The following is a 288,358-nucleotide window of genomic DNA, read 5'->3' on the forward strand; positions in this document are numbered from 1 at the left end:
AAGACAACTAACAAAGCAATTACAATATAATCTACTGTGGCTATCATATATAGAGCCCTTACTATGAGTCAAGTATAGCATCAGGTATTTCATATATGCTATTGCTAATCCTCACAAAACTTGGGCATTCTTATTCCTATTTGACAAATGGGAGAACTAGGGTTCCAAGAGTATAATTTGCCATAATAGGTTGTAAGCTAGGACTTAAAACCAAATTTGATTCCAAAGCTCCCTTCTTTCCACTATGTTATGATGCTGTATCTCATATATATTGAGAACAGTACTCTAAAAGCTGGTGTGTACAGAGAGGAGTGACCAGCAAACCCAAACCAGGTTATCTAATAAGCTAGACAGAAAAGGATAAGAAGTGACTGGCTTTGTGGACAAGTGTGCAGAGTGAAGAATGCACAATGAAGGAGGAACGCATTGCCAGGCTCCAAAGAATGTCGTATTCTAGGAACTGAAAGTAATATGGAAGGAAAGGACCGTGTATGGAGTTAGGACACATGGAACAAAAAGTCAGGCAAAGGGCCCTATCATAAAGGATCAGCAGGCCACCTAAAGAGCTCAAGCTTTGCTCAGTAGGTGAGAGGGGGCATGGAGAAGGCTTAAGTGAGGAAATGACACCTCAGGTCTGAATTTTAGGAAAACATTCTGTTACCAATTTGGAGAACAGATCAAAGGAGCAGGAGACCACAGGCAGAAAGATCATTCAGCAGGCCATTGAAGTCTAGGCAAAAATGGAGATGGCTTGAACAAAGTCCGTGGGAAGGAGAATAAAAAGAGGAAGCCCATTTTATGACACAGATAACAAGAAGAGAGAGTTGGTGATCAATTAAATCAGGACTTTGTGGTAAGTATGGAAAAGAAACCTAGGTAGACTTTAAGGGTTTCTAATTTAAATACTGGAGTGAACGGTTAACCCAATTGCTCATTCAGATCTACAACCCCAAGTAGTGGACATCTGAAATTTATCTTCTGTCATAATCTTCCATTTAAGAAACCATTACTACTTTATCTCTTTCTTCATCATTGAAGCAAACCTTCACTCCCTGTTTCCTGAATCCTACAGCTTTGTTGTTGTGTCTCTTTTCAATGGAAGGATCAGTGATTACTTAGGGACATGGCTGCCTTTCTTCTCAATTATTTTCTAAGAGATGGTTGCTATTCCAGGATAAAGTGTACCACAGCTCATGTATGGGGGAATCCTTACCCTGTTAGGGCTCTCTACAGTATACACAGCATTTTCAGGAAAAGTTTCCATCTGATCCCCTGTGAGATGCGGAGGAATTAAATTTCCGATTTTAAAACGTGGGAAAGGAAACTTTCAGAGAATCTGTCATTCCCATTCAAATAGGGAATAGAACTCAGGCCAATCTGGTTTTTTGAAAAGGTGTGCATTCATCACCATGTCTCCTCCCTCTAGCAGGCATGTCTGAAGTGTACTGACCAGCAACAAAGTAACAAACATGTGCAATGTAATTAAACATGAGAATTTATTTTAAAAAAATATAAGGAACCAACAACTTTCAGGATCTGGGGAAGCTAAGGCTCAAGCCAGCTTCTACTAAATAAGGATTCATCTGGTCACTTGAATTTCCCCTGAGACATTATGCGTGATTGGATCCAGGCAGTTTGCACAATGCAGTGCATCAGCTAATTGCTCCTCTGCTTACTATAAGTACAATTGGCTACATTGGTTGGAAAACCAACCCAGGGAATAGGCTATTAAATTGGTATTGAAGCTTTGGCAGTGGACTGGCTGATGATACTGAATGAAAAGCTGAAACACAAAGCACAGCTTGTTTGGTTTGGTTTTGTTTGGTTTTTTTAACAGTAATTTCTAGTGGCGGGGACAGATGTTTCTTGAAGTGGCAAGAGATTTGCAAAGCAGAACGTTATAGCACTTACTGTAATTGCTTTATTAATATTGTATGTGTTTATGGCTTCTATCTTTTGGCTTGTGGCACCTTTTATTTCAAATGACTTTAGGTTTCCTGATGACTGGCAGTTAATCTTTACTTCAGAGATCCTTTGAGTCCCATATTCAGCTTTGTTCCTGCATAGTGAATTATTTCATATGAAGCCGCTTTTTCGTTTGCTTTTATTACACTTAGAAGCCCTCAGAGGGCACTGGAACATCATCAGAGACAGCAGTCCAATATCTGCAAAGGAACCTCTAGTTAGCAGAGAAATAAACACCCAGATACATGCCCATCCCTGCAAAAGAAATGACCTTTGATATCCCTAGCCAAGCCTCGGAAGTTAATGTCAGCTACCATATCAGGAGAAGGACCAAAGAGATTTTAATCCAGGATCTTGAAACGATTGGATCGGTTTGGGAGAGCCAAGTTTGTAATAGACATATCCTAAATAATATCTTTTTTGGTGCTTGGTTTACTTTGCTTTGAAAAGTAGAGACCGTATTCTCATTCTCTTCCAATGTGTTACTAAAAAAAAAGGGAAGAAGGAACCGACAAGGAAATTGACCAACAAATGCAAGTTAAATCTGGAGTTGATATTTTCGGAGAAGGTTGGTTGGTTTGCTCAGTGGCTACTGTATCTCCTTCCTTCCCTTCCCAGGCCTGTCAGAGGGGCTCCTAGTTAGTCCTTCATCTTCTCTCAGTAGGTTCTTGTTCCCAGGGCTTGCTCACTGAGCCTTCCTGAGTGAGGAAGGGAAAGGGGCATCGTTTGGGGGTGTTTTCATCTGTTTCGTGGTTGACATAGTTATTGCTGCAATTTGCTTTAGGACTGCCCTTCATGGGTCTCTGGGTTAAGTTCAGGCCCCACTCAACCGAAGGCCATAAAGGGTGCATGGGAAAAAACAGCAGAGTCTACAGAAAGATTCTCATCACCAAGTCACTTCCGAGAATTGTTGGGACTTCCTTGTGACACCAACCAGCACTGGAGGACAGAGCCGGGCGTGACGTACTCAGTGTTCTGCCCCATGTTGTGACAGATTCCTTTGTGCAAAGACTCGTTAACGGGAAGCCTCCAGATTCACTGATGAAAAAGAAGCATTTTTCTTTGATTCATGCCTCTAGGAGGAAACCTACTCAATATTTAATTTTAATCTAACATGTCACACTTTTTCCATGCCAACAACTAGTCTTCCAGTTATGCATAATTCACTGCAGTGGACAAGACCGACGGCAGTGCTTCTGGACAGGATGCTGTTGAGAGGTGGTGTGTGGCAGCCAGCACTGTCGCCTGTCGCCTTCCCTGAGACATTCGGATTAAGGCATTTTTAAAATCGATCAACACAACATAGATTGTTTATAGAGAGACAGAAATTATTTGACGCAAAAAGAAAAACACTAAAATGGAGTCAAAACATGTAAGTTTTCAAATATACCCTGTGCAGGTAGCATAAATAAGTGCGGCTTATAGCTAATCACAGACAAACCTTTCTGCGCTTCAGATTCTCCATCTGTGCCAATGGCCTTTCGTTAAATAATGTGTGTGAAACGGATTTTAGAATAATCCAAGACAAAGAAACAGGACTGCAGATATACTTCCAGGATGTTCCATTATTGTTGCCTTTAGGTTGCAACTAGTAAGAAACTGAGGCAAACTTCTCATGGTCAAAAAACATCAAATGATTAAGAATTACTGGAACCTACATTCAACCCTGACAAAGACATAGTCACAGCTGTTTTTATGTTCAATAATCAACATTCCTCTCCTCCAAATCTAATCTAATTCCTCTCCTTAAAAAAAGACTTAAATGCTACCTTGCTCATTCAAATAAAAATCAAGTGATATACAGCTATAGAAATGACATTTCTGTACTTAAGCTAATACCATCTTGCAGGTAAACAGAGATGATTTATAAAGGCCAGGTTACCATATAATATTATTAAAATACTGCCATTCCCTCAAGCTGTTCAACGGCACAACCAATCTGACGCATTAACATACTGCATAGTGAAAAGGCTGCACTTGCTACATTCTCCCCAGATTTTGTTTCATTTAAAATATTGTGTACAAAAAAGAGTCATATTCAAGACATTGCTTATCCACCAACATCCCTGAAGTGCTTTGACAGCTATGAGACTTTTTTTTAGTAACTGAGCCATGTATACATGCATTTGTTCCCCCTTAATGCTTATTCTTTTTGTATCACTTACTAGCATTTAATTTCACTTTTCCTTATGGTTAGTTCTTAACGTTGTACATTTTTTTTCTGTGTGGTAACCAACTTTCCAAATGGATACTGTTGACCGGAAGCTACCCTATCTTATCTGTATCTTACTTCTGATGCCTTCCTGGTCCACAGTTAAATTGTTTCCATTAAAAAAAGAACAAGAAAAAGAGGAAGAAGAAGAAGGAGGGAATGGGAAGGAGAGGGAGGAAGGAAGGAAGGAAGGAAGGAAGGAAGGAAGGAAGGAAAGGAAGGAAGGAAGGAAGGAAGGGAGGGAGGGAGGGGCAGAAAGAACCTCATGGATAGTTTCCCTCCAATTTCTCATTTTCTTCAGTTCCAAGATGTGCAATTCTCAAGAATATTATTTTCCCTGGGCTGATCAGTATTCTCTTTCAATAAAACCATAGGACATAGCTGTTGGGCACAGAAACTAAATGTCATGAATTCAGTGCCCTGCTACTTGGCAGGAAACTCTGGCTGCATGCTTTTTATGTAATGTTTTTTTCACCTCCACTCCTTTGTTGTGCTTTTTTCAACAAAAATTAGACAGTAATAACTAGTACATTTACACACTGCAGTTAATGATTGTAATAGTATAAGGTAAGAGGATAAATACTTATTAACACAAAGAAAGTACAGTATAGCCCTACAATGAATAGAAAAAATTATTTCAGCAGTTAATGAAAACATGGATACATTTGACAGAATTACTTAGGAGAAGAAAATTGCTTGCATGCCTCCTGGGGTCAAATTAACTGGGTGTGTATGTGTTTAATCCTTTCAGGACTGTAAAGTATAATTGTTGTAAACTGCCACCCTCCTTGCCTCCTACCAAGTCTGAGCAGGCACCCCAGTTCTATCTTACCTTTTGGTAGCTAATTTGAATTTCTCTTCCCAAGACGCACCACAATGTTTGCAGGAAAGGAGGCTAATAATGCCTTCCTGGGAAATCCTAGATTCTGTTCCTGGGAGTTAACTGTTGATCAAATAATGGACAATCAGAGCAGTAGCCATTTGGATGAAGAAGGAGGAAGGCGGGGAGCCATGGATAGAACAAGAGAAAAAAATAGGATACTTTCAAAAACATCCCATAGATTATCTAAATTCATTTTTCATTATTAATTAGCACTTTTATGTCTTTTAATACTGTACTCTATATTAACTTCCTGGCCCAGACTAATTAAATTAAATATATATTAATTAACGGGCTTTCCATGATCACCTTGTTCCTTGCTAATCTAGCCCTGGGCAAATAGCTTTCCCCAGCATATACGGAATATATACCCCCAAGGAGAATGCACTCATCACATATATAGAACTAATCTATCAAACCTCAGATGAGTAAAATAATCTTAAAGACATTAGGAAGTCATTTAATAAGATTAGTAAATGAGCAGTTTAGGGCTAGGATCTGACACTTTCTGATTAGAAATGTCATGAAAGTGAAGAAATTCTCTTGAGACAATTAACTCATGAAGGAAATTCATCCTATAATTCTTGCAATTTGAGATGAATCACTTAACTACTCTGGCCCTCAGCTAAATCATATCATCTATAAAAGAGCAGTGTTGGGCAAGGTGGCTGCAACTCCAGAATTATTTGATTTGGTAACATTGAAAATTTGTGATTATTAGCAAAAAAGGAAAAAAAGACTTCAGAATATGAGGACATGAATATATCGCCTTAGAGTTCTTGATAAACTTTAGCAACGTAGATTTAAGTTGTGTGCAGAAATATGTGGGATTTTACTGCCAGAGAATCTATAAACATCCCTAAGAAAGGATGGGAGACACTAAAAATTTCAATCAATCACAGAGCAGAAGAAAAGGAAAACAATTTAAGGAATTGTATCTCTTGGAAGCAGACATGAAAAGGTAATTTGGGGACAAAACGTTTATTGGGGGAGAAGGGGTGATGATGTCCATGAAAGACAAGGGAGCAAGAAGCATGTATGGGTAAAGAAAGACATTAGGTGATAGCGCAGATCTGAACCTTGTGAAAGGAAAGCAGGGAGGGGGAAGGACTGGGCAGAGGAGCTGTAGGCAAACTCTCCACCAGCCCAACAGTAACTGCAGATAGAAGATTGCTGTGTCCTGCCAAAATGGCTAGGTCCTAGAATCCCCCCGCCACTGCCATGCTCAGACGTTGGCTGAGGACTTCCCAGAAAGTTTGTGGCCTTGGCCCAAAGCTGAGGTGGTGATTGTCTCACTGTGGATTTAATTTGCATATCCCGGATGATTAGTGATATGAACACCTTTTTATGTATCTGTTGGCCATCTACATATCTTCTTTGGAGAAGGATGGCTATTATCAAAAAACCCAAAAGATAACAAGCGTTGGCGAGGATGTGGAGAAAAGAGAAGAGTAGCACTCTGTTGGTGGGAATAGAAACTGGTATAGCCACTATGGAAAACAGTATGCCGGTTCCTCAAAAAATTAAAAATAGAATTACTTCTGGGTATATATCCAAGGGACTTGAAATGAGGATCTTGAAGAGATACACCCATGTTTATTGTAGCATTATTCATGATAGCCATGGAAACAACCTAAATGTCCATCAACGGACAGTGTAAACTACCTTTCAATTTAATACCATTTTAGTCCTCCATTTTGTGCTAACTATTGCATCTTGTAATATATTGTACTATGTGCGAGGTGCTAATGCATCTTTTCTAGTATCGTATAAAGCACATGTCAGTGCCAATGAATTAATTCAGTTCAAATTTTTTCTATGAATCAATGCAACACTGTAATGCATTTATTTGAATATCTTAAGAAAACACCACAGGTTATCATGATATCTATGTAAGTTTAATTGATAATTAAATTGAAATGAATGATTTTACAGTGAAAATATTAACTTATTTCTCCAGTTCAGCAACATAAATATGAAAAATTTTTATTATTTAAAATAAAGACATAGAGTGGAAATGGTAAAGTTAGTATCTTAACTGGAGCAATAAAGAAAAAAGAAGGGGCTTCCCTGGTGGTGCAGTTGTTAAGAATCCTCCTGCCAATGCGGGAGACACGGGTTCGAGCCCTGGTCCGGGAAGATCCCACATGCCGCGGAGCAACTAAGCCCGTGTGCCACAACTACTGAAGCCCACGCGCCTAGAGCCCGTGCTTCGCAACAAGAGAAGCCACTGGAATAAGAAGCTTGTGCACCGCAACGAAGAGTAGCCCCCCGCTCACTGCAACTAGAGAAAGCCCGCGCGCAGCAAAGACCACCCAACGCAGCCAAAAATAAAATAAATTAATTAATAAAAAAAGAAAAAGGAAGATGGTTTGTCGTAAATATCACATTAAATAGAAAGTGAAACTTGCTGGGGCCAAGAAAATAGCTGTTTGTTGCATAAAACTGAAAAAATAAGATACATGACTCTATGCATTTGTTTAAACCTATACAGAGTTGATGTTTTTGTGAGGGTGCTTTTAGATAAGATTAACATTTAAATGAGCGCACTTGCATAAAGCATAGTATTGCCTTTCACAATGCAGGTGGCCCTCTTCAATCAGTTAAAGGCCTGAATAGAACAAAAGACTGACCTCCCCTGAGCAAGAAGGAACTTTCCAGCAGATGGCCTTCAGACTTGAACCACAACATCTGCTCTTACCTGGGTCTCCAGCTTGCCAGGCCATCCTGAGGATCTTGGACTTGCCAGCCTCCATAATCATGTGAGCCAATTCCTTAAATAAATCTGTCTATGCACACCCTACTGGCTCTGTTTCTCTGGATAACCCTGACTAGTGTACACTGCAGCCCACACCACCACTGAGTAGGCGGGCCCCATTGCCCAGCTCTGTCATACTTTTATTCCCATAGCTGGCCCGGGAATTTCCCTCCTTTGGACTTCCCTTTTGATGGCCCTGTTTCTGAGAAGGGAGTCACTCTAATAACTGACATCTTCAGAGATTGTCAACCTGGGTCCCCACAGAAAGAGAGTTTAAGGTCAACCCTTGGAAAGCACAGTGTTGAAGGGGCAGAAACGCACCTGTGAGTGTTCCACCTTCCTGTTAATGCTCCTCTTCCTGGCCCTGCTGATGCTAAAAGACAAAAAAGAATGAGTCGGGGACTTCATTCTCATTCCCCTTTCTCTAGACAACATGCAGATATTCATTATTCACGAATACTATGCTTTAGTATTCTGTATTGAATTCGTTACGATCAGTTTTCCATTTCTGTTATTCACTTCTTGAAGTGGATAAAGTAATTTTTCATTGTTTCTTGCCTAAAAAACTCAAATAACAAAGGTTTCCTGCTCGAGGTCTTCATTTGACATTCCCACCAGCAGTCCTTGGTTGAAGAAGGGCAGGGATCCTCAGACCTTCAGAAACATCTATGCTCCATTCAGTGGGATTCTGTTCCCTGAGCACCCGTGGGATGGTGTCTGCTCAGAGGCTCAGCACTGCTCTCCAGGTCAGCCCTCACACAGGGAGAGGATTATCCCAGAGACAGCTGAGATAGAAGGCAGCTGATGAACAATGTTGAGAAACGTTTCTTCTCGGGTGTCCTGAAAGACCTTAAAAAGCCAAATTATCACCCCTGATTAATGGTATTTGGGATTTACCCTGGAAACCTCTACCACACCCAGGAAGATGGTCTGTGAATTTCGCATGGAGGTCTCAGTCTCCACGCTGACCTCTGTCCCACCCAACTTTTTCCCCTAGGATGGTATCCTATTACTTTCTGAGAGTTTTCAAGTGTCTTTCTGCTCCTGGGAGCTGTTCCAAATTAAAGGAGACTAGAGAAACATGATAAGTAAAGGATCAGAAATATGTGATCCTTAATTGTATCCTGTACTGGAGGGAAAACATGCTGTAAAGGACATTGCTGGGTGGGTGAACTGACAAAACTGAAAGAGAGATGGTAGATGAGACAGAGGTCCCGTGTTGATGTTAAATTAGTTAAGCTGTGCTGTGGATTTATAAGGGAATAGCCTTTTTCTTAGGAGATACACATGAATATTTAAAAGCAAAGGGCCACGATGTATGTAACTCAATTTCAAAAGTATGGGACAAAGAATGATGTTTACACAGAAAGAGAGCAAACAGGACAAATTATAAACAATAAGTGGATCTGGGCAAAGGCTATTGGGCAGTCTTTTTCTGTAAGACTTGCAAATTTTCTGTAAGTTTCAAACTGCAAATCTTCTGTAAGTTTCAAACTGCAAATCTTCTGTAAGTTTCAAACTGTTTCCTAATAAACAGTTTTAAGAAATGGTCCATCGATCAGTCCTGCTGAGCTTTAACTCCTTTTGAGATACACACATTGATGCCCACAGCTGTCACCATCACATCCAACTCCTCAAAGTGAGATATCCCAACTTTAAAAATTTTTTTATATCTTTATTGGAGTATAATTGCTTTACAATGGTGTGTTAGTTTCTGCTTTATAACAAAGTGAATCAGTTATACATATACATATGTCCCCATATCTCCTCCCTCTTGCATCTCCCTCCCATCCTCCCTATCCCACCCCTCTAGGTGGTCACAAAGCATCGAGCTGACCTCCCTGTGCTATACAGCAGCTTCCCACTAGCCATCCATTTTACAAGAAATCCCAACTTTTAAACAGTTTTATTAGGTTCTGTCTCAGACAAAAACACTAGGATCTTCTTATTACAACTGTGGTTCTAAACATTTTCAACATGGATTTTAAAAATTATTGGAAAATGCAAATGAAATAAAAATACATACATGCAAAAATATAAATTAAAAGAATCACATTAATATGACTTCAAACCTTTGCCCTGTAACATGCCAACAGAGTGATGTGGGAAATGTCATTTTCTTTCTTTTTCTGTTTCTTTATCTGGAAGGTAGAGATAAAAATCCTCGGTCACATGAGACATAGTAGTTATGATTAAGAATACTAATAAAACCAATAGGAGCTTTACCGCACCTGACATGTCTTTATTCAGAAGACCCCAATTTTTCTGAGTGCACCTGGCACAGCTCCTAGTCCAATAATCCACAGGACACAGTCCTACAAGCCTATATAGCTTGATTCTCCTCAACAAGATGAAGTGCTCCGTTCTTCTTATTTCTGCACGTTAATATCACTGCCCCATAATGCTGTTCTGCTGAGGACCAACTCAAGGCAGACGTTGCCCCACTTCAGTCTTTTATGGGATCCTCCTGAGAGTTCTTTCGCCTCAGGGTTTTTTCTCTTCCATTGAAACCCACTCACAGTGTTGGGTTAACAGATTTCACTTGAACTCTATTTCTCTTCAAAGCGTTTCTACATTGGGATAAAGCTGCCCTACGTTTGCTTTACCATGCCTCATTGCTGATTTGTGGTTCTTCTCCCTTCATATTTACAGTTGTCATTTTCTACTAACAGAAACATTTTGTTCCCAGCCTCCTACAGAGGAGACACAAATATTCAGGTATAGGTATCCACTCCTCTGCACTCTGTGCATTACTATAAATATCTAGAAAGAAATCCATAGTTGCACGGAGAGTTCAAACCGTATTTGAAAATTGCAGACTGCCAAACCTGGGGATGAACCTGTGCTTCACCAGATTCTTGAAATTCCCAATTTGAAAGCTTAAACCAATGAAACATAAGGCTTTATCATGTATCTCAATGCTAATTACTGAATGATTTTTCTTAAAAAGGAAAGAATACAAAGGTTTTAGCACGTAGCTTACGTTGTTCCAAATACATACCAATATCAACATGTTTTTAGAGAAGTTTCTTTTAAAGTAATTTTTTTTTGGCTCAAACCCAATTTTTTCCAGGTGCTACTTTTAGGAAATCCTACATAGACTTAGCATTTTAGGGTTTCATATAATAAAATCACATTTGAGAAACATGAAAAACTTTCCAAGTCATAACATAACTGAAAGTAATATGATAACCAATATTTCTGCTTTCTGCCCACCTTCTCCCAAAGAGTAAGTAACCACCTTTATTGCAGGGAGTCAGACAAGAGATTTCTAGAATAAAACACAAGGATTATAAAAATGTACATTAGACTTAGAAAAGAATCTAAGGGGTAAATAAATTAGTTTATTTAATATAGTAAGAAACTAGGCCCGCAGAAGGTTTGTCCCAGGATTCCTCGGCTAGAGACGGCACATCCAGGTCTACCTTGGTCTCCTTGCTCCTGGCCTGGTCCTGTTTCATGGCCCTGCACGTCCCACCCATTCTACAGCTCTGTCACCAACATCTCTCCCCTTCATCAAGGACTTCTCAGGGCTTTCTAGACAGGCTGCTTCAGAACAAACATCTTTAAAAGTCATTATTTCCACTCCAGTTGTTTTCCTTCTGTGATACTAAGATTCTCTTCAATTCTAATGGAAATATCCCATTCTTGTTCCCTGAAATGCAATTTGATAGCATTCGCATCTAGGAGTCTTTATTTCTGTTCTTGTACCTCCATTTATCCAACTTTATTGAGCTACTGAATGAGAGGGACTATGATAGATGCGGAGGATATAAAGTCAAGTAAGACAAAGCTCGTGCCAGAAAGAACTGTGTTCCTTGAGTTATTTCTACTGTCATTACTGAGGCTACCTACCAATTGGCAATTCTCTTGGTTCTTCCTGCTTTTTTCTATTTGACATGAACACTGGGTGGCATTTGTTTACATGAGTACTAATACTGTCTGCCCATCTATCCATCAGTTCATTCTGCCGTCTATCCATCCATCTATTTATCCCATCAGCTGAAGATACCATTCTGTTGCCTAGGGCACCCATTTGCCTGATTTATTAGTTGGCCTAGCATAGGCATGTTGAATTATATCACCTACTTCTCATAATGAATGGTCTTTTGTCCACGGGGGAAATAGTTTGGAGTTACGTAAGATGAAAACCTGGAATACAGTGGTTTTTTACTCTTGTCCCCTCAGGATGATCATTTTGTTAAGGTGCTTCTTCTGTCATTTTTTAAAACTATAAAATGACATTTAAAAATAGTACCATATAATCAAATCTTCTCAAAATACCAGAAAAGAAGCAGTAAACCTCTAGAAACTTGAGTCTTCATGTTCTTAATGGTTAGTCTCTTAATTAACAGCTTAGAGATCCCATCTGCTGTCAAAATAATTGGGACATCTTTTCACTTATTTTTTATATGAACTCAAAAGACTCCCAGTTGTTTTTTTTTCCTTCTTGGAGATTAACTTTACTTCCCCACATTACCTTCCTCATAAAGTGTTTCAATACACATTCTAACTCAAGGGAAAACTGAAAGAAAAAAAAAAAAAAGAGTGTTTTCTTTGTTAAAATACAAGAGCCTTCTTGACAGGGAAGGGCTCTGAAATAAAGAGAGCAGCCTTGTTAAAACTTTGAGTTGTGCCTGAACACATCCTAAAATGTTTAAATTGTCTGTTCCGGTAATAAATTATAAGCTTGGTAGTTTAAAGCCAACTCCCATTGACCAATAAAATGGAAAATACTGGAGTAGGCCAGATACTAGTTTTCGGTGAACAGCTTCTGCATGAATTGCAATGAGAAATGTTCAGTACAAGTGACAGTAAACAAAAATTAGATTTAAAAAATGCCTGGAGGATATGTGATTCACGAGAATTATGGAATTTGTTTCTGCTTTCAGATGAAGACTATTAATAAATTATAAGCACATCAAATGTAGCTGCTGATACAATAATAAACATTGATACAAAACAAAGCTCAGAATACCTTCTTTTGCAGCCTGGATCCTGTAGTCCAGTCTGGCAGCTCTATGTTACTCAGACTTTACCAAGGGAAACCTTTCTTTTTTTCTTTTTTTTTTTTAGATTAAACAGCAGTAACAGAAAGCACTGTGTGTATCTAATAAGGCATTGCAGTTCATGAGAGTAATGGATTCTTAGGTAGACAAGATTTTGTATAACACTAAGTCCCCAAAGATCAAATGATCGGTACCCCTACCGATTTTCAATTGCTACCGAAAGAAGCCATCACATCATAACAGAAATAAAAGAAGGTGAGCTTAGATGCTTGCATTCTTGGTGTTTCATGTAAACCACAAAATTTAAGAATCTACTTCCACTTTCCTGCACAAAATAGTAATATCTGATCTTTGATTTTCAACTGATTATTTACATTCCTGCTCTTTTCTTCCCTACTCAAAGTACTTCCATTTTGAAACCTTCACGACAAAGCTATTTTTGCGTGTGTGACTGTCTTTGACTTTCACTATACACTAAAATCTGGAAAGGACCCCCAGTCTGGAAACTGGAAAGCCTGTACTCTGGTTCAGTATCTACCTTGCGTTAGCTGTGAGACCATGGGGAATTCATTTACCATCTCTGTACCTCTATGTTTTCACTTATGACATGAGAAAATTGGCTTGGATGGCCTGTACAATCCCTCCTAACTGTAAATTATGACTTCGGAAGATCTAGCTTTATGTCTCCAAAAAAGCTGACAAGTTTGGGTCCATCCTATCTTTGACTGTTTTTAACCTTAAATTAGCTTTGGTGTGACTTCCCAGACAAAACTAGAAATGAAGTGAAACGTGCTCCAGCTAACCGGACTAGGTCTTCATCCCATCTTCCTATTGAGCCTGGTACAAAAGAGCAGCTTTGCAAACTCCAGTTACTCTACCCTCCATCCATCCTGAATTACACCAGGCCATTTTCTTTAACACAGTTTCCCTTTTATCATTCTTCTACATCCAATCTTTCCATACTTCCTGTTGGCTATCGCTTCAAATCTAAGTATTCCCGTCTGACTGAGGGACCCTCACTATCACCATCTCCTACCACCCCCCCTCACATACCTTTTTTCACAAGTTCCCACTGCTGTAAGCAGCTAGTCACTTCTCCCCGCAGCCGCTTATGACTTTTCCAAACACTATGCCTTCACTCCTGTCATTATCCACTTTCTCTCTTCTTCATCCATCTAGTTCACATTCCAACAGAATTTATGGCAAAGACGGAAATGTTCTGTGCTGTCCAATATGGTAACCATCAGGCACAAATGATTACTGAGCACGTGAAGTGGGACAAGGCAACTGAGAACCTTTTATTTCATTTTAATTAATTAATTGAAGTTCTAATGGCCACATGTGGCTAGTGGCTAACATATTGGCCAGTACAGCTCTAGATTATACCATCATTTGACATCTAGCTCAAATTCCACTTCTTGCAGGATAAGTTTCATTAAAATTACCTCCAAAACTTTAAAAAAAAAAACCAGAGAGCTGTCTAAGCCCCATCCGCAGATCCTCTAATCTAATTGATCTGGGGTGGGACCTGGCCATGAATATTTTTTGAAGGCTCCCAGACTATTCCGGGGGGCAGCCAGGGCTGACCACCACTGCTCCATGAAACCCACTCAGGCTTCTCATGTCTCAGTAGTTGCTGGTTGTCTCTGAAACTCTGCACAATAGTCTGAATCATTCAAGTTAGCATTTCTTTTTACCACTACCTTCAGTTTTCTTTACCTGATTGGAAACATCTTTTTCTTGTTTTGTCCACTGAGGCTACTGCCACTCATGGCAGGTTCTGGAAACATTTTTGATTATGCAACAGTTTTCACTTATTACACATAGCCTTGAAATGCAAAATATTTATAGCTTTTGATTTTATAAACCTAAATGAGGGTTTCTATCCTGCCTTTAAATCATTACCATGAATTGTAGTGAGTCTATTAATGAGACTTCTGTGCTAGACTGTAAGCTCCATGAGAGCAGGGGCCACTGCCCTTCACCAATGTACTCCTGCTGCCTAGAACCTAATCTAACACATAGAGGTATTGAATAAATCATTGCTGAATGAATCATTTAATGAAATAAGTACTTGAATAAATACATTTAAAGTCACACCAGTGTATTGTATTCTTCATGGAAAGTGAGCATACAGTCATCTGTACCTTGAGGTGGTGTCTGTGTGTGTGTGTGTGTGCACATGTGTACATGGGCAAGTGTATGCACATGCATGGGTGTATGTGCACGCACGTGCGCCTATATATATATATACATATATATATATACACACACACATATATGTTGTGTGTGTGTGTGTTTCATATGCCCAATCACTGTGAGCATCCTTAAGAGGATCCAAAAGTTGCTGAGTATTCCAAAGGATCCTTCAGCACCTCTTAGTTCTGCACAGCTGGTAGCTCTGCTCCCCATAGCTATCGTCCTGGGAAATATGGTTATTAATACTGAGTGAACAGATGGTGCAGGGTGTGTTACTTAAGACAGTTTTGCCAGGAGGTAAATTTATGCTTTATAAATGTACTTCAAAACTATGCTATTTGATTTAATCACTTAATGCAAAGACAGCTGCATACTATATTTGCCTTAACTGCAGTTCTGTGGGTTATCTGCCAATCTGTTAATTATAGTATTTTGAAAGGCTTCAGGAAAAAAAAAAAACAGTAATTATACAGATTGGGATGGGGGGAGGAATATTTTTGAAGCCTAAATTCAGACATTCATTCCCAGCGAACACAAACTTATTGAAGATTTAGAAAACCTGCTAAGAAAGTGGGAGTAGATGTGATGGCTTTCCTTTGAAAGGGACTTACGTGTGTGTTCTCAGTCTGCATTAGTTACTGTGGGTAACTGCCAGGGAGATGGGAATGGAGTGATGTTCAGCTGCACAGAGCTCCAGCGCCATCGCCAAGGTCTTTGAGCAACTACTCAATTCCTTGAAATTAAAAAGAGGAAGAGGAAGAGGAAGATGAGGATTAAGAGAAGGGAGAGGAAGAGGGGGAAGGGGAAGAAGAGAGGAAGGAGTGGTAGAAGTGACAGGAGGGGGAGGAAGAAAGGGAGAAGGGGGAGGGGGAGGGGGAGGAGGGGGAGGAGGAGGAGGGGGAGGGGGGAGGGGGAGGGGGATGGAGAGGAGGTTCAACTTTAATTGTAAACATGATTCTGCCCTTGATGTTCCCATACTTTCCCATAATCTGCTTGCTCCCTGAGCTCTCTGGGCTTTTCTCTGCTAAACAGTTGCAGCAATGATTAAGCAGATTTAATTAATACTGTATCAGCAAAGAGGAATATTTTAAGCTCAGCCTGACAACTTCCTTTTCTTGCCAAGGACTAGAGGGCACATACTTGTAGGAAAAGTCTGGCCCATTTCTCCCATCCTCTGGGGATTCATGCTCAATGCATTTCATTGCCATTTTAAGAACAAGATTTCTTCTCTATGGGCAACTGTACCAGGAGGAAAGGACTGAACGGGACCCAGCCTGTAAATCAAAGAATTGGGGAAAGAGTGTTACAGATTATCTGGTCCAACTCTCTCTTTTCACAGATGAAGAAACTGGGGACCAAATTCTTAACTGATTCACTTTCCCAAATTAGTTAAAGAATAATGGGGCTTTGACCAGGAACACTCTTCTATCAGTTTAGGCCCTTTTCACACGCATCACACTGTGTATAAGGCTGTAAAGTAACAAGAAGTAAAACAGAAAGAGCAGAGAATTAATTTTCCTGTGCTATTCCAATACATGACTGGCTGGAGCTGCCTTTGGGCAAAAGGAGAAGGCAGCAATAATAACAGTCATCCTAACGGACTGCCTAGGGCCTCCACATTCCACAACTTCCAGCGTCATCCACACTGAGAATGCCGCCCTGTGGAATTGTGCATCACAGCCCGAATGCCACCTCCTCTGTGCTATAGGTACCTTCCGAACTTCATCTCAGTTAAAACTACCAACAACCAACGATGCAGACATCAGCTCTTACACTTCACAGACAGGGCTCTCAGAGCTTGAGTAACTTGCTTAAAGTCACACAACTGATTTCTAGTAGAGTCTCATGTTCAGACTTGGACTTACTAGATCAAAAGATACGTGTCTTCCCAAGAAAATATGTTTGTTTCTTGGCAACCTCCTTCCAAAATGGACTAAAAATACTTCCTTCAATTCTCTGAGGCTTTTTACTGTGTCTGTTCTCGCCAGTCTAGCGCCATCTTGTGGCGTGCTACTCCTAGGCTACTCTGCACTGCAATTTATCTGACCATCATCTCGTCTTCACGGGCCAGGCTCTATGCAACGTTCAACAAGCCTCAAGTGATGAACTGATACGTGCTTAGACAAGGTCATCAAAGCAGCCATCGATAACTCATCCCCTTTTTTGCAGGCAGTGTACATTTCCATACAGTCTTGGTTAAGCTGATACACAGGTGCCCACCTGACCTAGTGGAGTAGAATTACTTTAACTTCTTGTGTTAGGAAGAAGAAGAGGATAATGCCAAGATTGACAGGTGAAGAGGTATTAGAGGGGGCAGGCCTGGCTTTTGATACGTCTCAAATCATATTTAACTGATTATCGTACCTAATCTAGGACAGAGCTAGAAGGTACTTCTATCTTCGGTCGTCTCTAGTATTTCCATTTCCTTGAGGCTATTTAGATCAAAATTATCAACATGGTCATCTCTCTGGGCCCTCATATCTCTGCTTTCAACTGTTTATATATTAAAAAAAGTGTTTTATTAAATTTTTAAAAATGTATGCCTATAATCACAATTCTCATGCTTTAGAGCAACATCATTATCAATATCCTCTGACCTCTGTTTTCTCTGTTTCTTTGACTTATTGTAGTATCTCCAATTTTAAAAAAAATTAGATGTCTTTGAATGAAGCAAGTTTATCCTCTACCAATTAATTAAAGGAAGTTCATGCATAAGAAACCAGCACTCCAAAATAGGAGAAATTCTTTCTGGTTTATACTGAAGTGCTTTATGTAACAGGGTTGAGAGAGAGAGAGAGAGAGTGTGTGTGTGCACGCACACGCGCACGCATAAGTGTGCTTCTTTACAGTATAAAATTGCTTTCAGGAAAGTTGTGCAACTAGTCCAATTACCCATTTCCGTTCTTCCAAAGAAGGCATTGCTCCTAGGAACTATGTTGACTCTGGGGAATTCCAGCTGTTTAGAGATTCACAGCCCCACATACAAAATCTAAGTGCCTCCTGGCATCCTTGTTTAAACAGCACAACATTTCGCAATCCTTTTCTTGGATACTGCGATTTAGAGTTTTAAAAAAATCTCCTACTGTTATCAAAAATAAGATCTGTGTCTGTGTCTCCCATTATCCTTGTTGCTTTGGAATGATTTCTGAAACAAGGGAGCAAAATCAACTTTATTCAATCATCTAACAAATGGAAGCCCTCTCTTTATAGATCATTAGTGTTTTTCTTATTTATATTTCATTTTATTTTTTAAAATCTAGTTAAGTGTTATTTTTAAAATGGAGAAAAAACACCACACCCACTCAAATATAGTCATTTGATCTTTGTCACAAAAAAAGGCAAATAAATAGAAAAAGGATAGTCTTTTCAACAAATGGTGCTGGAACAACTAGACATTCATATGCAAAAAAAATGAATCTGGTCACAGACTTTATACTCTTCACGAAAAATAACTCAAAATGGATTATAATCCTAAATATAAGATGCAAAACTATAAACCTTCTAGGAGATAACACGGGAGAACCTCTAGGTGCTCTTGTGTCTGGCAATGAGTTTTTAGATGCAACATCAAAAATATGAGAAAATATAAGAAAAATTGATAAGTTAGACTTCATTAAAATTAAAAATTTTGCTCTGTGAAAGAGAATAAAAGACAAGCCAAGGACTGGGAGAAAATATTTGCAAAACACATATCTGACAAGTGACTTGTATCCAAAACAGAGAAAGGACCCTTAAAACTCAACAATAAGAAAACAAGCAACACAATTTAAAAATGGGCAAAACATCTGAGCAGACATCTCACCAAAGATATACAGGTGCAAAAGCATATGAAAATACTCTCAACATCACTGGTCATAAGGAAAATTGAAAACTGAAACAACAATGACATACCACTACACACTTAGGATGGCTAAAATACAAAATGCTGACAACACCAAATGCTGATGAGGATACAGAACAAGAGGAATTCCCATTCACTGCTGGTGGGACTGCAGAAGAGTACAGCCATTTTGGAAGAAAGTTTGGCAGTTTCTTACAAAAGTAAACATACTGTTAACACATGACCCACCATTTGCACTCCTAGGTATTTACCTTATTGAGTTGAAAACTTACGTCCACACAAAAACCTGCACAGGAGCGTTAGGCAGATTTATTCATAATATCAGAAACTGGAAGAAACCAAGATGCCCCTCAATAGGTGGATGGATAAACAAACTGTGGTACATGGAATGGAATATGTTTGGCAATAAAAAAATTGAGCGATCAAGCCACCAAAACCATGAAGGAATCTTAATGGCCTATTGCTAAGTGAAAGAAGCCAGTCTAAAAAAGCCACATTCTATATGATTCCAACTATGTGACGTTCTGAAAAAGGCAGGACCCTAGAAATAGTAAAACAATCAGTAGCTGCCAGAGGGAAGGGGAAGAGATGAACAGGTAAAAGTCACGGGGTTTTTAGGATGATGAAACTATTCTTTATTATGCTGCAATGGTAGATAAATTACACTATACATTTTTCAAGAGCCAAAGAACTGTCCAATATAAAGCATGAACTTTAATCTAAACTATGGATCTCAGTTAAGAATAATGTGTCAATATTTGTTCGTTAATTATAGCAAATGTATCACATCAATGCAAGATATTAATAATAGGGGAAAACTGTGTGTGGGTCAGGGGAGGCATATATGGCAACTCTATACTATCTATTCAAGTAAAAATATTTTTTAAACATCACTTTTATTTTGAAAGGCCAAAGCTTTGGGTGATGATGCTTTCATTCATGAAGTTCTTTGGAAAATCTTTTTTCAGACTACCTTAAGAGGCTGTGCTGCATTTCTTTGGAACACCTTCAACGCTAGCAAGCATTGTTTTTCCTTTGAGTATCTGAAATAATCAGAAGTCATTAAAATATAACATAAGTGAAAACTTTTGTTTATAAATTTAGGAAACGCAAAAGTAAATATGTTTATGGAATAAATCTGTCAAAGATGGATTCTAAAAAGGTCATGTGCAGTGACAATTTTATTAGTATATTGCACCATTTCCCAAGAGAACAATTGTGGAAGATTACCTTCATGTAGACCTTCAAATACTGATTTTAATAAAATCTGTCGAATACATTAACCCATTACCTCATGCACACCCATCATAAGAAGGAAAGGATGGAAAAGAGAGATGAGGGGCTGGGAATTAGAAACGTGACAGAAGAGCCAAAGAGGCAAGAAAAGAAATGAATGCGATCTTAGAGTAAGTAAGGAAAAGGGAAGTAATACCTGTTTATTTATAAGTCATTTTATTCCTGGTGAAATAAAGTGTTATAAACAGGTTATAGTTAAATTTATAGTATGCATACCAACATTATTTTCTTATAGAATACAAATGATACTTTGCTAATTATAGGAAAATAAATTACACATATAAAACAATTTTGGGGTGATCGTATCTACTGTTTAGTATGGCCCGAGGGCCAAGCTTACATACCCTTTGTTCACAAACTTCTCGGTCTCACGGTTTCTGCTCCTGTAGAGCCACACCTCTGTAGTTTCAGTTGCCCTAGAGAGCCCCTTAAGTCTTCATACAGAAAGGCTGCAGATAAGTGATTTAGAAGTGGATTAACTGAACAAAGGGTGTTACCCAGTGCAAGCCGGTGGATGTCTGAAACACAAGCTAGGAGAGAGAGTTAGGATGCAGCTTCTGTCTGACAAACTTAGTCTCTCTTTGCCCAGGAATAGTAGACAGGATGCCACTGAGAAGAGCAACACTTTTTGAAGAAGGAGAATGGCATTCAGCAATGGTGGCTTTGGGGTATCATGCTTTGTGTTGTTTAGGGTCCTGAGACAGTCCTAACATAACTGACTCCCATTGGACCCTTGTAGATATAATGCATATTAAAAATTTTGAGTTCTCTACAGACAACAGAGACCAAGTTATACTAATAGTACTAATACTCATTTGACACTACTTGTCTTTTTTTCTGTCTTATTTCCCCAACCAAAGAGTATTACATCTTATGGAAAAACCCAAATTAACTTTTTGGCCAACCCAATAAATTTCTCAAAACCAGGACATATTATGTCTTCTTTTTTTTGGCTCATAGTACCACACTGCCTTGAATATAGTATATGCTGAAGAAATGTTTGATTTTTTATATTTAAAATTTTTTCACTTAGATTTCATTTAAATATGATTAAATATTCAAAAGTAAATGTGGTATAGAATGAAAAATTGTTGTTTCTCCTTTTGCTTCTTGAATGTATTATTTGTATCTTAAAGTCATTTCAAAACCATATCTTTTTATTTTCGTCAAGATTATTACAAATCCTCTCAAATTAAGGTCATATGTTACTCACTGTATATAAACTTTACATACTTGCTCAGGTATGTGTGAAGATGGCTATTATAATAATAATTTTTAGAACTTCTGTGTACTCTGAATGACCACTTAGGTGTTTAAATACCACTGTTTAAAGAAAAACAACAAAATCAAACATTCAGTTCTGTGTAAAAATGATCTATGTCAAACTTTTAGAAATGAAAACCACAATGTTGAGATGTCCAACATACAATAGAAAATTGCTAAACATGCAAAAAAGCAAAACAACATAGCCTCATTAAAAGGACATAGCAAGCTTAAATGTTCTTTCATCTAATAATATGACTTCAAAATACATGAAGCAAAAACTGATAAAACTACAAAGAAAAAGAGACAAATCCACAATTTCAGTAAGAGACTGCAACACCCTTCTCTCAAAATTAATAGAACATGTAAACAGAACATCATCACTAAGGATACAGAGGATCTTAACAACATTATCAACCAACTTGACCTAATCGACGTTTAGAGACCACTCCGCCCTATGAGAATGGAATGCATATTAATGTGTAGTTAACGGCCCAGCCATTCCACAAAGAAAACTCCAGGCCCAGATCACTTCACTGATAAATTCTACCAAATATATAAGGAAGAAATATTACCATTAAACATAAACTCTTTCAAAAAAATTGAAAAGGAGAGAATATTCCCCATTTTATGAGGACCACATTACTCTGATAGCAAAACTCTGACATCAAGACATAAAGACATTACAAGAAAAGAAAACTAGACACTGATATCCCTCGTGAACACAGATGTAAAAATTCTAAACAAAATTTTAGCAAGCTGAATCAAACAATATATAAAAAGTATAATACATTATAACCAAGTCTGTTTTATTCCAGGGATTCAAGGCTGGTTGAACATTTGGAAATACATAAATAAAAATAAATGTATTTCAACATATTAATAAACTTAACAAAAAAGATCAATTTAATAGACACAGAAAAAGTCACTGAACAAAATCAAACATACCGAACATAATCCCAGCAAACTAGAGAAAAAAGGAATTTACTCAACTGGATAAAGGGCATAAACAAAAATCTCACAGTTAATATCATACAACATAGTGAAGAACTAAACACTTGGAATAAGACAAAGATTGTAAGTTCTCATCACTTCTAGTCAATATTGTACTGAAGGTTCTAGCTAATGCAATAAAACAATGAAAAAGAAACTGAAGTTATCCAGATTGGAAAGGAAAAATAAAACTCTTTTATTCATAGACGACGTGATTTTCTAGATAGAAAAGTTAATAGAATCTGCAAAGAAGCTACCATCATGAGTAACTGATTTAGTAAATTTGCTGAACATAAGATCAATAAACAAAACCAACTGTATTTCTATATACCAGCAACAAAAAACCAGAAATTGAAATTTAAAAAATAATACGAATTACAATAGTATCAAAACTTTAGGAGAGAGAAATCTAATAAAAGATGCAAAAGACTTGTACTCTGAAAACTACAAAAGATTGCTCAGAGAAACCAGAAAGATCTAAATAAAGAAGAAATATATTTTGTTCACAGGTCAAAAGACTCAGTGTGGTTAAGGGATAACTTCACCCCAAATTGATTTATATATTCAACATTATCCCATTCAAAATCTTCAAAGGCTTATTTTTCAGAAATTAAAAATTTGACTCTAAAACTCATATGGAAATGCCAAGTGCCCAGAGTAGCCAAAAGCATTTTGAAATTAAGAACAATTTAAACGATTAATGCTACCAAAATTAAAGCTAGAATAAAGACAGTGCAATATAAATGTAGAGACAGCAAGATAAATCAATAGAACAGAAATAAACTCACATGTATTGGGACAACTGATTTTCCAAAACGTGCAAAGATAATTCAGTGGAGAAAGGATAGTCTTTTTAACAAATGTGCTGAATCAACTGAATATATGCAAAAAAAAAATCTCAGGTTCATACCTCACACAATATATAAAAATTAACTCAAAATAAATCACTGACCTTAATATAAACTTAAATCTATTAAACATTTAGAAAATTAGAAGAAAATTTTTGTGACTTTGAGTTAGACAAAGATTTTTTTAGATACACACCAAAATGCATGATCCATAAAAGAACAAATTAATAATTAGACTGCATCAAAATTAAAACTTCTGCTCTTTGAAAGACACTGGGAAGAGAATGAAGAGAAAAATCACAAACTTGAAGGGAAAAATGTATATAAAATAAAGGATCTGCATTATATATATATACACACACGCACACACACACACATATATACATACACAGAACTCTTAAAACTCAATAATTAGAAAAACAAACAAGCCAATTTTTAAAATTTGCATAAGAGATTTGGACATACACATCTAAGAAGACATGTAATACAAATAGCAAATAAACACATGAAAAGTTGTTCAACATGATTATTCATTAGGTAAATGTAAATTAAAACCACAGTATAACACCACCAGATGTCATCTGAATGACTCCAATTAAAAAGACTGATCATACCAAGTGTTGGTGAGAATATCAAGAAACTGCAACTCTCGAACTTTGATGGAGGGAATACAAAGTGGTACAGTTTAGAAGTTTCTTATAAAGTTCATGTGTGTGTGTATATATTTCCCTTATGACCCAGCAATTCTAATTATAGCTTTTACCCAATAGAAATAAAAGTGTTATATGGACACAAAATCTTCTTCAGGAATCTTCTTAGTATCTTTATAACAGTTGAAAACTTGAAACAAATGTCTATCGTAGTGGTATGAATAAGCAAACTGGACATCCCAACAATGCAATACTACCCAGAAATGAACTACTAAAACATACAACATAGATCACACAAACAGCCTGAGCAAAAGAAGCCAATACAAAGAGAATATAGACAATGTGATTTTATTCATATGCAATTCTAATGAAGAACAACTATTTCGTAGTGACAGAAAGCAGGTCAGTGGTTACCTGTGACCAGATGTGGTAACTGGGGGAAGGGGAATCTGACTGAAAAGGGACACAGCTGAACTTTTGGGGATATTGGAAATGACTGGCACATAGATTTATCAAAGCATATTAAGATCTACAGTTAAACCTGGTACATTTCATTGAATATAAATTATGCTTTACTAGAGGTGATTTCGGCTACAGTGTGTCTCAATTCCATGAAACATCCTGACCAGAATACCCATTCAAGAGTGAGATCTACCTCATTTTCTATACTTAATGTATTGATAGTTTAATTCATCCTTTATTTCAAAAAAAAGAACTAATGGGCATCAAAGGAAGAGTTAAAAAAAAAAAAAAACCTTCTAGAGATGTACCAGCTTGCTTTCATAACAATCATTTATATAACTGAGATTAAAATGTAACTGGTCTTTTCCGCTGAAGCAGATAAAGATCTGGGTTGCTGAAACTTGTTTTGCTGCTCTATAAAATAGCTGCAGTATCATTGGCACTTATTAGGCATGAATCGTGGTGCAACCTTCCTGTTTAAAGTCTTTAGCAGAACAGCTGCATTCCGAGCTATAATGATGTAGTTGAGGGCAGGGTAGGGTCTGCAGGTGCAAGAAGGCTATGGGGGTTCATGCAATTGTTCCCATTAATAGCAATGACTTAACTTGGCTTGTGGTTTCAAACCCTGATTTAGTCCAGTTTATACCATTTTCCCTCCTTGGGATGGAACTACAAGGTACAGTTTTGGCAAAAGTAAGAGTGGATACGAAGTCAAAAGATATGGATTTGATTCTCACTCTGTCCCCTTTAATATGTGTGACCTTAGACTGATAAAGGTCAGACAGATCAATTATTTTCCTTATCTGCAAAACGGGGAAGATCACTGTTCCCATCACATGAGTGTTTTAAGTATTCAGTTTTATAATGTAATGAGGGAATCAGTCATCATAAGCCCTGAGTAAATAATGGTTGGATAGGAAATCAGAGTCTGATATAAAAAGCTAACAAGTTGGAGGCCACTCAGAAATAATGCTACGGATACCAGAGGATGACTGAACTACTATCCTAGAATAGGATTAACTGACTGTTACTCTCCAAGGCAGGCTGGCTCTCAAGTCCAACAGAGGAAATCTTGGCAAAGTAGTCTAGGTTCGAATGTTAGCTGAACTGGGTTAAACAGTGGGTTAACTAAGGTCATCCTCTTTCCAGCTGAACCTAATCAAGCATCTCATGTAAGTGTAATCTAATCCATAGAGAAGAAGAAAAGGACCTCTCCCCACCCTCAAAAAAAACTTTCCTCAGTAAAAGTTGCCAAATAAAAATACCTTGTTCAAATTGGGCAATTTCATGAGATAAACAGGAGTTCTGATTGGTTTCCATTTCCGTAAAAGTCACTTCATACCTGAAATACCAATGTTCTGCTTTAGGGTCTGAGGATTTCTCTTCTGCTCTAAGGATATCAAAGTAACATATTTGAGGTTAACTGGATTTTTTTAAGAAAGAAGGGTCAGAATCTATGGTGGTTGCCTCCCAAGGAATCTCTTTTAAAAATATTATGACTGGATTGTTTTGGTATATGTGCACTGTCTCCTTAAGATCATGTCCTTATAGTTCCCTAAGAAGGGCCAGTGTAAACTGAACCACTGCATGAGTAATAGCAGACTTACACACCAAGGAGAAACTTAAAATGAGCCAGGACGAGTTTTGTCTACAAAGCTCTTATTGCAAAGCCTTTCCAGGAAGTTGCTTGTCAAGCCCTAGGCCACAACCAGAATTTAATCCTTTGCAAATTTCCAAAGTGAATTTGTGCAGGAGGGGCAGAGTACCAAAACTATGTATGGGAGTTACCAAAAAAAAAAAAAAAAAAAAAAAAAAAAAATCCTGGGAACAACATGCAGGGAATTTGGAGAAAATTCATCACTTAGGCCAGTAATTGACAACACTTGTTTTTGAGACACTGCAGTTTGCTTGCAATAATCTCAAAGTTCGTTTAAAAGTGCCCTGCCAAAATAATTCAGTTCACCTTACCTGGAAAAAAATACGTGTCATGGAACACTTCTGTGAGGAGAGTGGGAAACTAACAAAAATCAACAAATACAAGTGCCAAAATTAACTTACCTTAGAGTTAGCAATATTGAACATTTATTACTCTAGAAACTTTTAACTCCCATAAGGAAGGGCTAAGAGTTCCCAGCATCATGTGTGGAATTTAGATACAACCAATAGGTGCTAATTTTCATTGAACAAATTGAGTATCTGCTCTATGCCCAGCACTGTTTGGGAGAATAAATAGTTATTCAAAAGTATAGGTCACACACACACACAAAAGGTATAGATGAAGGTCTAACCAAATATAATCAAGTTTTCTCAAGAAAGCTCATATTTCTTTAAAATATTCCTCTATAGGATTCCATTCTTCAGCAAGTAAAATTACCAGTTCTGTAAGTATGTTTATAGAAAAATTTAATTCTAAGTATTTCAATGCCAAAGATCCCAGCTAAGTTTACCTGCACAGGAAATTTTATGCACAAAGTGTTGAAGACTGCAGTGACAATCACTTACAGAGCTAGAAGCAGAAACTAGAGAAATGATTTTACTTTTATCAGTGATGTATTACAACATAATCTTTCTTTACCGGATAAAACACAAAATAAACACTCACACAATCGGTTTCAACTTTAGTCAAAGAAAAATTTCAACCAAATCTTTCACTTTACCAGAAATAAAAGCTTTTGTTAGAAGAGAGAAAGATAAAGGAAACTGAAAAAAAATTTTTTGAAAAGGCCACTTTTCTCTCCCAAATCCTAGCAATTATATGCAATGATAACATCAATGAAAATCTAGGCTTCTAAGTTTCGAGTATTTCATGTGCCTATTATTTTATGTTCTTCATACAGAGTTTCTTCTTAAGAACACAAAGGGCTTGGCTTTATCACTTCTATATTTTCTCACTTTAAGTTAGATTTTCAGGAATGGAAGATTTCTTAAGAATTGACTTAAGAATTAATTGATTTAGTACTTGGTATTAATTTTTTCAATAGCTACAGAAAATCCTGTGGATATACCCCCTCCTTTTTTGCCCCAAGCATTTACTTCAAAAAAGAGCTGATTTTAATATAAACAAAAGAATATAATCACACCCTTACACTTGGAAAAAGATGTTATCTCACATTCTACTTGTACTGCCTTTTATCTTGGGTATGTTTCTAGAAAATGTAATGCTCCAGTATTTTAGAAATAAGAAACAGCCCCTTTTCTGAAGAATGTATTTATCTACTCAGGAAGAGAAGGATGGGCTGAAGACAGAGTAGAGTAGGGGTGGGGCAGGTAATGTAGAACAAAGCCAAAGTAGCGTGGACTCTCCTGCCCTCTAGTGGTTGGACTCTAGAAAAAAATTAAACTGTTCGATGGATTTCCTTTTTCCTCTAAGTGGGTTTATTTTCTCTTTGAAAATTTAAACTAAATGTAAAGGTCTTTAACTAATTGACAATATTTCTTGGAGTATCAGGAACAGCCTCATTTTACTTAATCAGTCATAGTTATCATCTGGTCCTTTATTTTTTCAGTCACTGAAGAAGCATACCCAACAGAGTCAGCACTATAAAGGCACTGGTGGAAAGTCGACCCCCGTATCCCCCAAATTCAATAGCCTAGTTTCATAACCATACACACATTTTACCCAATTGACTCCATTTCTCATAAACATCTAACTTTTTTTTTTGTTAACACTTTGAAGCTCAAGAAGTAAGATAAGTCTGGCCCAGTGGTGTCACTGTTGCACTGTATACACATACATGAACCAGCAATGGTTGTTGAAACCGAAATAGCTGAAGCTCGTGGGGTGAACCTCATATTTTAACGTGGGTGTAAGGTTAGTTCATCTACATTTATTTATTGTATCTCTAAAAGTTGTAGGCTAATTCTTAATGTATTTACCCTTAAATTTTCCCTTTAAATGGGACTTGTATTTTCAAAAACTTACACTAAAACATCTTGACAGTGTTCCCTGCTAATCTAAACCTATCAATTTGTAATACATTTCCACTTATTGAATGAGCTTTATAATCACATATGATTACAATTTACTATACATGCAGAAATGCTTTTTAAACTTCTCAAAATATTAATTTATCACAAAACAGCTTTGTCTAATAACCTAATATTGCAATCACTATCATACAAACATAAACATTTAATCAAGCTTATGTGGGGAACTTGTCTCAACAGTAACCACAATAATAATCAAAATATAATTTTGTTTAGTTTTGTTTTTATGTAACTGTCCCGAGACTTAGTAGCTGGAATGACAATAAACTGATGGGGATTTGCCTTATATTTCCATGCGGAAGGCAGATGAAAATAAATTAACTCCAACTCACAGACACAAGTTGAGAAACAGTGAACTTTAATACCTGCTGAAAAAGTTGCTTATCTGCAGCTTCCTCCTCTGTCAAACACAGAGTTGAATCTGAATGATCTTTCAGGTAGAGTGCTGCTAGAGATTTGTATATACTGATGACTATGAAGTCTCATGGTTTAACGTCTGAACTTTTGAGAGTACAGCTCAATAAGCTAATGATAATAATCAGCTATTATTCATTCATCTCCTTTGCTCCAACTTCAAACATACAAGATTAATGCTTGTCTAATTTCCCTCAATCAAGTTAATATGGGAAGACAGTATTATTATAAATTATTTAAGTATTGAATTTTTTTTTTAAAAGAATTCAAATCACTTTTAAATACTTGTGTTCAATGAAAAGAGTCACTCATTATCAGGAAACCTGAGTTTTAGTCCCACTTTTACCATAGATTGTTGGTAACTTTGAAGATGGCTCCTCTATAATATTAGTGAATTAGATTAGATTCTTTCATAATTTAAATTTTTTAATCTTATGTAAAGTCAAGAATTTTCAGGCCTCTTATTTAGTATTGGCTTTGGAATGATCCTATGCCAGGCCCATAATATGTGATCAAGGTTTTGGTCAAATTTAACAAGCTGGAGAGATGGTAGATAATTGGAATACTAAAATATACCCATGCACAAGAACTTACCAAGGAAGAACAGCCAACTTGGAAACATATTTGAATATTAAAGGACTGGCTTGTACTCTACAACCTAATCTTCCCATATGAGCTAAATTACTTTGTTGCAACTTCGTGGGTATGCCAAAAGCTGACCCAGTACTTCCCTCTCCAGCTCCATGCTCTCTGCATGTTGGACAATGCACAGAGGGTTTCCTTTTTACCACTCACAACTCATTTAACTCCTTAAAAATAATAAACACAGCCTCTCTACCTTCCTTGCTTTCAACTCCTTTCTGGTTCCTTTAGGAAAAAAAAATATTTCTCTCTTAAAAAGGAAATGTATTATGGCCTGCTATGTGATATATGTCATATTTTATGGGGGTAAAAAGCTGAGTGAGACCCAATGCAGCCAGAAGCTCAAAATCTACTGGGGAAGAGATTATATAGCCAAATGACTTTAACAGATCAAAGACTAGTGTGGTAGAGGTGTGCTTCCTTAAAATGTATTACTTGGAACTTGAGTCTGACCAGATATTTTTGGTCAATTTGGTTTGGAAAATGGTATCCCACACTCAGTGAAGATTTACAATATACTGTTATATCTGACATTCTGAGAAGTCTGACATAAAACAAATGGCTTTAACTGAGTATAACCAATGTTCCAATAATTTATTTTCAGACCATAGAAGATTCTTTTTAAGTAAGTAATATATAACACTTGAAAAATGCTATGCCAGAGATGAAATTTCATGGGCATAAGAAGAAGAAAGATGAGTTCTGATTAATAATAATCAGTGTTCTAAGTACTTGTCATGAGACGAACACACACTAGCCCATTAAAGACAAAACTTTATGAAGAATAAATGATTTGAGCTGAGTCTTGAAGGGTGAATAACCCAGGGACAGGTTAAGGAAAACATAATTTCAGAAAAAGGTAAGTGGGACTTCCCTGGTGGTTTAGTGGTTAAGAATCCGCCTGCCAATGCAGGGGACACAGGCTCGAGCCCTGGTCCGGGAAGATCCCACATGCCACGGAGCAACTAAGCCCGTGAGCCACAACTACTGAGCCTGCGCTCTAGAGCCCATGTGCCACAACTACTGAAGCCCGCGTGCCACAACTACTGAAGCCCACGTGCCTAGAGCCCGTGCTCTGCACCAAGAGAAACCACCGCAGTGAGAAGCCTGCTCACCGCGATGAAGAGTAGCCCCCGCTCGCCGCAACTAGAGAAAGCCCGTGCACAGCAACAAAGACCCAACACAGCCAAAAATAAATTAATTAAATAAATAAATTTTAAAAGAAAGAAAAAGTTAAGTGTAAATAGAATCATGGAGGCCAGTATGTACCAACCAGGTTTGGAAAATTATAAACAGAATGATAGGACTAGAGCTTCTTCGGAACAGAACTGGTGAATTAGACAGGAAAATTTGGGGCCAAGTGCTAGATGACTCAAATACTAAGCAACGTATGGGCTTATTTTTCTACACAGTGGGAAGCCTAAGACATGTTTGGGCAGAGTGGCACGGCTGAACAACTAGTCCAAAAGAGTAATGTTAGTGACACAAATGGATCAAAGAAAATAGGAGCCTTACATTTGAAAGTAAAATCAGAACTCACAAAGAACCAGTTCTTTTCACTTCTAGAGTTCTTGAACACACCCAATGGTTTTCTTCGAAATCTCCACAAAAGTGTTTCACTCATCCTCCTCCTTTAGTGAAGTCCAGTTTTCCTAGAATGCCAGTACTCAGCACATCCCAAACTAGTTTTTCTATGTCAATTATTTAAAATTTTAACAGACTACAACATCAGTAGACAATCTAGACCAAGGACAAAGACGAGAACAATAAAAGGTCTCAGTAAAAGAGTCAGGAAACATGAAGTGGGGCTTTGAGTCAAGGTCAAGCTGGGAGCCAAAATAACCATTCTGACCTGCTGACTGCAGAATGAGAATAAAGTCTTTCCCTCCCTGTCTCTGCTCAGCACACACCCTGAAAAACAGGGCTAGACCCCTGGCAGTGATCACATAGCACTGACTTGGGGAAGAGAGCACTGCTCAACTGTCTTTGCAGTTCAAGTAAGGGAAGTTTTTCCCCTTAATAAACCAGGCTGTGTCCAGGCTAACCACAGGCCAGAGAAGTGGTTAAACATGTTCCAAGTTCTATTCTCAACCACTATCCTCTTCATCTCCAACTATTCCCCTCCCACAACATTTTTGAAACACTAGCCATTCAGGAGTTAGAGATATCCTCTGTACGAGGACTTAAATGTTTGCATGTGGGAAACAGAAGTTGCCATGGTCCTTGCTGCCCTCACTACTATAGAACTTCTTAACTGATAATGAAATGCACTCCCCTTAACCAGGGAATGAGATTTTTCCTCTATGTCACCAAACCTACCCAAGTCATCCAACGCCCCCTCCTTCAGTTGGATGACTTGGAGTGCCTACTTTTGTCAGATGGTGGGTTGTCCACAGGCGAGGTGTGGGGAAGGGGACAGAGTCAAGGCACTGCTGGTGGATTCAAGCAACTGTCAACTGGGGATCATCACTCAAGGTTAACAGGGCACTAAGTCCCCTTCCCCTCAGCTTCCGGGTCCTTACACTGGATGATTCTTTCTCCCCTTCCCATTTTAAGCCCTTTCATTCCTTTTATTCCTCATTCCTTCTCTCTCACCAGCCATATCTGATATAGTTTTGGAGAATGAAAACACTGTGCATTAAGAACCTAAACTTTTTCCTCCAATATTTTGGCCAGCAGCTACTTTGAGAGTGTGCCTATATTATACTGTGGCTGGGGAGGGAAGAAAGGCTTTTTTTCGTAGGAGAGAGAAAGAGAGAAAGATAGGTGGGGAGCAGGGGGGGGTGTGGAGTGAGAGCTATGCAATGCATAGAAAATGCATATTTTCACAGTTCCAGATACAGTCCTGTTACATGTTTGTGCATCACTCTATATCACATATGCCCACCTCGCCTTCCCTACACATTCTCCCAAGCAGACAGATTTCTTTCTTTTTTTTTTTTTTTTTTGCTTGCTATCATTTATGTATGTGTTGAAACCAGGTAATGGGATGATTTTGCCAAAAAAAGTGGTCAGAGTTAAAGATTAAATCTATTTCCTATGGGCTACTCTGTGCTTCCTTCCATGACAGTCAAGGAGTATATGGAGTTTTCTGGGTTAGCCAGCAGTCCTGTTGGTCAACCTGCTGTGCCTGTCAGGCACAAGTGGCCATTCCAGCCTGAAGACGGAGGAAAGAAACAGGGCAACACAGAGTGTGAGGAAACGACTGGGAAATGAGCAGGAGAGGGCATGTAATTTTTAATCCCTTCTTTGAGAGTAAAAGATTAGGATAAGATAAAGACCAATCAAAAGATTTTTAAGAAGGTTTAATGAGCATCAAAACTAAGGTTTCATAAATGAAATAAATACTTAGACTCCTTTCAGTTATATATTTTGGTTGCCAGTCTGTGCTTCTTTGAATATAGCCCATTTACGTTTGGGTTACATATAAATTATAGTTCACCCACTGATTACGTTGTTATGAATATCAGCTTTAGATTTCAAGTCTACCATGTAATATGTACTGGGAATTTGGAGAGGGCCCATGAGAAAGCAAAAGAGATTGAGAAGTTGACAAATAAGCTACAGATAGAAAAGGCTGAGTCACCTGGGATGGCACATTTCACTATGGAAGACTAGGGTTTGGGTGAAGACAATGAGGCTTTATGAAACTGTCCAATCACTTAGCTCCTACAAACTTTGTTTTCTTCATTTGTCAAGAAGGCGTTGCAAGCACTTCTTCTAGATGAAATGTTACAACAATTCTGAGAATGAGCTGTGGTCCTTCAGCCTTTGCAGTAAACAACGGGTTGGAACTGGGGTCTTCCCCTGACGATTGCCCTTTCGCTCTCAGTTTACCTTAGCAATGAGTTCCTACTAAGCAGAGTCCTTAAGATTATGACACTTCTTGAGGAAATGCTTGCCATCACTGCCCCTTCCCACTTTTCCAATCCAAGGCAAAGACCACACGCCCTTTCATTTCCAGGAATTTAGCTCTTATCTATTTCTCTAAGAGAGGCAACAAATCATCTTTCTACAGTGGTAAACAACAGTGAAAAGAATCACAAGGATAGAAACAATGATGGTATTGCAAGGGAACTGCTCTAATGGGACACAAACACTTTCACTAAAGGGAGAGGGTTGTTTGGTGAAGGGAGAAGGGACGGTTAGGGAAGATCCTACAGAGGATGTCCCTACAGTCACTGAGCCTCTAATCAATCATCTGTTTCTAGGAAACATTCACTTTCTAAAGAGTTCATGCAGAATACAGGTGAAAAAATATTTCCTGGACCAAGAAGTTCTCTGGTTATCAACTCTTATTTATCAAAAATAAAATCCAAAGTTCTGTATGTTCAGTTTTCTGTTAATACTTTATTGTGATTATACTTCAAGCCAAATCTACACTAGAGAAACTGAAATATCTAGATTATAGCTTTACTTCACTTCTCCATCATGCCACCTGTAATGATGCTTCTCAGAGGACTTCAGACTAAAGGGCGGAGGAAATATTCTTTTCTTTGCGTGATATCAAGTGGTACTATTGGAATGGACTATTCTCATTATCATTAGTATTACCTAAGGTAGAAGGCAACGAGATAAACAAGGCCTTAGTACTAATATTTATGAAGATTTATTGTTTGTCCAGTAGATGCTGCACTCAATTTGATATGCTGTGGAAAGTGGGTTTGATTAAATAAGATACACATATTTTCTTTTTTATAATAAAGACTATCTTGGGGAGTAACTTCAACTGAGTAAGAAGAAGTAACCTTTCTTCAATTACATTCCAGAAAGGTTAAAACCATTCTGCCAGCATCTACCTAGATACCAAGCGTTCCCATGGAAACCATCCACTGGCCCTAAGTTTTGGGGATGTCTGCAGAAACAAACAGCAGCTGCATTTGCCCTTCAACCCCCTGAGACCTTGTACACTTTTCCTACTTCCTCAGAAAGTGAAAAATATCGATGACTTACCACCATTCTCTTAGTCTCCTCTTCTCAAAGTTAAGCAAAAAGTTTGAAAAGAAGGAAAAGAGACAAAAGTTGCAGAAAATGCAAACTAGCATTGGCCCCACTGGCATTATTTTTGGTTTCTTTTTCCTTGATCTGTCCAAGTCTGTCCCAAAATGATTCTATCATTCATTTGTTCACAGTTACTGAACACTTACGAAGGTCTCAGTATTTATATGCAATATGTGAGATTTTGTAAATTCTGCTTTTTGTCTCTGAAGTATAATTATAATTGACCCTGCCCTTTTGTTTTCCATTGACTCTGAGGAAGTCCATATTTAATTTTCACATCCAATAGTAGAAATCTTATCAGAATACGCTTGGGGCTAATGATCTTCTCCCTTTCTCTAAACTAACTTTTTTCCTTCTTCCTCCCTTCCTTCTTTCCCTCCCTCACCCCTCTCCACACTGTTGAGCAAAACTCCTGAGCTAACATTATTTTCAGTAGAATAACAGAGCCCATAAGGTACACAAAATAAAGCAACATGGTACAACTATCTGCTATAAAATGGGTATGTCCAAGACACAGTAATGATAAAAAGGGTGGAAAGATCATGCTTGGGAATGAGTGTTGGGTTTGTCCTCTAATGGATTTATCGTTAATATTTTTTTAAAAATTACATAACACAAAATATAAAAAACATAACACCACCTCACACTTTTGGAAAAGAGTGGTATATATGTCATTCATTAATAAAGCATTGTAGGAGGAGTAGGGATATTTCATTTCTAGAACTATGTAACAGGAAAATGACAGAATATATATTTAGACAGTATTGGTCAATTTGAGAACTTTTAATCAAAAAATCCATAAATGTGTGGTTTAGCTAATATACAATAACAATGATCTATGCTTTGAAACTTTAAAAACTTTCATATCCATTACGTATCTCAACTTAAAAAAACCTAGATGGAAGATATTATCTCCATTAAGAAATATATTTGGCAAAACTAAGTATCCAGCCTTACTAAAGGAAAGATTTATGGCTCTGATCCCATTTTTTTCTCCTTCAAGTAGGGAACATTTTCCACAGTCCCATTCAAATTCTTTAGTAACTAAATTTCTATTCTCTCTTGTATTCAGAATCCCCATATAGAAAGTTAAGGTATTTTAATAACTGTTTCTTGTTTTCACTTGAAAGTTGAAAAACAGATAAGTTTTCTAAGTAGGAACACCATCGCAAGTATCAAAAAAAAATATGATCCATGGTCATAAAGGAAAACCTACCAAAGCTTTTCACACTTTAGGACTTCCCATCCCAGCTTTCATAGGAGCTCATCTACCTGCAAATGATCACTTCTGCACAGGTGGTTACAGACACATACATTCTTTGGGATCTCAATGCTTTATAAAGGTTTAAGGTGATTCTTGGCTCTTCACTGGCTTCCAATATTTAGGTAATTGAAAAGTATGATTTATGTTATAAATACCCATAAACTATTTTATTAACAAGTGGGGACTGAGAATGCTTTATAAGTTTACTTCACCCAATGTCCAAATCTAGAAATTAGGCTTACATGCACTAGTCAGCTGCTCTCCAGTACAGAAAAACATCACCCTTCACTGCACCCAAAGAAAAGCGTGCTGCAGGATCCCATATGGAAGCTTCCATTCTCTCAACCCTCACCTAAATCTTTAACAGTATTAACTGTCAGAGCCAGGTCTTCAAAGAACTTGAAGCTTGGGCTTCCCTGGTGGCGCAGTGGTTGAGAATCTGCCTGCCAATGCAGGGGACACGGGTTCGAGCCCTGGTCTGGGAAGATCCCACATGCCACGGAGCGCCTGGGCCCGTGAGCCACAATTACTGAGCCTGCGCGTCTGAAGCCTGTGCTCCGCAAGAAGAGAGGCCGCGATAATGAGAGGCCCGCGCACCACGATGAAGAGTGGCCCCCACTTGCCACAACTAGAGAAAGCCCTCACACGGCAACGAAGACCCAACACAGCCATAAATGAATAAATAAATAAATAAAATTAAACTTAACAAAAACAAAAAACAAGAAAACAGATAACTCTCCATTAAACCAACCTGCTAATTCTCTAAAAAAAAAAAAAAGAACTTGAAGCTTATTTTATAGTCAAACGTGATTATCACTTGGGAGAAGTCCTCTTTAAAAGCTAATTTCCTTTCCTTAAATCCTTAGGGGGAAAAAAAAACTAAAAAATTTAACCACTAGTAGGGCATACAATTTCCACCTTACATTTCCCCAACTTATTTAGTATCAATCACTTGAGAAATAATACCTAATGTGGAAGAAAGGAGGATCTGACAGAGAGTCTGATCTCACCAACTTCCTTCTAGAAGACTGTTTAGTCTACCAAACTCGTTTCTTCATTCCCTCCCTTCTGAAAAGAGATTGTACCTAAAAAGGAAGATGAAAATAAAGTTTATTTATCCTAACTAATTGAACATAGAGGACTGGGGAGGAGAGATTATAGAGTGATGGATATTGTACAACTTCCCATTTACTTTTCAAAACGAGAAACTTGGCTTATTATGCAAGCGATGGGGCTCAGATTGATGATAAAACCTCTCACTAGGTTTAAATAACTCCCATCCCCAAAATATCTTATTTAAAATATTAAGGAGTGACACATTTGCTTCACCATCCAATGAGACTATGCCATTCTCAGTTTTCCTGGAATCATTTTTGATTTTGCTTTCCATTCTAGCAGAAATTATGAGGATGTTTCTAGAATGAGAAACTAAGAGGACACTTCCCAAGTTTATGTTTAAAGTGGGGATACAAATTAACAGTAGTGACAGCACACTCTGCTCCAGATGACCCCCACGATTCCACTAGAGATATCATCGCAGCCCTGAAGTTACACTGATTTTAGAAATATTAACAATATTTCTATCATTTACCAAGGGCCACCACGCACAGACACTTCATCTCTTTTGACACTAATAGGGCTGTGAGGAAGATGCTATTATTCCTTTTTTACAGTCAAGGAGGCAGAGGCTCAGAGAGGTCAGCTGCCTTTCAGTCGGGGACCAAGCCAGGATATGAACCCAGGGCCTTGAGACCCAGAGGCCCATGCACTTTACACTGCATTTCAGAGAAATCTAGAGCTCCTTCAGTGTTAAGACATTTATCAGCTCTGACTTACATTCATTCAAGGCAGTCAAAGTAGGTATTGAGACATTGATGACTTCATTACATGAATACCTGTAACATACAGAAAGGAAAAGCTTTAGAAAAAAAAAAATCAACTCCTGAATAGAAGAACTAATAGTCAGGTACTTACAAATAAATGCAGATGAATGGGTTGAACCTAATTCCCATAGTTTTAGTTACCCAATGCCAAGAAAAATCATAAATGTATATTTTAAAATGTATAATTCCTTTATTTATTAACCCTAAGATTAAAGAGTAAAAGATGAAGAAATCATATGCTCCCTAGCCTTAATTTTTTTTTCTTTAAAGTGAGCCAGCATCCTCTATCATAAAATGAACACCTGGCACCAGATCTATTTTGATGAAAACTGTGTCTGAAAAAGAGTATTTTACTTGTCCTTTTTATTTTTTAAATGTAAGCTATAAATATACATCTAATTATAAGAAAAATAATGGGTGTGTATAACAAATATCATAAGAGCATTTTAAAAATCATTCTGAAGCTAAAACTGGAAGTTGCTGGTTGTACTTTTAACTGCATAGGTATCCAACTGCAACAAAATGAAGTTATGAGAATTCACATTCCTTAAATGAAGAAAACACATAGTAAGTTTTACAAAGTTCAGTGACATCTCTGAAGTAGCTGCAGTAAAATATATTATCTATATGCATAATTATTACGCTGACATCTTTTCTAGAGTAGCTACTTTTTTTTTTTGAACACTGGGGTGCATGTAACTTTTTTTTTTAGGATTTTTCATATGTTAACATTCTAACATCTTTATTGGAGTGTAATTGCTTTACAATGTTGTGTTAGTTTCTGCTGTATAACAAAGTGAATCAGCCATATGTATACAAATATCCCCATATCCCCTCTCTCTTGCGTCTCCCTCCCACCCTTCCTATCCCACCCCTCTAGGTGGACACAAAGCCCCGAGCTGATCTCCCTGTGCTATGCGGCTGCTTCCCACTAGCTATTTTACATTTGGTAGTGTATATATGTCAATGCTATAGAGCAGCTACTTCTTAAAGAATTGAACAAGTTGATAAATATCTGAGTGATAACTGGCCAATCTAATTTGTACCTAGAGTAAGAAGTCAAATCAACTTACTTAAGATTCTATTAGAAAATTTCTCTTCTTAACTAATGCATAGTAAGTAAAAATGTAAACTTAAAATACTCCCTTGCTGGCTTGAAAAAAATCTTTTCTTATGGGACTGACACATATTTTAATATTCACAGAAAGGGCAAAGACCATGACTCTAACAATGACTTATTTTAAAAATGAGGTAAATAGTTAATCATTTAACTTACAGAATTGCATGTTTTCCTCAAAAAATAAGTATGTTAGGCTACGTTTCTTATGTATTGTGTTGCCTTACTCAAATGTGTCTGGAGGCAGTGAATGAACATATTTTATCCTCAGTTGAGAGATGTTTATCAGTACACTTAAAGGCAGCAGGGTGCATAATTACGTATGCCTGCCATCTGCATCACCCTCCAGGTGCAGGAGACATTAGCTTTATTTAATATTACCACAACATTAATTTTACTCCATTAATTTATGTCATTTGTCCTTTATTTCAAACTCAGATTGCCAAAACTAAAGCATTAGAGGTGATGACCCAATTCTGATTTTAGTGAAAGTCTTATAAACAAAATCTTAAATAACCTCATTAGCGCAGAATACTCTTTAAAACAGGAATTGACTGGCTTGCTTTTACTTTTTAAAAAAGGGGTCTACAAACAAAACCTTTCCAATTTTGGTATAATAGAGTTTCTTCCAAAGAGAGAGTATATTGTGAGATCATTTTTGTAGGGCTCACTGATAAGGCACTAGAAAATACTAAATCACATCATGAAAAATGTATTTTCTTTCAGTTCCTTTAAGTCCAGGAGAGTCTCTATTGAGTCATTAACACCATTCTAGTATTTACAACTCTCCCTTTCTGACAAAGAGAGCAGGCCTCAAGTTCTGATCCTCGGTAGGCAACTGTATTTTGATAGGACTCAACAACATCACTTTTGCTCATAATTACCCTAAATTTATGGCAAATGATATTGGTTTTCCACTTGAAGTAGTGAGATATAACTCCTTTTTAAAGCATATTTAGTAATTAAAGATGATTACTAAAGATTATCTTTACTAAATATCTTTAGTAAAGATATTTAGTAATTAATAGTAGAGTTATATGAGGATATGGGAAACAGCATGAAGATTGTATGCAAAACAACTGAAATTTTGGTATAAGTTGATTTGCATCCAACATCAGTAGAAAAAGACATGGTAATACAAAAATGAAAATGGAAGTCTATTTAAAGAAAGCTACTGAATTTACATTACTCTATGTCTTCCAGGATATAATACTACAATAACTCTTACCATTTCTTGACAGCTTATCATGTGCATGGTATTAATGCTTTAAATAGTTATCTCATTTAATTTTCCAAAGCAAGGTAAACCTGTAAGTTTTACTGAATGGAATAAAAGACCTTTAGGAAAATGAAATTCAGAGAGTAGAACCTTGAATGCCAAATATTTCAAGGTAGACTCAGGTGAAAAAATCACAACTTCTAATACATCAATAAGAAAAGAAGAGGAAAAGTAGGTTTTCCAAGGATAATTGTTTATTTCTGAAAATCCACATGTGAGAAGGAGGATGGGGGAAGGAGGGAGAATGGATCACAAAGAATCAGCAAATGACACAACTTTCTGAAAAATGTCCAGTATTAAATGAATAAGTTAAAGCTCCCTCTTAGAAGCTGCCTAAAGCAGTTTTTTTTTTGATGGCAGTACTTTCTGAAACTTCAAGAAACATTTTCAGTGAGAGAATTCTGAAATCATTACCACAGATTTGCCTCTGTCTTGACAGAATTCCTTGGAAGGGTCTACAATTGAACTTTCAGTACTTGAATGATAAATAAAATTCCTAGACAAAGTATACAATTTTTTCTAATTTACATAAAATGGAATACCTGTATTTTGAAGGAAAAAAGAAGCTGCAATGTCAAGTATACAAGAATCATAGTAACCACATTTGCTTTGCCTAGTTTCCACGCTCTTCATTTAGAAATGTTCTTGCCACCAACATGTTTTTTTCCTCCTGAGGTAACAGAGGCCAATTCCACCTTACAAATAGCTCCCTTTAGGAAAGGTCAAAGTTAAACATTAATTCCTCGTAGGCGAAGTTGAGGAACATCTTTGCACAAATCAAATGCATTCCAGAATACTTGTCACTGACATGAAACAACACACCAGGGCTGCTGAAAAGTAGGTGATGATAGTTTCGACATTCCCACACCTAGACCCAAGAAAGCATACTGATTCTTGTCTCCCTGCAGGCATCTTTTCAACTTCTCCACTCACTGTGATGGAGATCTGAAGACAGGCACTAGATCTCTGGCATTCTCAGACAATAAGCTAGATGACCAGGTCTAAGACAGCTTGGCATGGTACACCTCACAGCAGGGAAGAGCTTACTTTGCTTCTTTGAATCTATCAAAATCAGCTTTATCAAGATTCTTAAAATGGAAAAAAAAGTTCCTTTTTCTTGTCTTGCATGAATTTTAATCTTTTATGCTTCCAGTTCCATCACTGTTCTGACGTATGGGCTCTACTGACTTGCCACACTGCATTGCTACATCTGCTGCTATAAATCAGTAGGTGTTGAAATCAAATACATCATCATCATCACCATCATCATCATTTTGGAGGGGTCACAAAGAACACCAGAAATGTGCAATATTCGCCAATATAATTTAATCACAAAAACAAATATACTGAACCTATTATGGGCAAGCCACAATCTTGAGTTGTACATGGTCTTGAGTTGTACATGGTCTTGAGTTGTACATGGTCTTGAGTTGCACATTAACACTATAACACTATAACGTTCAAGTCTTCAAACTCTTTGCTCACTTTCTTCCTCCTCCACGGAGAAATCTTACATTTCCAAGAAGGAATAATATAGGAAGCATAAGCCTTTGTCACTCTCTCTAATGCTGATGCATCGATATTCTTTTCCTCTCAATCTTCTTTTCCTTCCTTCCTTCATTCCTTCCCTCTCTTTCTTCACTTCTACATGCTTTGACTTTGTTAATTGGTAGCAGTTCAGGAGGGGAGCTTATCCCCAGTGTTTTACATCCCTAAGTGGCATTCCCACTGCTTCCTGTTTTGTATTCAGTACGAAGGCTGCAGCTAGCTTAACTAAAACAAGGTAAGACCATGAAATTAATCACGACCTATAATTCAATCATTTACATGCTGAACAAAAATGTATAGAGCCTCTCCTATTTGCCAGGCACAGTGATAGTAGCTAAGGATATAAAAACATCCAAGACACTATACTGGTGTGTCCTAGGGCTTCCGTAGCGAAGTTCCACAAACAAGGTGGTTTACAACAACAGAAATTTATTCTCACAGTCTTGGAGGCCAGATATCTGAAATCAAGGGGTCGGCAGGGACAAGTTGTCTCTGAAGACTCCAGAGAAAAAACCTTCCTCATCTCTTCAGCTTCTGGTGGCTCCACGTACTCTTTGTTTTGTTTTTTGTTTGTTTGGTCCCCATCTTTACACGACCTTCTTCTTCTGTCTCTGTGTCTCTACATAGCCTTCTCTTAAGAATTTACGGCCCACTGTAATCCAGCATGACCTCATTTTAAGTGAACTGATTACATCCACAAAGACCCTATTTCCAAATAAGGTCACATTCTGAGGTTCTTAGTAGACGTGAATTTGGGGGCAATGCCCTACAGGCTAGTACAGATACCCAGCTGGGTGCTCTCACTGGAGTGCCTTCACACATTTACTCAAACTTCAATATGGCTGGTTAACTGGCCTTCCTAGGGTGTGCCACAGAGCGGCCTCCATAAAATCTTTGCTGGTTAAAACATAAAAGTGGGTGGCTCAGCTTCCAGAAGCCAACCATGAGAGGATCTTGACATGCCTTCATGAGAGAGGGCCATTAACTGGTGACTAAGAGGTTAGATGTGTCACTGGGATAGTGAAATGAGTTTTGTTACATCAAGTACCTCAGTTTACAATAGCTGGCTGGGGAGAATAGCTTCCGAACTGATGCAACGTGTAGTTGTGTCATTCGTTTCGTATAGCTAAGAATCACAGAATTTTTACATTTTAGAACTTGATATAAGCTTTGAGATAAAATCACCTATCATTTTACAGATGAGATAAATGAGAGGGAATGCATATGTTCATTAGCTAATTAGGGGAAGAACTGGCAGAACAAAGGTTCCTAAAGTCCTTGCTCAGTGTTCAAATCAGATTTTTCATGTTCATTATTAGAAATAATTTTCATTATGACTTTTTCTATCTGAACATGCTTCAACTCTTGACTACTCTAAAGAACAACTTATAATATTGCATCACTCGTAGCGTTTCAGAAAAGCACATACAGGCACAACACCTCTCTTTCTTTAATGCTGTTTATCTTCCTCTGTTCCATGAGGAGTCTATGCATTTTTAGCATTAGTAAAAATTCTGGGCATAAAAAGCATTGAGCTTTTCATAATGTTGTTGTCCAGAGTTCCTCTAACTGTAAAACTATGGACACCATATGTTCAGTTAGACATGATAAAAGCCAATTTTAAATTGTAAATCTTGAACAGTATAATAAAGCTTTTCCCCAGTAAAAAGAACAAAATAAAAATGCCTGCTTTTTTTTGTGCACCACGAAACTTCTTATTTATTCACTTCAATTCCGCATTTACACATAAGCGCTGTAATAAAATATCTGTACACTACTTTTGTTACAAATATAGATAATATTTAAAGTGACTTTATATATTCTAATGTAGGAGTTTCACGCTCTAAAATGGGAATGAACACATGATAATTCCTCACCAGTTGTCTCAATAAACAGCTCCATCTGTTTCCCTTAGTCTTAAACTATTGTATTATAAGATGTTAATATAAGGCAATGGAATGAACTTATGTTAATCCCCTCAATTTTTCTATCAATTTACTAATGGCATACAACCAAAATAATTACTAACACATTGCTTTTTCTCCGTCATTAAGATTAATACTAATTGAAAACCAACTGCACAGCACACTGACACAATTTCAGTGTTGCATCCCTTAAAACCAGCACTAACAACTCGGAGAGCCTCCTATGCTCCTGCATGGTTAGCAAGGCTGCTTTCTAGAGAAACCGCAGTCAATACAGGGCAGCGTCATGATTTTACTTATAGAAATGTGAAAATATTGTCTAATAGGTCAAAAATGAAAATGAACATCAAGATGTGCAATAAGTGGTTTCTTTACAAACTTAGGAACATTGCTTCCTGTTGTTAGTTACCCAATCTTGAAGCCCATTTTAGGAGAAAACTATATATGTGCGTATCAGAGCTGGGAGTTGCAATGTTTTAATAATAGTCAACATTTTTAAATACTGAAAGTATTTTTAAACATTTTCCGTACAACTTTTTTCTTTTCTTTTTTAGTTAGAAGTGGGGAGAGAAGGTGGATTAACAAAATGCATTTTTATAAAACTTGAGATTTTCTTCTTTATTTTATATTTTCAATTTTCGCCTTAATTTCATGAGACCATTTCCCCTTGGTTAGCTTTCGAATGATTTTTTTTCCTTTCTCTACTAACCAGTTGAGCCCATATTAATTTCTGCCCACATGATTATAAAATGTCAGATATCTTCAGGAAGAAAGACTGGATTTATCTATGCAAAGAGCCCTTCTCTTTGAGTTTCCATCACAAAATGCAGAGAGAAAGGGAAAGTGATGCTAGGTTGTCAGTAAGAAAATCATTTCCATATGAGAAAAACAAATTTAAATGCTATTTTTTCCTACAGTTTTGAAGAGCCGGATGAATACAGCCCAGGAGGAGTCCACAGGACCAGTTCCACTCTCTTTGTAGCATGGGATGTCAGTGAGAAGTTGAGGTGGCTCAATTCTGGCAGCTAATTCAGGAGAGAACCATCAAAGTGACAGTGCCTTTTGTCCGCTTAAGGATGGCAACGGCTTCTTCATGTGTTACCCCTTCTAGACTCTGCCCGTTGACAGCAATGATCTGATCACCCCTCTTTAGACGCCCATCTTCAGAGGCTGCTCCCTGCAATTATAAAGTGGCTTGTTTACTTCTCAAAAAATGCTGCCTCGCAGTTACACAACAGAGAAAGATCCAAACGAGAATGTGAATTGCTCTGCGTGTACACACACATTGCTCTCAGCGCTCGCTCCACAGGTGCTCCACAGCCATTGAGCAATGATGAACAGACACAAAGGAAGCCTTTCTCCTAAATGGCTTCAGCACTGAGATTCCAATTTGAGAGAGAATTTAGCAGTCAATAGATTAGTTGGATGGCTTTTTGGCTGTTCAGCACAGCAGTTGGTAGGAACTCAAATTAATAAAGAATATTTGGGAATATGCTTAGTAGGAATGATTTCATAGAATCCAAGATTTTTTTATCCTATAAAGAAGACCTACAGAAAGAAAACAAAGGATTAGCAGTTTTACAGGACAAAAGCAGTTTTACAGGACAAGGGCATGAGGGCCATCAAACCCAAAGGTTTGCAGAAGCACAAAAGCCCACATGTATGTTGACAAGGACAGGATAAGGCACAAGTCGTGCTAACTCTAATTCTAATTCCTTCTGTGGCTTTCAAAAGGCGGCTTAAGCTGCTTGATTCTTTACTTCCCAAGGGTGGACAGAGTCTTCATATTCCTTATGGGCCCTAAATGATTAAGACCAAACACAGACACTGCTGTTTGGAAAAGAACCTCATCTTAGGCATAAGTATAGTAGGCAATTATGCAATTAAATATAAGATTAAAAATATGGAAAAGTTAATGAGGAATCCATAATGATGAAACTCTTAAAATATGTTCTAACTAGCACGCCTTAAATAAATTGTTCCGAGGCTGAGAAAAAGGACTGCATGATTCTTCTATTTACTGGCAAATGCTGTTTGTATTTTTGGACATACCAATGGCTTTAAAAAATCTCATAAATTAAGCCTATAGCTAGAGAGATAGCTATAGCTATAGATACAGCACTTTAAATTGGTGAAAAATAATTTTTTTTCAAAATAATAGAATGAAACCTCCCTAAGTAAGCACTTTAAAGGACTATAATACTAATCAAAAGCCCCTGTACCAAATCTTTTAATGGGTTTAACATAATTTTGTTTCCTCTGTGCTGTACAATTTTGAGAATCTGAATTTTCTCCTGCAGGAAATTTTGTCGTTCCTAAAAATTGTCTTAACAAAAAATTAACAATAATTATATGGGTTTAAATTATTTTAATAGCTTCACCAATGTTGTTAATAACTTCACTTGTATTCTAAATATTCTTACCAAAGAACGGGATGCTATATGATTATAACTATATACCAACAGTTTTCTTTTCTTTATTGAATCCCTTGAATGCAAACAGCTGATCTGTGGTAGGTGATAGAGCTGCCGGATACTCCTTAATATTTTTAGTACTTATTTTTCTATTCCATTCAATGAAATGAAACTTGCAAAATAAATGCCCGATTAGTTATTCTCCTTATGTATTTTATGTACTTTTCTGTGCCTATTTTATATTTCACAACAAAAAATGCAAACAGAAAAAATGTCAGGGCTCTTTAGCAAACACATATTTAAAATGTCCTGTTTGCAAAAGACATTCAATCACATACAACTTGTTTCCAAAGGAAAACAATCAGGCCTGACTGTCTAACTAACGTTCATTAATAGTTTTATGTATATTGTCGAGAGTACCCATGGAACTTCAATTTGAGCCTATTTTCCTTTAAACATAACTAAACCTCAAATTGGACAAAAATATCTAATGACCTATTCCTGTAGGGATTTCCAAAGGAAAATAATCAACTGTTAATCATTTGGCGTTACCTCAAGCCATAAACTAATAAGCCCGCTGCTGACCACTATTAATGAATGCTTAGGGGGGAAGAGGGTGGTTAAAATTTGCAAGCTTACCTTCGCAAACACTGTTTTAACATAAATGGGTAAGTCTCCATGAGGGCTGCCATATCCTCCTACTATACTGAAGCCCAAGCCATCTGGTCCTCGGTCTAGTGTAATAGACTTACACTGAGGAGGTCTACAGTAAAGGGAAGAAAAAAAGAGTCTTCAGACTTTAAAAAAATATATATATGGCATATACATATGTATCTCCATGAATCTGTAAGTTATGGGTTAGCTGACATCCACCTAAAGCTAGTATAACTCTCTGTGTTACCAACAGTGAGTCCATCGCGGGTATTTTGGGGATGCTTAAATTGTCAGTGTGTGCTGTGCTATGTATCTTAAATTTACATAATCTAATGAAATACTACTTAACACCCTATTCTATTACTCATGTATACTACCCTTAACCTAACATATTCATGGCAAGCTCTCATTGTATAAAGCAGCTCCTTCCTTTTCCAGTTTATTTAAAGTGAGAGGCTAAACTGCCAAAGACTATGATGGAATAAGTCATAAACATCAGTATTCCCAAGCTCAGAGACAAAAATAGATGATAAGAAATAGAAAAGCTGCATCAAATTATGTAAAAATTCCAGCATGCTCCTCTCTTCCCCTCTCTCTATATTCTAATTCTTGTGTACTCAAGTTTTGGGTAACTGTGATTTTTTTTTTTTTAATCACAAGTATGATTCAATAAATGATTAGGCAATGTTGGAGTTTTTAAAAGGATAGATTGACCCCCAAGACTAAAATGTTCCCTCAAAAAACTCAGAGATGAAAACGTGGGAACAGTAGTAGCATGCACGCATGTCTGCTTGTCTATCTACCTACCTACCATTCCATAATCGAAGAGTTTAGAAACACTTGGTTTTCATATTTTACACCTCATCTTCCATCATTTCACCTTTATGTGGGTAACAGGGACATACAAACCATAGTATATGAGCTCACCCTAAATCATCGTGAAATATACTGCTTGACGTCAGCCCAGCGAACGAAAGACTAGAGCTGGCGGGCTCCTGCTGATGACCCGTGACCACACTCACATCTCCTCCAGCAACCACCTGTACACAGGAGAAATATAAAGGGAAAAAACACACGCTCATGTGGCTAGGAAGACATCAGTAGTTTTTCTTCAAAAAGAGCACTGGGAATAAAATGTGTATTTTATCATCCACTTAATCATTTCTGTTAACATAAATGCAGGAATTTCATAAGGTCCAGAGGCCTCTTCAACTGACACTAAGAATATTCTACTAATTCAATTCTACCAAGTTCTTTGATGCTTTTCAAACATGGTTTCACATGCAACTGTTTTCTAAAGATCTTTAGAATGTAAGTCACTCAATCACACCACTTAAAATTTCAGCAATTAATCATTTCCTGCCAAGACCATGAATTTTCCCCCTAAGATATAAAGTATGAAATCATCAATGCATCAGGATAAAAAGTGACAGAATGTGTTTCCTATGTACTTTCTTGGAATTCTCAATGTAATCATTTATGTTCAAGGGAAACAGTAAATACAATAATAGGAGATTTAATCATTTTATAGCTTTGACATTAAAGCTCATGTGTCCTCAAGCTACCCACATTCAGAAGAGTTGGGATAAAAATCTTACCCGCATTTCAATGGAGCCAGAGGCATTTTTCAGAAAGTTAACTGCCTGGGTGTGAGTCATCCCCTCAGTGGATGTGCCACAGATAGTGACGATCCTATCCCCAACCTGCGAGGGAGAGAAATAGCCATCTGCTACAACAGCCATGGAGAGTGGGATGATTTCCTTCCCTACCTTCCACACCACATGTATACTACTAATCAGCAATAGAAATAGAACCAAGGAAACGTCCAATTCCAAGCAGCAGCAACCACAAAGAGAAGCTGCAAGCAATGGCTGAGTTCTATCATCTTTGGTGCAATGGGCAGGGGAATCACGCTTCCCTTTTCTTTGTTTCTCCTGGGTAAGACATTACTTCCTATTGAAAGAATACCATATCTGCTATCATTTGGGAACCAGAATTTCTCTGGATATTATTATCATACACATTAGCTGTGACTCTAAGTCAAGGGTTGGCAAACTACGGCTGATAGGCCAAGACTGGCCCACTGTTTATTTTGGTTAATAACATCTGGTTGGAGGACAGACATGATTATCTGGCTGCTTTCACAAGGCAGAGTTGAACAGTTGCAACAGGGACACACATGTATGTCCTGCAAAGCCTAAAATATTCATCTTGTCCTTTACAGAAAAGTTTTCTGACCCCTGTGTTACGCGTACAATCTGTTTTTAAGTGCCAGTCATAAATTTACATAGCAAAGGGAAATAGAACCATTATGATTTAGAGAGTATTTAAATAGTGATTATGGTTTGAGACTATTTTTAAGGCATGAGGCCATATAGATTTTACTTTGTAGAGATTGAGTTACTTTAATGGAATATTCACATGATTTCAGAACTGGGCAGTTAGCATAAATTCTATCATAGTGCTCTACATATGCAAAATCCCTCAATTTTGAAGCAAGCTTTGTATAGTTTCACATTGTAAGTCATGTTTACACTAAACTTTTGCAAAACTGATAAACAAATGCAACATAAATGACAATTTTCAATTTAATAAAGTTAAATCAGCATTTAAACCAAAAAAAACACTTAAAGAAAAAATTTCACTTCATTCTGGCAATACTTTCTGAGAATACCTTCTGTTTTACTTTAACTTCTTCCACAGGGTTTCAAACAAGTAAAAAATATTACGAAATAACTGTAAATCATCCCATTTCATTTACTTGAAAATCTGCATACAACAACAAACTCTCCTCTCTTTTAATTTTCTTCATCTTTTACCCAAAGCAAGCCCTGATGTGGCTGGATAAGCGGATTTAAAAGTTGACAGACATCTCAAACTGCCTGCAACAGCTGGCCAGAGTCAAAGGGTTTATAAAACCTTTTGACAGATTTGCTAGGGCTACCAGGGCTATTAGTAAAACTTACTCTGAGTTTCTGGGTCTGAGCTGCAACTCCATTCGGGTGCATCATTGCAATAAATATAGGAACGTCACCAAGCGGGCTGCCCACACCTCCAGCAATGCTGATCCCCAGTGAGTCAGTGGGTCCCTGCCATTGGACAGACAAGAGTATTTTGGTTAAACTGATATTTTTAATTGCTTTTGGTCTCTTTGGCGCAATATTCTATAGTTAACTTTGATCTTCTAGATGTGAGGGTGGAAAATGATGCCCAAGAAAATTGTATTACTTTATTTGATACAGGTCCTTAATGTGATTTAGAAAAATAAGCATCTGTTCAGGAGATAAAAGAAATCAAAACTAAATGAAAATCATGCTATAGGGAATGAGGAAAATCAAGGAAGCTGATGAAGTGAAAAGGAATCAGAGAGACCCGTGTTCAAAGCCAGAAACCCACACTTACAAACGCTGGGATCTGGAACAAGTCCACTGCTTTCAATGAATCCCTAGATCTTCGCGGACAAAATGGAGATTACCGTGCCTCTCACAAAGGGCTGCAGTGACTATTAAATGAAATGACGATGGTATGAAGTGTCTACAAGTGTGCTCAGCACTTAAATCTGCTTTTATTTTCTCTGTTGTGCATGGCTATCAGAGGAATCTGTTTCAGGAGAATGGGAAATCTCTGTTGAAAGCAAAGGCTAATTTATCCTAATATGAGAAGTGAGAGAGACCCGGCATTATTTTGTGTGGGGCTGGGTTGATACCATTTGTGGCAATAAACAGTATATCAAAAATGATTTTTCAAACAAGGAAATTCCGCAAAGACTACACTGGGCTATTTCCACTGCATATAATACACATTTTATCAGATGGTACTATAAAATAGTAAGGCAGCTAACAGGAAAATACATATGCAGATGCCTTTGGAGTCAACAGAGTTTATATTGTTTCCTCTCTCCCAAGTTACCTTTTTAATTTCAACTGCTCTTAATCCCTGTATTTCAGATGCCACTGTAAATGGGAAAAAGATAAAATATGGTTATTAGTGCATTTTTAATGTCAGTTTAAATTTTAGTTGATGTCTACAGCTAGATGGGACTAAGTGAGGTACCCTAATTTTTTTGGAAAGGGGGTTTCAAAGTTACTAGCACACAGGATTAAATCTGTCTTACAGAGGGACTTCCCAGTTGGAAAAATGCACACACCATCCTATTTCTTCCTTCTTATTTCAAGCATTGCTTATACAACTCCATAATCCACTTTGAATGAGTTAAGGACAGGATGTGCTTTGGATAGAAAGACATGTGCACAGCTGAGAGAAATAAAGTCATGGAAGCACTAAAAAGAATCCATGGACTTAAGTGCCTAAATTTCTAGAATATTAGTTACATTGCAAACAGAGACTGCCATATGGTTAGTTTCTTCCATTTGAACAACTTTCAACCAATGCTCCAAGCCAAAAAACCCTCTGCATCATGATTTCATGTAATTAAAACACAGGAGGATCATATTAATTTTATCAATCAAATTTTTTGCAATCTTCATGGAGAAAGAAAGCTTCACTTAATGGGATCTTCTGATGTATTGGTGTTACATTAAACAGAAAAAGGGAATAAAAATCAAATACAACAATCTGCTTCGCAAGAAAAAGACTGCAGGATCCTGATTCTAATGTTTAGTACACCTCGTAGGGAAAACATCAAATGGGAAATACCGCTATAGGCACTACTTCATGCTCTTCTGAATTTTTGCACCTATACTAGGGTTTGGGATGATTTAGAGGAAAGAGAGCTTCAGAGGTAAAGTAAAACGGGAAAAAAAATCACTGTTGATGGCCAAAATTCAAACCACTAAATCATGCTTAAAATTTCAATCCAATCTTACATGCATTCTTCTTGGAGCTGCTTTCCAGTGACTCAGATGTACTGGATCCCGAAAGTGGAAAAGTGAATGATGACAGGCTCCCTTCACTCATCTACAAATACATAACAGTTGTTTTAGAAAGTTTGGGAAATAATAATACCCGCTAAATACCACTTATTTCAGAATTCTTTTAATGGACTTAGAAATACTTGTTAAGCAACAGTGGCATTTGGTAATTTGAAGGGCAATCAATATAGAGAGTTTCCACTGAGTTTTCTCTTTTTTTTTTCTTTTTAAGGAAGAATTTGTCCAATGACATAAATAAAGGTAAAAGAATGGATGCAATTGATTCCAAACTTCCTAAAATTTTAGTGGATTTTCATAATCTCACCCAAGCTAATCTTCTCTAAATTTAAACAAATGCTGTACATAGATGGGGACTTCAACAACTGCAGAATTAGGGCCAGTCGACAGGAAACAAATGGTAATCATTCAGGGGTGACTAGAGGTCCTTAAGGACAGGCTGATAAAAATGGGCTTCTGTCATCAGAAGGCAAGACAAGAGAGGGGCTTACCAAGAGGCTCCAGCTATCTCACACCATATTTTTATACGTGGTGGTGAGCTTCTACAGTTCAATACTGATTGATCAATGTTTGTTATAAAATACTTTAAACATATATTGTCTTTGTAGGCTTTATATGTATATATTAATCGGTTCACTTTTGAGATTATGGAAAAAGAATCATGTCAGAAAAGAAGAATGCTTGGAACTAAGTTCCTTAGAATGACTCACAAACTACTCAAGAGCTCCATCCACCTTGCTTGCCTGTCCACTCCCATCTCTCGTTCTTCCCTATCACAAAGTCTGCACCTCAGCCGCTCTGCCAAGCTGCCAGGGGGCCAGGCCTGTGTACATGACCCTGGACAGACTCATGGTCAGGGCCATCTGTGAGTTCCTTCTGGCCTATGGACTGCATTGTCCGATGAATCCCACAGCTACCCACCTGGCTGCTCTGAGAAGGTCTCCTCTCCGAATGGAATGGGCCAGCTTTGACTCTTCCAACTTCCAAGGTTACTGTGCCTAGGGAACACTGGGGGGGAAGTTGTTCGATAAAATGTTTAAATAAAATGATACAGTTAGCTTTAGGATTACATTTTACTCTTCAAGGCTGGGTTTTTGAAAGGCATTTTCCTTTTGGAATTTCCACGGGCAAGGATACCTCCAATCCTTTGTGGAAAAAGGCTTTTCTAAAGCATTAAAACTAGTAAAAAAAATTGTAACAACAAGCAGCAGCAGCAACACCCAGTGTCTGTCTTACTGCCTCATGATTTACATGGAGAGCGTGTCTGTCACGGCAAAGAGAAATGGAGAATCAAGCAATTATCTCACGAAACGCACTAATTTAGATAGGCCAAAAGAACTAACTAAGTAACTCAGATCTTAAAAAACAAAACAAAAACAATAAAATAACCACTACCGCAACAATTCATTTTGCCCTCAATAGCAAAGGTACTCAGATAATTGGGTAAGCTCTCTACTGCCTCGCTGTACCTGAATAGATATATTATAATATACAACACTTAAACAAGCCATATTGCTGTAAACACAAAACGAGAATTGAAGACAATTTCCCTGTGGTCCTTTACGAATAAATCATAGGCATGCAAGAAATGCTATACGGTCTACTGTGAAAGCAGCACAATGAGGTGTTTGAGAACTCAGGCTTTTGGAGTCAGATACACTGGTTTAAATCCAGACTATGTGATTTACTAGCTGGGTGAACTTAGCAGATGTTTACCTTGATAAGTCTTTTACTCTGCATTTTAAAAACAGAGACCATTACAGGTTGTTGTGATAAAATAATCCATGCACAATTCTTATCAAAGTGTCGAGCACAAAGCAGTATCGTCAATTGTATGGCTTCCAGTTTTCTATTATTACAAACAACACTGCAATGAACCTTATTACGTGAAGTTTTTTTGTGTATTGAGGATTCTGCAAGATGTTTAAATGAAGAAATAACAAGTCAAAACAACAACAAGCAGCAGCTGGAGGTACAAATAGCAAAGCTATATAAATATTTAAGGCTCTCATTATATACTGCCAAACTGGGTTTTTAAATGGTGATTTAACTGGTTCTAAAATTATTTAGGTTATTTTACGGATGTCTCCTTCTCTATCTTTGAGAGGTATCTATCTTACAGAGTTAACTATCATTGTTAATTTATCTCCTAAGGGAAGCTACTTCTCCTTAAAGAATTCTAATTATTTTTTGAAAATTGATAACTCTAAGAAGAAATGATAGACTTTAAGTGTGCTTTATTAATAACTAAATTTATATGTATATACCAGATCCTATGCAAACCACAGAGGTTTATAACAAGATGCTCACTTGAAAATCACTCCATGAAGCTAAGCTTAGCCACTGAAGAGGCTCCCACTAGCATCTGAGAACTCTGACATTTCTCCTGCTGTCAGACACTGTCATGAAGTTATGTGCCCATGTTACTGAACATGTGCCACATGACATGGATACCGATGGCGATCGATTTTTAATCAACACTGAACTACACTTCAGGTCATAAAAACACATGTTAGGTAAAGGAAAACAATGAGATAAACACTGTTTTATGTACTTGTAGGAACACAAACCCCCCTCTGGAAACTGGAATATTCCCTGATAGGAAATATGTCTAAACTTCCACGAGTTGTATTTTTAAGTGACTATTCTATATTTTCCATTTTTAAAATGAGACTGGCTCTGCCTTTCCAATCAGAAAATGATTCTTCATGGAGAGTTTACTCCATGGAGGAAAGAGATTTCACAATGTAAAATGTACTTAAGACTAGCAATGATACCTTGGGATGGAGGCATTATAATTATTGAAACAACAACAATAATAACTGTTGAAGGTACTGCCCGGTAAATCTGCATTACATTGTCTTCATTTCATAAGTATGACCCATCCAACTATGATTTTAAATGTCAAACTTTAAATAGTTCAATAGTTTTGAATCAGAATAAGATATGAACCAAACATTCTCTTCTGTCATTCAAAAAGGATAAAATCTTTCTTCCACATTCCTCATGTCTGGGAAAATATAAAGATGTGCAATTTAGTGCGCCCAGTAAGGGGTTAAGGAAGGGGCTGGGACAGGGCAGTCCAGAAAGCATGACTTCCAGAGGTGCCCTTCTTGCCTCCTATGATCTTCCGCCTTTCTGCTGAGTCCCTTTTCAAAGAGCACCCGTGCCAGGGAGGAGATTCTTCCCTTAGGCCAGAGGTCATAAGAATAAATCCAAATATAAATATGGGGGGGGCAGGGGAGAACCGAGGTTAAGACTTTTTTTCTCCTTTGTGGCCTGAATATGTGTTTTTCTTTCAAGAAAAGAGCCACACAGTAATCACTTTGTGATAAAAGATTTACTAAGAACACAGATACTCAGTTCATAATTCTTACTACTGCTAAATATATAATAATATAATAAACAGCTGATTGTAAGTTTGTTATTTAGAGATTGATCACTGAAGTAGGGTGTCTAATGTATAAATATGTCTTATTTGAGAGAACATATTAGATAAATACTTGTTTGAATGTGGCCGCTCCTCCCTCTCTTACACTATTACACATGACCATTTGTGGCGCTGGATTTCTACCTTTAGCAGAGCTGCGACGGCTTCCTGGGTGGCGTGATGGACGTCTTCTCCGTTCACCATTAGTATCTGGTCTCCCTGCATCAGCCTTCCGTCAGCATCTGCAATTCCTCCTTTCACAATGTCGGACACGAATACTCCAGTATCATTTCTGCAAACGTAAAGTTCTGAATGTCAACATTATTATTTTTTCCCAACTGTAATGCAATGCTTATTTAATGAAAGGCTAACATTTTACAACTGGAAATTTTACTTCTATTTTTATGACTTTAGAAGTTTTATTGTTTTCAGCAACACTGGTGCAACTATGAGAATTATTTTTTGTAATAAATAGTATCTTATGTCTTTACAATATTTCATAGATTGAACATATATTTCATAAGCATATTTATTCAACAGTTCTACACTGTGAGTAGAAGTGGCTATTATACTCATTTTATGAGTCACAGTTACTAAATGGCAAAAACAGGACTTAAGAGTCAGTCACTGGGAGCCAAATCTATTGTTCTTTCTACACCATAATGAAGCCTTGAATGGATATTGACCTGTGCCTACATAAATATGTTGCTATTATCACCAGTGCCATTAACGTTACTGAAAATAAATAATGGATATGTATCTCAAACTAAAACCATTTGTTACTCAAAATTAAGTACCATTGCTGGGACGTCTCTTCTTTTAAATCATTACAGGTCTAACTTTCATACAAGATAGGTTTATGCAAAATGAACAAATATTCAACTTATTTCAATCTTCCTTTCATAAAAGTATAAATAACTAAAGGACTTCTTGTTGAGATACAAAGATAACTCTTAGTAGAAACATTTAGCAAAAGTTGAATTGTATCACTTGTTCTTGCCAAGGTCATGACCTCAAACAAGCCCTTTCACCATCTGATACTCTGCTTTCCCATCTTAAGAATAAAGGTGTTGGAACTTACTGGATTATATATTTTTTAATATTAACTATACATACATATTTAAATAAATGAGGTACTTAATTTATGTATATTCACCAATCTACTACCCTGGCCTCTTAATTTACACTTTCTATTCCCTTCTGATGGTGTGCTCTTGTTCATGCTGATCCTTCTCCCTAGAATATCCTCGCCCACTTCTGTCAGACCAACTCTCACCTCTCATTTTTGGCTTCATCTCTGGCACCTCTTTATGTTTTCCTAATCTACTTCCCTTAAATAAGGTCATGCAGTCGGTCCCTTTCTCCTTTGCTTCCATGGATCCCCCACAATGCATTTCTGTCTCTCATCAACAGAGTCCTTTGTTGCAAGAATGTATTTAATGCTCATTTACCAAACAGAGTTTTTTGAAGTCAGGATCCATGTCTTATTTAACTCTGTTCCCCAGAACCTAATGTATCTCCTGGCACCCAGCAGGTACTCAAAAATACCAAATGGCTTTTTGTCTAGTACCTTCAAAATCCCCCAAAATACTGACTAAAAAATTTCAGCACCAATGTCTTCTGATGTTCCACTACTGCATGGGCTGAAATAGCTACCTACAGAACACTAGCAGTTGAGAAAGATTCTACTACTGCTAGTACTCTTTAAAGGAATTTAAATTCAATCGTTTCCAAGAGGTCATTGCATTCGCCCTGATCAGTCATACCTTTTACCAACAATACTCAACCCCAAGCCTTTGCCCGGCTTCTTCTGCAGCTCGATGGTGAGGGTGTCGTACACATCCTCCTCTTTGTACGGGGCCTCATCTCTGTAGAGCGTCAGGCGCACCCTTTGTGGTGTTTGTCTCAGCACATTTATTGCTTCATCATGTGTGGCCTTTCTCAAGTCAATTCCATTCACCTGTACAGAAACGGGACGCAGGGGGTGAGGAACCAGGTGAGTTGAGTAAAAGGAAAAAAGATAGGGAGAAGGGAGAGAGGGGGAGGGAAAGAGGGGGGAAGAGGAAGGGAAGGAGGGAGGGAAAAAGAAATAAGCAAAGACCATCCTCCCCAGAGTAGCCTTTTCTTCGTTAGTTGTAAAGGTCAAATGCACAGCATTCTGTACCTCTAAAATCTGATCTCCAGCCCAGAGTCTTCCGTCTTTACATGCTGCTCCTTCTTCGTAAACTTCATGGATAATAATGGCACCCTAAGGGCACAAAGAAAACACACCCATGCTTTACACCATTCTCCCTAGGGAGGGTGAGCAGAAATGGAGTCAAAGCACATTTCACTTTTAGAGACAGTGGTAAGCGTTACACACTCACTGCATCCGTATGTGAGTCACATATCAAAACTGAAAGAAAAGCATAAGAAGGCAATTTTTGCTAAAAGGCTCAAAGAAGCTTATATTTCTTTCACATGATAGGGAAGTTTAAAGAAAAAAATTATAAAATATATAAATCACCCACACACGCATATATAATAGGTAATACATCACATCATCACCTTTCCTATCCACAAGTGGAATGAATGGATTTTAAAAGCATTTTTGACATTTAGAAATTTTTATCTATAAATTATCCAAATTTTCAGATTTTTCTCAATATGGGTCTAACCCAAGAGCATCCAGTCAGTAAAAAGAAAATTAAAATATGGCAAGAACTAATAAACTAACAGAAATATTTTGAATCTAAAGGTCACAATCAGAAGTATAAAGAAATATTATTAAGTCGGTGTTGGCTTACTCAAAATAAAAATCCCAGTACGCAGCTGAGTATCTGCCCTATACATTAAAATAACAATGAATGATACATTTTCCTAAGCCTTTGTATTTCCTTTAATAAAACTGATGGAAATTGCCCTGACAGTAATCTCTCAGGGCTCACTGAAGAGGCTGCCTGTGTCTTTGGAGCATCTCGGGCTGTGTCCTCACCAGAAGTGTGTCAGACCCCCCAACGATGCTCAGGCCCAGCCCTGTCCGCCCTTTGGAAATCTCAATTGTTGTTTCACAGCCTGGGATGATGGGGCAGGTTGCAGGATCAGAAGCAAAGATTGCTGGTGTTGATGACCTGCTTGTACCTAAAAATAAGTTAAAAGTGAAATGAAATACAAACAAAAATTGATTAGAAGGCATATACATCAAACTCACCACACTGGGTGCCTTTGGGGGATGGAGCAGAAACATGGGCCCAAGTTGGAGACAAAGAAGACTATATAATTCCACCTTAATCTTTTAGTTACATTTAAAACTATCCAACAAATGATTAAATCGTCATTGTTAATTTAGGGTGGTGGGTACAAAATTACCTGTGATATTATTTTATGCAGTATTCTGTATTTTTTTTAATTACTGGAGGTAACGGGTAAAAGGAATGAGAACAGAGAGTTGAACTGAACCTCTAGTTCCACTTTGAGAGTCTACGTTTCATGGGACCCAAACAAACTTCTTATGAAATTATGATTTGTAAAACTCAGAACTGAGATATGTGGTGGAGACCTAACTCACATTCAGGGAAGACGACAAAACACAAAGGACATCAGTAACTCTGGTCATGGTGCCTGCCATTCAGGGCTTTTTAGGTTTTTGATTTGGTTTTCCTTTTCATCCTATCTTAGAGCATCTCTACTTATGTAATCAAATCTGAGCATACAAGCAACTGGATTTAATATCTGAGTTTATATGACACCAAGTGAGACCCACTTGCAGTTTCTTTCCTTGTGTCGATGTTTTATGAACTCGGATATTAAATCCTGGTGCATAAATGCTCAGAATTAAATAAATAAGATTAGATTATGAAAAAATAAGGAGAATATAATTTTATACTTTGTTTTATGAGAGTCTTCACATCATATGGTTTGTGATATACCAAAAAGCATAGAGCAAATGTCATATTTTGGGAAAGCCAGGATACTTGACAGATTAGCTTTAGAAAAAATGCTCTCTTTCTAGGAATCAGAGGGAGACTATTTTCTTGCTCCTGAAATGGTAAGAACAGGTGTAAGATATTTTCTTTTCTGTTATGTTTCCATTTAGCATTTTATATTTTTATAGACAATGCTATTTAGGGATCTACTTAAAAATGAAAAATGAAAAAAATTCCATATTTTTTTTAACATTTTAGTGCATTAGTCTTTCTAAATAAAGGATTGCTTTCATCAGATATTTATTACTTTAAGACTTTTTAGACAACAAGGTCCAACTGTATATAGCATAGGGAACTACATTCAATGTACTGGGACAAACCATAATGGAAACGAATATAAAAAAGAATATGTGTGTGTGTGCGTGTGTGCGCGTGTGTGTGTGTGTGTGTGTGTGTGTGTGTGTGTGTGTGTGTCTGTGTGTAGCTGAGTCAGCAGAAATTAACACAATATTGTAAATCAACTATACTTCAATAAAAAAAAAGATTTTTTAACCAACTATATTACAATGTTTTAAACTGCTGCTTCCTTAAAAACCTGTTCAAAAGAACTGAATGTTTCAGTCTGGAGGCCAAAAGAGATTTTTTTCCCCAGTTGCAGAAAAAAGCAATGTTTTTTAAGTACTTTTTTTTTCAATGCTACAAAGCTTGAAATTTATTCTTTTGTTAAACGCCAGTGTAATTTTTCTCAAAAAAGTAACTCAAAGGAATAATTTGCCTCAATATACTAGACTGGCATTTTAATGATACACGAAAGTTTCATTCCATGCTCTACATACAACTACTTTGACAGTTATCTACTACTTACACTCAAAGGATACAACTCACATCAACTACATATATGTGCATTTTTAAGAGTCTGATGTAGCACCAGGCAATGTTGATTTCACACCAGTGAAGTGGTATCACTGTATCCATTTTAAAATGAGAATACTGAGTCTTTGGGAAGTTAAATTACTTGTTCAGTAGTATAAAAAAAGGAATGTACAAAATGGTGTATCTAATGTATTAGTAAGATACCTGGAATCACAGATAGCCTTAGCAGAAGATCCTTGGAGAGCAAAGAGTACCAGTCCCTTGTCTTAGAAATGAGCAAGCAGAGGCCCAGAGTGGCTGGATGGGTTTCCCAAGGCTCTACAGATGGTTAATGTACAGCAGGCAGATCCCCTGCCTCATAGCCCAGTGCTCTTGCTTCAGGAGCCCCTCTCTTTATACCATCCCTTCACCAACAGGCTGCCTGACTACGGCCTCTCAAGCAGTGGGCTACGTACAGGCAGGCGGCTCCCAAACAGGGACCCGATACTGAGCCTGAAATGCGTCACACATGCAGGACTAGCAGGAGACCAGCCCTTACTTACTTCGGATGGGCTCTGGTTCCGGGGAGCCAGACGGTGGGACCATCAGAGACTGGGGGCTGCTCTTTTTTTCTCCATTGGCTGTACCAGCTGCTGAAGCAACAGCCTGGGAATCTGGATTCTCAGCACGAATGGTCAGTTTCACTGTTGTCTTCGCTGTCTTCAAAAGGCTAATAAACTGGCAGGGTGTTGGTTTAGAGGGGAAATAAAATTTACAGGCAAATTAGTAGACTTATATTTCCACTATTATAGCTGGAATCTAGAACCATCTATGGTTGAGAGAAGAGTCAGAGGCAAATTCTTTCCCTGTCAGGACTTCAGTGGTCAAGAAAGAATGGTTGCAGTTTCCTTTCTAGTTTCTCCAATTCCCTGATATTGATTAAGGCCACAGTTAATTTCTACTGTAAGTCTAGTTCTGACCATATTCTTCATTATATAGGTAACGGGCTTTCAACTTTTTACATTTCTAATTAATACTGCCCAGTTCTCTGCATTGTTACAACCTTTGAAGACATATGGGGTGCTTTACCCACTTCTGATTCTACAGAGAATGTGAAGCAGCTTACACAAACATTTTTAATAATATGGAAACACTTAGGTTAAAAGCAACGTAAGGAACACTATGCAACAGAAGAATCAAGCCAAATGGAAAGTTAGAACATACACATGTGAGTTAAAGGATCAAACCCATACAATTATTACAACTGAATTTAAAAATGGTTTAAGCATCTTGCTGGCCAATGTAGAAATGGAAACATTGGCACTCCAAATCTCAAGAAAAATAGGGTTTTTTTCCTAGCAGTTATGAAAGGCCTCAAGTGAGACTCGTAGTAAGTACAGTATTAACATCACTTTTGAGGAGGAAGAAAACTCAGGCACAAATAACTGTTTAACCCCAATAAAAGTTATACATTTAATGGTTGAGTTTTAAAATCTGTCTATAAAGCAATATACATAGTGAATATTTTATAGGAGCAAACATCCATTAAAAAACATTCCTTTAGTTTTAATACTAAGTTGACCTTTGTTTAGAAGTTCCAAGTTTTCCTAAGGAAAAACTGAAATGATATTTATCAAAAATGCTGACTGAACCCTGAATTTATCAGGTAACAAAAAATACCTTAACATCACCTTAATTGGAAAAGAGAAAGTAGAAATTAAATAAGTTCCAAAGAATCTCTTCTCTTCCTTGCAGATATCTGTCTAATACAGCTACACCGCTCTGATTCCCTATGACTGACCACACACACACACACACACACACACACACACACACACACGTTTAGCCATGCCCAAGGATGAGTTTATGGTATCATCTGCTTTCTTTTGGAAAAGTACCTTTTCAACAGGATAGCCAACAACTACTTCGTCATCTACAGCCAAGATCTGATCTCCAACTTTGAGCCGTCCATCCTAGATGGAAACATGGAAGATTTTGAGTGAATTTACAGAAAAAATTCCCTCCCCACCACTTTCTGAGAGTGAGAAGGGGGAAGCCTCACCCTGGCTGCTGCCCCGTGCTCTGTTAGACTCTTTATGATGACCCCGCTGAGTGTATCTTCTTCACTGATGGCAATGCCCAAACCCCCCTGATCCTAGAGAAGCAAGAACAGAAACACTCAGAAAACGTGAAACAGATTAAATTTATCCAAATGGAAAGGTATGTGACCGAAACTTCTGAACACTGTCTTCTTACCCAAGGGCTAGAAAATAAATTAAAACTGTTCTAAAATCCACTATTAGAAATCTCTTCTTTTCTTAAGCAAACTTTCAATTATTTTAATGGGATTAAATTCTCCTCCATCAAATAAATAGTCAAATGTTTTCACTCCTCCCATATGTCCACTATCTCTAGTATCTTTAGCATATATATCCAGTAACATATCTCTAGTAACTCTAACAAAATATCCAGAGAACTAAAACGTATTCAACAATTTAATGACTGTACAACGTCTGAGAATTTAGCTCTGTGTAACTGGCTAACTAAGTGATTCAACACCAAAGTCTCCTCCTTCTTCGTCTTTCTGGCCTACAGCTTAGAGATAACCGCTAACACTGGCCCCTTCATCCCTTTCTGCTGTCCTTCCTCCTTTAGCAGACAGACTGCCATGACTGCTCATGCGCTGTCCTTTCTGGGGCTGAATACCCAGACTGGTTACTTCAAATACTCGTGTTCTGATGTGGTGCAGAGTGAAAATTCTCTCAACTCTGAACCCAAAGACGTGCACTGAAAATCTGCCAAAGCTAGAAGAGCTACACCTACTTCTGTCTATATTTTCCACACTTTTTTTTATGAAAACCAAGTGTTCCATAACATTGGGTTTTACCTTTTCTTAACGTTTACGTGAACAAAATTACCATAGGGTTTTACACATTTCATTCTGGTTAGAGCTAGCAACCTTTCTCATTATAGTTTGCACCTAGGGAGATGGAAAGCAAAAGAGAGAAAAGGGAATCTCGCCATGGTTTCTCTGAAATGTATACATGAGAGCCAAGGTTGCCACCAGACATTTAAGATCACGACAGTGAGATAAGGCTTCACCATCATTTTAAAGATTATCAACACTGTGGCTTTGCAATGGTGATTAATGCTTGACGACTTTCCGACTGTCACTGAGCCTCCTCTCTGCCACTGCTCTTTTCACGTGTATAATACAGAGAAAATCACACACTTTCAGGGAAAGCAGAGCTCAGCTGTAATTTCCTTTCTGGCTAGCTCTAGAAATTTGGATAGGTTACCTAACATCTCTTAACCTCAATTTTCTTATCTCCAAAAAAAGGGAAAATAATTCTTGCCAACTACAAGTTTGCTGTGAGGATCAAGTGCAGTAAGAAAAGGCTTAAAAGCCTGACACACTATGCACAAGTGTTGTTATCACACACACATTCCTTCTACTTATAACTCTACAGGATATAATCAAACTGACTTCAGATAAAGTGTCTAAACTTGCCAGCATTTTGAAACCCCGAACTCTGATCTAGGGGTCAAAGAATCAGGCACAGTGAATAGGAAGGTCAATGTGCTACGAGACTGACAAGTCTCAATGCTGATGCCAAATGTAAAAAACTGAGCTACCCTCTATTTGGGACACTCCACACCAATGCTCTTTCCTACTACCACAAATAAATATTCGTTTGAATAAGTAATACTCTATATCTACCATGACTGTATGTACTCAATTCCGAGATTTGATTCTATTACTGTCTATTCACTTAACTGTAGTCAGAAAAGTACTTTACTAAGTACAGAGGGCATTTGCTGGTTGTTTACCTAACATCCATTCTCGGTGTACTCCTTTATACAAACTCAGAGACTTCCATTAGAATATCCAGTCCCCTCTCCCCGTGCTGCCTCAAACGACTCTCTCTTAAATGGCAATAGAATGAGGGATTCTTGAATGGAAGTGTATGGACTTCCTGATGGAAAAAGCTTTAATAACTTCTTTTCCCTCTACCCACAACACAAACTGCCCACGATGACTTTTCTTAAACATATAAGACCAGAGCAATCCATTTTTGTAGAGTTATTTATTTTTTAAAAAAGAAATCAAACCAAGAAGAGTCACAGTATTTTTTTCCACGAAATGCTTAACAAAATCTGATCACATGCCAGGCTTTATGCCCACCACTTTATAAACAACTCACTTAATCTTTATAATTACAATATTATCAGAGGTAATACTATCATCTCCAATTTATAGGTAAGAAAATGGAGGCAAAGCAAGAGCACACCATGTGTGAAGTCTGGACCTGATGAAACAAAGATTCAATCCAGACAGACTGGCCTCTGCTGCCCTGGCTGCCTTGGAGCTGGGGAGTCGCAGAGGAAGCACCCCTTTCTGCTGCAGCATTTCATGTTCCATCCCTCTATCCCACCACCCTACCTCCTCCCTTCTTCTCCTCTTCCCTGAGCATGTCACTACTCTTTCTGCTTCTACTCTGTTCATCCACTGCCCACCTGCATTCCAGCATGAGCCTGCAGCACTTGAGAACACTGATAGGTTTCTGTTCAACAAACCACTTCTTTAAAGTGGTCACTTGAACCTAAGGCTCAGATCTTTGCAAAAGCAAATACCTCAAGGATGCCTATCGGTGAGATTTCTAGTTATTTGAGCTTTCGGTTTCACGAAGGACAAAGACTATAACTTCCGTTTCTTTATTCTTTTTATTTCCTCCATAGCAGGTCCTTGGTAAATAAATCAAAGGAGAGATCACTAAATGTCATACCTTGGGATAATCATAAAGGCAGGAAGAGCTGGGTCCCTGCCCGAGTATCAATTAGCACAGTGGTTCTCAAACTTTAGCGCACACTGGCATCATAGAGAAGGCTTATTACTACAACACAAGATGCGGGCGCACCCCCCAAAGCTACTCATTCAGGAGGTCAGGGTGGGCCCACACAGCTGGAGTTCTAACAAGCTCTCAGGTGATGCTGATGCTGATGCGGCTGGTCTGGAGCCCAGTTTTGAGAACCAGTGAATTAAAACACCAGTGTCAAGGCAGTCACATCATTTCACTCCAATTCAAAGCAGATTTACCTTGGGAAGCTCCAGATGCTGCACGCTTGGAAACGAACTGAGGTCCACAGCTGCATCGGAAGTAGTAACGCTCGGTTCAGCCTGACAGAGGGAAAGAAATGACAAAATAGGCAACTGAGTGTTATGCAGTTTTTGTTTGTTTAAATACAGGGGCTACTTAATCAAAATCATTTCATACGCTGTAATTCCTTATTACTATTTTATTATTTCATGACATTCGTGAACATTGTATTCTCTTTAAAATACGAATGAGGTGTGATTAGACGGCAATTATTATGGAGCACAAAGACACAAGGTGCTCCTCAAGACTGCCTGGGTTTACTCCACAGTGCTATCTAACAACAGCCCAGCTCCAAATGGTGCAAGCGCTGAAACACAGAACACCAGCAGAGGCACCATTCACTATGCTTTACCGTGCTAGTCCTCAAGTGCATTTAGGAGCTATTAAATGTTCTACCTGAAAATTATTAAAATCCATTTTCTTAAGGGACATATTTGGTACAATTCATATGAAAATAAAATTTTCTCCCTTATAATCTTGAAAAACCACTTGACTCAGTTCACCATTATGATCAGTGAGTTAGTTCACCAGCATGAGACAATGATTGCTGTATCTTCTGTACAGAAAAACCCAATGTACAGATATTAATTTAGGGAAGAGCGTTTCCATTTCTATGCCTTTTCCCACTGAGAGTTATCATGGTTCCTCTAATTTTAAGCTTTTCACTCTCTCCTATCTCCTTTTACTCATTCTAAACATGTATCCAATGCATCTCCAAATCAAAACAAAACTCCCACCAAAACCTCAATCTTTTGACACCCTCTAGCCACTGCCTCGTCTTTCCTAATTTCTTACCCATCGTTTGCTTTCTCAAAACCACTAATAATCTCCTAATTGGGAAATCCAAAGAACTCTATTCACGTTCTCACTGGAGCTCCCTGCAGTATTCAAGGCTGTGGAATATACCCTTTCTCAATGGGGCTCTCCTCAGCTGCTGTGCAACATGCCCGCCTGGTTCTTCTTCATCTCTGACCTCTGTTTGTCAGCCTTCCTCCTTACTGCTGATATTACACATTCCTGACCTGGGCCCTCTTCTTCTCTGAATGTTCTCCATAGGCCAGAGCCTCAGCTCCCACGGCTCCCAAGTCGGCATCTATGGGGATTCATCTCTAAACTCTACATCAGCCGTCTCCATGGACACTCCTACCAGGCTTTCCAACAGTCACTTCATTCTTAAGCTGCCTCAGAGAGAATGTTCTCTATTTTTTTTTTTTTTTTTTTTTACAAATATCTGCTTCTCTTTTTTATTTTAGTGAAAGTTAGCCATCTATCGAGTCACTAAGTCAGATATCTGGAAGCCTCATACCTCTTGTCTTGTTTCACTCACCAGTTTATTCTCAGCCCAAAACACAGAACCTATTACAAGGCAGATACTCAACAAATATTTGTTGGATAAACAGATTCTCAACCAGTCATTTTTCCTCACTGAGTATATTTAGTTAGGGATGAAGTAATGTCAATTTGGGTCCTAAATATCTGACATAACCACTTCTTCTTCTCTCTCTCTTTTTTTTTTTTTTGCATTCGTTCAGGCCCTCATTATCTATCCCCTGAACTACTCCAATAATGTTCCTACTCCCTTTAACTTAACTTCTCTGCCCTGCAACCTGTGATTTTTCTCTGCACCATTTCCAGGGAAGTTTTTAAAAATATAATTTTCATTCTTTGAATTTGCAAAGACATGGGCTCAAAGACAAAGTCTGCACCATGATCCCCATGATCCGACCCTACCCATTCCCTGCCTCCCACTGTTAGTAACGCTCTGCAGTCATCAATTCTCTTCATTTGCCAGAGCCTCCAGGCCATTCCTCAATCCATGTGCTCTGCCTGCAATGTTTATGGCCCCCAAGTCATCTACTTCCAATATACACTTCATGTGTAACCTCCCCTATGAAGTCTTACTCTCGCTTTCCCTACAGAGGTAAAACTGTCAACTCCTTTTCTACCTTCATTATTCCCTTTGCTACTAGACTCTACTAGTAGCCTTCATGTAAGCGGTGTGCTTATTTACATGAGTGTTTCTTATACTAGGGTATAAACATCTTGGGTGCCAAGGCTATGACTTACTTATCTTTTATATCCCTGCAAGAGTTCTATAATTGTTAGCTGAATTAATAAGTGGTGTATCAAGCAAATCTTCTCAGAAAAACAAACATAAGCTACATACCTCCTTATTTTGAAGATTCTCTGAGGTAGCAGGCAAAGGTTCCACTGTATGCCCAGGACATACGGCCATCTGACTCACTGCATCTTTACTTCTAAAGGAAAAAAGCACTGACCTATCATATCATGAGCATTCATATGATTTTCATTCTTTAGCTTGAAGACTCAGATTATTAGAGAAAATTCTGGGACCTGGAACTACAACACTCACACATTTATATATGTTTTATTTTCATTCAAAAGAATTCAGAATTGAAAGGCAAAGGAAAAATATTTAATAAACCAGAAAAAAATGCTCACCTTATAAAAATTATTTTTACTTTAGAAGGGGCACATTTGATGATCGATGAAGCATTCTGATGACTTCTTCCATATAAAATTTGACCATTGATCTATGAGAAATAAATATCATTAATTGAACCTAGAATTTTAATTTCACAAATTTTGATCATCCTATCTAATGAAAAGCACATTTGTTTCTCCTTTTAAAATATTATATATATTTTTCTTCCTAGAACATGAACCTGACTTTGATGGTGAGAAAAGAAAAGCTCGTGTTTAAAGCCAACATTAAAATAACATGCATGTAGTCTGATCTCCATGGACTAAAGAGGCACCACTTGGACTGACTATAGGACAGTATTCAGGCAGGCGACAAGCTTCTAGAGTGCTTTGTACCAAGCAAGGGCTCTGTGGAAGCACCTGTGACCCGCACAGATCATCCTGGGAAGGCCCTGACTGTCATAGCTCCTAATTAATCTCAAAACTCAAGGCCTGGGAATAGGCCACTGGGGAGAAGCAGTGCCAGGGGATTCAGGGTTTAGGCAGCAGAATGTGCTTAAGCAGCACAGTACCTAATGGAAACTGCCAATCATCCTGTCATTTAGCCACTGCTGACTGAGCCTTCCTAGCCAACAGGGAAACACACGAGGCATGGTTCAAGCAGCGTAAAGACACATGGATCCCAGCCTACAGGAGGCGAGGACGAACAAATCAAGCAAACACAATTCTAACACTGTAAAGTATGGTCCACAGTTTATTTTGCTTGGCGGGCTGAATTACTGTGTTTGTTATTTAGCCTCAAATCTGACCCCGCCACACCCCACCCCCATCACGTCTACCATTAGGGATTCAACTCCTAGAAGGTTCAGTGGATCAGTCTCATTACCAGGGCATGATTGGCCATTTGGTTTTTTCAAAAGCTCCTAATAAAAATGCAGCACACAAAAAAATGTTTTTGAAATGCGATCTTTATTACTGTCTTGGGGCAAAAATTGTTTCTGGTGCTATATAGTCACAACCTTTTAATGGAAATTAATGGGAACAAGGGCTGTAGTTAGTAGAGATTTGGTCTAGAGCCAAATTTGCTGCAATGTATCTATTTTATTAGAGAAGCGGTAGTTTCCTCAGTCACCGTATGAGACCCGGGTGGATTTTCCGGAAACTAATGGTTCCATTGCACCAATTCAGCGAGAGTAAATTCAGTGTTTTCCACAAGAACTTACCTCTAGAAGCTCATCTGCAATCTGCAATCGACCATCTTTCCCAGCTGCTCCATTTGGATCAATCCCCACTATAAAAACACTCATCCTGGACCGGTCTTTGTTCCCAGCAAGACTCAGACCCAAACCACTACGACCCTTCTCCAGTTCAATCATATGTAGCTCGCCTGTTAGGGTTCCATAACGCTCTCTGATATTTTCTACACACAACAAGAACAAAAAACCCACAGATAGTAAGAGCTAATTCACAGCCAAATGCTTTACTACGGAAGGTTATTTAGAATGGCATCATAAGGGCATTATTTGTACCAAAATGTAATCCTTGGCAGTTAAGAAAACGCTAAATAGACTGGCGGCCTGGGCGTCAAGACTGGTTTCCTGGAGCACCCAAACTTTGAGGAATTTCTCTGCATCCAGGGTGCAGAGTACAGTATCTGATTAATCAGTTCACCTGGGGTGATCAGGCCCAAAGAAGTGATCCACATTAACAAACTCTCAAAAGACTGTGATTAAAACAGAAAGTTACTTTATCATTTGCAGAGAACAGAACATCCAGAGGACTTGTCTTTACTGGTCAGTGGAAGCTTTTCTCCCACAGGAAAATCTACATGGCATGTCACATCATGTTGGATGGTGCTCGGTACAAAGATCCAGAATAAAGGGGATGGGTTTTCTTATTGCACAGAGCCATCAGGCCACACACACTGATGTACCTGCTGTCATTAAATGAGACCTTTCATACCTCACATCCCACATGTTCAAGAGGTAGAGTTTATTCTTTGATCTGAGAGGGCAAGGCCACAGGTAGATGCCCCAGGCCCAGATGAACAACCAGCCAGTGGCCAACACTGATCACCAGGCACGTGAGTGAGCCATCCTGGAGGTCCAGCCCAGCTGAGCCCAGCCAACCACAGCACCTTGACAGATTAATAATAACTTGTTTTCTTAAGCCATTAAGTTTTGGGGTGGCCTGTGACATGGCAATATATGAACATTCCATTTGATGTTTTCCTCAGAGTACATTCTGGCCACCTTGATGGATTAGCAAAACATTCTAATTTCATTAGAAATACACTGAGAAAACTGCAAACTTTAAAAATCATTTCTTAGAAAACGTTACCATTTGGCTAATGTCATGCATTCTATATTGATTCTTAACTGCATCAATTTCATAAACTGCCATTTCCTGATTCCTTCTTGAATCTAGCAGCACAAATTTTGTACTCTGTACTTCCTAAAAGCACATACCATAGCATTCTTAAAAGAAATACTTACATTTTTAAATGAAACTTTTTAAAGCACTGACACATAACTTTGAGCTTAATGTTTAATATTTCCCTGTAAAATGGCTTATTTCCTTAGGAAACGGAGACACACCCATGATCCTAATAACAGCTGCCTTTGAATGCTTCCTATGCATCATTATGGCTCCTCAAACATTATCTAATTCACTGTTAGCAACAGGGAATGTAGGAACTGAATTTTAAAAAGGGGGATACCACCAGGCTAAAACTTAGAGGCAGTTAAACAACTTCCCAAATGTCTCAAGTTTTTATCTCAACAATTATACTATGTTACCATCTTAGTACAGAAAATACCTAAAATCAAGGCTGTTCTACCAGCAACCACAAATAGATTTTACAGTGAGGAATGAGGCCTAAAGGGGGGTGACGACTTGTTTGAGACCAAGAGATGGCTCATCCAGTACAGCTTCTGAGAGAGTGCCCTGTCCTTTTTAACGCTCATACAAATGGCAAAGTGGGCTTGAACAGGGATGCAGATTTAAAAAAAGGAAGAACGTGATTTCATGCCTCAGGAATGTGTGCTGTATTCAAGTATAACGAACAGCAGTTCTTTCCACACAAAACTGCAGCATGTATAACTGAAGGTGAAACGTACTTATTCATCCAGGACATAAGCCTTGAGAAACCCAGAGCTACTTTAATTTAACCTCTTGTAAGTCAATGCATTTCAGAAAGACAACTTACTCCAGCTGTAACCAAACTCATCCTCTTTGTCCACATCTGCTGAGATTTCACTTGCCGATGACTGTGCACGGTCCTCGCTCATTTCTGCAAATGCTGGAGGAGGGGGTGGAGGCACACCGCACAGCGGAGCCTTTTCTGGCTCGGATTCTGACTGACTGGGAGCCTGTGGGAACAAGAAGAATGCAGTGGGTATGCAGTCTAAGGAAGGAAAACTCAACGAAAAGAAATAAGTCTGCAATGTCAAAAAAAAAAAAAAAGAGTAGCTTTAAAATATCTCACATATTAAATAATGGGAAATATACATATATAAAAAATGGTAGAAAGGATTCAGGTAAGGTTTAAATACACTCAACAAAATAGTATGTTCACAGCACAATCCATTAAATGGTTATATGGTATTTTAAGGTGAAGAATTAAAGGCTTAAATAACTTAAGATGAAAAGGTGTACAAACTTCCTTTTTTGGAAAAAATATTCTCATTCGAAAGTTATCTGGGCAAGATTTTGGGTGTCTAGAAGAGGCTTCCAAGAAACTAGAAAAAAATTAACAAAGTTAATCATACAATCAAGCAAAGCAGTTCAAAGCTTGTTAGTGAGAATATATATAAAGAATTTTTTATTTCTACCTGAATCCTCTCTCAAAATGACTTGTAACAAATTCATGAAAATGAGCATTGCACATGCAGGGTTCATCTACCACGGAGACAGTTTGTTAGCAAAGAGCACAAAAATTCACATCTCGGGGGGCTGGTTTTAAGGGACAAAACCACCAGTCCCTTACCAATGTAGCCCTAAAGGAAAATGGGAAAACAGGGTTGAATAGTTCATACAAACCCAAAGTTTGGCTGGTATATTTGCTGTCACTTAGGGCTACAAGTCTTATTTCAAAAAAAAAAAAAAAAAAAGGACTTGGTATCATCAGGTTCTTTTTTTCTTTAATTGAAACACAGTTGATCAAATTTTTATATTATAGATTATCAAGCAGAATATTACTGTTAGAAAGGCCCTTAAGTCATTTTATTCATTTACTCCTTTTGCAGATTAATAACCCAAGGCTGTGAGATGTGAAAGATTTTGTTTAGAATCACCCAGTGAAACTAGACTTCTTTTTGATTAATTCTTAACCTAATCCAATGCACTTTCCATTATATCATGTTGTCTCCTCCAATTTCTACAGTAAGACAGAGAGTACCTAACTCAAGGGTCAGAGATACCCAGCTAAAGTTCCAACATTGCGGTCAGGCTGTCCCTGATGCCTTAAACATACATTTTTCCTTCCTTCTTTGTTTCACCTTTTTTTTTTCCTATATAAAAATTCCTCTGATATACCTCATTTTGTTTTATATGTGTATATCTGGAAAAAGATTGTGACTAAGAAATATTTCTTAGAGAACACACTAAATGACAGGCATATACAAATACTTAAGAATAATTAGTGTCAAGAATCAAAATATACCTGAAAATGAAACTATAGGGCACTGAATGTGATCTTTCTTTGATGATTCAGAAAACACTTCGGATGCTAAGCTACCCCAAAAATGATCCTGGCAAACATGAATTACTATTTTTCTGGCAAAGCACAGGTGAGCTGATTGATGGACACTTAGAGGCAACAGATTTTCAAGTCACAGAATCTGCTGCATTAAAATGTTTGGTTTACATACCATTGGCCAAACAGACAAAAATTACTAGTGGAAACAGAATCCTTGTCATCCTTCCAAGTGTTGTGCTATAAAACACTCAAATTAGCAATGTACAAATAAATATGAACAAACAAATAAAAAACTTCATTTGATCCAATGGAGGTTCATTAAACATACTAGGGTAGGAAGGAACATGTAATTTAGAATTTTTCTGGTTAAAAGTTTTTTAAAAATTTACCTCTCTAACAATGGAATATGTGAGAAAGCATGAATTAAGCCCATTTCATTTTTAAAAAGTAGAACAAAATCTAATACAAACTTGCCATAATTTTAATAAATTTATGGATGCATATTTTATAGATCTTACTCTCTGCATAACTTTTCTGAGCTGCTATTTTCCTTAAAAACAAACAAACAAAACCTGCTTGTCTAAAAACTATTCAGGATCTTACTTAGGCAGAACATTTTCGCACTGTGAGTGAACTCAAATGGTGCCCTAACATAACTGATTAATCATAAAGCCAATACAAGCCTACATTTACTAAAGGGGCAATTAGGTGTTCTATTTTATTATCCCTGATACTCTCATTCTTACTGAGATCATGTAAGTTAGCTTGCTGTTGAAACTTCTTAAAATTTACCAGTAAAAATACAACTCTTTAACAAAGACCATTTAGCCTTCATGGGCAAAAACGCAAAGTGTACTTGAAATCACTCCATGCCATGTATGCACACAAGTATAACGTACACACACAGCACACTGTAACACACCCACTTACTTGTGAAAATTTCACACTAAGACAAACCTTAAATGGTGTGGGAGCAAAAGGGTTAGTTGGGGAACAACGGAAGAGAACTCTACTTGAATTCTGTAATGCCTACAGTAACAGAAAACATATTCCTTCAGATATAGCATCTTTGGTTATCCATATTACAATAACATGAAAAATCCAATGAATATTCATAAAATGCTTCCTGAAAAAAATTAACAGCTTTCTTCCTTTCGCGATCAAATTATAGTATACAAGTTCTTGTAAGTTTTTGTTTCAATTTTGGATTTATAATTTCATCAGAATATGAGAATATCCAAGTATAGATTTACAAATGTTGAAACAGTTCCATGTTTCCTCATAAGGCATTTACACGGACATACTTTATGAATATTCAACAAACTCCTGCATATACACAATTATGTATGGAGTGATTAACTAACAGAAGAGCTTTTAGGACTACCTTGTATAAGTCTGAGAAGGATTTAAACCAATACAAGGTTTTTAAAGAATTTATGTATGAAAGTAGCTCATACATTTATTTGGCAACTAACAAAAATTTATGTATCTGAAAATTCAACTCACACCAAAATATAGGAAAGGCATTGGACTCACGATTCTCCCTTACTCTTCAGAAGGGCCATGTAATTTCAGCTATAAAAATGAATAGGTTCTGGCAAGAAAATGTGCTTAAGAAAGGATTGGCATGCCCACTCCAAACACACAGTTTTTTGGTTTTTTTTTTTAATCCTCGCCCAAATTTAGTAAACACTGAACTGGGACAAAGGCACAGTAGCAACAAAGAACAAAACATTGGCAAAAGGCAATGGCAAGACAATGGTCATTATCCAACCTTGTCAGCGTTGAACTGTAGAGAATCAGCAAATGGGTTAGTGCTGCTGAACTTGTACTTAGGGTAAAGGTTGTGCGGCAAGGAAGGCAAAGGGGATTTCTAAAAGGAAACATAAGAGGCGCTGAGCGCAAAAGAAATGTACTTAAAACAACTCATTTATAAGGACAAAGCAATTGCTGATTTAAATAACTGCGACACTAGATCCTGTCAGATCTCATGATTAATAACAACATCTTATCAAACGCCTAGAACTCAGGGTTTACCTCTAGCAACCTGAATCCACACTCAAATCTAAATCTGGCCACAAAACACAGAGGAATCAAGTCTGTCAAACTGATCCCAAATTTCTTTTGTTTTCACTGAGTGTCTTCACTATCACCGACAGAGAAGCACATATATTTCACCCACTTATATTAACACATGTTCCATGCATATCAGTAAACATGCTTCAAAATTGAAACCATAAAAGGTTTTCATTTACACTTAAAAGCAAATTATGCTTTTTTGGTAAAACAAAGAAAAAAGAGTCTATCTGTTGCAGAGTGCAAATTAAACATTTGTCCACTAGTCCGTTGGTAAACTTCAGTATTCTGTTATCTTGTTTCCCAGTACGGAAACTTTTCATACCTTGACTAGATATTAAGTTTGCTTCAATCAACAGTATTCTTTAATTTAAAAAATGAAATCAACAATTTTTAAAGAAATGACCTGCTGTACAGTGATGTTCTCTATTTCTGCCCACTTTTTGTGGAGCTAGGAACATATGTATGTGTGTATATATATATATATATATATATAAATTTCCTATAAAAGTTCCCATATTACTGGGGAATTTACGAGGCTTTGGGTAATATTTGAAGTCCTGCCTTACAGTGTTCACACAGGCTTTGTGGCTCGCCTGTGATACACTCTGAGCTTGGACTACTGGAGCTGAATATATGTATTACAGGCAGGATGACTGCCAGAGAGAATGTAGCATTTTCATAGTAAAAAAAAGAAAAAAAAAGAAAAGTAATTTCCCTAGCACAATAAATTCTTCTCTTTTTTCACACTGCTATCTTTTTCTTCTATTGACTATATCTTTCAGGGGAAATTGCAGACGTTTAAAATTCATTTTGGCTCCAACTAAATGTTTGTGTTACTTCTCTCTATAAAAAAGCCCTACTGGCAAGCATCAAGAGTAGGGAGAGGTTGTCATGTGACACCACCCTGTATGAGAGAACACTCTACAAAGACTATCCTCACTCAATACGCCTGCACTAAAGCTTATGCCACATCACCCTTTCAATCTGCTCTTCTTGCAATGTTTTTCCTACAGAAGGAAGATGGGTAAAAGAAATGGGCACACTGACATTTCTGCTCATCTCAACTCTCTCTCTGCTTTTCAATTTAAAATGTCAAACTCCTGCTTTACAAAAGAGAAGATCACAAATGCCAAAAAACATGACCATTTATTAAGGTGGAAGAAATGACTAGGCAGAGATTAAAAACACATCCTAGGCAAAGTAACTCAACGTTATGGAAAGTAGATTATTTCTAATCCTCATACATGGAATTGTCAGGTTTTACATTTCCTTTATAATTCTGTAGAACAATATAAATCAAAATAATAATGGGAAGAAATGGAATATTTAAAAAGAGCTCTGGTTTTTTTGTTTGGCTTTGCTCTTTGTTATTTCAACTTGCAGCTCTTAAGGATTAGAATTTGGCCCTGATAGGAAAGTATAAAAAGTACAGGATGAGCACAGCAAATGAAATAGTAGATCACTCTATTATTAGGGAAGGATTTATAGAAACAGACTATATCTCTTATTAAAAAATCAGTGATGAAACTTGTGTTTATAGTTCCAAGGGCTGACGAAAACAGAAACGTTGTTAACTAAGAAGCAGCACAGGGAAGACAAAATCATCCTCTGGCCCATATTAGTGGGACCCACCCTTTAATGAGACAATGTGGTCAGACTGAGTTTGAAGTGTCATACTGGTGGAATTATCAGGGCTAGTTCTGGGAAGTTCTAATTCTTGAACAGTTTCAGAGCCAAAGAGACTGACTGGCTTTTCAGTCTATGTACAAGTTTTTCTTGAAGCTTTATTATATCCACAAATAAAATGTTTCCCATCAAGAGACTCTTATGTTTGTGTAGTTTTTTTCCTTTAGATTCCTGGAGACATGATTATTTTCATAGGGAAGTAAATCATTAAAAACAAAGTAGAGCTCATCTTAAATGCAAAATTAATTCTAATTTCCCAAAGCAAAATATGTATGTAGAGGAGGAAAAATATCTTTCCTCTACCTATCGTAGACTCTTGACTGGACCTCTGTAACGAAAAACAAATTAACGAGAGAAAAGCGTGTATATTGATTTAACGTAAGTTTTGCATGACACGGGGCCTTCGTAAGGAAATGAAGACCAGAAGAGATGGTTAAGTCTCAGTGTTTTTATAGGAGGTCTTATGAAGAGTAGAAAGTTACAGAAAATATGATAGGACAAAACAGCACGAGCTAAGTGTAGTTAACTGGGGGAAACTTAGCAAGGCCTGTTCATTCTGATTCCTCCCAGGATCCCTCCTCCTCCTCTGGAGATAAGGATGCTCCTTTCCTTAAGACCTCTCAGGAGAGTCTTATGACCTGCTTCAGCAGAGAAGGGGGAGGTCAGTCTTTCCAGCACCCGCCTTTTCTCAAATAACTTCAGTTTAAATATTCAATATACCAAGGTGTCGTATTTCAGGGTACCATGTCCTAAACCCTGTCACGTATCATTTGACTACACATGTCATTCTAAGCAAGATTTATTCTGGAATAATTGCTATAAATCAGGCTTCATTATACCTCAGATAATAAAATAGGAATATTTTCCAGGTGCATGAGAAAAATATCTTCCTAGTGCATTAGAAAATGTGACTGGCATTGAAAGAAATGTTTGTAGTTTTTTCAAAAGTAATCTGAGAATCCTATTCAGCAGTTTATAGTATTGTCCTAAATGATATAAAAGTTGGAAATTAAAAATAAAACAAAAAAAGGAATAAAACCCACCCACACACAAAAAATAGCTTTAACTTAACTTAAACAGCCATTTACTAACATTATCATACTGTGTCTATGTTTAACACAACAAATGGAAACAAATGTAGAAAGATCTGTAGTTATTTAAACAAACTGAATAGCATCTGAAAAGAATGCAGGATGATACAGCCCCACCATTTGGCAGATTTTCTCATCTGAATGGATAATTATCACCTAACAATCAACAACTGAATGATTAAAAACTGCAGATGTGAAGATAACTGCTTACATTAAGAACTACTATTTCATTTCTTACAGTGAACTCAGACCAGAGCTACACCTGGCTTGACAGCAAAAGGAAAAACCAATAGGATAAATCTGGTCACTTTGTTTCCCAGGGCACAGAATATTGACAAGTTCCTTTTACTGATCTCATCTAAAAACCTGCTTGCTATGCTCCTTCCATCATTTGAGCATTGCTATCTTAAATTTTTAATTTTAAGAATTAAAATTAAATGTATTATACATAAAATTACATATTTTAAGTTTTAGATGATTCTTTTCACTTCCCTCACATGTGTTAACATTTTCTTTCTAAATACAACAAACCCTAAAAGCTAATAAGGAGGTATTTCAAAGAGATTCAGTATGACAGGGGTTCTTAAATCCAGAAGTGGAAATTCTCTATGAGCCTCAGGACATCTAGGAAACTCCTGAAATGCTATGCAAACTTTGCAGTAAATGCGAAGAACTTTCTAAGGGGTATGTGGCCCCAAAATATTTAAGAGCTGCTGCACAGGAAAATACTATTTTTTTCACTGAGGCATAAAGAAAAAGTAGAAAAAAAGTTTTAAACTCTTGGCATAATTTTCATCTTCGTAATTTTCAACACATCGAATACACAAAGCTTCACTTAGTATCTTCATAAACAACATTCACTGAATGTGCTTAGAATTTCTAAAACATTTTTTAAAGCCATTTCACCTGTGACAACTGACGGTAAAATGCATCAGTAGGTCTCTGTCCACCAGGGGCTATACGGTAATGAGAGCTATACAGTCAGTGATGATGGCTGGGAAACAGCAGGTATGAAATCACTAGCATATAAACATAAGGCTTAAACAAAATCCATCATGTGGAAAGTTAATGTTCACTGGGATAGACAAATACATGAAAGGTCATGCACAGGAAATCATGAGATTGCATAAACTGGAAATTCTGTCCAGAGAATAAATTTATAAAGAAAATGAAATCTCTCTGGCTTCTAATAAGGGACTTGACTAGACGTCACAGACTATCAACCTGAATGACTCCACCACATCCCTCTTAACAACTTCAATATTTTATGACTATAGTGAACACTAATAATTATCCATCTAGATGCCTATGGGCCACCAATGAATCCTACTTGTGTGTTTTTAACAGGCTTCAAGTGTCTGTTAAACATGGTAGAAGGGATTTCCAGGACAACTCAATGGCGAAAAAAAAAGAAAAAAAAGCAAAATAAACTTCTAAAAAGTCTCCTGAGATTTCAAGACTCGATCTCGGGTCCTAGAAACAACTTGGCCCTGGATACATTAGATTCCAAGTTGAATACTGTTTGGATATGCCTACCTTGCCCTTTGTGTTTGCTTACCCTTGGTCTGTTTATAATGCTCTGTACCATAAAGACTACAGGGTTGCCTGCTTTCCGAATGGCTTCCACAGCTTGTTCATGGCTTGCATCTCTGAGGTCCATGCCATCCACCTGCAATGGAAGGCCTCAGCTTAACATTTCAAGAAGCTACAGAACAACAGAACAATTTGTCGATCTGGAGTTTTGAGGATCCTGGGTGAGCCTCCTAAAAAATCTGTTTCAGATTCAAAAATAATTGAGAGTACTTATGAGGCTCCAGAACTTTTCATTTGTCCAGCAGACTTGTGGTCCCTTGTTTTGGACACAGATTTCTGTCTCCAATAATCAACTGAAATAATAATCAATTAGAATGAAGGCTCTGCTTCTGCTTCCCTTACATTGCCCAGTTGTTCCTTTCAATTAATAAATCAGCATCATTAAAGAAATAATATAAGGGAACTGCCTAGCAGCACTGTTTTCATCATGAAAGTCACTGCACAAATTTTCTTCCAATTCATTACAGAGTGGTTTGGGAAGTGGGTGTGTGAGGCTTTGTGTATTTCTCTCTGTACAGGGAAGCTTGAAGTTAAAAACAAAATTCTGATGTTCAGAAAAATCAGGTTACGGCAAGGTTAGTTTGGCAAAAGAATCTTTGCAGTAGACGTGGTAGGAGCTGGAAGCCAAGAAATTGTGCTTATCTGTTAGTAATTCTTATATAAATAGCTTGAAAGTGAAAGTTATTTTGTAACTTTTTATTGACCATGGCTTGCCTGGGTGATGATCAGCTCAGCTTATGCACTATACGAATAGGAAGGAAAATAGTTTGAAAGGCCAAATGCTAATCCTGCCAGAAAACTATAGGACACTGGTATAATTTTATCATTTCCAATTACCAGAGAATGGTATATACAACAAAATACAAAAATCAGAGTAGACATAATTCTGAAAAAGAAAATTATTAGATCTCTGCATAGAATATTATCACCTTTAAAAGAATTATACGCTATATTTAATTGAAAACTTCCCTCATGTTGATACTTAGATGAAATAACAACATTTCTTTCAGTGCATATTACAAATGGCTTCTAACATTTTGTAAAATAAAAGGATTTATGTTTACTATATATTTCATTAGTGGGAAAATTTAACAGGACATTAAATATCTTTGCTCAAGTCCAAAGAACTCTATACTTAGAATGGAATACTTCTCAGGTTTCTAATTTACATACATTTTCAGAAACTCTTAGCAGAGACATGTTCTAGAATCCCCAGGATTAAAGAGGCCTAAGGCTTCTTATTTACAGAAAAAAGCCCCTGCACGTAACAACATTCAACAAACTGTTGCTTAGCAGTATTTTACCACAGGCAAAAATCCTTTCTTTTCAATTTGAAAGGGATGTTTTAACTCTCATAATACACTGAAACAAACATTTTGGTGCAAACTATGATTAATCTTTTCTTGAAATAATTTATAAACATTTCTTACTTTTTTCTACTTAGGTCAAAGGTATTCAATAGTGAAGTACCTATAAAATAAACTGCCTCGTGATAATCTTAAATTAGAAATTTTATGTAGTACTATAACTAAAAAAGAATCCTTTAACAGGGGGCTAAGGAATCATCTAATGAAAAGTAAAGATGCAGGAAGAGAGAAAAAAAAGCCCATCATTCTTCCTTATAAATGGTCAGAAGAAAAAAAAAAACAAAACACCAGACATGGCCCTTGCTTTCTCTCAAGTCTCAATCTTCTTCCTTCTTCAACTCTCAGAGACAATCAATAAAGGAATAAATAGATCACTGCCCAAAATGTTCATTTCAAAGTTGTGACTGATATGTATAACCTTCTTCTACACAATTAAGGCATTTTAGTGTCTAAGTTATATGGATTTCGAAAATGAGAGACAATCACTTGTACAAAATAAAAATAATGGTTGTTATAATAACAAAGTGATCGGTTTCTATTTGGAAGTTGTCTCTTTTAGTCTTCTCTCTAAATCCTGACAACTCAGCAAACCTGGGTCAGCTACCCCTTCCTCTAACCTAAACTAAAACTATGCTTATGCTGATCAAATAATTCATCACACTGCTCTGAAGTGACTTGATCACTTGTCAAGTCTGTCCCACTTGACAGGCAGGCACAGTGTTTTATTTACTGCGGGATCCCCAGAGCCTATTACAGCACCTGGAATGCAACAGCTTCTCCAGGAATATTTGTTGAGTAAATGATGAGTGACTCATGAGAGACGAGTTCATTTAAAATATTAAACTTAGCTTCGAATTAAGGGATTAGGTACAGTTTGACCAAACGCTTCTCTCTCACACATAACAAAGCACTCATACATGCATACACACATGTGTGTACGTACCAACTCACACGTGCACGCGCGCACACACACACACACACACACACACACACAGAGCCCTTATTGATGCATGGGGAATGGGCACAGCACTGAGATGGAGGAAACGCCACGCTTGGATTGGCAGGGGTGGTGGGGGAGACATTTATATAAAAGGCAATCAGGATCTTAGCATAAAAGCTTTACCAGAAAGACTCACTTTAAAAAATCTCATCCAACAACATTTAAGTATTTCTTGAAATAAAATCTCATTTAAGGGATTAATTATGATGTACACATTCTGTGTGTGTATGTATACTTTTAAACGATTCAATGATTTCCCCAAGAAATTTGCTTTGTTCTTTAAACCAAACTTAATTATTTTATCTTAGTGCCAATGTTTTTTTAAACAGTTGATTATACCCCCAAACACCCATCTCTACATCGAGATACATAATCTGTCATCATATACTGAAGAGAAAAATTATGGACGAAAACAAACAAATAAGAAAGAAATGCTTTAACAGCAAACACATTTTACTCTAATGTTGGGTCAGTGTATAAAGATGATGACTCCCTTGGTAAAGAGGATGGCCCAGGTGAATAATTTTAGCACAGAAAGCTCACTGGAGGGTACCTCTACTATTCTATCTCCAGGTTTCAAGGTTCCGTTTTTGCCAGCTGGACTATCTTCAAGAACATGTTTGATGAAAATGCCCCTCATCACTTCACCGTTGCTTAGACGACTCCCCATCCCTCGTCCACCAACAATGCTGATGCCCAAGGATTTGCTTGGTTCTCGCCAGAGTTCAACCCTATAAAAAATAAATGAAATTTTAAACTCTCATAAGAAAGTATAGGGGGAAAGCCTCATAATATTGGGTTTGGCAATGATTTCTTGGCTATGACGCCAAAGGCACAGGCAACAAATGCAAAAACAGACAAACCAGACTTCAATAAAAGTAAAAGCTTTTGTTCATCAAAAAGTACTACCAAAAGAGTAAAATGGCAACCCACTAAATGGGAAAAATATTTGCAAACCACATATCTGATAAGGGATGAACATCCAGAATATCTAGAGAACCCCTAAAACTCAACAACAAAAGAAAACAAACAGATCAAAAATTGGGCAAAGGACTTGACTAGATATTTCTCTAGGGATGATATACAAATGTCCCATAAGCACATGAAAAGATGCTCAACATCACTAACATTAGGTAAATCAAAACTACTATGAAATACCACCTCACACTCAGTAGGATGGCTACTATCAAAAAAAAAAAAAAAAAGAAACCCAGAAAATAAGCGTTGGCAGGGAAAAATTGTAGAAATTATGGAGAAATTAGAACACTTGTACACTGTTGGTAGTGATGTGAAATGTTGCAGCTGCTATGGAAAAAAGTATGGAAGTTCCTCAAAAAATTAAAAACAGAATTACCATATGATACAGCAATTCCATTCCTGGGTATATACCCAAAAGAATTCAAAGCAAGGTCTTGAAAACATACGTTTACAGCCATGTTCATAGAAATATTATTCACAACAGCCGAAAGGTGGAAGCAACCCAAGTGTCCATGGACAGATGAATGAATAAACAAAACAGTATATAAATACAAAGTAACATTATTCAGCCTTAAAAAGGAAGGAAATTCTGACACATGCTAGGACATAGATCAACTTTGAGAACATTATGCTAAATGAAATAAGCTACCTAAGTGAAATAAAGGACAAATCCTATACGATTCCACTTATATGATGTACCTAGAGTAGTTAAATCCATAGAGACATAACATAGAATGGTAGTTGCTAGAAGATGCATGGGGTGGGGGATGGAGTTACTATTTAATGGGTACAGAGTTTCAATTTTGCAAGACGAAGAAAGTTCCGGAGGTGGATGGTGGTGATGGTTACAGAGCAGTGTGAACACACTTAATGCCACTGACCTAACACACTAAAAAATGATTCAAAAATGATAATAGTAAACACATTTTTTTAAATTCAAAGGAATAAAATGTTATGTATGTTAATTTTTGCACATATTATTTGCTCAATTTATTAAGGTTTTACCAGTAGTAAAACAAGATCATTTTAAATACTCTTCCAATTATGTGTTTTATAGGGTCTGATAAATACTAATGTATTTCTGAAGCTGATTTGTTACAAGTTAATATTGGACTCATACTCCAGGCTGGGGCACCGATGAATGTAAAAGGACCATTTTCCAGAAGCTCTAATACTGCAGACATCAAAAAATTCAGCTACCCTCAAACAGATGGTACCGTCCGTCTAAGCTTAGCAACCCAATCAAGAGAGAGAACATTTCTGCATGCACTGTATCAGAAGCCTACCTCTGTAGAAGTCTGTCTTGCCAACACAGACCTAGAAACTAACAGTCAGCGCAAGAAGAGCAGTTCTTGTTAGCAGCGCTACCGAGATCCTCCGTGACCTGATCCCATCACCACCTTCTAAATGCATCCCCCACAGCTCTCCACTTTCCTCTCTCCAACCCAGCTACAACATCATCTTGCTGTTCCTTAGGTTCATCAGACATGCTCTCCCGCCTTGGGGCCATGGCGCTTGCTACTGCCTGTGTCCTGAATGTACTTCCTCTACCCACATAATAACCACATGAACTCTTATCTGATAACTGCAAACAGCTGTCAGAGCTATGGATGAATTGAAAATACATGTCTTTTGAAAAGGCGGGATATAAGAATAAGGTGATTTGCAGCGAGGTGTTGGGCCAAGATGAAGGAGCAGCTCAGGTGACTGGAAGCAAACAGAGACACTGAGTAGAAAGCTCTGAGATAGGTAATGAGTCTCTGCAGTCTACTCCCAGCTGCAGGAAGGGAGTCAGCTGACACTGGACATCAGATAAATGAAGAAAGCATGGTTCAGCATGCCCTCAAACTTGACATTTGAGGTGCTCCCAGAGGTAACGAAAGGATGGAGGTAGGACTCCTGTGCGATGAGGGAGGTCACAGTGAGAAAGGACTGGGATAAAAGCACTACAGGTGGCGTGAGAGGGCAGGCAACTGGTCACATGAGGTAGGTGATGAAACCCACATGTTCTTGGGTCAGCACTTCTTTCTTTATTAGAAATCTAAGATCCTAGAGATCTACTGTTTAGTCTAAAAGGATCTCACCATGATTCCTGATCTTAACAAATCTGTGAGAAGAGCTTAAACTAGTTAAAATCCTATTCATCATTTTCTTTCATTCTAGGAATTCTGGGAAAGACAAGAACCAACTTCTTCCATTTCCTAAGGTAAAAGGGCAAAGTACTAAAGTCAGCAGGGTTAGCCATTGTGTTTCATATTTAAGAATCCAAAATACATAGATGGGGCTTCCTCGCTCTTCTTTTAAAAATGTAAAAAAAATAAATAAAAGAAAGAATGAAAGAAAATGTCTCCTAGGGCTCTTTGTGGTTGCTGTAAACTAGAGAGTGGTTCTTATGATTCCCTGAATAAGAAAAAGTGCAGCAGCAGCAAACACTTATTAAAGGCTTATCATGTGCTCAGCGTTGTTCTCTAAGTGAGTTCCACACACTTTGATTTAATTCTCAAATCACTCCTATGAGGAGGATACTCTTGTCAGCCCCAGTTTACAAAGGGAAGAGGCACAGAGAGGTTAAACAGCCTTTGGGTACCAGCGCCTTGTGCTTCCTCAGGATGTGGCACAGACAGCAAAGTGCTTTCAGATCCACTCCTTAGAGGAAAGGCTGGAACTCCTCAAAACATCAGAGCAGATAAGCAAAGACAGAGCTGCCAAAAGGACCCCAGCGCTGAGGAACCAGACTCAGGATTCACAGAGCAGAACATGGTAAACATTCCGTGGAAAGAAAAAAAAAAAAAGAGACCTATAAAAGAAAAATTTTACAGAACATGTGCAGAGCTGGTTTTACAGAAAAACGGCAGCCTTTCTGGAGAACACAGGTTTAAAAAAGAGTGAAATTCAGAAAAGCAAAGGTAAGACAGAGCTGAGGCCTGGCTGCTTGAACTTAGAACCAAGAGCTCCTGGGCTCAAGTCCTGCCCTTCCGCTCCTTAACAACTGTGTGACCCTCTGCAACTTCTTTAGTCTCTCTTTTACTTTCCTCAGCTGGGAAACGGAGCCAACAAGAGTCTCGACATCAGAGAGCTCCTGTGAGGATTGCATTCAGGAATACACGTAACGTGCAAAACAAAGCTTTGGGACATACTAAGCAATCAATAAATCTCTGATTACTCTTATTATGATGATTATAATTATGATTACTGAAGTAATGTCAACAAGGTATAATATTCAATTCATACGACAAATGAGCAAATGTGTACCCCAGCACCTCAATCCTGTTATGCCTATACATTGTTTACTAAGATAACTTACCATTTTCTACCCATCAGGTTGACAAAAACAGTTTTTAAATGATCATACGATGTGGTAACAAGGATGTGGGGAAAAGGAAACTCATATATATTGGAAATAAAAGTAAAAATTGGTATAGTGAATTTAAAAAGCAATTCGACAACTTCTAGTAAATAATACAGTTCAATCTATGAGCCAGCAATTCCACTTTGGGATATACACCTAGATAAATTCTCATCCATACATGTAAGAAAATAAGATATATTTACTGCACAGAATTATTATAATAATAATTAACTGTTAACTACTCAAATATCAATGAGAATAAACTGTGGTATATTCATATACTGAAATGCACTGCAACAAACTGAATGAATTAGATGTTTAAGTATCAACATGATAGATCTCCAAGACATTGGTTTGAGAGAAGAGTACGTAAGCTGGAAAATGATACATACAGTATGATACAATCCTGTACATGAAAATCACACAAAAGTGTAACACAGATTATTTACAATCTTAAAATTTACGCTTTGCTAAAAAGTATTCTCTATTCCCACACAAAGTAAATTTTTCTTGACTGCATGAAAAAATGTCCTAGCAGGTTTCCAATGTTGTAAAGCATATTCATAACACTTGTTCCTCATTTACTAAAAGCTCTGGCTATTTTGGTAAGCTTCCTCATGAATTTCTATGAACTTTCCCCCCAAAATACCTTAGTGCTTCTATGTAGGTTAGGGAGGGCAGAGTATCTTCTTTAAGATTTATGGAAGCTCCAGACATATCCTCTCTGTAAATTAGTTACTGCCTTTAGAGACACCTCTTAGGCTGATGTGAAGGCTAAAATCGAGGATAAAAGTATAAAAATCTTCTGGTCCATAAGTTATACCCTTCTCATAAGAAAATTTCATAATGATTCCTGTGTTCAACGCTTTATTTTCTTTGTTATGAGTAACGATGATGAAGATGCTGAAAAGATCGACACTGACTGAGTGCTCACTCTGTACTGGGCACTGTACTAAGGACTTTACATGCATTATGATATTGAATTCTCCCCCAAATTTAAAAGGTTCTACTATTTATTTTTATTTTTAAATTAAAAATTTAATTATTGTTTCAAAAATGTTTCTTAAGTGAAGTACAGTTGATTTAACATATATTAATGTCAGGGGTACAGCATAGTGATTCAGTATCTTTACAGATTATACTCCATTAAAAGTTATTACAGGGCTTCCCTGGTGGCGCAGTGGTTGAGAATCTGCCTGCCGATGCAGGGGACACGGGTTCGAGCCCTGGTCTGGGAGGACCCCACGTGCCGCGGAGCAACTGGGCCCGTGAGCCACAACTACTGAGCCTGCGCGTCTGGAGCTTGTGCTCCGCAACAAGAGAGGCCGCGATGGTGAGAGGCCCGCGCACCGCGATGAAGAGTGGCCCCCGCTCGCCGCAACTAGAGAAAGCCCTCGCACAGAAACGAAGACCCAACACAGCCAAAAATAAATTAATTAATTAATTTAAAAAAAAAAAAGAGTAGCCCCTGCTCGCCACAACTGGAGAAAGCCCATGCACAGCAACAAAGACCCAACGCAGCCAAAAATGAATAAATAAACGTATTTAAAAAAAAAAAGTTATTACAAGATAATGGCTATAATTCCCTGTGCTATACAGTATATCCTTGTTGCTTATCTATTTTATACATAGTAGTTTATATCTCTTAATCTCTTACCCCTAATTTGTCCCTGCAGTCTTCCCTCTCCCCTCTGGTAACCACTAGTTTGTTTTCTATATCTGTTAGTCTGTTTCTGTTTTGCATATACATTTGTTTGTTTTATTTTTTAGATCCCACATATAAGTGATGTAATACAGTATTTGTCTTTCTCTATCTGATTTATTTCACTGGGCATAATATTCTCTAGGTCCATCCATATTGCTGTAAATGGCAGAATTTCATTATTTTTATGGCTGAGTAGTAACATTCCACTGGGTGTATATATACATATATATAGATAGATATATAATTTCATCTAATATTTATAATTCTATCTAACTTACTTCTGCCTCTTTCTTCAAATAAACAAGGAACTTAATATCTTATAATATTTTTTCTGCCACAGATCTACCACTTATATTGTCAATGTGGGTAATAATGTAGAAAGACCTTAATTTCTCTAAGCAGTCTAAACAGTTTTTAAAAAATTCAAATCAAAAAGTCATTTTAGATGGCTGAAAATGCTTACTGTCTTTCGTGAAAGCAACATAAAAGGTTTCCTATACTTTGAACAGGATTTGACCTAGAGAATGTTTACATGTGATGGCTGTAGCCTCAAGCTCATTTGTAAGCAAGGAAACTCATCAAACTGTACTACACATCTGCAGAGTAGAAATTTTTCTCTCTCGAGAATTTTATTTATTCATTGTAGAATAAATATTAAGTATTTACCATGTAAAAGGCACCTTTGTGATGGTCACTTTTAGATCTGTTTAGAGAAAGTACCCAACAATTACTTATATTTTACACTTAATGCAAAATACCTTACATTTTTCTTTAAATACTTTGTGTGTCTCTATATCTTGCCTCCCCAAATGCATAATAGCTTCTTTAAAGGCAATATTTATGCCTTACACTTCCCTGTTTTTCACAAAATCACCTGCCTCTCATCTGGGTCCATAATCAGGATTCAAAAAATTCCTATTAGACTGAATTTGATTCTACTCAGCATGAACATGAAAATACACCATAGTAATACACAGTAGTATATCCGAGCAGATTTAGGGAAGTCATCTTTTCTATTATATATGAGATTCGTTCTAGAAAAAGCATGTTTTAGAATAACTGCAGCCTATGATAAGATGTTTACACACACAGTTTGAATATATATGCTTGAATATCTCGTTTCTACAAATGCTAGAAAAATTTCAAGTTAACATTTGGTGGTTTACCTAAGATCAACTCTACAAAAAATATTCCAACTACCTATGCATAATTTTCTCTAGGTTATTTAGTCCCTACTATGTGTCAGATCCTCAAATACATGTTAGTTTTAACCCTGTGTGATACAAATTATCTTCTCCACTGTGCCCATGAAGAAATGGAGGGTAAGGGATATTAAACAACTTGCTCAAAGTCACAGTAGCAAGTTGCAATCCAGTACTTGAAACCACCCCTCCCTATTTTTAAACACCAAGTAGGTGGAAGACAGAAATAGTTCTTACCGCCTGGATTGATTCCAACTGCTGTATGTTGCATTTTGAAGTTCACTTTCTTCCCCCTCTCCTTCTTCTCGCTCTGGTAGCTCTGGAATGTCTCTGTTAAAGAGTTACACAGTGAGTACTCCCAAATCCTAGTAAAGCCATGCAAGGTTATCTTATATGTACTTTATTGTTGGTTTGGCTAAAAATGCAGAACTGCATTACGTTTTCACCATACTTAACTAATAAGTAGATAATAATTTACATTAAGGGGAAAAATAAAACCTGTATTTTATTTTACATAAAATAAAAACCATACATTACAATCAATCTACTATAACTGAGTCTGGAGATATAGCAGAACACAAAGAATCTTGTCTAGTCTGTCTCTTTCCTAACGAAACATGGACGAAGAAAGGAAAGGCATGAAAATAAAGGGAAAATGCCGGAATTTTAAAGAAAACTATTCAACAAGTTATTTCTTAAATGCTTACCGTGCACAAGAAAGTAGAAGCACCGTGTGGGTTATAAGCTTGCAAAGCCCTGATCGATCCCTGGCCTGAAAGAGCTTATCATCAAGTACACCAGGAATGTAGCATCTCTGCTTCCTCAGGATGGACCAATGCTTTCCCTTCAACTTTTGAAGACAGATGGAAAATGCTTATGGTCCGGCTCAGCCCATCCAAAGGAGCCAGACACAGAATTCTCCTTACAGGAAGCAATTTACAGTACGCTTGTGTTCAAGGTCAGTTTTCAATTTCTGTAGGAATTCAGATTTTGCCAAATGCCAGGCATACAGCAAAATGTGTCCAATCTGTTAACTGACTATAAATAAAACCGTAAAATAATAACCTTGTCAAGAAACATTTTGTTTTCCCAAAGGAACACTTTGCATCAATAAATGGCATTGTAAGAGCCATAGAGAATGGTTAAATCAATTATGGTGTGGGCTTACGCTGTTAGTAAAAAATGGATTTCTAAAGAAATATGCCCACATGTTCTTTTGAAAATAGAGAAGGCTTTAAAAACTCTAATTCAATAAATGTTTGCAGTTGATTTTTATAGAAATTGAAAAAATCTCAAGACAGTATACGTTCAGATTATATCCATTCTCCCCTGACAGGAATACTGAATTTGATTCTACTCAGCATGAACATGAAAATACACCTTAGTGATACACAGTAGTATATCCGAGCAGATATAATTCTGTCAAATTATATCACCTTCAGACTTTGAGATCAGAAGTCAGCTAATCCAATAATCAGACTGTGTTTGAATGTGTTTCCCAACATTTCTGCCAAACAATTTGTCCAGGCTCTCCCTGAACGTCTCATTCTTTCTCTGACCTGAATGTTAGATTTTTGTTTTTCATCTGTTAAAAGGAAATCCACCTGCCTGTGGTTCCTACCCATCGGTTGTGTGACTGAATTCCCCTTCTGGGTAAACTGAGGAAGGAGACTCTGAATGAGGCTGGGGTCCCCAGAGCCTAAGCCCGACAGCGGGACACGATGGTTGAGAACGGATCCAAAGAAGGATTTTCAAAACAATGTTAAGAAGCTGACTGGGAACTAGTCTGAGTGAAGCTCAATCCGTAAGATGCGAGGCAGATAAAAGGCCTAACCCTCTGGAAACACCACTGGAGAGAATATGATAGGAAAAGCAGGTAAGGAACATAGACAGGAATGAGAACTTTGAAAGAGTACCTAAAATATTCAGTCCTTACCCCTAAAGCCCAAGCTGGGGGAGCTGCTCAGACACAAGCACACACATTACATCACACGCTCCTGCCTTTTGAGCTATAAGATGATGAATATCCTGAGTCTTCTGATACAAAAACCCCATTCCCTTCAAATGATTCTCCAATCTCGAATCATTTCACTAACCCAGATATGCTCCTGTAAATGTGCTGATTGTTCTTTATCCATCTTAGGCTGGGGTTTACGGGCCTTGGGTCATGTGCTCCAAAGAGCAGAATGGACCGGTTCTTCTCCCCAGCACTCACTCAGCCAAGAATGAATTTTGCACTCGTGTTTGCTATTGAATATCAACGAAATTTCTGTCGACTGTAATAACTAACTCTCTTTCATGTGCATTAAGGTGCCAGAAATTGGCACGAAGTCACACAGTGAAGGAGCAGAGGTGAGACTTGAATTGAGGCCACCTTATTACAAAACCTGAACTCTCAACCTCCATGCTATGCTGCCCCCATATTTTTATACTGGGCTCGTGCAGTTCTTCTTTTTTGGATCCAGTGGTTAAGAACATGGAGCCTGACTGCATGCATCTAACCTTGACTCTGCCACTTATTAGCTATGAAACTTGGGCAAGTAACTTAACCTCTCCGGTGCAGATTCCTCCTGTGTAGGACGAAGACCATTTTGTTTTGAGCACCCTTACATTAACAGCAAATATACTTTTTCTGCAGGGAAGCAGCTAGTCACAGCATTGTACAATTCAGGCCCTTCTCCTTTCTGTGCTGGGAGGGAAGCACAGTGTTGAAAGTGGCTCTTTCGCTCTAATAGTAAATTTTTGAGTGCTTTTAAGGCCTCAGAACTTAGTAAGAATACCATGTTATCTTGGCATATTCTTTAATTAAGCCATCTGAAATGATATTTCAGAGGACACTGCAATTACTGCTTTTAACCATTTTAATAGGAAGTACCAGGTAGCTGCACTCAATTCATGTCATTAACCCCGAGATGGAAATTCTAGACAGGAGTATGGCTGAGTTTTGTACAGGGTGGAATGAATACTCCTTTTCCCATAAAATTCAAGAGGCCCTAAGGGCCATGACATTCTTCGCTTTTATTAAACACATAACACACCTTTCCTTCCCTGACACTTTCTGGATAGCTGCAGCCATGTGCAATTTGTAGAGGAAAGAGCAATGTGATATCGTGACGCCTGCAAAGTCACTGGACACCAGGGTGCCCTGGGTATGTTAGAACTTTTGTGAGCAAACCTCAGAATGTTTGCAAAGCCATTTTTCTCTACAGCATGCTTAAAGAGAAATCTGTTACTCAGTTGCTAATGTAACTGAAAAAACACAGGCCCACAGCTGGAAGTGTAAAGCGGTGCATTCTTCCCGGAAAAGCAGTAAGACGTTATTTCTCTCCCTGTGCTGAACTCAGCAGCAGCATCAAAACCTAGTTTCTGCCTTTCCTAATGGGGGGGGGGGGTGGGGGGGACTACTTCTCCTGTATTATTTAAAGGTTCTTAATACACTGCGCATCAAAAGGCTTTAAAAAGCCATATACACTATTTCCTAACATGCATATATACAAAGACGTTCAACTCCACGTTCTCCAAAAGAGTAAAAACGTAACTATTGAAAATGTTTCTGAATCTGTATGTACGTTAATAAAGAAAGAAATAAAATTTCTGAAAATGTTTGTTCATGAAAGAGGAAAAGTGATACAATACCATACAAATTGTAGGTTCCAGGGAGTTCATGAAATCATACTCGTATCTGGGGTAAATTCCCAAAACTCAGTATGTTGAACGTGCTATATTGAGTGGTACAACTAAAGATGTTTTAATTTCTTGATTTGATTTTTCACAGTTTTTTCCAAATTTTCCACAATATATGATCACTCCTTAAGTAATATGGGGGAAAGGGGTGAATATTTTTTAAAATCTTGAAAGAGAGAAAAGGAATTCAGTCTTTTTCATTTCTACTACTCTCTGATTCTGGATTCAAAACTCTTCTTTATAACCTGCCGTATCATTCATTCACTGTAGCAGATTTACAGTTTCACCTACCTGCCAGTGTAGGAAGAAAAAATATCCAGTGCCATTATTCCTCCAGATTGTTGTCCCAAACTTATTTTGAACTCTTCTAAATGTTCTGCAGGCACATAAGTAATTCTGGAACAAGACACAATCCATGAAAGCAAAGGGAAGCAAAGTTTTGCCTGTTAGGGGAATCTTCCAAAATATAAAATAAAATTATATTGTCCCTTCACCTCTACTTTTTCACACAACTCATTTAAATTGGCTTAACTCAGTAGAGAATCCAAACTTCAAAAGGATAAAGTATCCTATAGGCAAGAATAACAACAGAAATTAAAATTTTAAATAAACTATGTGTTTACCAATAATCATATGGGGGAGGAAAACAGCATAATATCTATTTCCAGATGAGAAGACTAACAGGAATTTTTTGAAATTAAAGAGATCTATAAATCCTTAGAAAAATAATTGTCAGTAATAACATTATTTTGTCCAAAGATTTTTGGGTTCCTTAAGCAGAAACAAATTAGGTGAACTCTATTAAAACATTGGGTATACCAAATTACTTTACATTCTCCCATAATACACAATTAATTTTGGACATTAACAAGCATTTACAATAATCATATCCTAGCTTTATTAAATGATTAACTCTCAAGTCTGAAGTTAAACCATTATAAGTTTATGGAAAGACTCTGTTACTAATCTGTAGCAACTTCTTATATGTTCATTTTGGTTTCAGAGAAAAGCCTACTGTGTACACTTGAATGGTCTCTTACTAATTCAACAAGTGCTGGCTGAATGCCTATAATGTGGAAGGCACAGAGTAAGATGCTTATTACAGCTATAATGCTTAGAAACTGACATTTGAAAATTTAAGTTTACTGCTGTCCTATCAGGCTACACAATTGATTGACTTGTTTAAGTAGTCTGTTCCGAGATCCTCAAATCAATGAATAGTAAGGCAAGACAAAGAATGCATTTGAAGTCCGTTCAGCATATTTGTGCAAAGAAACAAAAGTATGTATCAAAAATCAAAGACTATTAAAAAAGTCTTCACAAAAATCATGAAGACTATTAAACTGGCTAACCATAGCTTACCCATGAAGACAATAAGTATCAAAACCTTAGCACTAAAGGGCAAAGAAAAAGGATTGTCTTTCATGTTATAATAAAATAAGAATTATACCAATGGCATAATTTATTGAGTGAGGAAGATATATAATTTCAGACATACTGGTGATTTCCATAAAAAGCATTCACTCTGTGAGGTCGCTTAGGTTTAGAGTCAGAGGACACAGTTCTGCTGCTTCTCCGGCGTGTTCTGGTAGGGTAAATCACCACCAGTGAATCTCCATATCCTCAATCACAAAAAGGATGTCACTTTTTATGAGGCTATTGTAAGCCAAGAAGCACAATACAAACATAACACAGTGCTCTAACAGAGCGCCAGCCAGCCTGGCCACACCTGATCATTCTGGCATAAGCCGAAGACCCTTACGACACTTTGTGACACTTTTACCTCAACGATCAAACTGAAGTAAAAAACACAGTTTCAGTGGATTTAGGACTAGGCTGGGTGAGAGAGTTGCATTTTAATTCTGGCGCTACTTTATTAATTCATCTATAAAAACACCTTCTCTATAGTGTTACAAAAGTCTACTGAATAGCAAATTTGTATTTATCCCTTCAAAAACAATGAGTCAAAAATGTTTAACACGTTAGGTTGGGGAAGAAGACTGACTGCCTTTACACAAAGAAAAATAAAACATAAAACCTGAAAAGCCTATTCAAGAAAACTGGTATTATTTCTGAAGGTTCAGTAAAGTTAAAACTCATATAAATAATACCTTAAGAAAAAAAGCCAGAACACAACAGGCAAAATAAGAATAATCAGTTAAAAGTATTTAATTTTTTAATCAGTTTGAGAAGGAAAAGCTGTTTCTATCCCAAACACTGTCGAAAATGAATTCTCCTCTATATTTATTCAAAGGTGTTTACCCTTTACCAAAAGGTGGGGGAGGAAGAGCTTTACAAATATTTTTCTGATATTTTAGAGCAGTGAGAAAGAGGAAAGAAAGCAGTTTTCATAAATATTTAGCCCAACACAGACAGCAAGGCCATCAGAACAAGCATCCCACAATGCATTAGCCCATGCAGGACAATTATAATACATGCCTGGTCACACGGCCACACAAAACCTCCAGACACCAACCAAGAACACCAAACTACATTATGAACTGCATAAACACACTGAAACTGCTTATTTGAGAGTTGTATTAAAAATTCTTAAAGGCAAACTAACCTTAGGTTACACGTGGAGTGGAAGAAAAAGAATAGCATTAGTGATGCTGAAATGTGACACAGCTATTAATCCAGAGGTTGCGTCTGCATATGCAGACAGGATCACTCCCTGAAAAAAGAGCTGGAAAGCTTAGTAGTAGGAAAGTATGATTTTCAAATGAGTTCATAATCACCAGTACAATGTGAAAATGTAACCATCTCATAGCTGTTGGAAGTATGTTCTTACATAAAGGAGAAAAAAAAAAAAAAGCCAAAATGTATATACACTGAATCTCTATCTGGGTCTATCGCCACATTGGGATGCTGCAAAAGCATGAAGAGGTTTCACAGACAAGTTGTAACACGCAGCCATAATGAGCTTTTGAATCGCCAATACTCACACATAAAAGGGGGCTCGATCGTCAGCAGGTGCTGCAGAGAATCTAGAATGTGAAGCATACACCGCGGCATCTTTTTACAATGGTGTTAACAAATGTCAATGTCTTGTGCTGAATGTGAGATGCATACATATGTAGTTAAAAGTGGGTGCTCCCGGTTGTTTTTTCCCCTTCCCACCTCCCTCCTATCTACACCTCCCCCAGAAAAGCATCTGCTCTTTACTGGTGTCTATAGCACTGATTATTAACAAGCATAGAAAAATGTAACTGCAATCAATCTTTTATTCCTTGATCAGGAATTCATCCCACACTTTAGGTTAAGGCAGGTGAATTCTGATTCAGCTCGGTAATTATCTGGCAGATGTTACAAGCAGCTGCCGCTAAGTGCAAAACCCTGGCTATTATTACAGAAATATAAGCACTCCTGGCAAGGTGGAGTGCGAAGTGAGACAGAATGCATTCTGGTGAGGCTTCACATCTGGTTTTCCATAGAAAATAATGAAACCTGGAACTTACACTGGCTGTTCCTGAACTCTTGAAACTCAAATTATCTACCCAGGCACGCACGAACACGCATACACAAAGCTCCTAGTCATCTCTCGTAAGCGGCAAAAAAAGAAGCCAGTGTGTTGTCTCAATAAGCAATGCTTTTCCTAAAACCAATCCGTTATGTAACTGAACAAATTAGAGTCCTTTTTTTTAAGTCCCTGCAATACATTCCTCCACCATCAGCCCAGATTAAGCTAGCTTCCTAACAAGAAATCAAGAGGCAGAGACATGGATGGAGCCTAGATTAAAGCAATGACCACAACACTTAACTGGCACTTAACATTATGGTTCCATGCAGAGTAATGGAAGGACGAGCCTTTCCATTTGGAAGGATTACCCACAGAGTTTTCAAGGTAATTTTAAACCTTCTGCTTCACGAAGGCAAGCGATGGGGAGGAGAAATGGCCAAAAACACTTCATGCAAAATGCATGGAACACAATGCTCAGCCCTGGTCAATCTAAATGGCTGCTTTACCACTTGACACAATTTTTCTGAAAAAGAATTCTATGACTCTCATTTCTTTTTATCATTTACCCAATGAGTCAAGACTATAGCCATCCGAATCACAGCCTTAATAGGATACCTGAGGAGAAATCAATGTAATTTGTGGGTGTGTTTGTGAGTGTGTGTATGCACGCATGTGAGCATGTGAGAAGGAGACTGACTGACTGATCTCCAGAGACGGGAAGGTCGTAGGATTTTTCTTATTTTCTCTTTTCAATGTAAGATACTACCTTACATTTTGCTTCCTGGAATCCTAAAGCAATTTTTTATGAAACTAGCTCTCTAGATACTCTTCACAGTCTTAATAAAGCTGCTGAATGCATAAGTGGGTAAATCCTGGTGCTAAATCAGAGGGTGGGAAAACAAACAACAAAACAAATCAAAACAAACACCCCCCCCCCAAAAAAAAAAACACAAAACAGGAAAGGAGAAAAAGGCTTTGTAGCCTGAAAATGTACCTGACACCTTTTCTAGAGTTGACTAGGTACATGACTTACACTAAATCAATGTCACAATGATCTAATTTTGGGGCCACTTTTTAAGTTCTGCAGTACATTAGAACGGCGAGGTAAGGTTAAAACCAAGCACCAATTCTAGTGCTCAGTGCCAAAAAGTGGACAGGAGACCTGCATCAGGGCTCACGACATAAGACGTGCATTATCACACAATAAATCAAATGACCAGTTACGAGGCCATCTGTATTTTATAGTACCTCAAAACTACATAAGCTAAAACCCCGGCAGTAAAGAGTCTCCATGTAGATCCGTATCATTCATCTTTGAAGCAAAATGAAGGGACACTAGCCTGCAAGTGGTGAGGAAAGCACTTAATGTTTCTCTTTTTATTTATTGTAGAGGCACTGACATTTTTAATGATCTTCACTTGTACTTGCATGATTAATAAGATAATTATGGAACCGTCACATGATCTGATGATCTGTTTCATTATAAAATAAAAGTCAAAAAGGCAGGCAAAAATATGAAAGCCCCTGAGTGAAATTCTGCCCTAAAAATAAAACTTCCTTTTTATAAGACAGCAGAATGCACTCTAAACAGCATATATTTTTCTGCTTTTTATTGATAGAAAAATGAGAAACAGGTTGTAAATACAGTTTTCTTACCTAAGCTCTACTGATATGTATTTTGCAGAAGAAGAATACAGAATGCAGTCAGTAAGATAATATTAATACAAAAAAGTCTCCCAGGGGCTTCCCTGGTGGCGCAGTGGTTGAGAATCTGCCTGCCAATGCAGGGGACACGGGTTCGAGCCCTGGTCTGGGAAGATCCCACATGCCACGGAGCAACTAGGCCCGTGAGCCACAACTACTGAGCCTGCGCGTCTGGAGCCTGTGCTCCGCAACAAGAGAGGCCGCGATAGTGAGAGGCCCGCGCACCGCGGTGAAGAGTGGCCCCCGCTCGCCGCAACTAGAGAAAGCCCTCGCACAGAAACGAAGACCCAACATAGCCAAAAATAAATTAAAAAAAAAAAAATTATAGAATTGTTATTGTAAAAAAAAAAAAAAAAAAAGTCTCCCATACTAGTATTCATCACATCAATTTAAAGTAAACAATCTTTCCTGGAACTCTTATTTTACTATTTTATCCCTTATATGCAAATATTCAATTATTAATGCTAGAGAAAAAAAGGAACGCTTTTACATTGTTGAGGTGTGCCAATAAAGTTATGCACTGATTTTTATGCTGGCTCAAGAAATGTCTAGTGACTTAAAAAACAAACCACATATATGACATGCTTTTAGTACATTATGGGATGATGAGACATTTAAACACTTCCTGACAAAATAGCCTAAATGACCTACCGTCAGACTGTATCAACATTTTGGTGAATTCTCTTATATCATGAGGCAGTTCAACAAAGGATAAATTATGGGTCAGACTGACACTGTTCTATATGATCTTTACCATGCCTGGCCCTTAAAGAACTGGCTGACTTGGAGGATTCATACAGATCATTAGGTAGCACACAATTTGCTCTACTGAGGCCAATCCAAACTTCTTTGTAAGTTCCTAAGAGTGGACTGTCCTGCTCTATGAAAGAGATTTCATCTCTCTCACATCTAAGATTTTTGCAGAAATCACTGGAGAATTAAAAATAAAAATAGAAGGCAACATTGTTTTGAAGTATAGCTGTCCCTAGGCATCTGCAGGGGATTGGTTCCAGGTGCCCCCATGGACACCAAAATCCATGGATGCTCAAGTCCCTTACATATAAAATGGCAGAATACAGCTGGCCCTCTATACCCACGGTTCAATCAACCTCAGATGGAAATTTTGATCCAAGGTTGGCTGCCCCTGAGGATGTAAAACCCAGAGAGAGCCAACTGTGTATTTACTGAAAAAGATCCGTGTATATTTGGACCTGTGCAGTTCAAACCTGTGCTGTTCAAGGGTCAACTGTATTTCAGTATTGTTAGTATTAAGAAGTTACTGATTGTAGATATAGTGTCCTAAAGACTACAATCAATACAATCAATAACTTCTCAGGAATAGTCAAATTCTTCAGTGATTTATATTAAATAAATATATAATAATTTTTGTATATCAAACAGAAGTATGTACTGAGAAAAAAATTCTGATTAATGAATTGAAATTCCTGAATTTCCCAAGCCAAAATAGGACCCAAATGATACTTACTTTATGTCTGGCCCAATGAGAGAATGTCTTCTCAACATGGCTCGTGCCTGGGTATTTGTTAAACTGATAGTAGATTCTTCATTAATAGACAAGATGCAGTCCCCAACAGCAATCCGACCATCTCGACTAATGGCACCTCCATGAATAATGCTTCGAACAATCATCCCCAAGCCGTCTTTATTAGCACTTACTGTCATTCCTATGGTAAAGGAGGGATACACATTAAATGCATGACTTTCATGGTCTCCCAAGGCAATAGAAACAAAAGCAAAAATAAACAAATAGGACCTAATCAAATTTATAAGCTTTTGCACAGCAAAGGAAACCATAAACAAAACTAAAACACAACCTACGGACTGGGAGAAAATATTTGCAAATAATGCGATCGACAAGGGCTTTATTTCCAAAATATACAAACAGCTCATACAACTCAATAACAAACAAACAAACCACCCCATCAAAAAATGGGCAGAAGACGTAAATAGACACTTCTCCAAAGACATACAGATGGCCAACAGGCACATGAAAAGATGCTCATCAACATCACTAATTATTAGAGAAATGCAGATCAAAACTACAATGAGGTACCACTTCACACCGGTCACAGAATGGCCATCATTAAAAAGTCTACAGATAACAAATGCTGGAGAGGGTGTGGAGAAAAGGAAACCCTCCTACACTGTTGGTGGGAATGTAAATTGGTACAGCCACTATGGAAAACAGTATGGAGGTTCCTCAAGAAGCAAAATTAGAATTGCTGTATGATCCAGCAATACCACTCCTGGGCATATATCCAGAAAAAGAACTATAATTCAAAAAGATACATACATCCCATTTAAAATACACAGCGGCACCATTTACAATAGCCAAGACATGAAAACAACCTAAATATCCATTGACAGATGAATGGACAAAGATGTGGTGTGTACACACACACACACACACATACATACACACACACACACACACACAGTGGAATATTACTCACACATAAAAAAGAACAAAATAATGCCAATTGCAGCAACATGGGTGGACCTAGAGCCTATCATACTAAGTGAAGTAAGTCAGACAAAGAAAGACAAATATACCATATGATATCACTTACATGTGGAGTCTAAAATACGACAAACTTATTTATAAAACAGAAACAGACTCACAGGGAGAACAGACTTTTGGTTGCCAAGGGAGAGGCGGGGTAGGGGAGGGATGGATTGGGAGTTTGGGATTAGCAAATGTAAACTATTGTATATACGTATAACTGAATCACTTTGCTGCACACCAGAAACTAACATAACACTGTAATCAACGATACTTCAATAAAATTATTTTTTTTTTATAAAGCATGACTTTCAAATTCATTTTAATTGAATTTAACAATCCCTGTGGATTCACAGATAAAAGAATAGGAGTAACTTTTTCAGCAGTAAAAAAAAAAAAAACAATCAAAAGGAAAGCATTTAGAAATGTTTGTGGTATTATACCTAAAGACACTCCATGTTAAATACATTAGAGATGAAACAGGGTCTACACTGTGGAGTGAATGTAGCTTAGGCTATGTGATGTGTCGCCACTTACACAGAAAGCTCTCTCAGGGAGAACATTTTAACAGTATCAAATCAATTTTATAATAATAGTTCAACTCTTACATACTCGAAAGAATGAAGAGCAGGACTATAAATGGAAAATAAGTTCTCTAAGAAACTCTCTGATATTACCTGATTTCTAGATCATTTGTTCATTTGGTGTATATTTACTATATGTTTACTATGTGCTAAGTACTATGCTGGTAGCTTGATATAAAAAAGCATAACAGAATTCCTAACATCAAGAAGCTTGTATTCAAGTCTTATCCACAGTGCCTATCACAGTGCCTGAACATACAGTAGTCAGTTGAATTAAACTGATGTGAACATTAATCTATTACCACTTTATTTCCAAATATGAACTTCAATGAGCTCCAGATTTGGATATTTGTTTGCCCTCTTGACATGGTCCCTGAATGATTCATAGGAAATACAACCCCAGTAAGTATAAAATTGAATTCCCTAGTCTCCATCTCCCTTTATTTCTCCATTTGTCCTCCCCTTTTTGGTAATGGTACCACCATACTGCTCTCCATTACTCAAAGCAGAAATGTTGGAGTTGTTCTGGATTCCTACCTCTCTCTCACTCCCTATATTTAATCCATCACCAAGTTCCACCATTTCTATCCCCGAAACTTATCTTGAATTCATTCACCTTTCTCCACATCCACACTAAACCTAGACCAAGACAGCACTTCTCCTGCCTCATTTTTTGAACCAGCCTCATTACTGGGCTCCTGGCTTCCAAAGTTGTCCCTGCCAATGCATTCTTCTCATAGCAGACAGAGCAACCATTCAAAAAAGACAAATCACATCACATCACTCCCTTTGCTAACAATCCTTTAACAGTTTCCTATTGTGCAAATATACAACCTATCTATACGGCCCTGTCTATATGGAACTCCTGGCCTGGCCCTCCCGACATGCACCCTTCCTTTGGGCTATGCCCTCCTTGCCCCACCCCCCCACCGTGTTCCAGCAACATGGCCTTCTTTCAGAAATATACCTAGTCTCCCTTTTCAGAGCCTTTGCCTGACACCCCCTTTCTGCAGCTCTTGCACAGCTAACAACTTCTCATTCTTCAATATCAATTCCTCAGAAAAATATTCTCAACAAACCCATCTGAATTAATGCTCCCTTCTCCCCCTACCCTCACTCTATTACTTCAAAAATATAAGACCTATTGAAATTTAAAACTTTACATAAAATAATATAAATTCACTTAAAACCAAGTACTAAAAGTTCCTTCCAAAACAAGATTATATAATTAAACAATATAAGGAGAGCTATAACTCTCTTATTAAAACTTTGAGAGAAGTCAATAATCCGTTTTTAGTTTTTAATAATTTTTTAAAAGAAAGAAATTCTCTCTGAATATTAACTTTAACTATACCAAATTAGACATGATATTTCAAATATTTTTTAAACAATGATCCTGACTACAATATGTTTCCAGCCTGATAACTTCATGCCTCGATTTGGGCCATCCAGGCTCCTAGTTACCATTTTCTGATAGGAATGAACCATTAATCAAATGTAGTTAAAAGATTCTGTTGAGATTCACACAAACGATTTTTAAGTGCATGGCTATTAAGTAGCTTACCATAAACCAAAAAACAAGTTTAGACGCTGCTTCATCCAAGGTGGGTTTCATACGAGCAAAGAGGCTGGCTCTGAAACGTTTCCATAGGTCCTCTGGTTTGCCCTGATGCTGCCATCTTTCCCACCAAGACCCACCAGACAACTATACTATAGTAAAATCAAAACGTATGACTACAAAACACAACTTAACTCAGTGGCCCATCCTGGGTATCTAAGCCATCATCTTGTTCTCATTGGCACCATGCATTCTGCAATAGAGCAAGCCACAGACATGCGACAAGTCTTCACGAGCTATGGTCAACATGACCTCTAAATTAATTCTTAACAGCATACTTAACTCATGACTCTACCAGTTATTAAGGCTGTCAGGTCATGTCAACCACATAAACAAAGAGGTTGACATCAGTTAGCTCAGCTTATACTTTCCTTTCACCAGATGATCATTTTCGGGCTTCAATAACTTCGAGGTAATATCCACTGACTAGATTTTGGCTGTAACTCATAAGATCTCTCAATTTTTTCCTAAAAGAGGTATAGTAGGATAGCCCAAACCATGTACTGTAGAACCAAAAAACTGGTTCCAAATTTGAGTTCCAGCACTTCTAATCAGTGTGGCTTTGGGCAACTGACTTAACCTCACAATGGCCTGCGTTTTACTCATCTGTAATATGGGGATAATGTCCACTTTTAGGGTTGTTTAAAGAATTTTTTGAGAAAAGCACAATGTAGTGTTCCTTTCAAAGTGCTCAGTAAAGTACAAAAGAAAACTCACAGAATATATTTAAAGACATCTCCAATCCAAAGCTACCTTGCTTTCTAATGCCTTAATGCAAATCGTAATTCAGCTTCAAAATGAAGCTTGTTATTACAGCAATGCCACTGCAGCTCTGAGTGACTCAAGGACTCACGTGCCTTGTATGGTGTGTGAAAACCAGAGACAGACTCAGGTTTGAGTCCTGGTTCCAGAGAAATTCCTGAGTCTATGTTTCTGTACCTCATCAGCGAAGAAAAGGTAACACCTTCCTTTCCTTCCTACTTTTTTACCTTCAAGACCTAGTACAACATAATTAGCCAATGTACCACAGACCTATCAAAAATAATCAAGATTAAATTTTTCAAAGGTCACTATATGCATATGTACATAACTGTGTATATGTGCATATAACATCCCGCCACTAAATTTAACAAAGTTTAAAAAACCCAGGTTATTCTTAAAATCACATCAAATGGATGATGACAGCTTTTACAGAAGCCTATCATTTATTAATAATTTCTTCTGATTATAACTAGGAAAGAAACAAATTACCCAGAAAGTGAAAACTGCAAACAACTTCACATAAAGAAGAGACCTATTCTATGAAAATGTGTTCAGTGATAGACCCTTTCATGACACACTCTCCTACCAGCACAAAACCAGTCTCTACTAGATATTCTAAAATACTACCACACTTTTTGTTACTTCAAGTTGTAAAGGCAACACCTTCCTACATTAAAAGCTTAAATGAATGCTTTAATTAAATTGTTCTGATGTTCTACTGAGATTTTTAAAATAGGCCTTTTTCATTATTCCTTTACATCTAGTTACTCTGGGCATTGTAGAAATCTGAATATTGAAATCTCCTGTCAAATGAGATAAGAGAGAAATATTCTCGCTCTGGCATACAGAATTTGCACTCCAAGATGCCAGGAACTCCACTGGGTCCCAGGAAATCAAACAGCTAAGGACAAAGCCCTATAAGCATTTTGGGTATGTACATTATTCAAATAATGGAAACTAAGCAGAAAAGTAAAACTAAAAGATATATTATGTTACATACATATGTTAACACTTTTATATTACAGTTTGGTTGGTAAACTAATGGTGTTATAATTTCACACAAGTAAGTGGTTTAGTCTCACAAAGCAAATTAAAGAGTTCTTTTATATTTTAATGTTAAAATCAAACTATTGAGGTATAAGTGGATTTCCAGATATGAAACCAAGGACCCTTCACCTCCTACTCTTTTTTTCCCCCGAAATCCTAATCATTTTGGTATATTTTTTAAAATCAAAACTCAACGGCTAAAGTAGAAGCAACCAAAGTTTCCAACGACAGATAAGTGGATAAATGAAATTCGGCGTAAAACACACACACACACACAGACACACACAGGAATATTATTCAGCCTTTTATTAATAAGGAAGGAAATTCTGACACGTTACAACATGGATGAACCTTGAAGACATTATGAAATAAGCCAGTCACAGAGGGACAAATACCATACGATTCCATTTACATAAGGTACCTAGAGTAGTCAAAATTTGTAGAGACAGAGAGGAGAATGGGGAGGATGCCAGGAGCTAGGGGAGAGGAGGGAATAGGGAGTTAGTGATTAATGGGTATAGAGTTTCACACAGGGAAGATGAAATTCTGGAGATGGATGGTGGTGATGGTTGCACAACAATGTGATGTACTTAATGCCACAGAAACATACACTTAAAAATGGTTAAAGTGATCAAGTGCATGTTATGTATCTTGTACTACACTAAAAAAAGGATATATCCTGACGTTGTAACAGAAAAAACAAAAAAAATCCATATGACTGTCTCAACAGATGAAAGAAAAGATTTCACAAAATTCAACATTCTCTCAGCAAACTAAGAACTGGTGAGCAATCCACAGGGTCAGACTGTAAAATCAGATGTACTCCAACCCCGGCTCTTACAGCAGCCTCCCAGCTGCTTCCGATCTAATTCATCCACCTGTGCCAGAATGATCGTAAAACACAAATCTGGTCACGTCACCCCTCTGCCCTTAGCTCCCACTGGCCACTGGCGCTTAAGGCAGGGGGGTGTCCTGAGGCAGGTCCTGTGTCCTGCACACGAAGAACTCGCCCGGCAGCTGTCTCCCACCTACCATTCCTTCAGCTTCAACTCTTACTTTGCCCGCCATTATGCCACACTTCACCCACACCAAACAAACTTCAGTGGTGTTTCACAGTTCTCTGCCTTGGCTCTTCCGACTTTCCTAATGCCTCAACGAGGTGGTAGAAATCTCCTTTTTCAAGGATTAAATCAAACATCTACTCTTCTTTGAAACCTTTCTAGAAACTCCTCCACACTCAGAGAGCAGGGATCAACTATTCCTTCATTTAAGGCTTCAATGTTCTCTGCATGAGGGTCTCTCACAGCAGGTATGACATTTTAATGCACTGAGGATTTTAGAAGTCAGTTAGTCTACTCTCCTAACCTCATATTCCCTGAGGAAAATGATTATATAATGGTGCCTATGCATAGTAGCCAGAATACAGAAAATAATGAATGTTTGAGAGTTGAGGAAATAAATACACTAGAATACGATTTCTCATATGGGCTCTGCAAAATTTCTGTCTTATGAGTTAATAAAAAAAAATGGCCAATGACATGTGAGAAATGCTGCATCCTGTAACCTTTTCTTAGAGATCCACAATGCACATTTGACTCTCAAAGCTACTGAGTGATGAAAATAGAAACACCTGTCTCCTTAAGTTTATCACATTCCAAACTTTGAAACTTGGAACCCATTTAATAACTCCTATTAACAGCCTACAAAACTAGTATTGTAAGCAACATGCTTTCAGAAACACTGCATTAGCAGATGAGACATGTCTGACATGTTTAGGTATCTATAGTACATATCCCATAATTAATGAATTAGAGAAAGTTCTGTAGCTTAAGTTATATATTATTCTGTTAAATGTAATATATAAGAAACAGTAAAGCTAATTAAGTAGAAATTCTCTGCTATAAGTCTCCATGTAGCTGCTGTTGGTAGTGCCCAGCTGCTAGCAAATGGAACAAAATCTAGAAGGAGGCAGAGACCGGAATCCCAGTCACCAGCTAAGCACTGCTGGGCTTCTCTGCCAAGTCCAGAATTTAACAAGGAAACTAAACCCCACCACAGACACCAATGTAAAGGGTGCTGGCTGGCTACATCCTAGAAGGAGGAAAAAGCTCTCTGAAGCACAGCTAACCAGAGAGTCTTGAGCTGTAATCAGACCTCCAGGGAAGCTGATTTATGGCCCTACTGATCAGCACCGAGCGCTAAAGACAGAGCTGAGCCATGTCACTGCTTAACTCAAAAGAAGAACAAATGTGATGTGCCTGGGTATAATTTTAGCTACTGTAATTAGGATTTTATTTCTACAGCGAGTCTTCTTTGCCCAATTCAGGAGATTTGGGATTATTAACCAGCCACAACCCTGTATGGGTAAAAGAGGACACAAAAGTCCTGCCACCTGGGAAGGACTATTGAATAACTGCACTTAAAGTTTGGTGGTTGCACACCTCCTGTCTTTCTAGTCTTTATTTCAGCAAATCAAAGAAATTAAATACTAACTGACTTATGCATAACTGGTAGCATTCAAAGAAACTAATAATTTCCTTTTCCAAAGAATTTAGAATTCCAAATCGCTGACTTTTCATTTTCTAAGAATGCCTTTTCTGATTTGCTGTATCATACATAAACACTTCATATATCTTTTACTTGAACGGAAATGAGGCTCATGAATACTTGTAAATAACTAGGAGAGTGAGAGTTATAAGCTAGTCTGAATTAAACAAACCTGTTAACCATTTCAGATAAAAATAACGAGTACATAAAAAGAATAACCATAAAAACTAGGGGAGGGATCTCCCTGGTGGTGCAGTGGTTAGCAATCTGCCTGCCAATGCAGGGGACATGAGTTTCAGCCCTGGTCCGGGAAGATCCCACATGCCTTGGAGCAACTAAGCCCATGCGCTACAACTACTGAGCCTGTGCTCTAAAGTCCGCGAGTCACAACTACTGAGACCGCGTGCCACAACTACTGAAGCCCGCGCACCTAGAGCCCGTGCTCCGCAACGAGAGGAGCCACCACAATGAGAAGCCTGTGCACCGCAACGAAGAGTAGCCCCCGCCCGCTGCAACTAGAAAAAGTCCGTGCACAGCAACGAAGACCCAACACAGCCAAAAATAAATAAATAAATAAATAAATAAATACGTTTTTTTTAAATGCTTAAAAAAAAAAACCTATGCGAAATTTTACAACATCTATTATCTTATCTACACTCAAAAACATTGAAACTATGTTCAATATTTCCTCTTGGCCAGGGGTTTGGGAGGAAAGGTGTTATGTGGAAAATAAGAAACTTACCCAGGCTAGAATTGCCTTTTGCTATCGTAATAGTCCTCTCGAAAGATTCTCTGGATATAGTTTGGAGCATGACACACTCAGCAGCAGAGGCCAGGGACCCCTGTTGAATTAAGAACTTGGAGCCCTGTCAGAAAATAAAAATAAGTCATGTGGAAAGGAAAACTAGACTTTGGAGTATGATTTCAACATCACCCATGTTCTCTAACTGGTTATGCTTTATTCAGCAAGAACCTACAAACAAAACAAGTTCATAGATTGTCTTCTGAAAATCTCAGTATCAGGAAAGCGCTGGCTCCAGATGAGCCAGAATAATCTAACCCTTCACTGTCCCCAACCTCATCATCATACACAAACCATCTCTTTAGAATGTTACCTTTCCAGCTGAATCAGTCAGCACAGGAGAACTCAGTTCTACACTTGATATAACTTCATTTGGTCGGTGAGGTTCAGTCCACACTCTTGTGTTGTCACATTCGTATTGCTGTTCAATAGCATTGGCAGGTGTATAATCATTTATGGTAAAGCCAGAAGCAGTCCCCATGCTCAAGTCCACTGAAGGCGGACTCTCGTCCCGTCTTTGCAGGAGATTCTGGGCATATAGCTCCTCCAAGGACATATGCAAGTCAAGTACTGGATCTGAGGAATTTTCAGTAACATCCTGATGATTAAAGAACAAAAAATAAAAAATATGCATCAATGCATTTCCTAAGATCTTAATGAACAACTATTTAGTGAAAAACAAACACAACATAATTTTTAATTACTCAAGAAGTATTAGCAATCATACATTCTTTGCTTAGCTGATATTCCGCACATGTTTATTTTTATAAATGATTTTGAATACATTTCCTGTAAATCATACATCCCATACTGAGTCATATTATTACAATATATTAGTACTTAAGATCACTAAGACATAATATTCTGTTCTACTCACAAATAAAATTATTCAGAGTTCAATATATATAGGAAAGTAAATATGTATTTCTAAATCTCATTTAAAAAGTATTTCATATCCAATCTGTCTGAAAGTTTCTATTCATTATAAAATTCAGAAGAGTATGACATTAATTGATTCCAATTTGTAAGAACCTCCAAGAAAAACACTGTTTGGATAGGGATTTGTAGGTATTTATGTAGTTGAAAAGGAAGTCACATAATTCATACTTTTATAGGGAAATTTTTCTCAAATATTATGCAAGTTGTAGCAGAAGGAATAGTACTAAGAAATGGTGTCATAAGACGTAGGTTCTAATCCAGACTCTCTTATTAACAATCTATATATCACAGAACCTCTCTTGGCTTTATGTTACATAATTTCTAAAATTCCCTGAAACTCTAAAACTCTACAGATCTACATAAACACATGTATCTACTTACAACCCATATATTGCATCACTTATGTGCTTTGGACAAGCAGTGCTCCTCCATGAACTGCTGTTGAATAAGTGTATTAATTGTTCCTTCAATCCTTTTACTGATGTTTTTAAAGTATAAAATTAGGGTATGAATACATTCTCATCAAAAAAGATTCAGGCCATACAGAGGTATATTATGTACGCATACAGAGCACAGTATGAAAGTCTTCCCTTACGGCTCATTCATCCAGTCCTTTCCTCAGTAGAAATAAGGCGCTGGCATCAGTTGGGTGTTTATTCATCAAATTTTTTATGTATCTGTCTAATACATATGTACAAGCACAGATGCACACATTCACATGCACATATACATGTTCATTTTTAAAATCTAAACTATATACTAAGGAGTATATTTCTACTTGCTCTTATGAAGTATCTTTAATATCTTAACATGAGAGATTTCCTTGTCAGTAAATATGTTGTCATGGACATATTCTGAATATAAAGTCATTGTGATATATACTGCAAGTATTTTCCAAGCTTGTCACTTGTCTTTTTTTAAAAATAAGTTTATTTACTTATTTATTTTTGGCTGCGTTGGGTCTTTGTTGCTGCGCGCGGGCTTTTTTATAGTTGTGGTGAGCGGGGGCTACTCTTCGTTGCGATGCGCAGGCTTCTCATTGCAGTGGCTTCTCTCGTTGCGGAGCACAGGCTCTAGGTGCGCAGGCTTCAGTAGTTGTGGCACGTGGGCTCAGTAGCTGTGGCTCGTGGGCTCTAGAGCGCAGGCTCAGTATCTGTGGCACACAGGCTTAGTTGCTCCAAGGCATGTGGGATCTTCCCGGACCAGGGCTCGAACTTGTGTCCCCTGCACTGGCAGGTGGATTCCTAACCACTGCGCCACCAGGGAAGTCCTTGTCACTTGCCTTTTAAGTTTGTATATGTTATATACCTATACATGCTGAAGTTAAATTCTTTATGTGATCAAGAATTCTTGGGCTTCCCTGGTGGCGCAGTGATTGAGAATCTGCCTGCCAATGCAGGGGACACGGGTTCGAGCCCTGGTCTGGGAAGATCCCACATGCCGCGGAGCAACTAGGCCCGTGAGCCACAACTACTGAGCCTGCGTGTCTGGAGCCTGTGCTCCGCAACAAGAGAGGCCGCGACAGTGAGAGGCCCGCGCACCGCGATGAAGAGCGGCCCCCGCTTGCCACAACTAGGGAAAGCCCTCGCACAGAAACGAAGACCCAACACAGCCATAAATAAATAAATAAATTTTTTAAAAAAAAGAATTCTTTACGTAATTTTTAATGAAATTCTTTATGTAATCAAATTTGTCAATATTTTTATGCTTCTAGGTTTTATATATTGCTTAATAACTCCTTCCTCGGCACAGAGTAAATGAAATGCTTTGTAGTATTTTTCTCCAATTTTATAAATGGTTAGTTGGCAGATTCAGTATTAACCCATCTAGAATTTATTTCAGGGTGTGGTGTGAAATATGGGTCTCCTTCATTTTTTTTCCAAGTTGGTAATCAATGGCTCCAACACAGTTTATTACACTCCTCTTGTCCAATCAAGTTTTCGTCTCTCTGGAAATATCAAATATTCCTGATATAAAGCACTGAGGCAAGTAGGAATACCATACAAGCAAATACCATCTTTAAAATCCTCAGGAACAAAAGGATAGAAAGTATCATCCTCCACACTCCTAGAACGTAAGTAACAACCTGTTGGCTCATTCAACCAACTTTATTTTAGTCATATGAAAAAAACCAAAAAACAAAACAACGTACTTACTAGAGAATTGGTTAGCTTCTGTATTACTAAATTAATTATAATAATAATTATCAGTAAATCATCCCTACCACTTCTCAAATAAAGATGACAATCAAAACTACTTTTCATCACAAAAAGAGGTCAAGCTGCCCTTGTTAGCTGGGGTTTACTAAGAATCATGTAACAGAAATCTCCATGAATTATTCATGAAGGAGTTAACACCAGCACATAGAAAAGAAAGAGCTAATCAACATAGCAGACAACATATGCCTACTTCAGAAACATTTCTAGTTGCTGAACAACCGAGTTTTATTTTTAAAAGTCTCATGGATCTAAAAGAAAAGCAGTTCTTCCCTCATAAGATGTCCAAAAATAACTACGGTTTCCCAGCGCAACTTGGTATCTAAACTGAAGTCTTTCAAAATTCCATATTAATAGATGCCTCCCCTTGACACATTCTTGTTCTTAGGAAAAATGGGGGAAAGGTTAAATTAAAATGCCAATTATATTTGAAAGTAGCTCTTTTTTTTTTTTTTTTTTACATGTAATGCATATAATGTTATACTTGGGCACATTATTTACCCACAGAATATGTTTACATAGACGAGCTAAATACTTAAGCATTCACTGGACACAACCTGCTTTTTTTCAATAATAACTCTATCACAGAAGTCCTTCTATACTTTTAAAAATATATCATAAGCACAGCTGCTCCAACTTAAATTGTTCTCCCACTCTTTCTGAGATAAGGTACCATTCCTTTATTATCTGTATTCTTACCCTACTGAGGGAAAAGGCAACATCTTTCATACCTTTGCGAGCTTGCAGTTTTGTCATTAAGACTTCCACAATCACTCTCATCATCTTGACCAGAATGATGTAATTAGTTTTTGATACTAACCCTTTCTCCAAAAAATAAAAATTAAAAAATGGTATCAATATTTTAAACTTAAATGTGAAGGCAGCAATATTTTATGCTACAGTACAACACTAAGTGGAGATTTGTTCCTCTAAATATGTAGATTTTTTTAAAAAAATCATGGAATCCATTAGTTTTGTTTGGGGTGCAAGGTGTGAAGAGGGGTTTCTATCGTGACAAACATGAAGTTCAACTTGCACTAAAACAACAGCATTTCTTAGAGGGTCCAATATTCAGCAATGCAGGACATGCACCAAACTGGTAATCATTTCATCCCTGGAGCAAGAGTGTGAACGTGGGTGTACTAGGGAGTGTCGGGCATGGGCGTGTGGATAAGAAGAGGAGATTCATTACATAGCTATTGAATCTTTATTGATTGTACTTTTAAGCCAAAATAGGGAAAAATCAATGAAAGCATCTTCTTCCCCAAAACTATATTGAGCTTTTAAACGAAAGTCTACAAGCATTTAGTAAGTTTCTAAAACAATTATTTCTGCATTCTATTATGTCTTGGGGTGACAAAGAAAGGGGGACAAAAAAATTAATCGAAAAGTTAAAACCTAGAACAATGAGAAAACCCACTGGCTTCTTGCCTTTAAAATCCACATTTCAGTGACCTGATTCTATTAATCCAAATACCATGGAAGTGGCCATATTTTTCAGATTCTTGAGTAATGGCTGTTTCCCTTAAGTCCTTAAATGATAATTAATCAAATTAAGCAAATACAACTCCTTCAAAAAAAAAAAAAAAGCAGAATGGTCCCCCAAATGGGAGAATTTTGTGCAAAGGATGTCTACCGTATGCCTACAGCCCTATGCCGTCTAAGCAGCTGTCCTGGCCCAGGCTCTACCCTTAGGGGGAAGACCTCCCTCCATGACGAGTCCCTGCTCTGGGTGATCAGCTCTTGGAGCTTCCAGTGGCATATCTAGCAAAGGTCCAAAGGCTTCTCATCAAGGTAAAGGAGAGAGGTAAAATTATTTGTGCATTTCCAGCCACCATTTAAGGCTACGAGATTATTACATAATTAGCAAAGTCAAAAGCCTGAGGAATCACTGAGATCCTCACACTCTATTTTATCCTTCTTTCAAATCTGTATGGAAGCTTCTTTGTTTTTCTTAAGTATCATACATGGTATGATTTTATCAATTAAAGAATTCCAAAGTAAGCTCACTTTTCTTTAAGAAAAATGGTCTACTGTAACAAATTGCCATTCTTTTTAAAATAAATTTAGTGCAAAGTAATAGGAAGATGAATGAATCATCTAAGTTTTTCAATTTTCCAGTAAAATATCTAGGTACTAAAAAAAATGCCATAGAACAAATACAAAAACAAACAAGCCAAAAAAAAAAGTTGCAGAGATTTACCATGATACAAACAGTCCTACTTTCTAAGAAAACTGAAAGCACACAGGAGTTTCACAATGTGTTTTAAAACACCCTCATTAATATATTCTTTGTTGTTTTGTAGTTTAAATATTTCAGTTGAATGACTAGAAGAAGATGGCGGAAGAGTAAGACGCGGAGATCACCTTCCTTCCCACAGATACATTAGAAATACATCTACACGTGGAACTGCTCCTACAGAACACCCACTGAACGCTGGCAGAAAACGTCAGACCTCCCAAAAGACGCCCTCAGGAGACCTACATGCAGAGGCGGGTCCAAATCCAAACCTGAACCCCGGGAGCTGTGCGAACAAAGAAGAGAAAGGGAAATCTCTCCCAGCAGCCTCAGAAGCAGCGGATTAAAACTCCACAAACAACTTGATGTGCCTGCATCTGTTGAATACCTGAATAGACAACGAATCATCCCAAATTCAGGAGGTGGACTTTGGGAGCAGGATATATTAATTTTTCCCCTTTTCCTTTTTTTGTGAGTGTATATGTGTATGCTTCTGGGTGAGATTTTGTCTGTATAGCTTTGCTTTATAACAGCTTTATTTTACTTCACTATATTTTATCCTCTTTCTTTCTTTCTATTTTTTCTCCCTTGTACTCTGAGCCATGTGGATGAAAGGCTCTTGGTGCTCCAGCCAGGCATCAGGGCTGTGCCTCTGAGGTGGGAGAGCCAACTTCAGGACACTGGTCCACAAGAGACCTCCCAGCTCCACGTAATACCAAACGGCGAAAATCTCTCAGAGATCTCCATCTCAACATCAAGACCCAGCTTCACTCAATGACCAGCAAGCTACAGTGCTGGACACCCTATGCCAAACAACTAGCAAGACAGGAACACAGCCCCATCCATTAGCAGAGAGGCTGCCTAAAATCATAATAAGGCCACAGACACCCCAAAATACACCACCAGACGTGGACGTGCCCACCAGAAAGACAAGATCCAGTCTCATCCACCAGAACACAGGCACTAGTTCCCTCCACCAGGAAGCCTACACAACCCACTGAACCAACCTTAGCCACTGGGGACAGATACCAAAAACAACGGGAACTACGAACCTGCAGCCTGTGAAAAGGAGACCCCAAACACAGTAAGATAAGCAAAATGAGACGACAGAAAAACACACAGCAGATGAAGGAGCAGGGTCAAAACACACCAGACCTGACAAATGAAGAGGAAATAGGTAGTCTACCTGAAAAAGAATTCAGAATAATGATAGTAAGGATGATCCAAAATCTTGGAAATAGACAAAATGCAAGAAACATTTAACAAGGACGTAGAAGAACTAAAGAGTAACCAAGCAACGATGAAAAACACAATAAATGAAATTAAAAATACTCTAGATGGGATCAATAGCAGAATAACTGAGGCAGAAGAATGGATAAGTGACCTGGAAGATAAAATGGTGGAAATAACTACTGCAGAGCAGGATAAAGAAAAAAGAATGAAAAGAACTGAGGACAGTCTCAGAGACCTCTGGGACAACATTAAACGCAACAACATTCGAATTATAGGGGTCCCAGAAGAAGAAGAGAAAAAGAAAGGGACTGAGAAAATATTTGAAGAGATTATAGTTGAAAACTTCCCTAATATGGGAAAGGAAATAGTTAATCAAGTCCTGGAAGCACAGAGAGTCCCATACAGGATAAATCCAAGGAGAAACACGCCAAGACACAAATTAATCAAACTGTCAAAAATTAAATATAAAGAAAACATATTGAAAGCAGCAAGGGAAAAACAACAAATAACACACAAGGGAATCCCCATAAGGTTAACAGCTGATCTTTCAGCAGAAACTCTGCAAGCCAGAAGGGAGTGGCAGGATATACTTAAACTGATGAAGGAGAAAAACCTACAACCAAGATTACTCTACCCAGCAAGGATCTCATTCAGATTTGATGGAGAAATTAAAACCTTTACAGACAAGCAAAAGCTGAGAGAGTTCAGCACCACCAAACCAGCTTTACAACAAATGCTAAAGGAACTTCTCTAGGCAAGAAACACAAGAGAAGGAAAACACCTACAATAACAAACCCAAAACATTTAAGAAAATGGGAATAGGAACATACATATCGATAATTACCTTAAATGTAAATGGATTAAATGCTCCCACCAAAAGACACAGACTGGCTGAATGGATACAAAAACAAGACCCATATATATGCTGTCTACAAGAGACCCACTTCAGACCTAGAGACACATACAGACTGAAAGTGAGGGGATGGAAAAAGATATTCCATGCAACTGGAAATCAAAAGAAAGCTGGAGTAGCAATTCTCATATCAGACAAAATAGACTTTAAAATAAAGACTATTACAAGAGACAAAGAAGGACACTATATAATGATCAAGGGATCGATCCAAGAGGAAGGTATAACAATTGTAAATATCTATGCACCCAACATAGGAGCACCTCAATACATAAGGCAAATACTAACAGCCATAAAAGGGGAAATCGACAGTAACACAATCATAGTAGGAAGTCGACAGCAACACAATCATAGTAGGGGACTTTAACACCCCACTTTCACCAATGGACAGATCATCCAAAATGAAAATAAATAAGGAAACACAAGCTTTAAATGATACATTAAACAAGATGGACTTAATTGATATTTATAGGACATTTCACCCAAAAACAACAGAATACACATTTTTCTCAAGTGCTCATGGAACATTCTCCAGGATAGATCATACCTTGGGTCACAAAGCAAGCCTTGGTAAATTTAAGAAAATTGAAATCGTATCAACTATCTTTTCCGACCGCAACGCTATGAGACTAGATATCAATTACAGGAAAAGATCTGTAAAAAATACAAATACATGGAGGCTACACAATACACTACTTAATAACGAAGTGATCACTGAAGAAATCAAAGGGGAAATCAAAAAATACCTAGAAACAAATGACAATGGAGACACGACGACCCAAAACCTATGGGACGCAGCAAAAGCAGTGCTAAGAGGGAAGTTTATAGCAACACAAGCCTACATCAAGAAACAGGAAACATCTCGAATAAACAACCTAACCTTGCACCTGAAGCAATTAGAGAAAGAAGAACAAAAAAACCCCAAAGCTAGCAGAAGGAAAGAAATCATAAAGATCAGGTCAGAAATAAATGAAAAAGAAATGAAGGAAACAATAGCAAAAATCAAGGAAACTAAAAGCTGGTTCTTCGAGAAGATAAACAAAATTGATAAACCATTAGCCAGACTCATCAAGAGAAAAAGGGAGAAGACTCAAATCAATAGAATTAGAAATGAAAAAGGAGAAGTAACCACTGACACTGCAGAAATACAAACGATCTTGAGAGATTACTACAAGCAACTCTACGCCAATAAAATGGACAACCTGGAAGAAACGGACAGATTCTTAGAAATGCACAACCTGCCGAGACTGAACCAGGAAGAAATAGAAAATATGAACAGACCAATCACAAGCACTGAAATTGAAACTGTGATTAAAAACCTTCCAACAAACAAAAGTCCAGGACCAGATGGCTTCACAGGCGAATTCTATCAAACATTTAGAGAAGAGCTAACACCTATCCTTCTCAAACTCTTCCAAAATATTGCAGAGGGAGGAACACTCCCAAACTCATTCTACAAGGCCACCATCACCCTGATACCAAAACCAGACAAAGATGTCACAAAGAAAGAAAACTACAGACCAATATCACTGATGAACATAGATGCAAAAATCCTCAACAAAATACTAGCAAACAGAATCCAACAGCACATTAAAAGGATCATACACCATGATCAAGTGGGGTTTATCCCAGGAACGCAAGGATTCTTCAATATACGCAAATCAATCAACGTGATACACCATATTAACAAATTGAAGGAGAAAAACCATATGATCATCTCAATAGATGCAGAGAAAGCTTTCGACAAAATTCAACACCCATTTCAACACCCATTTATGATAAAAGCCCTGCAGAAAGTAGGCATAGAGGGAACTTTTCTCAACATAATAAAGGCCATATATGACAAACCCACAGCCAACATTGTCCTCAATGGTGAAAAACTGAAACCATTTCCACTAAGATCAGGAACAACACAAGGTTGCCCACTCTCACCACTATTATTCAACATAGTTTTGGAAGTGTTAGCCACAGCAATCAGAGAAGACAAAGAAATAAAAGGAATCCAAATCGGAAAAGAAGAAGTAAAGCTGTCACTATTTGCAGATGACATGATACTGTACATAGAGAATCCTAAAGATGCTACCAGCAAACTACTAATCAATGAATTTGGTAAAGTAGCAGGATACAAAATTAATGCACAGAAATCTCTTGCATTTCTATACACTAATGACGAAAAATCTGAAAGTGAAATTAAGAAAACACTCCCGTTTACCACTGCAACAAAAAGAATAAAATATCTAGGAATAAACCTACGTAAGGAGACAAAAGACCTGTATGCAGAAAATTATAAGACACTGATGAAAGAAATTAAGGATGATACAAATAGATGGAGAGATATACCGTGTTCTTGGATTGGAAGAATCAACATTGTGAAAATGACTCTACTACCCAAAGCAATCTACAGATTCAATGCAATCCCTATCAAACTACCACTGGCATTTTTCACAGAACTAGAACAAAAAATTTCACAATTTGTATGGAAACAGAAAAGACCCCAAATAGCCAAAGCAATCTTGAGAACGAAAAATGGAGCTGGGGGAATCAGGCTCCCTGACTTCAGACTATATTACAAAGCTACAGTTATCAAGACAGTTTGGTACTGGCACAAAAACAGAAATATAGATCAATGGAACAGGATAGAAAGCCCAGAGATAAACCCACGCATATATGGTCACCTTATCTTTGTTAAAGGAGGCAAGCATATACAGTGGAGAAAAGACAGCCTCTTCAATAAGTGGTGCTGGGAAAATTGGACAGATGCATGTAAAAGTATGAAATTAGAACACTCCCTGACACCATACACAAAATAAACTCAAAATGGATTAAAGACCTAAGTGTAAGGCCAGACACTATCAAACTCTTAGAGGAAAACATAGGCAGAACACTCTATGACATACATCACAGCAAGATTCTTTTTGACCCAGCTCCTAGAGAAATGGAAATAAAAACACAAATAAACAAATGGGACCTAATGAAACTTCAAAGCTTTTGCACAGCAAAGGAAACCATAAACAAGACCAAAAGACAACCCTCAGAATGGGAGAAAATATTTGCAAATGAAGCAACTGACAAAGGATTAATCTCCAAGATTTACAAGCAGTTCATGCAGCTCAATAACAAAAAAACGAACAACCCAATGCAAAAATGGGCAGAAGACCTAAATAGACATTTCTCCAAAGAAGATATACAGACTGCCAACAGACACATGAAAGAATGCTCAACATCATTAATCATTAGAGAAATGCAAATCAAAACTACAATGAGATATCATCTCACACCGGTCAGAATGGCCATCATCAAAAAATCTAGAAACAATAAATTGTGGAGAGGGTGTGGAGGAAAGGGAACACTCTTGCACTGTTGGTGGGAATGTAAATTGATACAGCCACTATGGAGAACAGTATGGAGGTTCCTTAAAAAACTAAAAATAGAACTACCATACAACCCAGCAATCCCACTACTGGGCATATACCCTGAGAAAACCATAGTTCAAAAAGAGTCATGTACCAAAATGTTCACTGCAGCTCTATTTACAATAGCCAGGACATGGAAGCAACCTAAATGTCCATCATCGGATGAATGGATAAAGAAGATGTGGCACATATATACAATGGAATATTACTCAGCCATAAAAAGAAATGAAATGGAGGTATTTGTAATGAGGTGGATGGAGTTAGAGTCTGTCATACAGAGTGAAGTCAGTCAGAAAGAGAAAAACAAATACAGGATGCTAACACATATATATGGAATCGAAGAAAAAAAAAAAAAGGCCATGAAGAACCTAGTGGCAAGACGGGAATAAAGACACAGACCTACTAGAGAATGGACTTGAGGATATGGGGAGGGGGAGGGGTGAGATGTGACAGGGTGAGAGAGTGTCATGGACATATATACACTACCAAATGTAAAATAGATAGCTAGTGGGAAGCAGCCGCATAGCTCAGGGAGATCAGCTCGGTGCTTTGTGACCACCTAGAGGGGTGGGATGGGGAGGGTGGGAGGGAGGGAGATGCAAGAGGGAAGAGATATGGGAACATATGTATGTGTATAACTGATTCACTTTGTTATAAAGCAGAAACTAACACACCATCGTAAAGCAATTATACTTCAATAAAGATGTTTAAAAAAAAAAAAAATTTCAGTTGATAGGCCAGCTTGCCAAAATTTGCTTCAACAAAAGAGTAAACTGTTTAATGAAAAGAAAAAACAAAAGGAAAACAGACCTCAGTAAGCCAATACGTTGTGCTGCATACAGCCAGCATTTGCCCTGTAAAATATATGCTTCTCAGTACGCAGATTGTGTAATCCCTTTAAGTAACAATGACTAAGTTAAACAATGCAATCCGTCCCACTGGCAAGAAGGAGTGTGCTATGCTGCAGATTAGGAGATTCCATGAGGAGATGAACTCAGCTTCCAGCCCTGAGGCCAGTAAAGATGGAATATGTTCCAGACAGTACTCAGCCAGATAGACAGTCTCAGGTGTGGTGAGAGAGGAACAGCTGCCCCATTCAAGATTATACCTTGCAAACCAATTCAAGGAGATTACCCAGCATCATTTACAAGGATAACAGGTGCACCCTGAACATGAAAGAAAATGCTTTGAAAATATTCTGGCCAAAAAGTTACTTGTTAATCAGGAAAACTGCCCAAGGCCTATGGAAATTCCACTTTTCAACTTATTCATAAATACAGATTCCCTTCCCACTGAATTTACGTGAAAAACATATATTTCATATATTTAAGAAAGAATTATTATTCAGTCTTTTATCTTAATTTTTATATTTATTTACAGTATATTTCCAACACAGAAAAATAAGGAAAATATATCCATATATGAACCCTTTGCCCAGATTTAACAGACATTAATATTTTGGCATATTTTCTTCGATCTCTCTTTCTTCTTAAAGGATATAATGTGTTACAGATACAGCTAATTCCCATGCTTTCTTTTTTCTCCAAGAATAACTTCTTTCCTGAAGTTGAAAGGAATCATTCCTACACATTTTCAGATTTTTAAAGTATACACACTCACACATATAAATATACACTGAATTGCTCTGTAGATCAATTCTGAGAAAATATAAACAACTCCAACTAATCAATAGAAAGCCAAGCAACTCCATACAAAAATGGCCAAAAGATATGAAGAGGCCATTGGTGGAAGTGAAAACCAGATGGCCAATATAGGAAAACCTGTTCATCCTCATCAGTAATCAGGAACTCCAAATTCAAACAGTAAGATATCATTCCACACCCAAAAGACTGGATAAGTTTTAAAATATTACTTAATAAACATTATAGAGTGTGTCATCAAGAAAATAAATAGCATTGGGTGGGGCACTTACACCAATAATCTATTTCTAAAATTTAGATGGCACAGACATGTCAAATAGTAGGTAAATTCTCCATTCGCATCCAGTGACTTAAACATAATTTTGCCATTCACTGGGGTTTTTATATAAAGTATTCTTTGGCATCATTTTGTATAAAAACATAAGACAGCATTACTTTAACTTAGCTAATAAATATTAAATTAATGAAAGGAATATTTTACTGTCCAACTTTCCATGAAAGTCAGCTTTAAAACCATTAAGAAAATAAAGTAACTCTTGTAATTTTTCCAAGTAGACACCGCCAAGAACACAATTTGAGAAATACATTTCATTAAAATTTTTCTGTCTAACATGCAAATCCTAATCAAAGTTTTGAACATTTGTGTCTATCACACTGTATCACAGAACCTAGATTTAAATAGTCCCTTGGAGTCTACAGGATACCCAATTAACACTACCTAAAGGAAACTGCACTTTAATCTGATAATGAATCCCTGACTGGAAAAACATGTCTCTAACATGCCCCTCCCAAAACACCCCATTAACAATGACCTCTGGGAAATTACGCACAAAGTTCTCCCATAAAAAAAATGGCATTTCCTTTGTACCTTGGGAGGAGGAGATGGAAGGGAGGGACCAAAATTCAGATTATCACTACAAGCACTGCCGTGAAGAGATAAAATAGAGGCTTGAGTGGAGTAGACACTGTCATTATCAGGAGAGTACTGAGACTCAAACGCAGATTCATCTGCTAAGTCAGCATCATTTGTGTCCACCTAGGAATAAAAACAACAACATCAGTTGGGAATTCTGTTCTGATACATATATGACAAAGTCTCCACTTGAGACTAAAGGGCATACTGCTTTCATTCTTTTGTCTATTCTATTTTCTACATGACCTCTTCAGCCGCTTCAACATATCAGAAACTGACTAATGCAACAGAACAAGGACAAATTGGTGCTAGCATAGAAGGTTACTTTATTCCATCAATAAAAGGGCAAAAGGTAACAATTTACAAAGGGCTTGGAGCAATTCTAAGTATAAATATTTCCATAAATTAAAAAAATACTTTTTTCCAGCTCCTTTTTTTTTAAAAGTAGCTGCCCAAACTCCTAGAATTTTATAATAAAATGAATGAGATCATCACTTTTCCTATTCAACTAAAATTAATTATTATTCAACAAGGCAGCTAAGCAATTATCTATTTGTAAAGCTCACAAAACAATATATTTTGTTTAAATTATCCTTTAACTAGATTTTAAAACCATTCAAGTTACAGGTCCAGAATTTTATGGTGATCACTGGAAATCAAAAATAATATCTGTGATTTCATGTTGAAATTATATTAACAAACAAGGGACCTTATTATGATCTGGTTATAGTGAAGCTGTAAGTTATAAACGTCTACTGATGGAAAACTCAGAAAGAGTGAGCTAGAGAATTTCACAACATTTTATAAAAAAATCTTATTACTATTTTCTGTCCCAGAACCAAGTGAAACAATTAAGTCATGATGAGCTTGTAGCTCTTCTTACAATTCACTCACAGTTACACCTTAGAACAGACAGAAATGATGTAAATACTACCTTTCTCTAATATTACTAGTATTTTGTCTTGATGGCCAAAACCCGTACCTTCTACTTCTTTGTGATTTCAACTTATATGTTTAGCCAAGAAAAGTATCATAACATTATACCAGGTCACGTTCTTGCAAAAACCTGATTAAGAATACAGGTTGGGCATTTTAAAGTGACCCTCTCTCTAATAATATATTTTAAATACATGTTCAAAGTTACTACTGACTCACTATGTGGAGGTTTACCCTTTACAGATGTACATTATGTATAACAATCTAAATAGTAAATCTTTAACTTTTGCTATCTAGATAGTATTAACTAAGCAGAGTGTCACGGATTATAATAAATATTTAAGAGTACCTAAGAACAATTTGTATGCTTATCGTTGATGCCCTAGAATCTTGAGAGATCCAAATAATCAATTCATCTAATTATTTTAGAGATTAAAACACTAGGGTCCAGAGAGATTGAGTGACCAATACAAGATTACATAGCTATTACCATTATAAGATGTTAAACTCACTTAAAAGTGGGTCTAATTTTTCTTTTTGACTGGCATTTATTTAAGAACATTCAAATATGCCATGTAAAATCTACAGAGAAAATTGTTTCTTGGGGCACTTCTAGAGACAGTAATATATTTGTGCCCTATAACATTTCAAAAATAATTTACTATAGCTGGGTACTATTTAATACATTTATACCATAGTACTTTATGTAGTTCATAGCATTCTAAGCTATCCAGTTTTGAAGTGGTAATAATGCCCATGGGAAATAGAGACAAATGTTACCTGGTATGTTAAGTATTATAATGTGAAATTATTGCACTAATTACAATATACACCAAAACTTTCCAAGTGGCTAATTCAGGAGCTGACAATTGAAAAATAGTAATAGAAGTATTATTAGTATTTTAATACTGAAGAACTATCTCCCTCAACACTAGGATTATTGGAATCAAAGAAATAATTCATACTCCAGTTTAAAGCATGATGTGCACAATTGGTTATAAATACCTAATGGAGAATTTCACAGGTTCTAAGCCTCTCACTAGTCCAACACCACTAAAACATGTATTAAAAATATTCCTTTCTAGTTACACTGAGCAATGTTTTCCCCCCAGAAAAATTCAGGTCAGGAACCTGGTTTCAATGGTGGAAGTACTAGGAATAGGATGTATAATTTGTTACACTTATATTGTATAAATGTCACGTGTCTATTTATATCTGGTATTTAGTTTTATATTTTAACTATTAACTGTTAACACAGACAGTATTAGCTCCTCTACCAGACAACAAGGTTCTCAGGATCAAGAATCATGTATTTACCCAACAAAGTGGCCTCCAGTGGTCCCTAAATATGTTTATTACAATAAATGATTTTATATAGATCAAGTAAAAATAAAATTTTAATTTAAAAGTTTCTGGTAAATCAGTAATGTTAACATACATGTATTCATAGGAAACATGAGTTCTGCCTCTTTTGGAAGCTTTTGGGCTCTTAATCAATAACTGAACCAATTTATGTGATTTTCACATTATTAACATCTAATGAAATAATATACCTGTTACCTCATTAAAAAGAAGCCAAAACAACTGATATATGACTGAATACTGAAAACAGTTAAAGAATGCCTAGAGATGCCCAAGTATGAAATTAGAGCAAAATGCCTAGTTTTCCAAAACATAATGAACAATAGAGCAAGACTTTAGAATATTTTGAAAAGCAAAAATAAGACACATAAGATTTTGAAGGAAAGCTTGATAAGCTGTGGCCACTAACCAGAGCCAAGTCAGCCCTGAACAGGGCTTTGTCAGCCAGCCCTTCCTCCTCGCAGGAATGTGGTGGGTAGAGAAAGGAATCCTCCTTAGCAGAAACATAACCCTCTTCTGGTGAAAGCTGCAGGGAGAATGAAGCCCAGTGTTTGAGGATGAGTTCATGGAAAAGAGAGAGAACAGGAAAGAGGGAGGGAAAGGGAAGACAGAGGGAGAGGGGAGAAAAAATAAGGGGAGGAGAGGAAAAAACAGGAAAGTTTTCAAATAATGTTTTCAAATAATAAAGTCATAATAAACATACAACTTGAACATAAATGATGAGCACGGAATACGATAAATATTCATACTTAACAGTTTTATATTTTAAGATACAATGAGGATGTTTATTCCAGTACCAACATCATCTGTTAGATGAGAATCCCTTTCTACCAATTTCTTCATCCTTCTTATAAAAGATATTCAAAATCAATAATTTTTTTATATTATAATAATCTTCTGGTCATTTTTACCTGCCAAATATTTGGTTAAACAATGACTTCTTAATATAGAAAGAAGGCAACTTTTAGGTGTTAAGACATAAAAGAAGTTGAAGAAAAACAAAACACTAAAAAGAAGGACCAATTTCTCTCTGTCATCCCTTACTAGAATATTATTTTAAAGAATGTAATTTCCTTGACAAGGAAAGTTAGTGAACCCTACAATGAAGTCTCTTAATTTAGCATGGCTTAAAAAACCACCACCACCACCAACTCTATATGTACACAATATGCTTAAATTGCACTCCTGAGATATCAAATTATAACCATGATCACAGTGACCGAAAACCTAGCATTCTTATTACAATCTCAGATAAAACAGGCTAAAAGATTTCGATTGTCTTGCCTATATCACCCTATATCACCAATACCTGCAGAAATATTTTAGAGAAAAAATGTTTATCTTCTTTTCCCACACATATGAGTTTAATGGTCAGCAAAACTCACTTTATGTAAGAGATATTCATCATATACTGCAATGCATATTAAATTTGAAATATAAAATACCCTTATGAAAGAAACTTATTTTGGATCTACCTAGGAAAACAAACATTGCTTCTGAGTAAGTGGCATGGTTTCCCGATAAGGGCAGTAAAAAACATACATTTAGTCACGTTTGCCATTTTCCTTGTGTAACAGAAAGACCGGAACCAGATGTACAGTCAATCTTAATGAACGTGTGGAGTCCCATAATGGCCTATCTTCATTCTTACACTCCCCAATGCACTGATCTCTTGTTCTGATTTCTATAATCCTGGTTTGATTGAGGTTTGCTTAACATACTCTTCCTTCTTCCCCTCCTCTTTCCCTCCCTTTCTTTGTGCTTTCATAAATATATTTTCATAGGTTACAGAAATTTATTGTAGAATAAAAAGCAGAGAATGAAAAATGTAATAAACATTTGAAATATATTAACAAGCTTACAGTTTGAACAAACTCTCTGACGAAGTCAACAAACTTTCATTTGATGTTTATGCAAATGCATCTATGTGTTTGTGTTTTCTTAAGGGAAGGTATATTTGCCTTTTCACTTAAAATATATTTATACACTGAAAAAAACCAAATACTGAGATCGTCTCTAATATTTCATTGCAATTCAGTGATAAGTGCTATGCTGCAATCACTATACCTAGTAAGCATACTGACATTATGTAGCATGAATTTATTAGTTGCTTTTATATTGCAGTAATTAATGACATGAAGGTTATTCCCTCCCAGGAGGAGAGCTATAAGCTGATGAACCCACATTGGAAATTTCAATTTCTTGCTCTGTAGTAATTAGACAACAAATATATTGAAGTCAGTAGAATACAGGAACTTAACCCACTCTGACAGAGATTCTACTTTCTTCCACGATAATTAAAGATTCCACTGTTAGTTGTTAATGCTATTAATTTCTCTAACATGCCACCATACTGGTATAGATATTTTAAAGCCTATTTCTTCGAAAATACTTGATTCTATATTGATCATGACCTTATTTTGGAATAAAAAAGGTCAAAAGTAAACCACAGAATGCTAAGTTTTAAATTTATTTCTGAACTTCCTGGCTGTTTTCTGCCCTTTACTCTTTTAAAAAATATTACTCAAAATTAAATCTTTACACTCATGGAGCCAATAACCATGTTGATGAAAAGTACCAAAAGTCATGATTCAATCATGAGAACACCTGAAGATAAAAGCCTGAACGCCAATACTGTTTGCAAATAAAAAGAAATCAGCAAAATCTGAATTCTTACGGGTAAAGGCTTGGCAACTCCTATTCTCACAGTTCCTGATGGTGCACCCTTCAGTGCCTGGACAGCTTCTTCGAGACTGCTGTTTTCCAAGTTAACATCATTGACAAACATGAGTCGATCTCCAGGGAGAAGTCGTCCATCCTTTTCAGCAACACCACCAGGCACCAGAGAACGAATTACGATCACAGTGCTTGCTGGATCAATTGGATCCTGACGGAACGAAAAAGGAAAGAGAAGGCAGCTCCTTTCTACACTTAAAAACGTTGTTACAGGTTGTACACTCTGAATTGTAACAGATGGGTAACTGTTCCAAGTGTCTTTTAAAAATTTCGTACAACACTCCCAATGAATTATCTGGGTGAAGGATATATCCATTTTAAAGAGTTTAGGAAAAGTCTACGCTAAACAGTGGCACCCTCACTTTCCATGGTCCCCAAGTAGACCTCTTAAATTATACAGGTAACTGTAAAATTATAACTTTAACTTTTGATAAACTGTTCAATTTTATAACTATCATCTGAGATCCATGAATTACTAACAGCAGCGTTCATTGATAAGATGATAGTATTGTGGACCATTGGTAGATGTGAGTATACTGAGGGAAGGGCCTGTTTTTGAAATGAAGAAATACAGAAGGAGGCCATATCATATTTGGTGATGCAGTGTCTTCAGATACACAGCAATATTAGAACAAGACTCCAGAACCAGGCCCTAGAGAGAACACAACTCCCTGGAGTCATCTGAGATGGCTTTCCAGCTCAGTATTAATTAATGAGGAACACAGCTGCACTTCATCAGACTGGCGTTAGCATGCCCTCAGTTACTCAACACAGAACACAACATAAGGATGCAGGCTACACCTAACCAATTTACGATTATTCCTAAGTTTGGTCAAATAATAAGAATATTAGAATTTACAATATATCCAATTATACGTCTATCATTCACTTCCAAAAACAGAAGTAAGTATTTAATACTTTCTGTCTTACCACTCAAATATGAACCATCAGTTAAGAGCAAGGAAATAAAAATAATTTAGGCATATTCCCCAAAGGAACAGAAACACTATATTTCTGTAACATTCCTAAAAAGTATTCTGCATGTTCCTCAAACTTCCAAGAGCTGAAATATAAAAGAGCTCAAAGAATTCAATGTCAAAAGAAATGCTTTACGATAATCAATTAGTCATATAAATTATTATTCAGAAAGACTTACTAGAAACAAGAATACATCTTTGATAAATCTAAGCAGTATTATCTGCTTTTTCTCTGCTATTAACAATATATGTTTAGTACCTGTCATCTTTCTTTAAAAAAATTGTTACAAGTAGCATATATTTACCTGATAATCTAAAATGCTAAAACCAAGTCCTCTGCTCCCTTTCTCCAGCTCGATGTTCTGAACGTCGGCTTCCCACATGGCCAAAGGTCCTTGAACCTCCTCTGCATTCTGACCCACATCAGTCATCACCAGCACAGGATCCTCTGTCTCCGAGGACCCGATAAACTCACCTAGATCTATATGAGGCTGGATAAACAGACCAGACAGCTCTTATTTCAGATGCACTAGATCCACAGATGCACATACAAACACCACAAGGAAAACAAAGATTCCCAGCGTCTGTCCAGAATAAAACATTCACATATGAGTAGGAACAGCTTCTCATGAAACCATTATGAATTAAAGTAGCAAGTCAGAAATATCTAACTTGTAATAGGCATTTAAAATGTATGGTTCAAAGAGCTCCTATAAAAATATATAGTGATTACATCTCGGCAGCACGATGGTGGGTGATTTTGACTTTTTTCATCAGTGTCTGTTATCACGTCTATCGTTAGAAAAAAAAAAGTGATGCTATTTTGATATTAAAGAAAAATAATTCTTATGATAAATAAGAACAATTCAAGAGGAAGTGGGTATATGTAAAAGTTCTGTACTCTAGGCAAACATGGGTTCTAAAATCCCGTGAGCTGTACACGTGATTATTTCATTAATAAATTAACGTGCACAATGGCAGGACGAGATCTGAAGTCAGATTGGCCTGGGCTTGAAGACTGTCTCTATGATTTTTTCATCTGTGTTGCTTTGAGCGGTATTCTTAACCTGGGCTTCACAGTTACCCATCTCATAGAATTTTTGAGGATTAAGTCAGGTAACATTTAAAAAGCACTTGGCACAGAAACAGGGGTTCAAAACATTAGCTTCTTTTAGTAAAAATACACTAAAGTGAATCTGGTTCCACATCAGATAGGAAAAACGTGTTTTTGATGATGAAATGTCAGTTTAAAGACTATCTTTGCTTTTTATCAATTATTGCACAGTAGGACCATGGATGCAAATCCGTCCACCTGCTTTATTATAATAATAAATACCATTACACCACATAAAATGTATTTGGATATGTATGGTGCTAGACTGACTTCTACACAATTTGGAATTATGTTTCTTATTCTCCCCTATTCTTACCACGCCTGTGACAAGCGCTGGGCTGGGGAGGTTACATAAAAGTATCTTCTACTACATATGTACCACATACTCACTACTTTCATATTTCAATTTTCTGTTAAGGGGGACGAGTGTCTAATTCATAGGAATAGTGTGAATAAATTATATAAGCACACATGTGCAGTAATACCTAATATCATTATATATCATATTTAACCCACAGAGCAACCCTCTAGGATAGGCATCAAGACTCATATTTTACACAGGAGAAAAGTGAGATTCAGGAAGATGAAGTGACTTGCCCAAGGTCACAGAGGTAGTAAGTGCCAAGCCTGATTCAAACCCACGTCTGTCTGACTCCAAGGTCTATCCCATAAGCCACAGGATTTGTGAGGAAATCAAATACCAAATAAGAGAAAAAAGGCTTAAAAATTTTTAAATGTCATTTAACCTTTCCATTATACATTCATATTAGTCTCCTATATCTGCAAACCTGGTACCTTTTCTGTTAGTTCAATGTCACATAAGTCCAGGCTCTCCAACTCTGAGGGGCTGGTGGGTGGCACCGTTCGACGACAGCACACCATTGTCACCTCTATAGGCAGTTCTTTTAAAATAGTCACCACATCCTGGTGATTCTCCCCAAGTAGAGTTATGCCGTTCACCTGTGCAAAAAGAAAAGTTGGCCAAGAAAGAACATCTCCTAACATGACTACTCCTTTCAAAACCATTTTTTTAATTACATAAATATAAACTGTACTCAGGGGATGACTCGGGGGCTCTGCTGTGCTGAGAACTATCGCTGGATCTGTAGTGGTGTTTCCTAAAACAATCTACACGCAATACTACAGTCTTGTTGGAATTGGACTTCTAAAGCACTCACAGGAAAATCACTAGCTTTCACCAATGTTTCATATGCCAGTGTAATCGTTTGGAAAGGGAGAGTTAATAAAATCATTCCCAAAGGATAAAGGGAAAAGGAGAAGTTTCTCTTTAAATGATATGTTATATCATTATTAAATGAAAAAAATGAAGATTAGAAAATGGTATGTCTTATACGTTAGTATGTTTTTAAAAGGGGGAGAAGCGAATATATTCAAATTTTCTTACTTATTCATGGAAAATAGCTGGAAGATTGCATAGAACCAATGATAAGCAGTTACACCTAACGAAGGGTGATGAGAACTGAGTGGACTGGGACAGAAAGAGAATTCACTGGCGTAAATCTTTGTATTTGTGATTTTCAAACATGTGAATATATTACCTATTCTAAAAAGCGAATGTTTCAAAATTTTTAAAGAAAGTTTTTATAGTTCTCCGGCCCTAAAACAAACAAACAAACAAACAAAAACCATGCAAGGAATTACGTAAGATCAATGTACATACAGATTGAAATTTCTGCTTTGGGTGGAGTTTTACTTGCCTATCTTTCTCAAGTACACTTTGGAGGAGAAATTTTAAATAAGAACTTACTTATTATTCACCACATTAAGCCTCCCACAGCCTTTTCAAAATTTTATTTACAAAGGGGAAAATGAAATAGCTGCTTACTTCCAATAGCTCATCTCCACTGAAAAGCTTCCCACTGTGTCCAACAGGACCTTCCGGTAGAACAGATCGGATAAAATGATGGCCCACTGTTGCTTCCAGACTTATCCCCAACCCGCTGTTCTCACTGAATTTGCTCACATGGGCCACCTGAAACAAGAAAAATCATCACAATTTTTAATATTCTTTCATTTATTTTCTTCTCCTGTATGTATCTTATGTTCACTTCCTAAAAGGTCAAGTTTCTCACAAAAGCTTCAACAACCTATTGTAAAGCAGCAAACCTTTAGAGCTTTGCCTTGGAAAGAGTGTTGGTATCTATCAGTTTCTTGAACCAACACAAACCAAAACAAAGTAGCCAAATGCAAGCACCCAAGACACTTTGCAGTGCCTACAGGTGCTGATAACAGATAGAGGGTAGTCAGAGTGACCACAGATAAAATCAAAAGCCTGAGCTCAAACAACGGTATAGAAAAGGCGCATCCTTAGCAGTTCCCGTGTGCCAGGACTGTGCTCACCCCATTACACAGATTATCTCACTTACTTCTCATAAATAGGTACAATGTCTATCCTTGCTTCCCAAATTGGAAAACAAGGTTCTGAGAGGTTACCTTCAACAGAGTCACACAGCTACAAAAGTGCTTTGAACCTCAGCAGTCTGAACCTAGAGCCCAGGCTCTGGACCATACACTGTATCAAGGGGACAACACTTGTCTTTAAAAGTGAATCAAAGCTTAAAACAGGAGAATAAACTTTCTATTTCCTACTGGTACACTAAATAATGACAAACGTTAGGAAATCACCATTTTCACAGAGTCCAATCATTATAATATTAAAATCAGAAAGTATACTAAAGATGATCCGCTTTATCCCCTTTATTTTATAGTTAAGGAAACTGAGGGATAAAGGGACTGAGAAAAATGTTTAATTATAAAAGATCTTTTTCAAATCTTAATGATAACAAGCACAGGGTTTATACTAGATGTTGCATTATCTGCCTTTGCAACCTAATGCTGGATGAACTACTTCTACTTCTTAAAATCCAATTTAGGTATCACTTCCTCCGAGCAGCCCTCCTGGTCCCCATTTAAATGTCCATCAATCCTTCTCTCTACTACACCACTCCTCCTGTAACTTCATTTATGCTGTATAACTACATAGAAAATAATTTGAAGTCCAGATCTATGTCGTATTTACCTGGAGTTTGATGAAAACCTATAAATAGCTTAGTTCTTTCTTACTTACAGTAAAATCCCACGCTTGACGTATTACTGGAAGTGCCACCAAAAGAGCATGTGCACAAAGGGCAGTTAAAAGTCCACGGTCTTGGGTCTGACCTCTGTGAGAAAATGGCTGGTGAAAGGGTGCTCTTCACTATTCAATTACCACCTGAAGGCGTGCAGCCTCAGTTATTCGTGCCAGTCACGTTAACCCCACCCCACAGAAGGAATCTCCCAACTTTCCTTTCCTGCTAAATTAACTACAGTTAAGCTGGACCTTGTTGTATTTTTTCCTTGACTCAATTTAAAATGGTTAACAGCAGCTGTACTTACTCAAATCTCATTTGACTGTTAACCATCTTGAGTGTTTTAAAAAAAACAAACTTTGTAATGAGTATTAAAAACTAAGAATACTGCTTGGCACAAAGTACTCAATAAATGTTCGTTATTATTTATATTATATGTCATTATCTGTTGTGTTTTATCGCTTCTAATCTAGAGTTACTTGAATATTATAAGCAATATGAAAACTTTTACCTAACCTAGTATTTTATTGTTCCTTTGGAAATTCCTGAAATTTGCTGCTATATACCTAAAGATTCATAATTTGTGTCTACTTTGTTACACCTCTTTTTAAAATAGCAGATCACAACTGCTACCCTAGGTATGCAAACCTTTAATAAACAAAATGTTCACTATGGCATAAGTGAACGAAGAAAAGCATGCCGAGGAAAAACCCTCAAGGAGAGTAAAAGCATGAGTGATAAGGAAGAAGTAGGAAAAAGTCCTTTTTACAATTCTGTACATAGGGCATGATGATTTTTGTTTTATTTTCAACTAAATTCTGTCATTCTATTCTGATTCTTTCCACGAATCCTAGGAATAAGAATCAGAAAAACCCTTCCTAATATCTATACAATATATACTACTGTACGAAATACTGATGAATTATAAGTTCTAAAACTCCCATCTCATTTACTTCAGCTCCTTGGTTACTCTCCAACTTGAATTTTTTAAATATTTGAATCGGCACATTTAGGTCTTTGAAAAAAGCCCTTGGCATTTGCTACTTCTCTAAGACTTGAAAAAAGCCCTGGGTGTTCGCTACTTCTCTAAGACTCTTTATGATGGTCATCTTTATTATTGTCAGGAACTTCCTGCTCAAATACAGTTCACAAGTTAGGAAGTTAGGGAGGGGAAGCTAACCTACCACTATTTCATAATTAATGCCCATAATCCTTTGCCACTTGGTCAGCAGGGCAGCTTCCTGTTGTTGAGCGTCTTCTATATCTTCTCTCTCAGTTGACAGTAATGGATACCCTGAAAGAGTTGACACAATTAGTGACATACCACAAAAAATCTCCATATCTTAACATTCGGTACCAGGGACACTGTGATCACAACCTGTCATACCAAGTCTGACTGTTCACCCAATACATGAGTTACTCTTATTTCTCTACACATCTTAATAATTCAGTTTAAAAGCCTATCATCTGCATGTTCCAAAACTATTCTCTTTTAAGAGATATCTTTTAGGTCTTAACCATATTTCCATTAAAGTATTCATGTATTATCTAACTTTTATTTAAAAGAACAAGGACTCCAAGTAGCTCCAGGATTCACTTGGTGGCCCTCTTGTGACTCTGTTAAAAAGTCATACTGCCTTCTATGTTAGTGTATCTCTTTCATTTTCATTTGGTTCTACAGAGGAGAGAAGGGACCATGCTATGACTTAGCAAAAACAAACAAACAAAATAAATTAACAAATAATATATGTACCTCCATGTACAATAAGAAAATATAAATTAAAAAATAAGAAACAAATGGAAAATGTACATTAAGTTAAAACCCTATAATTGGAATCATACTAATTGGCAAAAAAAGGAAAGTGAAAAAACAGAAAAGAAAATCACTAAACAAGTTATGTGAACAATAGTGAATTAAAACACTTAGCTAAAATAAACTGGTTGAGAAGAATTTTCAAGTCATTTTCAAAGATTTCCATGACATCACAGTTTTTACTCATAAAGGTTGTCTTCTAAAAAAAAAATCTCTACAGGCCACTACTCCTTATATTAGATTTTCAGTATCATTTTTTAGCATTCAAATTTCAAATTTAAAGAGTATTGTAAAATTCAGATTTTTCATTTGCTGCTTCCTTGTTAGTGGAATGAATGAGCTTCCACTCCAGGACTATTTTTCAGGTTTGTTATGTGTTAGATTAATAAAACGATTCTGTTTTCTCCTTGAGAAACTGGAAACAGCAAGCTATATATTTCTTTAAAATTTTGGAGACTAGCCCCTCAAAATGAGTGTTTTCTCTTCAAGAGTATATTCATTCCAGAGAGGTATGAATGTGCAGCGGTGAACACAGACTACAGGAAACCGTTCAAGCTGATGAAGGTTAGAAAGAGGAGGGTCAGCTAGTCCTACCTCCTCCCATAACCCCATTCTCTGATTCTGTTGTGTTTACACAGGTGGGCAGTGATTCAAGCAGGGTGGGATTTGGAATGGAGAAAGTGGGGAATCTGTAAGCTGCTGATAACAACGGTCTGAAATTTGTATTCATACAACCAACCTACAGTCACAAAACCCTTCATTCTCCCCCTTTCCCAAATGCCCCAAGATCAGATTTCAGGCATATTTAAAAAACCATAAAGTCCAGTCATTTGTAGTGAGGTGGATGGACCTAGAGTCTGTCATACAGAGTGAAGTAAGTCAGAAAGACAAAAACAAATACCGTATGCTAACACATATATATGGAATTAAAAAAAAAAAAAATGGTCATGGAGAACCTAGGGGCAGGACGGGAATCAAGATGCAGATGTAGAGAATGGATTTGAGGACACAGGGAGGGGGAAGGGTAAGCTGGGAGGAAGTGAGAGAGTGGCATGGACATATATACACTACCAAATGTAAAACAGATAGCTAGTGGGAAGCAGCCACATAGCACAGCGAGATCAGCTCGGTGCTGTGTGACCACCTAGAGGGGTGGGATAGGGAGGGTGGGAGGGAGACGCAAGAGGGAGGGGATATGGGGATATATGTATAGCTGATTCACTTTGTTATAAAACAGAAACTAACACACCATTGTGAAGCAATTATACTCCAATAAAGATGTAAAAAATAAATCTTTAAAAAACTGAAAAATTAAAATTAAAAAAAAAATTAAAAAAAAAAAAAAAAGTCCAGTCTCCTGATGTTACTGTGAAGTCAAATGATTTGTCCAGGCTCACATTATGAGTCAAATTTCTGTGGAAGAGGCAACAACATCTTATCCCCTGTCAGAGGACCATCACTAGAATAGATGCATTAGAATCATTCAGACATTTTTCCCTTATTTTATTTTAAAAAGAATGTAGGACTCCTGATTCTAAGTCTAGACCCTCTCCCACCTAGCCTCCCATACACATATGCACATTCATCAAAGCAAAACAGATGGCTGAGGCTTCAAGACCATCCTCCACACCCATCCCCTCTTACTCTCTCAAGTTTTATGCTTTGAAACATTTTTATCCTGTCCCACTCCTCTGGACATTCACTTTATCCTAAATAATTTCAACACCTATTAGTGTAAAAATAGCAAAATGTGACTAAACCCCTGAGAGTCCTACACCTCTCACTCCTGGGATATCACTGCAAACACAAATATCCCTTTAAAATAAAAAAGTTAAATCACAATTTTCAGTAGAAAAAAAATAATGAAAGAGGAACTATTTTAAAGAACTACAAAGCTTCAATATAATTATTTAGTGAAGGGCAGAATTCTCATAAGGAAGATCAGTCTTGGACTTTGTTCAGTGGATTTGACTTATCAAACACCTAAAGCAATATGACAGGTCAGGGAAGCACATAGCATCCAGCCCTAAAAAAAAGGCAGCAACATTCGGGCATAATTATATACTAAAACTATGTCGCCCTAAAATTTCTGAAACAGTTTGATGAATTCTAGGTATATAGTGAGAGAAACCTCAGAGAGGCTTAATAATTTCTCATATAACTCCTTTCAAAATTTAAAACTTTCAAAAAATTTAGAAGAAAAAGTCCCCAAAATAAGGATAATTTCATTCCTAAGAGCTTATGCTTTAAAGCTTCTCTTGTGTTTATTTAAAAAATCCTTTTAACTTTATTACTGCTTGCTCAATAAGAGACAACTTGGTTCTATCCTAAGAAATAAGGGGAATGAAATAAAGCCACGTATGTAACTGAATGATTCCTAAAGGTTCTGATTAAAACAATGTAGAAGAAAAAAAAGACGGACTCAGCAAGAAAATCTGCCAGCTATAAACTATTTAAATCTACTGGAGCAATTAATCAATCTGTAAATAAGGATTTTCAAGAGTCTTCTTTGAAAGATTTTTTAGTAATTTACAATATATCCAGAGAGGTTGAATCACATTTATAAAAATCATTTCTCTAAAAAACAATAAAGAACATAATAACCTGGCTCCAGGTGTTTACCTTCTTCTTCAATTGGTAATATGCTGGTGTTTCTCCTCAAAGATAAAGAATCTTCATCTTCTTCATAATTTTCTTGAAATAAGAAAATTTTAGTAGTTATGTCTGTAATATAATCAAGCACTTGAATTTTTCAAACCCCGCTTTATTTATTTGAACACCTAAATGAGAGTTTGCTTTTTGTAGATAAACTTTTCATCAACCACATGTACTTAAAGTTCTGTTAATGGTACAAAGAAGTAATAAAGTTCTCCTGTGATTTGCCTCCCTCTCTCCTGGTCTGCGATTAGTAGTGTACAGCATAAATACCAGAATGGTCAACAGTCTGAGAAATGAAACACACTTTCAAACCAACAGCCTGACTTCTACCAATAAATACTTGCATCAGGGAGCTACATGAGGATTTCAGTAATTTTCAGAGATATTCATGTACAAACAGCTTATGAATGACATTTCTAAACGTGGAAATAGGAGTCTCATGGTCTACTGACTGAGCTAGCCAAGCCTACACATTGAATTAAAGTTGATTCCTTCAAGGAAAGGGTGGGCATTTAGAAACATTATGGGGGTCACACACATAATCTAGGCAGAACATATTTCCCCCTAAAGAGAAAATGTAGCAATGACATCCAAAAGTAAGGCAAGGATAGAAAGCAAATGACTGCACATGTTTCCAAATGAGAAGTGGTGACTGAATAAACAGGATAGAAATCTGCTTTATTCAGAAGCCCATTCTATAGTTAATGGATGCATCTCTGGTTCCAGTGAATCCCAACTTTATTAAATTCCCTTTTTATTTGGTTCATAATGAATAGTTAAGATGAAAAGTGACTCTTTAAATAATTTCAGAATTAGAAAAAATACAAAATGATGTTAAGAGTCTAACTGAAAACCAGATTCATGTGGCCTTACCTTTGCTTACACTTGCATTAACAGGAGACAAAACTGCATCTTTTGTGATGTCCTCCCGTGACGCGAGCTCAGCGTCCTGCTTTGTTCCTCTCCTCATTAATGTCAGGTGAACAGTCTGTCCTGTGTGTCGCAACACCTCTACTGCTTGTTGATTGGTAAAACCCTGAAGGTTTGTGCCATCTACCTATCATAAGAACAAGACATGTTAAAAATAAAAGGATAGTTGTATTACCAACCCACGAAACACACAGTTACTGCTTGTCAGTGAGAACAAAATTGGGAATGAGTAGTCCCCTAGGTGGGGGGATGGGCTAAAACCTGTCTGGGGACCAGTACTGGCTCAGACACACTGGAATCACGCAGGAGTGTTTCATCTGTTTTAATACAAACTAAGGGGTCTCACTTCCAGAAATTATGAGCCAGCGAGTCTAGAGAGGGGGCCGGGATTCTCCACCTTTTAAAATATTCTTTTATATTTCTTAGGGGATCCTAATGCACAGTCAAGTTTGGAAGTCAGTACTAGGCAGGATACAGAGGTATAGAAGACAGTGAGGTAAGTGGTCACTGAGAGTGCTGACAAATTCCGAAATCATACTTACACTGGCTTTAAAAAAAGAAAGATGACAAAACTACCTTCCTTTTTATTTCTTTGCCTCTTCAAAAAATATTTTCCCTTTTTCTAGTTCACAAATGACAAAACACTTGACGGTGGCCCTGTGACCTTTCCAAACTAACAGATATGATCCCATCACCCCACCCAGCCTTTCGTAGAACACTCCTTGAGACAACGCTCCAAATTCTCAACAAGGCTTAGGATGGCCGTGTCAACCCCACCTCCCATCACCAACCTCATCTTGCACGATGCTGCCTATTTCTCTGCACTCCAGCCCCAGAGGATCATTTCCGTTTCTCTGACCTGCAGTGCTCCCTTCAGCCGTGAGGTCTCTGCAAGTTCTGTTCCCTCAGTCTAAACCCTCCGGACAGCCTGCTCCAGCCCATGCTCTTTCTTATCTATTTACTTAGAAAATGCCCATAAGTACTTTAGATCTCAGTTCTATAGTTATTTCCACAATTAAGCTATCTTGATGCCCCTGACTTTAGTCAAAGTCCCCTTTACCACTTCTCCTTCACAGCACTTTTCAGAAATTAAAGTTTACGTTTTCTGTCATTATTTGGTTTATTTCTGCATCCTCCAAGAGGACAGGCTCTGTGTGTCATCAAAACACAGTGCTGGGAATTCCCTCGCGGTCCAGTGGTTAGGACTCCACGCTCTCACTGCCAATGGCCTGGGTTCGATCCCTGACCAGGGAACTAAGAGCCCACAGGCCGTGCGGCCACCAAAAAAAAAAAAAAAAAACAGTGCTGTTCACACAGTAGATATTCACAAATGAGAAATGAGAAACTGGCTCATACATCAAAGATTTCTTTGGAAAGCAAATTATATTTTTGCATAAATAAATGCAGATTATAACACCTTATTTTAAAAAATACATAATATTTAAAAACAGTTTGGAAAACTGGAACAATAAATTTAATGTTGAAATTCAAAGTCACTGATATTCCTTTTGAATTGTGAAATGGCTGTAAAATGGCTATTAAGTGTCATGCTTTTCTGAGCACAGTGCTGACCACATTAGGCACTCAAATATTTACTAAGTGAATGAGAACTACAATAAAGACCTAGATCAGTGATCTCCAAGATGAAGTACCCTTACTGCAGAGGTTTCTGGAAGAATATAATAAAACTCTTAATTAAACATATTTTAAATCTCATTTGTTTTATACACACACATATATAATACATACATTAACTATGCATATAAAACAATATATATAATACATATAAAACAACATATATCATATATGAATCATATATCATATACGAATATATAGAGAGGAGAAAAGAGGAAGGAGAAAGGGGTAGTTGATAGATAGATAGATAGATACAGATTTTTTTACCAATGGGGATATTCAATCAGAAACCTAGAGACCTCTGATCTAAATGATCAATTGGACTTCGGAAGTTACTTAAGTTTTGTATGATACTTTTGAGCTAAATGGCAACTTGCACATATGTGTCTAACACTCTCCTCTTTCCTCCCACCACCACCTTGTTGATTCCCTCTTGGAAAGACTAGTAAAAATATAATAACAGAGAAAACACCATAACAAAACTGGAAACAATGGAAGAAGACAAGTCCCTATACCAGTAACTTGGAGGAACTTCTATGAGGAATGGTCTGAACATGACGAGATTGAAGGCAGGGAGCTGGATCTCTACATTTGAGGGAATAGTTTCTCTCGTCTGTAAGATGAAACTTCAGTAAAATCCAACAACTGCCCTTCATTAAAAGGAGGAAGTCACATGGTACATGTGGACCCTAACCAGTGATTCTAAAAACTACACCAAGTGCTAGAGGTCACACCAAGCTGGGAGCATGGGGCAGCACAGAATTACATATGTGCAGTGAAGTCACACTATGCACACACATGCATACGCACACAACCCCAACTAACTCCTGGTTACACAACACACACAGAAAACAATCTCTTACTATAGAGAGGCAACGTTCCCCATTGTGGTTTCCTGGTTTCCTCTCTATTCTATTAATCTACAAGTCAAACTGACTAAATTTAAACTTTCCCCTTCCTTCTTGCTTTGTCAATTCCTGAATTATTTGTACAAAACTCCATCTCAACTCCCTTTTGTACAAGCACAGTTCTGAGATCTCTGAGAATAACTAAAGGTCACAAGAATAAAATACCACAGTCCAAAAGAAGGCAAGTGCCCTGAAGCATCAGTACAAACATCTTCCAATGAGACTGTCACTGCAGTGAACAGGAAAAAAGGTATTTTCTGAAATTTCCCTTCAAAGGAATTCATAATTCATTATATTGATGGAAATAGGGATTATATGTACAAAGAAGGAACAAGTATCTACTAAAAAAGAAAAAGAAAACTGTTACAATGAAGGCAGTCAACAGGATTTTAAATACTGCAAAAACAAAGTCAAGGAATGGAAGACAGGAATATGCAATTTTCCCATATTTCAGAGGACAAGAATAAATAGATAAAAATGGTCAGGGAAATAAGACTGAAGACATAATGTGGCTGATCTAGAAAATCAATATAATTGTGAAAAGAAATACAAGGAGAAGAGAATAATTGAGGAAAAAATAATCAAAGAAATGATTAGTAGACAAAGAAATTTGCCTCTATAAATCAGAGGTATATGAAAAACTAGGGGAAAAAAACTAACACTGGACATATCATGGTTAAATTCTTAGATTTCAAAAATCAAAAGAAAAAAAATCTATCAGCATCTAGGCAACAGAGTGAGCAGGTTATCCTCTGTGAAAGAAATTACAAACCCAAAATTTTATATTCAGTGTTAACAATGTGAAAATGGAAATTATGTTTGAGATGCTATGATTATTTATATCCTATACCGTGTTGTGAGATGGCCACCATGCAGAAATTTAAACTAACTGGTCAAGAATTATAATTTGTACACATTTAGGGCATAAATGGGCTGGGTTGTTAGAGATTAGGAAAAATTTAAAGGAGGTTTGTTTTGTTTTTTTCTAGAGAGAAGAGTGCTGTAAGTCCCCACTCCACCTAGATGTTTAGCCTTTGACCACAAGTCAGAAGAGCTGTGTCGCATGTTGTAGGGAAGAAGGTAGTAGATTGTGTCTAGCTCTGTAAGGAGGTTAAGGGAGAGGCTGTTTAACTGCTCTGAAAGTGAAGCAAGAGAAAATTGCTATTATGTCGAGAACTGCTCAACAGCCTAACTCTGTCTGGGCACAGACCAGAAGGGGACCACACACACACACAGACACACACACACGAGACAGCCAGGCTGGAGCCATCTTGAAACCTACCCAAGAGTACCCCTAGGGAATAATGGTACCCCAAAGAGAGAATCTATGGAACAGAATGCTGAGAAACCAGGGCCAAAGGGAAGAAGAGTCAGTCAGATGAAAAAAATCCACCATCTGTCATGGAAAGTTCAAATATCTCCACAAGGATCTCTCAGGAATCCAAGAAGGAACCCTAAATGACAGTCGGTTTTGGATATCCTCCAGGTTCACTCAGTACAAAGCCATCTTACAACAGTGTCAGTCAAGGATGAAGTGTCTTACGTGTCTTACTGTCTTTTCCTCTCTTCCTTCTCTCACCTTTTACACTGGTAAGAGTCAGAAAGCACAATGAGAAGGTGAGGGAGGAAAAGAAAAGCTAGGCAGGGAAGACATACTGGAGAGTGCATTCTCTATCCCTACGTAAGCCATCAGTTCATAGCAGGCTTCTGGGAGGCCAGGGAGGCAGTCTGAAATTAGATTATTATTTAGGATGGGAAATTTTTAATACTAAATTGGGGTTGTATTTGGTGATTTTTGATTGGCCATAGGGCATTTTACTCTCTAAGAATAATGTGTAAGTCATGGCACCTGCCTAAGATTTCTTCCAGGGAAAAGGGAAGACCCTTCCCTATAAAAAAATTAAAAGAGAGTTGATGACAAAATTTCCAAGGTTGTTTAAGATTATCCCCCCTAAGTCTTCCTTATGCAAAGTCTATGTTATCCCCAGCCAAATCATCCAAGTGTGCAAAGGCAACAGAAGAGCTTATCAGACAGAAAAGGTTCAGAAAGTGTACCAACACATTCTTTCATTTAAAATTTACTAAAAAAACACTTTAGCTAAGAGATTAATCAGATTTAAAATTCAACGTAAGAAAATAGTGGCATACAAGATCCAGTGCTGAGTAATAAAATAAGTAAAATTCAAATCTAAATAATACTATTACAGCAAAGTCAAATGTTTCAAGTCTTGATCCATAAAAGATATCCAAAGTGGTGTGTAATACAGTTATTTATATTAGCAAGAAACTATAAACAACATAACTCTCCATGAATAAGGGATACTTAAGTATATTATGACAGATTTATATGTGCTGATATGACTATACCTCCCAGGTATATTTCTAAGTAAAATAAACAATAAAAAGGTATAAACTAATATGATCCTTTTAAATGTAGATACATGGAAATTTTCTGAAAATTTAAATCATAAACTATTAAGAGTGGTTTCTATGAGAAGGGTTTTTTTAAGCCATGTTCAAATTTTATATTCTTTAGACTTCAAAGACAAAAATTAATCTAAGAGAAATAAACATGTTACTTACTCTCAGGGTAGTAAAGAAAAGGAGAAAAATCGCAACTCTGAGGTGCCATAAAAATTCTTAAAATGCACAGAACTTAGGCTGTAAGTTTTCATCTCCAATAGATTTTTATGGCTCAATTTTTAAATTCAGTTTCACTAAGAAAAATCGAATGTATATGATTTTGTCTACTTAGTAGCAATAAAGTTCATTATGTAAAGGAAAAAAACCACATTTTTCCCTTTTTTTGAAAACCTGATGACCTGAATTTAAAAATATATTTCTTACACAAATGTCAGAGATGGTAGGTACTAGCACAGAAGAAGTTGTTATAATGGAATAATTACGGACTTTTAAACCTAGACTTCGGTTCAAATTTCTCAGTATCTTCATCTGTAATATGAGAATAATGGTACCCACTTTCCCAAAGTTACAGCGCATGGCACTTTGTACTGGAAAGATACTCAGAAACTGGTATTATTATTAATAAAGTGAAGAGGTGATTAATAAACATGAAAATCCCAAGCCCTATGGGAGCAGTTTCTGATCAACATAATTACACCCATCATACATATGAGACAAGGTCACCAAAACCTAAATCAGGGCTCAGGCCATCTCTGATCCCTCAATATCACAGGAAGAGAGTTAAGAGGTGGCTTCAGACCCAATTGTGCCAGAGACAAAAGTGCTGTGGAACTAGGTGCAATGGCAGTAAACTGCCTATGTGCTATCTCAAGGAGAGATCCAACATCTTCATAACGTGCAGTGCAGATACCGCAATTAACAGGTGCAATAAGTAAGGGGAGAAATCCTAGTTAGAACAAATGGAAAAGCCCAGCTCCTTAGCACACTCAATCTAGCTGGCCAAGCCCTCCTCCGACATGGCCTATACCTATACACACATACAAAACTTGGGACTATTAACAAAGTCACAGAATACCAAAGGCAACACTTGATACCTTTCCTTATTTATCAACATATGCTTGTTTAATATTTTTTTAAATCAGATGTTAATTCTATACTGCTTTTATCAAGGATCTCTGTACACCAATCTAAAAAAATGAGTATATGATTTTATCTAATGACAAGGTTGGTCAACTTTAAAAAAAAATAGTCCTTTTATTAAATAATTCCTATACAGAATACCAGTACATAATGTGGGAAAAAAAGTCTCTATTCCCCGCCCCGTAATGTCTACAGTGAAACTCTAGGGGTCAACAGAGCACAATTTGTAAAACAGGAATCTTATAACAAAAGAGTTAATGTTTCAAAATAATACATCCTCAAAATAGTAGGAAATAATTTCTTAATCTTCTCACCACCTCAACAATTACAAAATAAAAACAGAGTATAGTTCCAAATAGCTGCTGCTAGGACAAAATTGAAAAAAAAAATCAAACACAGCAGTTCTGAAAAGCAACTAGTGTGAAGAACTAGTGTGAAGAACTTTCCTACCCGTATCTCAAAAGCCCACAAGATGACGGTATTTTGCACAAAATTAATGCATGATCAAAAGTACTGCATGATGTTCCTTAAAAGTCGAGGTGCTTCCAACTTTGAAGTAAGAGAATGTTGCTAAAAATTAAAAATCATAACACTGATGACAGCAAAGACCGTGATTTTATTGAAAGCAAAAATACTTCAGAAGAAGGGTGCTTCCGCTTTTGAGTCAAAAATTTCCTTTAGCACTGATCTTGTCTAAGCAAAATTATATTTGAGATTCCACTTATATAAGAATGAAAATAATGACAAGCTTGAAAGGAAGCTTTTGTGAGACTTAAATGTGTAATCATTTCAGACCCTCAATAAATATCTGCTTAATTAAACTGTACTTATGTGCCAAGCATACTATGTATTTTAAATAAATAACTCATTTGGTTTTCCTAAAAATCATACAAGGGAAGTGTCTTTATCCCAATTTTGTAGGTTAAGGAATCTTGCTTCTTGCTAAATGGTTAAACATGGAATTATATGATCCAGCATCTCCACTCCTAAGTATACACCCAGGAGAAATGAAAACATACATCCACACAGAAGTTTGTACATGAATGTTCACAGTGGCATTGTCCATAATATCTAAAAAGTGGAAACAACTCAAATGTCCATCAACTAATGAATGGATAAATAAAATGTGGTATGTCTATACAATGGAATATTATTCAGCTATAAAAAGAAATTAAGAATTGATACATGCTACAACATAGATGAACCTTGAAAACATCATGCTAAGCAAAAGAAGCAAATCACAAAGGACCACCTATTGAATGATTCCATTTACATGAAATGTCCAGAATAGGCAAATCTATTGAGATAGGAAGTAGATTGGTAGTTGTGTAGGGCTGGGAGGATGGAGGAATTAGGAAGTAACTGCTAATAGGATGGAGTTTCTTTTAAAGGTAATGAAAATGTTCTAAAATTGATTGTGATCATGAACGCACAACTGTAAAGATACTAAAAGCTTCTGAATCATACACTTTAAATGGGCAAATTGTATGTTCTGTGAGTTATATCTCAAGAATGCTGGTTTTTAAAAAAGCTTTCTGTTGGATTCAAATATATAGCCTGGGGGGCAAGTACATTAGCTATATATTCAATTTTTAATTCTTTATCAGATATGGATTTAGAATATGTATATATTCACGCTCTCCCTCTCCTTTTCCTCCAAAATAAAAAAAGTAAAGTAGTTAATTTTCATTGTATGTTAAAATAGAGATACAACAGGAAAGCTCTTTTCCAGGATATGAGCAGCTTAGGTGGCACGCACAACTTGGTCTTTAGAGCAGATTTCAAGAGGTAAACAGGTGTAGTTAGGAGTTTTATAGAACAAAGTTCAAGAACAGTCACAGAGTTGCAATGTAGAAGCAAAGAGCAGAGACTGATAAAGGACATCTCTATCTTTTTGTTAAATGTGAAAGAAAACACAAAACATAAAATTTACTGTCTTATCCATTTTTAAGTATATAGTTCAGTAGTGTTAAGTATATTCATGTTGTCATACGATACATCTCCAGAACATTTTCATCTTGCAAAACTGAAACTATACCCATTGAACAACTTCTCCCCATTTCCCCCTCTAACCAGCCCCTCACAACAACTGTTCTACTTTCTGTTGCTATGACTTTTTGTGCCTGGCTTATTTCACTTAGCATAATGTTCTCAAGGTTTTGTTGTAGAATGTGACAGAATTTCCTTCTTTATAAGACTAAATAATATTTTGTTGTATGTATATACCACATTTTGTTTACCCATTCATCTGCAGAAGGACCTCTGGGCCACTTACTCATCTTAGCTCTTGTGAATAATGCTGCAGTGAACAAGGACTCTTCTATCTTAACTACTATTAAGATCCCAAGGTGAAAACAGAGACTTCATTACACATAAACAAATATATATTAAGATAAATCAGCATTCCCCAAAATGTACTCCAAAGAATATTAATATATGTTTGAGGGAAGAAAGAACATGATTACAAAAGTTTAGGAACCTCTGAGGTAAAAGAGTTAAACAAGTTTCTTTACTGGGAAACTTCTCAGTTTTTGAGTTTTCAATGTGCATTGTGGATCCCTAAGAAACGATATCACAGGCAGTTTTTCCTAAACTTATTTAACCAGAAAGCCCTTGATGCAGGGTCTCTGGGATTCACGTTCTGAGAAGTAGTTAGGGTAGTCCAGTTTCCACTGAACACTGAACTGAAAGTTGGATTCTTTTTATACTACCTTGAATAGCTATATGGTCAAAACATACTAATGTTACTAGGATACAATTATGAGCTTGATCTAATCAAGAAGATCTGGCTTTATTTCTTTTATTCCTTTATAGTCTTACAGCTAAAAGGAGCCCTGGTCATGGTGCCAACAAAAATAGTGTCATTCTGCTGATGTAAAAAAATGCACACAACCCAATTTCAGATTCAAGTACACTAAAAGTGATAATGTCTGGTCTTTAGTTTTGGAGCATCTGCAGCTAAAATACAAGTATGACTATTAATGTACCAAACTCATTAAAACCAGAAAGCAGATGTACCAGCAGTTATTCAAGAAAGTGTCCCACCTTTAGAAATGGCATCAATAAAGCTTCTATCCAATGCTCTGACTTCCACAAAATAATGAGTAATTGTGATGACAGCTCAAACCACCAAAGCAAGCTTCAATTAGTATAGAGCTACCTGTAGTTCTCAAAACTGCATGAACTAGGAGAATGCATCTCTCAACCTTGAAAATTAACAAAGCTGTTATTAAATGTGTACTTACTGCTATAATTTGGTCTCCAATTTGGATTCTTCCATCATGTTCAACAGCACTGCTCTTTGTAATGCTCTTTACAAAGATTCCTGAAGGTTCTAAGATTAGAAATAGGTTTGTTTTTGCTTTGTTTTGCTTTACTATTTACAAACCACACTCAAACAATACCCATCCTCCATTCTCCAAATATAAAATCCTAATTCTGCACAGATATAAATCAACCAACCACACAAAGAAACCCACTAGTAGAAACTTACGCTACAGAAAAAGACAATGGTTTTGTCTGTCTGAAATAAAATAACAGAGTCGCCTGCACTAAATTATTCCTAAGGAAGATTTCCATCAGTTTATGACAATCTAAAAATACATTATGTTGATTCAATATTTCATAAGACAAAGATATTGGAGGCAATTGCCAAGATGAAAGATATAGAATATTAATGTTTAAAAACTACCTAATTTTTTATCTCCAATGTAACCAGCAATGGTAATTCCTAATCCTTGGACATTTTTAGTGAGTTCTACATCAAATGTCTCATTTTCTTCACATTTCTGAGTAGAAGCATCAACCTAAAATAAAATTGATAAATAAATATACACATAAATAAACATGTAAACAAACAAGATAATCTTTTTTAAGCCACAATCTTTAGAAATAATATGATGTAATTGGGTGTTAGAGAACTCAGCTAGAAAATTATAGAGTAGGATTACTCCTTCAATCTTGACAACTTGGACTGAGCATCACATTTTTACTCAAAAGGAATGTCAAGAGTAGAGCTGAACACCCCCAGCAGAGAAATATATTATTGTCTGCGCATGCAAAATGTAAAAAATTAAACAGTTTCTTATTAACAAATTCTATTTTCAGGGATGGCTCATCTTCATTTTTGAAGAAGTTAGGATGTAATACAGTTAAAATAACTCATACTTTGAATCCACATCAACAAGTTCAAATCTAGCTTTGCCACTGAATTTTTCTAAGCATCACTTTGCTCAACTGTCTATCAGGAATAAGAACAAGTCCAGCTAACAATTACTGAGCAGTTTCTATATAACAGACACCTGTCATGTCTCAATTCATTTACTCCTTAGAATAAGCCTATGAGGTAGGTACAATTACTGTCAATTTTTCTCTGGGGAAACTGAGGAACACAAACTTTTCCAAGGACAAACAGCAATCTAGTAGAGGCAGAATTCAAATGTAGGTAGGCTGGTTGCAGAACCCCTGCTCTTAAAAGCTGCACAGTATGTAAATTCCTCCTAGAATGTAGGGGCCATACTGCCCACTCAAGACATGCTGTTATTACTATCTTAAGTTGAAAGCTGATTCTAACACCATGAATGTGAATCTATCCTCCAGATATACTATTAATAGACTGATGATTATTTTGAAAGCCAGTGAAATGTACCAAACAGCTAATTAAAACTATCCTTGTATTTGCTTGATAAGTTCAAACTTTAATACAAAAAGCTTTTTAGAAGGAAAGAATGCCTTTCCACATTGATTTCCTTCACTCCTGGAGTGGTACCTGAAAGCAGATTTCTCTAATATGTAGACTTATTATTATGTATTGGACTGAAGGGCAAGGCTCCCTGAATAAAGCATGAATGAACTAGCTCAGTAAGTCATCAGTAAGTTGTTGGCATTATATACTAGTGTGGTGTCAGCAGATTCCACAGAGAACCCTAGGAAGATAACAGAAGAATGAAGTCTTTGGTTCGAATGGACATGCAGGTTGGGGTGAGCTGGTAATGCTTTCTGATTTTCTTTAAGCACACTCTGTATCTCACTGATAAGTCACCTAAATGAGATATAATTTTATAGTAAAGTTTTATTGTTTTCATTGCACATAATTATCTGTGCAAACTTAGCAAAAGTTTAAAGTTTAGATAATTACAAGAAAATGACAGGATGAAATCTGCTTCAATTGAAACAAATGTGTCTTCTATTTTTAATAAGACTTATGCAAGTGCTATTTTAGAGGGTGGCAATTTGACTATCGAATGGTTTTAAAAGGGGCACAAGCTTCACAAATGATGATATGCACAGAATAGATACTTTTCTAAGCTTTCAATTACATCAAGTGGTTTTTGGTATTGCATTCATTTATATATTGCTGAATAAAATGTTTTGTTTACCACAAAAGAATGCCATTTAAATACTTTCGTAAACAGGCTTTCTTTCTTTACTTCTTTCTCCCTGCAAAAAATAGCAACGAAACTCAATGCTAAAAACAACAGAATCATGGAAATTTCAAGTGTTCTAATAAAGTTTTAAAGGGCTTGTGGAAGAGGTTAGAATATTAAAAAAAAGAATTTGTAGCAACTGTTTAGAAAATAACTGTTTTTAGATCTATAAGAAAGGAATGTAGAACTTGCATTTGCTATAAAGCTCATATAGAAATTGGTCGTAATTCTCTTCTTACATATTTAAGAAATTTCTGGATAAAATTATTTTGTTGATATTTAATCCACTATCATCTTGTGACCTGAACTATTTGAGATAACCATTACATTATAATAATTTTGAAACATTCTAGCTTTTTTCATATCAAGTTAAGAACAAAGATGGAATGCTCTGCCTATGAATACAGCTTTTGTTACAACCCTGAAAGCATAACTTTTCTCTAAAAAAAAAATTATATAACTGGGTCAAGAATAGCGACTTATTACAAATCTGGTAACAATTATATGACATACCTGAAAACAACAATGAAAGGTTTTAGTAAGCTTTATTTATCCACCTTGCCCACAAAAAAGACACTAAGAAGCAAGGTGTTGAAAGGGCATGATTGGAACTTACAGCCCACCTTACAGAAACACTTCTAAATAAGAAAAAGATAGAATTAAATGTTTTAGGTATTAGTAGTAAATAATTTTTTTAAATTTATCCGTACTTCAAAATATTTTCCTCATAAATGTGCTTAGAGAAAAATCAAAAACAGTAATCTAGAATTTTTAAGCAATCTATCTTTCATCTGTTAGACATTATTCCTATTTAATAAACTATTATTAGTGCTGAAACATCATTACATTTGAATTTTGTTTCATTCTTTAGCACTAATACACTAACATTAATAAGTCTAGTTTCAGACTTCCCTGGTGGTGCAGTGGTTAAGAATCTGCCTGCCAATGCAGGAGACACGGGTTCAAGCCCTGGTCTGGGAAGATCCCACATGCCACGGAGCAACTAAGCCCGTGCGCCACAACTACTGAAGCCCACGTGCCTAGAGCCCGTGCTCCGCAACAAGAGAAGCCACCACAAAGAGAAGCCTGACACTGCAACGAAGGGTAGCCCGGCTCGCCGCAACTGGAGAAAGCCCACGCACAGCAACAAAGATCCAACACAGCCAAAAATAAATAAATTAATTAATTAAAAAATAATAATAGTAAGTCTAGTTTCTAAATAAACACCACTGTCATCTAAGTGCTACAGTCTATGACTTTCCCATTAACTGCTTTTATCTCCTTACCCGCATCTCTGGTGTAGAAGATGGGGATGAGGAAAGCGTGATGCCCAAAGAGGTGGGCACCGTTGGTTCTTCCGTGGCACCTCTTGCAATCATCAATTTGACTCTATTTCCACACTGTCTGAGGACCTGGGCTACTTGCTCACTGCTCATTCCTGCTAGATCTGTGTCACCAATCTTTAGAATGTGGTCTCCACTGCATAATCGCCCATGCTGAGTAAAAAGGGATTGATTAGTCAGATTGTTGTTGTTATTATTATTTACTTCATCAGAGAAATCCCTCATTTAGAGGGAACGGGAGTAATAACAAAAAAAGAGCTATTACATGAATTACCAATCATGGTACATTAAACATGTGGTTGTAATGTTAACTGTCTTTTGAAGCATCCTAACTTCATTAAATGTGATATAAGTAAATGAAATTCATAAATATTCTTTAAATCAATAGTTGATATGAGCTTTTCAATTTGATTTCTACCCACTCGATGCAAGAAAGCACTAGTCTTTCTGTGAATTTTTTGAGGGATACAATAAAGAGAAAATGCCACTAAGGAAAGATGAAGTATAACTCACTTCACAAATATATATAACTCAAAATACAGTACCAACCACAAAAAAGCACTGAGTTAATACCACAATTTTCTGCCTTGCCATTTCAATTATAAACATCCCTAAAAAACTCATTTGCAGATGAAATCTTTGTGAGACTTAAATTCAGATAAACCAGGGAAGTGAACAGCAGTCTGGTAAGCCTCCATACAGGCACTGTCCACTAGAACTTTCTGCAGTGATGGAATGTTCTGCATTGTCCAATATGGAAGCTACAAGCAACATATTGCTCTAGAGCACTTGAAATATAGCTCGTCTAATGGAGGAACTGGGGTGGTAATTTTATTTAATTTTAATTAATTCAAATTTGAATTTAAAAAGTGATATGTGGCCAGTACCTACAGTATTAGACAGTGCAGCTCTATACACAAGGTAAAGCTGATTTATCACAAGCCTGTCAAATAGAGAAATTTCACTGGATACTGCATGATACTGGCTAATGTTTAAAAGGAAGAAAACGCACATACTATTGAGTTACTCTCAATAATTGATAAGGTTACCTCTATTGATAAGGCTGCCCATAAATCTGCCTTTCATTTGCCAACATGAAAAATATTTGATGCACGTGACTTAAGTTCAAATACGCATGCAAAAGCAAACAGCTTTATATACAAAACATTATAACCAAGGCAAAAGAGACACTAGAACTTGTCAAATTAAAACGTAAATCATAATTAGTAACTTTACAATTTTCTCACATATGCTCCAACAACTTTACATAGCATAAATGGCAATGCTTTAATGAACTACTCTAAGAGATTAAAAACAGGCTGTACTTCATATACAAAGATGACACCAGTGACCCATCACTAAAGGGACAAGATGAATCTTGTTTTTCTCCCCTCAGTAATGAAGTATTCTTTTTTCCATAATACCTTGTGGCTATAAAACAGATAAGTAGGCTTATAAACGTGATTTACAATCATAAAATAAAGGATATATACCTCTACGATGATCAAAACCACAACCTGGGCTTTAGTCTGTGATTCTAAAGAGTCTTAAGATCACTGTCTGTAACTGTAACTGAAAATCAAGGTCTCTCTTGAAATGTATTTCTCCCCAGGTCTAAGAAAAACATTTTACATACAAGCTCAGCAAAATAGAAGATTCTGACATTGTCTAAAGCCAAAGTCTCTTCTTTCTAACAGAAATGTAAAAGATGAAGGTGTATTTTTGATAAAACATAAAAAATCTGCTGGAGTGGCTCACCTGATCAGCTACTCCTCCAGGCAGGATGGTTTTCACGATCACGCCAGTTGCTTTTCCTCCTACAATGCCAAATCCCAGACCAGAGCCGTCATTTACCAATTCAATAGTCTCCACGTGCTGCCAGTGAACCTGAAAACAAAGCCCCCATATGAATTTGTAAACATTTTACGAAAAACTAAGATTTTTATTACAGTTGACATCTCTATGAATATTATTTTGTGATTAGTATTAAATAACTAAGTGCAGACATAATAATGAGCTTTAACAGGGTCCCTTTTATTTAGTACACTTCTCTTTCAACATGTTGTTACTGCTACTGACATAACCATTCTTGAAATTATCAATATATCATTATAGTGACTGCATTTAACCAGGTAAAGAGAGATTTGCAAGATCCTTTGTAGCACTTAAAAAAAAAAAAGGGATGATCAAGGAAAAACTGTTAGCTGTTAAGAACTTCTTCTGCATAAACCCTATTGCACAAGATTCCAAACGAAATGACCTCTTAAAGTCACTGACAGCTGTCAGTGACTTTACAAAGCAAAATCAAGATTTTATTTGCTTACCAATAGAGTCAAATTTTTTTTTCCTTTTTTCTTTTTTTTAAAGAGCTCGTACTCTGATAAGATCAATAAGATTGGTTGTTTTTTTTTTTAATTTATTTTTTGGCTGCACAGCACGGCATGAGGGATTTTATTTCCCAGACCAGGGATCGAACCCAGGCCCTTGGCAGTGGAAGTGCGAAGTCTTAACCAGTGGACCGCCAGGGAAGTCCCTAGAGTAAACTTTTTTAAGGGACTAAATTTTTTTTTTTTTAAGGAATGATGTCAAGTAAAAAGGCTACATAAAGAAAGGTAACAATCCCATTCACCATTGCAACAAAAAGAATAAAATACCTAGGAATAAACCTACCTAAGGAGGTAAAAGACCTGTGCTCAGAAAACTATAAGACACTGATGAAAGAAATCAAAGATGACACAAACAGATGGAGAGATATACCATGTTCCTGGATTGGAAGAATCAATATTGTGAAAATGACTATACTACGCAAAGCAATCTACAGATTCAATGCAATCCCTATCAAATTACCAATGGCATCTTTTACAGAACTAGAACAAAAACTCTTAAAATTTGTATGGAGACACAAAAGACCCCGAACAGCCAAAGCAATCTTGAGGGAAAAAAATGGAGCGGGAGGAATCAGACTCCCTGACTTCAGAATATACTACAAAGCTACAGTAATCAAGACAACATGGGGCTTCCCTGGTGGCACAGTGGTTAAGAATCTGCCTGCCAATCCAGGGGACACGGGTTCGAGCCCTGGTCTGGGAAGATCCCACATGCTGCGGAGCAGCTAGGCCCGTGAGCCACAACTGCTGAGCCTGCGTGTCTGGAGCCTGTGCTCCGCAAAAAGAGAGGCCGCGATAGTGAGTGGCCCCCACTTGCCGCGACTAGAGAAAGCCCTCACACAGAAACGAAGACCCAACACAGCCATAAATAAATAAATAAATAAATAAATAAAATTAAAAAAAAAAAAAAGACAATATGGTACTGGCACAAAAACAGAAATATAGATCAATGGAACAGGATAGAAAGCCCAGAGATAAACCACGCACCTATGGTCAACTAATCTACGACCAAGGAGGCAAGGATATACAATGGAGAAAAGACAGTCTCTTCAGTAAGTGGTGCTGGGAAAACTGGACAGCTACATGTAAAAGAATGAAATTAGAACACTCCCTAACACCATACACAAAAGTAAACTCAAAATGGATTAAAGACCTAAATGTAAGACTGGACACTATAAAACTCTTAGAGGAAAACACAGGAAGAACACTCTTTGACATAAACCACAGCAAGATCCTTTTTGACCCACCTCCTAGAGGAATGGAAATAAAAACAAAATAAACAAATGGAACAGAATGAAACTTAAAAGCTTTTGCACAGCAAGGGAAACTATAAACAAGACGAAAAGACAACCCTCAGAATGGGAGAAAATATTTGCAAATGAATCAACGGACAAAGGATTGACCTCCAAAACATATAAACAGCTCATGCAGCTCAGTATTAAAAAAACAAACAACCCAATCCAAAAATGGGAAGAAGACATAAATAGACATTTCTCCAAAGACGACATACAGATGGCCAAGAAGCACATGAAAAGCTGCTCAACGTCACTAATTATTAGAGAAATGCAAATCAAAACTACAATGAGGTATCACCTCACACCGGTCAGAATGGGCATATCAGAAAATGTACAAACAACAAATGCTGGAGAGGGTGTGGAGAAAAGGGAACCCTCCTGCACTGTTGGTGGGAATGTAAATTGATACAACCACTATGGAGAACAGTATGCAGGTTCCTTAAAAAACTAAAAATAGAATTACCATATGACCTAGCAATCCCACTACTGGGCATATACCCAGAGAAAACCACAATTCAAAAAGACACATGCACCTCAATGTTCACTGCAGCACTATTTACAATAGCCAGGTCATGGAAGCAACCTAAATGCCCATCGACAGACGAATGGATAAAGAAGATGTGGTATGTACATACAATGGAATATTACTCAGCCGTTAAAAGGAATGAAATTGGGTCATTGGTAGAGGCAAGGATGGACCTAGGGACTGTCATACCGAGTGAAGTAAGTCAGAAAGAGAAGAACAAATATCGTATATTAACGCATATATGTGGAATCTAGAAAAATGGTACAGATGAACCAGTTTGCAAGGCAGAAATAGAGACACAGATGTAGAGAACAAACGTATGGACACCAACGGGGAAAGCGTGGCGGGGGGGTGGTGGTGGGATGAATTGGGAGATTGGGATTGACATGTATACACTAATATGTATAAAATAGATAACTAATAAGAACCTGCTGTATAAAGAAAACTAACAAAATTTTTAAAAAAAAATTTTTTAGAAGCCATAAACTTAATCATAATTACATAAAAAATATTCCAGGCCACAGACAGATACAACAAAAAGGGAAAAACCCAAGAAGTACAAAGAATCTACAGGAAGTGCGAACCCATACAAAACCTTAAAGAACTAGAAAAATACGTTCTGTTCTTCTTGAAAATTTGATGTACTCACCGGATTAGAGTGAGCTGAAATTGTGCTGGCCGCAGATGGAGAACGGGAAACTATGGGGCTGATGAGCTGAGGCAATGAGCCTCTGGCAATAACCAGCTTGACAGTATCTTTGGCTTTCTGCAGGATGCTGATGGCCTGCTGATGTGTAATTGTCTGATCAAGTGCCTGTCCATTAATAGCAAGGATCTGATCAGTTTCCTTCAATCTTCCATCTCTAAGAATGAAAAAGGGGGCAAAAGATAACTAACAGCTCTCAAAAAAATGACAGCTTCTTTGGCATGCATTTTCAGGTTATTTTTAATTCTATTTTCTCATGTCCACACTATGAAAGCTTTTTCCTGCAGCTGCACTTCTAAAAATATTTTTTCTATTTCTTTAATTTAGTATGTATATGAGATGGTGTTTACTATTGTGCCCAATCATTATGCTGTACACCTTAAACTTACAGACTGCTGTATGTCAATTATGTCAAAATAAAAATGGAAGGGAAAATATATATGCTTTGGCTCCAGTTGACCTACCCCTAATCAACCCCTCCCAGTTAAAAGCGCCTTCTTTTCAGCTACCCACTCAACCTATACATTGTATTTTAGATGTTCCTATCCTCTACAAATGAAAGCAAAGATGTATATATTTACTTGTTGCTTTGAGTATATTAATAAAATATTGCTCAAATTATCATAGGCCATTTGTATACTTTTCTACAAAGTAATTTTAAAATCTAATCAAAAAGAGCCCATTTAATAGCAATGAGAATACTGTCCTAGTCAAATTTTTCTTTCCTTACTAAAAAATGATTAAGTTACGACTATATTTAAAAAGTTAACTCTCCTTTCAAAGGACTTTCTTTTTATCGTAGCAATGTTAAGAATTTAATGATTTCTAAAAACTAGTTAATAACAGATTGTATTCAGTTTTTTGTCTGTTTTTGTTCATTTTTGTTCCTTGAAATTCTCCCAAGGTGACCAGTACCTTCTGAATGCGGTATCAAAAACAGAAAAGAAGGCTTCCCTGGTGGCGCAGTGGTTAAGAATCTGCCTGCCAATGCAGGGGACACGGGTTCGAGCCCTGGTCTGGGAGGATCCCACATGCCGCGGAACAACTAAGCCCGTGCACCACAACTACTGAGCCTGCACGTCTGGAGCCTGTGCTCTGCAACGGGAGAGGCCGCGACAGTGAGAGGCCTGCGCACCGCGATGAAGAGTGGCCCCGGCTCACCGCAACTGGAGAAAGCCCTCACACAGAAACGAAGACCCAACACAGCCAAAAATAAATTAATTAATTAATTAATTTTAAAAAAAAAAAAAAAACCCAGAAAAGACACAGTGACGGTCTCACCTGTGGGCCACACTGCCCTCCTGGATCTCCTGCACAAATATCCCCAGTTCTCCCCGGTTTTCACTCCTCAGTCCCACAACACTGAACCCAAGGCCTCCACATGGAGGTTTGAGGAGCTCAAAAACTTCTATTTGGCGACCCTGTTCAGGAAAAAAAGCAAGAAATACAATTAAATGCAAATCACTGCACTTGCAATCATCTTATTAGTGGCATTAATCTGTTCTTTAAAAAAAAAAGAAATTAAAAATATTTTTTTCTAAGATAAACTTTATCACTCATCACCTAGAATGAGACATTTTATTTATCCTGAAGAATATTTCTGAAACATAACATATAATGCTCAGTTTAAAATATGATAATTAAGAAAAGGAATAGTAAAATCTCAGAACCACCTAAACCCACATAAATTCTACATCTTTGTCATTCCAATTTTTTCAGATATTATAAATGTCTTCATAAATAAGAATATAATATATACTTAAAATATACTTGATATATATTTAATGTATATATTTAACTAACATAATGTAAATATATATAAGTATTCTTCAAATTATCCAGGACCTGATTACATTCTTAAGATATTATACATTCTGTCGTTAACTATCAGGAAGAAATGCTCTTACCTGGGCCATATTTTTGATCAGTTGATCAGATTCATCACAAGCAGGTTTCCCATTGATGTGTGCAGTACCCAATCCTGTAAGAACTTCCAGATTCCCATTATTTGGGGATAATAAAAATGATTCATTTTGCAGAGTAGGAATTACAGCTGGGCTGAGATGTGGAATGTGGGCACATTCAACATTTGAAATTGTGGGAGTTGCAATGTTTACCTAAGAGTAATATGGAGACTATTAACAACTTTGTCATTCCATAAACTATTTCATAGGAATCATCCCAAGAGAGGTAATAATGAAGTACCTATGAAATTTCAAAATGTCCATACCCTTTTATTCTGCAACTCTATTTCAAGAAATTTATTTCAAGGAGAAAAATTAGAAAAATACACAAAGATGTAAATGCAAGGATGTTCAACACAGCACTACTTTTTAGGTGGAAAATGTTTTAAAAACTAATTAAGTGAAAAGAATCAGGTTCAACTTCAAGGTACTCATTAAAACACACACAAAAACACATCCATACATATGTTTTTAAGTGAAAAAGCCTAGTTATTGAACAATAACAGTAAGTATAGTACAATTCAATGTACACTCAAAAAATGTTTACATGTGTATTAAACATCTGGAAGAATATATACCAAACCACCAACAGAACACTAGTTGTCCCCAAGAGATGGGATTCCAGAAGGCCATTAACTTACCATATTGCTTGAATTTTTATAACAACCTATGCAGTAAAGAATTTGGTCTTTCCCAAAAAGAAGCCTGGCCTTTGTCCTTACCTCATAGGAAGTAACTTCTAAACCCTTGGAATTTCCCAGATGATAGAAGTGTCTCTGTTATTCACGGTGGGCCCCAAGGCCACATGATATCCTCTCAAATTCTTAAACTAAGTCATCTCACATGGTCAATCAATCATGCCTATGAAATGATGTCCCAATAAAAACTGAACACCAGGCTCAGGTGAGCTTCCTGGGTTGGCAATACTCCATGTATACTGTCACACATCGAGTTTGGGAAGGGAACACTTCCTGAGGAAAATGGAAGCTTCACATCTGGAATCCTCTCAGACTCTGTGCTATGCGTCTCTTTCTTAGGTTAACTTTCGACCTTTATCCTTTCCCCATAATAGACCATAACCATGAGTCTTAACAGCTTTCAGTAGGTTCTATAGGTCCTTCTAATGAATTATTGAACCTGAGGGTGGTTTGGGGAACCTCCTGAATGTGCAGTTGGAATCAGAAGTGAGGATGGTATTGTGTGGACTCTTCCTTCCAACTTTGTATTTGGAGCTTAACTCCCTGCTGTTGGTGTCACAAGTCTAGGGAAGAGCTGCCAGTCTGGAGGACTACGCCCTCAAACCTCACAGTATGGTTAACTCCAGGTACAATGATATTAATAAACAACAACAAAATATTCTATAATTACTTGTATGTGCCTGTTATACAGAGCTAAATAATCTAATAATAATAAATAATAATATATTTATTAACTATTAATATATTTATAGAATATCTTATATAAAATCATATTGACATTAATATAGTAATATTAAATAATAATAAATGTAAATAATAAATATTACATTAAAGCTAAGCAATCATTAAAACAGTGCAAAGAGTCCATCCTAATTTTGTATTTCTATAGGGTGTCTGGAATGTAACTTTTAATTTACAATTAATCGTAAGAAAAGTTATATCAATGACACTTTTGGATCACTCTCTAAGCTCATCTCCCAGCACTCTGTCCTTCACTCACATAGCTCCAGCTGTACTAACCACTTTACTGTTTCTCCAACTGCCAAGCTGCTCTCTCTAGCAGCCAAGTACGTCCTTCCCCCAAGTATCTACGTGCTTACATTTTTAGTTCATCCAAGTGCACTCAACATCACCTCAGAGAAGGCCTCCCTGACAACCCTAAGACTGCATCCCACCATTACGCTCCATGAGCTGACCCTGCCCTGTTTTTCTTCATGGTGCTTATTATTGCCTGGCATGCACCCTGCTGTCATGGAGCTCCCATCCCAATCTGCAGAGACAGACTAGAATGCAGAATTCTCCAGTGGAGGAATTTGACTATTTTATTCTCTATTATATCCTCATCCTCTAGGAGAGTGTCTTGCACGGAGTTGGCATTCAATATACATCTGCAGAATAAATGTTTATCCATTCTTAAGGACCCACTCTGATCTAATCTGCCCAATGACCCTCCAAGAATCACTATTACCATTTTACAGATGACAAAATTACACAGTCACACACCTAGTAAGCAGATTATGACCTAGATTTTTTCATCATGGTGCTACTGTCATCTTCGTATTATACACATAGCAAACAATCATTTAGATATCATCTCTGGGAATGAGACATTAGTAAATGTCTTCCATTGACAGAAGCAATCAAAATATTTCACAATTTATGTCACCAGCCCATGCTTAAGTCTGCCACCTGTCCCGAAAAATAAAACAGGAAACTCAGTAACTTACGAAAGTTACCAATAATTCACCATTTTATTGGCTATCTACAACCACAGATGTAAAAGAGATCAATGTATTTGAGGAAGAGGCTTTTGGGAATCCTTTCAAATGCTTATTTTAAAATCTACAGCAGGCATGATCAATTATTATTTTTTCAAAAGTAAGCTTCTTATGTCAAACCTGATTTTTTTTTAAACCTGAGCATGGCAACTTCAATAAAATCTGCCAGCAGAAGATACACTGTTCAGGTTGAAGCAGATGGCATCATGAAATCTGTGACAGGCTGAGGATCCCACACACCAGGACCTAATGCCTATGGTATGTTTGCATAGGGAAAAAATATTTGGAGTTTTGCTACAGTGAGCCAGGATGAACAAGTCACATTATAAGCACAAAGAGTCTGTCTGTGTGAAGTTAACTGGTGAAACAGAAGCTCTGACACTATGCAAGACAAGGTGTGAAGGCATTGCAAGAGTAAAGTTATATATGCATATAAAGCTGTATGATATTGAATATCAATTGTCTTCTACAAATTTGTTAAAGGTTAACCAATGACAAGGACTCCTCCTATCTCCTCCCAGCCACTGAGGTCTACATAAATGTAAAAGCAAAGAGATCACATATGTAAAAACTAAAATTTAATTATACCATCATACAAAAGGCTTGTTTTTAAATTTGAAAATTTATACCCATAGGAAAAAGCACAAAGGCACCTTGTGATTCTGCCATAGCTTTATTAAAATGGCTTTCTGAACTATAATCTCTTTGAAGAACAAGAATGAATCTTCTTTGCCATGATAGGTCTGTTCATAACAGACATAGTATAAATGTTTAATAAAAAGAACTTGACTCCCATCTTGGCTTATAGAATATAAAAGCAGAAGAAAACACAACTATCTGGTGATTTTTATATACAGGTAAACAATCTGTATAATTTATGGAAGCTGCTAGTAAATGAGCAAGAGTCACCAAATAATTTTCTGTTTTCTGTTTTGCTTCTGGCTATTTCAGTCTAAAAAGGTCTTTTATGTTCTTAGTAAATAAACATGCATTAATTTATGGATTCTAATTAGTGCTAACACTAAAACATAAATAAAAACTATGTAAGGTATTCAATTAAAAAGTTATCAAATTCTTTGTGAAAGGATAATATGAAACACCATCTCAGTATTTAGAAGGACAGGAGGAGCTCTATTAAAAGATGTAGTCAGAACCAGCAAAAGGTTCACTTACTCTAAAAGGTCAGATAAAGCAAAAATCATAACAAAGGACAAATATACAACTTAAGCACGTTATTTTAACTTAAAACACACGTACAGTTATTCACAAATATCTTGATATATGGGAGCTCCCACCCTCTTTCTTATATAAACCACATTCATATAATATGGACTTTTTTTTCAAATTTAGCCTCTTTACAAGGTGAAGCAAGAATCTGGACACTTGAGAAACAATTTCAGGATAGAAACCTTCTAGATTTTTATGATATGTTTCTTCAATGTTTCAGTTTCCTCTACACAACCAACTCACCAACAACTGTTTTATCAATTCATCTGTGTAGTCTTTCAAATGAATTTAAATAAGTTTTCACAGAAAAATATCTTTTGTCATAAATTTTATACTACATAATAAAGCCACACAAATATAAAAATATTATGACTGGCATAACTAGCTCTAAAATGACTTTTTAATAAATATACATTTACAGAAGCAAAGAGACAAGAAAATATCTGAGTAAACAAGTGTTTAGCGCTCCGGGCATCAGTCAATATGCACTACAGGAGAAAAGGACAGCATCTTTTTACGTAGCAAGCAACTTATCTGGACGTGTACTAAGAGAGCTGCCTCTTCTATAAGAGCATCCCAAGAAAACAAAAATTACCTTTAGTTCTATGTACAATTAAGCTCACCCTGTGGAAATAACTGTATCAGAATAACCCTTCCACTGAGATCATTGGAAAATTTGCATAAAAAGCTGTTTAAAAAAAAACTTTAAAAGATCAAAAGGAAACCATCACTTCTGCCATATTCTATTCATTAGAACTAAATCAGTAATCCCAGCCCATACTCAAGAAGGTATCACACAAGAGCACAAATACCAGAAAGTAGGGATTACTGGTGTCCAGCCTCCAGGCTGTCTATGATAGCACATCACAGTAAAGCAGCTGAAAGCCAAGACAGAGGGAAGATCTTAAAAGCCACCAGAGCAAAAACGGACCTTATATTCAAAGAATAAAGCTGACATTTGACTTCTCAAGTGAATCACTGAAAGACAGAAGAGAACTTAAAAATTAAAAAAACTGACAACCTGACATTTTCAGAACAACCCCCCACATACATACTCAACACACAAAGTATTGTCTCAGTTTTGTACAAAAGAAATACCAAAATAAATTCTTACGCAAAAAGAAAATGATCCCTGATGGAATTTCCCTAATGCAGAAAAAACTGAAGAGTACAAAAAAGGGTTTAAAAATGTGAGTAAATCAACAGAAATTGCTTACAACACATAATCTAAAACTTCTGAAGTTTTAAATTCATGTCGAATTAAACTACATGAATAATTACACAACATATAGGAGGAGGGTAAATGGGGTGGAAAGGTATTAAGTTCCTTGCATTTTCCATGAAGTAGTGAAAGTACTAATTAAAGTAGAATCATATAAGTTAAGGATATATATATATCTGACGAAGGACTCATACCTAGAATATATAAAGAAAATTCAAAACTCAGGAATTTAAAAAATCCAATTAAAAAACGAACAAAAGACACAAAGAGACATCTCACCAAAGAGGATACACGGATGGCAAATAAGAACATAAAGGTGTTCAGCATCTTATCCATTAGAGAAATGCAAATTAGAAGCACAGAAAGATATCACTACATACCTAACAGAATAACTAAACAACAGCACATGCTGGTGAGGATGTGGAGAAAACGAAACGCTCATACACTGCTGGTAGGAATGTAGAACAGTAGAGCCCCTCTGGAAAACAGTTTGGCTGTTTCTGAAAAAAAACCCTCAGTGCATATTTGCCATATGACCCAGCAATTGCACTCCTGGGCACTTATTACAGAGAAATGAAAACATATGTCCACACAAAAACATATACATAATTGCTCATAGCAGCTTCACCTATAAGAGTAAAAAACTGGAAACAAACAAAATGTCCCCCAGTAAGTACATCCATACCCAGAGTAATACTCAACAATGAGAAGGAGCAAAATATTAAGATACACAGAAACTTGGAGGGATTATGCTGAGTGAAAAAAAACAATTTTAAACAGTCACATACATTATGATTATATTTTTAGAAGAGTCTTGAATTGATTAAATTATAGAGATGGAAAAGGGTGCCAGGGTTAGGGATGGTGTGGAGTACGGGGCTGGATATGAATATAAAGGGGTAGCAGAAGGGAGGTCTTTGTGGTGGTGAATAGATCAGTATTTAGATGGTGGTGGTAGTTACACAAATCTATACAAGTGGGAAAAAATGACACAAATTGAAAAAATTAACACACACTGTACCAGTATCAGTTTTGTGGTATGATATTTTACTGGAATTAAGATGTAACCATTGGAGGAAATTTGGTGAAGTATACATGGGACTATACATATACTATATTGAAAACTTCCTGTGAATCTATACTTAATTCAAAATAATTTTTTTAAGTTAATTCAAATAGGTTAAGAATACTGTCTATAATCTTTAGGGTGACCAATAAAAGAATAATAAAATGAAGTATAAATAACATGCTAATAGAAGAAGAAGATAATATTAACAAGTTAACTAATACAAAAAAGGCAAAAATGAAAAAATAAGAAAATAAAAATGTCAAATTTAAATTTATCAATAATTACATTAAATATGAAGGGGTTAAATACTCAAAGTAAAAGACTAAAATTGTCAGATTGGAAAACACAGTAAAATCCAAACGTATACTGTTAACCAAAGACATAGATTAATAATAAAAAAAGAGATACAGAAAAGATGAAAGTAGAAAGATGGAAAAAAGATACACAACACTTACATTAACCAAAAGAAACCTAATACAGCTAAACTTATATCAGACAAGTAGATTTTAAGAAGCATCTCTGGAGATAAAAAGGGACAATTCATAGAGATAAAGGGTCAATTCAACAGAAAGAAAAAACAATCTTAGTAATCTAAAAAGATAATCTCTAAACAGGTAGGGCAGGGACTTCCCTGGTGGTCCAGGGGTAAAGAATGCACCTGACAATGCAGGGGATGTGGGTTTGATACCTGCTCAGGGAACTAAGATCCCACATGATGCGGGGCAACTAAGCCTGCATGCCACAACTAGAGAAGAGAAAAACCCACACGCCACACCTAGACAGAAGCCTGTGCGACACAACTAGAGGGAGGCCCGCACACCACAACGAAGAGCCCGTGTGCCGCAACTAAGACCCAATGCAGCCAAACAAATAAATAAATAAATAATAAATCTTTAAAAAAAGAAAAAAAAAAAAACCAGGTAGGGTAAAAGGACTCAGAATCCAAATAAGAAATAGGCAAATCCACAATCATAATCAGAGTTTATAACAAATCTCTCTCAGTAACTTGACAGAATGAAAAAAAATCAATAAGGATATAGAAGATCTGAACAACATTCTAAATAAAGTTGACCTAATTGACAAATATAGAACATTACACTCAACAACTGCCGAATGCTGAATTCTTTCCAAATACAAAGGAAATATTTATCTAAATAGACTATAGGTAGTTCAAAAAGCCAGTGTCAACAAACCCCAAAGAATAGATGACCTCTGATTACAGTAAATTAAGCTCGAAATCAATAACAGAAAGGTAACAAGAAAGCTAAAATATGTTAGCCAATTAAGCAACACATTTCCAAATAAAGCATGGGTCAAAGCAATTATATTAAAAATTAAACATTTTGAATTAAATGATGATGAAGATACAACATACCAAAATTGTGGGATGCAGCGAAAGCCATGCTTAGAAAGAAATTCATAGACTTAAATGGATATATTAGAAAAAGATGAAAGATTAAAAATCAATGAGCCGAGCATCTGTATCAAAAAGCTAAAATAAAACAGTATACCAAACCCGAAAAAAGGAAGAAAATAACATAGGTTAGACCAGAATTGAGGAAAATTTTTTCAAAATACAATAAAGAAATTCAAGAAAGCCAAAAGTTGGACTTTTAGAAGAAAAAGGATTAACAAAATAGATAAACCGCCAGGAATGTTTCAGAAATTGGACTTTATTATAAATTTTTAAAATTTTCTGGTCATCAAAAGATACAATTATGGGAGTCAAAAAGCAAAACACAAAGCAGAAAAAGACAGCTGTAATACATATGTCCAACAAAAACACTGTATTCAGAATATATAAAAAACCCTTGTCAGTCAATGAGAAAAGGACTGACAAAACAACAGAAAAGTGGGCAAAAAACTTAAACAGAAACTCCACCAAGGAGGATATTCAAATAACCAACAAGCATATGAGAAGGTACTCAACATCATCAGTCGTCAGGAAAATGCAAATTAAAACAATAATGTGATACTACAAGTACCGCTAGAGTGGCTAAAATGGGGGGGGGGGGGAGGGGGAAAGAAAATTAAAGTTAGTGGTACCAAGTATAAGCAATGATACGGACAACGAGAATTTTCATACATTATAGTGAGAGCACAGACCTACAACTGCTTTGGGAAACAGTTGGGCAGAATCTACAAATGCTGAATATATACCTTAAGACCCAGAAATCTCACTCGTAAGTAAATATCCAAGAGAAATGCACACTTGTGAACATCAAAAGACACGTTAGAACATTCATGGCAATTTTATTTATAATACAGCCAAAAACTGGGGAAAAACCACAAAACTATAGTCAACAAAAGAAAGGAAAAATATATTCTAGTACATTCATGCAACGAAAAATGAAAAGAACAACAGCTACATACAACAACAAAAAAGAATCTCACAGACACAAAGCGAAGACAAAGAAGCCAGGTACAAAAGCATATATACTCAGATTGCATTATATAAAATTCAAATACTTATCTATGGGATGAAAGTCAAAATAGTGTATGATCTGACTTATATGTGGCATCTAAAAAAGCCAAACGCATAGAAACAAAGAGTAGATTGGTGGTTGCCAGGGGTTGGGAGAAATGGGGAGATGCTGGTTAAAGGATACAAACTTCCAGTTATAAGATGAAAAAATTCCAGGTATCTAACGTACAGCATGGTGACGATAGTTAACAATATTGTATTATATACTTGAAAGCTGCTAAGAGAATAGATTTTAAAAAGTCTTCACCTAACACACACATAAAGGGTTAATTACGTGAGGGGACAGATGTGTTAACTAGCCTTACTGTGGTAAATACGGGTAGCAAATATTTCAAATATCACGTTGTACATCTTAAACTTACACAATATTATATGTCAACTATAACTCAAATAGGCTGGAAAAAATAGTGATTCCTTTGGGGTATTTAGGACTGACTGAGGGGACACAGAGATTATTATGGAGTGCCGGTAACTTTCTATACCTTGATTTATGGGGAAGGTTATGTGTACATTCAATATGTAAAAAATCCTTGAGCCATATAATCTTCCCTTGATTGTATGTTTTTCTCAATATTTTTTAAAGTTTACAAAGTAAGTGATACACTCAGAGCAGAGAACCTGGGGTACTCCAATGAATGATATAAACATACACTTCTCTTAAAGAAAGAGGTAGTAGGAATAGTCTCTATGTATCAAGCTATATCTTCTCTGACAGAAACTGAATTTAAAGTTCAATTACCAAGCATTCACCTGAAGTGAAGGAAAATAAAGAAATGGATGTCTGAAGATGAAGCTTAGTCTATTACTGTGATAGATTACCCTCCACAGGCTTGATATGGATTCAACTGGCTAATTCCCATTGCCAGAATAAATCTTTTAACAAGTGCTCAAGTCAAGATTAATCCTCAGCAAATGTGTTTTGACCTCTGTAGCGCATCTAGATCTTTCTTCCTTAAAGATTATAAATTTTTAAAACTTGTATCATTTAATTGCACACCAAATTAGAAGAAAAAAATAATCATTATGCTGTCTTATACTTTTACACTAAAGTAGTTTGACCCACCCTGGTACAAGGCTGATATAATTGTAAGATTTTTTAAATTATAAATTGTTTTTCATCTTTTTTCAATAATAATACCTATTCTTTAAAATTAATGTAATTCCAAATATACTCAACAAGATCAACATCTTAATATTTTGATCGTATACATGTGGTTTATGCACTTAAGCTTAATCCAATAGAAAACTTTTCAAATTCGTAGATTCACTTAACAAAAATTGCTACAAAATACTGAAAGATTAACTTCTTAGGTTTTATCTATCCCTTCTGTGTTGTTAACTGAAAAGGAAGTTAACATTATTAGCTCTATTTTCATGGCTAACATCACTCTTTCCAGAAGTACTTGTATTATTGTCTACAAAAATGACTGCTTAGGATCAAACTGAATTTCCCAAAGCATTTCTGTATAGATTATCCAAACCTAATTTGTGGCCCTGTTATTTTGACTTATTCTGAATTCAGAGTACAGCAATGAGAATAAAACGACCCAAATGCTTATGTACGTTTGATGAATACTGTATTTCTATCACTTAAAAGCTAAAATATGTATTATCTTGAATTAAGCAAGAAAAATGACCACTGCTTTTGCAACCCTAGTTTTGGTAGATTTTAAACAAATTTATAAACACATATTGCTAGTTCACTTTCCCAACTTTTTGTTTGTTTGTTACTCCCTCAACATAATGAAACATAAGAAGCAAGGCACTCTCTGGGGAATCTGCCATAACAGGTGCACCTCGTAGAAATGCAGACTGTTTTTTTTTGTTTTTTGTTTTTTTTTTAATCTGCACCTTGTCTTTTCTTCTTGTAGAGCAAGAAAAGTGCTTATTTTCTTGTGAATTTACAAAAATGCTGTAAAACACTCTCTGGAACTGATCCCAAATATGAAATGCAAAGAGGGATAGGATGCTGAGCGTATTCAATGAAATACAGCACCTAAAATGGTAGCAATAACAGGAAAAAAATCTTATACATAATAGAGCTCCATTTCAAGTTTGGAACCAAGAGAAGTCTCTTTTTCCATAAATCATTCAGTGAAATACTGAGTAGAGCACAACTCTGATGCATTATTGAACAGGCAAACCCCCTTGCACAGTAATTGATGGTGGCACTCTGATTTAATGATCCTTATTTTTAAAGCTAACTAAAGAAATTGAGTTGCATGTTCAAAGCATATTAGCTTAATGTGACCAGACTATTTTGGACATAAAGTAGCTCACAGTTCCTGAGCTAAACAAGATACAAAATGCAACAGCAAGTTATAAGGGCGGGGTGGGGGGTTCAGATGAAACAAGCATAATTTTACATTTTCTATGCGACCTATCTTTAGTTCATTCAAATACTTATTCAGCACCTGAAATGTCCCAGACATTGGGCTCTAGGTGATGGGATGGTAATTAAAGAGTTGTCTGTGGTAGACTGTGAAAAAAAGGTAACAAATTATTTTCAGCTCCTCTCAGCAAGAACAAGTCTATTTCCCCACCTTTGAATCAAATAAAAACGTTCTTGATGAAGTAGTAAAAATTATTAATTTTATTCGATATTGACTCTTGCATGCACATCCTTTTAATACTCTGTTAAAAATGGTAAGTAAGTATAAAGTACTTCTGCTATACAAAAAAATACAATTGTCAGAAGAGAAGCACTATTGTTTGAGTTGCAAACTCAACTATGCTATTTTTTTCATGGGCACCATATTACTTGAAAAAAATGACTTAAAACCAAAAATGATTATACAGACTTGGGTATATGGCAGACAATTTCTCAAAAATAAACAAAGTATGCCTGTCACTTCAAGGAAAACAACTGACAGTAATTGTTGCCAGTAGTAAAATTTGAGCTTTCAAGTAAAAATGAGAATTTTGAAAAATTTGCATCTGCCATCCTGAGCTTGACACTTTTCCATAATTTAAAGACTCCATTGATAAGATCAGAATCAATATTAGCACGTGTAACTTTCTGATACTATATAGTGAAATGCGAAATGTAATTTTTCTATTTTTCAAATTTTCCAGATGACCAACATAAAATTATGCATGGATAATAAAAGTAAAAATTCAAAGCACAAGACAGATTTTACTGTAATAAGAGTACAAAATGTTCACTGTTTTGGTTTCAGGTTCCACGTTGTAACTAACCTTTAAGAAACTACCAAGAGTTTTGGTGTCCTATGGAACGAGGATATCCACAACCATCTGAAAAGGCTACATATACCCCTCCCCTTTTCCAGCTACATACTGATACTTGCATGAGGCCAGATTTTCTCACATTCTTCAACTAAAACAACAAATTCAAACAGATCAAAGGCAGAAGCAGACATGAGAATCTACTGTCTTCTCCTGAGCCACGTTAAACAGATGTGCAAAAATATAAAACAATGCCACTCTTCCCACTAATTTTTAAAGGTAATCGGTTTATTACTGTTTTTAATGTAATAAGTAAATATTAACAATAGTTCTCAATTTTAATTTCTAACCTGATAAATACTGGTGGATAAAACCACAAAAACAAAAGCTCTTTGAGGTGCTTAGTAATTTTTAAGAATGTAATGGGGTCATGAGGCCAAACTGAGAGTTGCTGCCTTAGAACATAAAATCTCAATAGGAGGAGGAAGCAATAAGCAGAGAACTGCTATTTATTGAGTGCTTGGTAAGCACTGGGCTTACGCCTTAGAGTTTTAAAATCCATGTTATTTAGTTCCCATTTTACAACTAAAGGAGGAAAAAAAAGGGGCTCAGTCAAGATAAATATGTATTTTTTCGTTTTAAGAAATCAACTCTGGCTTAAGATCATTCACTTATAAACATCAGTGCCAGAATACAAATCTGGACTGTGCCTGTCTCCAAACAAAACAACACTACAATACTGCCAGCACCTGAGATCAGATAATCAAAACGAAGGCCTCTAGATCACCAGGAAATCCTTAAATTATGTTCATTATACTGTTTAGGACAGTGAAACAAAAGACAACAGAGCTCTGTGATTAAGACCTGGGCTCTGGAGTCAGCCTGCCTGCATTCAAATACTAACTCCCCCACTTAACCTCTCTGTGCCTCCGTTTCCCCAGCTGCAATATGAGGAAAATACTATCCTGTGCTTTACAGTATTGTTATAATGATGAAACAGGTAACTCTACGTGGAATAGCTCCTGGCACACAGCAGGAATTCCATACATGTTAACTGCTATGATGATGATGAATGATGAGTGACACATCTTTTTCAATATGGTTCCTACGAGAAAAATGAGGTGTCTTCAAAGTAACTTCAGTTATTTGGCTAGTTTATTTATGTTAAAAACTTGTTCTCTAGCAAGGAAAGTTAAGTTATTAATGCACAAAAGTTCTAAATATTCAACAACATTCACATACTCATTAATTAAGCAATCATTTATTGAGTTTGAGCAAAGTGTCGTGTTAGGGACAAGGTACTCAAAGATGAACATGGCATGGATTTTATCCCAACAGTAGTAAATGGACTCCAAACAAACCTCCAAACAAATGAATTCTACAACTCCTGTTTACGCTTGTTAAGAACAAATGGCGAGTGGCGCACAGCATATACACCACTAGTCTAGGCATGTGTGTTGATGTGTATTTGCAGAATGTCTTTCCTTTATTTAAATCTCAACACTTCTGTGCTTTCTTAACAAAATTTCCAAGGGAAAAAAATTTACAGAATGTAACTTGACCAAAATAATATTCTTATCAAAGTACGCTGAAATTTTCTACATCAAAGGGGTAAAGGTATCAAAATTAAGTAACTTTATCTTTTTCAAATGCCACCACAAATTTTAGAAATTGAATATCTAGATAAATGACATGTTAGAATGTTTGCAGTGTTTTTTCTATGTCCCACATTTCCAGAAGATAAAACTGATTCACTGTTCACAGTCTGCTTAGAGAAAAATAAAAATAAAACCTTCTAGACAAGTATAAATATATGGAAATGGGCATATGAAGACTGATGTTACTTTGCCATGCTGTCTCTCCATTCCACTATTACCTTTACCCAGTTCATTTACTTTAAAACCTAGCATAATTATAAACAAAAGCAGAATGAAACTTCTGATTTATATTGAAAAGGCCCTCTGATTAAAATCTGGGGGGAAAATTTGAGGGAAATGGCAAATCTTAATGAATTTGAATTTACAAAAGATTTAGTTTAAATTTATTTCTCTTTAGAAATGCTATTAACTGTTTTTTCAACTTATTTGCTCCTTTAAATTACAGAACTAAGGATTTAGAAACAGTGTAAATTAGAAGTTAAAAAAAAGCATTGGCTTCAGGGTCAGACAGACCTGGATTCTTCCCCTAAATCTACCAATGAATAATTGTGTGGTCCAGATTAAGTTATATAACCTCTCTAAACCCCAATTTCCTCACTGGACAAAATGGGGATAAAACCCATCTCAAAATGCTAATGGACTGGTTAAATGAGACAAAGTCCATAGCACACAATGGCTTCCTAAAAGTAATTGTTCTTGTTGTTGCTGTTGCTATATTTCAAATGCAAATCAACCTCTATTGTTCTAAATTCTTGGGTTATAAAACTGATTTACATTATACCCAGTAAATTTCACATTTTTTCCCTCTTCTCCAAAGACCATTTAACTTTGTCACAAAAACACCATACAATTAGCACCATTTGCTGTTTTAGACACACATGCATACCCAATAGCAAGATGGTGTTGCATTTTAATCCAGCACTGTATAAAAAGCTTGAACACTGCCTTCTTGCCCAGGATAAAACAAGAATTTTAGTCCCTTCAAAGACTCTATATTTACAAACTTTTAGTTAAAGGAACAAACATTTAAAAGCTGTTATTGTACCAAAAATAAAGTATTTGAAATTCCTACAGTAAATAAACTTTATGGTAAATGTAAAAACATGAGACTCAACTCCTCCTCTCGTAACTTCTCCTAGATAACGTACATTGAAGTCTCAAGAAACAGACACTTTCCTGTTGAGGCGGCTGCAATGCTCTCTCATAAAAGCAAAACCATTTCAGGGGTAAGAAAAATAGTTTTTTCACTTTCACAGGCAACATCAACTGGGAAGAATTCCAATCGATTTCTCGATACTTCCTGTTAATGGGGTTGAGGCGTATCTTCTTTCTCTCCGTTCCTCTTCCCCCATACCCAGTCATAATTTAACCCAGGCATTCTTGGGAGAGAGTAGCCATTTCCCCTTTCCTGACAGCAAGCCTACAGGTGAATTATCTTCATTTCAGTCTCAAATTAGAAACCATCGACAGAAGGGTTATGTTTTCATCTTTTACATAAGTAATAAAATGAAGGTGAGGAAATACAGGCATCTCTGCTCTTTGAGACATGAATTACACAAAACAGCATCTTTCTGATGACCAAAGTCAAAACAGAGCAACCAAATACTCAGTTATCAAAATTCTCAACTTTCCAACAATCTAAAAAACATAAATGTAAGAAAGTGCCAGAGGTGCGGATGTTACTGCTTAAAAGCAGCATACCTCAACACTTTGGCCATGAACTTGATTTATCAGTCCTACAAATACAGAAGAGTGGCTCTTTGGGCAGGCCTCAGGATGGTGGTGTTGCATCCAATACCCTCTGCTTACGTCAGATATTTGAAAGTAACCCTCTGAAGTACACACTGACTACCTGTTTCTTTAGGTTCTATAAAGTACGCTCCTGTTTTAAGACAGTATGAGAAAAAAAAATACATGGGGTATATTACTTCATGTACTCTTGTGCAGAAAAGCTGTCGCTAAATTAGTGTGTATTCTTAGTGTATTTCATTCTTAGCAAGATGAAAGAAATAGTCCTTTGAAGTACAAGTCATGTATTTTACAATTATAATTGAGGCTCTTATCCGTCAAAAATGTCATTAAAACCTTTACCTTTGTTTTATGTTGTGTGTTTTTACTACAACCTTTAAAATGTGGAGAAATAAAAACACATAAATAAAATGATAGTTAAAAGACTGTATTTAATAGTGTGGTTAAAAGATAAAGTTGATACAACTTCAACTTGACACAATAAAATCTGATATAGAAAGTTGAATGCAAAAGAGCAATGATGATAAAAACCAAACAAACAAACAAACAAAAAACTCAAAAAACAACAAAAAAAAAATCTTACCTTAATAAATCCTTTATAATCTGGCTCCAAAGTTTCCTCTCTTACCAACAGCCTCACGTATTCTATTGCTCTGATAATACAGGTATGTACGTGACTCTGTACCAGGGTTTCTCAACCTCAGCACTGAACACACCCTACACCGCACACTTCTTTGTTTTGAGGGGCTGGCTATCCTTTACACTGGGGATGTTTAGCAGCATCCCTGGACTCTAGCCATTACACACCAGTAGCAATGGCCCCCACAACCCACATGTTGCGACAATCAAGTGTCTCCAGATATTGTCCAATGTCCCCTGGAGAGGGAGAATGTAAAATCCCCCCCATTTGAGAACTGCGCTATACTCTTGTAAACACTGTTCCCACTACCTGAAATAACTTCCTCCGTCTCTGCAGAAAACGGCTACTCATTTTTCAAGACCTATTTTACATGTTACTTCCAGTGTGAAGTTTTCCTCTAATCAAAGTTAGTAATTTCTTCCTCTTTCTTCCTCTTATACCACTCACATTCTTGTTTTTCTATTTAATTACATAAGACTATATATACATGTTCTACCTTTCCATCTAGATGGTGAGAACCTCCACCTTACTTATTCATTGTGTTTTTGATTATTTTAGGTGTTCAACAAGGTTTATTAATAAATGATTATGAGCTTTCTATAAAATAACCATGAGCTCCCATAATGTTCCCATTGCTGAGGGGAAATCTGGTTCATAGAATGATGACTCACGTTGAGCAATACATAATTATCTGGTTCTTTTTTGCCTTTGTCCTGGGAAATGGGAATTAAATTCTATACTAAATTTTAGCAACCCAAGATTCTTGGTATATCTAGTTCTCTAATATTTTTATTTGATCTTTATTTAGATTTACCTTTGAATCAGCTATTAGTCAGGATGCTTTGCCTTCAGGAGTTGTTCCAAATTCTTTTTGGAATGTGAACAGATAAAACTTAGGAACACAGAAATATAAAACCACAATTTTATACCATGAAGAACGTATCTTCCAAGAATAAAAATGAAAAAGATGGACTGAATTGCTCTGATCTACATTGAACAGTAATTTCCAACACTGATTCTATGTTAAGTCAGCATCTCTCCAATTATTTCAAGAGATGTCATAAAATTTCCAAAGAAAAACTTGGAAAAACCTGGTTTAATTTTGTGTGTAAATACGTTATGCATCTAGATGATATATATGTAAGCCAACACTTTCCTGGGAGAAAGGTTAATGAACCAGGAACCTGGAAATATCAAACAAGAACAACAAAAAAATAACAAGTGTCATACTCCAAAAAGGCTGGAAATCACTGACAAGGAGAAACCTCCAGAATATTCTGTGCCCCAAGGCTAGTCTTCCGTATCAGCAGCTTTTGTAGCCTGCATATCCACATCATTTCTTCAATGTTGGACTTGGTCTCTGTAGCCACAATTTTTTTTTTAAATCTTAGCAATGACAATTTTTAAATATTAGTCCTAACTTTCTAATGAAATTAATCATTTTAATTCATAGTTCTCCTACAAAAAACACAGGGTAAAAAGACATTTAACTTAGCGCCCATAGTTAATTCAGGAAGCAAGGCAATTAATTAATCAGGAAAGCAGCATCCACCTATATTGGAATAGAGAAACATCACGGAATAAATATTCCAATCCAATATCCTCGTGGCTGACAAGTTTCTATTATTAAACTGCTAACGTGTTTATTTCCTCCACAATAGCTGGATTTTTGTCATGAATATGCATTAAGCCCTGCAGTTATTAGCCCTGATGACTAGGTGACAGTGAGGACACTACTTGAGAATTTGCATTTGACAGATCATTGACACAAAGTCACAGTTCCCTTTTTTTTTTTCCCTCTTCACTTAAACAAGAATCATGCAATAGGAAATGAACTGGAGCTATTAGAGACTATTCAGGTTTAATAGCACACATCCTTTTAGCTGGCGTTAGAACAATACACAATGTGGCAGAGTTAAACAGAGGCATCAATTATACTCTCAGACCTGTTAATATTTTTGACAATATTTAAATAGCACATCCCTTCAGGGCATGGCTTTTTTGCCCTCTCAGTTACACACCTGTCAAGTGTTTAATTTGCCAAAGGGAAACAGTTTGATTTCTAAGGGCAGTCTTAATACGGAAGAAGCAAATTGGAAAAATTAAACATTATTGAATAGAAGTAATGGGAAGGATCTGAAGGGAAAAAAATAGTAGGCTTAATTCAACATGGCACGTCGGCATCTGTCATTAATGCAACAATATGATCATGTTCCCAATATGGTGCATATACCTTGGGCTTTTCAATTATTCCCTCCCTTTGCTTTTTAAAAGACAGAATGACGGCAGAGGAAAATCAAAGGGGTCAACATTTCCAGTAATAATAAAAAAGATGGAAACAGTAACTTGCTCCTATTGTGCATATAAAATTATACATTTGAAAACATAATTTAGGTATAAGATAATAAATAAAAGCTAGACAGGCATCAGATTTGTGTAGCTACCGGATTAAAAACACAAAACAAATGTCACTCAGATGCATTACTTAAATATTAAATTATAAATATCAATAAATTAGCAGTTGGTAAACTATATAGAAAATTTAAATCTAACATGATAACATCTAGGATATTTAATGTTTAAACTTTAAAACAGAAAATATTATTTTAAGTTTTTGAAAATTTTCTCTAGTCACGCAAGGAAAAAAATCGGTTAACAAATGAAACTGAATTGGTAAAGAACGGAGAGTAAAGTGAAGAGTCACAAAAAATGTGGGAAATTATCAATAGTTTCAACCGACATAAAGTCATGGCATCTAGGGCATTTTTACCCTTGGGGGCAGGGGGAGATGTGAGATAAGCTGCAGGGTCAAATAAGGGAAAGGGCTGTGCCCTTGGCAGCCAAGGAGCGTGAGTTGTAGCTCTGGCTCTACTCTTCTAAACCACTCTGCTGTAATAAGCAGGGGGAAGAACAGATGGTTTCCTTGGTCCCTTTCAGTATTTGAAGGGGTGACCAATGAGCCAAAAAGTCCAAAGTCATGTAAGACACGCCTACAGAATTCACAAACATCACAGCTTACGTAGCCTTGAAATACAGTTGACCCTTGAACAACACAGAGGGTAGGGGCACGGCACCACCCCACACACAGTCGAAAATCCACGTATAACTCTGAATCCCCCAAAACTCAACTACTAGGAGCATACTGTTAACCGGAAGTCTTACCCATAACATAAACAGTCACTTAACACATATTTTGTATGTTCTATGTATTATATACTGCATTCTTACAATAAAGTAAACTAGAGAAAAGAAAATGCTATTAAGAAACGTCATAAGGAAAAGAAAGTACATCTATGTGCAGTTCTAACCCATGGTGTTCAAGGGTCAACTGTATACTAGCTTCTAACATTTAATACAATGAGATGACACTGTCCATAGTCCTAGACTATGAGGCTCAATAATATCATGCTCAATAATTTCCAAAGAAATTTCAGCTGAATCACGTGGGACCCAAACAGTTTTAGAGCCCATATTTTACTTCCATTTAGAAATGACAAAACAAGCTCAACAACAAGTAGGCCCATTTCTCTCCTCCTTTCAGCAGACATGGTAAGTATGAAAGCTATTCCCCTTACACAAGGCTGGCTAGCAGGGAAATTTCGACAGTTGCCTCACTGGACTAATGGTATTCCCTAACACACTTACTAGTACTTTTTCTTGCAACTTTTCATCTCATTCTAATCATATTTTCACATAATACACTAAGGGGAGACATCGTCACACTCTCTAAAGACCAGATAATTTTCCACACCATAATTACACTAATATTCATGATATTGGTTTCTCCAAAAGTGTGCCAATCCATTCTGAAAATGAGTACCTACAACCAATCTTTTCAATAATTTACAAAGGAAACAAACACAACTACATACAATGAAACTATCTCTGTTTCTTAATTCATGGCCATAACTTTTAAAATCATTAGGTAGAAATTCACTTGAGAAAAATATTTTTAGAGATTCTTCTTGATCTACTTACTTAATTTTGGGGGGCTACTAAAATATCTAGATTAAGAAGTTATATGACATTAAACAAATTCCTTCTCTATTGCTACTATTTGTTCTTTTTGCATTTGGCATATTTTGGGTTTTTTTGTTAATTGGAGCTGTTCTTTCACTGAATTATGAAACTAGTCTACAGGTTTCATTTTAAACTTTTAAGGCAGAATATTTGCTAGCAAGTCACCCATAAACATCAGATTAATGCTAGAAACATCAGAATGAGAATTAACTTGGACTAAAGACATAATTAGACTGACTTCAAACCTTGTGAGGATAGCAACCATTTAAAAAATATCTTTTAAAAACCTGAGAAATGGTGATTAAGTAAGTTCAAAGACCATCTGACTCCAGTTTTCATTCTGTCATTGTGATATGTTTCAATTTTAATATAAATGCTAGGACTTTTTAATGTTCATAATTTTTACAGAAATAAAACACTGTGTTAACATTTAGAAGTCCTAATGTTTATCACCATCTGATGCTGTCACGGGAGCAATTGCTACTTACACTTTTCAGAAGTGAGAATTGCAATTCCTCTAACTGATGACAATGTAATTACTCCTTTTACTGTCAAAATAGAGGTGATTTCCCTTCCTCACATACATGATTACACATGCAAATCCAGGCTCATCTGAAATCATGTAAGTTTACTGAATGTCTGAATCTGAATGAGCAAAATCACATGAACCATGAGTCCTAGTGATGATGGAAACCAAGCTACAGTCATCCACCCTAAACATATTTTCATCATCCCCTTCTCCTGTAGGAACTCATTCTTCCGTATCCACACAGCCTTCAACACAATGTCATATCATCTACAATACACTGCAACAACCGTCACAAAAATAACTGGGGGTGGGGGGAAGCTACAGTTAATCTGAATGTCTCATTTGGAGGTTTAAATCAGGAGTCCTCAATCCCCAGGCCACGGACTGGTACCGGCCCACGGCCCGTTAGGAACCGGGCCGCACGGCAGGAGGTGAGCGGCGGGTGAGCGAGCGAAGCTTCACGTGCCGCTCCCCATCGCTCCCCACGCTCGCATTACCGCCTGAACTGTCCCCCCACCAACCCCCGCGTCCGTGGAAAAATTATCTTCCACGAAACCAGTCCCTGGTGCCAAAAAGGTTGGGGGCCGCTGGCTTAAATGACTTCATTAACTATTCATTAACACATACAAAAATCAGCCTTTCAGAAAAACACGAGACTTTCACAAGCTCTACGCAACACCACAAAGGCCTCCTGTGAGTGCACCATGTCTTACCTGGTCTTTCAGCTGCTGTACAGAAGTCTGAAGGTTCAGAATCTGGCTGAAGAGTGGGCTCTGCAACACTGACTTGAGAAGGTTCAGTTTGTCTTCATTTGCTACATCCCCGCGCTCGCGCAGCTTGGCCTGCAAGCGCTCTGCCGCCTGCAGGGCCCGATTTTTGTCTAAACCAAAGAGCAGCATTAGACAGTAACAGGATTCGAAAGACAGGCATCAAACCATGCTTATAGAAATCCTAAAGCTATTCCTTTCCAGAGCTCAAAATAGACTCAGAAAAAAAAGAAGGGTCTAAAACATGTCACTATGAATATATTCTTAAAACCTTGAAATCTCTAGTAAGAAAGTTTGACAGCAGGGAACTGGTTATAGTGTATGCTACATGCAACTAATTGTAAAGTACAGAAACTAATTCAGATGAAGCATATTTGAGTTCCAATACCAGCTATTTCATCTCTAATGAAAACCACTCTGTCATCTTGTAAATGCTGACATTTCTACTTTTTAAAAAAACTTATATGTAAGAAAAATTAGAAGTATAACTAATAAGTGGAGGTGAATAATGTTACTGATGAGTTATAACATCCAAAATATGACAATTTCATATATTAAGGGGCAAAGCATTGTATATTTGTGAATTTACTTGAAAATACATCACAATAATGCATATCCCTTCAAAAACACAATTTTTTAGTATTTTAAATGTCTTACCCCCGAAGTAAGATATTTATTTGCCAAAGTAAACATCTTGAATTAGCATATCCTTAATAATCCTAGCATCTTGCAAGCATGCTTCTACCAGATAGTTTCTACCACATATAATAGTTAAAAATATCTCCCCAAACCCTACTCTCGCTCTCTTTCTCTCCCTTACTTGTAAGTGAAGCCACATTAGTTTTTAAAAAAAATGGAGACTGCTCAGATATATGTCCTAACAGATTCATGATGGTAACAAGTGTCTCTATTAAAATGCATTTGCCACATCACAGTAATCGAAAAGAGTGAGAATTATCACCAGAGTCATTTTCGATAGCACCAAATGTAGAAATATGCAGGAATGGGGAAATTAAAACATGAATCAATGTCGACCAGGAGTTCACAAACACAAATTTAAAGAAACAATATTTACTCATTTAGTAAGTCCCCTACACATTAACCTTCAAGTTGCGAACTTTCAAAGATGCGAACGTGCATCTGGTTCCAGCAAGGAACCAGAACCTGTGCCATCGACGTCAGGCGTGAGTGAAATTGCAGCTTGCCCTCCATCTCCTATTGCTGACGATCCTTCAGCTCTACCATCTCCCACCTCCTCTCCCTCCTCCAGTCAGTGACTCTTCTTGCCTGTTCACTCGATGCCAGCCCTTGTATGCCAGCTGTTGTACTGTACTACTGTCCTTTTCAAGGTACTATAATGTAAGATTAAAAATGTTTTATTTTCTGTGTTTGCTTGTTTTTTACGTATTATAAACCTATTACAGTACAGTACTATATAGCCGATTGTGTTAGTTGGGTACCTAGGCTAACTTTGTTGGACTTACAAACAAATTGGATTTACGAACCTGCTCTCATAACGGAACTCGTCCGTATGTAGGGGACTTAACTGTATGCAGAATTTAAAAGCAAATAATAGTAAAGATATGCATGAGAATTTTATTCGGGGTCATATTTCCCATGGTATCTCAGAATACAAATCTAGCATTAATTCCCATGTCAATTCTTGAAAAGTATACAACTCAGTAATAACTTACAGAATGAAGATTATAAGGTAATGGTTTATATAATTCTGTATTTCCCCTTTGCTGTCCACTTTCTTACGAGGAACTTTCCTATGTGGACTGGTAGTCTTTATGATTTGTGACTTTAGTATAAAATAGGTGATGCAGAAAATGTACACCCATGCATTCTTACTACGGGCATAGCACCAGGAACAAGAATCAAAGTAATGATCCCCATGATCACAAAAACAGCTCCTTCTCCTTTCCTGCCACCCACTCTCCCCACCCTTCCCTCAAAACCTGCAGGTGTCAGACCACCAGCCGTGATCATCAAGGCACCAAAGTGAAATCCAGATACCTTCCAATAATCACACCCAAAGAGCTCCCTGGAAAAGGTGAGGACTGCAGTGCCAGACGAGGGACGATGAGGGACTGGGTGTACCATACCTGATATACCTGAAGCTAGTTCTATAAACTAGCTTCTCTAAAACTAAAGAGAGCAGTGTGAAAAAAAGATTAACACATAGTCTAGAGAATTTGGATATTTCAACCTAAATTATCTCATGTAGAAATTAAACTGCCTTAAATTGTCACTCGAGTTTGTCAACCTAAGTGTTTGTTACTGTTTTTTTACCAACTTAAAAGCAAAGCTCAGTAGTATTTCACCTGCCAAGAATAAATTAAAAATAAGACACGGGCAATGATCTTTCAGTATTAAAAAAATTGTTAAAACTTTTGGTGCTATCCAGAAACAAACATTAACCAGAACTGGTCTCATAAATCAGAATTGGGTTTACATTAAGTTTTATTAAAACCCATAATTGGTAGAACATTTCATATGCTCTCAACTTTTGCTTATAAATGATGTGTTTTTGATAACACTTCATATGAAATCATCCAAATATAGAAACACACTACCCTAGTACAATGCTAGTGGAAAAAAAAATTTTAACTAAGTTACTATAGACAGAATCCAGATATGTAGAACACACCATATTTCAAAGATCCCAATGGAAGGAGTTTCAATTACTATCAAAATGGTCAGGAAGAAATAGGTCTTACCTATAGTTTCTAACATTTTTCCCAAGTTCAGTGTCCTTCTCTACAATGATTATGAACAGCAACTACAAGGAACTCTAGGGAGAAAAGAAAATGGAATGGTTATGTTTTACAACTTTAAAATTATATTCTAAAACCAAATACTCTAAAAAGCACTTGATACTACTATGATTCCTTTGACCATTAAAATCTTGTTGAGGTAACTTAAGATAGTTTTCTTTATAGGCAAAAAAAGTAATCATTTTAGGATTTATTCAAAATTATATTTGCAGATAATAGTTGTATAATAAGGTAAAAGGCATAAAATCTGTTTTAAATAAGATAGTAGAAGTATCCAAAATATTTCCTTAAGAGCTTCTCAACACAGACCACTATAACCTTGGATTCACTTACAGATCCTTACCCATAGAGGAAGGCATTTACTTGGTTCCACATGAGAAATTTCATAGGCAAAAAAAAAAATAAAATGTAAAAAATAGAATATATGATCCTGCCTTTGAATGCTCAGTCTTAACTGGGAAGATGATTCAGACACACCAATTAAGAAATGAATTGTGACACTCGGGCAGTAAGTGAATCAATGCAAGATAACACATTAAATCACAGACGAAAAACTGAATAAAAGAGAGCACAACGTTAAAAAGATTTTTAGAGTTTTCAAAATACCCTCCTGTCAATAATCTCTCTTATTCCCACTCAAAAAAATCTTCTCAACTCCTTCAACCCACACAGATTTCATCTTTCTCTGATAATACTCATCTAGGCTATTTAAAGTACCAGATACAGATCTCCGCTGACAATATCCACACCACTAACCCATCTTTAACCTTTGCTGCCCAGCAGTTTTGCCCAACTGATTCCAAGTTACATCTATCCTTTACCTTGCGGAAAACCCTGAGTCATTAGGAAGTCAGTGGGTCATTTCTTCAATGCAGAAAAGGAATCCACAACCAGACATCCTCACTTTTCATCTGGAAGATGAGACAGTGGATTTCTCTGAGAAGGGACAAGTTGCCCCCTGTAATCTCTTTAAGAGAGAATGCATTTGGGAAAAAAGGAAGACTGTGACGTACACAAGCAGATGCACAGACCATCAATGCCTGCAGTCAGCTCTGTGTAATAACTGAGAACATTACTTATTGACTTTCCTTAACCCAGTTTAGAATATAACGATTTAAAATAACTCCATTTCAAATAGTCAAACAGCTCAACTACTGGCACTTGTTTTAGAAAGTGCCCTGGTGTCAAGAAAAGAGGGCACTAACCTGGATTGAAACCTCAAGAGTGGTGCGGCCTTGAGCAAGGGGCCTATCATCTGAACCTTAGTTTCCCAGAAAACACACTTACTCTTTGGGTATGTAATGATAAATGAGATTAAAAATATATATATACCAATTTCCAGCTCAGTGCAAAACTCCTAATTCTAAAATATATATTTAGAATTAATGCTGAGCCCATGTATTGAATAGATTAGCATTCCAATGCCAGGCCTTGCATAGTTTCATGGGGCAAAATATAGGGAGATCTTTAAAATAGTTATATTTTGTATTCTTATTTACAAGGAGAATATAATAGTCCTTCATAAAATAGAATATTATTAGGTCCCCTCTCAAAAAATTATTAACTTTTGACAAAAAAATAAAAGGAAAGATACCCCAACAGAAGGAAGCCCAGGTCTACAAAGGTGTATTTAATGCAACCGCCCAAGAGGAGGCATGACAGCAGTGAAAGGGCATGGACAAGGGAGTCTGATGACCTGAGTTAAAATTTCAGCTTGACCATTTACTAGCTATACACCCTTGTTAACTCACCCATCTATCTCTTCTGAACTTGGAAATCTCTAATTACAAGTGATTGGTATTCATAAAGTTTTGAAAGGGTAAAATTATATGCATGGGTGCTTGGTATACACAATAAAATTTAGTTTTATCCTCTTTCCCCTATGAAAAACTAACTCAGAAAGATAAACAGTATTCATGACTTGGCGAGGGAGGGGGATAGGCCTATGGATTTAGAGGCCCACTGATTTATGAGGATTCTGCAGAGAAAGCACAGAGTAAGCAGTTCCCAATTGAGAAAAACACTGGCGTCCAAAAGTTCACCTACAAGTCAGGTCTGTGGAAGCGGAATTACTTTTTTTTTTCCAGAGAAACCCTCACCATTAAAGGTTTTTTTTTTAAAAAAAAAAGCTCAATTCAGCTGCAAGTCATTGACATTAGTTTCCAGATGAGAGCTCCATTCCTCTGGATTTCAGTATTAAAAAATTAGTTTCACAGTTTGTCTTCTCTACTCTGATGTCCCTCAAATAAACAGATAACTATTCTGATTTCACCAGGACAGAGACAAGAAGTCGAAAAAAATGTTCCTTTCTATGCCCTATACTCCAATGGCAAGTATTCAGTTTTTAAGTGTAAAACTCATTTGTAATCACAGAATTTTTGAGATTAGAGAGACGGCATCCACTCCCATCAAACTGCAGACATGAATTCTCTTCCTCACCCTTTCACCGCCCCACCAACACCCTTCCCTCTTTACCCATCTCAACATTGTATGAAAATAGAACGGTACCTGGAGGATAACAGTGGGTCATGGCCAATGGATAAGACATAAAGAAGGCTCAATACATTTCAGAAGAATGCCAAGTTCTCTGGGTTTTTCTGGGCAATTCATGCCAGCAGTGATGAATCAGAGGGGCAGTAAAGAGGCGAAGTAAGATGTGGGTACAAGAACAAAGAGATGGACACGAATGCTGGGGCAGAAGCAGTGGTAATAACGGCATAACGGCAACCACACAGCACCTATTACATTCAGATCCGGGCACTGTTCAAAGCATGTTACCAAATTAAGTCCTTTAATCCTTACACAATCTACTCACTGTACAAATGTGGAAACCGAGGAACAGAAACGTTCAGTAACTTGCCCCACTGGTAAGTGATAAAGCTAAGATCTGAACCCAGGCAGTTTGGTTCCAGAGTCAATTAATTTAGCTTCTACGATATACTGCCCCTTGATAAGAAGAAGACTCACCTTACCATTCTCTTTCCTCTATCCAAGTTCAACATTGTGTAGACCTTGCTCTACACAGGAGAAGCTAAAATAAGAAATGGGGGCCCGAAGTGAATGAAGTCTGAAAGGGACTGGTTCAGACAATTTAACATAGCCCACAATCCACACAAAGGTATGAACAAGTCAGAGTTAAGGATTTTAGACACTATGGGTAGGTACATCAAAGAAAGATCAGTAATATTCCCCATTTATATAATGACCATATATGTTTAAACAAATCACTTCTGAAATTCAAGATTTTAAGAAAAATCCCCAAGAAAAAATAAGCCTCTTTATATTAATATTCAAAGTACCTTTAAAAATATGGCTATTATATGTCAAAGTACTAAATCCCTCAACACAATGAGAATAAGAATATTCAAATAGTATAGAAAATACTAGCTTCTATACAGTAGCCCCTCTAGCTACTGTTTATATACTCTGCTTATAGCCATATCACTATTTAGCTATAAATGAGCCTGTCTATTTCAGTAGCCATAGCACTCAGAACTACAGGACATACCAATAATGCATCAATGAATTTAGTGCCTATGAAGCACTACAGTGCTAGGCAAGTGCTGTTTCCATACATTACATCATGGGAGCTGGGGCCCCAACCATCTTGCTCTCCACAATATCCTCCACTGCCTGGCACATTATTCTCTCCATTTTCCAGATAAGTAACAGAGGAAAGGAAGAGGCTGAGGTCTTACTCAGAGTCACAGAGCTAGTAAGCCAGAAATCTTAGATTTGAATCCAACTCTGTTTGATTCAAAGCCCCCACTTACTCAATCACACTATCCCTTATTTTCCATATTGTTATAGGAAAAAAGAATGTGCAGGGCAATGTATAACACTGTTAGCATTTGTAAAAAAGAAGAGGAGGGAAAACATTTGTATAAGTCAAATTAATATGTGCATGTTTATGAAAGCATAGACTATTCCTACAAGCTTTCCAAAGGCACTAATGGTGGGATGTAGAGAGCTGGAGGACATTAGGAGAAACTTATTTTGACCTGCACTTCTTCTGAGTTTGAAAAATTTTGTGTCAATATAAGGTGGCCAGATTTAGCAAATTAAAAATACAGGATACCTGATTTAATCTGAAATTCAGATAAATGAATAAATTTTTAGTATAAGTATATCCCATGCAATACTTAGGATACAGTCATACTAAACACTAAATTGTTGATTATCTGAAATTCAAATTTAGCCAGGCATCCATTATTTTATCGGGCAAGCCTACTTATGTACATATTGTCTTAGAAAAAAAGCAAATTTTTAAAATCATTTTTAATTTAAGGACTTTATGCTTCCTGCAGAACTTTAATATAATGACAGAGTTGCCAAATCCTTTATAAATCTCTAACCATTTTAGCTGTGACCATATGATTCTCCAACAACTGGTTGATAACACTAGTTTCAGTCGAGGACAAAAATAAGACAGCTTCTTTCGTTTCTTTTAGAAACAGAAACTGATTAATTAACAAATCATTTTACTTTTCAACAAGTTGTACTGCTATATGTAGGCACAGCTTTTGTGTAGTAGAGAATCAGTGCCTGAAACATAAAACAAATCATTCTGCCCAACACAGATTATATGGCAACTAACAAGTGAAAATATGTCTTACGCTAAAAATAACTCTACTAAGAGAAACTGCCACAAATGCATACAATTTTCCAATTATCTTAAACAATTCTGACTGTAAAAGGAGTACACCATTAAAAGAGCTTGCTGCAATGGTTTGTGGCTTGTCAAAGTCACTTAGCGTCTGTTAATGCATTTAAATTTAGCATTTGTCTCATTCTTAGCTGCCTCAGCACTACCTGAAGTTAGCAGACAAGTACAAGGCTGTAGTCATCTGCAGGTAGTTTGTCATAAAGTCAATTGGCCATGACAGGAAAACTTACACTTGCAGTCATAATTCATATTCTAGGGTAACGTTACTGAACTACTGTTACAGGAGCACAGAAACATCCAACTACCCACAACGTCATGCAATCATCCAACAGAAAACAGTCAGCTCTTCTTAGCATCTGTTCTTTAGAACTTCTCCCTCATTTTTACAGGCTTGATCAAAAAAGCATTTGTGAACAAAACCTTGCTTTCAAGTTGACATTTATGAATCTCTCTGAATTCCTTCAGTAGAATTTATTAATTCTTTTTTGCTCCCCCAAATCGAAGAAAATCAAGTTTCAAGGAACCTTGCTTTTACAGCATAAGGCAAATACTGATTGATGGTCTTGTCCTTCCTTTATAAAATGGAAAGATAAATTACCTGTCCAAAATGAATATGCTGAGGGGGCCACAGGGTTAGAAAAGAACTCAAATTCTGTTGTTTATTGATTCAGCAACTCACAGGGCTCCTACATGATGAACATGTTGTTAGGTGAGAGAATTAGAGGAATGAGGACACAGTCTGGGAACTCACGGGCCAAATGAATGGAAGAAAAAATAAGTAAACAGACACTTAAAATATAAGAAGACAAGAGAGGGATGCCATCAAACCCAAACTGAAGAGAAAGGGAAAGCTTCCCGGAGGCAGAGACCCCTGCATAGAATTCTAAAGAACAGGTGGGAGTTAGGGCAGAACGGGAGATAGAAGAGCTCCCCACATAGAGGCAAGAGTACCTAGCACCTTTCTGAGCATTGCAAGTAGTTACTTATGCCTGGACCAGGCCTGAAGGAGAAGGAAAGACAGAGGTGATGAGGCTAGAGATGTGGGTACAGGCTAAATCACTGAGGGCCCTGCACGCCATTCTTGAAGAGTTTAGATATGTAATACTGAAGTTTGTTTCGGTACAGTGAGTGACACAATCAAACTTTGTTTTAGAAAGATAACTCTGGTGATAGTGTGGAACACCTATAAAAGGGGGAAAAAAGACTGGAAACAAGAAGGTCAGGTAAGAGGCATTTTCAAAAATAGAGATGAAAGTGAAAAATAAATGAAAATGGGAGACAGATTTGAGGAATTAAGAGCTGTAAGCAACAGGACCTGGTAAAGTGGAGGTAAGGCAGATGAGTCTAGGATGAATCCCAGCTTTCCTGCTTGAGTTATTGATCAGATGGTAATACTAACCACTGAATAGAGAATATTGAAAAAAAAAAAATAGCAGGTCAGTGGTATGACTGTTCTAGAAATAAAGCACTATAGTGATCAAGAGTTTAAAAGGCTGGGTTATACAGTACCTCATAACACTGCGATGGACTGAACTGTATGCCTCCAAAATTCATATGCTGAAGCTGAAACCCTCAATGCGATTGTATTTGGAGATAGCACTTTTAGGAAGTAATTAAGGTTAAATGGGATCATAAGAGTGGGGTCCTAAACCAAGAGGACTGATGGCCTTATAAGAAGAGAAAGATATCTATCTCCCTCTCTCCCTCCTTCCCCCACTCTTACCCTCCTTCCCCCTCACCACATGCAAGCACCAAAGAAAAGCCATGTTTTTTCTTTGGAAGGACACAGTGAGAAGGTGGCCATCCACAAACCAGGAAGAGAGCTCTCACCAGAAACCAAACCCTGCCAGACCTTGAGGTTGGACTTCCAGCCTTCAGAACAGTGGGGAAATAAATTTCTGTTAAGCCACCCAGTCTATGGCATTATTTACAGCAGCCTGAACTAACTAATACAGATTTGAATCTTCCCACAGCCCCTGCTCCAAGGAATGTGCCATTACACACTATGATATGCCCCTTTCCTTCAACCATAACCAGGGGAACAAGGGGTGGGCCCCTCACCCAAGGGAAGACAATCTAAGTGCTGACCTAAAGGGCAGAATTGGGGTACAGTCTCTCTCTTGGGAACTAGAGAGAATAAACCGATTAGCGGTGGAGCTAGAGTGGAAAAGATACAAGGAGCATGAGTAAAGAATGAAGAGGCTAAGATGGGGCACATGCAAGCTTGAGTTAAGAGAGACCAAAACAAATAGAGACATGGATAAAGACAGAAGAACACAGCTGACATTAGGAGAGAGGCAGGTACTCCTTGGGAGACCCAACACAGCCAGTGAGAGGGAAACAGTAATTGGCCCCTAAGATGCAGAGTCTCACTGACATCCATTCTTACAGTGCACTCCATTTTGCCAGAGGTAATTAGTATGAGTCTCTGTTTGTTCCATTCAAACACACCTAACTATTACAGGCTGCTTTGGTATAACATCATACTATCACATCCCAAACAAACCAATATCCTGCTTAAGAAGTACCCTTCCTCCTTTAACTAATTCATGTGGATTCTCTACTTCTAATAAAGATTTGAAGGAGCTTACAAGCAAAGATAACTTTAATAGGACCACTGAGATAATTAAGATTTTACAGGGGAGATAGTTACATCAGAAAAGCAAAGCATAAGGAACTGCTACTATGGTGGGTGAATAAAATACTACATTCAGTTTTGATCAGAGCCTGAGAAAAGCCATCAGGTTTCAATCAAACAAATCATAAATCCATTGTTGAAAAAGGAATGTGAGATCCGACTGACAAGGTTTCATTCTATAAATGAAACCATAGTAACTGTGGAAAACATTTACAAATAATGCAAATATTTCTGGCTAAAATATTCCAGTCAAAGAAGAATAGAAATACTTTCACTTCAAACTCCACTAGAAAAATAAGCCAAATATGCATGTTAAAAATTGAAAGTAACACTTAAAAAAACAGAAATGGAATCTATAATTTATAAACCAGGAGAAAAAAGATGGAACAAAGAATACTAAGCAATCTAAAAGAGGCTGGGAACAGAGAAGAAAAGAAAAAAGATAAAAGCATAGTAAACAAAAAACACAAAACAAGAGGACTGAAATAAATTCAGATATCCATATTCCCAACAAATATAAATGGGTTAGACTCACTTACTAAAGAACAGACTCACAATCCATATCTCAAAAATGAAAATGGGGCTTCTGTGGTGGCGCAGTCGTTGAGAATCTGCCTGCCAATGCAGGGGACACGGGTTCGAGCCCTGGTCCGGGAAGATCCCACATGCCGCGGAGCAACTGGGCCCATGAGCCACAATTACTGAGCCTGCGCGTCTGGAGCCTGTGCTCCGCAACAAGAGAGGCCGCGATAGTGAGAGGCCCGCGCACCGCGATGAAGAGTGGCCCCCGCTTGCCGCAACTAGAGAAAGCCCTCGCACAGAAACGAAGACCCAACACAGCCAAAAATAAATAAATAAATAATTTTTTTTAAAAAAATGAAAATGAAAGTTGCAGAATACAGTTTGATGTCGCTTAACCTATAATTTTTACAGAATATAAAATAATAATATATGCTACATATAAATAGGTATATATGTGCTTTCATCATTTCAACAATGAATTAAAAAGTCATTCTAAAATTACAGTTATGATTACTTTTAGGGGTGGACAGATGGAAGTAGTAGCTTTAGATCAGAGAGAAGTCAAAAGGGGACTTTAGCTTTCTCTATATTTTTAAGGAAACTATACTTTTAGAATGTTTAAACTTATATATGTAAAAAGTAATTGGGTTGAAATATTTATGGATAAAATGGTGAAATGTCTGGGATTTGCTTCCAAAAAATGAAAGAGGACAGAAGAAATAAGACTGGCCATGAACCTGTGGCTGTTAAAACTGAATGATGGATACATGAGGATTCACTGTAATATACACAGTGCAAAATGTACATTTTAAGTTTTTCATAATAACAATTAGAAAAATAAGAGAGTGTCAGTAAACATATGAAAATGTTAATACCTAATTTTGGAGGATAGGACTAGAGCTGGTTATTTCCTTCTTTATTCACAATTTCTCAAATTCTCCCTAGCATCTTTCCTCAACAAAAAAAGATTTCACTTCAAACTACTAAATTACTTGGAAAAAATTTTGTACCATTGGTAAATGCTACCAGAAAGATAATTTCTTCAGGCTAGATTACTTATACTCCAACAAAATGAAAGGAAATATTATGAAAAGACTTTTCCAAAAATTAGTATCGTATAAGGAATTTTAATTTTTACCATTAAAAACAAAGCTTATTCTGATTTTCTCATGGCTACTCTGCTTCTAGTTTTACCAAGCCCTTTTAGATAACAGCCTCAGAAGCAGATCTTATGGCCCGGGATTAGCCAATTCCATGTGACAGAGCTAGCAGCAGGCAAGAAGTGATGAATGACTACTGCTGTTCTAGTTTTGAACATATACACAGTGCAAACCAAAATCCCCTCCTTTGGAAATTGATGGGTGAACCCAAGAGAGTACATAAATATAAATCTGCTTCGGTTGAAAGAAAACTTATCTTTCATGCATATGCAAATGATGATTCAATATTATGAACAGTCATATAATATATCTAAGCTAATACTATAATATGGGCAAGTGGCATATTAATCCACAATTATGTGGACATACATAAATTACAATCATTACTTTGACTAAGAATCCACATACTCTATACAAATTTTGGTGAAAATAATATCAACTTATTCCTTTTCCTAGGAATTTCCTAATAGGGAGGAAAAAAACCTATTGAAAAGGAAAATATATATAATTTAGATATTAGGATATTTTATTACTTCTAGATACACTTACACGACAATGTGTTTATACTAACAAACATGGTCATTGGCTATATTTTGGTTTTGAAAGCTACTTCCTTTTATTTTTAAGATTGTTGGATTGAGGTGAAGGGCTAACTGTCCTTTCAAATAGTATAACATGTTCTATCCTTAGCTGCAGATTCCCTAAAAGCACAAAGATACTAACTTTAAAAGGACATTTCACCAGATTAATATCCACTTCCAGAATTATACACTTATATTTTGTGATGCTTTTGAGTCAAATTCCCTTATTAACTGCTCACACCTAAAGATGAAGTCAATTTTATGGTTGAAAGGAGCCTCAAAAAACATGTAGGTCACATACAAGCTCAAGTTTGCTGAGGTTTGGTTCTATAACAAACCAGTGGTGTGCCAGGCTGCTATATATTACTCAACTGACTATTTGAAAGGCTGAGCTTTTTTTTTTTAAATATACTAGACAAACCAATTCCATTTATATTCCACTGTATTATATTTATTTCCTTCCTCCTCCACCATCATCCATATTTTTTTAAAAGAACAACCAAACACACACACACATTTTCTCTCTCTCGCTCGCGCGCTCTCTCTCTCTCTTTCTCTCTCTGTCTCTCTCTCTCTCCTAGAGAACTAGAGATTCCAATACCTTCTCTCTGGGCACCCATTTTTACATATTTTCCATCCGTAATGTTCTCTCTTAGTACATTCCTACAGGACAGGGACCCTCTCCCCAAATCAACTCACACCAAATACGGTGACTCAGAAAAAAGATTTAGATGCTTCTGAGAATGAAGATTTAGCCTCTCTGTTCTCTCCCTAGCCAAACTCAGAGGCATTTACATTGTTGGGCAGTTTGCCCGTTTGCTACCACATTTTCAGTGCTACGAGCCAAGATGCAACAGGCTGCACACGTTTGTTGGACAGAAACAGGCAGGGGGATTCCTCCAATGGCTGCCCTGCAGGCGAGCAACATGGGGCAGACATCAGACTCCAGAGGCAGCTAGGCGCACATAAAGCACTCACTCCAGCCACATAATTGTCTTGGGGGAAACCAAAACTGGGCAGGAGGATTAACTCTGTGCCACAGAATTCTCAGGTGTTATTCCTACAGTTGGCAACCAATTCTCCAGAGAAATTACTTCATGCCTCTGCCTCCTGCCTTTTTGCCTGCCTGGAATGAGGCAATTCTCCAGTGGATCGGGCCAACAGTGTCCTCGGTGTTTAGAAAAAGCATGAATACTCAAAGCGTCCCCATGGGACCCTGAAACATGGCCTGCAGCTGCTCTGTGTTAGGACTGATCAACTGCAGGAGGAGGTAACAGATCTCTTGTCATTCCTGGCTGCCCTCTCAAGGATGATGAGTTTGTGAGATCTCAATGACCATACTGGTGCAGAACAAAACAATACGTGGCTTTGTCAGTTGTGACTCAATGATTCCTTAGGGTAAAGCCCTAAAGAACAGTGCAGAGAGACAACCTTTCCAATACAGATAAAACTGTGGAACTCAGAGATGGGAGGTGACAAGAATATTACAACCACGCTGCTTCAACTTACCTCCCCACCCAATTAATCCATGCTCTTTACCAAAGGTCATTTCTAGGGCTTTTCCCCCTAACTTTTAAAATAACTCTACTTTCACCATTTCCAAATTGCTTCTCCTGTTCTGGAATCTTTTCTACAAAAATAATGAAGCATCGTCTATCACATGGCCTACCTACTTAGCTATCTTTGAGCTCTAAGTACTATACATAATTAGATATTTTTATCTTTCCCCATCAATCAGTGCCTCCTAAATTCAGTTTGTGGCTTTCCTGATTTCCCTTTGCTGAACTTGGATGGGAACAAAGATAAAGTTTACAAACTTTACTCGGAAAAGGGCAGCCTCAAATTTCTAATAGGAAATCCTCTGGGGAGAAAACAACATACTGTAGTGATATTTAACGTGGCTGTTTTCCTCTCCTGGACTATGCCTGTGGTGACTAGAGGTCTGCATTCCCTGTTGGTTTAGTTCCAACTCTTTGCACAGAGGAGAACCAGGCATATACGAGAAGAGCTTGTGAAAGATCATGCTCTCTTTCTCTGAGTCCATTCTTTGTAATAATTTTCATGAAAAAATTTAGAGCCCTTAAGTTTAGCTGGCAGAAGAAATCAAAGCATTTTTCGCAATTACTAACTCTTAATAATTTCAAATATCTTATTTGAAGACATCAGAAAATTTTGTGAGTTTTCCCTCTTTCCAAAACAACTTGCTAACACATTTTACAGATATGGAAGTAGAAGGTCAAAGAGACTACTAACTTCCCCAATGTCACATAACTCAGATCTTTTATTAAAGAATTGTATTTCTATATCCATTATTATGTGAGGGTACTGAAAAGTCTAGCTAATAAAACATCAACAATTATCTTAAAGTTTCAGCCAAAAATAATCTTAATTTAGCTACAAGAGGATTTGGGGGCAGAGAAGAAGGGAGAAAATAATAAACTTAAAAATCTTACTCCATCAGAATGGGTGTCTATGCTAACTTAATTCCCTCAACAATAAAATGTTTAATTTTCCATGTCATTTTGCTGATTTAAAGGAAAAAAGCAACTTTATTCCTCAGATACAAATTCACCACCAAATACTCCCTTCAAGAACCAAAGGTTTCCAAATATATGTTCACCACTAGAGTATCTAAAATGTAGGCTTGGTTGTAATCCACAAACTAAAGCAATAATTTGTCATTTAAGACTTTTAAAACATGCTATTCAATGACAACTAATAATAAAACTGCATATAAGAATTGGTTGCTATTACATCTACTATAATAATAACTCTTCCAGAGAATAAAATAGTCCATAAGTGAGTTTTTTAGACAATGAACCAGCATTATTTTTACTGTCTGAAATGAAACCACTTATGAAATGGCTTTCATATATCCGTCTTCTTAAACAGAGTATATGTGCTTCACAAACATACACCCATTTTCAAGTAAGAAACCTGAGGCTCAGAAAGATGAAAGTGTTTTCTCCTACATTCACGAAGCTTGTAAGTAAGAGTGCTAACATTAAAAGCCAATCCCATTCATCAAAGCCAAGTCCTTTCTACCAAATCATAGCTCTGTGCTCTAATACTACTACTACAGGAAAGAAAATAGCTATTTACCTTCAGATGAAGTAGCCTCAGGCAGAGCTTTCAGAGTTCCCAAGCTGTTTTATAAAGCTCTCTTGAAAAAACACTCTACCATTTTACTAGCTGTGAGATCCTGGGCAAGTCACTTAACTTCTCAGAGCTGCTGCTGTAAAGTGATGTTAACAATAACATATGCAAAGTGCCTGGAAGTAACAGGCATATAAAAGCTGCTGCTATTTATTATTTTTGTCTTCTAGTGTCTGCTGTTTCCAATTTGCTATGTAACTCCTTAACATGAGTGAAAATTGATCATTTCTGAACTGGGACTTGCAAACTGAACCATGTCTTACCTATGCAGTAAACAAAGCACATGGCTTTAGGATAGCTCTCCCATTGCTGAAAACTATCCGTACTTTTTGTACTATTGAGGATCCCCCTCTAAAGTACTTCAAGGAAGTAGAAATGAACCCAAAGAAACTGTAATCCAAAATTCAGCTTAGTCAAAGAACTGACACTTAAAAGTATTAAGTTATCAACCAGAGAAGACAGAGGGAGAGGGAATAGGTTTGGTTTCTGGCAGGACACAGATAAACAAACGGGAGGAAAGAAATAATGAGGTGAGGAAGCTGAAAGGGAGAACAGACAGAAAGCTGGAGGGCAGCAAAGCGATTTAGAAAACCCTGAGAAAATTCCTTAGCACTCACAAGGCCAAGAGGCGGCAGGGGCTACTAAGGTCACAGATGCCCAGAAGAAGGGAATCATTTCCCCTGCCAAAGTGAAATCTGATCTCAAAGGAAAATCTCGAGCTCTATCTTCTCTCACCCGCAAACTAGCAAACACAGTAAAGCTCAGTACATCTGAGTTACTGTCTTTGTGACTCGGCTGTCAGAATCCCATGAAATAAAAGTATGTGAAAGTGCTTAGAAAATGGGAAGTGATATAGAAGCATTAGGCATTATTTTAACAACAGTATCAGCATCAGAATGGCTGATACTGTTTCTTATCCCTAATTTTAAGAAAATGAACAGCAAAAAATATTATATATATACACAGCACTATGTTAGCAAGTTTTAAGTAAGCGCTTCCATTTCCCTAGGCATAAGGCACAGACAGAGTTAGCATGAAGATACTTGCATGGGACACTTCCATTCTCATACAAATAAATATGCACTTTCACATCTAATTTTGTATTCATAATTCTGCTTTAAGAAAGCCATCCTAAATTCTATAAGCTTTAAGCCCCCCAAATCTGTACTATCTGCCTCTATCACTGAAGCATATTAAAGAGAGGAACCTAGCTTCTGAGCTCTCAATTTAGTAGAAAACAGTAAGTAATGACACTGCAACAAGATGGGCTAAATTCTGGGAGAGTACAAAGGAATCCAATGCTGTCAGAATGAGTCAGAAAAAAATTGGAGATGTGACAGGTGAATTGTCCTGAAAGACATGCAACTTAGGAGAATATGAGGGACAGCCAGGAGAGGGAATGGCATCTCTTACTAACGCAAGGACATCTGCTAAGGCAATGAAACCAGAGAACTTAATGACAATGGTTCTATACTACAGGGCTACCACACTAGACAGAAGAGAGGAAAGCACTGTCCCAAGCACAGCTCCCTGGGACTCCGCCCTGCAAGGAGATAGCAGTGCATTTTAGATACATGGGGCAGGGGTGGCAGGGAAGAGGGGTGTTACTAAAATTTCTTTTCCAGAGAAACAATTCTGGCAATAGGCTAAATAATTCACCAAAAATACAAAGAACTAATGGGACGTCCCTGGTGGTCCAGTGGATAAGACTCTGAACTCCCAGTGCAGGGGGCCCAGGTTCAGTCCCTGGCTGGGGAACTAGATCCCACATGCCACAACTAAGAAGTCCGCATGCTGCAACTAAAACCCAGCACAGACGGAAAAAATATATATATATATTTTAATTCTTAAAAAAAAAAAAGAACTAATAATGGTATAGCCAGATGTTAGGCTGTTAAAACAGCCCAGTCAGGAAATAATGTGAGCCAAGATTAATGCAGTGGCAAGAAAAAAACAAAAAGAGTTGACACAGATACACTCATTAGAGAGAATTAAAATGATCAATGACCACTAGACGTGTGTTGGGGGCAGGCATAACGAGCGAGTGACAGCAACAAAGGTTGACTCTCAATGTTTCTAATCTAGGAAACTAGAAATACTGGAACATCATTGGCTTAAACAACAGAAAGAAAAATGTCATTTAGAGGAAGAGGGCAGAAATGCATTCCTTTTGGACATATTGAGCTTGAAATGTCTCTAGAAAACAGGAAATAATAGAACTTAAGTTCCGTGAGAGCAGGAACTTTGTTGGGGTTTTTTTTGTTTTTTTTTTTTTAATTGTTGTTGGTTCGTTTTTCTCAGTGGGCTGTCACCAGCCCTAGAAACAGTGGCTGGCCCAAAGTAGGCACTCAGTAAATATTTGCTGAAAGAATGAATTGACTACATATGTGAATCTAAGAAGAAAAGAACTAAGAGATGTAAAGTCAGGGAATCACTGGCCCCGCAAGGTGTTGCTGAAGATAAAGAAGATTAATCAGGGAGAAGGTAGAGATTAACAAGAGAAGGGAATTGAGGTTGGAATCCTGGGAAACATGGACAATTAAAAAGTAGAATGTAATGCATAAGAATTATTTTAGGGATAAAAATCAATTAGAAGTAAGGACTCTTCATGCCTTAACACTCTAAACACATACTATACTCACGAAACTGCCACTCTGGCCAACACGCTAGGCCAGGTTACTGTTTATTTAGCTGACCCTAAATAACGCTTATTTGACATCACTTTGATTCCTATACTAACGTAAAAACAAATTATTTATGGAAGATAACCTTAATCAAGTCAAATTAAATATAGGAGAAGATCAAAATATCTTAAACAGACATCAAACAATCACCTGTGGAATAAATTAAAATTTTAGAGAGGACCTTCAAGATGGCAGAGGAGTAAGATGTGGACATCACCTTCCTCCCCACAAATACATCAGAAGTACATCTACATGTGGAACAACTCCTACAGAACACCTACTGAATGCTGGCAGAGACCTCAGACCTCCCAAAAGGCAAGAAACTCCCCACGTACCTGGGTAGGGCAAAAGAAAAAAGAAAAAACACGGACAAAAGAATAGGGACAGGACCTGCACCTTGGGGAGGGAGCTGTGAAGGAGGAAAAGTTTCCACACACTAGAAGCCCCTTCACTGGCGGGGCCAGGGGTGGGGGATGGGGGTGGGTGGGCGGGGGGAAGCTTCGGAGCCACGGAGGAGAGCGCAGCAACAGGGGTGCGGAGGGCAAAGCGGAGAGATTCCCGCACAGAGGATCGGTGCCGACCAGCACTCACCAGCCCGAGAGGCTTGTCTGCTCACCCGTCGGGGCGGGTGGGGGCTGGGAGCTGAGGCTCGGGCTTCGGAGGTTGGATCCCAGGGAGACGACTGGGGTTGGCTGCATGAACAAAGCCTGAAGGGGGCTACTGCGCCACAGCTAGCCGGGAGGGAGTCTGGGAAAAGTCTGGAGCTGCCTAAGAAGCAAAAAACCATTGTTTCGGAGAGGGGATTCCTTCCCTGTGTGCCCACAGAAGACAGAGCACCACCTAAACAAGTTTCAGAGACGGGCGCAAGCTGTGACTATAAGCACGGACACCAGAGACCAGCATGAAACGCTAAGGCTGCTGCTGCAGCCACCAAGAAGCCTGTGTGCAAGCACAGGTCACCATCCACGCCTCCCATCCCGGGAGCCTGTGCAGCCCGCCACTGCCAGGGTCCCGTGATCCAGGGACAACTTCCCAGGGAGAACAAACGGCGTGCCTCAGCCTGTTGCAACGTCACGCCAGCCTCTGCTGCCTCAGGCTCACCGGGCATTCCAATTATAACTACTGTACTGCTCCCTCCCCCCAGCATGAGTTAGCCAGAGCCCCTTAATCACCCGCTCCTTTAACCCCTTCCTGTCTGGGAGAAGAACAGACACCAGAGGGCAATCTACATGCAGAGGCGGGGCCAAATCCAAAGCTGAACCCCGAAGCTGTGCGAACAAAGAAGAGAAAGGGAAATTTCTCCCTGCAGCCTCAGGAGCAGCACAAGTCTCCACAATCAACTTCATGTACCCTGCATCTCTGGAATACCTGAATAGACAACGAATCATCCCAAAACTGAGGCGGTGGACTTTGGGAGCAACTGTAGACTTGGGGTTTGCTTTCTGCGTTTAATTTGTTTCTAGTTTTATGTTTATCTTAGTATAGTTATTAGCGCTTGTTATCATTGGTGGATTTGTTTATTGGTTTGGGTGCTCTATTCTTTTTTATTTATTACTTTTTAATTTTTTTATTTTAATAATTTCTTATTTTATTTTATTTCTTTTTTTAATTTGTTTTTCCTTTCTTTATTTCTCCCTTTTCTTCTGAGCCGTGTGGCTGACAGGGTCTTGGTGCTCCGGCCTAGTGTCAGGCCTGAGCCTCTGAGGTGGAACAGGCGAGTTCAGGACACTGGACCACCAGAGACCTCCTGGCCCCAAGTAATATCAATCGGCCAGACTTCTCCCAGAGATCTCAATCTCAATGCTAAGACCCAGCTCCACCCAACGGCCAGCAAGCTCCACTGCTGGACACCCCATGCCGAACAACTAGCAAGACAGGAACACAACCCCACCCATTAGCAGAGAGGCTGCCTAAAATCATAATAAGGTCACAGACACCCCAAAACACACCAGCGGATGCAGCCCTGCCCACCAGAAAGACAAGATCCAGCCCCACCCACCAGAACACAGGCACCAGTCCTCTCCATTAGGAAGCCTACACAAGCCACTGAATGAACCTGATCCACTGGGGGCAGACACCAAAAACAACAGGAACTATGAACCTGCAGCCTGTGAAAAGGATACCCCAAACACAGTAAGTTAAGCAAAATGAGAAGACAGAGAAATATGCAGCAGATGAAGGAGCAAGGTAGGAACCCAAAAGAACAAACAAATGAAGAGAGAACAGGCAGTCTACCTGAAAGAGAATTCAGAGAAATGATAGTAAAGAGAATCCAAAATCTTTGAAATAGAATGGAGAAAATACAAGAAACATTTAACAAGGACCTAGAAGAACTAAACAGCAAACAAACAATGATGAACAACACAATAAATGAAATTAAAAATTCTCTAGAAGGAATCAATAGCAGAAAAACTGAGGCATAAGAACGGATAAGTGACCTGGAAGAAAAAAGAGTGGAAGTAACTACTGAAGAGCAGAATAAAAAAACAAGAATGAAAAGAATTGAGGACAGTCTCAGAGACCTCTGGGACAACACTAAATGCACCAACATTCGAATTATAAGGGTCCAAGAAGAAGAAGAGAAAAAGAAAGGGACTGAGAAAATATTTGAAGAGATTATAGTTAAAAACTTCCCTAACATGGGAAAGGAAATAGTCATTCAAGTCCAGGAAGCGCAGAGAGTCCCACACAGGGTAAATCCAAGGAGAAACACACCAAGAAACATATTACTCAAACTATCAAAAATTAAATACAAAGAAAAAATATTAAAAGCAGCAAGGGAAAACAACAAATAACATACAAGGGAATCCCCATAAGGTTACCGCTGATCTTTCATCAGAAACTCTGCAAGCCAGAAGGGAGTGGCAGGACATATTTAAAGTGATGAAAGAGAAAAACCTAAAACCAAGATTACTTTATCCAGCAAGGATCTCATTCAGATTCGACAGAGAAATTAAAAACTTTACAGACAAGCAAAAGCTAAGAGAATTCAGCACCACCAAACCAGCTTTACAACAAATGCTAAAGGAACTTCTCTAAGCAGGAAACACAAGAGAAGGAAAAGACCTATAATAACAAACCGAAAACAATTATGAAAATGGTAATAGGAATATACATATCGATAATTACCTTAAATGTAAATGGAATAAATGCTCCCATCAAAAGACACAGACTGGCTGAATGGATACAAAAACAAGACCCACATATATGCTGTCTACAAGAGACCCACTTCAGACCTAGAGACACAAACAGACAGAAAGTGAGGGGATGGAAAATGATATTCCATGCAAATTGCAATCAAAAGAAAGCTGGAGTATCAATTCTCATATCAGACAAAATACACTTTAAAATAAAGAATATTACAGGAGACAAAGAGGGACACAACATAATGATCAAGAGATCAATAAAAGAAGAAGATATAACAATGGTAAATATTTATGCACCCAACATAGGAGCACCTCAATACACAAGGCAAATGCTAACAGACATAACGGGAAATCAACAGTAACACAATAATAGTAGGGGACTTTAACACCTCACTTACACCAGTGGACAAATCATCCAAAATGAAAATAAATAAGAAAACACAAGCTTTAAATGACACATTAGACAAGATGAACTTAATTGATATTTACAGGACATTCCATTCAAAAACAACAGAATACACTTTCTTCTCAAGTGTTCATGGAACATTCTCCAGGATAGATCATATCTTGGGTCACAAATCAAGCCTTGGTAAATTTAAGAAAACTGAAATCATGTCAAGTATCTTTTCTGATCACAATGCTATGAGACTACATAGCAATTACAGGAAAAAAACTGTAAAAAATACAAACACATGGAGGCTAAACAATACGCTACTAAATAACCAACAGATCACTGAGGAAACCAAAAAATACCTAGAAACAAATGACAATGAAAACATGATGACCCAGAACCTATGGGATGCAGCAAAAGCAGTTCTAAGAGGGAAGTTTATAAGCAATAAAATCCTACCTCAAGAAACAAGAAAAATCTCAAAAAACCTAAACTTACACCTAAAGCAATTAGAAAAACAACAAAAAAACCCCAAAGTTAGCAGAATGAAAGAAATCATAAAGATCAGATCAGAAATAAATGAAAAAGAAATGAAAGAAACAACAGCAAAGATCAATAAAACTAAAAGCTGGTTCTTTGAGAAGGTAAATAACATTGATAAACCACTAGCCAGACTCATCAAGAAAAAAAAGGGAGAAGACTCAAATCAACAGAATTAGAAATGAAAAAGGAAAAGTAACAAAATGACACTGCAGAAATACAAAGAATCATGAGAGATTACTACAAGCAACTATATGCCAATAAAATGGACAACCTGGAAGAAATGGACAAATTCTTAGAAAAGTACAACCTTCTGAGACTGAACCAGGAAGAAATAGAAAATATAAACAGACCAATCATAAGCACTGAAATTGAAACTGTGATTAAAAATCTTCCAACAAACAAAAGTCCAGGACCAGAAGGCTTCACCGGCAAATTATATCAAACATTTAGAGAAAAGCTAACACCTATCCTTCTCAAACTCTTCCAAAATATGGCAGAGGAAGGAACACTCCCAAACTCATTCTATGAGGCCACCATCACCCTGATACCAAAACCAGACAAAGATGTCACGAAAAAAGAAAACTACATGCCAATATCACTGATGAACATAGATGCAAAAAATCCGCAACAAAATACTAGCAAACAGAATCCAACAGCACATTAAAAGAATCATACACCATGATCAAGTGGGGTTTATCCCAGGAATGCAAGGATTTTTCAGTATACACAAATCAATCAAGGTGATACACCACATTAACAAACTGAAGGATAAAAACCATATGATAATCTCAATAGATGCAAAAAAAGCTTTCGACAAAATTCAACACGCATTTATGACAGAAACCCTCCAGAAAGTAGGCACAGAGGAAACTTAACATAATAAAGGCCATATATGACAAACGCACAGCCAACATCCTTCTCAATGGTGGAAAACTGAAACCATTTCCACTAAGATCAGGAACAAGACAAGGTTCTCCACTCTCACCACTATTATTCAACATAGTTTTGGAAGTGTTAGCCACAGCAATCAGAGAAGACAAAGCAATAAAAGGAATCCAAATCGGAAAAGAAGAAGTAAAGCTGTCACTGTTTGCAGATGACATGATACTATACATAGAGAATCCTAAAGATGCTACCAGAAAACTACTAGAGTTAATCAATGAATCTGGTAAAGTAGCAGGATACAAAATTAATGCACAGAAATCTCTTGCATTCCTATACACTCATGATAAAAAATCTGAAAAAGAAATTAAGGAAACACGCCCATTTACCACTGCAACAAAAAGAATAAAGTACCTAGGAATAAACCTACCTAAGGAGACAAGAAACTTATACGCAGAAAACTGTAAGACACTGATGAAAGAAATTAAAGATGATACAAACAGATGGAGAGATATACCATGTTCTTGAATTGGAAGACTCAACGTTGTGAAAATGAGTATACCACCCAAAGCAATCTACAGATTCAATGCAATCCTTATCAAACTACCAATGGCATTTTTCACAGAACTAGAACAAAAAATTTCACAGTTTGTATAGAAACACAAAAGACCCCAAATAGCCAAAGCAATCTTGAGAAAGAAAACTGAGCTGGAGGAACCAGGTTCCCTGACTTCAGACTATACTACAAAGTTATAGTAATCAAGACAGTATGGTACTGGCACAAAACAAAATATAAATCAATGGAACAGGATAGAAAGCCTAGAGATAAACACACGCACATATGGTCACCTTATCTTTGATAAAGGAGGCAAGAATATACAATGGAGAAAAGACAGCCTCTTCAATAAGTGCTGCTGGGAAAACTGGGCAGCTACATGTAATAGAATAAAATTAGAACACTCCCCAACACCATACACAAAAATAAACTCAAAATGGATTAAAGACCTAAATGTAAGGCCAGACACTATAAAACTCTTAGAGGAAAACATAGGCAGAACACTCTATGACATCAATCACAGCAAGACCCTTTTTGACCCACCTCCTAGAGAAATAGAAATAAAAACAAAAATAAACAATTGGGACCTAATGAAACTTAAAAGCTTTTGCACAGCAAAGGAAACCATAAACAAGACAAAAAGACAACCCTCAGAATGCGAGAAAATATTTGCAAACGAAGCAACCGATAAAGGATTAATCCCCAAAATATACAAGCAGCTCATGCAGCTCAGTATCAAAAAAACAAACAACCCAATCCAAAAATGGGCAGAAGATGTAAATAGACATTTGTCCAAAGAAGATATACAGATTTCCAACAAACACATGAAAGGATGCTCAACATCACTAATCATGAGAGAAATGCAAATCAAGACTACAATGAGGTATCACCTCACACCAGTCAGGATAGCCATCATCAAAAAATCTACAAACAATAAATGCTGGAGAGGGTGTGCAGAAAAGGGAACCCTCTTGCACTGTTGGTGGGAATGTAAATTGATACAGCCACTATGGAGAACAGTATGGAGGTTCCTTAAAAAACTAAAAATAGAACTACCATATGACCCAGCAATCCCACTACTGGGCATATACCCAGAGAAAACCATAATTCAAAAAGAGTCATGTACCACAATGTTCACTGCAGCACTATTTACAATAGCCAGGACAGAGATGCAACCTAAACGTCCATCGATAGATGAATGGATAAAGCTGTGGCACACATGTACAATGGAATACTACTCAGCCTTAAAAAGAAACGAAACCGAGTTATCTGTCGTGAGGTGGATAGACCTAGAGTCTGTCATACAGAGTGAAGTAAGTCAGAAAGAGAAAAACAAATACCGTATGCTAACAAATATATACGGAATCTAAAAAAAAAAAAAATGGTTCTGAAGAACCTAGGGACAGGACAGGAATAAAGACACAGATGTAGAGAATGGCCTTGAGGACACGGGGAGGGGGAAGGGTAAGCTGGGACGAAGTGAGAGAGTGGCACTGGTATATACGTGTGTGTGTGTATCTATCTATCTATCTATGTATATATACACTACCAAATGTAAAATAGCTAGCTAGTGGGAAGCAGCCGCATAGCACAGGGAGATCAGCTCCGTGCTTTGTGACCACCTAGAGGGGTCAGATAGGGAGGTTGGGAAGGAGATGCAAGAGGGAGGGGATATGGGAATATATGTATATGTATAGCTGATTCACTTTGTTATACAGCAGAAACTAACACAACATTGTAAAGCAATTATACTCCAATAAAGATATTTTAAAAAAGAAAGAAAAAAGTTGACTACTCTTATAATAGGATAATAAAATAATAAAATGACACTGTAGAAAAATATTACTTTAAAACTTAAAGAGCCATATAAAAAAAATTTTAATTCTAGTGGAATCAAAAATACTCCAGCAAGCTCCACGATGAAATAATATCTACATACACGGAGGAGAATACATCTAAAAAATATAAATCAGCCATGATGCTCTCTTATTTACCTCCACACTAAACCAAAACAAATTCACCTCTGGATCTTCCATTAACTGAATATGCAAACATTCAAGAAGAAATTAAAATTTCTCCACAATAATAAAAGTAGTGTTTTTCATAATCTGTACTAAAGACTCACTACAGAGAACTCTGTATCCCTCTGAAAGCAAAGAGGTGTCACTGTCTAAATCAGATGATAAGCTCATCAGGCAGTGGTAGTGTACAGTCCTGAGGATACACTGAGTAAGTCAGCCAAAGACATGACAACTTATATCGTGCTGGCAAGATTCCAAGTTGTTCAGAGAAGGGAAAATTATTTAAAGAAGTCTGAATTAATATGCATCTACCCAAACACAAACCTTACCCATATAAGATAAATAAGCATGGACCAATTCAATCCCCTAATTACTAATTCAGAGATAACTGTAATAGGCTACACTATTTAGTCGCCCTATGTAAGTCTATAGGACTCACTAAGGCCATCTTGACCACTTGGTATTTCCTCCCTGAAAACAATTTAAAAGGTCTCATTCTCTTTCAATAAACATGACTATTTGCTTCTTAATTAACACATCTACTATTTAACTACATCCATTAACTGTATTTTACTATGGCACTCAAAGGACTGTTAAAATTAAGATTATAAACCAACTTTTACTTTTGTAATAATCTAGACAGCACATCTGCTTTAAATGGTGTTGTTGCTTTGGGGTTTGTGTTTTGTTGTTGTTTAGCCACTTAATTTCAATCGAGTCATCAGAAAATAGAGACAAGCACATAAATGTTAAAAATGCCCTGAAAAACCTGAATGACCCCAGTAAGAATAACATGTTTTCATAATATAATGACCATCCTTTCTCCATTTCTTGGTATGTCTGATGATCTTAGGTGTAACATATAATGAATGGCAATTATTTGTATAATTCAGGTGCCAAATTACTCCTCTGTTATCCAAATCACTATAGGATTGTCACATACAGTTGTCACAAGAAGTGACCAATAAATCTACCAAAAATTATAAGAACTACCAAAAATATGCACGTGGGTCAGGAGAATTAGGCAAGCAATCTGGAAATAAAGTTTTGGGCTCAATATTGAAACTGACTTCACAACGTAGTATACAAAAGCTTGTGGAAAACCTCAACACTCACCTGACTTTTTAAAAAAATTAATCACCTGATATTTTCAAAAATTTGAAAAATTTAAATCTCCCTATTTTACTATTGCCAGGGTTTGTTTTTTTTTTTTATAAAATATGATTTACATATTTTGGAACTTCATGTAACATTAAATAAGGGTACTTAAATTTTATGTTGATCCAAAAGGGGCATGAATTTAAGAAGACTGAATAAAACTGTCAAATACAAAAGTCTGATATAACATAGTTGAAACCAAGAACAAGTACACTACAAGACAATGGATGAAGTATAGGAGAATTCTAAAACTATTTTAGAAACTCTGAATGGTATATCCATAAAATGAACTAGTTCTCAGCAATAAACAGTAATAAACCACGAGTACAGACAACAAAGATGAATCCTAAAATACACGGTGAAGCAGTCAGACAAAAAGAACACACTGTATGATTCCATTTATTTAAAGCTCTAGAGAATGCAAACTAATCTATAGTGACAAAAAGCAGACCAGTGGTTACTTGGAGATAGGGAAGTAGGAGAGGCAAGAAAGGATTACAAAGGGGCATGAGGAAAATCTGCGGGGGATGGATATGTTCACTGTCTTGATTGTGAGGCTGGTTTCACAAGGGTCCAAATTCAACAAACTGTACACTTTCAATATGTGCAGTTTATCATATGTGAACTATAAATTATACCTCAGTAAAATACTTAAACAAGCCCTCTCCCCTCCTTGAGAGAAGGGGGAAGCCTAAACGTCCTGAGTTTAGCACCCAACAGATGTTCACTGAACTTAATAGCACTGCCTAGGGGGCAATAATCCAGGCCCAGGGGCTGTTTATATAGATAGATATATGTATATATGTACGCTCTGCAAAGTTTATAGTATAAAGAGGCATTCCAGCGCTGTACTTTTCTCAAAGGGAACAGGATGACTACATTCACTACTCCCAGGAAAACCGTGAATGTGGCAGAAAGGAGGGAGAGGGTGTCAGGCAAAACTCCACTGAATCCTATAGTTGAGGCCCCTCCAGCGCTACAGCAGGAAATAAATGTTGCCCAGAGGCCGACTTCATGCCTGACTTATTAAAATGAAATACCCTTGAAAGACTGGGGGAAGAAAATGGGAACATCTGGTCTAAACCTTCTTTAACTTTATCCAGTAATGCCTTAGACAAACAGGACCTGTTTGGGAGGGGTGCCTAGCAAACTATAAGAGAAGCTGGGCACACCTTGTATAGATCAGAGAAGATCTTTTAAATTGTAAAATAATCTTTAATATTTATGGTTCTGTCATCACAGTTTTCTCAGTGTAGTGATGTCTTATAAGCACAGGATAACAGACTCCCATGACCATTTTCTTCAGCACGTTCCCTGAAGCAAGGCATGCTAGGGACCACCTAATTATCAATACATAATGTAAAGTTACTGCAAATTAACTATAGGTCTATGGAACATTTAATTTTAAGCCCAGATCAAGAATTACAAATGCATTCTCCACTGGTGTCCTGTGTGCCATATGGTAGTTAGGCATATTATACCGCCTCAAAGAGTCAAGAGACACTGGTTCAAACAGGTGCAATTAATGTCAATTCAAACGTATGGATGTTTAATAATCTCATATCATATTATCCTCACTGAGAGAAAGGGCAATTAGTGAAAACTACTGACCAATGGCTGTACTTGTTCATTTGTATATCAAAATAAGTTAAGCATTCTCGCTTCACAAAATATGTGTTTTCTTTGCGCAGGGATAGTACCTAGGTGACAGGATTGCAGCTAAGTTTTTCTGCTTCTTTGAACTTGTTTATGTTGTCCATATTTTTTAAACGTGTTTCTTTATCATCAAAAAAAGTTACTAAAAGAAAGAATTACCTTATGTATTTTACTATAACTATAGTTTTAAAACTAAGCAATAAGCAATAGAGTAAATGAAAAGTATCCCAAAAGGTATTCATACTATCAATACTAAATCATCAACACAAACTAAATACGTTTTTCCTTGAGTTTTCGTTTTGGTTTTCTGTTGTCTAGTAGCTGATGTTTCTGTTTTTTTCCTTTCTTACAAGTGTTTTCTTTTTCACTTTCCCCTCCTGCATTTAGTTATGGCACCCTAGATCTGGAGGTAGAGTGGTTTACAAGAAAATAACAATGAATGTTGATTTTGCAGATCTAAATAAAACTAACAGGAGGATAAAGACAAGAATTCCCTTGACCAAACAAATTTAACCACCACAGGCAAGAAGAAAAAAGCAAGAATTTAAGCCTTGTTTTACCTTTTTTTTTTTAAAAAACTCAGCTGTCCAAATTTGGAAGAATTGCTTTAACACTTCTCTAACAAATATAATTTCACCGCTTCAAAAAGTTTTTTGTTATTTTATGATATAGGATATAAATTACTCTTTATACTTTTCCAAAAAGGGGAAGATATTTCTGGGGAAAAAAGACTATGCCAAATATCTGCCCATAAAACATGCATAGGATATACACACAGTTTTTAGGTCAATATGAATTATAAATTTTACTGTTTTAATCACACTCCAAAACCATCGTGAGATGTTTACAACGCTAATATTTCATCTTTGCGAATTTAATGTTTTACTCATTTTGTGAGAGATAGAAGAAATATTTTAAGACAATTGATGCTTTTATGAAACGCTTGAAAAGAAAACTAATGCTCTGTCTACAAAAAGGAAGGGGCAATTTTCCAGTGAACACCAGAAGAAAGAAAACAAGTGGCCTCAGGCCAAAGATAAAATACCTTTTTCCTCACATAGTAGTTTCCCTTCCTTTCCAAACATCAAATTACCACAATACAGCTTAGTTATACCACCACAATAGCCTCCTACAGGACCTCCCTCCCTTACCCTGAGCCAGTCCAATTCTTCAAGGTCTCACCAGTTTACAACCTACAGTCTGTGAGAGCCTTACAGTCTCTGTAAGAATTTATGAATTGTTTCCTCCCCAAAGTCATATGTTGAAGTCCTAACCCCCAGTACCTCAGATTATGACTATATTTGGAGAGAGGGTCTTTAAAGAGGTAATTAAGGTTAAATGAGGTCACTGGGGTGGGCCCTAATCCAACCTGACTGGTGTCCTCTAGGATACAGACTTACACAGAGGGAAGACCATGTGAAGACACAAGAAGACAGCCAACTACAAGTTGCCAGCAAGCAACCCAATGTTGATGTCTAACTTCTTTAATCACTGTAACTTTTACTACATGTAAAACCTTTTTATTCTTTCCTCTGTGTGTCTATTTTTCCAACTAAGACAGTAAGCTTCCAACAGTATTTATTTTGTGTTCTCCCTAGTGCCTAACCCAATTCAACATACCTCCTAATCCATCTATTACCATCTACTCAATGAATAACTACCTCAGATCTTCTTGGGAAGTGTTTCACAGGAAGGCAATGGTATCAGTTTTCTCTATCTAGAAATAGTTCATCTCCTTATTCTTATTCACCCATGTGGAACCCCACTATAATTATTTAATTATAGTACATTAACTTTACCATACTAAACATCATTTCCCAACTGTATTTATAGTGATGCTCTTTTAAACAGGAAACTAATTTAGAAGAAAAAATAATACCTTTCTTGTTATAAATATGGGGTTGATAATGTATGTAACAATGTAACAATATCAAATGAATTCCTACTTTAGGCCAAACCTGTTTTAAGAGCACATATAACTGTTTGGGAAATACAACTGGTGACATATCATCATTCACATGCACCATCAAGCAGTCCTGAATTCTACAGGAAGTTGTTTGCTTCTTTACTCTGAATCATAAAGGCTTTTGCTGGCAGATGTGTCATTTGCTCTAGCATATACAGGGACATTTCCCACCCAATATGTCAACTCTGCCCGAAGATATTTTGTGAAAAGCACAGAGTACTTTGTGCATATTACAAATATACAAAAGGGAGCCAACCTGCAACTCAACCTGAATCAAATCTATTATGTCAGACTTGAGATGTAATCTGGAGAAAATAATCTGCTCTTAACTGAGGACAGTATCTTCCAGGCAACTGTTACTCCCCAGCTTCTAAATCCCTTAATCTGAACCCTAGACAATGGGTCCATTTCTTTGTTTGTGAAGCAGAGCCTCTCCACCACATCAGCTAAAGGCTAAAGGCCTGATCAATGCAAAATTACATTTCAAGGATTTCCATGAATGTCTCCAAGCACCACGCCTTGCACAGATATAGTAAACTCTGAGGAGAGCCTCTACTCCCTCACCATATACGTGCATTTAAAAGATATCTGAACTACACATAGAAAATCCTAAAGATGCCACCAGAAAACTACTACAGCTAATCAATGAATTTGGTAAAGTAGCAGGATACAAAATTAATGCACAGAAATCTCTTGCACTCCTATACACTAATGATGAAAAATCTGAAAGAGGAATTAAGGAAACACTCCCATTTACCATTGCAACAAAAAGAATAAAATACCTAGGAATAAACCTACCTAAGGAGGCAAAAGACCTATATGCAGAGAACTGTAAGACACTGATGAAAGAAATCAAAGACAATACAAACAGATGGAAAGATATACCATGTTCTTGGATTGGAAGAATCAACATTGTGAAAATGACTATATCACCCAAAGCAATCTACAGATTCAGTGCAATCCCTATCAAATTACCAATGGCATTTTTCACAGAATTAGAACAAAAAATTTTACAATTTGTATGGAAACACAAAAGACCCTGATAGCCAAAGCAATCTTGAGAAAGAAAAACAGAGCTGAAGGAATCAGGCTCCCTGACTTCAGACTATCCTACAAAGCTACCGTAATCAAAACAGTACGGTACTGGCACAAAAAAAGAAATATAGATCAATGGAACGGGACAGAAAGGCCACAGATAAACCTACACACATATGGTCACCATATCTTTGACAAAAGAGGCAAGAATACACAATGGAGAAAAGACAACCTCTTCAATAAGTGCTGCTGGGAAAACTGGACAGCTACATGTAAAAGAATGAAATTAGACCACTCCCTAACACCATACACAAAAATAAACTCAAAATGAATTAAAGATCTAAATGTAAGGCCAGACACTATAAAACTCTTAGAGGAAAACATAGGCAGAACACTCTATGACATCAATCACAGCAAGACCCTTTTTGACCCACCTCCTAGAGAAATGGAAATAAAAACAAAAATAAACAAACGGGACCTAATGAAACTTAAAAGCTTTTGCACAGCAAAGGAAACCATAAACAAGACGAAAAGACAACCCTCAGAATGGGAGAAAATATTTGCAAACGAAGCAACTGACAAAGGATTAATCCCCAAAATATACAAGCAGCTCATGAAGCTCAGTATCAAAAAAACAAACAACCCAATCCAAAAATGGGCAGAAGACCTAAATAGAGATTTCTCCAAAGAGGATATACAGATTTCCAACAAACACATGAAAGGATGCTCAACATCACTAATCATAAGAGAAATGCAAATCAAAACTACAATGAGGTATCACCTCACACCAGTCAGAATGGCCATCATCAAAAAATCTACAAACAATAAATGCTGGAGAGGGTGTGCAGAAAAGGGAACCCTCTTGCACCGCTGGTGGGAATGTAAACTGATACAGCCACTATGGAGAACAGCATGGAGTTTCCTTAAAAAACTAAAAATAGAACTACCATACGACCCAGCAATCCCACTACTGGGAATATACCCGAAGAAAACCATAATTCAAAAAGATACACATACCGCAGTGTTCATTGAAACACTATTTACAATAGCCAGGACATAGAAGCAACCTAAATGTCAATTGACAGATGAATGGATAAAGATGCGGCACATATATACAATGGAATGTTACTCAGCCATAAAAAGGAATGAAATTGAGTTATTTGTGATTAGGTGGATGGACCTAGAGTGTGTCATACAGAGTGAAGCAAGTCAGAAAGAGAAAAACAAATACTGTATGCTAACGCACATATATGGAATCTTTTTTTGCGGCAGGGCAGCAATAAAGAGGCAGATGTAAAGAAAGGACTTGAGGACACAGCGGGGGAAGGGGAAGTTGGGATGAATTGAGAGAGTAGCACTGACATACATACACTACCAAAAATAAAATGGATGGCTAGTGGGAAGCAGCTGCAAAGCACAGGGAGATCCGCTCGATGCTTTGTGATGAACTAGAGGGGTGGGATAGGGAGAGCGGGAGGGAGGCTCAAGAGGGGATATGGGGATATATGTGTACATATAGCTGATTCACTTTGCTGTACAGCAGAAACTAACACAACATTGTAAAGCAATTATACTCCAATAAAGATATACCCAAAAAAAGTATCTGAGATGCAAATAGGACTTCAGCCGCCAAACAGGGCATTGTATATATGATAGGAATTTGGAGTACAATAAAAACTGACATGCAGCTCTCCACTCCCTAGCAACAACAGTCAGGGGGCTCACGCGACGAAATGAAGGATTGTGTTAAATGGAGAAAAGAAACCAGAAAGAAAAGAGGGGAAAAGAAATACTGAAAGGAGCGAAGGAAAGGGAGGGAACACATGTAAGAGTTATGGTACGCATCTGAGCAATCTAGTAGTAATATGTTGAGACAAACTTCATCAATTTTTTTGTTTGTTTTTGCAAATGACGTAGGCAAGACGAGTAGTGAAGAGTCAAGGGGCTCCCCAAACTAGCTCTGCCTAAGTGACAACTTGCCTGTGGAAAGGAACTTATGAAAACCCCTAACCCCTGCCTCTCTCTACCTAAATAAACAGAACTATAATTCTCAAAGCTGCTCAGGTAACAGAGCAGCTAGACGTCACCGGAACTCACTGCAGAGCACCCTGAGATACAGCTATATATACTGAACTTAAAATAGCTAAATACATAATTTCTCCTAATCACAAACCCCACATCAGCCTAGATTCTTAAAAAAAAAAAGATACCAAAAGGTTAAGAAAACTTTGAGAGTGAAACATGGAAATGAGAAAATCCAACACATTAATTTGTCTGCCTACTGGGGAACAGTCTGCCAATTCATAGAACACCGGAAACAGGGCCTAAAAGGCAATGAAATTAAACAATACACTCATTACAAGAGGGAATATGTAAGCAATACTTTTGAAGCCTAGTCTTGATTGGCAACTATTTCTGTAGAGTAAGATAGTAAATTTTTCAGACTTTGAAGGCTCTCCATCTCTGTCTCAACTATGCAACTACTCAAATCTGCCACTGCTGCTGTGAAAGCAGCCACAAACAGCAAGAAAGAATCACAGACAATAAGAATGAGAGTGGCTGTGCACCAATAAAACTTTATGTGCACTGACATTTGATCTTCAAATATTTTTCACATGTCATGAAATATTATTCTTTTGATTTTGTTTTTCAACCATTGAAAAATGTACAAACCATCCCTAGCTCTTAAACCGTGCAGAAAAAAACAGGCTGCAGCAAACAGATTTGGCCCTTGGCCCTTAAGTTTACAGACCTCTGCTTTTAAGGACCCTAGTGTGAACTCTGAGATGGGAGGGGTGAGTGAGGGGGCAGTGGGGGATAGAGCCCAGTCTAGATAAACCTGGCCCATTTGTAAACTAGTCCATAAGCAAGCAGGAAATCTGGGCATCCCAGACAAGATTATTCCCACCACCCTCTAAACCCTCTCAGCTCCTGCCTCAGGCAAAGGGCACAGGTGCACTGCATTAGAATTCAAGCCAAGAAACTTCAAGTTTTGCTGGGTTTTAAATGCAGTCATTTACCTAAATTCTACCGGGGCTAAAGCATATATTTTACAAATTTACATGATGCGACTCCTACATAAAGTTCATTGTAGTTCCCTATACCCAAATGCAACACGTAATCCTGAAACCCACTCCATCACTTCATAAATGTTTCAGATTAGGTGTTACTTATTCTGTGAAAGGCAACCTAAATGAGGAATGCCTACGGAAACACAAACGGGATGTTTACGCCACAGCTGTCCAACAAGGCTGGACGACAGAGTCTGGCCACTTTTCAGATTATTCCCCTCTCGACACCAGAAGAACTTGTAGAGTCTTCCTTCTAGGCTGGTGAAGTCAAGGTCCTCTTATCTGATGACACCTCTGAAACACTAGCCGCCACCCGCACCCACTCCGCCCAAGGCCCGCAGTGTCCAAACCCGGATTCCGCCCCAGCAGAGCAACCTCGGCAGCCCCAGGCGCTGAGATGGACGGAGACTTCCCACCGCCCCCTACTCGCCCCCGGACACAGAGCAGCAGCGGCACCTCCCGCCCTCTCCCGGCCCCTCCCCCTCTCCGCAGTCCCAGCATGAATTTCCACGCGATCGGCAGGAAAGAATAGCCCAGCCTTTGTGCCTCTGCAAAAGAACGCAGCAAGAATTTACACCGTCACCACCGCTGAAACACACACACACACACACACACACTTCGGAACAGCGCTTCCCTACAAACATCCGGCATCCCGGGGCTGCGAAACTGCAGACAAAGGCGCCCCATCGGCGTGGGGTTGGGGGGGATAAAGGGGGAGGCGGGAGCAAAACACTCCCACCAACGCGGACAGCTGACGAAAGGGCACTGGCGCCAGGGAGAGGGGTGAAAAGTGGGGGCGGATACCAGTGAGCCGCGCGCTCTGGGTGTCCCGCAGCCGAGGCGAGAGACGCCAGTCTGGGGGTGCGTCTCCCCACCCCCGCGTAACGATAGAGTGGGCGTCCGACCCGGGGCGCGGCCACCGCAGCAGACAGCAACAGGCGCCCGCGCCCCGCTGCGCCCGGCCCGCGTGCCAGGCCCGGGGTCCGCCTCCTCAGCACCCTTACTATGCCCCTCCTGGCGAACAAAAAGACGAAACTTTTCAACCTCTTAGAATCAACAAGAGCAAAAGGAGGGGGGAAGTGGCTGAAAGAACCGGAACGACCGCTTGGGGACCCGGCGAGTCGCAAAGGAAACTTCCAGACCCCATCGTTTTCAACATCCAGAGGAGCAGCTGCTTCCCGGTAGCGCCGGGCCGCGCGGGGTGGGGCGAGCGCACCCCGTCCGCCGCTGCCCGCCCGCCCCGCGAGCCGAGCCCCGGGCGGCCGCGCACCTTCCCGGCCGGTGCGCGCGCAGGGCACGGGGGCGCGCTCCGGCCTCCTGGCCCGGGCCCCGGCGCCGCTTACCCTGCTCGCGACGGCCGCCCACGGCGGGAACGCGAAAGGAACGGAGGGCTGGGGAGCTGGGGTCGCCGGGGACACTGGGAGCCTCGCCTCGCCTCGCCCACGCTCGCTCTCTTCTGTCCTGAAGTAACGTCCCGGCGAGGAGCTTCGGCAGGAACGCGCACTGACGCTCCCGCTCGACCGAGAAACTTAATCCTGCCCGGCCGCCGGCTGCCCGACGCCAGCCTCGCGCTCCGCCGCGCCCCCTCCCCCTGCGCGCGCCGCACTTGCGCCGACCGGGGCTGCCGCGGAGGCGGCTGCGGCGGCGGGGCCCGGACTGCCAGGGCTGCGTGACGCCTTCGGCCGGCGGGGCGGCTGGCGCGCCTCGGCCAATCAGGGGGCGCGGCCCAGCCGGCAGGCCCCGGGGTTGAAACTAGCTCCGCGGGCGCTCGGCGTGGGATGTGGAGAGTGGCTTCCGCGCGGTTGCTGGAGAAAAGCCCCCTTAAGTGTCAACGTAAAATAAAAAAGAAGCATTAATTTGGACAAGTCTGTCCCATGCAATGTTTAGGATATACACTAAAAAATTCTTTGTTTATCTGAAATTCGGATTTACCTGGGCAACCTGTATTTTTATTTGCTGAATCTGGTAACCTGCGGGAACCGGTAGCCTCTATTTCTAGTTTTGAGGACTTTTTTTTTTTTTTTTTTTTTAATGCGGATTGCTCTCTGGTAGCTCATTAAAGTGATGAGAAGCACTTTAATGAGGATGCTTGGGGGCGGGGCTAATCTAACTTTCTAAAAAGTAACTTTTAGCGCATCAATGTCCATTCTTAGACCGATGATCCAACTAAAAAACAAACAAACAAAAAGTGGAGGAAGGGTTCAGAATTACACGGTGCCAGGAAAAACATATTCATTTCTATTTTGTGCCATTTAAGATTGTCTTTCTGATAGTCTCAATTCCCTGAGTCCCAGGAATGTTCTCTGGGGAGGAAAATTGCTCCCTTTTTCAATACATAAGTCTAATATTAAAGTATACATCAAAGGATACTCAGAAGCCCAATTAAAAATATTTAAAGAATTTATTTTAATATCCTGAATTAAAGGTCTGTTTTTCTTTAGCAGACTTGTAAATTTGGTTTGTCTTAAAAAACCGATTTGTATTTCTACAATAGTCACCAACTATTTAAGGGGCAACACAGTTTATAAAATATACAAGACTTCAGAGGGAAACTGGTTTAAGTTTTTAAATGGATATTTTCAGAAAGCTGCAAAATAGAACATTTGCCTGTAAATGACTACGAGTTGAATAAAGTCAGCTCAGTGCCCTGGGCTGAAGAGAGTGTCTTCAGCCCAAGGCCGCTTGCTCTTTTATAAACATGTGAATTGGTGTAGATTTTCCCACGGGGAAACAAAAACATGGAGTAGATTTCTTCATAGTCTATGGATATTAATTTCCTCTGGGTCTTTTGAAAATGAAAGTTAAGATAGGATAAAGGGAAAACTCATTTACCTTATCTTTTCCATTGTCTCTTCAACACATCTCTATGTTGCATAACCTTTCAATCAGCACTCTCAGGTCTCTCCATTCTGAAAAAGAGAGAAAAAAGGAGAAAAGAGAAATAGAAGGAGAGAAGAAGGGGAGGGAGGGAGGGAAGCGGGGAGGGAAGGGGGAGAGAGAGAGAGGAAACAAATAAGCTACTTCCCAAACCTGTCTCTCCCCAGCTACCACACTTTTCCCCTCTCCTTCTTAGTTAAGTTAATTGAAACCAACCAACTGCATCTGGCTTCCTGCCCCTTCATAGCACAGAACGGGCCCTTGCTAGGGACACCAGTGACCTCCCACTACCTAAATCCAGTGGATGTGTTTCTCTCCTCATATTCCTGTCTCTTCAGATGCGTTCATAACTGTCCCACTCTCTCTTCCTGAACTGTTCCCCTCCCCTTGTAATTCCAGGCAATCACTCTCTCTTGGTTTTGCTCCTTCCTCTTAGTTAGGGGCAGAAGTGTGAGACCTGAAGCTCATACAATTTGGGGCTCTGCTTTTAGAAAAGAAAAACAAAGATATCTTTCTTGTGGAAATTTTACAAAAATATATGACCATGTAAACCCGTTGCTAGGGCTCCTCCCAAGCAAGAGAAGGACCCAGAACCTTCACCTTTATTAGCTGCAAAGTTGCTCTGCCTCTGTCGTCAGACCACTCTTTGATATTCTTTGCCAACTAATCTCCCCCTAATCTTTAAATGGAATTCCTCAAGACTCAGCGATAGGCCCTCTTTTCAACTCTATCCCTAAGTCAGTTCATTCTCACCTCTAGCTTATCATTTATTGGTTAAGGATTCCTAAGCTGTTATCTTCAATGCAGACTTCTCCATCTATCTGAGTGTTTATTTGACTTCCCCATATGCCTGTCTCAAACCTAGATTACCCAGAATGGAACCATGATATTTGCTCAGGCCTGGCCATCTTTCACAGTTCAGTGTTTCAGTGAATGGCACAGCCATGGACATTACTCCATGATTCCCACAAATTAGGATAAACCCACTGAGATACATTCTCATCTGTGCTTTTGCTCCACGGTATTCGTCCTACTTTGAAATTATACATTTAGTTTATATATTTAGTTATATGCGCAATGTTTCTCTTCCCACTTAGACCATAAACTACTCAAGAGCAGGGCCCACTTCACCATATCATCCTCAGAGCCTAGCAAAATGTTTCATACCTAATCAGTGTTCAGGTGACATGGGACGAATACATGAAGGCAAGAATGAATGATGTGTCTATATAACATTTTTGTTCTTGCCATAGAGTCATCTCCAGGCATCCCATTTGGAGAGTATTCTCTTATTGCTTAGAAATTCCAGAGGATTCCTCCTCTTTGAATAGCAAAGCTCTTCCATTTGTCCGTTTCCAAATCTGGTCATTCTCAGATGCAAAGGAAGTAAGTGCATGAAATGCTAGCTGGTAGAAGAAGAATAGGAGAATGATTCCATAACTAGCTACTGAAAGAATTCTAAGGGTGTTGAAAGGTAAAATGGCATTTATTCTATTGAACCAAAGGAAAAGAGCCCAGCTTAAAGGACTTAATACCTTGGTTTGTTGCAAGTCTATAAATGAGATTAAAACAAAGGATTGGTTAAAAAGATACTACTGTTCTGGTCTCATTTAGCAAAGCAAATTGTACATGCCCATCTTAAATGGTAATACATCAGAAGTCAAAGAGGCATTTTGCCTCCGTTACTTCTTCCATAAAATTATCCAGAACTGGGATGATTCCACTCAGGAGCACCTCCTTTTGAAGTAAACCTGTATCATTACTGCTCCATTCTCTTCTGCTTGCTCTCACCCAGAGGACCCGAGACTTTCTAGAGTGACAAGGCAGTGTGGTATATTGCACTGGTTTAAAAAAATGTTTTTTAATTAAAATAAAATCTTACAGAGAAAGCCCAAGTATATAGAGGATAAAGTAGAGTTGCTCTTGTCTATGGGGTGGGTTGAAACTCACTCCATGGGTACAGGTTAATCATTCTTTCTATGTCCTGCCGAGCACAGGCTCTGGGATCTGAAGATGAAGGAATTAGGAACGTTGTCTGCATCCCAGCTGTATTCCCAGGGAGGCATTCTGCACAGCAATTTGTTTTTCTCAAATTTGAGTCATGTTCAGACCATTTTTGTAAGGGAAAAGTTTTGAGGACTTCCAGGATTGGCTAGAATTATTTTTTATTATAATTTAACAAGTACAAATATCAACTGAGTACATAAAACTCTAATACTGGTTGAAAGACCCCACTTGTCTACTCAAAACCTTTAATGTCTGCTATTAAAGACAGATCCTAGAAATTCCAAGTTTGATCCATCAAGTTACAAAGTTGCCTCCCAGGCAACACAGTCTTTGCTCTGCTCTCCTAACAGTGGGCCAGTCCCTCCGTCACTTGGTAGGTGTCACTACAGGGCTCACAGGTCAGCACTGTGTATGAACCAGATTCTTTCCCCAGGACTAAATGACTTTGGAGGAATTCTAACTGTGGGACAATGCATTATTTCCAGAACTTTAACCAGCTGTGACTCTTATTAATAATGCTTCATTTAAATGCCAACTACTTGATGTGTCTACATCTCCTCCTGCCTAAGGGTTAACTAATGTATAACAAATATGCATTTTTATTTATTATAGTTTGCAGAAAGGTTTTTATATTCTATCAGTGTTGGCTGACTGACTTTACGGTTTCAATCGGCCTCTAGTTTCTCAAATAAAAGAAAGGAGTTTGGATACTTTTTTTTCAGTTTCTTCAATGTTAGAAAAAAAATAGACCATTTTAAACAATCTTTAACTTTTTTCTCCGTTGAAAACAGACAAGATTGAAAAGAGATGAAGAAGAAAGAAAAGAATGTTAAGATAATAAATATATTTGTGTCTACAAGAAATCCATTAGGAGGAAGGAATGACTGAGAGAGAATGCCAGGCATGTGAAAAATGTAAAAATTATATCTCTTTTGAAAACATGTAGAGTAATCTGTCTCTCTTCATATAACAAACTGTTTATAGAATAGAGGCACTGAAACATACAGTGTGTCTGACTGGGTCTCATCTCTCTGAGGAAGAAAGAAAGGGCATTGGGAGGTCATGACCATCTGACCTTGACTTCATTTACTTATGTACCCACAGAATTCTGATGCAGTGAGGAAATCTTAGGAGAAAGCAATAGGACGTAGTTATTTTTTGGGTGGAACACATCCAAATAATCTCCAAGTTTATACAAGCTAGAATAACATTTTGGAATCTCTCTCCTGAAAAATATTTCTTCTGCATCATGCATACTATGAGGGTATAAGTCCATTGCCCAAGCAAAAGTCAAGAAAAATAAGCAATAATGATAATGAGAAGAACTTGTTCAAGTCACATAGTAATTTTTAGGGAATACCCCTCCTTTGTGATGGCAAAAAGAACAGAGGAAAAAAAATTGAGTTTTCGAGACTGCCACTGGGTCATTGGATCACACATTACCTGAAGCCCACACCCTCTCTTGTACTTCCATTTATATGAGCCAATAAGTCTCCTTTAGTTCTTAAACTAGTGTGAATTGCGTCTTCTGTTATTTACAACTAAAAGCATTCAAACTGATGAAATATACATATTAAGCCGTTCACAGTGTTTTAGACAGGTACTTTTAACTTTCTAGGAACACAATGAGATTACCTCAGTTAGTGACATCTTTCTGGTTATACCACAGACACGCAGAGAAAATGTAAGCTCGTTTCAGAGGATGTAGCTCTAGAGACCAGGTAGGTTTTCATTGAGTCTCTTTAAGTTTACCATAATTATGATTCAGTGTAGCCCTGTCCCTATTAATCTTGCTTTCCATCTTCTTCTAAGAATATTTGTTTAAATTGGTTCCTTGAAAGTCTGGTGATCCTTAATGTTCTACCTATTTAATAAAGAGGCAATGAACAGTTCTATGCTCTGCACACACTGGAAACATTGTTGACCCGTGCACTTCACTTCTGAGGGAACAACACTTAGGAGACCCTAAATTCCAGAAGAAGGAAATCTTGGCTCATAGACATTGATAACGTTTAGAGAGGACATTTCTGGGTGTTTATCTGAGAAACAGATGATAGACGCCTGGCTGCTAGGAGTTCTGTATGGAAGCCGTGTTTTGTGTCTGTGTGTGTGTGTGTGTGTGTGTGTGTGTGTGTGTGTCTGTCTGTCTATCTGTGTTTATGCACAAATGGCGGTAGTGGCAGTGATGGTAATGTTGACTGTATTAATCCCCATGTTTTCCACATGACATTTATTTCTATTCTCTATCATATGCTGTACATTTCATTGTTTCCTGCTTCTTTGTAGTTTTAGTAGTTAGTTCAGTTCCCTCCAGCTGTAACACTCTAGGCTCTAGGGCAGTGCTTTTCAAACTATCTGTGCAGGGTCAAATTTTGTGTTTTAAATTTCCAATCTATCAGTGACCAATGCACTTCAAATGGATTACTAGAAAAGTGATTACATGCGCGGATGTTGTATCAATGTTAAATTGCTATAAAGATATTAAAAGGAACTTTAAAAGTCTTTGTGAACCAGGCTATAGACCATACTTTGGGGAGCAATTCTGCAGGGCCTTGTTACTCCCAGTATGGTCCATAAACCAGAAACATGTGCATTGCTTGGGAGCTTGTTAGAAATGCAGAATCTCAGTCATCACCCCAGAATACTGAATCTGAATCTTCAGTTTAATCAGATCTCCAGGTGATTTATATGCACATTAAAGTTCTTAGGGAGTTTCTACTCTTTCATCTGTTTCTTGTCTTCCAGGAATGTGCTGCTATATCTTTACCTGGAAAGATTTTTCTTCAGAGCTTCAGACAGCTCGCATCTCCTCCTCGTTCAGATCACAGGTCAAATGTCACCTCTGTGGAGAAGGCTTCTCTGGTGCTCCAACAAAAGCAGTAGCCTCTTCCATTCCACATTACCCTGTATTATTTTCTTTAAAGTGTTTATCACTACCCAAAATGGTTGCTGCCCCCCTTCCTGTCTCCCATTCCCAGCTAGAATGTAAGTTCCACAAGAGCAGAGATATTGTCTGCCTCATTTTCTGTCTTTCACGCCGTGATAGTACAGTGCCTGGGAGGTGGTAAGCCCTGTCTACAAGGCTATGTACGTGACTTCTGCTGACTCATGACTTCTGCTCACCCCTAGCTCTTCCTGCCTCCCTCTTCTCTTTATTGCTTTCTCTCCTTGTCTCTCTGAATTTGTGATAGAAAACCCAACACAAACTGGCTTTTAAATAAAACGGATGCTGGTTTATGTAATAGAAAAGTCCAGAGGAAACCCAGTGATCAGGCGTAGTTCAGTTAGGGCTCTGAGCCTATTTCTCTCTGATTCAGCTCCAGCCATCTCCGTGTGTCAGCTTCATATTTAGGCTGGCATCTAGGTAGCCACGGCAGTCCCAGCTGTCACATCCATACAGAATGCTGTCCACAGGCCATCCAATGCACTTGTTCGCTTTTAAAAACTAAGTCAACTTCTGTCCCCCAAACCTCCGCAGCATGCCTTCAACACTCCTTAGATTGAATTAGATCACACGACTATTCACAATTCAAAATACTTATACACATATAGAGAGTGGTATAATTACAAACAATAAAATGTACAGATCTCAAGTGTGCATTTCAATCCATTTTGACAATTATATGGACACCAGAGAACCAAGATGTCAGATATTTCCAGAAAGTTGCCTTGGGTCCTTTCTAGTTAATCAGATGAGTAACGGTGCCTTGCTGAGCCATATTGAAGTTGAAGGCAAAAGGAACAATCAGGAATACTGATCCTGTCTTTATTTAAAATGTTGATGCTTTATTCATCATTTACCTTGACTTTTATTTTTTTTAATATTGCATTAAAATCTGATTTACCTTGATTATTAGGTTTTTTGGGTACCCCTCCCCCTTAAATTTTGTGCTAAGGGGAATACCACATTCACTTCACTCACCTCTCCTGTTGCAGCCCTGTGGTCGACGAACCTTTCTCTCTGCCTCGCTGTCTCTCTCAATATGATCTCTGCGTGTAGCCTCTCCACATGATGGCCTCAGAATGGCCAAACTTCTTCCATGGTAGCTGAAGGCTCCCAGAGTAAGTGCCCAAGAGAAGCCACAGGCCAGCTGCATTCCCTATCTGATTTAGCCTCAGAAGTCACCCAGTGCAGCTTCTGCCATGTTTCATTCATCACGACAGTCACAAAGGCTCACCAGGTACAAGGAGAGGGGACAGAGACTCTATCTCTCGATGGGAAGAGTGTCAAAGCATTTGCAGATATATTTTAAAACCCCCGTGCAACCAGTTGCTTTTACAGCAAATTTTGGGTATTAGTGAATAGCCCTTATTTTTGACTACTAAAAATTCCCAACCAAATGAATGTTTTAAAAATTCACCTTACATTCAATTTAAAGTATCTCCTCTTTGCTCCAAGGTTTAGTTGGATGGTTTTGGTTTTATTCACTACTTCCTCTCCATTCACTTGCTGCTGGTTTCTGGCTCTTCCAAGTTAAGGATAAGAAGCTGGGAATCAGACAAAAAGAAGGAAAAGTATCTTTTTACTTAGCTAGATGTTGAAAACTCTCTCTGTGGCAGTTAGCCAAAGGCTAACTCCATCTCTTAAGGGGTGATTTAGTGAGTTATTTGAAGACCTCCTCCACTCTGGCTCCCTGGACCTCTGCCCATTTTAGGGATGATGTACACTCCTGCTGACCTCCTAAGACTCCCCTTCAACTCCTGCTTTCCTGGTACACCCCACCCAGCCTCCTCCTCCTAGGGTCCATTCATCCAGGCAGGAAGTTCTTTGGAGAATGCCTTTCAAAATGGCGCTAGTCTAGAACCACTACCTTCCAAGGTGTCTTTATGGCATCACAGAAAAACCCAGTCCATCCAAATCTGTAAATTCGTCTTGGACCTGCCATCTCAAGCAATTCAAGAGAGCCTGTTACATTCAAATTTTTCTAGGGGAGAATCAGACTGTCACCTGTGTGCTCCCCATACTACAGAGGACCCGATCAATTTCCTCTAAGTATTTTCTCATCACGCTCTGTTTTAACAGCTGCACCAGGCAAGACCTCAGTTTTCACAGCTCAGCGGCATCCAGCCTGTGTGAGGAAATACCTCCCCTCTATCAAACAAATCAGACTTGGTGAGTAATTCTCTTGAAGTTCCCCTCACTTATCTGGGGAGATGTTGAAGAAGCAAGACTTTGCCCAGTATGAGCAATGGAAGAGAAATGTGTAGCATTTTCTACCAAGTGTATGATTTTTTTCCAAAGAAAGCCTCACTCTGAAAAACCCTCCTTTGAATTCCTACCTCATGGCCTGAAAGTGGATGATAGGTGAAACGTGTCAGGATTTGCGCTGCCGTTCTTAGTAAGTGCCATGGGGAATGTGTCTAGTTCTTTTGTTTAGAATATGTAGATCAGATATCTCTTGGGTCCTGAGATTGGGACTTCATCAAAGTTCCAAAACAACAGAAATGTCCTAGTTGACATCAGTACTGATTCTGTTATCCCATATTAGAGTCACATCTTACAGTATCTGTTGCTGAATCATGTCCAATTTGTCTCATTTCTTGCATCAATATCAATATCAATTGTTCTAATTGTAATAGATTTATAATATGTTTTAATAACTGGCACCATCTCACTACTATTTTTTTCTCAAAATTCTCATGACTTTTCTCACCTGATAGAGGAATTTTTAAATTATATACTTTAACTTATGGAAATCAAGAATATTAGATAATCCAAAAGATAATCCAAATGAAATTTGTAGTATATTTTTTCTTTTAATAGAATCTGAAGTTATTTGCATCTTTTTTACGAGTAGCAACATAGGCAGATTTTATAGAATCTATATTTTAGAGGAAAATACATAAAAGCAGTAGCAGTAGTGGCTTTGAGATATATTTCTCCTCCCCAATTTCCCTTTAAAAATGCAATGTCAGCCAGAGGCCACTTATCAAGTTAATTCATAATAAGATATTAAGTGAGTTATAAGATCTGCTTTGTCATTTATTGCTTAAAAATACTGCTTACTTAGAAGAAGTTGGAAACTGGCTGAAAAACAGTAATAAAGAGGAGAATAAAAAAGTGAAACACTTTTAAACTATATGCTGGGTGGGATAGGGAGGGTGGGAGGGAGGGAGACGCAAGAGGGAAGAGATATGGGGATATATGTATATGTATAGCTGATTCACTTTGTTATAAAGCAGAAACTAACACACCATTGTAAAGCAATTATACTCCAATAAAGATGTTAAAAAAAAAAACCTTTATGCTGCATCTATATTATCTATTATCATCCATACGTTTTAAAGCCTTTGCCTTCTCACTATTAGTTCTTAATCTTCTCAGCGTGGTAATGATAACTGAAATTTAAAAAATATTTATCTGTGGATAAAGGGAAGGATTTAAATTATCTGTAGACTAAATAATTCACCTCTGAAAGGTCTTATCTTTGTTTCCAGAGGATGATGTATTTAATGAACATAGAGATTATACTTTCTAAAAAAATTTATAATATGAATGAACATGGAACATTCCTAGTAATCTTAGTTCAGTAATGAGACTGCAAAATTGAAAAGGGCAAGGTGAAAAATTTGACAAGAACAAACTAACCCATCAGTAACATTATCTCAAGGGAATATTTGCGATATTTCAACTTTACAGGGTTTCGCTTCTTCATAATATTTTCTGAATTTTGGCTCTTTATCTCTGTGATGCATGCCGTGGTCTCTATGAAACAGTTTAATGATTGAAAAAAACTTGTTCTAGTTTACTCAACAAGTATGGGTTTGCTTATATTTGACATCAATTAAATTTTGAGGGTTTTCTCTTATCTTATGTTGCAATTAGATTACGTGTAACATGAATGACAACATGGAAGACAGCGCTTACATGAATAATATTCAGTACATTTAGTATACTATTTAGTATTTCTAGAATAAGAAAACTTTAAAAGATTAATTGGCATATAGGTGGAAATATGTATTATATGATAATTATGTAGGTGTAGCAGGCAGGTTCACTGAATCACTATTAAGGGTTTTTTGCTTAGATATATCGGGTAAACTTGAGACAGGAGAAAGAAGAACTAGATTGAGTAAGAACTGTTCTGTGTTCACTCTAAAGACCAGTAGGATTTAGAGCTCAGAGAAATCTGGTACTAGCTCACCAAACAAGAGCAGAAAAGAGGGTCTTATGCCTCATTTCGTTTAAGACAGATTTATACCCTCTGTTCTGTTGTTTCACTTTCATTAAGTAACGAATATCCTTGAACACAGTAGGGATTGGGTGATAAGGGGATAGCTGCCACTCATTCTTTAGTAAATGATAATTGAGTACCTGGTAAGAGCCAGGCACTGAGATCCTCACAGAAACAGACTACGTAGGTCCTACTCCCAAGACACTCATATTCCAAAGGGGAAGGCAGGTGGGAATGGATGGCAGCAATGTAGCTATAGTGTCCATACGGGGAGGTCCTCATTAGCATTTCTCTAAGGGCATAAGAGGGCTGTTGAAGGGCCTTAAGACAGAGGAGAACATCATCAATTTTATAAACCTCAAAGACCAAAAAAGCAGAGGGAAATTATCTTTTCAGGACCAGCCCTTCTTTCTCCTTTCTTTTTGAGGTCAAGTGCAATGAGCTTGAAGCCTTTAGCCAGGTCCAAACTTAGGGTTCTGAGGGAAAGAGTGAGCCTACCGCAGAGAGATGACTACAAACATGGGGGGGGGGGGGTGATATGTACATACAAAAAGTTCAGGAGTATTAGTACCTCTCTATGGCCATGTTCATAACAGTTTTCACCAAAAATCTGGCTTCCTTTAATCATGTGCACAGAATCTATCTGTTGCCTATAAAACTGGCCTAGTTCCTAACTGAAAGCCATCTCTACAACCAGTTCTCTGTTATCTCTGATTTCCAGACTTCTCAGGGTCCCCACTGACTATCTTCCAATACCTACACATACTACTTACAGCAAGGACTGTCAACACTTTCCTACTACCACTTCTGCTGCTTCCAACACCACAACTACTACCATTTCCACAATCACCTCCACTACATGCACCACTGTAATCAACACCAACACCAGCCCAACAACCAAAGTAAAATGTAAATTTGTACATTTTGCCATCATTCAGATACCCTGGAAAGCATACATTATGTTGGAGAACGCCCTTGGGATCAACACCTGGGTGAGGGGATTGTGACAGAAGTAGGACTGGGCAAAGGGAAGTGTTGAATATTATAGTATTGAAACAAAGCCCTCAGTAGGTTCCATAGGCTACTGTGTAACTAAAATGGCCCTTTAGAGTTGTCCCACCTTGAAAAAATGGGTCTGATCTTTTATAGGTCTATGGAAATTGCCTAACTTATTGACAGTATTCCCAAAGATTGTCTCAACATCATCATCCTTGCTTATATCTTTGTGGACTTTGCTTTTGTTTATTAATTTGCTTTTCCAAACATTTTCCTAATTCTGTAGCTGTCTTCCAAATAAAATCTAATTATGCTTACTGGGTTTTGCCGAATTGCCCTTCTCTCCATACGCAAGGAGTGCAGGGTAAAAAATGCAATGCTGAGTCCAGCAAAATTAGAGTACAGCCAGCTCATCAAAGTATTCTCAAGTGGAAGGAGACAAAGACATGACCGACTCAAGCCTGGGAGAGTAAGTATAAAGGTGAAATCTAGAGGCAGAATCAGGGTTAACAAACAGGAAACATAGTTGGGTATCAGGAACAGGACAGAAACCGGAGCAGGGCAGAAATGGGAGCAGAGCAAGAATAGATCAGAAACAAAGCAGTTGCTACAAACAGCACCCAGTGACCACAGTTTGCTTTTGTTGGTCAATTAGTCCTGAATATGTGGTGAAATGGAGTTGTCAGCATGACTTAAAAAAGACACAGAAAGGAGGCATTTTAATTTTTGTGTTTATTTCAAGAGAAATGGACCAAGAACTGAACAACCCTATTACTAGTGAGGAGAGTAAATGAGGAATTAAATCAAAAGCCCAGGAACAGATGGCTTCACTGGCGAATTCTATCAAACATCTAAAGAAGAATTAATAGCAATCCTTCTCAAATTCTTCCGAAGAATAGAAGAGGAGGGAACACTTCCAAACAAGGCCAGCAATTCCCTGCTACCAAAACCAGACAATGACTCAACAAGAAAAGAAAATTACAGGCTGATATTCCTGATGGACATAGATGCAAAAAGTCCCAACAAAATATTAGCAAACCGAATCTAATAATACGTTAAAAGGATCACACACCTTGATCAAGTGGGATTTATTCTAGGGATGCAAGGATGGTTCTACATCTGCAAATTAATCAATGTGATACATCACATTAACAAAATGAAGGATAAAAATGATATGATCATCTCAATAAATGCAGAAAAAGCATTGGACAAAATTCAACATCTATTTATGAAAAAACCTTTCAACAAGTGGGTGTAGAGAGAAAGTACCTCAGTGTAATAAAGGCCATATATGACAATCTCATAGGTAACAAAGTAGTGAAAAACTGAAAGTCTTTCCTCTAAGATTAGGAACAAGACAAGGGTGCCCACTCTCACCACTCTTTTAAACACAGTATTAGAAGTCCTAGCCAGAGTAATTAGGCAAAACAAAGAAATAAAAGGCATCCAAATCATAAAGGAAGAAGTAAAACGGTCACTATTTGCAGATGACATGATATTATGTAAAGAAAACTGTAAAAACTCCACCAGAAAACTATTAGCATTAATAAGTGAATTCAGTAAAGTTGCAGGATACAAAATCAATATACAAAAATCAGTTGCATTTCTATACACTAATAATGAACTATCAGAAAGAGAAATTAAGAAAACAATCCCATTTACAATTGCCTCATAAAGAATAAAATACCTAGGAAAATATTTGACCAAGGAGGTGAAAGATCCGTACACTGAAAACTGGTAAGACACTGCTGAAAGAAATTGAAGAAGACATGAACACACGGAAAGATATTCCATGCTCACAGATCGAAACAATTAATATTGTTAAAACGTCCAAACCACCCAAAGCAATCTACATATTCAACGCGATCCCTATCAAAATTCCAATGGCATTTTTCACAGAAATAGAACACACAATCCTAAAGTTTGTATGGAACCACAAAAGATACGTTTCTTACCCATCTCTGCAGGCAACATTTTTTCGGCTCCTTGGTCAACTGGATTCCAGATTAATTCCACAATGGAAGGACAGAAAAAAGGGAGAAAGCAGTTTTTTGCCCTCTTTCTCTTTGCTTTGGGCAGCCTCGGGCAGTACCTTTTCTCCTTGGAGATTCCTGATCCCCCTGGATGGATACAGAGTCTTCCATTCATCATGCTCTTGAGCTCTGGTAAACACTGCCTTATCTCTCTGTTCCTTCATCCCTAAGGACACTAGAGGTTTCCTATCGTAGCTAATATTTGAGAGATCTCAGCATCCCCACTTTGGTTTGTCTGCTTCCCCAATACATTTGTAGCTCATTTCTCATGCAAAATTCCTTTTATTAAACTAGCTGGCATAGGCTCTGTTTTCTTCCTGGACCTTGACACACCCACTAACCTACTGTGTTCCCTTGCACAAAATGAGGATTGCACTGACTTCTAAGCCCTTTTCAGCTTTTATTGGAGATTACTTCCAACCAACACTTTCCCCGCAATCTGGTACACCTATTCATGCATTCACGTAACAAATATTGATTATGTGATTATCGAGTTCGAGGCACTATTCTAATTCCTGAGGATACATACAACAGTGAAAACAATCAAAGTTTTGCTCTCATAGAGCTTGCATCCTATTGTGGGGTAGGATAAGCAAGTGTCCCAGTTTGACTAGGACTGAGGGAGTTTTCCAGATGCAGAACTTTCAGTAGTAAAACTGGGAAAATTCTAGGTAAATTGGGGTAAGTTGGTCACCTTTGTGTGGGGCGGTAGTGAAGAAAAATATTTTTTAAAAAAAGTCAGGTGGTAATAAGTGCAATGAAGAAAAATAAAGCCAGATATAAGAAAGGAAGGGTAGGGTTGCATGAAGTCTCTTTTGATAGTGTGGAAGACATTTTGGGAAATAACATTGAACAGAGACCTGAATAACGTAAGGAAACAAATACTACAGATATCCAGGTTGAGAAATCAGCCAAAGGGAAGAATACATTGGGTTATTTAAAGCTTCATTAAGATAAAAATTATTATATAAAATAGCAATCTCAGATAATACAGTTAGGTTATACGATAGAGACTACTTATTTTATATCCAATTTCATTCCTCCCTTCTCCCTTGGTGACAGAAGGCTGAATTTTTTCAGGGTGGTATTGTTTGTTGGGAGAGGCAATCCACCATGGGCCCTGCATGTTCTTGGTGGGACCTTGCCAAGAATGCAAGGTCCTGATAGCTCTTGACCTCGACCATTTTTCAGGGTTGTTTTTGAAGAAAACAGGATCAAGAGTGGGCTGACTTACTGATTGCTACACAATGTTGGGTTTTTCCAAACCCCATGCATGCTCTTCTCCTGTAATAATGCAACCCATTGCACATGTAGACTGTCATCAAGCCCATGGCATAATTCCCAGGGGACTTAGGGACCAGGGTAATCTACACAAAAAGCTGTGCAATGAGTAATAAAGACCCAAGAGTCCGTCTTCTGTCAGCAACCATGAAACAGTAACAGGATAACTTAATACATTTTAAGTTAGGCAAAATCAAACTACAGACTTGACTTGTGAAAAAGTACATTGCAGCTAGGCGTGACCAGGTGTCTAAATCTGGGCCAAGGATCTGCAAGTAAAAATAACTGGGAGGAATTGGTGCAAAGACTGTTTAAAGGGAGACAGATGGCTAGGGTGTACTTTCTTTTTTGCGCTTTATCTCCTCTTCCTTTCTATTGTGAGAATAAAGATAAGATGGGTGGATATCTGGCATCCATCCTGGACCACACAGTAACCTTGAGGATGGCAGCCTACACCAAGGATGGCAGAGCAGAAAGATAGAAGAAGCTTAGGTTGCCCTGTTGACCTTTATGGAATTTTCATACCTATTTTAGCCTACTTGCCTGCCTCTAGATGGTTATTTTTGGTAAGAGAATAAAATATTATATCTCTGTTAGTCCTTAGGGCTCTCCTCCTTTCAGAATTATTAAAGAAATTTATAAATTATAAATATCTAATAATTGAGATAGCAGTGGCTTTAAATGTCTCAAGAACACTAGTAATTTCTCAGAAATGCCTCATGGACCCCTCTGAAAAAAACGATTAGTAAAATTTTGGGAGACAGAGTGTCTGTTGGGTAGGCTTCCAATCCCTTTTCCCATCGCTTTAACTAGAGGAGATTTATTTTTTTATCTGTTTTGTATCAGCTGATCTTCTGGATAAGGTTTTATTTGAAGCAAGGGTCCACCTCTATAAGAAAGTTTGAAAACTACTGTATTAGAGAAATAGTTTATGAAACATCATTCATGTTATTATGTGAACTTGAAATGAGGAAGCTTTATCTTAAGTTTACTATTTGGAATTCATTTGATATTTTTATAACTGTATTTGCAAGAAGAGAAAATTAGTTTTAGTCGTGATGCAATGTGTTTTGGCAATCCTAGTGCATGGATTTCCATTTGTAAGTAATTTTAAAAGGTTATATTCTTCCCTGAGTACACATTTTCAAATACCTGTTATTACTATTCTACTTTATGCATTAGTGTCTTGGGAAGAATATGGACCTTAATGTAGAACCAGAGATTACAATGTTATCATTTTTGAGATTTTTTTTTAAAACAACTACTAAGAGGACTCTGCAATTACAACACATTAAAATACTTTTACTATTGCACAAAAATAATCTTATAATAACTGCTTCAGCATTTACGATAGTAAACACAGCAAAACTTCTGATAAAATACAGAGCAGACTAAATAAGCACAAAAAATTCTTTAAGGTGATAACTTCTGGAGTGGAATATGATTTGATTCTATTTGATTTTTAAACAGTCATGTATCTATTTCCTTTGAATTCCGATCTAATATGCAGTAATGAGAGGGGGGAAGCAGTTACATAATAAACTAGCTAGTCTCAAATTGAAAGCACCACGTTGTCTTTTGGATAATAAGTGTATTTCAAAAAATTACAGTGGTGTTTTTAAAAGTTGGTCTAGTAAAATCCTTCAGTAGCAATAATGCCATTTCTTATCTAGATGGCCACCAGAAAGGATGCTTTCGTGAAACATTCAAAATGGCTCCATTTCCTTCCACTAAAGGAAGATTATGTAGCAGAGTGATCCAGAATCAGCAACTGATTGAGGATGAATAGTAGACTGAGTGGGGATCTATTCAAAATGTTTAACAATTTGTATGACATGGGCACTAAGAACACAGGGAAAAGAGACTGGACCTCTTTATGGGAAGAATCATGTATTCGTTCATGCATAAGGTCACATGATATGGGAGGGACTATTATAATTTCCTTCTTATCTTTCATTGCCCCAGTTGGTTTATATCTCCAGATTAGAAGGCTCTCAGAGGTGGGCTAGGAGGAGGAAGCATATTCTTCTTTTGTGGAAATAACAGGTACTCCTCAGATTCCACTTGAGCTGATGTAAGATGCCTCAGAAATATCCAAGAAAACCCAAACCGTAGTCCCTACAGTCAGTAAGAACCAAGAGACCACAGTGGAATTCTGAGACTAAGTTTCTGCACTTGATCTTAGCCAAAAGGCCGAGAAGCGATGAGAGACTAAGTTCCTGTACCTTTGATTAGGTGTTAGAAAGTGTACTATGCAGGAAAACGTCTAATGTGATCCCTATGACTTGTCTGCCATTTCTCAGATGTCATCTATGTTGTCTCTGAAATGGGATTTTCTCCTGTCTCTCTGATGAAAACATTCCAGTCATGAACAAAGCTCAATCAATAAGATGCCCAATAATAAAATTAGTATCCCAAACTCAATCTCTTCCCTTTTATAAGCAAATGTAGTTAGTAAATGCTATGGAAGAAAAGATACTATTTATACAATCCATCAAAAGCAATAAAAAAAAAAAACTAGGAATAAGGTTTTAAAAACATAGGACATATACTAAAAAACTGTATTACTCAACTGACATACGGAAAAAGACTTGAATAAATGGTGAGGTATGCTTTGTTGTTAAATAAGAAGACTCAACATCATATCAGTTCCCTCACATTAATTTAGTATTTAAACATAATTCTAATAAAGATTCCCATATTTTTTAAGAGAAAAATTGACTCAATAATTCTAATGCATATATGGGAGGATAAATATATGGAACTTTTAATTTAAGATGGTTGATAAAAACATGCATATTTCCCTCCATTCCTGAACCCCACTAAAATGAAATAAATAGATATGACCATATAAAAAGAAGTCATAAATACATAAGGGTAAATATATTGGGAGAGGAGACAGCAATAACAAAATTCTAGAAGTTGGAAAGAGATGGAAAGCTACAAAACCACTTGATTTGCCTTGCAGACTTGGGCACCTGCTACTTGTGGAGAGTAAAACAGCACAAAAATATCAATAGCAGGATTGACGGAAAGTTATCTTTTAGCAGAAGCAGACTCCCATCATCTGCCCCACTCCACATATCTGGGATTGTTGCCTCTTTCCCATCATGGCAGAAGACAGGGGGTTTATTCTTTGTGGAAAGTAGGACTGAAGGGCTCTGGCCTGGGGAATGCTGGGTACAGCTGAGAGCCAGGATACTGTACTGAAAATAGGGGTATTAAATTGAAGGCTTAGAAAGTAATTGTTAATACCCAACAGTCTTCTCCTCAATTCAGCTTCCAGAGCACTAACAGCTTGACCTATACTCTTAAGTGTGACATTAGAAAATTCTTTACTGAGAGCTCCAATCAATCCAAGATAAATTCCTAAAGATATTGGTATTATGGGTTCTCTAAAAGTTTGTTAATAATAAAAATTAAAAAAACAAACTATTGTAGTGGCTCAACATTTCTAATTTTTAGAGAAATTCAAATCAAAACTACAATGGGGGGGTGGTGGTGGGATGAACTGGGAGATTGGGATTGACATATACACACTAATATGTATAAAATAGATAACTAATAAAAACCTGCTGTATTAAACAAAAACAAAAACAAAAACAAAACTACAATGAGGTATCACCTCACACCAGTCAGAATGGCCATCATCAAAAAGTCCACAAATAACAAATGCTGGAGAGGGAATAGAGAAAAGGGAACCCTCCTACACTGTTGGTGGAAATGTAAATTGGTACATCTCTGTGGAGAAGAATATGGCATTTCCTTTAAAAACTATAAATAGAGTTACCACATGATCTAGCAATCCCACTCCTGGGCATATATCTGGAAAGTAGGAAAACTCTAATTCGAAAAGATACATGCACCCCAATGTTCACAGCAGCACTATTTACAATAGCCAAGACATGGAAGCAACCTGAGTGTCCATCAACAGACAAATGGATAAAGAAGATGTGAGATATACATATATATATATATATATATATATATAATGGAATATTACTCAGCCACAAAAAAGAATGAAATAACGTCATTCACAGCAACACGGATGGACCTAGAGATTATCATACTAAGTGAAGTCAGACAGAGAAAGACAAATATCATATGATATCACGTATATGTGGAATCTAAAAAAATGGTACAAATGAACTTATTTATAAAAGAGAAATAGACCCACAGACATAGAAAACGAACTTATGGCTACCAAAGGGGAAAGGGTGGGAAGAGGGATAAATTAGGAGTCTGGGATTAACAGATACACACTATTATATATAACATAGATAAACAACAAGGACCTACTGTATAGCCCAGAGAGCTATATTCAATATCTTATAAAAATTTTTAATGGAAAAGAATCTGATAAAGAATATATATGTGTATATATATATATATATATATATATATATATATATATATATATGAACCACTTTGCTGTATACCTGAAACTAATACAACACTGTAAATCAACTATACTTCAATAAAAATTATATATATACATATATAAAATAAACTATTGTAGGTTAGATTCCCCAGGAAGTAGATTCTGAAATGGAGATTACCTTGCAGGAAGTTAATTAGGGAGTATCCATGGAAACCACATCTATGGAAGAAAGAAAAGGGAAGGAAGGAGTTTTGGGGAGGGGTAGTGGGGTTGTGATCACATCTCAAGCTGATCCCATGAGAGTTCTGAAGCAGGGATTGTCCTTCAAAGGTGTCCTGCGTTATGACAAAGGGATGTGCTCATATGCCTTCATGCTGGTATCCCCTAAGGAGAGGGTGAAGAAGTTTTCTCTAATTGAGGGCAATTTCCAGAGAGGGCTGACAGCTGAGGACTGTCAGCAGGCAGTACGTCTAGCAGCTGGGGAAATAAGACCTTCAGGTCTGAAGGAGCCGGGACCACCTGCCAGACTGCCATGCAGTGAATCCCACACTTGCCATGTGCACAAGTTTCTCCTTGGCTATTTAGTGTCTGTATCAGGCAGGAAAGGCTAGGTTGTACTGGAATAACAAATGATCTCCAAATCTCAGTCACTTATAATCACAGGGCTTCTCTCAGACTCAGCTTCGATTTGAGACCTAGGCTTCTGGGGAATAGGCTCTATCAGAAATATTGCTGACTTTTGCATTTAAAAAAGAGCATGGCAAACCATGCACTGACTCTTAAAGCTCAGAAGTGACAGACATCACTTCTGGTAACATTTCATTGGTTAAATCATGTCACATGGCTAAGCCTAATGTCATAAAGAGGGGATATACAATACCCTCCTATATCAGTTATCTGTTACCCCAAAGCTTGGTGACCTGACATAGTATGTATTGGTGTATTGTTTTTCATGATTCTAAAGGTTGGCTAGGCTCAGTGCAGTGATTCTTCGGCTCCCTGTGGTGTCAGCTGGAGTCAATGAGGGGGCTGCATTCAACCAAGACCTCAGCAGAGGCTGAAACAGCCAAGATATGGCCCCTTTCCCGTAAACGGCAGTTGGCATCAGCTGTTGATTGGAGAGCCTTTCTTCTCCTCCATGTGGCTAATCTCTCCATGTGGTCTCTCATTACTCAGTAGGCTAGGCTGGGCTTCTGTATATGGTGGTTAAGAGCATTTCAAAAAGGATGCTTCCCAAACCAGAAGTTATCAGGCCTCTTAAGGCCTATGTCTGAACCTGGTGTCACATCTGCTGCACTATGTTGGTCAGTCTTTATTCGAGTGAGGAGAGGTAGACAGCAACGGGAGGAACTGTTGGCAGCTGTCATTGGAGGCCATCTACTCTACTTTAACAGGGTGCGAAGACAGAATTATTTTGTGAATGGTCATAATATTTTCCACTAGAGAGTCACAGAACATCAAGTGTGTGAGGAAAGGCTCAAACATGAGAGAAACCTAAACTTATTGAATGAGAAGAAACTTGGAAGAAACCACATAGGAAGAGGAAAATGTAAAAACAAAACCAGAAAAACACACTTAAAGTTCAAAGAAAAAAAGAGATTTCATCCATAAAAAATAACATGATTTTTAAAAAGAGAAGACAAAAGGGGTTTTGGAATTTAAAACGATGATAGAAATGAAAAACTGCAATAGACATCTTGATTATTAAGATGAAATTTGCCAGGAGATAAGGCACAAGACAAAAAGTGGAAAATCATAGGAAAAAAGATAAGAAAAGAAGAGCATCAGTCCGGGAAGTCCAAATTTACAGTAATCAGAGATGCAAAGATAGAGAACAAAAGAAACAGAGGGAGGAAAATCACTAAATAAATAATCCAAGAAAATTTCCCAGAACTAAAGGTCATGAGTCGTCAGACTCTATAGTCCCCTGACAGCAAAATGGATCAAAACAGACCTAAACCAAGGCACACGACTGTGAAATTTCAGACATTTAGAAAAAAAGATGAGTGTACACACTTCTCAAGAGGAAAAGATGTTTCATATAAAAGATCAAGGATCACAATGGCATTGAACCTAAGCAATAGTGATTCTGGGAGCTAGAAGACAAAGGTGATTAGCCTTCAAATTCCAAGAGAATAAGATTTCCAATCTATAATTCTAAACTCAGTTAGCTATCTAACTGATCTCAGCTATCTGTTAGAAGGGTATCTAACAACAGTTTTCAAGTGTGCGGTGTCTCAAAAGATTATCTTCCACTGGTCTTATTTTTAAGGGAATAAATCAAGAAAGTGCAAGAAATGGGAGCCAGAAAGTGAAAGATTGATTAGAAGAGAGAGGAGGCAAAAGGAGATCCCAAGACAACATCTGGCTTAGAGGACAAACAGTCCAGATGAAAAAAAAAAAAGATGAAATTCATTGAAGACAATGTATTTGAACAAACTGAGAGAAGATTAACAGTTCTAAGAGAGAGTTTGTATGTGAATTAAAAATGAGTACTTACATGGCTCATGTCTGAATGGCCATCACGTAGCTTGTAGAAATAGAACCCTGAATATTGAACTATATTACAAACCATGAGAGAGGAAGCATGAGTGTGGAGGGGTTCAGAGAGGCTTACAAGGGACAGAAATTGGTGATAAATTAAGTCCTCATCTTCCATAGCGGGAAGTCAATAGCTAAGTCCTGCAGCCAAAATATGAAGAACTGAAACTACTCATGTTATTTAGAAGTAGACAGCATAGCCCAGTAGAAACATCTAAAAGAGTAGACTATTCAGTTATGTAAATTAATAAATTCCCCCCTTTTTTTGCTTAAGTCAGTTTGAGTTGCTTTTTCTGTTTTTTTTTTTTTAACTTTGCTTGTTGTTTCTGTTTTGTTTTTTACACTAAAGAGTCTTGTCCAATATATACATACATATTCTCAGATTCCGCATCAGAATTTTTGGAAAAAAGTATTTAAAAAAACTTTCTGGGTGATTCTGATCCACAGCCTAGTTTGGGAATCACGTCCCTGAAGAACAATACTCTTAGCTGTGTTCTTAGATAAGGATTCTAATGAGCTCATCTTTCAAATTCAGATGGAGATGATAGCTCATGTTCTAGTACAGCTCTTCACATTTCTTCTTATCTTCAGTTTAGGAGGCAAGATTTTATCTCACATATGCAAGTATGAAATAGTGATGATGGCGGCAGCAAGAAACATTGCTTACGTAGGGGAAAAAAACACAAAAAACAAAGGACTTGAAGAAATCAGGAATTTTGTTATCTGATAAACCCATAAATTGCCTAATGTGCTTTGAACTTTTCTGCCTCCCTAACTTCCATCACATCCCCTGCCCTAACCCTGGAGAAATGTCTTAGTGTTTTATTCTATATAAATAAAGCTCCACAAGGGTAGCACTTTTACCCTACATTCTATGAACAATCTATTTCTTCTGCCAGGAGATATTTTTCCTGTTGAACTGACTCTAAATTTACTTAATAAAATGGCAAACTGGACATTCTTTAGTTCTACTTCACCTGATGAACCAATGTCACTGCATCCCAATTCTCTCTGTAGAAAGAAGAATTTTATAATCTCTACCATATTAGAGTTGCTGACATTAAAATGGTTGTGAAATGGTTAAAGAATAAAACCACCAAACTTCTCCAGTCAAGGAGGTAAGTTCTAGTTATCAATTGCTGTATAACAAACTATACCCAAACTTAGTGGCTTAAACAACCATTTTTTAATATCTCATAATTTTGTAGGTTAGGAATTCCAGCTGGCCTGGGTGATTATTCTGTTTCACATGGCGTGAATACAATGAGTAGGATGGTCTGGAGGGTTTAAGGTGGCTTCATTTACATGTTTGTCACCTTGGCAGAGATGGCTAGAAGGCTGAGCTCAGCTGGCACTGTTGACTAGAGCATCTATACATGGCATCTCCGGAATGGTGGTCTTTGGATAGTTAGGCTTTTTCCTGACTGGCCAGAGCCCCCAGGAGGGAATGTTCCAAGAGACCTGGGCTGAAGATGCAAGGCTTCTTATGACTTAGCCCTAGAAGACCTGGAACGTCACTTCTGTTGTATCCTGTTGGTCAAACAAGTCACTGAGGCTAGCCCAGGGGGATGAGACTCTTCACCTCTTAATTAGAGGCTTAGCAAAGAAATTGTGTCCACCTTTAATCTATCACAGAAGGTATGATGACACACGTTTCTGGGCATCAGGAAATCTCTTACTACTCAGGGTCAATCTAGAAGTTATTCTTCCCACAAAAAAGGAGGGATCTGCCACTTAGATCCTTAGAAGAAGGAACAATCAAGGAGACATAAGCAAGATAAACAGACACCTGTAATAGAGACAACTTCAACAATTAAAAAGCAACGCCTTTATTGGCAATAAGAATCTACTATAGTCACATAGCAGAGTATATCAAAGGAAACAAAAACGCAGTACAAATCATTTAAAAATACTTTACATTTAAAATAAATAACTGAAGATGTAGTGAATAAAAAATTTCTGAAAATAGTAGTAAGGTCTTTACACATGAGAAACTCTAGCTCAGGTGGTGAAAGACAAGAGCGCTGAGGAACTCACAAAAACAGAACCTGGACAATGAAAAAAGAAAAGAAATATGGAGAGGGCAAGAATTAAGTCAATCGTTTTAGCCACAGATGACTAAATGATTTGAGCAGTTTCTTAGCATGGAGGATTAAGGTATTATTACTATAAAATCCTATTATATTGTCTTCCTATTTGTTGTATACAAATTTTGCTTGTATTAACCATCTACCAACTGAATATCTATTTCTCTTCTCCAGGCCCTATTTTTAACTCTATAACTATCTGTTGATTGAGTAATTGAATGTATAACGCATGTGTGAAGAAAAGATTAACAGTAAGGAATAAATAAGCAAGACCCCCAATGATCATGTATGATTCTCATAAACCTTATAATCTGTGGGACAGTTGAAAATAGTATTCTGTCCCAACTGTTCTAAGACAATGAGCTTGACCTGATGTTCTCTTAAGTGATTGTAAATTTCTTTAAAATGTCTGCTTATATTTTGTTAATATCTGAGAGATAATTATTCTAATGATGTTGACAGGATACGTGTAGAAGTATCAGGAAAAGTGCATATTCCTTTTTTTCTTATAAAATAAACAATAATGTTGGTATTGACACTGAACATTCTGGGAGTAAGAATATCAGGCAGGTTAGGAGATTGATTCTCTCAGACTGACAGGTGTCCCATGAAGGAACTGTATTTCCGGAATAAGAAGGGAAAAATGTCACAGATTGTAATACAGTCAATGGAAAAGGAGAAAGCTAGTTATCAAATGTGATATAAAGAATTCGGGCGAAATCGATTTTTAAAAAAGAGACTTCCTTGAGTAATGATGGAAAACTTTACATAACTTGAAATTGGGAAATAATGTTCATAGTTTAGCTTCCTGAAACTTATTATAAATGTACTCTACAATGTTAATAATATTAGCTGTAGAGTCTGGGGAATGATCCATACTGGAGCCAGGCCAGGAATAACCATAATGAATGGTTTTTATTTGTGTAGGATTGTAATTATGCAAATTAAAACTTAGCTATAGTTACTCTTGCCTTGTTGCTGAATGGACTATAAGCACAGATATTATGGAAGATTGGAATTATGTTTTCAGTGATACATACTGTACACCAGGAAAGAGCTTGAAGTCAGGGCTGTAGAAATAAGAGTGGCTTTGGTTATCAGAATAGTTTGAGGGCTTCCCTGGTGGCGCAGTGGTTAAGAATCCGCCTGCCAATGCAGGAGTCACGGGTTCAAGCCCTGGTCCGGGAAGATCCCACATGCCGCGGAGCAACTAAGCCCACGCGCCACAACTACTGAGCCTGCGCTCTAGAGCCCACGAGCCACAACTACTGAGCCCACGTGCCGCATCTACTGAAGCCCATGCGCTCTAGAGCCTGTGCTCTGCAACAAGAGAAGCCACCACAGTGAGAAGCCCGTGCACCGCAACGAAGAGTAGCCCCCGCTCGCTGCAACTAGAGAAAGCCCACACATAGCAACGAAGACCCAACACAGCCAAAACTAATAAGTAAATAAATATTTAAAAAAAAAAATAGTTTGAGTCTGCACTTTTTTTATTGGTAGCATGGCTTCATGGAAAGACTGAAATATCTTTAGTCCAGAAAGGATTCGTCAGAATCTCATTCTTAACCTAAATATGTATATGCTTCTGTTTCTAAAATTAATATTTTCATATTGAAGGAAATTTGGAAATTTCCCAAATAAAATAAGACACCTGTAATATTCACCACCTCAAGATAGCTACCGTTTACATGTATCTGCTTTCCCATCCAATGTCTTTTTATGTATCTGTGTGAATACACTCAAAATTTTAGAAGTTAGTATAGCATAGTGGTTGCAAGTACAAGAAGTTGGTATAGCATAGTGGAGCCAAAGTGCTTGGATTAAATTCTGGTCTCATCAGTTTTTATCGATATGATTCCTCAGTTTTCTCTTTTGTAACATAGAGATAATAATTATTACCTGGAGTTCTTAGAGGCATTAAATGACATAATCCTCATTAGAGCTCTCAAGGAAGAGTTCATACCCTTCTTTCATCCCAACTTTATTAAATAGGGCCAGGTTGTGGCCTCACTGAATGGAAAAGAACTTTCTGTGGTGACACATTGACACACTTGCAGAACTTGCCTGGAATCTGCCCTCTAGGGTACCAGGGAAAGATTAATAATAAAGAATTAATAATCAAAATCCCCTGTGATCATATAAGACTTTCACAGGAAAGTGTCTCACAGGAAGCTTAGCTATAAAACTGACTGTAAGGGAAGTGCAGGTGTCAAGGGAAGCCACTGGTCAACAGGTGTTGCAGGACCCAGGTGCTAGAGAAACCTAGGAAACAAGAAGTAAACCCCTTTTCTCCTGCAATGTCTCTCCAGCACCCTCTACTGACAAAGCTTAACATTGTGTCAGACAGTAAAGGAAAAAAATTTAAAGGGCCTAGTTCCTTTTTCGCAGAGCAGACAAAAAGGGTGAATTTGGGGCTGAGAGGCAATATATTGATAAGTGGCAGACTTTGTAAAACACATAGAACAATGCCTAGAATATAGTAAGTGCTCAAGAACTATTAGCTCTAATTTTTTCAGTCACATTTGCATACATATGTGCAAAAATGGAATCATCTCTGCTGTACACATATTTTGTACCCTGAATTTTCACTTAGCATATATTATGGCTGTTTTCATTAACATTTCTTGGAATCTCAAGTTCATGTCTATTTAATTATCCATCATGTGGAAATATCATGATTTATTTAGCTATGACACCAATGTGCAGAGTGTGGATGTTCTAATTTTCAGTCTGATAAGTAAAGCTGGGTGAATAGCCATGTTTTTAGTGTATCTTAAATAATTTCATATGGTTAATTCCCCAAGACAGAACTCAAAGGATGGACACTCTTAAAACTTTTATATATGTTGCCAACTTTCTTTGCAGAAATATAGTTCCTTTTTATATTTTCTCTTGAAATTAGTGTCTGCCACAATATAGTTAATATTATATAATTTTAACTTCGATTCTTTGATAAGAGAAAAATAGTGTCTTACGTTTGTCCTAGTTTGCAGTTTGATTATTAATGAGTTTAGACATTTGTCATTTTATACCATATATGTGTCCGTATTTTTATTGGATTATTAGAGTTCTTACAATTTTGAAGAATTTTTCATGCATAAAGGATATTAGTCCATTATCTATTAGATTTGTAATAAATGGATTTCTTTTTTTAATTTTACATCTGAGATTTCATCTATGTTTTTTTAAAACACCAAAGTTTTCAATTTTATAATTCCTATATATTTTCCTTCATGATTTTTCCAATTCTTTTTATGATAAGAAATAAAATACTTTCATTTTTCTTAAGATTTTTTACATATTTACACAGTTTCTCCTGGTTTATGATTTTATCCATTAGATTTTTAATTCTAATGCACCTGAAATCAAGTTTGGTAATTATATAAAATTGTATTTTTTCAAAATAGATTAATTATCCATCATTATTTAATAAGCTAGCATTTTCTGATTGGCTTGCAATATTCCCTTATATATACATATTTTGCTTCATTGCTCTGTTAAATTCTATGCTACTAGTACGTGTTTTTAAATGTATGCTTTATGAAAATAGATTTTTATTATTTATACCAGTGACTATGCATCAGAGGAGTGGTACTGCTTATTATATAACACCCTTATTAATCAGTTAATATTAATAACCCTTATTAATTATTTGAAAAAGAATTGTAGGAAATTGTGGTCCTCCATTTCCAAGTTTGTTTGGTAAAATAACTCTGTTCTGCTATTGTCTAGGGGATAGTTAACAAAATTGACCTAATTTAGAAAAATACTGAAATTGTGTCATCTGCATAATTTCCCTCCCTTTAACATAAATGCTTTCTTCATGTTAGGATCTACTTTATTTCCCTGCTTTTATAAAAAATATATGCATTGGACATCAGCAGTGTACAATTACACTATACTGTAGCCTGAGTTTTAATTTCAGCAGTTAATCTCTAAAAATTAAATATTTTCTAAATAATACACAAACACACACACACACCTCCTTCTGATTACGTAAGCAATTCTTGAACACAGAAAATCAGAGAAATACAGAGACAAAAAAGAGAAGAAAATGTAACATTGTTCAAAACTAACCACCAGGGAAAGCCATATGTTAACATTCTGGTGCATCTCCCGGTCCCTGCCCCCAATTTTCCTCTGCATGTTTAGGAAAAAGAGAATTTTTTGAAACAGATTTATTCTATTCAATATTTTCAACAAACGCCTTTAGAGTTTATGTGGCATTTTAGTACATAACTTTTCCATAATTTATCGAATTGCATATTATTGAATATTTATTTTGTTTACAAAGCTATTGTAATGCTATGAATACTTGTTTATAGATCACTATGTGGTCTAATTACCTTCTAAGGATAAAATACTAAAAACTGAATTACTGGGCCAAAGGGTATGGACATATTTAAGGTTCTAATCCATATTACCGGATTACACCTCACGATGTTTATACGAATTTACGCTTTCAGCAGCTGTGAGAATGATCTTTTCTCCACATCTGTCTTTGCACTGGATATTTAAAACAGAGAGGGAGGAAAAACCCTGCTAATTTGATTAGTAAAAACATGTATTTCATAGTTAAAATACTATTTTATTTTATGGTTTCTAATTGAGTGGGTAAGTACCTTCTTCAATAATCTTTAGAAAAATCTTAGCTTTTTTGGGGGGCCAGTTTTCTTTCAAAGCAACTTTAAAAGAAATTTCAATCTAAAAAATATTATGAAGAACTTAATTGGGATCAGGTTAAGTCTAAAACTGATTTGGGACAAAATGATATCTTCACAATATTCCAAGTGAGGAGCATTTTATTCTTTGCCATTTACTCAAGGAATATTTTATATTTATCCTATGTATTTTGATATTTTATGTATTTAGGTATTTTGTGATTTTTGCTGCCACTGAAATTGGAATCCTTTTTTCCCTTTGGACCATCTAAAAGGCAACTTCGAGGTTAGGGAGAAGCAGTAAACGTGGTCATTAGAAGCTCAGTTTCTGTATCCAGATTTCTCATCTGTGTCTGGATTCACCTCTTACGGTGTGACTTGGACAAGCTTGTGCGCTGAATATGCCTTTTACCCCTCCAGAGTCCTCTCCCAGCTCTGTACCCTGCTCCACGTCTAGGGAGAGAGGAAGCCTGGTCTTACTAGGGCTCCCTTGCTTTCTGGCTTTCTGTTAGGTTCAGCCAGTGAGGGCATTGGCAGGAAATAAGAGTGGCAGGAAAGTGAGGGGAAGGTAATTATTTCCACAACTCCCTCGCTGCTTAGTTGTTGCCTGACTTGTGTCCTGCAAAGGGCAGCAGCTCCTGTCAGAAGTCCTCATCATTACCCTGTCCCAGTCTGGAAGAGGGTCCCTCCATTTGCCCCTCAGCTTTGTAAGGGGTCACAGGCTCCCTGCTGTTGCTAATTTCAGATGCTGCAGAATCCTTTGGTGTTTCTACAACCCGGTTATCCAGCCTGAGTGTGTCATCTGCTTCCTGCTCGGGTCTTGACTGAGAGAAAAAAAAAAAAACAAACAAAAACAAACAAACAAAAACCACATATCCTGGCCATTTTTTTCTCATATTATTGAGAATGCCTCTTGGTTTTCACCATAATGATAGTTTTGGCAATTGATGTAAGATTGGAGTTCTACATTATGTGCAGAAAGTATCCCTTTCTTTGTGATTTTCTGAGTTTTATCAGTTACATTTTATCTTCTACATTTTGATATATATTGAGTTTGCTTTAAAATTGGACTATTGATGTATTCTTTTATATTCTGAAGTTTTTCTTTATCAATAAAAATCCTTTTATTCCTGGAATACTACAAATTAAATTTACGTGACTACTAATATTTCATTTGAAAATTGAAAAAATTTATCTCACCTGGCTACCATAGGCCATCTCAAACAACAGATGGAAAAAGTAACACACTTAAACTGACATTTTGCTTAAGCACAAATTGCTTTGAATAACTGGAAATCTTAGTAGGCCTTTATCACCCAAAGTCCTTTTTTGTGTTATTTCTTTCAGTTTGGAGTTCAGAAGCACGTGGTTTGTGGAAGCTTTCAAGGCATAATATTTTGGTGGGACACAGTGGGGATAGTGGGAGTGAAAGAGAAAAAAAAAAAGCAAGGAATAAAGCAGACCACAAAGTAATGTCTAGGAATTATGTCTAAGCCAGAGTTAAGAAGGTATAAAATGATTATAGAGTGTCTTCTCCACCCCCCCACTTTTTTTGGAAAAAATTACTCCGTTCTTTCAATTGTATTTCTAATTCTATCAATCTTGGATTCAGAATGTGGCAATAGCTTGAAAGTTTATGCAATAAAAACCTTTCCTAGGTGACTACTATAATATATATTAGATCACAAAACCTAACGCATGAATTTATAGCAATTGGTAATTCCAATATTTTACATCTGTTATACCATGCTATACCATATCATTTCAAGCATGCATTTTCATTTTGGTTCACATGAGTCAATTCTATCACAGCAGAATCCTGAGCACAATGTCCCCTAGGGATACAAATAATTTTATTTAATTTTTAAATAATGCTTATATATTTGGTGTCAACCCCTTGAAACATTAGAACAATAACTGATATAAGTGCTGAGTCATTGACATAAGGAAACACAGGCTATTTAGTTCTACTTGAAGAGTCTGACACTGAAAACAGAAGTAAGCATTATGCTAAGTGAAATAAGTCAGACAGAGAAAGATAAATACTGTAGGATATAATTTATGTGTGGAATCTAAAAAATACAACAAACTAGTGACTATAACATAAAAGAAGCAGACTCACAGACGTGTAGAGCAAACTAGTGGTTACGGGGGAGGGGAGGGAAAATGTAGGAGTGGGGATTGGGAGGTACAAACTACTGGGTGTAAGATAAGCTCAAGGATGTATTATACAATATGGGAAATATAGGCAATATTCTGTAGTAACTGTAAATGGAGTGTAACCTTGAAAAACTGTACAAAAATTAAAAATGTTTAAAAATTAAAAACAAAGAAAACAGAAGTAAGACTAACAAGGCTGTATCTGAACTTTTATATGATTGTCTATTTGATTTGGTCTGACTTAAGAATAGAATCTGCAAATATTAAACTATACATTTTCATTTAAAATTTTACCAGGCAAATTCCTAGTAAAGACAAAATGTCATTATTTATAATCAAACATAGTTACAAATGTCAAAGAAGATTTAGAATTTGTTTGAGAAGGAGCAAGTTGCTAAATGCCATAGTGGAGAGTTTACTTTTTGAAGTGCTTGCTTGTTTTTCATCCCTCCTCACTTCCCACTCCCCAGTTAAGGGGATGTTCCCTCACTCTGAACCCCCTGGCATTTGAGAATTCCATTCCCACAATCTACTTGCTTCACAGACTCTCCTTTCCAGTACTGTTGTGGTTTAGAGCTGAAAAACCAAGCGTGAGAACGTATAGTATCCAGTAAAAGCCAGCATTACTGAATGAACTTATTAAAGCCAAGTGGGAATTGCAAACTCCGAAAATTAAAACATCTGAACATCTGTTAAAACTCAATCTGTGTTTCTTTGAGAAAAATAATAAATCTGATCAACTCTCAGTGTAGCATCTTAAAAGAGTAAACAAAGGATCTTGATAAGTAAAATTTATTTGGCAGATGGTTCAATAAGTTAGGAACTGGGATAATTCTTGGAAAGTTTCCTTAATTTCTTTGAAAAGTTAATGTAAATCAAGGAAATTCCCAAGCAACAATAAAGTGAGCCTGAGGAACTGTAGTCACAAAAGGTATAAGAAGAGATGGAAAATGATGAAGATCAACCAGATTATTTGCAAAGGAAAGGAAGAAAAATCAACTGAAATGCATGTTATCAGCAAATATTTTAAGTTATCAGGAAAGTTAAAAGTTTAGTTTTTAACTTAATTTAAAGTTGTTTATTTACTTCGGCTTTATTTTTTACAAAGTGCTTTTCCCCCCACTCTAAGAATGTCTTTGTTAAGTTGCTTTTCATTCTTCTCTCCTCTCTCTCTCTCCTCTCTCTCTCTCTCCTCTCTCTCTCTCTCTCTCTCTCTCTCTCTCTCTCTCTCTCTCTCTCTCTCTCTCTCGTATGCTTTACGGTTGCCTTTTTCTCACAATGGCAAGATGAAATGTTTGTAGGATTTGTCCAAAGGTCAGGTTTCTGTAGAATATATATCATGCACATGCAAAAAGCATCACATATTCCGTTATTGGTGTAAACAGCATGTTTAACTTTCACTGTCTAGGAACAAACAAATTCCTAACTCTCCTGTCATAATTATTTATCATTGTTCTTTCTATAACTTCCAAATTAAGGTGTGATGTCTTTGTCCTATACTCCAGAAATTCTTAATTTTTTCCTGTGGTGGCAAATTTAAAAACAGTAAGAAAAAATGAATGATTAGTTTTGCATGCTTCATATTAGGGAATATGATTTCATTACTGAAAGCACTGTTTTCCTAAGCCACGACAGCATAGGTGTCAGATGGTATCAAGTACACCTGCGTGGCTGGCCCTCACCATCTGGGGTCCTGAAACACCAGCTCTATGCCTACCCACACCCATCACTTTCACTTGAAGCAAAATGAAGGAAGCTGAGATGCTCACAAAATTCTCCTTGACCTTTGATTTTGTTCTTCATGATATCAGATGCTGCAAATAAGGCTATTTGGTGTCCAGTTTCAAGCCATCTGGTTTTTGAGCTCCCAGCTATAGATTTCTTAAATATGTCTGGTATTTTTGTTGAAACCATCTGGAAACATAAAGATCTGCTTCAAGTTATGAGAGGCGGCTCTCCATGAGGACACCTCCACTTGTTCACTTTTACCCAGATGCTATTTCCATGCCTGCTACCCCTCCAGTGGCAAGTTCCAATGTTGTCATCTGTCCTGTTACTTTTTAGCCATGTAGACTCTGGGCTGGAGTTGAGATGAACTTCTGGGAGATTTCACTGTTCTCCCCATTCATATCTTTGCTTACACAGGGAGAGCTATGCCCCTTTTTGCTCCTCCTTTCTGGGTTACCCCAGCTCCAGCTCCCCCCAACCTCCTTCTAGACAAACTCAATCCCTTGCCAAGATTTTCCCAGTCTTACTTTGGGAAAGGAAATAGAGCAGTGCTGACTTTAGATACAAAGTATTTCCACATAGCATTTAAACAAGTAATGATACTATGTATAATTGTTTTTGTGTGTGTGTGAGGGTTTCTGTTGTTTTATTTTTAAAATTTTTACAAAGTTGATTCATGCACATGGTAAACATTGAAAGTGCTAAAAAGAGTAGAATTAAAAGTGCATTTTCCTCCCATCCTTGATTCCTATTCATGTGGTTCTTCACTGCAGAGGACACTTCTACACTTAGTTTCCTATGTACGTTTCTAGAAATAGATAAAAGGTATACATATCTAAGCATACATATTTATGATTTTTTATACAAATGCTAGTATGCTTTATATTCTCTTTTTCATCTTGCTTTTTAAAAGTTTGTGAAATATAATAGAAATAATTCCATATCAGTATCACAGGTCTGTCTTATTCTTTTTAGTGGTTAGAGTATTTTTGTTGCATGAATGTATAATATTATAAAAACAATCCTTCACTGATGATCACTGATGTTATTTCCAGTCATTTTAGTCCTACAATGATGTAGTGAGTATCTTTGTGCATTTGTCTATTCAATAAAAGCTGAAAACAAGAAGGGAAATTATTGGGTCAAAAGATACGTGAATTTTAAATCTTGGTAGAGATTGTTAAATTTCCCATCCAAGAAATACAAGTTTATACTCCTTACAACAGTGAGTGTCTAGCTTCTAAACCTCACCAACATCATGTATATTTTTTTAATGAAATAGTTGGATCTTGTGAATCTGGTAAATAAATATTTTCATTTCATTGTTATGCACTAAGAGAGCAAAGAGGTAAACTGTGATCTTCCTAAGAGTGTCTAAGCATGTTACTGAGTCCTAATTGCTCCTGACTCCAATCTTCACTAGCTTTGTGCCTTCAGGCTAGTTATCTTACCTCTCTAAGTCTTACTTTCCTTGTTTTCAAATCAATAATATTAGCTTACTTTGTGTAAGTACCATTATATACATCAATTCAGTCTTTACAACAAATCTGTAAACAAGCTATTAGTATCTTCACAGATGTGAATAGTTTTCTCATCTTTTAGATTGTGATGAAAGTGTCTTTTTATAGGATATTATGAGAATTAAATGATAAACTTCATGTAAAACAATTAGCACAATATTTGGTTGTAACGGTATACATTATTATTGTTTTATTAATATGGACACAAGAAAAGTCTTTATCACTATAGATATGAAAGAATAGATTCTAAAAATATGCCTAGAATATTTCTTTCTTTCTTTTTTTTTTACTGTACTGAACTTCCAAAAGCTAGAGTGAAATGTTTAATGTTAATTTCTAAGCTGATGAATTTCAGCCTCTATTTCTCCAATTATCTCTAGGGTTCGCTGCTGTCTCAACAAAATTAATTTAAATTTACTGATTTGAAAAACAAAATGCTAAATTCACTCATCAGGAGTAGGAGAGCCTGTTGCAAAATAAAATTAAAATTAAATAAGAAGATATGAATTTTCCTCTTTTTTTTGAAGGGCACAGTCTAATACTCCTTTAGTCATATACAGCGTTAACAAATGATGATATTTTTGCCATTTTTGCTTTAGTTTTTATATGTCTAAGTGATTCAACATTACAAAGATGAAATCTTTCTTCTCCCATCTGTGAGAAAAATTCCTGTTCTGTCCTAAAGGCAAACCCTGTCATGAATTCAAAGCATAGCCAGGTTCTGTTTTCATATATTCACATATATTCCATTCTACAATGAATCAAACATATGTATTTTGAGATCTGTGTAGAATTGTTTATTCATTTTAATTTATCAAACATATGTATTTTGAGATCTGTGTAGAATTGTTTATTCATTTTAATTGAGATTAAATTTATTTATCCTGGCTTGTAATATTAGAGATTCAAAGAGTTTCCAAAATTTACTATCATAAACAATGCTACAATAAACATTCTTGGGCTATTTCCCTGTTTATGGAGAATATTTACCTAGAAGCCAAACTGCTGGGTCATAGGGAATTTGTTTTTCATCGTTACTAGACACTGATAAATTTAAATGGTTGAATTATTCATACCTCTCATGAAATATATGACAGTTCCCCTTTCCCCACATATTCATCAATACTACATGCTGCCAACTTTGAATTTCATGTCAATCTGATGAATATGAAATGTATCATGTTTAAATGTGTATTTCTTTGATTACTAGAGAAGATGAACATTTCATTATATATTGGGTTGGCCAAAAATTTCGTTTGTTTTCCCATTAAGATATTTCGGAGAAGCCCAAGCAAACTTTTTGGCCAACCCAATATTTATAGGCTTTTGGGTTTTCTTTTCTCTGAATTGACCATTTTCCTATTGGGGTTGTAATTTTTTTGGTCTTCTTATCGTAGTCACTATGTGTTCTAGATACCAATCCTTTGGATGTTGATTATGTTGAAATATCATTCATCTGTCACATTTTTGGGGTTACCGTTGTATACTGGGTGGTTTTCTGTTTAGATGTCTTAAATGTTTACATATACCAATCTTTTCTTTAAGGTTTTGGGTTTTTTGTGTTTTTTTTGTATCTTGTTTAATAAACCATTCCTTGATCCAAATTACTACGATATTTTCCTAGTATAGTTTTTAAAATGTGTATGTATTTTACATTTAGTTGTTTTTCCATTTGAAACATTTTGTTTTGTTTTGTTTTGTTTTATGTGGTAGAGAGCTACGTTTATGTTTTAATCTATATGGCAAGCCAATAGTCCCAGTACTATATATCTATATACATTGTGTTTCCTCTACTGATTTGTAATGATATTTCTATCATACTTTAAGCCTCCTCAATAATTCTAATCTCTCTATTGTTTCATTGACCTATCACTGCATTGATAGTACTGTATATTAATCATTGTAGATTTGTATTTCTCAATGTAAATGTTCCAATTTGTCAGAGTGTACTTGGCTACGCTTGGCCTTTGGTTCCATAAAAATTTTAGTAAAAGTATGTCAAGTACCATGATAAATTATGTCACCATTTTTATTAGAATTTATATGAATTTGTCATCTTAACACAGCAAGTATTTCTGCCCATCATTTCTTGCCATTAATTCCAGACTTTTTAATGTCCTTCTATAACATTTTGTAATTTCCACACTAAACGTCACACATATAGTTTGTTATATTTATTCTTAACACATTAGGTTTTTGTTGCTATTGTAAATGAAGTTTTTTTCTATTAAATTTTCTGTACGGTTAGTGACGGTGATTAGAAGCATTCATTATTGATTTTGTCTGCTGATCTTGTGTTCAACAATTTTGTTGAACTTACAAATTCTATTAATTTCTATAGATTTTTTTGAATTTTCTAGGTAGACATTCATGGTGTTTACAAATAATGCATTTTATCTTTATCTTTCTATTTCTTATCTTTTTTCCTTATTTTGTTGCATTGGACAGGAATTCCAGTATATTACTGAATAGCTGTAGGGTCATCCTTACTTCTTCCTGATTTACATTAAGTGTGATGCTTACCACGGAATTTTGGTGATATTCTCTATGAGATTGAGGTAGTCTACTCTCAGTTTTCTGAGAAATTTGATTGTGAATTGGCATAAAATATTATCAACTGATTGTTTTTGCATCAATAGAGAAAATTAAGTGAGATATTTTTCCTTTACTCCCTAAATATAGCTATAGAGCAAATCACATCTATTGATTTTCTAATGTAAAGCCATTTTGTATTCCTGAAATAAACCACTGATATATTATTATTATATCACATATATATTATATGATTTTAATATATTATTATTTTTAATACACTGTCAGATCCTATTTTTTATTTATTTATTTATTTATTTTTTGGTAAGGTTATTTTATTATTTTTATAATTCCGGCTCAAAATGAAATTTTATGGAATCGTGTTATAAGGAGTATTTGTTATTATTTTCACTGTGTGTTTTTGACAATACTCTTATTTTGTTTGTAACATCAATTTCTTTTTTTGTAACATCTTTATTGGAGTATAATTGCTTTACACTTGTGTGTTAGTTTCTGCTGTATAACATAGCGAATCAGCAATATGTATACATATATCCCCATATCCCCTCTCTCTTGCGTCTCCCTCCCACCCTCCCTATCCCACCCCTCTAAGTGGACACAAAGCACTGAGCTGATCTCCCTGTGCTATGACAGCTGCTTCCCACTAGCTGTCTATTTTACATTTGGTAGTGTATATATGTCAATGCTACTCTCTCAATTCGTCGCAGCTTACCCCTCCCCCTCCCCGTGTCCTCAAGTCTATTCTCTACGTCTGCATCTTTATTCCTGTTCTGCCCCTAGGTTCTTCAGAATGATTTTTTTTTTTAGATACCATACATATGTATTAGTATACAGTATTTGTTTTTCTCCTTCTGACTTACTTCACTCTGCATGACAGACTCAAGGGTCCATCCACCTCACTACAAATAACTCAATTTCGTTTCTTTTTATGGCTGAGTAATATTCCATTGTATATATGTACCACATCTTTATCCATTCATCTGTCGATGGACATTTAGGTTGCTTCCATGTCCTGGCTACTGTAAATAGAGCTGCAATGAACATTGTGGTACAGGTATCTTTTTGAATTATGATTTCCTCATGGTATATGCCCAGTAGTGGGATTGCTGGGTCATATGGTAGTTCTATTTTTAGTTTTTTAAGGAACCTCCATACTGTTCTCCATGGTGGCTGTATCAATTTACATTCCCACCAACAGTGCAAGAGGGTTCCCTTTTCTCCACACCCTCTCCAGCATTTGTTGTTTGTAGATGTTTTGATGATGGCATTCTGACCGGTGTGAGGTGATACCTCATTGTAGTTTTAATTTGCATATCTCTAATGATTAGTGATGTTGAATATACTTTCATGTGTTTGTTGGCAATCTGTATATCTTCTTTGGAGAATGTCTGTTTAGGTCTTCTGCCCATTTTTAGATTGGGTTGTATTTTTTTTTGTTATTGAGCTGCATGAGCTGCTTGTATATTTTGGAGATTAATCCTTTGTCAGTTGCTTCATTTGCAAATATTTTCTCCCATTCTGAGGGTTGTCTTTTTGCCTAGTTTATGATATCTTTTGCTGTGCAAAAGCTTTTAAGTTTCATTAGGTCCCATTCGTTTATTTTTGTTTTTATTTCCATTACTCTAGGAGGTGGGTCAAAAAGGATCTTGCTGTGATTTATGTCATAGAGTGTTCTGCCTATGTTTTCCTCTAAGAGTTTGATAGTGTCTGGCCTTACATTAAAGTCTTTAATCCATTTTGAGTTTATTTTTGTGTATGGTGTTAGGGAGTGGTCTAATTTCATTCTTTTACATGTAGCTGTCCAGTTTTCCCAGCACCACTTATTGAAAAGGCTGTCTTTTCTCCATTGTATATTCTTGCCTCCTTTATCAAAGATAAGGTGACCGTATGTGCATGGGTTTATCTCTGGGCTTTCTATCCTGTTCCATTGATCTATATTTCTGTTTTTATGCCTGCACCATACTATCTTGATTACTGTAGCTTTGTAGTATAGTCTGAAGTCAGGGAGCCTGATTCCTCCAGCTCCATGTCTTCTTTCTCAAGATTACTTGGGCTACTAGGGGTCTTTTGTGTTTCCATACAAATTGTGAAATATTTTGTTCTAGTTCTGTGAAAAATGCCATTGGTAGTCTGATAGGGATTGCACTGAATCTCTAGATTGCTTTGGGTAGTAGAGTCATTTTCACAATGTTGATTCTTCCAATCAGAGAACATGGAATATCCCTCCATTTGTTTGTATCATTTTTAATTTCTTTCATCAGTGTCTTATAGCTTTCTGCATACAGGACTTTTGTCTCCTTAGGTAGGTTTAGTCCTAGGTATTTTTTTCTTTTTGTTGCAATGGTGAATGGGAGTGTTTCCTTAATTTCTGTTTCAGATTTTTCATCATTAGTGTATATGAATGCAAGAGATTTGTGTGCATTAATTTTGTATCCAGCTACTTTATCAAATTCATTGATTAGCTCTAGTAGTTTTCTGGTAGCATTTTTAGGATTCTCTATGTGTAGTATCATGTCATCTGCAAACAGTGACAATTTTACTTCTACTTTTCTGATTTGGATTCCTTTTATTTCTTTTTCTACTCTGATTGCTGTGGCTAAAACTTCCAAAGCCAAGTTGAATAATAGTGGTGAGAATGGACAACCTTGTCTTGTTCCTGATCTTAGTGGAAATGGTTTCAGCTTTTCACCATTGAGGACGATGTTGGCTGTGGGTTTGTCATCTATGGCCTTTATTATGTTAAGCTCCCTCTATGCCTACTTTCTGGAGAGTTTTTTATCATAAATGGGTTTTGAATTTTGTCGAAAGCTTTTTCTGCATCTACTGAGATGATCATATGGTTTTTCTCCTTCAATTTGTTAATATGGTGTATCACATTGATTGATTTGCATATATTGAAGAATCCTTGCATTCCTGGGATAAACCCCACTTGATCATGATGTATGATCCTTTTAATGTGTTGTTGGATTCTCTTTGCTAGTGTTTTGTTGAGGATTTTTGTATCTATGTTCATCAGTGATATTGGCCTGTACTTTTCTTTTTTTGTTACATCTTCGTCTGGTTTTGGTATCAGGGTGATGGTGGCCTCGTAGAATGAGTTTGGGAGTGTTCCTCCCTCTGCAATATTTTGGAAGAGTTTGAGAAGGATAGGTGTTAGCTCTTCCCTAAATGTTTGGTAGAATTCGCCTGTGAGGCCATCTAGGCCTGGGCTTTTGTTTGTTGTAAGATTTTTAATCACAGTTTCAATTTCAGTGCTTGTGATTGGTCTGTTCATATTTTCTATTTCTTCCTGGTTCAGTCTCAGAAGGTTGCACTTTTCTAAGAATTTGTCCATTTCTTCCAGGTTGTCCATTTTGTTGGCATATAGTTGCTTGTAGTAATCTCGCATGATCCTTTGTATTTCTGCAGTGTCAGTTTTTATTTCTCGTTTTTCATTTCTAATTCTATTAATTTGAGTCTTCTCCCTGTTTTTCTTAATGAGTCTGGCTAATGGTTTATCAATTTTGTTTATCTTCTCAAAGAACCAGCTTTTAGTTTTATTGATCTTTGCTATCGTTTTCTTCATTTCTTTTTCATTTATTTCGGATCTGATCTTTATGATTTCTTTCCTTATACTAACCTTGGGGGCTTTTTTGTTCTTCTTTCTCTAATTGCCTTTGGTGGAAGGTTTGGCTGTTTATGTGAGATGTTTCTTTTTTCTTGAGGTAGGATTGTATGCTATAAACTTCCCTCTTCAAACTGCTTTTGCTGCATCCCATAGGTTTTGGGTCATCATGTTTTCATTGTTATTTGCTTCTAGGAATTTTTTGATTTCCTCTTTGATTTCTTCAGTGATCTCTTGGTTATTTAGTAGTGTATTGTTTAGCCTCCATGTGTTTGTATATTTTACAAATTTTTTCCTGTAATTGATATCTAGATCATAGCGTTGTGTTTGGAAAAGATACTTGATATGATTTCAATTTTCTTAAATTTACCAAGGCTTGATTTGTGACCCAAGATATTATCTATCCTGGCGAATGTTGCATGAGCACTTGAGAAGAAACTGTAATCTGCTGTTTTTGGATGGAATGTCCTATAAATATCAATTAAGTCCATCTTGTTTAATGTGTCATTTAAAGCTTGTGTTTCCTTATTTATTTTCATTTTGGATGATCTGTCCATTGGTGAAGTGGGGTGTTAAAGTCCCCTACTATTATTGTATTACTGTCGATTTCCCCTTTTATGTCTGTTAGCATTTGCCTTATATATTGAGGTTCTCCTATGTTGGGTGCATAAATATTTGCAATTGTTATATCTTCTTGCATTGATCCCTTGATCATTATGTAGTGTCCCTCTTTGTCTCTTGCAAAAGTCTTTATTTTAAAGTCTCTTTTGTCTGATGTGAGAATTGTTACTCCAGCTTTCTTTTGATTTCCATTTGCATGGAATATATTGTTCCATCCCCTACACTTTCAGTCTGTATGTGTCCCTAAATCTGAAGTGGGTCTCTCGTAGACAGCATATATATGGGTCTTGTTTTTGTATCCACTCAGCCAATCTATGTCTTTTGGTTGGAGCATTTAATCCATTTACATTTAAGGTAATTATTGATATGTATGTTCCTATTACCATATTCTTAATTGTTTTTGGTTTGTTATTGTAGGTCTTTTCCTTCTCTTGTGTTTCCTGCCTAAAGAAGTTCCTTTAGCATTTGTTGTAAAGCTGGTTTGGTGGTGCTGAATTCTCATAGCTTTTGCTTGTCTGTAAAGGTTTTAATTTCTCTGTTGAATCTGAATGAGATCCTGGCTGTGTAGAGTAATCTTGGTTGTAGTTTTTTCCCTTTCATCACTTTAAATATGTCCTGCCACACCCTTCTGGCTTGCAGGGTTTCTGCTGAAAGATCAGCTGTTAACCTTATGGGGATTCCCTAGTATGTTATTTGTTGCTTTTCCCTTGCTACTTCTAATATTTTTTCTTCGTATTTAATTTTTGATAATTTGATTCATATATGTCTTGGCGTGTTTCTCCTTGGATTTATCCTGTATGGGACTCTCTGAGCTTACTGAACTTGATGGACTATTTCCTTTCCTATCTTAGGGAAGTTTTCAACTATAATCTCTTCAAATATTTTCTCAGTTCCTTTCTTTTTCTCTTCTTCTTCTGGGACCCCTATAATTTGGATGTTGGTGCGTTTAATGTTGCCCCAGAGGTCTCTGAGACTGTCCTCAATTCTTTTCATTCTTTTTCCTTTATTCTGCTCTTTGGCAGTTATTTCCACTATTATATCTTCCTGGTCAGTTATCCATTCTTCTGCCTCAGTTATTCTGCTATTGATTCCTTCTAGAGCATTTTTAATTTCATTTATTGTGTTGTTCATCATTGTTTGTTTACTCTTTAGTTCTTCTAGGTCCTTGTTAAACGTTTCTTGTATTTTCTCCGTTCTATTTCCAAGATTCTGGATCATCTTTACTATCGTTACTCTGAATTCTTTTTCAGGTAGACTGCCTATTTCCTCTTTATTTGTTTCGTCTGGTGGGTTTTTACCTTGCTCCTTCATCTGCTGTGTTTTTCTCAGTCTTCTCATTTTGCTTAACTTACTGTGTTTGGGGTCTGCTTTTTGCAGGCTGCAGGTTCGTATTTCCCGTTGTTTTTGGTTTTTGCCCCCAGTGGGTAAGGTTGGTTCAGTGGGTTGTGTAGGTTTCCTGGTGGAGGGGACTGGTGCCTGTGTTCTGGTGGATGAGGCTGGATCTTGTCTTTCTGGTGGGCAGGACCATGTCTGGTGGTGTGTTTTGGGGTGTCTGTGAATTTATTATGATTTTAGGCAGCCTCTCTGCTAATGGGTGGGGTTGTATTCCTGTCTTGCTAGTTGTTTGGCATAGGTTATCCAGAACTGTAGCTTTCTGGTTGTTGAGTGGAGCTGGGTCTTAGCATTGAGATGGAGATCTCTGGGAGAGCTTTGCCATTTGATATTAGTGGGGCCTTTACTTTAAAGGGTCTGCATTTGCTCACCCAACCTCACCAATCCATTATTCATATATGTATGAAAAATGGACCAGAAATTTCCCTTTCTCTTCTTTGTTCACACAGCTCCCGGGGTTCAGCTTTGGATTTGGCTCCGCCTCTGGTGTAGGTTGCCTGAGGGCTTTTGCTCCCTGCCCAGACAGGATGGGGTTAAAGTAGCAGCTGATTAGGGGGCTCTGGCTCACTCAGACCGGGGGGAGGAAGGGTTACGGAATGCGGGGTGAGCCTGCGGCGGCAGAGGCCAGCGTGACGTTGCACCAGCTTGAGGCGCCGTGCATTCTCCGGGGGAAGTTGTCCCTGGATCATGGGACCCTGGCCATGGCGGGCTGCACAGGCTCCCGGGAGGGGCGGTGTGGAGAGTGACCTGTGCTCGCACACAGGCTTCTTGGTGGCGGCAGCAGCAGCCTTAGTGTCTCACGCCCGTCTCTGGGGTCCGCGCTGATAGCCGTGGCTCGCGCCCCTCTCTGGAGCTCCTTTAAGCGATGCTCTTAGTCCCCTCTCCTCGAGCACCAGGAAACAAAGAGGCAAGAAAAAGTGTCTTGCCTCTTCGGCAGCTCCAGACATTTCCCTGGACTCCCTCCCGGCTAACTGTGGCGCACTAGCCCCTTCAGGCTGTGTTCACGCCGCCAACCCCAGTCCTCTCCCTGGGATCCGACCGAAGCCCCAGCCTCAGCTCCCAGCCCCTGCCCGCCCCGGCGGGGGAGCAGACAAGCCTCTCGGGCTGGTGAGTGCTGCTCGGCACCGAGCCTCCGTGCGGGAATCTCTCCGCTTTGCCCTCCGCACCCCTGTGGCTGCGCTCTCCTCCGTGGCTCTGAAGCTCCCCCCCCCTGCCACCCACAGTCTCTGCCCGCGAAGGGGCTTCCTAGTGTGTGGAAACCTTTCCTCCTTCACGGCTCCCTCCCACTGGTGCAGGTTCCGTCCCTATTCTTTTGTCTCTGTTATTTCTTTTTTCTTTTGCCCTACCCAGGTACGTGGGGAGTTTCTTGCCTTTTGGGAGGTCTGAGGTCTTCTGCCAGCGTTCAGTAGGTGTTCTGTAGGAGTTGTTCCACATGTAGATGTATTTCTGATGTATCCGTGGGGAGTAAGGTGATCTCTGTGCTTTACTCCTCCACCATCTTGTAGGTCCTTCTCCCATCCTATTTATTATTGTATTAGCATGCTTATGTCTGTATTCATAAGTGAGGTTAGCTATTTATTTATTTATTTATTATAATTGCCTGTTTTTAATGTTAGCCTCACAAATGAATTAGGTAGCTTTACCTCCCTCTCTTATTCTTTTGCACTTCTTCTTCTTTATTTTTTGATCTTACTTAAAATCCTGAAACAGTTTTCATAAAATAGTGATTATCTTGTCAGGGCACGTGGTAAGGCAGGAGGATTTGACTATTAATTTATTGGTAATTGATTATTTAGATTTTCTGAATTTCTTTTTAAGTCAATGTTAATAATTGTTTTGAAGAGAACTTTCATTTCCATTCTATTTGAAGTTTTCTTGACATAAAATTGTACATTGTATGTGATCTATATTTCTTTTTTTTTTTTAACTACTAACATTTTTTATTTGTGCAAACTATTTTTTTATTAATTTACTGAATTTTTTTCATTGCATTGGCTTTTTCAAATAAATTGTTCTAATATTTGCTTGTTTATATGTTTGACTCTTTATTAGTTCATTAATTGTGCTCTTTCTGATAGTACCTTCCTTTTTATCTTTTATAGTAGCGTTCCTTTCTAGTTTTTCCATTTTAATTTTTTGCTATTTATTCTATATATTTTACAATTTCCACTTTAACTTGTCAGTTATTTGTGGATGTGATTTACAGTTCTCAAAAATATGTTTAAATTTAAAAAAATCATTTATTCCTAATTTAATTGCAGTAATGGCCAGAATGCTTTCATTTGACCTTTTCTCTAACCAGCTTCCCTATTAATATTGTCAACTTTGTATTTTACTGTCTCCTTTAATAATTTTTTTATTTTATAATTGACCATTATTTTTCCATGCATTTTCCTATTATTTTAGAACAGTATTATTATTTAAAAAATCTGTTTCAAAATTTAAAATGTAGAGAAATTCACCATAGGCCCTTTTCTATCATTTTCTTCTAGCTACCCAGTTCCCTTCTCCTATGGAAGTCCCAATCTTATCGAGTTCTTAAATATATGGATGTAGTTAAACAGGGAAACATGTTTCAATAAAACCGCCAGATACATGTCATTATGGGCTGAGAAAAGTCTCTATGTGCAGTTAATAAATCCCAACTTGAGGGGATATAAAGATTAACTAAAACATTGTGTATGGTTATGAAAGTACTACATATAATTGGAACACAATATATGTTCAACCAATGGGAAAAATACATACACACTGTGTTAATTATTACTAAGGTAAATTTATGATTATTATGGAGGCTGGGTAATAGGAAGACAGATTCATTGTCAGATACTCCTCGTTTAGATTCTCTGTTTTTCCACTTTCTCATTGTGTTGTCTTAGACAAGTAAGTTTAACCTTTTGAATTCTCAGATTTACTATCTATGAAATGGGCATCGCAATAATATTTACCTATTAGAATTTTCACAGTTAAGTGAAATCATGGATGTAAAGAGTGTGTACACCTAAATTATGATATTGCCTGTAAGATAATAGGCTCTTCTCCTTCTCCATCTCCTCCTCCTCTTCCTTCTCATTATCATCATCATCATCTTAGTGGTAGTAATTAGTGATAATTATAATTTTAAAACTTATGGTGTTTATTTGGAGGACCAGTATTGATCCAGTTTAGACTGGAAAGAGAGGTTGAATTTAAATCAGGAAATTTCAAGACTGACAGCAGTGTGGCTCTCCCAGCCTTAGGGCATTCAAATAATTGTATTCAATTAGTTTCTTGAGAGTTATTAAATTTTACAATATAAAATATATCTGTGCCCATTTTAAAATGAAAATAGAGCTACCTAAATGATAGATGGTCAATCTTTGGATTCCTAGGGGACCTTGGAGATCACGGGGATTGCAGCCACGTTAACAAGTACTGCCCTCCTCAACTTTCCATGTCTCCTCAACACTAGCTCCAGGCAAGACTACCGCTTTAAGTTATGCATATAGTGGGTGGAGAAGACTGGGGTAGGTGGGGAAGATTGATCTGGGTAGGAGGTAGGCTGATTGCCAGATTCCCTAGGGTGATAGAGAAAGCTTTTTGTTATAATTTAATAGAAAGTCTTATGCCAAAAATATTTCCATAAATAAATACATATGTTGGTTCTTGTTGAAAAATGCAAATCAGATGGTTTCAGTGTTTTAAAGCTTACTTGAAATACCTTAAATAACAAGCACAAACATTTATGTGTGTACATATATACATTTCAATGTATACCAAATTAGGCACATAGAAAACCTTTTATAAAATGGCATAAGAGGATCTGACCCCACCAGCATCCTGACATCCGGCTGAAATTCAAATCAAATAATGCGATCCTGGAAGCACTGCAGGAACTTTCATCACCGCAGCAAGTATTCATTAGACTTTTTTTTAGGTTGTATTTAAACAATCACAGCCCCAAACAGACAGAAACAAACATCTGGTCTGTCTGGTTGCATCATTCCTATTCCAAAATATTAATCTTCTACTTAGAGGGCATCAAAACAATCTTGGGCATATTATGTACAGCAGTATCAGACCCAAAGTCTGACTCTTCTGTATGTAGTAGAGCTGACTTGATCTTTCTTTTCTACTGCTGAGGCAGGAATTATAAAAACTCTCTGAGTATTAGGATGTTGGCATAAATTATAGACACCTGGTAGTTAAGTTGAACTAAGATCATCCATTCCTTATAAAACATCTGTAGAACATAATGGTGCTCTTTGGATATTAGTTGATTGGCATAGGTGATAAATATATACAGTTTGCTTTATTAAAACTTTCCTGACATAACCAACTATTTTCTGAGCTATGGTGGCCAATGTACTTCTAAATAATGTATTTCTGGGAGTGAAAGACTGTATTTTAAGACCATTGGCTGATTAGCACATTTCAAACTTTTCCAAATACAATGTAGATTGATGATAGATTTTATATTTGAATTCTAGGGTAAATGAGCATTTAAATTTTTTTATGGAGAAGTAAATAAAGTCAATAAAAATAATATCCATAATGATTGTCATTATTGTTATGTACATTGTAACTTAGTACAAAAAATACATAATAATAAACTCTGCAAAGTAGTTGACACCATTAAGTAACTTGGAAGTGGTCAGAGAGCTAAGAAATAGTAAAGTTGAAACTTAATAGTGGGTACTATGTTTGGTCTTAAGAAAATAACCTTTTTTCCTACTGGGGAGTAATTTATCATTTATTCCCAAATTAAATGAAGCACTTAATCAAATGACATATTATGACCTCAGATGCACCCTCTGATTGCTTAGAATGAAGTGCTAATGACACCAAATAACTTATGTAACTATCTCACAATTTGACTTCACTCAGAAGTGTTCAAGTGAAGCACTTGAAGAACTTAGTAGAAACTCTCATGACCACAAATTGGAAAAAATAGCCCAAGTCCATACTTTAATGATGGCAGATGGTAGATAGTGTTAATTCTCTAAACATATTTCAGAGCCTCAGGAAGGAATGTGAAAGACTATTCATTTACAATATTTAAATATCTAGTTAGATGTATTAAGTGGTACTGTGTTAAGTGGTAGAGATTAATAAGGTATGTCTTTTGCTCTCAGAGAGCTTACAGTCGAGTACAATGAAGTGAGGCTGAATATGCTAACCCCACCTAGAAGCTGCCATATATGTACAGTGGACGTGCCCAGAGGTCTGTGATGTCTTTAGCACTGAGGTGCATAAACACTTTCATGATCGCTAAGGCTGGATTTAATATTAACCAGGTTAACAGTACAGGAAGCAGCGTGACCAGGGCTCCCATGGTCCGGGAAGAACCACTGGAGGAAGTTCTTGATCTCTGTGAACACATGTGAATGTAGACAAGATGAAAAATGATGGCAAGAGAGGAGACAGGAGCTTCAAGGCTGAATCTGGGGCCAGAACTCAAACCCACAGTGTAGCAGTTGGCAACTCTAATCTCTTAGTGGGAACCAACAAAGTCAGATGTTAGGCTCTGGGGCAAAGACTCAGAAGTAAGGCTGATGCTATGTTGGGTGCATACCTGGTCACCTACTAGGGACATGGATTTATCATATATACATTTAAATAAAATATGTTTTATATAATATACATGATGTAAAAATACACATTTAGTATATTACATATGTTTCCGTATATATTATTTTTATATATTATATATTACTTCCTGGCTGAGGAATCACCATGGAGATGACTCCAGAGTGTCTGTGATTAGAGCGAACTCAGCAGCCTGAGGGCCAGAGGCACTCCAGATACACTGGAGACACAGCACAGCAGTTTTCAACCCTGGCTGCGCATTAGGGTTCCCCGGGGAACTTTAAACAGATACTAATACAGAGGTCAGACCCTCATAGATTCTGAATTTATTGTGTGGAGTGAGTGAGGCCAGGCACTGGGAGTTTTGTTTTTTTCTCATTAATACACTTTATATTTTAGAGCAGTTTTAGGTTCACAGCAAAATTGAGCAGAAAGTACAGAGGTTTATTATATGCCCCCTGTCCGCACACAGGCACAACCTGCCCTTCTGTCAACATCTCCCACTACAGAGGTACCTTTGTTACAATCAGTGAACCTACACTGACACATCATTATCACCCAGAGTCCACAGGGGGCGTTAGGGCTCACCCTTGGTGTTGTACATTCTATGGATTTGGACAAACATGTAACGACATGTATTTACCATCGTAGTATCATACAGATTGGCTTGGCAGCTTTTTTAAAGGCTCTTGGTGAACCACTGTAATACCAGTAAGGAACCACAAAGACAGGCATGAAAATTCAGAAGCTGCCATATGACAATGTCAACAAAATTACAATAGGTCCGTCACCCTTTAGGAAATTTAACTTTTAGGCAAAAGCAGAAGAATATTTCTGAAACTCCACTGACTAATGGAGGGTGCAATAACTTGCTAGAAAGTTGTCACTGCTTGTGGGGAAGAATGGGCGCAGCCTGCCGAGGACAGAATATTCCCAACAGCCACAAGGGCTGGAGCTTGGGTGAACAGAACTTACAGATAACACACTTATGTCTCATCATGGAAGAAGAGGTTTGGAACGCAAGAAAGATTTGGCTTAGAATCCTAACTTTGTCAGGATGTGTTACCTGGAACAAAGGATCTGACTCCTCTGAGTGTCAGTTTCTTTATCTGAGAAGTGAAGATGGTAGTACCTAACTTGAAGGGTCATTATAAACATTCAAGTCATTATGTCCAGCTTAGCATATTTCCAGAGCTTTGTGAATCATCTATAGATGGATTCTATTCTAATTATTAGTAGTAGTGATTAAAGAAGAATATATAAACAATTTCTTAGTGGTGTAATACAGACCGGAGAGTATGAGAGTTCAAAAGCAGGGAACGCATGGATGGTAGAATGGTCAGGAAAGGCTTGTTGGGATTTGAATAATTTATATAGCTTTGCATAGAGGAACGAGGGAGAGAAGGATATGATTGACTGATGTGTTTGGGGGACACATGTGTCATGGGAGACAAGGCCACGCACGTGTAGCAGGCTTATGGGAAATGTGGTGCCATAGTATTTGGGGAGGCCTCCACTTGGCCTTGAGGGTTAACCAAAAGAGTTGATGGCTATCAGGTGTGCAAGACTTCTAAGAAAAGACCACATTGTTCAAAGGGGATTTATAGGTTATATCCAGGGGCCCTCAGAGATGATGGTAGTGGAGACCATCCTATAAATCTGCAGTTCATGCGATGGCCTTCGTTCCCCTTCATGTTCTCCTCAATTTGTCAGAAACACTATCTCTCGTGGGCATCTTGGCTAAGAAGAGACATCTGGTTTTGCATAAGCATAAATGAAATGATTTGGGACAATCTGTTACCAACAAAAAGGGCATTTCTTCGTCATACTCAACAAAGATAACACAAACTACTGCATGCCAAATCCTCACTCTCTAAAAGAAAACGTTATTTGTATGGATTTTTTGTTACCAAAAAGCCACTGAAATAAGTTTGCTGATGAAAAGAAAATTTGCTGTGGATGGTGAAATCAGGACCTGAGAATGAAAAGTACAGACCTATGATATTATTACTTCAAATATCTTTAAGAATTAGGTGTATTTCATTACCAGTAGGTGTCACTGCAGGCATTAAACACAGTCTCTGTTTCTAGAGAACTTTGTCCCATAAATGCTGGTGTAATTTAATTGGTAGAACATAGTTATGATAGGCATAAAGGATATGTATTCTGAAAAGCAATATATTTTATCATGGTCATGAACTTGTAAAAACACTGGCTTAAGGAAGCTGAAGTGTATACTTTAAATGGGCTTACTTAATACAATATACAGCATAAGTAATAGAATCTTATGAGGTTTTAAATATATACAGTGGGTTTTCCTGGATAAGATAAGGCTTACTTTTCAGAGTTATTCCATAGAATCTGGTTTATGGAACTAATTTAATGAGAATTCATAGACCCAATTGCTGCCTTCTAAATCTTTGTGCAATTGACATTTTTTTCCTTATAATGTTCTTGTAAGTTTTGTTAGAGAAGAGAAGGAAATTAAGACTTTTAACTTGAATTATATTAGTTACCCTCTTTTGGGTTTCTTTGACCCTTTAAACATATAGTATCTGATATCAGGAAGTTAAAATCACTAAGCTCTTTTAGAGAGGCACAATTTAGTGGCTTCCAAGCAACTTACGTAGAGAAATATTGCCCATAACCAAACACTGATCTCTGTTCCATTTCTACCATGGTTTTAGAGTTGATTCATTAGTGCAGTCACGCTGGCACTGCAGAGTTGAACTTTTGAACAGGGTATTCTCAGTAGAAAAATCCTCACACTCTGAAATTAGTTTGCCTGCTGGAGGTGTTGGTGGTTCTTATTTATGCATAATTTAAGGGCTAGGTGTGTGAATGTGCCCCTAGTGACTATTTCATTGGCTCCATTTTACAAACTGAAACTGATGCTGATGGTTGTGGTGCTTTTCAAGTGTGACTTGGGGGCAATCTAATTTACCTAAGCTGTTCAAAGGTGAACTCAATCTTTTCAATCATAAATTAAAAATCTATTCCAGTTTTCAAATCAGAAACAGCACGGATTACATATCTGCAGGCCATAAAGAATTCTCCTGCCCTGGCCTACCTCTGTTGATTTCATCAGGATAGACCAGACATTCCCAGACACCCTATGTTTTAATGTGTCCCTATAACATCTATTTTAGGAACATCATATTGCCTTTTTCTCTGTGTATACTAACAGGAACTTTGTGAGCCTCTGGCCTTTGCTTGTCTAAGTAAGCCCATCTATGATAATATTTTTGACCTGTTAGATTACTGGACTTTCATAATATGAGCCGTGTTTCTCTGAAAGACATAATATTATAGACTAAAAATCCAGACCACTGGAAAATACTTAGCAATATCAACTATGTGTATCTTCTTTCTATTTTTTAAAAATTTTTTTAAAATGATGTTTTATTTATTTATTTATTTATTTTGGCTGTGCTGGGTCTTCATTGCTGTGCGTGTGTGTATCTTCTTAACACCTAACAGTACGTCCCTGTTAACTACAGGATGTAGACACTGCTCTCTACAGAAGCCTATTTTTAAACCTACACTATAGATCATATAATGACACAACAAAAATGTATGCCAATCACTGCATGACACACGAATCACTGTATTTGCAGCGTTTGTTGCAGCACTCTCCTGTGAAGTCTTTTGCACAGTAGCTGCAAAAGGCCAAACTTCCAGATATTTTAAAATTTACGCCTATACTAAATTGGACTTCAGAGATCAATATACTTCAATCATACCATTGTGGCACCTAGTGCCACTCTTTTTACTTAAATTCATTCTGTTGGGATGACTCTGGCTTTTATTGAAAGCCAGTATAGGGAATAAATTTTTGGAAACTTGATGTGTTAAAAGTAAGGCCATTGTTGAAAACGCTGATTGTTTTGTTTCCTGGGGTTCCAGCTTTCAATGTTAGTGTCAATACAGTTTCACTTCTCTGAGCTCTTTACAGTTCTTTTTTTTAAATTTTATAATATAGTAGATTGTCTAATAATGACTCCTCTCTCTTTCTAGCCCGACTTTGGCTCATAAGAAAGCACAGAACCAAAATTATGCTCCTATGGCAAATATAATGAACTTTATGTTTTACACTTTTATAATAACTTCATTCCTAAGGACTCTGAGTTTATTTTCATTCTTTCTCAGATACTTTTACCCTCAGATTGCTATATATTATATATCCTTGTAGGCTCTGGGAATGTGGGGACAAAGTGAGGGGTGTAAACAAAATACAACAAAAATAAACAGGACATGTTTCCAGAATAGACCTACATTACACTTAAAATTCACACAGCTAATCACACCCTAACCTCTAGAGTTTAAAATAAAAATATGAGGAATAACCCCCAGGGCTAAAAGGAAAAATAAACACTCAAATCCTACTAAGATACTTACATTTTTATGCTACATAACATTGTACTAAGAATTGAGTTTGTAGGTCTGTTAGTGGGGTGGAACTCATGCAATAATTATTTTTTCCTGGTAATTTGAAAGACACAGCGTTAGGACTTTCTCAATTTAAAGCAGGAGCATCCATTAAACTAGACAGAGAGCTCTTGAGATTAGTAATAGTAATATAATGTTGGAGTTTAAGAAGTAGACATAGGTATTTTTAAATATTTTAAGACTGACAAACAAATAATGAGTATGAGACTGAAGTTTACGGCATCTAAGAATTATAAAAGCAAAGAACTTCACTGAGTCAGAAAGCAGTAAACTTTCTAGGTTCAGAGTATGGCTTGCTGGATAATTGGGAGAACCGACAGCTGAAGAGGGGAGATAAAGGTGGGTCTGGGTGAAGAAGAAGTACTAGACAGAGGGCTAGGGAAAGGGAAAGTGACTCATTGTGGTCCCTTTCAGCATTATGGTTTTGTTATTTGATTTTGGACTCAGAGTATTTTGGCAAAATTTGCTAAAGCTGAGACAGGAAATTAGTCTTCATTTACAAAGCATTTGAATGGTTTTGGAAAGGGGAAAGACTGTCAAAATAGAAGTAAAAGATTTCTTTCACTTTAGTAATAGAATGAGTAAGTAGTGAGGATGATGGGTGGATAAATGCTCTTAATAATGGAATTTCTATTAAATATTTATTGTTCCATTGACACATTGGGCAACTGATTGATAGGAGCCTTCATCCCAGGGAAGGATTTCTATACTTAAAGATCCTTTCCTCCACATCTTAATAATTTTATATGATCAGTTTTTATTCTTCTTGCCTTTACAAACTCCCTGAAGTTTTTTCCACCCAGCCTACATGGATTTCTATAGAATTGAAAAAGTAAAGCTGTTTTTAAAAATTGGTACTTAAAAAATTAAATTCTAAGGGACTTCCCTGGTGGTGCAGTGGTTAAGAATCCGTCTGCCAATGCAGGGGACACGGGTTTGATCCCTGGTCCGGGAAGATCCTACATGCCGCGGAGCAACTAAGCCTGTGTGCCACCACTACTGAGTTTGTGTTCTAGAGCCCATGAGCCACAACTACTGAGCCCACGTGCCACAACACTGAAGCCTGCACATCTAGAGCCCATGCACCGCAACAAAGAGTAGCCCCTGCTCGCCACAACTAGAGAAAGCCTGAGTGCAGCAACAAAGACCCAAAAATAAGTAAATAAATTTATTAAAAAAATTAAATTCTAAAATAGTAAGAAAAATAGTATCATACGTAAAGATTTGAGAATTTCTTCCGAAATAATATGTCCCTACTTCTCTCACTTTGTAGATGTAATACAGTAAAAAATGGACAAAAAGCACATATTTGTTATTTAGACTTATATATATCATCAAGTGGACACAGGAGAAATATATTATTTTGGATTTTGGTTTTGGCTTTGAAATATGTTTATCCCTTTGGCATATGGATAGGTTTAGTCATTATAATTTGTCATCTCAGAAGAGATATAAGCAATCATTTTATTTGGAAGCCATGCATTTTCCAAATGACCAACCTAAATTTTCTGTTTAGTCGTTTTTATAAATGAGAAAGCAGAGGCCACTCTATTCAAGTGACTGAAACACAATTACTCACTGAATCAATGGCAAAGTTAAGCTTGTATTCATCTCATCTCTTTAAGTCCCCCAATCTGACTTCAACCATGGGATAATTATAATTGTAAACACTCATGTGTCTACAACATGATACATGAAAACTTACCATGAGTTGGCTGTAATAGAATACTGGATCTGGAATTAGACAGATCTGGATTTGAATTTTTAGCCTCAACTTACTAGATATGTAATCTTGTGAGAATTACTTTATTTTTCTGGATCCCAGTAATCTCTTCATAAGGCTATTATGAGAACCAAATGAGAAGATTTATGGGAAATGCCTGGCAATTTTAAATGCTAAACAAATGGTAAGCCCTTTCCTATTCCTTTCCCAACTATAACTGTCACAGTGAACTTTACCATTTTTAACTGAGACTCATTATTTTGGTAAGATTACATTGATACAAGTAGAAGTGTCAGGAGTCTAACCTAGACAGCTCTTTTGTCAATCTCCATCCTGTGAGTAAATAGTGTACATTTGACACTACATGTTGAGAGAAATACACTTAAACTTGGAATCTAAAAATCTGCCTAAATAATTGTAATTTTCTCCAAAACAGAAAGTTTTTAAAGTTTAAGATGTACAGTTTAGAACTTAATTATACTGCTTTTTATTGCTAAAACTTTTATCTGAATCTAGTTTCTCTATCTAGACTGTGAAGTCAGAAAGAAAAAATAACATGCTTCAAAGAGAAATCTGCATTCCTTGACTTATGGTTTTATCCTCAGTAAATATCTGAGACTGATTGTAAGAAAAATTTAATACATTACAATAATTTAAATTTAATAATTAAGTTCTTAATACTGAAAAAATAGCATTGAAGCTGGTAGTATTTTTAGAAAAATAGACTCTATTTCCCTGGATTTATTTGATTCCGTTTTTGAATTTTAAGGAACATCACTAAACATAATGTTCACACACTTTGCATCACTCGTCTCTCAAAGTATTTACAGGAACAGAATTAGATATCATTTGACTTGTGTGGCACAGAGAAGAAGAACCATTATTTAGTTTTTGTTGTTTTCATGATCTTAAGAATTTACAAAATCATATGAAGGGTTGAGACAGAGTAGATTCACAGCAGTACATTGTATTTTAAGAATATGAAGACGCCATAAAGATCATGCCAAGGGAAAGCAATGATATCTCTAGTCCCATTAATCTTAAAGCTCTCCTATTAATTTCAGGTCCAAGGAACTTAGCTAATACATTTTCCATTGATAGGCACTCTAAATTGTTTTCATATGTATACTACGGGAATGAACATTTGTCTTTGGAAAGTGGTAGAGCTTTAGTGGTAAATTGAAAAGTCTTTTATTTCTTCCCTTTTGAGGCAAACTGAGGACTCTGAGAACTTGTCAGTGTCTTTGTATTTTTTGCCCCACCTCCAAAAGACCCAACTTATCAATTACTAAAAATTGAAAACGTTATAAATCTATCTACCAAACAACAAACATGGCTAAAATGAACAAAATTCAATAAAAATGACTTTACCTCTTGGGGCCCTAATCATTCTCCCCTCACTTTATCTTTCTTTCCCCCGCTGTATAGTGTTATCTTCACTCCACTGTCAGCTCTGAAATGTAGCAAGCAGAGGACCTCAAGGCCTCTTTCCAGGTCTGATATTCTCAATGAGTTAGTTCACTTATCCATAATTTTCCAAACATTTCAATAAAAGCTTGTTGAATCAAAGTAGAATGCATATGCAGCTGTGTGGCACCATATGGACAAACATCTGGATATTGGACTAAATTTTTCAGTTTTTCAAGGTGTTTAATTTTTTGAAGATACTGTCTGAACTTAAATCTTAAATTTGGATCTGAAATTAAATCAGATCCAAACTTCTGATTTAATTCCAGAAAGGTGGAATGGTAGTGTTAACTGCTCTGTAAGGAATACAGACTTGAGCCACACAGAATTAACAAATCAGAAACGATTTCAGCCTCTTTTCATTATCTTTTAATAGCAAACATCTAAAACTAGTACCAAAGGATAAGTATCATGATTCGATGTTGCAGTTCTGCACAGCTGCTCTCCTCACTTCTTACCCATCATTGCCGCGCCGCAACGATAGTGACGGAGTCTGGCTTTTATTAACAAAATGAGAGAAACCTGTGCTGTAATAAGAAGGTAGCCCACCTCACGCTTAACAGTAGTTGTAAGGCTCATATACCTTAGAGGCTTTTTCCTTTATGTCGAAGTTCTTTCTCTGGTACACAAACAGGCCTGCATACCAAAAACATACAGTCATTGGCTATATTCACTAGATGGGAATTGGGCCTACAGCCATACCACCAACAGACTACAAACTTGCCAAGGCTCACAAAGAAGAGTCAGGCCAGCTTTTCTCTGGATAAGTTAACTCTGAAATATCAGGTCAGGAAAGTAACAGGATGTCAGAATAAATAGAATCCAGAGAGCTGAAGTCTCTAAGATATAATCATATTCTATGGTCCCAGTCTGAAGGGGTGCCACAGTGGCCTCTGTCTCTGCTAAGCTAATTTTTTGCAGATGAAATCTAATTTATATAACCTCTTCTAACAGGGGCATCTTTAACCTGAGCTTTGTTACTCTACATGCAGATTGCTTTTAAGAGCAATCTTAAGATTTAGTGAATTTTTCTTGAATTTTAGAAATTGGGAATTGTGTTTGCTTAAGCAATCTACCAACACTTCATTTTCTCTTTCTTCTATGATATTTATTTTACCCCCTACCCTGTACCACACTCTCACTTACAGAAGCTCTCCTGACACTCCTTCCAGAAAAATCTCGACATTATACATCTTCCAGCTATAAAGCTCTCCTGAGGCTCCATTTCTTACCTGTACTTAATTGGAACTCATTTCTCCAATCATACAGTACAGGACCCCAAAACTAAAATTGTCCAGGAGCTAATGAACATAATACTTAAGAAAAAATTTTAGATTTTTCCTAAAAATATTACATTAAAAATTATATTCAGATGTGATTTGTCAATACTAATGCCCCAGAGATGGTCATCATATGATGCTGAGTATTCAGCTGCATCAAACCTAACTGAAAGGATCACTTAGCTCTATTACTTCACCAGCTATTCCATTCCTGTCCTTTACACCGCCATTACCCATATCCAAACCTCTTTCCTAGAAGGAAGCAATAGTCTTTTGATTGTTTGTCTACCTGCAATGTCTCCCTTCCAGCTTTCTCTGCATCCTGCTTCCAGGTGACCCATTAGAAGGTGCAAATGTGGTTACTGTCACTAACTTTCAATGACTTTCAACTGCTTTCTGATGAAGGTCCAATCTTCAGCCTGACATTCAGTCCCTCTGGCTATTTCCCCCAAAGACTCTTCTACTGCTGTACTCCCGTTGAATCGGATTATTTAGTGTTTATTAAATACACTCTGTGCTCTACATCTCTTGGGTCACATTATTTCCTTTACTTGCAACGCCCTTTCTGAAATATTTATCGAAAATTGAACTCAGGTCTTTAAAACTCTATCCAGTGCCCTTTCAACAATTATATTCTGTTTCTCTGGAAACACAAATTGATGTATTTCTAGGAATCCTGGTGTAGTAGACAGAATACTGCCCCCTTCCCCACCCCACAGTGTCCATGTCCTAATGCCCAGAATCTGTGAATAGGTTACCTTATGTGGCAAAAAGGACTTTGTGGATGTGACTAAGATTAAGGCCTTTGAGATGGAGAGATTAGGTTGGATTATCTGGGTGGGCCTAATCTAAGTATGTGGGTTCTTAAAAGTGAAGAATCTTTCTCAGCTGCAGTCAGAGAGAGAGATAGGAGGACAGAAGATGGGTCAGAGAGATGAGACGTTGCTGGCTTTGAAGATAGAGGAAGGCTGCCACAAGGAATGTGACCTCTAAAAAAGCTGGAATAGCAAGAAAATGAATTCTCCCCAGAGCCTCTAGAAAGGAACAAAGCCCCGCCATAACCCTGTTTTTAACCCAGTGAGATCTCTGTCAGACTTCTGATCTCCACAACTGTAAGATAATAAATTTGTGTTGCTTAAGTCACAAAGTTTGCGGGAAATTGTTACAGCAGCAATAGAAAACTAATATACCTGGATTCACATTCCATGGTTTATTAAAATAACTGTAAGTCAAAAAAATTGAAACATAGGATTTCTTAGGCTCCCTTCGAGGGGCAAAATTGCTATTCTAGGCTAAGCTATCTTTTCCTTCCAAGACTAGGATACTACTTAATTAATATAACATGAATATATACTCATGTGTTAATCAGTTTTATCTATTAAACTCAGAACATTTTCAAGTAATGAGAAAAAGAAAGCTTTTAAAGGGCAGTTAAGTCTATCATTTAAATAAAATCAATTAAATTGATGTGGAGAAATACTTAATGTTGAGGATTAGATGCCTTGTACATATGAAGTTGTCAAATGAAGATTTGTTGGTTAAACCCCCATGTTAAGAAGGCTCAGGAGATTGGTTCAACATGGCTGAGTAGAAGGATGTGCGCTCACTCCCTCTTGGGAGAGCACCAGAATCACAACTAACTGCTGAACAATCATCAACAGGAAGACACTGGAGCTCACCAAAAACATACCCCACATCCAAAACAAAGGAGAAGCCACAATGAGACGGTAGGAGGGGCACAATCACAATAAAATCAAATCCCATAACTGCTGGTTGGGTGACTCGCAAAATGGAGAACACTTATACCACAGAGTCCACCCACTGGAGTGAAGGTTCTGAACCCCACATGAGGCTTCCCAACCTGGGGGCCCAGCAATGGGAGGAGGAATTGTTAGAGAATCAGACTTTGAAGGCTAGCGGAATTTGATTGCAGGACTTTGACAGGACTGGGGGAAACAGAGACTCCACTCTTGAAGGGCACACACAAAGTAGTGTGTGCATCAGGACCCAGGGGAAGGAGCAGTGACTCCATAGGACACTGAACCAGACCCACCTGCTGGTGTTGGAGGGTCTCCTGCAGAGGCGGGGGGTGGCTGTCGCTCACCGCCAGGACAAGGACACTAGCAGCAGAAGTTCTGGGAAGTATTCCTTGGCATGAGCCCTCCCAGAGTCCACCATTAGCCCCACCAAAGAGCCCAGGTAGGCTCCAGTGCTGGGTCGCCTCAGGCTAAACAACCAACAGGGAGGGAACCCAACCCCACCCATCAGCAGACAAGGTGATAAAAGTTTAACTGAGCTCTGCCCACCAGAGCAACACCCAGCTCTACCCACCACCAGTCCCTCCCATCAGGAAGCTTGCACAAGCCTCTTAGATAGCCTCATCCACCAGCAGGCAGATAGCAGAAGCAAGAAGAACTGCAATTCTGCAACCTGTGGAATGAAAACCACATTCACAGAAAGACAGACAAAATGAAAAGGCAGAGGACTATGTACCAGCTGAAGGTACAAGATAAAACCCCAGAAAAACAACTCAATGAAGTGGAGATAGGCAACCTTCCAGAAAAAGAATTCAGAATAATGACAGTGAAGATGATCCAAGACCTCATAAAAAGAATGGAGGCAAAGATTGAGAAGATGCAAGAAATGTTTAACAAAAACCTAGAAGAATTAAAGAACAAACACCTAGAAGAATTAAAGAACAAACAAACAGAGAAGAACAATACATTAACTGAAATGAAAAATACACTAGAAGGAATCAATAGCAGGATAACTGAGGCAGAAGAAGGGATAAGTGACCTGGAAGACAGAATGGTGGAATTCACTGCCATGGAACAGAATAAAGAAAAAAGAATGAAAAGTAATGAAGACATCCTAAGACGCCTCTGGGACAACATTAAATGCAACAACATTCGCATTTTAGGGGTCCCAAAAGGAGAAGAGATAGAGAAAGGACATGAGAAAATATTTGAAGAGATTATAGTTGAAAACTTCCCTAATATGGGAAAGGAAATAGCCATCCAAGTCCAGGAAGCGCAGAGAGTCCCAGGCAGGATAAACCCAAGGAGAAACATGCCGAGACACATAGTAATCAAATGGACAAAAATTAAAGCCGAAGAAAAATTATTGAAAGCAACAAGGGAAAAATGACAAATAACATACAAGGGAACTCCCATAAGGTTAACAGCTGATTTCTCAGCAGAAACTCTACAAGTCAGAAGGGAGTGGCATGATATATTTAAAGTGACAAAAGGGAAGAACCTACAACCCAGATTACTCTATCCGGCAAGGATCTCATTCAGATTTGATGGAGAAATCAAAAGCTTTACAGACAAGCAAAAGCTAAGAGAATTCAGCACCACCAAACCAGCTCTACAACAAATGCTAAAGGAACTTCTCTAAGTGGGAAACACAAGAGAAGAAAAAGATCCACAAAAGCAAACCCATAACAATTAAGAAAATGGTAATAGGAACTTACATATCAACAATTACCTAAAACGTGACTGGATTAAATGCTCCAACCAAAAGACACAGGCTTGCTGAATGGATACAAAAGCAAGACCCATATATATATACTGTCTGCAAGAGACCCACTTCAGACCTAGGGACACATACAGACTGAAAGTGAGGGGATGGAAAAAGATATTCCATGCAAATGGAAAGCAAAAGAAAGCTGGAGTAGCAATACTCATATCAGACAAAATAGACTTTAAAATAAAGAATGTTACAAGAGACAAGGAAGGACAGTACATAATGATCCAGGGATCAATCCAAGAAGAAGACATAACAATTATAAATATATATGCACCCAACATAGGAGCACCTCAATACATAAGGCAACTGCTAACAGCTGTAAAAGAGGAAATCGACAGTAACACAGTAATAGTGGGGGACTTTAACACCTCACTTACACCAATGGACAGATCATCCAGACAGAAGATTAATAAGGAAACACAAGCTTTAAATGACATAACACTAATATGTATAAAATGGATAACTAATAAGAACCTGCTGTATAAAAAAATAAATAAAATAAAATTCAAAAATTCAAAAAAAAAGCAGATAGATTTCATTGATATTTATAGGACATTCCATCCAAAAACAGCAGATTACACAGCAGATTCTTCTCAAGTGCACACGGAACATTCTCCAGGATAGATCACATCTTGGGTCACAAATCAATCCTCAGTAAATTTAAGAAAACTGAAATCATATCAAGCATCTTTTCCAACCACAATGCTATGAGATTAGAAATGAAATACAGGGAAAAAAAAATGTAAAAAACACAAATACATGGAGGCTAGGCAATAAGTTACTAAATAACCAAGAGATCACTGAAGAAATCAAAGAAGAAATCAAAAAATACCTAGAGACAAATGACAATGAAAATGCGAGAATCCAAAACCTAAGGGATGCAGCAAAAGCAGTTCTAAAAGGGAAGTTTATAGCTATACAAGCCTACCTCAAGAAACAAGAAACATCTCAAGTAAACAATCTAACCTAATACTTAATGGAACTAGAGAAAGAAGAACAAACAAAACCCAAAGTTAGCAGAAGGAAAGAAATCATAAAGATCAGAGCAGAAGTAAATGAAATAGAAACAGAGAAAACAATAGCAAAGATCAATAAAACTAAAAGGTGGTTCTTTGAGAAGATAAACAAAACTGATAAACCATTACCCAGACTCATCAAGAAAAAGAGGGAGAGGACTCAAATCAATAAAATTAGAAATGAAAAAGGAGAAGTTACAACACACACTGCAGAAATACAAAGCATCCTAAGAGACTACTACAAACAACTCAATGCTGATAAAATGGACAACCTGGAAGAAATGGACACGTTCTTACAAAGGTATAACCTTCCAAGACTTAACCAGGAAGAAATAGAAAATATGAACAGACCAATCACAAGTAATGAAATTGAAACTGTGATTAAAAATCTTCCAACAAACAAAAGTCCAGGACCAGATGGCTTCACAGGTGAATTCTATCAAACATTTAGAGAAGAACTAACACCCATCATTCTCAAACTCTTCCAAAGAATGGCAGAGGAAGGAACACTCCCAAACTCATTCTACAAGGCCAGCATCACCCTGATAACAAAACCAGACAAAGATACTACAAAAAAAGAAAACTATAGACTAATATCACTGATGAATATAGATGCAAAAATCCTCAACAAAATACTAGCAAACAGAATCCAACAACACATTAAAAGGATCATACACTATGATCAAGTGGGATTTATCCCAGGGATGCAAGGATTCTTCAATACACGCAAATCAATCAATGTGATACCCCATATTAACAAATTGAAAAATAAAAACCATATGATCATCTCAATAGATGCAGAAAAAGCTGTTGACAAAATTCAACACCCATTTATGATAAAAACTCTCCAGAAAGTGGGCATAGAGGGAACCTATCTCAAAATAATAAAGGCCATATATGACAAAACCACAGAAGACATCATTCTCAATGGTGAAAAACTGAAAGCACTTCCTCTAAGATCAGGAACAAGACGCGGATGTCCACTCTTGCTACCATTATTTGACATAGTTTTGGAAGTCCTAGCCATGGCAATCAGAGAAGAAAAAGAAATAAAAGGAATACAAATTGGAAAAGAAGAAGTAAAACTGTCACTGTTTGCAGATGACATACTATACATAGAGAATCCTAAAGATGCCACCACAAAACTACTAGAGCTAATCAATGAATTTGGTAAAGTTGCACGATACAAAATTAATGCACAGAAGTCTCTTGCATTCCTATACACTAACAACGAAAGATCAGAAAGAGAAATTAAGGAAACAATCCCATTCACCATTGCAATAAAAGAATAAAGTACCTAGGAATAAACCTACTTAAGGAGGTAAAGGACCTGTACTCAGAAAACTATAAGACACTGATGAAAGAAATCGAAGATGACACAAACAGATGGAGAGATATACCATGTTCTGGGATTGGAAGAATCAATATTGTGAAAATGACTCTACTCCTCAAAGCAATCTACCAATTCAATGCAATCCCTATCAAATTACCAGTGGCATTTTTTAGAGAACTAGAACAAAAAATCTTAAAATCTGTATGTAGACAGAAAAGACCCCAAATAGCCAAAGCAGTCTTGAGGGGAAAAAACGGAGCTGGAGGAATCAGACTCCCTACTACAAAGCTACAGTAATCAAGACAATATGGTACTGGCACAAAAACAGAAATATAGATCAATGGAACAGGATAGAAACCCCAGAGATAATCCCACACACCTATTGTCAACTAATCTATGACAAAGGCGGCAAGGATATACAACGGGGAAAAGACAGTCTCTTCAATAAGTGGTGCTGGGAAAACTGGACAGCTACATGTAAAAGGATTAAATTAGAACACTCCCTAACACCATACACAAAAATAAACTCAAATGGATTAAAGACCTAAATGTAAGACTGGGCACTATAAAACTCTTAGAGGAAAACATAGGAAGAACACTCTTTGACATAAATCACAGCAAGATCTTTTTTGACCCACCTCCTAGAGTAATGGAAATAAAAACAAAAATAAATGAATGGGACCTAATGAAACTTAAAAGCTTTTGCAAAGCGAAGGAAACTACAAACAAGATGAAAAGACAACACTCAAAATGGGAGAAAATATTTGCAAATGAATCAATGGACAAAGGATTAATCTGCAAAATGCATAAACAGCTCATGCAGCTCAATAGTAAAAAAAGAAAAAAACAACGCAATCAAAAAATGGGCAGAAGACCTAAATAGACATCTTTCCAAGGAAGACATACCGATGGCCAAGAAGCACATGAAAAGCTGCTCAACATCACTACTTATTAGAGAAGTGCAAATCAAAACTACAATGAGTTATCACCTCACACTGTTTAGAATGGGCATATCAGAAAATCTACAAACAACAAATGCTGGAGAGGGTATGGCGAAAAGGGAACCCTCTTGCACTGTTGGTGGGAATGTAAATTGATACAGCCACTATGGAGAACAGTATGGACGTTCCTTAAAAAACTGAAAATAGAATTACCATATGACCCAGCAATTCCACTACTGGGCATATACCCAGAGAAAACCATAATTCAAAAAAACACATGTACCCCAAAGTTCATTGCAGCACTATTTACAATAGCCAGGTTATGGAAGCAACCTAAAGGCTCATCGACAGACGAATGGATAAAGAAGGTGTGGCACATATATACAATGCGATATTACTCAGCCATAAAAAAGAATGAAATGGGTTATTTGTAGAGACGTGGATGGATCTAGAGACTGTCATACAGAGTGAAGTAAGTCAGAAAGAGAAAAACAAATATCGTATATTAATGCATATATGTGGAATCTAGAAAATTGGTACAGGTGAAATGGTTTGCAAGGCAGAAATAGTGACACAGATGTAGAGAACAAACGGATGGATGCCAAGTGGGGAATGTGGCAGGGGGATGGTGGTGGTGGGATGTACTGGGAGATTGGGATGGACATATATACACTAATATGTATAAAAAAGATAACTAATAAGAACCTGCTGTTTAAAAAATAAATACAATAAAATTTTTAAAAAAAGAAAAGAAGGCTCAAAATATTAACCCGGCCAGCCATAGTCACTGAGTTAATATACTCACTTATGTATTCATTTATTCAACAGCTATTAAGTACCTGTATTCAGCCAGTTGTAATTAATGGAAGATGTAGAACTCTATGTCTGGTGCTGAAGAAATGTACATTTATACAAGGAAGCAGAATTATAACCCCTGGGCAGCATGAAGTTTTGAGGAAATCAGGCAGGCCTGAAGTAAAGGGAGGTTTGGAGGAGCAGAACGTTTTTATGAAAGGGAAGTAATAGAACTAAAATGAAGGAACCACTAAAGACAGTTTTACATAATGAATGGCTGTTGTTTAGGGTTGGACTTTAGAGAGTCAAGTAATCTCCTTGGAAGTTTTTATTCAGCAAAAACTGCACGACACTATATGCAGGGCATGGTGTGACGAATACAGTCTTAGACTACGTGAGTTATAACCTCTGATTTTCTGAAGCTTACAGTCACACTGCTGGTAAAGACACAAAGGCATTTATGAAATAACGGTAAATTACATGAGTAGTAAAAGGACAAGTGGGCAAATAGGGTTCTTACTAAATATCATAGATTTTTGGAAGCAGGGTTATTTACACTGAGATCCAAAGGATGAGGTAAAGAAGGTAGAGTTCTCTTTACAGGACAATTTTCATAGAGATTATTTCCCTTAAGACATTTTTTTCCTCTCTAAGGGCTGATTTTCTTAATGAATTAGTGTGCCAATTGCATCGCCTAAGGTGTTTTAAACTGCAAGAGACAGAATAAACCCAAGCAAATATATCCCTTATTCTCCGAAGAAGAAGCTGAGAGATAGGAAATCCCAGGGTGGATGATTTTAACAGTTTAACAAAGCTGTCAAGGATCTAAGATTTTTCATCCTTCTCAAGCTTCCTCAGCAGGCTGGCCTTTCTCCTCAGGTCTGTACAGTCCTAAGATGACTGCTTGTACTCCAGGATTCATGCTTGGCTTCCAAAGGCAGGAAGGAAATGGGAAGGAGAGTTTGCTTAACTTTCATCTCTCTTTTTATTAGGAAAAAAAATCATATCCAGAAGCACCTCATTCTCTACCCTGCCCCTAAGAATATTCCCCCTTCTATGGAAGGCTATGACCGGGTCTTTTATAGGCTAGGCGATGCAATTAAAAACAGAACCTGGAGGTATGTAACTATGATGCAGAAGGGAATTGCCTTATAATGTAGTAGGTGGACCCTCTATAACCAACGTGGTCTTTCTCCCAGTCTAATCAAAGGAAGGACTTGAGACTTCAGTGTTTTGGCTCCTCAGAACTGGGGGGGTTTCTCATTCTATGTGGGTTCCACTGAGCACTGACTTTAGAGAAGCTCCAGGAAGCTGCATGCACACTTTCTTGCATACTTATCTAATGTATGTCTAATGTATGCTTGTTTCCTAGTTTGGTCATAAATCAAAGTGAAAGCAACCTTGAGCCCAGCCCAAATCATTCTTCACAGCCATCTTTTAACCTAGACCATTCCTTTGTTGTCTGACACAGCCTTATTACCCAGAAATCATATGGCTACCCCTACCTGCAAAGAAGTTTGGGAAAATGAGTATCTGGCATTTTCCAACTCTATGTTTGTATGGAATGAGGGGGAAGAAATTGACAGGCAACCAACAGTGTCTTGGACCCCATATAGAGTTTCAGAAACCAATTAAGAAACACTATTTCTTCAAAGGGAAAGACCACCATAATGATATGATGGGAAAAGTCTTAATGTTTCTCAAGAAAGTGATTTAAGGTGAGAGTTCCTTTACTTCTGTAAGTGCAAATTCTATATGCTACTTAGCGTTTCTCAGGTGAATTCTAGATAGTCCAAGTTCTTTCTTTTTTTTTTTTTTAACCTAGCAATAACTAATTTATTAAACGTAACTACAGCACAAAATAATGCCAGATGCGTTGGAATATTATCAATATATAGCAGTGGATTCTAAAACACACAAAAAATGGATTTAAGTAAAAGCATTGCCTAAGTGCAAATAAATTTTAAACTATATGTAATTTAAAATACTATATAATGATTACAAATAGGAATTAGGTTGTCTTTATAAATAGTTCCTACTTTCTCTCTTTTTTTTTTAACATCTTTATTGGAGTATAATTGCTTTACAATGGTGTGTTACTTTCTGCTTTATAACAAAGTGAATCAGTTATACATATACATATGTTCCCATATCTCTTCCCGCTTGCATCTCCCTCCCTCCCTATCCCACACCTCTAGGTGGTCACAAAGCACAGAGCTGATCTCCCTGTGCTATGCGGTTGCTTCCCACTAGCTATCTATTTTACGTTTGGTAGTGTATATATGTCCATGCCACTCTCTCTCTTTGTCACATCTTACCCTTCCCCCTCCCCATATCCTCAAGTCCATTCTCTAGTAGGTCTGTGTCTTTATTCCCGTCTTGCCACTAGGTTCTTCATGACCTTTTTTTTTTTTTTCCCTTAGATTCCATATATATGTGTTAGCATATTGTATTTGTTTCTCTCTTTCTGACTTAGTTCACTCTGTATGACAGACTCTAACTCCATCCACCTCACTACAAATAACTCCATTTCGTTTCTCTTTATGGCTGAGTAATATTCCATTGTATATATGTGCCACATCTTCTTTATCCATTCATCCGATGATGGACACTTAGGTTCCTTCCATGTCCTGGCTATTGTAAATAGAGCTGCAATGAACATTTTGGTACATGACTCTTTTTGAATTATGGTTTTCTCAGGGTATATGCCCAGTAGTGGGATTGTTGGGTCGTATGGTAGTTCTATTTTTAGTTTTTTAAGGAACCTCCATACTGTTCTCCATAGTGGCTGTATCAATTTACATTCCCACCAACAGTGCAAGAGTGTTCCCTTTTCTCCACACCCTCTCCAGCATTTACTGTTTCTAGATTTTTTGATGATGGCCATTCTGACCGGTGTGAGATGCCAAGTTCTTTCTACTGTTTGCCAAACCTACCATAGATAACTCCGGCTTGGAGAAATTTTTATTGCTCTTTTATATCAAGGACAATGGAATTCTCAGCTTAAGACAATTGACACTGAGGCTAATTTCCAAATATCAGCTGAAGAATTACAGTGCTGTGGCAGAAGCTATGCAGAATAGTTTGCATTCTGTGTGGTAAGTGTTGCAATTGCCCACAGAGCATCTGTGTATGATTCTGGAATTATTGGATGCTCAGTATTTTTTTTTTAATTTATTTATTTTAGTTCTTTATTTTTGGCTGTGTTGGGTCCTATTGCTGCGAGCCGGCTCTCTCCAGCTGCAGTGCGAGGGCCTCCCACCGCAGTGGCCCCCCCTGTCACGGAGCACGGGCTCCAGGCGCGTGGGCTTCAGTAGTTGTGGCACGCGGGCTCAGTAGTTGTGGCTCACGGGCTCTACAGCACAGGCTCAGCAGCTGTGGTGCACAGGCTTAGTTGCTCCGCGGCATGTGGGATCTCCCCGGACCAGGGCTTGAACCCGTGTCCCCTGCATTGGCAGGCGGATTCCCAACCACCGCAGCACCAGGGAAGCCCAGATGCTCAGTATTAATGAAGCTAAATCATGGGTGCATTCACAATTATGGGTCAGTTCCACCATCAGAGAGTAAGGAATGGGAATGGTCCTATATGCAGTACTGTATTAGTAAGCATGTCTTAGCTCCTTTTCTAGATCATTCCTTGAGGAGAGGAATGCTGTTAGTTTTATTGCTGTATCTCTCACAGGGCTTGGATTCAAATCCTGACTCTATTACTCAGGAGTACTGTGACCTTGGGCAAGTTACTTGATCTCAGTTTTTTCATTGATCTAGGAATATACTAACAACTGCCTTGAGGGTTGTGCGTATCTCTGTGTGTGTGTGTGTGAATACAATGTGGAAATTTGTTGAGGGTTGTGTATCTCTGTGTGTGTGTGTGTGGGAATACAATGTGGAAATTTGTGTAAAGAATTTAGTGCGATGTCACTGAAAGAAAGTGTCCAATAAATATTATTTATTATTAAGTACCAAATATATTTCTTGATTAGAAATTAAGGCTTACTTTTCACATTAGCTAGCTGTGTGTTTTTGGCTAAGATGATCAACTTTCTGGGCCTCATTTTCCACTTCTGTTAAAGGTGGGAGTTGTGCTAGAATCTGTAAGCTCACTTGCAGCTTTAAAGATCAGTGGTATCCCTGGGCATACTTCAGTGGTTTGCGAAAAGAAAGAAAAAAAGAAAGCCCAAAACCCACCAAAGAAGAAACATACTATACTTAGGCAATGTGGAAACTTCATCATGTAGTTTCATAACCAAATCTGTCCATTAGTCATTCTGTTACCAAGGACGAAGACAAAATGTTGATCGTAATGGGTAGAATGTGCATTAAGTGGTAGGACCCTTTAAAGAAAGAGAACGTTTTCTCCCTCCTGTCACGTGAGAAAAAGGATCCTTCCATGGCATTTTGTAATGAATTCTTGGCTATTGCTGGGTAGTAAGTTCCCAAGTTTAAGGTTTACCATTTATTGGCATCCAACAGAGAAACAGAGTACTTTTATTTGGAAATAAATTTGAAAAGGATTCCAGAGAGCCCAGGCAGCATTAATTGTACTCTAGTTTGAGAGATTTTCACCTCTTTCGTGCTCTGTAACTAGCTGGCATGCTTCCAACTGTAATTTAGACTTACCATGAACTACAGGGTTTTTTTAATGTGTGCAGTGATTTTTAAAAAATCCAATAACTTCTTTTATTTGTTGTTCTGAATTTTAAATTTGCATCTGCTTTTCTTATTTTCCAGCACTCTCTAACCCCTATAAGTTTATTCTCAAAAAAAGGTACATTTTATCAGTGGTTTTTAATGATATTTTAAAACTTTGGCTATTTGGTGAATTTGGGTTCACTTGTGAAACCTTTACTAATCCCATTATAAGCTCCCATCAATAATGTCTCCTACCTCAAGACTGCTTTATTTAAATTACAATAGGAAATGCCTCTGAACCTTCAAACATCCCAATTTATGCTCTTTTAATCAAACAACTGCAAGCTAGGGTGACTCTCCTAGTGAACTCATTAAGGGAACCAGATTTCATTTGGGCAGGACATATTTTTTAGAAGATTAAAAATGTAGAAGGATTCTATGCACAATCTCATTTTATAGCTGCCTATGTGTTATGACCCAATAGTCTGTGCTGTAATCAACCAGATATCAGCACAATCATTATTTGCAGAAACGACTGAATAGACAGATGCACTTTGACCTAGAGAATCAGACACAGGTTCAAATTCTTATTTGTTAATATGGACTCATAATAGTGATGATGAATGTTAGGTAACATGTGTTTTTTAAAATCTGGGAATGGACTCTACCCTGGAAAAATGGAAGAAGAAATGTATGAGTTTATAGAACACAATAAAGATAAAGGCTATGTTTTGGTGGGCATGGGGAATATCAGTATTTACCTCACATATAGCCAATTAGAACAGGAGACTGACTCAAGGACATTTTAAAAAATTTATTTTTTATTGAGGGAACATTGGTTTATAACATTATATACATTTCATATGTACAACATAATATTTCTACTTTTCTACTTCAAAAGTAGAAATATTATGTTGTACATGTGAAACATATAATACACTGCATGTACCATATACATATACTAGACCGTGCTTACCACCAAAAATTTAGCTTCCATCTGTCACCTTATAGTTGCTCCCCTTTACCCATTTCACTCTCCTCCACACCTTCCCCTCTGGTAACCATTATTCTGTTCTCTGTATCTAAGTTTTTTTTTTTTTTTGGTTTGTTTTGGTTTGTTCATTTATTTTGTTTTGCTTTGTTTGTTTTTTATATTCCACGTATGAGTGAAATCATACAGTATTTGTCTTTCTCTATCTGACATACTTCACTTAGCATGATACCCTCAAGGTCTATCCAAATTGCTACAAATGGCAAGCTTTCACCATTTTATGGCTGTGTATTATTCCACTGTGTGTGTGTGTGTGTGTGTGTGTGTGTATCAGTTGATGGGCATTTACCTTGTTTCCATGCTTTGCCTATTGTAAATAATGCTGAGATGAACATAAGGGTGCATATATCATTTCAAAGTAGAGTTTTCATATTCTCTGGATAAATACCTAGAAGTGGGATAGCTGGATCACATGGTAGTTCTATTCTTAATTTTTTTTAGGAATTTCCATACTGTTTTCCACAGTGGCTGTACCAATTTACATTCCCGCCAACAATGTATGAGTGTTCTCTTTTCTCCACATCCTTGCCAACACTTGTTATTTCTTGCTTTTTTGATAACAGCCATTCGAACAGGTGTGAGGTGATATCTCATTATGGTTTTGATTTGCATTTCCCTGATGATCAGTGATGTTGAATGCCTATTCATATCCCTCTTGGCCACTTGTATGTCTTCTTTGGAAAAATGTCTATTCAGATCCTCTGCCCATTTTTTAATCAATTTGTTTGTTTTTTTGATGTTGAGTTGTATGAGCTCTTTTTATATTTTGGAAGTTAAACCCTTATCAGATTTTTGTTTGCAAATATTTTCTCCGATTCAGCAGGCAGCTTTTTTGTTTCATTTTGTTTGTAGTTTCCTTTGCTGTGCAAAAGCTCTTTCATCTGATACAGTCTCATTTATTTATTTTTGCTTTTGTTTCCCTTGCCTGAGGAGATGTATGCAGAAAGTAATTGCCAAGACTGATTTCAAAGAGCAAAATGCCTATGTTTTCCTCTAGGAGTTTTATAGTTTCAGGTCTTACATTCAAGTCTTTAATACATTTGAGTTGATTTTTGTGTATGGGATGAGATAGTGGTCTAGTTTCATTTTTTGTTGTTGTTGTTGTTGCATGTGGCTGTCCAGTCTTCCCAACACCATTTGTTTTCTTTTCCATTTTATGTTTTTGGTTCTTTTGTTGTAAATTAATTGTCCATATGTGTATGGGCTTATTTCTGGGCTTTCAGTTCTGTTCCATTATGTGTCTGTTTTTCTGCCAATACCATGCTGTTTTGATTACTATAGCTTTGTAATATAGTTTGAAATCAGGGCAGGTGATACCTCTAGCTTAAGAATGGGTTTTACAGTATGCTTTCTGTCTTAGTCAAGATTGGCTCGGGAACTGGGAAGTCTGCAACTGAAGTAAGAGACTTCAGAGCCTACAATATGTGCCACCGAAATGCTCTGGCTCACTGGTGTAGTGGAAGCCAGTAGTGGGTGGTGGTGAGGCTGGTGTGTAAAGAGGAATAATCTCTTCCCTTCTCATGAGTCTTCAAAAGGTGGCCACACTTCATTTCTACACCAAGCTTCTTAAAGAATTTTCCATTGTTCTTCCCTTAAATTTTATGGATTATCTTTTCACCATTAAATCTTTGATTTATTAGAAATTTACACTTGGTGTAAAGTGTCCTGTATGGGTCCAACTTATGTTTTCAAGTAACTACCCAGTTGTCTAATACCATTTACTGAATAATATATAATTTTTCAACTGGACTGATATGCTCCCTCTTTATATTCTAAATTGCTTTATGTATTTGAATTTATTTCTGGGTTCTCTACTGTATGTCCTTGCCCTGTCTGTTGACTCATGCATCAGTACCACACTGTTTTAATCACGAGAATTTAAATTTAAAAAATCCAGGACTTCCCCGGTGGCGCAGTGGTTAAGAATCCGCCTGCCATTGCAGGGGACATGGGTTCGAGCCCTGGTCTGGGAAGATCTCACATGCCGCAGAGCAACTAAGCCCGTGTGTCACAACTACTGAGCCCATGTGCCACAACTACTGAAGCTTGTGTGCCCAGAGCCCATGCTCCGCAATAAGAGAAGCCACCGCAATGAGAAGCCTGCGCACTGCGATGAAGAGTAGCCCCCGCTCGCCACAACTAGAGAAAGCCCTCGGGCAGCAACGAAGACCCAACGCCACCAAAAATAAACAAATAAATAAATTTATAAACAAATAAATGAATAAATAAAAATCTGGTATCCCTTGTCCCTAGATCATGCCTGCATCCCATACTCTTAAAAGACAAATTCTTTATCATTTTTCATATTTTTCCCTAGGGTCAGTCAGATGATGATTCTGATTCATTGTCATCATCTCTTTCCTCCCATAAGCATTTACCTAGAACATATTTACTTAAACATTGGGGATTTCCACAGTGTGCTTTACCAAATGACAGATATCGCAAGAGGCAGCTCTGTTGTAGAAAAAAGAAAGAATTCTAGCATATGAGAGAAATATTTCCAGAAATATCAGCTCTGGTTTCAGAAAGTTCCCTCCATCAGAAGTGCCACATCATTCTTTAGCACCGACATCAGGAAGATAAACAACTTCCATGCTTTAGAATATATTAATAATAAAGTTTGAATATGAAATATTTGAAGCTTCTTCTTAAAGCAAACTATTCTGTCACTATGGTATGTAAAATAGTTTTCTTTCAGTCATATTTCCTATATAAGTCTGCTTATGGTAAGATATCTGCAAAGCAATGCATGCAAAGTATTTTTTCTATTGCTTCTAATTTTAACACAATGGTTATACTTTTTAAAGAGGTTATTTTAAAATAAAAGAAACCTTAATGAAAAATTTAAAATATCAGGGGAGCTTACTATTTAAATCAAGACTTTGGTAAATCCCTTTGTTAAATGAACTACCATTGTTTAATATTTAATAAATCTAGATTTTTATTTTTCTAAAGGCCAGATATAGTTATAAGTTCATAGCTATAGCAAATGCTATTTTCTGTCTATTGGAGACTTTTTTGGCACTTCTAGAAAGAAGGGAAACAATGGATCCAGTAACGATGCAAGAGAGATCAAAGCAATTCCTTCTGTCAGTAATAGCAATTCATGCAAATCTCTAAACACCAAAGACTCTCTTCAGCTAAAGAAAAGTCCACCAGAGAGACCATTGTGAAAAAGGAATCCTAGAAAGCGGCATCATTTTCTAAATTTTATAAGTAGATTCTGCTTAAGGACAACGGAACTTGGTGTAGGAGAAGGGAAGTAAGGAAAGTGGAACTCAGATTTATTGAGCACTAGCTATGGTACGTCACATGCCTGCTAGCAAGACCTCTGTGTTTGCTCCTCTAAGGTGTGGTTGCAAATAGTGGGCTCCTGAGCTAAGCTGCCTAGGATTTGAATTCACTCCTGGCCACTTACTAGCCACCTGGCTTTGGTGCAGGTAATTTGAGCTTTCTTTGTTAACACTTTCATCAACATGAATAGTAAAATCAGATTATTGAGTTAATTACTATTATGCATTTAAAACAGTGTCTGGAATAGAATGTTAATTTAATATTATTATTATTTCCACTTTACTGACAAGGAAACAGAAGCTCAGAGGTAAAGGCACTTACTGTAATTCATATGCTTATTAAGTGGTGGAGCTTGGTTGCTAGTCCTGGTCTGTCTGAAGCCCTGGTTAATGATTTCCTCTGGACCCTTGCTACTCAAAGTGTGGTCCCTGGATCAACAGCATCATCATCACTTGGGAGCTTGTTAGAAATGCAGGATCCTTGTTCTGCTCCAGACTCCCGGAAGCAGCATCTGTAGGTGAACAAGATCCCAGGTGATTTCTATGCACATTAAAGAGACGTGTGTTGAGACGTGAGACAGAACACACCACTGTCCAATCAAAGCTCTGCTAAGAGGAAGGCCAGCAGAGATTCATTTGCATGCAGTCTGTTGCTTTACAGGCCTCAACTGTCCCAGAGTGGGATAGGTCTTCAACATCTTAGCCTTTGTTTTCTTTATTGCAAGTGTACTGCCTATAGGCTACCTCTCAGATCAGGCTGTTAATTTGTCTCTGGTATGAACTGTCTCTACTATTCTCCCTCTCTCTGTCTCTGTCTCTCTGTCTCTCATTTTTTATTCCTCAATTTATACCTTGAAGGATATACTTAGGGTTGCTCAAGGCTAGTTGTGCTCTATGGTTGTGAGCAAAATTCCAGTGAAACATGCCTTGATAAAGGTAGGAGTTTATGAAAATAGGATAGATTACGGAATTGGACAAAACTGGGTCCAAATGCTAATCCTTTTACTTAAATTTTGTCTCTAAGTATTTTATTTAATCTCTCTAAAACTTTGTTTCCTTGTCTTTAAAAATGGTGGTATTAATGGATATTCCTCAGTGTTGACAGGATCAAATAAAATCAAGGTCTGAGAGAGCACAGTGCATAATAGGTGCTCAACAAATTTAAAGTAAACTAACCCAGGACATTTCCTGCCAAAGTTAAGGAAACTTGCACGGGAGACACATTACATTCAAACGGGTGGGAGACAATGGCTGCCTTCAGGAAAAGCAGTGAGTTCAAATCGTATCTAAAGGAATATCTTCTATATTTAAAGACTAAGACAACTGTTTTTATGTGGAACAAGCCCCAGGAGGGCTCTGTTTCTTAGAGAGAATCATCAGCTTCAGCTTACTCTGTACAAACATTTTTTAGGAGGACACCATTTGTGAATTGCAAGAAATCTTGTCCCTTTAATCACATCATTAAAAAAATAAGTTGCTCCAATCTTAAGAGGAATTTTTATTTCTTATCAGAGCTAATTCTTTACATGGGAACAAAGCACTAATTTTTTTATTAAAAAATTGAAGGTAGTGAGCAGAAATATGCCTTCTGTTATTATGTAGAGAGGAAGGACCTTCCATAAAGGAATGTGCATGCACATGGCAGAAAGGCCAAACACAGCACTGCTGAGCCTTTCTCGGTTCCGGTTCTCAGGACCACGGTGTGTAAGGAACAAGAGAAATGCCAGGCAAGCATGGAGCTGTTCTGCCCTATGAGGCACCCACTGAGTTAAGGACAGAGACTCTAGATACACGTGAAATCCTCAGGCTCCTAAGCCCAGTTAAGTCCCTGAAATTTTTCAAAAATGGTAGAATCATGCATATAAAAGATCATATATATTTTCGAATAAAAATAGTTTAAAAGTAATTTGAAAAAAAAACTATTACATTGCACACAACTTTATTCTCTTCTTTTCCCATGGTCACAAGCTCCTTAAACATTAAACGTAAAAGCAACCTAAACACTTTTGCCTCACAGTTGGGCTGAAGTTATTCCAGAGTTTTGTGTGGTTTGGCACACTTGAAGTTGGGTTTCATCGTGATTTATTTTTATGCGCACGTCACATAGGTACACGGTTTCTGCACATTTTCTCTTGATTTAAGAGAGAAGAAAAATTCCTTTTTTTAAGAGAGAAGAAAAATTTTTTAATGAGAAGAAAAAAGAAATAGTAAAGAATCCTGCACAGATTGGGGGCAACTTTTAAATTTCCTGCTAACATAGGTTTATGGAGACTTGGTAGACTATGTAAATGTAAGATGATTTGTTTTTTTTCTCCTTCACTGAAGTAGGCAGATATGAAGATGCCTGGGCATGAAGAGCACCTCTATAATGTCTATAAAATGTAGAAGAATTTTTTTCTGGTATACCCTTGAGAGATGATTTCCCTAGAACTCCCTTCCCTTCAGAAACCACATTTGTCACGGG

General features: G+C 37.3%; 1 protein-coding gene across 7 annotated transcripts; it reads right to left on the reverse strand.

Moving 5' to 3' along the window:
* Window positions 1-40,139: 40,139 nt before the first annotated feature.
* MPDZ (multiple PDZ domain crumbs cell polarity complex component) lies at window positions 40,140-212,805 on the reverse strand. Of its 7 annotated transcripts, XM_068553692.1 has the most exons (47): window positions 212,542-212,805; window positions 179,310-179,383; window positions 176,533-176,699; window positions 155,502-155,711; window positions 154,876-155,015; window positions 153,538-153,751; window positions 150,439-150,567; window positions 148,624-148,833; window positions 145,603-145,717; window positions 145,157-145,245; window positions 135,748-135,931; window positions 134,839-134,910; window positions 131,588-131,697; window positions 129,161-129,307; window positions 128,110-128,274; window positions 126,506-126,691; window positions 125,165-125,374; window positions 122,897-123,013; window positions 120,145-120,312; window positions 106,979-107,263; window positions 106,606-106,729; window positions 98,268-98,466; window positions 91,909-92,013; window positions 88,171-88,263; window positions 81,253-81,430; window positions 78,298-78,408; window positions 73,658-73,756; window positions 70,393-70,555; window positions 68,408-68,604; window positions 67,203-67,294; window positions 66,907-66,997; window positions 64,679-64,759; window positions 61,643-61,735; window positions 61,479-61,553; window positions 60,144-60,318; window positions 57,798-57,943; window positions 56,988-57,071; window positions 56,590-56,783; window positions 54,968-55,115; window positions 52,315-52,401; window positions 51,331-51,421; window positions 50,414-50,457; window positions 49,471-49,593; window positions 48,103-48,207; window positions 47,432-47,544; window positions 46,490-46,613; window positions 40,140-44,613 (listed from the first exon to the last, which is right to left on the reverse strand). In XM_068553692.1, exons 2-47 carry the CDS (start codon window positions 179,323-179,325, stop codon window positions 44,467-44,469), a joined length of 6,216 nt encoding a protein of 2,071 aa, XP_068409793.1. In that variant the 5' UTR covers window positions 179,326-179,383; window positions 212,542-212,805; the 3' UTR covers window positions 40,140-44,466. The 7 variants fall into 7 exon arrangements, with proteins under 7 accessions (XP_068409793.1, XP_068409787.1, XP_068409786.1 ...); XM_068553686.1 differs by lacking the exon at window positions 73,658-73,756; XM_068553685.1 differs by lacking the exon at window positions 73,658-73,756 and having other exon boundaries at window positions 134,821-134,910.
* Between the last annotated feature and the right edge of the window lie 75,553 nt (window positions 212,806-288,358).

The sequence above is a fragment of the Eschrichtius robustus genome, chromosome 10 (assembly GCF_028021215.1).
Source record: "Eschrichtius robustus isolate mEscRob2 chromosome 10, mEscRob2.pri, whole genome shotgun sequence".
NCBI classification, from domain to species: domain Eukaryota; kingdom Metazoa; phylum Chordata; class Mammalia; order Artiodactyla; family Eschrichtiidae; genus Eschrichtius; species Eschrichtius robustus.

Coding starts and splice junctions, on each gene's coding strand:
- MPDZ (XM_068553692.1), bottom strand. Junction 125,375..126,505: donor TTAGCATTTTAGATTATCAG/GTAAATATATGC, acceptor TCGTTCCGTCAG/GATCCAATTGATCCAGCAAG. Junction 51,422..52,314: donor GACCTTCTCAGAGCAGCCAG/GTGGGTAGCTGT, acceptor ATGTATTTGTAG/ATGAGTGAAGGGAGCCTGTC.